The 288358-nt window shown below is 41.1% G+C and overlaps 1 protein-coding gene across 2 annotated transcripts; it reads left to right on the top strand.

Moving 5' to 3' along the window:
• Nucleotides 1–92054: 92054 nt before the first annotated feature.
• STMND1 (stathmin domain containing 1) lies at nucleotides 92055–208308 on the top strand. Of its 2 annotated transcripts, XM_055264066.2 has the most exons (6): nucleotides 92055–92302; nucleotides 93751–93895; nucleotides 192174–192351; nucleotides 197830–197981; nucleotides 206244–206375; nucleotides 207528–208308. In XM_055264066.2, exons 2-6 carry the CDS (start codon nucleotides 93797–93799, stop codon nucleotides 207813–207815), a joined length of 849 nt encoding a protein of 282 aa, XP_055120041.2. In that variant the 5' UTR covers nucleotides 92055–92302; nucleotides 93751–93796; the 3' UTR covers nucleotides 207816–208308. The 2 variants fall into 2 exon arrangements, with proteins under 2 accessions (XP_055120041.2, XP_055120042.2); XM_055264067.2 differs by lacking the exons at nucleotides 92055–92302; nucleotides 93751–93895 and adding an exon at nucleotides 177944–178254.
• Nucleotides 208309–288358: the final 80050 nt, after the last annotated feature.

Raw genomic sequence — 288358 nt, 5'->3', positions numbered from 1 at the left:
TATCTATTTGAAAAGAAAGAAAGAAAGAAAAGAAAGGAAAGAAATAAAGGAAGAAAGAAAAGAAAAGAAAAGAAAAAAGAAAGAGAGAGAGAGAGGAAGGAAGGAAGGAAGGAATGAAGGAAGTAAGTTAGTTTACATTTGCCTTTTATTGCTGGGTTTCTCCACTTGGCCTCTTATGGCCCAATGCAGAAAGAAACATGCTGTAATAGCATATTCTTTTTGAATTTTAATTTCTTTAGACTTAGGGAGTACAAGTGGTTTTGTTACATGGATATATTGTGTAGTGTTGAAAGGTAAGCTTTTAGTGTACCCATCACTAAAATAGTGAGCATTGTATCCAATAGGTTATTTTTCAACACTCAGTTTCCTCCCACCTTCCAACTTTTTTGAGTTTCCAATGTCTGTTATTCCACTCTGTATGTTCAGGTGTAGCTATTTTTCAGTTCTCACTTACAAGTGAGAATATACAGTATTTGATTTTTTGTTTGAGTTGTTTCACTTAGGATAATGGCCTCCAGGTCCATCCATGTTGCTGCAAAAGGCATGACTTTACTTTTTCATGGTTGAGTAGTATCCCATGGTGTGTGTGTGTGTATATATATATGTGTGTGTGTGTGTGTGTGTGTGTGGGTGTATCACATGTATATATCACATTTTCTTTATCTGATCATCCATCCATTGATGGACACAGGTTGACTTAATCACTTCGCTATTGTGAATAGTGCTGTGATAAACATGAGTGCAGGTGTCTTTTTGATATAATGATTTCTTTGAGTAGATGCCTAGTAGTGGGATTGCTGATTCAAATGGTAGTTCTATTTTCAGTTCTTTGAGAAATCTCCATTCTATTTTCCAGAAATGTACTTTTTAGAAAGAAGTGAAATGTACTAATTAACATTCGATTTTGGAAATGTACTAATTAACATTCGATTTTGGTGTATTGTAGGTCCTTAATGTAATTTCTAGGGAAACATTAAAATAAAAGAAAGTGATAGTTGAGAGGAAAATGAAATAATATAGAAAATAAAATTAATGAAGTAAATAAGAAAAAAGAAAATAACACGGGTGAGAATCTTACATTTTTCTTTGAGATTCTAATGAATCCTCCTTTCTCAATGACCTTTTCCTCTTTATTACCAGACAGCAGTAAGCACTGCATCCTTTACTATCCAAATCATTTGGCAAATGTCTCTGCTGTAACCTTCACCATGGTGTGTGTTATTATGCATTTACACACACACACATATGCACATGCGCGTACTCACCTAGACCTGTGCTGCCTAAAGTTGTATTCAGTGGCTAGAGGCGCTAGCCATGTGTGCCCTTGAGTACTTGAAATGAGTACTAGTCCGCACAGAGATGGGCTGTAAGTGTAAAACACATACTAGATTTTAAAGACCTAATCCCAAAATGATGTAAAATATCTCAATAGTGTATTTTTCTACTGATTTAATTACTGATTTTTCTACTGATTTACAGTATTTTTCTACTGATTTAATTATTACATAAATTAATAATTTAATGATATTTTTTATATATTGGGTTAAGTAAAATATATAATTAAAATCAACTTCACTTGTTACATTTGCTTTGTGTTAAATGTGGCTACTAGAAAATTTGAAATTACATACGTGGCTTGCTTATATTTTTATTGTTTCCTTGTTCCTTGAAATGCAGGGACTGTATTTTATCTATTTTTTTTTATATTTTTATATATTTTTTTATATTTGTCATTGTATTCGGGGTGACACAAATTATTTGTTTCATGAAGGAGTGAGCAAGACAATGATTAAGATTACTATTGACCAGGCCTCAAATCTCACTGCATATAATGAATAAATCTCAAAATAACAGTGGTTTGAATAATTTAGAAGTTTATTTCTCACAAGAAAGAAGTTTAGAGAGAGGCAATTGAGGGCTGTAGGGTGGTTCCATACATCTGTGAAGGCCATAGGCTCTTTCCAGCTTTCTGCACCTCTATCTCCAATTTTCAGATGTGATCATCAGACACAGAATTGCAAATGATGCCAAAATAAACTACAAATAAATATGCATTTACCACCATTATAATATGTGTTAGTGCAAGACCTTCTGTGGAGGATCATAGACAGTGTCCAGATATGTTGTGTTTGAAATATTTACACACAGAGGGAAAGATTTTAACCTAGGTCGCTAAAGTAATGTGTAGTTAGCATGTCTTGTAGTTTCTCTTCAGATATCAGATGTTTTTAGTAAGCTTTTGCCAACGGCTGGATAAGAGGCAGGCCTGAAATCTCCGAGGAGTGCCTGAAGAGTCTATGTTTTGTGTTGTTGATTAAAGAGAGAGCCATATGCTTTCAATAACAGGTGTGCAGGTGGCAAAGCCTACGTTCTGTTGTGCAAATTTAGTATCCTGACTTGTATACTAGCCCAGATGAGGGCTATCCTATTTGTGCACAGCAGGGTAGGTTTAAGGGGGAACTAATGTCTTTCAACCCAGTTTAAAATATCCATTTCAAGAACAGAGAAAAACAGAGATAACAGGGTATCTGTGCAAAGCCAAATTTTACTGAAAAAAAGAGCGTTGAATTAATTCAAGCAGTTGAAGAATCTGGTGGAAAACCTTGCCCAAAGGGTGAATGAGAGTTCTGGACTGGAAAAGGGCAGGTGAAACAATTTGGCTGTTTCAACTATAAAATAATCTAAACAGAGCCTGGGTAGAAAAAGGATTCTTAGAAAGGTAGACCCAAATGAATAAGCTGCAAAATATATTCTTTTTTTTTTTTTTAGATGGAGCCTTGCTCTGTCACCCAGGCTGCAGTGCAGTGGTACAATCTCGGCTCACTGCAACCTCCACCTCATAGGTTCAAGCAATCCTCCTGCCTCAGCCTCCCAAGTAGCTGAAACCACAGGCATGCACCATCATGCCCAGCTAATTTTTGTATTTTTAGTAGAGACAATTTTCACTATATTACCCAGGCTGATCTCAAACTCCTGACCTCAAGGGATCTGCTCGCCTCAGCCTCCCGAAGTGCTGGGATTACAGGCATGAGCCACTATGCCCGGCCTATATTCTGAGATTCTGAATATGTCAACTTGAGGCTAAAATTTTTCTGTTTTAATTTTGGAGAACATCTATGGTGAATATAGTTTTTGTTTAGTTAACGCACATTAGCTAGATAGCAAATTTCACCACACTATATTGGATGTGTGGTATAAACTCCATTCTTTTTGTTTTGGTTTGTTTTCTGATTTTTCCCCACACCTCCTCCCATTAATTTTGGCCTGGTTGGAAAAGGTAGAAGAAAGAGGATCTTCTCTCTACTTTGAAAAACTCTGTGAACTAGGTCTTTCAGGCTTGGCCATTCATAGTCTAAAGGGCAAGAAAACATTAGGAGACTCTTCTCTCAAGATAATAGCTTGGATTGCTTGGTTTATACTTGGCTGCATAATCCCTTTGAGTGTCAGAAGCTGAATATTACTTCAGTATTACTTTTTTAAGTTCTTTTATAATATATTATACTATTTCTTTATGGAGGCAAAGTGAAGGTTTATTTGGTAAGGCAAATGAAGAAATTGCATTGAACTTCTAAAAAAACATAGCCACCCTTTCTGCAAATCTGTCAGAAGGCTACATTCACCTACATGATTGCAGCAGTTCTGTTGATGTTTGCACAATCTTGTATGTCTAGGAGACTGTAAGTCTCCCGAGAGCAGCAATCATGTTTATTGCTTCCCACTGTACACTAAGCTCCTAGGATACTACTTAAAAGACTCAGTAACCAACTGTAAATATTTTTGAATGAAAAAATAAACCATGAAGAATCTGGAATCTACACCCAGATGGAACAGATTAATCCAGCAATGACTCATGCTCATTTAAGTCCAAGAAACTTTGTCTTTCATAATGTTAAGCAGAAAGCTGATGTAGGCCATTAAAGGGAAGAATAGTAAGCCAATGAATATTTAATTTGGGGCAGATGCATAATGTTCCAGTTTAAATGTGGGGTGGATTGCAATTTGAACTACATCTGAAGAGAAAATTAGGGCAAATAATTTGGTAAAAATTGGAAGCCATCAATAAAATGATATAGAACTTAATAAACACACACACACATACAACTAGGGAAATCACAATAAAATCAGTAGATCATATCAGTTTTGCTATCAGTTTTGCCAGTGTTACCATTGGGGGTAACTGGACAAAGTATACAAGTAATCTCTATATTATTTCTTACAACTGCATGAGAATCTACAATCATCTCAATAAAATTCCAATAAAAGCAAAAAACAGATAAATAAATATATTATATATAAAAATATAGACAAAATATAGAGAGATTCCTTGTATACTTTTCCCAATGTGATGTCCCCAATTTGATGACCCTGCAGTTTTGATGAGTACCATCACAATTATTATGTATGTATAGTCACAATTATATATACATAATCATATATATATGGAGAAAATTTCTGCAAACTATGCAGCTGACAAAGGTCTAATATCCAGCATCTATAAGAAACAAACACATTTACAAGAAAAAAAAAACCAACCCCATTAAAAAGTGGGCAAAGGACATGAACAGACACTTTTCAAAAGAAGACATATATTCAGCCAACAATCATATGAAAAAAAGTTCAGTAACACTGATCATTAGAGAAATGCAAATCAAAACCATAATGAGATACCATTTCACACTGGTCAAATGGCTATTATTAAAAAGTTAAAAAATAACACATGTTGGCAAGGTTGTGGAGAAAAAGGAAAGCTTATATACTGTTGTGGGAGTGTAAATTGGTTTAACCATTGTGGAAGACCATGTGTCAATTCCTCAAAGTCCTAGAGACAGAAATACCATTTGACCCAGCAATCCCATTACTGTGTATATGCTCAAAGGAACATAAATCATTCTATTATAGGGACACATGTATGTGTCAGTTCATTGCAGCACTATTCACAATAGGAAAGGCATGGAATCAATCTAAATGTCCATCAATGATAGACTGGATAAAGAAAATGTGGTACATATACACCACGGAATACTATGCAGCCATAATAAAGAACAAGATCACGTCCTTTGCAGGGACATGGATGGAGTTGGAGGCCATTATCCTTAGCAAACTAATGCAAGAACAAAAAACCAAATACCACATGTTCTCACCTATAAGTGGGAGCTGAATGATGAGAACACATGTTCACATAGAGGGGAACAACACACAATGGTGCCTTTTGGAGGGAGGAGGATAGGAGGAAGGAGAGGATCAGGAAGAATAACTAATGGGTACTAGGCTTAATACCTGGGTGATGAAATAATCTGTACAACAAAACCCCATGACATAAGTTTACCTATGTAACCTGCGCATGTACCCCTGAACTTAAAAGTTTTTTAAAAAAAGAAAATCGGATACTTCTATTACCCTTGTTGCAGAAGTCACACCAGAGGCATCTTCACCTCTCCAGTTACTGTTGGCCCTGACAATTAAACTTTATGCTTACTCTTGAGGTCTATATCACACAGTTTTATGAAATTGTGTTTTTTTCTTTTTAACCTTGCCAATTTTTTTTTTTACTTTTTCTTATTAACAGTGTTTATTAAAATAAAATATAGGATGGTCTGCTTATCCAAAGAGGACAGTTAAGATGGATTTCAGTTTATTTACAATTTTTGGTTAGGTCGATTGAGGTTGATATCTTGAAAGCATACTTTAAATCTTTTGATCATCTCTTGTTATATTATTAGCTTTCTTATCTCATAATCCTCCATATGTAGTTTTATGTGTGATCAGATTCATTCATTTTTAGAATATCATTTTGTTGCAATAAGAATGTTAATTATAACATGAAACATTTTTTGATCTGATTGCATAACAAAATCAATGTTTTCATTTGTCCATGTTATGTTTTAAGGTTGCCATTATGTGTATTTAACTTTTATACATCGTCAGCAATATTATAGCTCTAATTTTCTTTTATTTTCTTATTTCGTTGTATATATTTATTGCATACATTGTGATGTTCTGATATATGTATACATTTGTGGAATGATTAACTCATAGCTATAATTTTAAATTCTACTTTTTTACGTAGCATTATACCATGAATATTGTTCCATTTTTATTTCACACATTCATTCATTCATCTTTTAGTCACTCAATTAACATTTTAAAGTTATTAGTAAGTGCTTGAGGGTAGGTTTAAGGGGGAACTAATGTCTTTCAACCCAGTTTAAAATATCCATTTTAAGTCCAGGCATGGTGGCTCACACCTGTAATCCTAGCCCTTTGGGAGGCCAAAGTAGGAGGCTCACTGGAGCCCAAGAGTTCAAGACCAGCCTGGACAACACGGTGGAACCCTCTTTCTGCAAAAAAAAAAAAAGGAAAAATTAGCCAGGCATGGTGGTGTGCTCCAGTAGTCCCAGCTACTTGGGAGGCTGAGGTGGGAGGATTGCCTGAACCCAGGAGGTGGAGGTTGCAGTGAGCTGAGATTGTGCCACTGCTCTCCTATCTGACAGAGGAAGATCCTGCCTCAAAAAAAAAGAATCCATTTCAAGAATGGAGAAAAACTAAAAGTGAAGATTACTTAGTAGTCAGTAATATTGCTCCTTGGCTAGAGATGTAAGCAAAGTTTATAATAAACTCACTCAAAATACCATTGACAAGTCATCCCAATACTCATTTAGTCCTTATTGATTCATGCAGACACCCATGGTAAAATGACGGATAGGAATACATCTTCCTGTTCTTATTTTTTTGTGGATGAAATCTTAATAGAACCATTGCCAAACCTGTCATTCAATGTTCCTCCAAGTGTTCAGTAAGCTAACATATGCTGAAAACTGTCAAAGTGATTCCAAACATTAAGGAAATCTGCCCACTCCTTAGTAGTAGGATTTATATGCGCCGATGGACCAGGCTGGTCCCATCAGGAAGCTGGGCAAGAATTAGGAGGAGCACATTCTTGCTATCTGAATGAAAGATACCTTGTTCACTGATACTCCACAAGCTGACCCTCTAATGACAGTAGAAATCAACCCAGCCAGAGCCTTTGCTTCTACTAGAATTCCTCTGCCCTGAAGCTAGAGAAGAATATAAAGAAGAATCAAAAATTAGGATAAGGAAGAATTTCTGAAATATTGAGCATTCTGTAAATGGGCGATGTTAAAGTACAGAAGAGCATCATGTGGTCAGAATGTTTGTATTTGCTCTCTCCCTTTGCCTCGTTTAAGGAAAAGATGAGTTGTCACCAGAAGACACATTCTTAGACACTCCCAGTGTCAGAAAGAAAGGCAATGTTACTCTTTGAGGACATGGCCTTAAACGACTCTATCGTTGCTGACCTGAAGCTGGTCAAGTCTATGTTATCAGGGCCAAGCACAGCGGTGATGGGGAGGATTTGGGGTCCTATCAGTCCATCTGAGAAGGAAGAGGCTTGCAAGGCAGGTGAATCAGATGAGGAACAGGCTACTGTTCTGTGACTGCTGAGAAAGAGATTGGCTGAGAGTTGGGGTTAAGCTTCCTGGGGAGAGATGAGCAGATGTGCAATTTGCTGCAGAGTTCTGATGAAAATGCTTTCACACAAGATTCCACCTCATGAGCTGAATCTCGGTGAAAGCCTTGACCCTTTTATTCAGTTCTCTTTCCAGCTGTGTGATAGGCTTTTCCTCCTTCTCAAGAAGACACACAGAAGACTTTAACCTCTTTCTTACCTGGCTCCTTGGCTCAGTTTTCTTGGGAAGTGAGCCTAGCCTTATTTGGATGTGAATTCTGCAGTCCCCTGAGGGGTGCAGAATTCTGTTCAGGTTCTGGTTGCGAAAAGAAGTTAAATGTCTTTTGTAAAGAGGGGCATTCCTGAGAAGCCTTGTCTACTCTGAAAGATGCTATGGGGCTGACCACATTCCTAGCCAATTTTTCAATGCTTTACATAGTGAAAGAAGTGGGTAGGGAAGTTAGTATACAAGACTTTTGAAGTCTGGGCTTTGAAAGAAGGGATTCAGTTGACTCGGATTTTTGTTTCAAAGGCTGGCAGTTGTTAAACGGATTCTAATAGCTTTGTGAACTACCCTTTCTCTGAGACTGAAGACCACAGATTCGTTTCTAAAATAAAATCCATGGAATGCTCATATTCATGAGTGCTTTCTGAGTGGGAATTCTCATGTATTTCTTTCTCAATCCATGACATGGGCTTACTGGGAAACATGAATGATGCCAGAAAACTATATATATACATATATACTCTCATATGCATTTTGAGTTTCAGTGTATATTTTCTTCAGGTAAGGGCTGAGACGCCTAAGTTATAAAAGCAATATTTTGCCAAGAGCTCATCTGAGCGACCTTTGCAGCTGGGCACTTGTTCTCCTTGTGGAATTTTTTTGGTATATAATTTTTCTTGCCAGGAGCTGTGAGTTTAGATGTAGCAGTATTAACTTTCCCTAGGGGACTATCTTTATGATCAAGGGGATCTTTTAGATCTGTTATGAATGACCTGACTATCTGGAGCTGCCACAACAACCAAACAAGTCCTGTATTCACTAACACAGCGTAAGCAAGTTCTGTTGGATTTAAAATAATCAATCAATCAAACAAACAAATAACCTGTAAAGGACAGGTTTAAGCTGAAAATGGAAGTCTTGGGCCAAGATGTCCAGTGGAGATCTCTGATGAACCTGGTGCTTTAGCTAATAGACCTGATTAAAAGCTAGAATGTAATAAACCTCAAGGTAAAGGTAAGTTACATCCTGGAGTGAGGTAGAGGCATGGGCAGCTGATCTGGCTAATCTCTCTGTCAGGGCCAGCTACATTAAAAATTTGGATCATGCAAATAGGCATTTTTTTCCTTCTCATTGAAACCTTCATTCCCTTCCCCTCTACTCTACAGGAGCATAAAGTGCTTTATTTTGACTTTCTTTATAGACTCAAGGTTTTGAAGTGAACATTTATTGATCTTGCTTCCAACAAAACGTCTTTCATTTTTGTTAAACAATATGCCTAAAATCTGTGATGTCCCAGGTAATAAAATTGTACTTTACATCTTTACAATATGCTAAACATGCAGTTAAGAATGAGGCCAACTTCTCAAGTTCCATTAGAGGTTTCATGAATTGCTTGAATTAAACTAGAAGCCAAATTCAGACATTAAAACAAAACAAATCCTCAGAAAATTCACATCTAGGATTCTCAAATCTTCATCAGGCTGAAATGGTTATTTGTCATATTTTTTCTGCATATAAGAGCATTATGTCTTTATTGTAAATAATTTAGAAACGTAGAAAAGGATAAAAAAGAAAGTAAAATTCAATCCGAATCCATTTACAATCGCACCAAAAAGAATAAAATACTTAGGAATAAATTTAACAAAAGAAGTATAAGATGTATGTACTGAAAGCTACAAAACATTGTGAAAGAAATTAATGGAGATCTAACTAAATTAAAAAGACACCCCCCGTTCATGGGAAATAGTAATACCCCCCATGTTGATTTACAGATTCAGTGTAATCTGTGACAGAATACAAGCTGCCTTTTGGGGGCGGAAACTAGAAATTCAAGAGACCTAGAATAGCCAAAGCCATCTTGAAAAAGAACAAAGTTAAAGAGCTCACATTTTCTAGTTTCAAGACTTGCTACAAAGCTACAATAATCAAGACAGTGAAGTGCTGGTATAAGGCTGGACCTATTATCTATAGGTCAATGGAATAGAATTGAGAGTACAGAATTATTAATCCTTAGATTTATGTTCAACTAATTTTCAACAAGGCTCCCAAGACCACTCAATGGAGAAAGAACAGTCTTTTTAACTATGGTTCTTAGATGACCAAAGAGCCACATGAAAAGAATGCAACGGGACCTCTGATTCAAATAATGTGCAAAAATTTACTCAAAATGGATCACAGACCTAATTATAAGAGCTAAAACTCTAAAACTGCTTGAAGAAAACATAGGTCATAAATCTTCATGACCTTCATTAGGCAATAGATTCTTAGATATGACATTCAAACCACAAGCAACAAAAGAAATACAACTGGACTTAATAAAAATTAAAACGTTTGCACGTCAAAGGACACTATCAAGAAAGTGAAGAGACAACTCACAAAATAGAAGAAAGTACTTGCAAATCATATATCTGATAAGAGATGTGAATCTAGACTATATAAAGAACTCTTACAACTCTATAATAAAAAGACAAATTACCTAATTGAAAAATAGGCAAAGGATCTGAATAGACATTTGTCCTAAGAAGATATACAAATGGCTAATAAACATATGAACAGGAGCTCATTAGTTATCAGGGAAATGTAAATCAAAACCACAATGAGATGCCACTTCATATCCACTAGGATGACTAAAGTCAAAATGACAATAACAGATGTTGGAAAGGATATGGAGAAATTGGAATCCTAATACACCACTGGTAGGATTGTAAAATAGTGTAGTGACTTCCGAACACAGTTAGGCAGTTCCTTAAACTCCTTAAACTTAACATGGAGTTATTATATGATTCAGCAATTCCACTCCTGGGTATACCCAAGAAAATTGAAAGCATATGTCCACATAAAAACTTGTACATGAATGTTCATAGCAGCATTATTTATAATAGTCCAAAAGTGGAATAGCAAAAATATCTATCAACCGATGAATAGACAAACAAAATGTGGTATATCAGGTAATCAGATGTTATTTTACAACAGAAAAGACCGAAATTCTGCAACATAGATGAACCTTGAAAACATTATGCTACCAGAAAGAAGCTAGTCACAAAAGGTCATATGTTGTATGATTTTATCTAGGTGAAATGCCAGAATAGGCAAATTATAAAGATGGAAAGTAGATTAGTGATTGCTGGGGGCTAGGTTTAGGAAGGAATGGGGAATTTCTGATAAGGGATACAGAGTTTGTTTTGGGTTGCTGAAAATTAGATATTGTCGATGGTGTGCAACTCTGTAAATACACTAAAAACACTGAATTTTATCCTTCAAAAAGGTGAATTTTCTGGTATGTGCATTTTTTCCACAAGGGAAAAAGCACGTAACTTTTAATATTTACATGCACTGGGGTCAAAGAAAAGTTGGTTAGAATTGAAGAGGTCAGATGCAGGGGCTTATGTACTCTAAAATAAGGGAAAGGTCTTGGACTTAAGGGAGGCCACTGTTTGAGATGATCAAACCAGAATGGTGTTTCTGGAGTGAGGTGCCATATAATCTATCTTTAAAATGTGCCAGTTTTCCAAAAAACAGGAGATTCACAGCAACTAATCAGAAAGCGGTGCCTAGGCCAGCATAAGGAACTCCCTTCTGTGTTATTGCTGTAAGGAAATTAACTTTGCAATGATTCTAGAAAAAGGCAATTATATGTGTATACCAAATTTTTTGTAATTTTGTTCATTTTCATCAGGCTTCAATTGTCCAGGAAGTATGAAACATACAGGTGAATGGAAAATAGGAGCCATTTTATGAAAGTCTTCATGCATGCTCATGTTGGTGTTGACTCTGTATTCAAGGACAACGGTAGCCCTTCTCTCACTGGTATAAGGGAGACTACTTCCTCAAAGGGCAACCCATACCTTACTTTTAAGCAGATAAGACCTAAAACAGGGTAGATAACTTTTTCTGTATCTGTTGAGTCTCAATTGCCTTTAGCCCAAAATAATCCTTATGTCAATGCGGCATAATTTGGGGGTGGGCCAATCCCAAGCAAGCTTAGATAGGCTAGGAAACAATGTACCTTAAACAAATAGACAACGGTTTTACTAACATCACACAAGATGATTATTATAAATATACTCTGAAAATGTATTGCCAATATCAGCATTGGCTACAAGGTTGCTTTCCTCAAGCAGTGATGATATGTGAATTATATCTCAAAAAAGCTGTTATTTAAAAAGACAAATGAGTTAATTGTCACTTTGAAGTAAAGGTGCTACTTGTAAAACAAACAAACCAACAAACCGTAACTCAATCTTATACCATATTACGTAGCGCTAACTGTCCTTAACAATACATACATCAAGAACTTTTTCATACACACACACACACACACACACACACACAGATATCATTTCCACAAAATTGTGATCAAACTGCATTCCGAACCTTTTCTTCAGAGGAGAGCATAGCCTTTCCCCCAGGGATACCAAATACTGTTTTAAAGCACAGTTTCTCCGGAAGGTGGGAAGTGTACCACTGGGGATACTCAGGACGATTTTAACTAACACTTACACATGTTTAATTTTGATAGTTATCTACTTATGTTAATGTGTATTGAAAAAATATAGTTAGCACCTCAAATTCATGGTGGCATAGATATATCATCACTTAGGACAAGGATAATGTGGGATTCCATAGTTTAAAAACCAAGTCTATTTAAATAAAAATATTAAGAACATGATAGTAGAGCTGGACAAAGGCAGGGCAAAAACCCTGAAGTCGTACTGAAATAACTGGAGTTTGAAAAACACTGTTACAAAATGCGTTCTTGAATCACGGCGAAGGATTTTGTTTCATGGCTACACCATCGCTCCATCTCTACTGATGGGCTACTGGGTTGTTCATGGTTCAGAATTGTCCCTCTGGTGAGTCTCTCCATAGCCCAGGTGGGGCGCTCCTGGTCATGGCTGGCCAGGGGTGGTCACTGAGGATGAGGAAGTAGCCAGCTAAAGCTTTTCTAGTGATCCTCTAAGGGATCACTTACATAAGTTCAGAAAGTACATTGACCTGATGGAAGTACTCGAGGATATTTAAAAGCTACCTATTCTCACAGTGATGCAAGAGACAAGAGACCAGGAGCCATGGTGGGTTAAACCACTTCCTTTCCCCTCTGTTCTCCTTGCCCCCATGCTCTGCCCTCTCCAGGATTCATAACACATGGGTCCTGGAACAGAGACCGGGAGAACTTGGGGCTCTTCCCGCAGGACACCTCTTGCCCTCCTGGCAACCACTTCCTTGCATCTCCTGCCCATGCTCTTCCAAACACACAGGCTCAGAACAGCGAACCCACTAGGAAAAACCAGCTCTGAGAAGGACAAAATGCCTGATCTGTGTTTGAAACGCAACACCATGTATTTAGAAATAACCTGTTTTCAGGAAATTCAGAACAATCTTCTTAAAGTTATGCTGGAGCTAGCCAATTTCTCTTTTAGGGTCACTTGTTTGTATTAATAGAAATCCATCTGCATAAAGTGACAGTCTACGTTCCTGTTCCCCCGTCTGTCACCAGATGGAGACTTGGTCAATGTGGGATGCTGTCTTTCACGCAGATGCCAGCATATATAAAAAGACAAGTTATTGGTGGAAATTATAAGAGATGGAGATTAGGACCATTCTAAAACAGACTTAGATCTCTGCTTTTGACACAGGAAATGTTGTTTACGCCATTTCAGTGGGATTGCCTAAAATATACCAGTTCCACGCGAAAGATAATTACTTACACTACTTACTAACAGATAATGCATTCTTCTGAGTACGTTTAAAAAAAAATAAAAAGGAAATTCTTTCAGTTAACACTGATTTATCCTTTTCACTCACCTTTCCTTGACTATGGAGCCTTTTTAAAAAGTGAGCAGGAGAGGGCAGGTCCTTCCAGGAGCATGTTGACTGGAATGCAGCTCTTCCCTTTTTTCTCTCCACTCCCAACCCGGGGATCTTGGCTCTGCTAAGTCAACCAACTACTGACACCCATGGACAGCTGCATACAAATGGGGCTTGAAGCTCAGGTTAGAGCCCTGGCGGAGAAAGCAGAAAGCAAAGAGGATGGTGTACAGATTCCTTCAACATGACCTAGAAGAGCACTTGGAAAACAGCATTAGCCCCACAGGCTGAGGACCTCAAAGTGGCTGATCTTGGGAAGAGTGTGGAATGTCCTTCCTGTTGAATTTTATATCATAGCCAGAAGTCACCCTGATGTTTGTTTCCTGCATGATCCTGCCCTACAACCAGACCAATCCTGGGCACCTGAGCACAGGCCAATGTGCAGCCCCTCTGTTTACCCAGGCCATTGCCTGGCAGCTGCAGGAGTTTCCTAGGTCATTTTCCAAACTCTTCCACTCTACAGAATTATAGCTCTCTTGTCTAGAGCCCTTATTAGCCCTCTGGAATCTTGACAGCTCCTCATTTCTTCTGTCCCAAATAATGGCTGGCGTGCAGAGTTGGTTAGGATTACCTTTGTCCATAGAAGCCCGATTACACCAGCTTAGCCAAGCAGAAGGCCATTTTTCTCATATAACAGGAGCTCCAGAGAGAGCATCTGTTTATGACTTCGGAAGATGCCTTAGGAGTTCATCAAGAACCGAGGCTTTTCCTAGTTTCTTGTACTGCCATCTCATTGTATGATTTTCATCTTTATGGTTACAAGATGACTTTTCCACTCCCAGGCCTCAAATCTATTTCCAGGCAGGTTAAAATACAAAGGGAAAGGGCACAAACTGGCTAATGCTGTCCCTTTTTATTTCATCAAGAAATAATAATTTTTAGAAAGTGTCACCCAAAAAATCCTTTGCTTTTACCCTGGTGACCAATACTAAGTAACATGGCTACCTCTAAAATCGAGGGTCTAAGGAAGTGTTTTTACCTGGGCACTTTGTAGCCTCAAACAAAATTTGGATTCTTTTATAGGGAAGAAGGGAAAATAGATATTGGGTAATGCTGCAACTAGCTGAGGAACACGTCGGACTCCTTGAAACGACGATGCTCCCATATGCTTGACTTCCTGTGTCACTTCCACCTGGCAGCTCCTAGGTGCACTGCTGTTTAGGACTTTCTTGATATTTTGGGTAGCTGGAATACTTCATCCATCTTAACGCTACTGTTGACCTATTGGCTGTAACCCTCAGCAGTCAACCCCATAGCTAGTGAAGTTCTGTGACATTTACTTTTTTTTCCCCAAACAGCTCATTTCAGTCTCATCAAAGCTCATATCTTATGGCCAGGACTGTATGAGTTATGACAATATGGGATCTCAAACAGGGTGGAAAGCAATGAGGATTGCAAGAATTAAGGAAACAGTTTAATTCATCAAGGTGAGGCAGACACACTGGAATTAGAATATAAGTGACAAGTAAAAGTCCCTATCTCTCCTTAGCCCTCCACTCTAACCCCAGAGGCAATCTGTTTGTTTGTTTCTGGTATATCTTGACAGGAACTTTCCAACCCTATACAAAATGTATGGTAGAATTTTTATAAGTGTGACACAAATGAGAGTATACTAAACATCTGTTCAGTAACTTGATATTTTTCAGTACATAGAGATCTACCTGATTCTGCTTTGTGTTACATTATATAAATGTATCAACATTTCTTAAACTATTCCCCTACTGAGGGGCATTTAACTAGTTTTTAGCTGTTTATCATTACACATAATGCTGTGGGGAACTGCTTTCTACAATAGACTTTAATCAACAATGTGAGTGTATGTGTTGGACGATTCCCCACAAATGAAATAGAAATTCATATTTATTGAAAAGAATGAAATTGGAATTATCCCAGAAAATCTTGGTTGCATAGGCAAAATAATTAAAACTATTTTATGTGGACTTTTCTGGGACTTTTAATAAAAAATTATAAGATTTCTTAGTATTGCACTTATGCAAACTGCAGTGTGTAACTGGTATGGAGATGTGAATAATTCAAAAGAGAAAACAAAACAATTTTGCCTTAAAATAGCAGAATTCTAGACAAACAGTGTTGTAGATTTTCTTTCTATGTTTTACTACACTGGAGGATGCCATCCTATTAGGATATTTGGGGGAAAATATTATTTTAATGTTAAAAGAAACCTATATATATATATATAATGATATATAATTTGAAATTTACATACATTTTTAGATAAACAGGAGCTTTTGAAGAAATTTTATTCTTGCTATCAACTGGTCTATGACCCTGATCTCTTATACATTTATCTCTGCAATTTGTGGTATGTCTGTGTCAAGTTTGCACTGGATGAACACAGAAATTTTTCCTTCCACTCCACGTTTGTAAGAATGTGTGTCTGTGTGTGTGCACAGGCAGATTCAAAAGAACACTACGAAGGCAATTATACTGAAGTGCCAAACGGAGGGCTGGTGGAATTGGTAATGTTAACTCTTGTTAGAGTAATGTATTGCTCTGGGTTGAAGTTAATAAATGTTAAAGTCTAGGGTGATACAATTAGATGTAAGCTTCTGAAGTTGTGGTTTGCCTGCCTCTGACTGATCTTAGGTCAACACAGAGACTAGACTGTAGGATTTTGAAAAAATATATATATTTTTAAAGAATTTAAAAGAAATGATGAACAAAACTTTCTGTCCATATCAAAAGGACTTTCATGATGTCTCCAAGCATTTGTTGAAACCAGAAATGTAGCATTTCATAGGATATTTCCTAAAGCTTTAAATTTTTCTGTCATGCTCAAGGCCTGAGGAATTATAGCGATTTCTTTTACCTGTCCTGGTGTTATGTAAAAAGTAAGCCCTTTACCTTGTTTGTCTTTGTTCCATGTCTCTTTTTATAAAGATGAATGATGACCTTGTGACTTTTGAACATCAGTGATGGGTTATTTCAGGACTTTTCCCCCCAATAGAGCTGCCTTCTTTTTTTTTTTTTAACCTTTTATCTATTTTGGAGTTAAGCATTGGCAGCATCACCCTGGCCCTCTTACTTTGGGAATGACTAAGAAAAAAAATCAACTTCTTAAAAGGATTATCTTTTTCATTCTTGTTTTTCTTTTATACTTAAACCTTTTAATACTTCCCCCAGCTTTTTGTTTCTATTTGCATCGAAAATCTGTTTGACTTGGTGGCCAGTTGATGTGCATTCCATTTCTGTTTCCAGAGTCACAGGCATCGTCAACATCATTTTCACAAATGGGGACAGAGGCACCAAAAGCAATAAGGGGTTTTGCAGTGTCCTCAACGTGGTTTTTGATAGAAATGAAATCAGATGCATAGCTTTTATTTCCAACTATGCTCTTCCCCTTGTTTCATAACTGGCTCCTTCTGAAGTCTCTGGTCCTTCAAATGATGGGTAACCAGCTGGTGAGGCAGAAGTGGCTGTTGTATTCAGCCATCGACACACAGGAAGAGCTAGCTGAACATAGAGGTGACCTTCACAACGGCTCCCTATTCTTGAAGGAGGAGATGACCAGCCTCTTCCTTGATGCTAGCCAACCATCCAGCCTCGCTCAACCAGACTCTGTTCTTCTGTTCTTTCATTACATCTAGACCTTGTAGTACTGAATTAAAGGAAGCCTGAGCCTCAAATGGAGAGTTGGGAAGACCTGGATTTTAGTCCAGTTCAATTAGCATAAGATTTGGGGCACCCTCTTAACCTCTCAGTTTTCTACTTTGTAAAATAAGAACTTGATCTTTTATTTTTAAGTTCTCTTCCAGCCCTGTCGAGAGAATACAATGTCTGCCTGTGTTCTCTGATTCTTATGAGCATGAGGAAAGGCCAAAGAATTATGAAAAAATAATTCTCAGAAATATCAATGTTCTTTTTGTCTTCTAATTTTTGTATCATTTGCTAATTATAGTAAAGACAATTGTTTTACCAGGTTATTTTTTAAAAAAAAAATGTAAGCAATTCATACTACACTTAATGATGGGTAGTGTTTTAATTGGATTAGAAGGAAAAAAGCTATCCTTCATTTGGGTCATTAAAAATACTTAGCAACGAGTATGTTTAAGTTACAGTGATAGACCCCATTGGTAACACAAAGATGAGTAACATACAACCTCTATCCTCAGAAAATATAGAGTATACCGGTGTATGGCCAACTCTAACAAGAAGTGTGAAACGAGTACAATGAGTGAATCTGAAAACTCAGAGAGAGAGAAATTGCTTTCAGTAGGAAGATCTGGTAAGGCTTTATGGAGAAGTTCAGCTCCTGCTACATAGCTGGTATCCAGTAAGTTTTTGTTGCAGATTAAATGGGGCTGCATGTGAACCAGGTCATCCAAGACTAGTAGGAATTAGTCCACTTGAGTTGAGACAGTTGGAGATGAAGGCAGAGAGAACTGTGTACAAAGGTGAGGCATTTTGGACACGTACAGAAAAGAGTCAATGGCTAGCCAAATCTGACAGCCCCAGGGGACCTCTCTCATTCAGCTGTGGCCATTTGACCTCTACTTCCAGCTTCATGACAGTCACTTGGACCCTGCATGTAGTGTGTGTGTGTGTGTGTGTGTGTGTGTCCGTGTGTGTCTCAGATCTGACATTCAGGTTAAGCCTTGATTGTTAACCAGGTCTTCTCTTGTTTCTGAGCCTCACTGCAGTTCTAATCTCTAGATTTCTGTGCCATTTGCTGGACCAGAGCCCGTATTTAGTAACCAGCCTCCACTCTAATTTCTCTCAGATATAAAAGTCCTGCCTCATTCTTGGTCTTTCATCACTTTAAAGACATCGATTCACTGTCTTCTAGCTGCTGAGGCTTCTGCCGACACATTCACAGCAGAATCATTGTTCCCCTGTATGTAATGTGTCATTTTTTTCTAGCAGCTTTCAAGATGTTTTTGTTTCAATCTTTGGTTTTCAGCAGTTTGATTATGGTGTGTCTGGTGTGTTTTTCTTTGTGTTTATTGTTTATCATCTTTGGGGTTCATGGAGCTGCTTTTAGTCTACAAATTTATGTCCTTCTCCAATAGTGGAAGTTTTTGACGCCAATCTGTTTTATTTTCTTTCTGAAATTCCAATGACATATATGTCAGGCCTTTTGATATTGTTCCGTGGGTCATTAAGGTTCTATTTTTACTTTATTTTCTTCCCTTTTTTTTTTTTTTTTGAGACAGAGTCTCGCTCTGTTGCCTAGGCTGGAGTGCAGGGGCATGATCCTGGCTCACTGCAACCTCTACCTTCAGGTTCAAGCGATTCTCTTGCCTGAGCCTCCTGAGTAGCTGGGATTACAGGCATGTGCCTCCACGCCTGGATAATTTTTGTATTTTTAGTAGAGACGGGGTTTCACCATGTTGGCCAGGCTGGTCTCAAACTCCTGACCTCAGGTGATCTGCCCAACTCGGCTTCCCAAAGTGTTGGGATTACAGGCATGAGCCACCGTGCCCAGCCTCTCTGTTCTTTAGACTGGATAATTTTTTATTGATCTATCTTCAAGTTCATAGACTTTTTTTTCTGTCACTTCTACTCTGTTGTCAAACATACCCAGTGACTTTTAAAGTTTCAGATACTGTATTTTTCAGTTTTGCAATTTTCAATTGGTTTATTTTATAGTTTCTATTTCTCTACAGAGGATGTCTTTTTTTTTTTTTAAGTATTTTCACCTTAGCCTCATGGATCATAGTTAAAATAGCTGTTTTTAAATCTCTCCTTCAGAATTTCAACCCCTGGGACAACTCAGTGTGTCATATGTTGCTTCTTTTCCTTTGAGAATTGGTCACAGTTTTTCAGTTCTATGTATGTTTCTGAAATTTTGGATTGTACCTTGGACATTGTGTATATTATGCGTTGTGCTATTTTATTAAATAAATGGAAAATGTTGACTTTTTATTTGTTTGATATCAGGCAACCTGGTCAGATTCAGACTGAAAGTTCTGTTTTGCTTCCTGTGGTGGTTCTAATCTCAGGTTAGCTTTTAAAGCCTTTGGTATGCTGCTTTGAGTGTGTCCCATGCACATGCCACTTAGAAATTAATCTGTGATGTGGGCTGCATTTTATCAGTGCGGCTCTCACAGCCTCTGCTGTGCTGGTTTGTGTCTGATCCATGCATGCCCTTGTGTGGGTTCATAAACAGATTATGGGATCCCCTTCACTAACTCTCTCCTCTCCAAACTTCTGGCCCCTTTTCCCAGATCTTCCATCTAGAACGTTGGGGCTATCATCTAAGTTTTAGCAGTCAGCCCAGCTGATCCTTCCCAGCTGTGTTTGGGGCTGCCCTCAGGGAAAAGACATGAGAAAAGGTTAAAAACGCACTTGAGAAATTCATTCTTTTGCAGGTCACCTCTCCAAATTTCAACCTCCTTCCCCAGTCTGCCTGCTTTGGCTTAATTTTCAGGGTCCCTGGGGAGCTGGTTTCTGTATTTTGCCCAGAGTTTTTAGTTATAATCAATGGGAGAGGTCGACTATGGCGGACTTGCCCTGTTATGCCAGAAACAAAGTCTAAGTTCACGTGGAAAGTACATTTTCAAGGAGCTTGGAAAGGAAAAGGAAGAAGAGAGCAGGATGCGGTGTGGCTAAGGAGGCAAGGTGGAGACAAAGATGTCTTAGAAAGAGCTAGCGGTCTTGCTTGAAGGCCAGGAGCAGAGACCCAGAGTAGATATTAAAGAATAACCATCTGCCTCAGTCAGAGAGGAAATGATGCGGGAGAGGACTCTGAAAATTAGGTCAAATCAGGCAAATTGTGGAGGGAAGTTGAAACACGGAGAAGTGACCTGCAAGGAAATGAATTTCCCAGGTGTCTTTTTTTTTTCTTTCTTTCTTTCTTTCTTTATGGCTTTGCCCTGCAGGTGGCTTTAAGCACAGAGCTGGGAAAGTGAGTCCAAGATGCAGGCTGCTACAACTTAGATAATAACCATCCTTCTGACCTGAAGAACTAGGTAAAGGGGCACTTGGGGGCCAGAGAGTATGGAATGGAGAAAGCTATGGAAGGAGATCCCATAATTTTGTTTGTGAATTCACACAGGTGCATGCATGGATCACATTGCAGACTCAAGAAGGAAGAGATGGGATTCAGGACATAAATGGTGGGTGTGGCTTAGAGGAGAGGAGGGATACTTTCTTCTCTGAGATGGAGGGAGGGAGGTGAAAATGAGGTTAATCCCCAGAGCTTTGGGGGTGAACAGAAAGGAAGCTGAGTTGGCTGATATCTAACATCCTACTAAGATCACCTGCCAAGAGTAAGAGGGGGCTGGGTTGGGGTCCAGGACTTACAAAGACATCTTTAGCTAATCAAATCCTTGTGAAGTTTAAATGGGCTTCAATCCAGTTGCAGTGCTAGTATTGTTTCATCTGTGACTGAGGCAGGTTATCCTATGTACCTTTTAAACCAGCACCATTCCCCCAGGAGCTAAATGTCAGTGCAGAACTCATCAGAAGAGAACTAGGTCTAAACTTGAATAACATGTGCATTGCATAGTCCCTCCATTTCCAGAGTTGAAAATGGCTTTGGAAAAAAAAATCATACAATTACAATATGTGGACCACAGAAGAAAGAAGAAAAGTTAGCAATGTTCTGGGAATGGTGCCCAGCTCTTTTATGACTCTGAGTAGTAAAGTTACAGCTTGCCACATGCAAACTTGTTGGCAGAATGCAAACTGAAGCAATGCTCAGTCAAGGCCTCTCACTCATCTATTTCATTTGTTGCCAGCATCACCATTATTAATGAAGAGCGACTGAGCCTCTTGGCAAGTTTGAGTTAGTTCTGATGTAATTGTCCATTATCTCTCTTGTAATCACTTCCATGCAGTTCAGATTCCTCCCCTCTATTTCCTGAAATCTGACTCCCAGCACTTCAGTTCTGGGTGCACCAAAACGCCAAGTCACTTCAGATCGGATTTCTTCTGACTCTCTGAGTACTCCACTCTGTGCCTCTCCCACTTGCTGAGAAAAATCACTTAGAGAGTCAATGGTGATTCCGTTTCTATTAACCAAGGTGCAATCTCAACATTTTCCTCCAGGCAAAGGTACAAATGACACATTTTTTCCCCGTGTGGTGTGTGTGTGTGTGTGTGTGTGTGTGTAAGTGCTCTAAGACTGTTTTTATTAAAACAAAGCAAGAGCTACTTCCTGTGAGAATCGATGTTTTGTTGTTCAAGGATGGAGTTTTGTGTTTCTATGTTAAAGTCCCTTGGCCTGGAGTCAGGATTGGTGGTGGTGGTAACTGACTAAAGATTCACCCCAGAGTGTCAGCTATAGTGATCTCAATGAAGATGAGGAAACGGAAAAGAGAAGAATTCATTAGAGGATGGAAAATGACTTGGAGATCAACTACCAACCACAAACTGCTGAGTTGATTAGTTTAAAACTAATGTACTGAGCAATGATCTCCTCTTGACTTTAGTGAGGATTTAATAGACGTTCTAATCACCCAGGTAATCTTGATTTTTTTAAAAGTGAATTCCAATGTCGTATGATCGTAGGACACTATTCTCATTCATGAGTTTTTGTTTCATAAGAATCTCATGGATGGGTTTATGAGCTCAAGAAGGAAGCTAAGCTGTAGACTCCTAGATATTTAAGGCTGAAAAAAGTAGGTTGAAATCCTCTTGTCCAACCCTTTTATTTTATAACCACAAATGGAAACACAAGAGACGTTAAGCAACTTGCTAAAGGTCACACAGCTGGTTACTGACACAGCTGCAACTCAGATGCATGTGTGTTTGCTCCTTGAGTATGTGCTTTCCATCCAACGTACCTTCAAGATTCACACTTGTCTTGCTCCCTTTGCTTTTTCTCTCTCAGTTGAAGGGTTGGAGGCAGGGGGACGTGGGAAGAAGGAGAATATTCACAGAGAGAAAGTCCCCTGAAAAGCAATCGATTTCTCTGAAGGAAATGGCTCAAAGATGTTGATGCGAGCTTATTGTAAGATTTCCATTCACTGAAGAGGAAGTCCGTGATCCTCACTCCCAAGAGGGATCCAGGGATCTAGAGACTCCTAAGACCCTCCAATATTTAGCGATGATGCCAGACCAGTGATTTCCTTGAGCTCACAGCTCAAACTGTTATTGTTTCCTGCCCGTGCACCCCCTCCCACAATGTGCCAACACACACAGTTCCTCATCATCTGATGATGGACATGCTGCAGATTGAAAGTTCAGATTCTGTAGGTGTCCTTAGACTTGGTTAGCATGAGAATGTCCCCTTGAAAACAATCTCCAAATGAATGAAAAATGCTGGTGACTTCCAGGCAAGTTAGAAAATGAATTCACTTAGGTTTTCAATGACCATCCTCTCTTCTGCAAATACATTCATTCTCATCCACGTGGGCTAGTCTCATGAAGACAGAACCAGGTCAAAATAATCTCTCGGGGGTTATTTAGGACGTAACACTACACAATGTTGTTAGAATGGTTAGAATCAGACATTTTCCAAGTCAGGGTTAGGGAAGACAGAGAGTCCAGGTGATACTAGAAATTCAGTCTCAGGGCCAGGCATGATGGAAATTAAACTGGCCTGACCCAAGTCACTCGAAACCACCAAAGAGCTGGCATAAGTTAAAAAAAAGAAAATGCTGATTCAGTCCTCCAGGAATAATTTTTTGGAAATCTCTGAGTACTAGTCCTCATTTCCCAAATTCCTCTTCTTCCTTCTTCTGTTGAAGGAACCAGACATAGGCCATCCGGGCAAGAGATTCCAAGAAAAACGGTAACTCAGCCCTGCTAAACAAAGACCCAAGACTCATTCATACAGAGGCAACAGCCTAGAACATGCTTCTTGTCTTTGCTGGGAATGCCCTTCTTCCCATCCATGGATATACCAGTGGCTGCTTTTAAACTTCATTTTTTAACCAAATTAGAAAATCAATTTGTGGAAGGAAAAGCAGGGTTTAAAAAGGAGCCCCAAGGCCCAATCCCAGTGGGAACAAAACCACAGCTATTTGTAGAAACTAAAGAAGGTGCTTTTAATCTCTTATGTCTAAGGATTTCTTTCTCCAAAATAATCTCTATAGTCATCCCAGTTTAAAATCCTGTTTTTATTACCCTGTCAGGTCTGTACATTGTAGTTATTGCAGCTCCTTTTACTTGGACTTGGACACAGCTTACATCTGGCACCTCATACTCAACACATGGTCCATGGACCACGATCAACAGAAGTTTGTAAGAAATGTGAATCTCAGGCCCTACCCCAGATCTACTGAATTAGGATCTTCATTTTAACAAGATCCCCCAGGTGACTGGTATAGGAATTCAAGTTTTAGAAGTGCCACTCAACTGGACTCTCCGAAAACCAGCTATGAACCTGAAAACTTTCATCAATCTTACTGTGTTTTGTGGTCTACATAAGTTAAAAAAAAAAAAAAAAAACTAAAAATATCTGCTTGTTGTTTCCGATATGCACACATATAAGAAACTAACAATGTGTGTATGTATACATGTGTGTATATATATAAAATATATACATATAATTCCATTTTTGTATGGAGATCCATCCTCTCAGTAAGGAGCTAAATATGATTAGCTCTGTAATAAATTTCTCATATCTTCCAGTAACTAATATGGACCACATCCACACAGCACCTGTGCCAGTCACTGGTTAAATGGTGATAAGCAAAACATTCACATTTTCTGCCCTCCTGGAATTTACAATAAGTCCAGTAAGAAGTTTTCACAATATCTGGAAAATAGAGACCATATATTTTACATTGTTATGTCTTCCAAAGGGTCTAGAGCTAGAATGATGCAGTAAATGTTCAATAAACTTTTCTCAAGTTAAAATGATAACAACAGAATGCCTAGAAAGTACCTGACTAATATTTTGCAATTGTTCAAGCTGTTTGGACGACACCCATCAGGAAGCTGAGAAAAATGTGGTTAGCTTTTAATTTATTCTGTTTCTTCTCACATTATTAAAGTCTGAACAATTTGTTAGGTTTTGTTTGTAACAAGTAACTTTCTAAATGCAATGTATCCATATTTTCAATGCACATAAATAATATTTGGCTCTATATATTGCCTAAGCCTGTGTCTACCTGGCAGGAGAAAATAAAGTAAGCTGTTCAGTTGGAACTTGTTCTACTTTTTTTTTTTCCATATTGGTTTCTGCTTTTGTTTCAAGATGTGTGTGTCTGAGAGATTTCCAGACCACAGCTTTTGATTGAGTGACAGTGAGTCAGGTTCCCACCTGTTTTATCTGTAATACTTTCTTTGCAAGTTAAATAGAATGATGGAAAGATAATTTGGCTCCAATACAGAGTGATTTGAAAACAACAGAAAAAAAATTAGCTGGAAAATAGAAGCATAGGAAAAAATCACAGAGCTGGAAGAAACCTTAGATAACGTCTAATCATGTTGGAAGAAGAGTAGGGTGAATGGGGACAGTCCCTCCCCCTCACTTTATAGATGAGGGAAAGGAGGTTCAGAAAGGAGAAATGACTTGCCTAAGGTCAATCAAGTTTTAGGGAAACAAATAGAAGTGATTTTTGAAAGATGTCTTCAGTTTTATATAAAAAATTCTCTAATGAATGTACTAGTGGGTTTTTATTTTTATAACCCAGATATATATGGAAAAACTTACAAGGTAGGTGATATTTGCCTACGATATTCCAAGCTTTTTTTTCTATTTCCAATTTTACTCTGATGCCTTTTCTCTGACTCCCCCTTGTTGATTTTCTTATTATATTTGAAATGAGTTTCTTGCAGACATCATATAGTTGGGTCATGGTGTTTTGTTTTTTTAAGCTAACAATCTCTGTCTTCTAATTGGCATGTTTAGACCATTTGCATTTACGATAACTATTGATGTACTTGGATTTAAGTCCACATTTTATTTGTTTTCTGTTTTATTCCTCTGTTTTCCTCCTTCTGCTTCCCCTTCTCTGCCTTCTTTGGGATTATTTAAATGTGTTTTAGCATTCCATTGTGATTTTTTTATTGTATGTTTGGTTATATCTCTTTGTATATTTTGGTGATTGTTCTAGAGAATGCAATAAACATACATAGATTTTTTTACAGTTGACTAGAGGTCAATATTTTATCACTTTAAGTGGAATGGAGAAATCTTGTCACTATTAAGAATCCTTTGCCAGCCTAGCCAGGATGGGATCATGCCTGTAGTCCCAGCACTTTGAGAGGCTGAGGCCAGTGGATCACTTGAGGTCAGAAGTTCAAGACCAGCCTGGCTAACACGGTGAAACCCTGTCTCTACTAAAAATATGAAAGTTAGCTGAGCATGGTGACAGAAACCTGTAAACCCAGCCACTTGGGAGGCTGAGGCAGGAGAATTGCTTGCACCTGGGAGGCAGAGGTTACAGTGAGCCGAGATCGTGCTACTGCTCTCCACCCTGGGTGACAGAGTGAGACTCTGTCTTGAAAAGAAAAAAAAAAGATCCTTTACCCTCTCCCATTAATGTTGTAGCTATCTAAAGCATTGTATCTATATATTTTGAAAACCTAATCCAATATGTTATAATTTTTTATTTCAATCATCCAATATATTTTAAAGAACTAAAGAGAAAAGTAGTCTACTATGTCTACCTATATATCTAACATTTCTGTACCTATTTCATCATTCCTGGTATTCTAAATTTCCTTCTAGTACAACTTACCTTCTGTCTGTTTAGAAGAAATGTTTAGAAGTTCTTCTTGAGGAGGTCTGCTGGTTAAGAATTCTCTTAGTTTTCCTTCTTCTGAGAATATCTTTATTTCTCCTTCATTTGTCATGTATATTTTCCTGAATATAGAGTTCTGGGTTAATATCCCTTTGCTTTCAGCACTTAAAAAATGTCATGCCACTTCTTTCTGGCTTCATAGTTTTTCATGAGAAATTTATAGTGACTTTTAAAACATCACACTGCTTTGTTCTGCCTTCACGGTTTCTTATGACAGATCTACAGTCAGCTGAAACATTGCTCCCTATAAGCAATGTGCTATTTTTTTCTTTGGCTGTTTTTAATACTTTGTCTTTAGTTTTCAGCAGTTTGATTATTATGTATCTGGGCTTGGGTTTTTTGTGGGTGGGGGAGTTGTTTGTTCGTTTTTTTCTGTTTGGAGTTTCCTCATCTTCTGGAATATGCAAGTTTATGTCTTTCACAAAACTTAAACTTTTCAGCCATTTATGTTCTAACATTTTTGGAAAATGCACTTCATTTTCTCTTCTCTTTCTGAGACTCCACTGATAGAAATGTTACACATTTTGTGATCGTCACACAGGTCCCTGAGGCTCTATTCATGGTTTTTTGGGTTTTGTTGTTCTTGTTGTTGTTGTTGTTTTCAGTATTCTTTTCTCTCAGTTGCTCAGGTTGGATAATTTCTATTGATCTATCTTCAGTTTACTAACTCTTACCTTTGACATCTCTATTATATTGAGCTCATCTAATGAGTTTTTATTTTTGTTCTACTTTTTGGCTCTAACGTTTTTATGTCATTCTTTATAATTTCAATTTTTATGAGACTTTCTATCTTTCCACTCATTTCAAAAATATTTACTCTTACTTCTTGGAGTATGTTTATAATAGCTGTTGTAAAGTCTTTGTTAGATAATTTCAACATTTATATCATCTCAGCATTGGCATTTGTTAACTGCCTTTTCCATGCAGTTTGAGATTTTACTGGTTCTTCATTTGCTGAGTAATTTTTTATTTTATCATGGACATTTTGGATTATGTTTTAAGATGCTGGGTCCTATTCAAATCTATGAAGAATTTTGAAGTTTTTGTTTTACTGGATGAACAGCATGTTTGGAGTGAGGCCACAAGTTTCAAACAGCCTTCTGTAGTTTCAGTGTCTATTCCATTTTCAAAGCTTTGTAGTGGTATTCAGATCATTCCCAGGTTTGCACTGTCCAGTGGCCATTCTGAGACCTGGCCAGTAATCTGTCCTATAGTTCAATTCTCAAAGTTTACAGGATGCTGGTCGAGGTCAAGTATATATTTGTACAGCTCATAAGAGTAGGATTTCAGAAATACTTTTATGAGTTTACTTTCCTGAGCTTTTCCCTCTCTGCTACCTCCATGATACATTCCAATTCTCTGAGATTCCTCTTTTTTAATCCTCTGGTAGAAAGCTGGACTTTATTTGCCCATTCTGCCATGTAATTCCTGCATATCCCATATCCAGAACCAAGCAGTGGGAGGATAGAGAGAGACAACAGCAGGGGCTCTCCCTCACCCTCTTGAAATTCTAGTTCTATCCATATGAGAGGAAGGTCCATTCCTTCAGAGTTTCAGATGCATATAGGCCACTGGGACCTGGGGAGCAAGAGAATAGGAAAACAAAGAAATAAAAACACTATCTCTATATGTTGAGACCCCTTTTCTTCTTGTGCTTGAACTAGAGGATTTTTCTGAAGCTCTTTCTGTCTATACCAATGGCCACATCTGGGTTTCAGGATGACTGAGCCCAGGCCAAACAATAACAATTACAACAAAACAAAGGTAAATTCATTGATGGTTTAGTGGTACTTAGAATTCTCGTCTTACCCAATCCATCTACTTTTTACTTTTCAGAGCCCTCAAATAACTGCTCCATGCATTCTGTTCAAGTGTTTAACTTCATTGAGTGGGTGGAATATGTTTTTCCATCTTACTGGAAATCAGAACTTTGAAAGCTTTAAAAATTCAAAACAAAACAGATATTTAGGTCTCAGCCCCAGAGATACTAATTCTATTTGTATGGGATGGTATTAGAACAAAAGTTTGGGGTTTTTTCTTGTTGTTGTTTTGTTTTTTAAGATCATCCTTTTTATTTGAATATAGACCAAAGTTTAGAATCTCTGTCATAAACAAAGATACCTTCAGGCAGATATATCATTGTAAAATCTATTGCTACCCTTTATTGCTATCTTGCCAGATACTCTGCTAAATATTTTAAGAGTATTTAACTTAATAGATAATGGTTAAGAGTTTATGCTCTGAGATGAGTTGTACCTGGTTTTGAATTCCTGCTAGACCACCCATTGGTTGTGTGTTCTTCAATAATTTGCTTAATCGCCAAGCCTCAGTTTTGTATCTGGGAAATGGAGTAATAATAAAACCTACATTAAAGGGTTGTTAGAAGTATTAAGTGAGTTAATGAAAGCATACAGCAGAGTTCCTGGAATATAGTAAATAATCAATAAACATTATCAAGTATTACCACTGACATTGTATGGGTGAGAAATTTGAAGCTCAGATAGGTTAGGTGAATTGCCCAAAGCTGCTTCTTAGAGCTTTTTAAGTTATATCAACAAGACCCTGAAATATATAATATTATCCTCTGTGATGGGACAGTTGGAAACATCTGAGAAGATCTTTTAAGACTGAAATTGTTCAGATATAGTTTTGACTTTATGAAAAAGAAGTCTGTACAATTCATCTTAAATGTTCATGAGTAACAATTAAAAAAGCAGCTTCTTCTAAGAAGCCCGAGTTATGATAATATGTGGGCAGAGTCACCAGTGGAGAATATTTGTTCTAGAAACCTTCAGTGACTTATTTCCATATATGCATATGCTTAAGCTTTTGCATGATAATAGAGAATAAGAAAATCTTGTGATTTCCTGGCCACGTAGAGTCCAGAAACAATGTTTTGTTTTTGTTTTTGTTTTTTTTTAAGTTCTTGGACAGGATATATATAGGCTTAAGATTGTGTTCTGCAGCATCCATTAAATGGTTGCTAGACATATAATCTATGTATATGTATAGTACAAATTATGATACAATATTTGTAATTCATGCATAGGGTTTTATTATCTAGGGAATTTTAAATTAACAAGGAACGCCTCCCAGGTTTTCTAAATTAAAGGCTTCGCATGATATTTTAACTTATTTGCTTCCCAAAATGTACATTTAATTTTAATTTTCCTTTCTAGTTTTTTCTTTCTCATAATTATTTAAAAAAGAAAAACATGATTTTCTTCTAGGCAGAAGAGGTCCTGGTACTCTCCTAGAAGAAGTTCTATCATTGTAATAGGATTCCTTCTTTGAGAATGAGGAATGGTGTCTGACTCTTATATTTCATCTGCCAATTTATTAATAGGAATAGCTCTTAGGAGGTCTTTATGCCATCATGTAACATTATCCACATCAGAAGCACAACATCTAGCATAAATTTAATGCACCTTTTAAAACCACAGTGTTGAAATATTCACAAGCTGTAAATGTGTTCTTGGTCTGTATGTATAGGTGGAGGGAGGCAAAGTGGTGCTAATAAAGTGGGAAGGCCAGGGAAGAACAGCTAACTGTATGGGGTGAAATGACACTGTTGATACTCAGGTAGTAAATGTCAGTATTTTTCCAAATTCAACTTTGACATTCAGAACAATTATAACTTCTGTCACATTTTCATGGGGCAATGACGATTTCCTTACATTGTAATTTATCTTCTTTGACCTTCAAATGGCATCTTTCGCTGTCTTTGTCAGATGTCCCTTTTAACTCTCAATCTTGAGGACTAAGTTTTGGCAAACAAGGATCTCACATTATCAACTGCATTTTAGTGAAGTTATATATTACAAGGAGTTGTTGGCAGCATGGTCTAATAAATACCTCCCTCTTGTGTGGAAACTAGCACAAGTACACATCACAATACTTGAATAGGGCATCTTAGATATGTATGATACATGACATAGTTGTAATGAGCCAAAAGTTTTCTTGGAAAAGATTGAGTGCTTATGAAGCAAGACAGAGAATCCTTCACTCTGAATTGCACCCAGCCATGTGTACAGTGCACATGAAGTATAAATGGCTTTTAAAGCATAGCACCTCTGCTAACAAAGGCTCTTTGAGCTGAAGTTAGGATAGGATGTGTGGGTTTGCATAAGCATCAGAGTGTTTTAGAAAAAAACACAAACATGACAAGTTGGGTGGGGATTTTCATTTTCTAGTAGTATAACATAATAGTCTAGAAGCAGTTGTGTCTGGAAAAGAAAAAACAAAGAGATGTCCACAGCTGATTCCAACCATACCCATCGTGGATTTCCCACTGTGTGGCATTTCTCCTGCCAGTTCTTCTCTTTTTAGAAGACAACATGGAGGAGGTGGAAACAGTTGGATTTAACGAGATTCAGTGTTGGGCCTGCCATTTACCGGCATTGATGGGATACATCTCTTCCCTGAGTCTCAGTTTCTTCGTCTGTGAAACAGGAGAAAAACAGTAACGACTCACTAAGTCATTATGACTATTAAGAGAGGTGGCATTTAAAAATAACTTTGAAAACAATAAAGCTTTAAATATATGCTGATAATAACAATGGTAATAATAATGGTAAACATTTACTGAACACTTACAATGTATCCGAAACTGCACTGAACATTTTTCAGGCATCATCTCACTTGGTCCACACAGCAACCTAAAGAAACAGGTACCAAACATGATGCTTATCACCAAGTAAGGACACAATAAATCTTTTTTTAGAGGATCTCTATTTTTCAGAGGAGAAAACTGAGGTTCTCCAGGTTTGATGATTCATTCTTTCTTTCTTTCCTTCATTCATTTACTGTCCAAATACTTGCATTTAATTTTCCAACTAAAGACTTCAAGCCCCTTGAAGGGAGAACACATCTCTCTCCGGATCACCAGAACCCCTGGACTGAATGAATGAATTTAGATCAGTAGTTCTCAACCAGGGGTAATTTTGCCACCCAGGGTACATTTGGAAATGTCCAAAAGCATTTTTGCTTGGCCTCTACTGGGTTGAGGCCAGGGTGCTGCTCAGCATCCTACAATGCACAGGACATCTCCTCATACACACAAAAAAAATGTCAATATGACAAAATGTCAACAGTGTTGAGGTTAAGAAATCTTGATTTAGATATATGAACAAAATAGGAAAATAAATTAATGCACTTGCTGAACCGTCTTCCAGAACATAATGCATCATGCAAGCTCTCTCAAGTCATGAGAAGGTGCAAGCTCTCACCTGCCTCTGGTTTGGACCCTCAACATCATCCCTTCATGACCCTCATTCTTCTTTTTTGTGCTTGAGGAGACTTCTCCCAGCAGAGATTAGATTATTGTGCTTATCTAACTGCCATGATATGACAACTCAATAGAAAACCTGATAGAAATCCAGACCAGCTTTTCTCCAAAGAAAATCGTCTCCCCCTCCTACCTCTGCAAAAGATATTCTGCTAAAACAATCTCTTAGAATAGATCTGGTCAGTCAAAATGAGAAGAGGAGCTGATTCCAGCAAGTTTAATGTATGATTTGTTCCTGATTCTTTCAAACTTTCTATCTTTATATTTTCTTTTACTCATTTTCTGACCTATTAATTTATCTTTCTAAATTATTCATAGTTTTGTAAGGTATTCTTAATCATTTCTAGCATAAGGCAGGGAATAAACACATGCATCAAATAGCAAAGAGAGGCATACCATTTAAAATTGCTCCAACATTTTCATTTTCTTCATTAGTGTTTCCTGAGCAGGGCTAGGATTTTTTTTTTCCTGTTAAGAATCACTAACTTAGTATAGAAAACCACAAGTAAATAAAAAAGCAACCAGTAACCAAGTTTTTTTTCTTTGGGAGGGGTGGTGTTGAGTGAGCAGTGGCAAGATGGGGAGGATAGGAAAAGAGACCAGGGTGGAAGATATACAAGATATTTGATTCACTTTAAAATTCTGAGTAAAAAATATGCAACATTGATTAATAAATACAAAAATATAAACATGCTTCAGGTATATGCTATGTAAGGAAAAGAGATAGTGCATAAGAAAAAGAGGTTGGGTAGGAGAAAGAGAAAGAAGAGGGGAAATACAAAAAGGGGGAGGGAGATAGGTGAAAGGGGAGGCGAGAGAGTGAAGTGGGGTAGAAAGGGAAGCAGGGAGGGAGGGGGTGAGGGGATGGGAGAGGATACAAAGAGAAGAGAGGCCTGAAGATAGATAAAGGCCAACCTCTCCTGCCCACCCAATTACCATTCCCTGCAACACCCTCCCCCTTGTCTTGCCTCCTCAAAGCTTCACTCCTTTCTCATTTCTCCATTAGATAAAAATTCTGCAGAATTTCTGTCTGTACAGATTTTATGGTAGGACTTGAGAAATGCAAAATGAGAATAATCATTTTTCAACTTCTCAATGTTTTATTAAATTTTTATTGCCTCCAGGAAGGGCAAAGGCTTTATTCTTTAATTATTTGCTAAGCAGTTCCCTCTCTTCCCACCCTCTCTCCAAAACTGCCAGCAAACCTCTTTCCTTTCATAGAATGAACTAGGACAAAACAGGCCCTGTCTACCTATTACTTACTTTCTCTAAAATAAATAAACAAAACACATACACACCAGAATTTATCTAAGGGGAAGTCAGAAACATTTGTTCAGGTATAAACAAAAAAACTTAATTCCATTTTCTGTGCAATATTGTAATTGATTTTCTGCAATTTTCAATTCCGTGGGTAGAAAATGGTTGGCAATTTTACACCCCCCCATCTTCATGCACATGTGCTAAATCCCATAATTAGTGTTGGCTAAGCTGATCGACACTTGAAATAATAGGTGCATTTTTTTAGACATGAAGGATGGTGCTTGGAGGTTAGTTATCCTCTGTAAAAATTCCTGGCAAATTAATTGCTCTGCTGTTGCACTGTTGAACATTAAATATTTGATCTCCCATAATTTCAACATTAAAGGCCTTTTCTAGTTTGTTGTGTTTACATCACCAAATCAAAATGTCTTTGACTAAGCAAAGACATATTTAGCTCTTTCAAGATTCTGATAAACACCTCTAAAAATAAAACACAAATTTATCCTTGTACTGAGTATACAGTTGGCAAAACAATTTTGTTAAAGGATGTTACAGAAATCAGGTGATTCTTCCAGGGAAAAGAATGGTACCTGTATCTTATAATCATGGTATGGGAAATCTTGAAGTACTTTGAAAGAATTATTCATTTTCTTGTAAAGGAAATGATTCTTTTTTCCCTAGTTCCTACTCCTTCCTGGTAACTTCAGAAGAATAAACAATATCACCTAAAATCGTGGAGAAATTTTACAAGCCATAATTATTATATGATCTGCAACTGCAGTTAGTACTCAGAAAGCCATTCCTATATGTGACTCTGTCTCTAAAACTGTGTCACTGTGTCATAGACTTGTAGATGGTCCAAGACTGTTGCAAAAAGGTTACCCAGCTCCTAAATACTGGATCCAGACTCCGTTAGCTGCTGCTTTATTTTCCCATTAGATTTCAATTATAAATCAGTGTTTCAGAGAGGACTCTTCTTTCCCAAAGAATTGTCCACTTCTGATTGTTGGGATATTGCAATGTCATTACTAGTAATGTATTCACACATTCCATAAGTTTTTACCGAATACCTTTTGGACACATAAGAAAAGAAATCACAATCCCTTCCCTAAAATGTTTCCAGATTTGGTATTGGAAGAAAGACAATTAAAGACAATTATGGATTTTAAAAGTCCACTAGCGGGCTGTATGATTTCAACTATGTGACATTATGGAAAAGGCAAAGTTATTGTGACAGTATAAAAGATCAGTGGTTGCTAGGGGTCAGGAGAGAGGGAAGGATGAATGGGCAGAGCACAGAGATTTTTGGGGCAGGGAAAGTGCTCTGTATGATATTATCATGGTGGATACTTGTCATTATATACTTATACATCCAAACCTGTAGAATGTATGATAGCAAGAGTGAACCCTAATGTAAACTGCCAACACTGCATGAAAATGATGTGCCAATGTAGGTTCATGGATGGTAATATAGGTACCATTCCAGTAGGGATGCTAATTACAGGGGAGGCTGTGGGTGGGCCAGTTTCCCTTCCTTACCCCTGCCATCTTCCATATTGTCAGCATGTCCAGTCCTTCATATTCTTTAGAAGGCAATTCCAGTCTCATGTCATTCACTAAAAATTATCCAACTACTCTAGCTCCAGCCCGATTGACTCTCTTAAAAAAAAACACACAACAAAAATTACTCCAGAGTCATATTATTTACATAACTAATCTGAGCTCTTAGCCATTGTTAGGTACAGTGAATTGGCTTAGTTAATCTTTATTTCACATTTTCTGTAGCAGAATTTCTCAACCTCAGCACCATTGACATTTTGGGCCAGATAATCTTTTATTGCGGGGGCTGTCTTGTATGTTGCAGGATGTTTAGCAGCATTCCTGGCCTCCCCTTGCCAGATGCCAGTAGCACAGACCCCGAGGTGTGTTAGCAAAATTACCCCCAGTTCAAAACCGCTTCTAGGGTACTTCACTGAAACTTGGAGGCTAGAAAGCTGAGAACTATATGTCTCAGGTCCTATTGCAGTCCTGGTTCTGGCCAGGAACTAGGTTCTGGGAATTAGCTGAAGTTGTGCTGGATTTTTAAGGTTAAACTGAAGTGGAGATTATCTTCCTTTACCCTTGGCTGTTCTCAAGTGGCAAAAATGGAGTTGTAGAGATACAAAATATTTCTGCAGCAATATTCCACATCTCTTCTCCTGAGTGCTGAGGGCGAGTTGTGTGTATGTGAATGGGGAGTCGGGGGGTGGGAGGGTGGTGAGGCATGAGTGGTCTCAGTGTTCCAGGGCCCATTCTATAATCTGATGAGTGCCCCAAGGCAATTTCCATGACCACACAGTGTTGGCAGCTTCCTGATGTCTGAATAGCAGCTGTGAGAATGAGCTCTTGAACTTGACCAGTCTGGTGGTGGCTTCAAAGGTACTAGTTTCCCTTGCGGTCAGTTCTGTCATGTTCTAGGAGGTGGTCTCCAAGGGTCAGTGGAGAGCAGACCCTTCAGCCCTTCCACAATTTTTTCTGCACCTAGTTTACTAAAGCAATCTTTCCCCAAACTAAACAGTATGGTTTCTCTTTCCTGCACTGAACTCACGTAATGCCTTACTTGGATTATTTGACTCTTAGTAATTTCCTTTCTTTCTGTGTGGTTGAATTCCAGACAGGAAGGAATCATATTTATTTATCTTATCTGCCCCCCATAATTTCTATCCAGTGTTACACTCACAGTGTAAAATCAGGAAAGCAGTTTGATTAGTGTGTATTTGGCACTGAGTAAAAACTTTCCTGATGAATAAAAAACTTAAAAGAAGGGATAAAAAACAAAATAGAGACAATCCTGTACTCTGGTTCTCCCTCATCTTCAGTGTGGGTCTGCACATCTGAGCTAGGAGTAAGAAATTGACTCTAGTGTGGCCGGGCGCGGTGGCTCATGCCTGTAATCCCAGCACTTTGGGAGGCCGAGGCAGGCGGATCACGAGGTCAGGAGATCGAGACCATCCTGGCTAACACAGTGAAACCCCGTCTCTACTAAAAATACAAAAAAATTAGCCGGGCGTGGTGGCGGGCGCCTGTATTCCCAGCTACTTGGGAGGCTGAGACAGGAGAATGGCGTGAACCCCGGGGGGCGGAGCCTGCAGTGAGCCGAGATCGCACCACTGCACTCCAGCCTGGGCAACAGCGAAACTCCGTCTCAAAAACAAATACACAAACAAACAAAAAAAGAAATTGACTCTAGTGGAAACTCTTGTGAGACTTCCTTATCAGTGAGCTCAATCATACTCCCCATCCCAGGTAAATGGCTACGTAATGTATCTAGAACACCTTCTTGCTGGAATAATCTCTGTCGGGCATTTGGCTCTATATCCCTATTTGCTGATGACCCTCAGGTTTGCATGTTCAGTTCCAGCCCCTCTCTGAACTTCAAATTTGTATAGACAAGTGCCTATGTGATATTTCCATTTGGATGTCTAATATTCATATTAAATGTATCATGTGCAAAACCAAACCCTTCTTTCCCTAGCCCAGTCTACTTCTTTCATTTTCTTTGCTTCTTAGTAAATGCCACCACCACCCACTCATGTATAAAACCTGCAAAATAACCATTAATTTCTTCCTTTCCTTCAACCTCCACTGTTAGACTATCAGCAATTCTGTTTTAACTTGAAAGTTGATCTAAAATCCATCTGCTTCACTCTATCTCCACCATGTCCAGCTTGGTTCAAGCCATTATCATCTCTCATTTCCTAGATGGTTTCACTGTTTCCAGTCTTTCTCCCACATTTTAAAAGATAAATTGGATCACGACTCGACTCAGCATAGATCAAGACCAATAGCTTCTCATTAGGATAAGATCTATACACCTTACCCCGTTGAACAAGGCCCTACGTGATGTGGCCACTGCCTCGTTCTCCAAACTCATGTTATACCATTCTCCTTTTGCTATGGTTGGAATGTTTTGTTCCCTCCAAATTCATGTGTTGGAAGCTTAATTCCCAGTATAACAGAGTTAGGAGGTGGGATCTAATGGGAGATGTTGAGATCATGAGGATTCTGCCCTCACAAATGGATTAATGCCATTATAAAAAAGAGCTTATGGGTTTGCTCTCTTCTGCTCTTCAGCCACATGAAGAACAGTGTTCCTCCTCCCTGAAGGATTCAGTGTTTAAGGAACCATCTTGGAAGCAGAGACATGCTCTCACCAGACACCAAACCTGCTGGTGCCACCATCTTGGACTTTCCAGCCTCCAGAACTGTAAGAAATAAATTTTAGTTCTTTATAAATTATCTAGTCTGTTGAATTCTGTTACAGCAGAATACTACAGGACAAAGACGCCCCTTTTTCGTTATACTCTGTCCCTAGGACTTCTTTCTGTCCTGAATTGTCCAATTCATTCTCACCCCAGGGTCCCTTCCACTTTCTGTACCTGTGCACTGGCTGGCTGTCTGCATGTCTAGTTCTTGTCATCTTCCAGATCTTAGCTCACACGTCATTTTCCAGACGTGTTTTGCTTGATCATCCCATCTTAAGTAAGATTAACAGGGTGGCCCTCCAAGTCACCCTGTTAATTTCCTTTATTGCATCCAACACTATCTGAACTACCTCATCTGCTTCCCTGCTCCTTTTTCGCCTGTGCCCACGTACTAGAATGTAACCCTCGTTAGGGCAGGACTGAGGATTTTCCTCGCTGCTACATCCCAGCACCTGAAACAATGCTTGGCACATAACAGGATCTCAGGAAATATTTGTTGAATTAATGAATCATTGAATATGTTCTCACTCAATGTTTTTAGACTTGTTTTAAAGAGTGGGAGGATAAAGTGAAATAAGTAGCTCTAAGACAATTATCAACTTTGCTCTATAGGAAAGGAGAGAGCCTTGTTGAAGTGAAAGTGACATTGTCATTGCTTAGGTATGAAATTGACACTATTTCTGAAAAAGTCCTTCGGTGTTCTTTCAGACACAGCCAAGCCTGGAAAATAGGGGCTTCACTGTGTGTTTTGTACAGAATGGAAAACAAAATTAATAACAATAATATTAGTGATAGCTTATATTTACATAAGTGTTTGCTGTGCATCAGATACTGTTCCAAGCGTTTTAATCCTGATAGTAACCCTGTGCTTAGGTACTGTTATTAGTCTCCTTTTAACAAATGAGTAAACTGAGGCTCGGAGAGTTTAAGCCATGGCTAGTAAATGTCAGAACTCTGATTCTCACTTTGGGAGTCTGGCTCCACAGATGCTGTGCTGCCTCTACTAATAAATACATCTTTTTGATCATGGTGCAAGTGATGGGTGAAATCGATGGGCAAATTCGACTTTCCTTTAAGGTTTGCCAGTAGGTCTGAATGCTCCTTAGAGACCGTCTTGAAACATGTTAGCCAGCCCAGAAAGCCTGTGCTTGGGGCTTTGGAGTCCAGGGATTCCAGGCAGAGCTCTATGCTACCTTCCTTCCCAGTCTCTGGACACCTATTTGAATCTCTCTGACTGACACATTTCCTTGCTAAACGTTTACAACTCAGACTCAACCAGTGTCGGCATTCTGGTCTGCCATGCCAACGTGACACCATGCTGGGTACTTGGGCATGCGTGGTTGGTATTACCTTAGGTACCTACATTTTTTGCTCTCCTACCTTCCTGTGGCATCTATCCCATTTTTGGAATTAGTGTGCTCCCTTCATGTTGCTGCTTTGGATTCATCAAATCTCTGAAATAACACCTGGCCACTACCTCTACTTTAAGGCTGGCTCATTTGAGAAGGCCTGTTTTAAAAGGTCAGTGTTGTTATTAGTGGAGAACAGCAGTAGCAAAAGCAGAACAGAGTCGGAGCATCAGTGCTCTGGTCAGAAACTCCCTGGGCATTGGAGCAGAGGAAAGTGCATGGAACCCTTTCTTGGCACATTGCTGAACCACGGACCTGATGCAACAATCTGTAAAAGCACACCCATAATACACGCAGTAGTCACAGATTTCTTCTCCCTCCTGCTGGAATATTGAGTTCGGAAAGTCTTCCGAGCCTGAGCTGGCATGTTGCTAGCGAGGCAGAGATTTCAGGTGAGAAGTAAATGTGCAGAGCGGATGCGGTGACCTTTCTTATTTGCAGTGTTTTCATTCTGCAGCTTGCACGGCAGGGACCCTGACATCAGAGGCTCTGATGGCCCGAGGCTGTGTTGGAGAGGAAATAAATTAGCCTGCCCTACTTCCAGAGGCTCGAGTAATCTACGTGCAGCACGGAACCTGGGCAGGGCAAGATGTGTGTGGATGAGCGACCTCTCGTGGCTGGTAGTGGGAGCTGCATCGCCTGTTCCGACCGGCTGCAGGAAAGTAGAGGGGACCCTGGGTCACACCATGGTCTGTGTACCCAGTCTGGTCCTGGGTGTTAGGGAGGATTCAAAGGAATTATACACAGGCAAATCTAAGGAGCTTATCCTCTGACCTGGGGAAATAAAAGGAACATACGGTTTCTCTATTGACTTGAGGTCATAAGAGTTTCCTAGAAGGGAGAGACCCGCACGCATCAGAGTAATCCAGGAAGCTGAGCCTAGAAGGATGATTTGACTTCAGATAAAAAGAGGGAGGGCATTCTGGGATAGGAGAAGAGCACAAACAAATCAGGCAGGAAGAAAAACCTTGATGACATAGAACAAAGATTTTGAATGAAAAAAATGTTGAATAGTTTGGGGTTTATAGACACAACTGAAAACCAAGCGATGTGGTAGGGAAACCAGGAATAGAAGGTCCTGCCCTCACAAGCCTTCGTAAAAGACCTCCTCAGGTCTCCGCTGCAGAAAAATAGCCTCGCCACGCAGCCTGGGCTGCTCTTTCTGCCCCAGCGTTTGGTGCGTTGTGGACCTATCATGACAAAATCAAGGGTTGCAAACTCAAATGCCACTGGGGCCTAACAGTTAACGTGAATGCATGAAACAGACTGGGTGGAGGATTCTGGCATTTCTGAGATGTCGACTTCAATTTTAAATTTTTCGGTGACATTTAGACAGCCTAGAGTCATGACTAGGATTGGAAGTAGTGGAGGCTGTAACAAAAATAGGAGGGCTTGGGCCTCTTTACAATAGGCAGCAATGACTCAGCTCTGGCCGGTGCTACTGTCAGGGATATTGCCAAGTATTCCAGGTATTCAGTAGAAGCATATACATTACGTAAAATTTAATGGAAAATCTCCCCATGTTTAAATGTTGGATCGACTTTTTTTTTTTTTTTTTTGAGACAGAGTTTCGCTTTTGTTGCCCAGGCTGGAGTGCCATGGCAAGATCTTGGGTCACTGCAACCTCTGCCTCCCAGTTCAAACAATTCTCCTGCCTCAGCCTTCCAAGTACCTGGGATTACAGGAGCCCATTACCACATCTGGCTAATTTTTGTATTGTTAGTAGATACGGGGTTTCACCAAGTTAGCCAGGCTGGTCTTGAACTCCTGATCTCAGGTGATCCGCCCACCTCGGCCTCCCGAAGTGCTGAAATTACAGGCATAAGCCACCGTGCCCGGCCTGGATCAACTTTTGAAAACATCGTATGGATCAGAAAAACCATTTGGCCTGCAAATTGTCACTTCATAAATGGGGATTTGGATTAATCAGGTTTATTCTGGAAAAGAAAATTTTAAAACACTGAATTAAGTAGATTCTTATGTTTGGGGGAGGGCTACGGACGCTGGTGGCTGCTTTCATTTCTTTTTGGTGAGAGCCAAAAGTGTTTCTTCTCTGATGGGTTCCTTGAAAAGGGCTCGGGCTGAGGTCAGGAGCCTTTTGCTCCTGTTGTCTCTGCCTCTTGTTAGCAAGTTGGGGTAACTCTTCCGAGTTTCTGTTTACTCATCAGTGAAACTGGCAATCTAATTCCAGGTCCTTTTAGCTCAAACATTCTATGACTCCTAAGGCACCACCTAGATCTAAAATGCCACAATTCTTATGCCAAGCTGGAAGCACATGTGCTTTCCACCTGACCTCACCTTACCTTATGCTCAGAGAGAGTTGCATTTTGTGTGCTAGCCTCCTGTGATCCTTCAGGAAAGGCAGTGTAATGTAGCAAAGTCATCGTCAACCTTGGCCACACATTGGAATAAACTGAGAGTTTTGCAACAAACCCAATGTCAGGCCCCATTCTGAACCACCCAGACAAAGGGAAGTGGCCTCTGAGGATGGGCCCCAGGCATGGAGCTGTTTTCATGACTCCCTCAGTGAGTGTCACGGGCAGCCAGGATTGTGAATCAACGGTGTGGGCAGAAGTAGGCGTTTGACCTGGTCTCTGGAATCTGAAAAAGCTGAGCAGCAGCAATGCATATTGGAATCTGAAGCAAAATGGAAAATGTGGCCTCCTATATACACTTATCAAAACATCCACCCCTATTCTGAACAAAATGGAAAAAGTTAATAAAATCTCTACAATCAGAAATCAGTGACTACATATAAAGCCTGTGTTGCCCAATCTATTCATGCACTATTGTCAACACTCATCAACCTGGCTGGTTACTCCATAGCCATGTGATGCCATGGAGCCGTGGACTCATCGGACAGGCTGATTCCCATTGCACAATAATACAGCGTCATAAATCAAGCCAAGGACAGCAGCCTGTCATCTTTACTTAAAATGATGAAAGTTTGTTCATTATGGGTATTCTTACATTCATCTTAATTTTTTCAAATACTGAATTCAGATTTATTTATCTTGATTACTAAATGTTTTGCTGCCCCCTTCAATTTTACACCCACATTGAGTAACTCACTCATCCCACCCTAATCCTGGGTTCAAATGCTGTCTCTGCCTGGGTAAGTTACTTAGCCAATCTAAGCCTCCACTTACTCTTGCATAAGAGGCAATCTTAACCTCTTTTATAGAGTTGTGAAGATTAAATGAGGTAATGTAGTGAAGTGCTTAGCACCAACTGGGAGCTCTTGAATACACTAATATGTGTTGGCTAATGTTACATACAAAGATTATGTAATACTATGGTTATCATGGGTCTGATTTGTCTGTTTATTCCAAGACAGCTGGCTCACCTGCGGTTTCCCAGTTCTCTGTGGTTATAGAATTGGGGGTGTCTCAACATCATAAACTGTCTCCAGCCAGTGGCATCTAGATTAGTGGCATTCAAGCTCTTCCACACAAACCCCCAAATCCAAAAACAACCAGTTATTATTCATAGCCAAACCATGACTATATAAATTGACTAAAAGGCATAATTATTTTAATCTATTCTATATATTTGGCTCTGTGCAAAGTTAATTTTAATTTAAAGAAACGTATTCAATTTGAAGAGTTACATATACTTAAAATGTTTGAACAGACTACTCTTCTGGATCGTGTTTTCAAAGTTTAATGTCCCGAAGATTCAGCTGGGGGTCTTGTTACATGTAGATTCTGATTCAGTAGGTGGGTGGTGAGGCCTGAGCCTCTGCATTTGGAGAAAGCTCTCAAGTAGGACTGGCTACATAATTTGTGGAGCCCAGTGCAAAATACAGGTCTCCTTGTTCAAAAATCATTAACAATTCCAAGATGGCAATGACAAAGCACTAAAGCAAGTGGTTAGTGGTTTAGTGGTTTCTCAAATCGACAGGAGAAATACAGAAACTCCAATAGAAATTGGGCAAAAAATATAAACTATAATTTTATGAGAATGCAGAGCTGGGCAAAGTGGCTCACATCTGTAATCCCAGCACTTTAGGAGGCCAAGGTAGGCAGATCGCTTGAGCCTGAGTTCAAGACCAGCCTGGGCAACAGTCTCAAACAGTTCCTGAGCGCAAAGCCCTATACCTCTGCCCAGGTCGCATGCCAGGAAGCCAGTGCTGCTCTCAGGCAATGCTGACGTTGCTGGTTAACAGCATACTTTGAGTAGCGAGAGTCAAAACATCATTGTCCAAGAGAACTTTTTGTGATCACGAAAATATGTTCTATCTGTGCTGTTCGGTACAGTAGCCACTTAACCACATGGGGCTATTGAGCACTTGAAATGAAGCTAGTGTGACTGCAACGAACGTTTTATTGAATTTTAATTAAATTTAAATGGCCCCATGTATCTGGTGGCTGCTGTAGCAGACAGCACAATTTGGACGTCAACTTTGTTCAGCAGGACAGCTTCTTACTTTAGCAAATTGTCAGTTTCCAAATTGACTACAGAGCATTATAGTCAAGGGGGGTCAGAGCAGATCCTTTTCTTTATGTTTTAATACATCTATTTAAACTTTAAAAAAAAATCTGACAGGTAATAAATGCTACTCCAAATAGTCTCATGGAAAAGACATGGCCCAAGCTGGGAGATAATAATTATTCACATTTACTAATATACATATATATATATATATACACACACACACACACACATATATATATGTGTATATATATATTTCCAATTTACTGTAGAAAATATTTGGCAATTCATACGTTGTTTCTTGTCTCCTCTCCTAAGAAATGATTGACAGCCTTTAAGTGCTGTCTGTGTCTCTTAAAACAAAAGTGACTGACATTCTTCAAGCAGACACACTTTTCTGCAGCCTTGGATGTGATTTGCTCTCCCTAATGTGAAGGTGTTTTTCAGGCATCCTTGCTGCTTCTTAGGCTTTTAACCCTCTGCGGTCAGACGCCTTGTGGCTGGTAGTTAGAATGAGCCTGTACAGGGAGGCAAGACCCGCCTGAGTGCCACCAGGCCTGCTATGATGAAACAAAGAGGCACTTCAATTCTGAAGGATTTTTTTTTTTTAATTTGGGCTGAGTGAAATCTCCAAATTGCTGATCTCCAGAGAGGTTTTCTGATTTCCAAACTCTGTTCAAGACTTTAAACTTTATTATTGAAACAGGATTAGTGTGGCACTCAGTGAGAGAGATAAAGGGAAGAGGGAGGGAGAAAGGAGGAGAAGAAAGAAAGAAGAAAAGAGAGAAAGAAAGAAAAAGAAAGAAGAAGAAAGAAAAGAGGGGGGAGGGAGAGAGAGAAAGAAAAAGGAAGAAGGAAAGAAAGAAGAAAGAAAGAAAAGAGGGAGGGAGGGAGAGAGCAAAAGAGAGAAAGAGAGAAAGAAAGAAGAGGGAGGGAGAGAAAGAAAAAGAGAGGGAGGGAGGGAGAGAGAGAAAGAAAAGAAAGAAAGAAAAAGAAGAAAGGAAAGAAAAAAAGGAAAGAAGGAAGGGAGGGAGGAAGGAAGGAAAGAAAGCAAAGAAAGAAAGAGAGAGAAAGGAGGGAGGGAAGGAAGGAGGGAGGCGGAGGGAGGAAGGAAAGAAAGAGAAAGGAGGAAGGAAGGAGGGAGGCGGAGGAAGGAAGGAAGGGTAGATGGAAGAGAGGGGAGGGTAGCTGGAATAGAGGGAAGAGAGAGTAGGAGGAGCAGGAAGAGAGAAAAAGGGAGGAGGAAAGAGAGAAAGGGAGCGAAAAACAGAGAGAAGAGAGACAGACATCTGACTTCTTGAGTCAAAGAAAATGCTGTCAGAAGGCTGGGCAACCAGGAAGGAGGGAAGGAATGTGAGAAGGGGCTCATTTAAGAATAACAGTCTAAAACCAAAGTTCTACCCAGCAAGAATGTGTAAGTACCACGGAAAACAGCCCTTGGTTTCTGTGACAGTTTTTTCTCTGGATCTGTAGTTAGTTCGTGCTCTTGACATCAAAGCACAAAACACAGGAAGGATTAAACATTCTCCAAGTGCTCACTGCTTAGCAGCCCCCAGATATACTACTTAGACATCTAACACCTGGACACAGACCCAGGAATCTATGAGAAGTTAGGAGTGATAGGACAGTGGGGGAAAGGAGGTGTTATTCAAAAGTGTTACGTCAACTGGCCAAACATTTGGAGAAAATAAATATTGCTAAATACTTACACTTTACAACAAAATAAATCCCAGATGGATGAAATATTTGTGTGTTAAAAATAAACAAAAACCCAAACTATGAAAGTGTTGGTAAAAAAGTGGAGTTTCTGGGACAGGAGCATTGTAGGCACTTAATTTCATCAAGCACTGCCAGATTGCTCTCCCGAATGGCTGCCACCCTTCCATTGCCAGTGCAGGAAGGGTTCTGTGCCTCCAAATCCACACCAACACCTGAGATTGTCTAGTTTCTGGTTTCAGCATTCTAATAAGCTCATTAGTGTTTTAAAATGCATTTCTCTGATGACAAGTGAATTTGAACATCTCTTTATACACTTGTTAATTTTGGGAGGATTTCATTTTATTTTATTTATTTTATTTTGAGATAGAGTCTCAGGCTGTCACTCAGGCTGGAGTGCAGCGGCATGATCTCGGTTGACTGCAAACTCTGCCTCCTGGGCTCAAGCCATCCTCCCACCTCAGCCTCCCAGGTAGCTGCAACTACAGGTGCGAGCCATCATGCTGGGCTAATTTTTGTATTTCTTGTAGAGACAGAGTTTCACCATTTTTCCCAGGCTTGTCTCAAACTCTTGGGCTCAAGTGATCTGCCCGCCGCGGCCTCCGAAAGTGTTGGGATTACAGGCGTGAGCCACTTCGCCCAGCCCTGCATTTTTGTAAAATGCCAGTTTATTTTTTTTTTTTTTGCCAAATTTCTATTGGAGTTTCTGTATTTTTCCAGTTGATGTGAGAAAGTTCCTTGTATGTTCTAGATATCAGTCTCTTGTTAGTTTAGGGTCTGCAAAGATCATTTACTCTTTGTCATCCACTAACTTTGTCTATGTTCATCTTGGTCGAAGTCCTTCATGTTGGTGCAGTGAGTTTCCTCTCACACAAGTCCCTAAGCGAATGCAGTGTTTGTTGTTTACGGTGGTGGAAGCTGGAGGTGAGCAGCACGTCCATTCCTGGGAGGACTATTGGGTGAAATGTGGGGCATGCATACTATGGAGGGCTGAGCAGAAGTTAGTAGCAATGAACCCGAGGCACACTAACATCAAAGAGGGACCCTAAAAATATAGTCCTGAGCAAAACATGTAAGACACAGAATGAGATATACAACGCAATATCACTTATGCCACTTAGAATGTGTGAGCATTATACAATACATATTTAGCGAAAACAAATGCATACAAAAAAGATACATATTTAACACATTCAACTGGTTGTATGGGGGGACTGGAATAGGAAACATGGATAAAAGGGATTTTAAAAAGTAGAGAGGGCCCTAGGAAGATTAACCACCGATAATGTCTTAGGAAATGAGGAATATAATTAACTGCACCAACAGCACCTGAGGACCTTACAATTCGACTATAGGAGAAAATACATGTAAATATTTATATTGTGTTGGTGTAAGAAAAGACTTTCTAAGAGCAACACGACAAAAACTATAAAGGAATAGGATGATACAGCTGTCACACTGTGATATAATAAGAAATATATAGGCCAGGTGCAGTGGCTTACACCTGTAATCCCAGCACTTTGGGAGGCCGAGGCGGTGGATCACCTGAGGTCAGGAATTCGAGAACAGCCTGGCCAACATGGTGAAACCCTGTCTCTACTAAAAATACAAAAATTAGCCATGCGTGGTGGTGAGCACCTGTAATCCCAGCTACTGAAGAGGCTGAGGCAGGAGAATCCCTGAAACCCGGGAGGCGGAGGTTGCAGTGAGCCAAGGTCGCGCCACTGCCCTCCAGCCTGGGAGACGGAGAGAGACTCTGTCAAAGAAAGACAAAAGGAAAGAAAGAAAAAGAAAGAAAGAAAAGAAAGAAAGAAAGAAAGAAAGAAGAAAGAAAGAAAGAAAGAAAGAAAGAAAGAAAGGAGGGAGGGAGGGAGGAAGGAAGGAGAAAGAAAAATAAAAATAAATATATTTTTGAAAGTTTATAAAACTAAGTATCATAGAAATTTAAATAATTGAATTTTTCAGGGGTGTGTTTTGAAAGATTATAGCAAATAGACTTCTGAAGTTATTAAAACTCTCAGCTGTGCTGAGCTTTTTGAAACACTTTGCAGATAAGGTTGCCTCTGACTGCAGTTTCACTATAGCTACTCGGCACATGTGTAGGTGGTAGCCTCCCCATCTTCTCTCCTAACCTTCTGCCCTTTTAACTGGTGATCTATATGTGAGGATGGCTGCTAATGTGAACTCATTTCCTGCTCCCCAAAGCCATGTGATTTCCATGAAGTTGCAAGCTAGAGATAGTTGCATCAAAGCAAAGATATAGGGAGAGGGTTAAAAAAAAGTGGGGGCACTGGGGTCACTCAGCCTGGACAAGAAGAAACTCAGCACAGGACAACTGTCTTCAAATACCTGAGGGGCTCAAGAAGCAGAGATGCCATGAGGAAATGCTTTCTACTCATGAAAGCTCTCCATCAAAGAACTGGGCTCCCTTGAGAAGCAGTGAGTTCCCCGTCCCTGGAAATGTTTCCCCTGTAGAGGAGATCCTCTGCTGGGTTGAACCAGATCATTGCCAAGGTCCCATGATGCACTTGCATTTGGGGATTGAATAAGCACACAGCTGCATTATCAAGTTGCTTCCTCAAAGGATGAGAGGAAGACCACAAGGGGAATCGGTATCTGAGGAGGAGGCTTTGCTGCACGTGCCTGGTAGCCGGCGGAGAGCAAGATTGCAATGTGAGCTTAATTTCCTTAACGTCCTGCTTCTCAGACTCATCATCAGCTTCAGCCAGACTGCTCTACCCACTGTCTTCCAGTCCCAAAGCAGGCTGACCTCTCCACCTTCTAAACTGCCTTCCTCTCTACCTTCCCCACCCTAACCATTTTCCCACACCTCTCTTCCTCCATGGAGCCATCTCTTATAACTTCATCCTACCATCCTCTCCTGTGGCACTTAGCGGGAGTCTATTTCAACATCATTGATAGAGCTCACCTTGGTCTACACACTTGCCCATTTACCACAGAGCAGCAAAACATAAAAGTTAAGACACTGGCCTTTGGAGTCAGACCAAAGTTAGAATGCAGGTCCTACCAATAACTACTTATTGGAATTTCCTTAGCACCCCTCAACGCTGGTTTCCTCATTTGTCAACTGAGCAAGATGATGCAATTTCCTGCCTATTTCACCAGGCACTAAGTGCATCATATGGATAATCTCTCCTAATCCTTTCATAACCTAAGAGGTAAGTACTCTTTACTATCTTCATTTGATGGACTCAGAGAATTATTATCAGGCAGGTACAATGCCTTACCCAATGCCTGGTGCACTCTCAGCACTATATAAATGCCACCTCTTTTTGTTATAAGGCAGGCCGTGGGAGCAGGCGCTATTCTAGCAATGACAGCCCTAACTCCACTCCTTTCTCCTCATTGACCATGACAACCTATGGGGATGTGACACCGAAGTTGAGAATAGCCAGTCTGCACACTAATTTGGCATTTATTACATTTGATTTTGGACTTACCACGTCACTCACATGTCTAGATGTCTTATCTCTTGAGGACAAGAACTTTCAGTGACACATCTGGACGCTTCCCCCAAAGAACTATGAGCATCCCAAGCTCACACAGTCGTGGTGAATGGGGGAGGTGAGTCCCAGCTGGGTGGTGTCTCCAAGTCAGGCTCAGGAAGGGAGCTTTCCCAGGTGCCAGACAGATACTTTAGGAAGAAATGACAAGCTGTGGGTGGAGCCTCAGATAAAGGAGAGCTCTGGGTCTTCACACCTCCAAGCTTACCTTGGCAACAGCTCTTTTCCCTGTTCTCTTTTGAAAGGGAATATGTGACTGCTGGCACTAGGCAATTATCATTCATGAACATTTTTTTTTCTCGTGTCATGTCAGGAAAAAACACACACAAACCTTGCCTGTGAACAGTACACTCAGGAATTACAGGCATGAGCCAATCTAGTTTTAAAAATGATGTTGCCATCTAAATTCTATTAACTCTACAATGCAATCTCCCTTAGACCAAAATATTGCAATTTCCTTCTCTTTTTACTTTCTTTTTCTCCAATTTAATTTGATTTTTCCTCTCTTTAGAGGATACACAGTAATCAGGTTAAACCATCGTCTTTTCAGTATTGCCCTTAGAGTTCCTTCTCTTTCTATTTCAGTCCATTCTCTACTTCTTCCTTAATCCACTTTCTGCCCAGTGAATATCCCAAGAAGAACTGGACAGAGATAAATCATTTTGCCTTGGAAACTTATCAGGCTGAAAAAAAAAAAATAAACAAGCTGCTGCCCTTCGAAAGTCAGAAAATCACGTTAGCCTAAGGTACCAAGTCTGTTTATTTTCTTTTATCTAAGGGATAGATTTCATTATGAAAGCTGGGCCTGACTGAATGGCCAAAGAAGTCCTTAACACTAAGGAAGTGCCAGAAATAATAAATGAATGTGTTTGCTATTGAAATGGTCCAATCTGGATTTCAGAAGGGATTATATTTGTTTTTTTGTTTTTGGAGGGTGGCAATCATAGAGGTTTTAAATAATAAATCTGCAACTTCAGCTCTTTTTGAGGGCACACAAAAATAGCTTGCCAACTCCTGAAAGCCCAGAGAGTAATTGATTTAACAAGACTGAAGCAGTATTGCTTTTTAGGCAGTTTAAGCTATAAACAATTTCTTCTTAACACCTTTCCAATGTTTGGGATAATAATATTCATCGAATTAGATGAAAATATACATATCTTTTAAAATATCCAGTCTTCGTTCTTTCTCTTTCTATATCTGAGAAAATGAAGAATAGAATGAAGAAACTAGAATGGAGTAAGTGACAGAGACTAAGTGGTTTTGTTTCCTTCTTGTGCGTTTTGTGTACATGTTGACTTGGAAGAAAGGGCTCTCTGCCTACAAGATCTAGTTAAGTGCCTTTTGATTCTTTGGGGAAGGGAAATGAAGAATAACAATATGATAACATTTTCATCCTGGCAAGGCTGGAATGGTTACCCCATCCAAGGTTAGTGCAGTGAAGGAGAACATCCTGGACTGGGATCATTCAAAGAAGCATCCCCAGCAATTGGGAAGCTTCATGGAAACTCCATAACAAAAACTCAGGCACCCTGACTTGTTCACGAGTTCCCATATCCCGGTCAGCCTTGCTACCACCCTCACTCCAGCTTCCTACACTGGTGTCCTAACCCACTGGGATTCTGCCACCCTGCAGCGAGATAGCTTTGAACTGGGATAACCTTCAAAAACGTCTTCCTGGTTACATGCCCACCAGGTTTCGGACATCCTTGGTTACAGCCCCGCCAATGTGGCTTGGAAAATTCTCCATCAAGGAAGACTGGACACAAATCAACAGGCAATTCCTGCAATCCAAAGGGAGAATCTATGTTTCTCCAAAGACTATGAGCCATTTAATCTGCAAGGGCAAGAAGGAATATATAAAGGCCTTTTGGTACAATTCTTGTTCTTTTTGTCAAACTTATCACTGACGGTATGATGATATAAATCAACAGAAACCAACATGAATCTATCTCATCTATCTATATCTATTTTCTAATCTGTTTGTTGTAATGTAAATGTAGATCCAATTAACATTTTTGCTAATATTTCTATCATATTTACATGATGTAGCTTGACACAATAATGTCGTGACATTTAATCTCCCTTTTTTAAATGGACAAAATTAAAAGCAATTCAGCCCTAGGCGATGCAGCAGGCAACAGTGTATTGTCAAATATTGTCAGTGACTCTACGTGGGCTGTGGAGAAGGCTCCAGAGTATGAAAATTGAGTGGAAGAGTAGGCTTGTACACTTTGTGAAGCACACATGAACACAATTAGAATTTGCCTCAAACTTTGCAGTCAATTTACCATGAATTGATATCAAACAGGGAAAATTTGAGCCTGAGGACACTTTCTAAAGGAACTGATCACTATAGGAGAACAGAGGAAACAGAGTGAACTGGAATGGGCGTGTTAATAGGAACTCTGTCTCAGTCATGCCTGTAGTGTTAATGTGAATACGACAGTGGAATGAGTATCATTGAAGCAGATAATTCCTCTTGTTCCTATTACCCCACCATTCAACCTGCCAACCTGTCATTATTTTAAAGTAGATTTTTTTTCTTCCTTTCCGTTTTTAGCATTTATATCGGAGCACTGAGGTGCTACAATAATGTACCTGTAAATGTACTGGGAGGGAGCCATATCAGGCCAAAGTCCACAGCCACAAAGAACACTTGAGGATATTCAGTATAACTAGAGGCACTGCAAAAATATGCCTCAAAACAACGTGGTCACAGTGGATGATCTTTATTTACCAAGTGCCTAGCTTATCATGATTGTCTTTAATAAGTATCCGTCTACTCACCTGCTCAAACGGAAATGATTCTGTCACCAGTTATCTGAAACCAATATAAGTCATTCAAAGGGTCCTTAATGAATCTTCTCTCATTAGCCATCTCTACAACATCCAGGAAGGGCCCAGGCCAAGATACTATCTATTCCATCAAAAGGGAAGGAAGGGTCTGAGGTTAAATGACATGATATGGTGCTTTAGCAGCCACGCCATGGGGCCAGTACTGAGCCTGTATCTCTAGATCCTGAAGTAATTGGCAGCAAAGTGTACAGGAGCACTGAGGTCATCTCATCTCTGCTTCTTTTAAGGAGAGAAGTCACGTAGGGTGGGAAGATCCAGTTTGGAAAAGACAAAAGTCAAAATGATAGGGCTGTGGAATTCCACCTGGGGTTCTCCCCAACTTTATATCCTTTCTCGGGGACTGTTTCTGGAGTGTGGGTAGATGGCTTTCATCCTGGCTTTCAAAGGATTCTAGTCCCTTCCAATTTAATCTCTCAACACACACACCCCTACCTGCCTTTGATGCCAGATGGGGAAGAAAGAGCAAAAGTAACGGCGGAGTTGAAGCCATGACTTAGGCAAAAGGGAAAGTAAGAGAATAGCAAAGTAGACGGGGCAGGAGATTTGGAAAACTGACTGGGAAATGCAGGTGGTGTGTCCAGAATTGGTGGGTTCTTGGTTTCACTGACTTCAAGAATGCAGCCGCAGACCCTCGCAGTGAGCATTACAGCTCTTAAGGTGGCGCATCTGGAGTTTTTTCCTTCTGGTAGGTTCGTGGTCTCACTGTCTCGAGTGAAGCTGCAGACCTCCGCGGTGTTACAGCTCTTAAGGCGGTGCATCTGGAGTTGTTCATGCCTCCTGGTGGGCTCGTAGGCTCGCTGGCTTCAAAAGTAAAACTGCAAACCTTTATGGTGAGTGTTACAGCTTATAACGAAGCCGTGGACCCAAACAGTGAGCAGCAACAGAATTTATTGCAACGAGCAAAACAACAAAGCTTCCCCACTGTGGAAGGAGACCAGAGCAGATTGCCACTACTGGCTCGGGCAGCCTGCTTTTATTCTCTTATCTGGCCCCACCCACATCCTGTTGATTGGTAGAGCTGAGTGGTCTGTTTTGACAGGGTGCTGATTGGTGCGTTTACAGTCCCTGAGCTAGACCTAAAGGTTCTCCAAGGCCCCACCAGAGTAGCTAGATACAGAGTGTCCACTGGTGCATTCATAAACCCTGAGCTAGACACAGGGTGCTGATTGGTGTGTTTACAAACCTTGAGCTAGATACAGAGGGCTGATTGGTGTATTTACAATCCCTGAGCTAGACATAAAAGTTCTCCAAGGCCCCACCAGAGTAGCCAGATACAGAGTGTCCATTGGTGCATTCACAAACCCTGAGCTAGACACAGAGTGCTGATTGGTGTATTTACAATCCCTGAGCTAGACATAAAGGCTCTTCACATCCCCACCAGATTTAGGAGCCCAGCTGGCTTCACTCTGAATCCCTCACCCGGACTGCAGATGGAGCTGCCAGCCAGTCCGCGCTCTGCGCGGGCTCTCCTCAGCCGTTGGGTGGTCGATGGGACTGAGCGCTGTGGAGTAGGGAGCGATGCTCATCGGGGAGGCTCGGGCAGCACGGGAGCCCATGGAGGGGGTGGGAGGCTCAGGCATGGTGGGCTGCACAGCCCGAGCCCTGCCCGGTGGGAAGGCAGCTAAGGCCCGGCGAGAAATTGAGCACAGCGCTGGTGGGCTGGCACTGCTGGGGGACCAAGTACACCCTCCGCAGCCGCTGGCCCGGGTGCTAAGCCCCTCATTGCCCGGGGCTGGCCGTGCAGGCCGGCTGCTCCCAGTGCGGGAACCGCCAAGCCCACACCCACCCGGAACTCCAGCTGGCCCACAAGTGCTGCACGCAGCCCCGTTCCCGCTCGCGCCTCTCCCTCCACACCTCCCTGCAAGCTGAGGGAGCCAGCTCTGGCCTTGGCCAGCCCAGAAAGGGGCTCCCACAGTGCAGGGGTGGACTGAAGGGCTCCTCAAGTGCCACTGAAGTGGGAGCCCAGGCAGAGGAGGCATCGAGAGCGAGCGAGGGCTGTGAGGACTGCCAGCACGCTGTCACCTCTCAGTGGTAGGTGAAGCATGGACGTGCCATGCACAAAGTCTCATCAAAGCTGTCTTATCTGCCCAGTGTGTGGTCTCACACCACCCCAAGTTTTGTTTTTCTATTTCAGTGGAATTTTGTGCATATGTACTGGGGCCGGGAAGAGTGGAAGCTGGGTTTGGAGTGGTGGGAAGGGAAATATGATGAGAGGAAAGGAATAAGAAGAAAAGAACTGCTAATAATACCCTTGATTCTCCTCTCTTGGCTTCGCCTCCATGTTTATCCAGAATGATGTGTGATTACAAGAGCAAGTACTGCAGATTCAGCAGCCGAGGCATGAAAATTGAAATTACTCACCTTTGAAGAAGGACACATTTGTGATCGGATAAATGGAATGACTGTTCATTCATCAGAGGCTGCTATGCATTGAATTTCCAACTGGTTAACTTCTAAATAACAGGACTTGCTATAATGAAGGCTGAGGGTACTTGAGTTTGGTTCTTATATCATAAAAAAGCATCAGGATTTTCACTTATATTAAACTTGGTGGGGAGCTCTTGATATAAAGAAATAGCAAATTGTGACCTGTGGTTCTTCATCTGTGTGAGAAAATATCTGAGAAATCTATGGCAGGATATGAAAAAGACTATGGTGCAAAGAGAAAGAAAAGTCATAGAGATCAAATTTGGCAACATCTATCCAAGCACTGCCTAAGGGAGAAGATGCTCTCTGGGTGATAGGAAGTATGTCCCCATCCAAGAGGGAGAATGTATACAACTATCAGACTCCATGCCATTAAAAATCCCAATCCAATTCTGATGCCATGCTTACCAATCCCCCTGCAATGATCTGGCTTCCCAGAGAGCTTGCTTAAAAGGGAGAGAAGAGACTGCTCAGGCCAGTGCAAATGTCTGGGCTAGCCAAGGTTTCACTTCCTATTGTTAATTCATACACTTGCACTTTACATATTTGTTTTAGTATTCTAACTGCAATTCTCTTGTATTTAACTGAGTCAAAAAATGACATCCAAACAAAGCTCTTCTTCTTCAGACTCATGAGGAGTAGTCATGATCAAGATCAGCAGTTGTTTCCAAATGTGTAACTCCCTTAATTAATGGAAGCTGATGTCTACAAAAATATCAAATTGTATAAGATGAATCAATTTTGAAGGGATCTTAAGTGAGTCATCTTACTGGGTTGACTCAGTTGGTTATGTATTGACTTTGAATTTAAATACCACATACTTTACTTTCCATTGCTAAGTTCATCTTGCTCTTTATCCTGCATTTATGCCAATGGCAGAAAACACATGACCTTGTCATCCCTTCTAGCTGAAAGACATCTCCAGGAGAGTTGCCCAGGCTTTCAAGGTGTCTCCCCATTTCATTGGTAAGGACATTCTCTGGGTCTTCCCAGTATCTGCAAGGAATAGCTTGACCCACCCGTTCTTTTAGGTGCCATGCTGTCACCAGTACTAATAACTCTGGCTCTGGCAAATGCCTCTGGAATTGAGTTCCCACACTCTGTGACCTCCTTGTCCCGTCCCCAGGCTTCCAAATCTCTGAGCTTATCTAGAACTCCCAAGCAGCCTCTAAGGCTTAGCTGTCAGCCCCTGAGCTGTTGGCCTCTTACTCCCCCTAGCATGTTGGTTGCAGAGCCATGCCACTCAATTCAGCTTTTCTTCAGATACATGATCAGAATAATCTTTTTAAAACTCAGATTTGTTTTCATCATCCCTTCTCCCAAAGGATTCAATGACTCACCATTGCTTTTAAGATGAAGCTTCTTACTGAAGCCAATGTGCCCTGGTTGCCCTTGCCCTGTTCCCGCTCTCATCTGGCTCCACATTCTCTCCAACCTTTGCCCCAGCCTCACCAGCCCTCCTCTATCTGCATTACTCACCATGCTCCTCCTTGCCACAGGGACTTTGCACATGCTGCTCCCTCCACCTTGAATGCTCTTTCTTCCCTCCTCCCTAGTTAACTCCTATTTGCCCTTCAAATCTCAGTTCGACCTCGATGTAGTCAATAGATGGATGAGCTGTTAAGGTATGTGGACGCCACCTTTTCTATGCCAAGGCTTTGAAACTGTAGTTTGCAGCTGATTTCTTGTTCCCTAGTGAAGCAGGGGTGGTGGATCAAAAGTCTGCCCTTGACTTTCTCCTTGCCTTAGACCCTAGGACTCTGTCAACCACAGCGTGAAAACCACTGCTTTAGGTGATAAAGAATCATTTAAAGGAGAGGAGGGCAAGATGACATCTATGCTTTGGGCAGCTGGCTATTGAAGCAGTCCATCGTTGCTGTAGGGAGATCATGCATCTCTCATGTACCACTTCAGATCATTTCAGTCTCTATTCTCTTGCTGCAGCTGCTGCCATGGCAGATAGCACTACATGGGCTCTAGCAGACTCAATAAAGGTGCATACTGATGGTTGCCTGCTTCTCCCCAGGGCCAAGTGCCTCTCACTTCCCACCATGGGGTTTCCCTGTTGATATCAAGGCGTGGGACATCACAGGATCCTCCCTAGCACTCACAAATGCTCAATCTGTACATTCAGAAACTTATTACATCACAGGGTTAAGTTCTCCCTTTCTCCCCACCGTAGAAGGATGGTCCTGAGAAGGAATTTCTGTGGCTTTTCAGAAGATTGTTTTCCAGGCTCAAGCAGTCGGTCACACTTAGCAATAGCCAATGCAGTAACACACCCTTGTATTGATTCTTTCTCCCTCCATGTCTCTCTCCTTGTCTGCCCCTATGTCTCTCTTTGTGTGTGCTCCCTAATAAAGTAGCAGCCTCTGCCTCTGGCTAAGATAGAGAGACAGGAAACCAAGACACAGGGATTTCCAGCAAGTCCCGGTCAGCAGAAACCCATTCTTAAGTTTGGATGACTGGCGGCTTTGCCAATAATTCATGAGAGAGATGATCTAGGCCTAGTCACAAAGAGTAGCTACGAGAATAGAAAGAAGAGATAGATCAGAGAGAGATCTGGGGAGAAGAAAGGGTAGAACATAATGATCAATGGGATTTGATCTAGGATGAGTCCCAGGTTTCTAGTTGGTGCACTTGCATAGGAAGATAGAAGTTCAGTTTTGCAAATGTTGTGCTTGAGCTGCCCATAAGATAATTAAAGAGAGGTGTCCAAGAAGTGGCTGGAGTTATGGATCTGGAGCTTAGGAGAGAGGTCTGAGCTGACCATGAAGGTGTGAGACTCATGGAGGTGCTTGGAGTCAAGGAGAGGGTAAACTGAATCACCCAGAGAAAGTACACAGAATAAGAAGAGGGCTAAGGAAGGAGTGGGGTGGATGAAAAAAGAACAGCTATGGAAGAGGAAGGACAAGTCTGAGACGTGTGAGCATACGAGCCAAGTGGTGTCCAGCCCAGTCACCTGAGAAAATGATCACTGGTACATTTCTACATGAGAAAACAGAAGATTGGAAAAACACAGTCAAAAGAACTTTTGTTTAGACGAAACTGACATGGTAGCTCCCAACTTGTCCTAATAGATAGGTAATATTCAACATAACATGGTCACTAACTCTAAATAACTTCTAAACTTTGAAACTGAAAAAGACTGAACCATATGATCTCGGCAGAAGTCACGGTATTTCAGGGAAAAATTCCACACTTAAGAGAGGGGAAAATGTCAACTTACTTGCAAATTGATGAGTGCTTCAGTTTTAGTAACTCTTCAGTTTTAGTAACTCTCAAATAAGGATTCTTTGGCTGTATCCATACTCTAGGTCCAAATGTTCATTTGGGGAACTGGAGAGGGATAAGTTCTCAATCTCTTTCTTAGATTTATATCTATATTCAAAAATATAAAATAAACTTTTAAAACCTAGCAAACAAAAAAACTTGTAGTTGTGGAATTTTTAATGATCATTTACAAAAGAGGCTCATATAGAACTTTTGAAAAAAACTTATTTTAATTGTGTATTCGGGAGCAAATTCAAAATAAAATTTACCCTTGAACAACACAGGGGTTAGGGGCACTGACGCTGCGTGCAATCAAAAATTCATGTGTAACTTTTGACTCCCCAAATCTTAATTACTAATAGCCTACTGTTGACTGGACGCCTTACAGATAACAACATCAGTTAATACGTATTTTGTATGTTATACATATTTATACTGGTGTATATATATATATATATTTGTATGTTATATATATACTTATTCTTATAATAAAGTGAGCTAGAGAAAAGAAAATGTTAAGAAAATAATATAGACGATAAACTATATTTACTATTCATTAAGTGGAAGTGGATCATCATAAAGGTCTTCATCCTCACTGTCTATACGTTAAGTAGGCTGAGGAGGAGGAGGAGGAAGAGGAGGGATTGATCTTGCCGTCTCAGGGTGGCAAAGGCAAAAGAAAATCCGTGTATAAGTGGACCCGCACAATTCAAACCCATGCTGTCCAAGGGTCAACAGTATTATAAGGCTGGGAGTGGTAGCTCACACCTGTAATCCCAGCACTTTGGGAGGCCAAGCCAGGTGGATAGGTTGAGCCTAGGAGTTTGAGACCAGCCTGGGCAACATGGGGAAACCCCGTCTCTACAAAAAATACAAAAATTAGTTGGGCATGGTGGCTTACAAACAGTTCTTGAACTGATAGTAACAGGCTTAACCATTACTAGCAGCCAAACGGCTATTTAAACATACCAAGATTTCTTAGTTAATTTTCTTTTTTTTGAAATGGAGTCTTGCTCTGTTGCCCAAGCTGGAGTGCAGTGGCGCAATCTCAGCTCATTGCAACCTCTGCCTCCTGGGTTCAGCCTCCCAAGTAGCTCAGATCACAGGCACCCACCACCAGGCCTGGCTAATTTTTTTATATTTTTAGTAGAGACGGGGTTTCACCATGTTAGCCAGGCTGGTCTCGAACTCCTGACCTCATGAACCACCCGCCTCGGCCTCCCAAAGTGCTGGGATTACAGGTATGAGCCACCACGCCTGGCCTCCTAGTTAATCTTAACCAACAGGATAACCTGTGTCACATCAGATATTGAAAAATATATGTTTTTTTTTTAAATGAAATTTCAAGCTTAATTTGCTTGCATGGTATATGTTTGGCCACATTTTTCTCTCTGGCTCATTCTATAGTCACAAAGGCTGTTGCACAGTGACTGCATGGTGCTTGGAATAAATGAGATGCATTATACAGCTTTTGATTTTCTAAGGCGGCTGGCTAAGTTACAACAACTTCATGTATCTGGGGGCTTTTGACATAGGTCCAATTAAAACAAAAACTTCTAACAAACCCTGGAGAAGGTTCCATTCAGCAGGATGAGCTAACCCCCAAAACAGTCACTTCTGGCAACTTATCCTGCTTAGGTTGCAGCTGTCGATTTGGTAAGCAGTCTGGTCTGTTGGTTGGCAAAGTGCTGTGAAAGCAGATGTGAAACTCCAGGACACACACACATACACATGTTATGCACACGCACAAGGTTACAATCACTGAACTCAAAGAAGAGACTCATCTTTTTACAAATTGAAAATGAGTAAGACTGCTTGTCTCAGTGTCTGTTATCCTAATCCAAATGGCATGCAGACATCAATCGGAGCATTTGTTAGCTATTCAGCTTCCAAGACTAATTCAACGATTACAATAAGGAATAGAAATTTTAGGCCAGACATGGTGGCTCACACCTATAATCCTAACACTTTGGGAGGCCAGGGTGAGAGGATCACATGAGCCCAGGAGTTCAAGACCAACCTGGGCAACATAATGAGACCCTGTTTCTACAAAAAAAAAATTTTTTTAATTATCCTGGTATGGTGGCAGGCACCTGTAGTCCCAGCTACTCAGGAGGCTGAGGAAGAAGAATCACTTGAACTCAGGAAGTCAAGACTACAGTGAGCCATGATCACACCACTGCATTCCGGAGCCTGGTGAATAGGATCAAAAAAAAAAAAAAAAAAGTAGTAAATCACAGAGTACCCAAAAGGAAGATGCATTCTTAAGGTCTGGTTTCTTAGCAGTAACCTTCCATTCCAGCCCCCTTGCTTACCATATAAAGGCTTAAAGAGAAAACGTGACCCTGCCTACCCTGCCATTGCAACTCTAACCAGAGGGCACGCTTCACACCTTCCATAGTATAGCAGGGCTCCAGCAATGTCCAGAACAGGATCCTTGTCTACAGGGCAATGAAATTCACATACTTAACACAAAGGGCCTTATTTCTCTATGCATACAGCTGTATATTTGATGCAATTTTGAAATATGCATGTCAGGTCAATTCTCATTCTTCTATTTTTTAGTCCTTACTTTTTAAAATGCGAGCTTTAATAACTTAGTAAGAAATCTTTTATTGGAAAAATAGCTTTTCTTTTTCATGGAACTAAGTCTATACAAGGGAAGAGGACATGGGTGTTAGTTTAGCTATGTGGGAAATGTCCTTCCAATAACCCCTCCCCAAGAACTCCTTTGTATTGACCCCATAATGACACAAATGCTATTTGCATTGCTCTAAGAGATGTTGCTGCTGAGATTCTCACAGTTAGCAATGGAGGCTTCTGATCTGGTTGCATAGACAACCAGGAAATAAGTAACTTCAGGGCCTTGGAAATAAGTTATTGGGTCTATTAAGCCCAAGAATACAATGTTTCTGGGTCTCGATTCTTTCATCTCTAAAATTATTTCCCACTTATTCTACGCATAACTCTCTTTATTCTCATTTATTCTACACACCATTGCCAGATTGATTTTCCTAACATTACCTCTGATCTCAGCTTTGCCCTGCTCAGCAGCCAATCTTTACCCTTAGCCTGACATAGAAACGTTTCATCCACATCTGAGACCTGCTGGTATAAAATGTCAGCCAATTGTTTAGCAATTTTCCTCTCAAATCCCCCTACTTATACTCTGCCCTTTAGCCAAAGTGGACTGTTTCTGTTCTCAGTGTATTTTTACACTGTTCTTTCCCCAATCTCAGTCTTGTAACTCTTTCAAGTCTCGTATAACCCATTTCAACTTTTGCCTCTTTAATCAAACATTTTTCGGGTCCTCCAAGGATGTATGTGGTCCTCCCTCTTTAAATAGGTACCAAACTTTTTACTTCTCTTAACAAGGTCTGTATTACTCCTAGAAGTGTGTGTGCTTATTTCAATCCCATCTTCTAGTTAACGGTAAGCTCCTCAAGGGCAGGCAACATGTCTTAACCTTATATTTGTGCCTATAGCCCAACCTCTACAGCACAGCGTCTTCCCCAAAAAGGATATCTGTGGGAATAAACTGAATCCATATGTTTTCCATTTATTCATAAACAAGAGAAGGAGTGACAGATATTAGATGGGGCTATGCAAGTGAAGTATTGAATAAGAAGGACCATGGAGAACTGTTGTCTTTGTTCTCTTTAGAGAAGAAAGAATATCTTTCATCCAGTCCTCGTACTAACCTGTTACTATCCCACACCATACCAGTGAGGTCAAGAAACAGCAAAAGAGAAAAAAGGGACTTCGAATTTCAACACCATGTCACCTTCAGAGTGAAGGGACTTCACTTGTCCCCAGCAGCATCCTTAGAGAGTTAGTGAATAGTGGGAGAAATGCAGAGAGAGGAGTTTGGAAGGGGTGGGGTGGCTCCTAATCAAGAAAGTGGGGGCTGGGCAGAGGCTGGTAGCATGGGAATGAGAAGAGAAAAGAAAAAATGGGCCACACCAAAACACTGAATTGGGGAGGAAAGACCTTCCTGTGTGCAGATGAGGGCTGCTGGAAACCTACAATACAGCTCTGCTCTTCTTATAACTCAACTTCTGTCCTCGTCTCCTTTTCCATGAGATTCCATGGAGGCAATGATAGTCAAAGCACTTGAAGATTCTTGAATTAAAAGGCTTTATGTAAAGATAAAGCATTATTATTATTATTAATTAAAGGAACTTGTCATAGACAGAAACAGACACCGCAATGCATAATTTTTTTAAAAAATGAATACCATGCTGTCAAATTGGATACTGACTGGCTGTTAGATAATTTGGCAACCATAGCGGAGCAAATGTTCAGGAGAGGTGAGTATTTTTCCACTATTCCAGAAGGCTGGAAGCATAAACAGCAACAATTTTTGCATCAATCTTTCAGTCATGTCCATCAAATTAGGCTTTCAAGTTTAATGCTGAATAAAATACCCTAAACACAGCAAGAGCAAGCCCAGACAGAACATCTTGAAAGTGGTAAAGCTGAAAGAGAGAGCGTGCACATTCCACGTGAATGTTTCAGCAGTGTCAGAAAATGCAGCACATTAAAAAAAATCAGTCAGTGGATTTCTTCAGTGCATTCCCTTTTCATAGTCCAAAGGGAATTCACGTTTTAACTGTGGGATGCACTGTCATAGCTGCTTAGGCAGAGTGGTTAGTATCAGAAGGGGGAAGAGCAGTTAGCCGAACACCCTGTGCTCTACGATAAACTGGGGCACTCCGAGAGCAGGGAAAACTTACACAATAGGTGCGTGCATCACGTAGCCCAGCTCTTCATGCCAACCATCAGCACAAGGCAACCTCAGCTGTGTTTGTCTGGATTTAGGACCAAGGGCATAGGTGGGGGGAGTGGAGGGTGGCATGTAGCCACAAACTTGCCCACAAGCAAAGGGATTAGCTAATAATAGTTGTGTTTATACCAGGGAGGATTGAAGCCACAGCAGAAGGGGAAACTAAAGACATTAAATTTTAGTGGAGCTAATTTTGGAAGAATGGGGAAAGTGCTGAGGGAAATGAAACAGGATAAAGCTGTTGAGGAGAAAGCCACAGAGGAAATAGAAAGTGTTCGGAGATAAATTAATGCATGACCAAAATCACTACAAGCTACCCAGTCATAAATATTCCAGCAGGGGGAAAGAAAGCCAAGGTGGATTAAAAGTGAGAATCAATGATAAGAGAAACAGAAGTGCTGTATAATATGAATTTGTGGAAGTAGAAGAAATCAAGGATTGGCTAAAATACAGTGACTGAATGAAAGTCAAATGTGGAGAGGTAAATCTTTTGTTGGACAAACCCCACTGTTTACTTCTCTGTACACTTTGCTTCAAGTTCCCTTCCTGCCATCCTATAAATACTCCTATTTATATTTTTCTGTCTGGCATACACTTCAACTCTCTCGATTCACATCATGTTTACTCCCATATGTTCTTGAATGAAGGTAAGGAGTTGTTGTGTTTGAAGGTGGGTTGGGGGGAACCTACCCCAGAGAAAATACTAAGGCCTTAAGCAATGGCTACCCTGCCTGTTTTTTTTGTTTTTTGTTTTGAGACAGAGTCTCACTCTATTGCCCAGGCTAGAGTGCAGTGGCGCAATCTCGGCTCACTGCAACCTCCGCCTCCCAGGTTCACACCATTCTCCTGCCTCAGCCTCCCGAGTAGCTGGGACTACAAGCGCCCACCACCACACCCGGCTAATTTTTTGTATTTTTGGTAGAGATGGGGTTTCACCGTGTTAGCCAGGATGGTCTCGATCTCCTGACCTCGTGATCTGCCTGCCTCAGCCTCCCAAAGTGCTGGGATTACAGGCGTGAGCCACCGTGCCCAGCCTACCCTGCCTGTTAATAATGCCCCCTCAGCATCAGAGCAAGAGCTGAGAGAAAGGTTTCGTAGTTGAGCTGTAGACAAGAGACAAGGTCTTGCTATGGAGAATACAGAGTCACTGAGGAGGGCATGTGGGAGTTTGTCTGCCTTCCTCTTCCCTTAGGGACACTGCTCGCAGTTCAACATGGAGAAGGCACATCTATCTGTGTGGTTTTGCACAGGGGTGAGAAAGGCACAAGAGACCTACAGCTTTAAGCCTTAACTTCCTCATAAGTAGGTCAAGTAGAAGTCTGCAAATTAAAAATGGAAATCAGGAAGGTGCAAAAATTATACCTCGTGGATAAATTACCAGCAAATGACTCCAACTCAGCATAGCCAAAAAGGAAAACATAGTAAAAGGAATCTTCTGATCTGTAGCAATGAAATATACTTATCAACAAGCACTCATACTCTATCATCCAAAATAACATGAGTTTTAATATGTCATTTTAACAGAGTTTTGGGGTATCAGTTTGGTGGATAGCTTTCTTTTGGTATGAAGATTCTAGAAAATGTTCTAGGTACTAGTAGTTACTACTTCCAGGCAAACCCTTAAGACCCCTGTCTAGAGGCTCTGTGGGGAGTGGCCACAGGTTGGGAATCCCCAGTGTGCTCCACCGTCTTTGTGTGAGCTACACTTGGAGGAGCGTAGACATGGCTGGACCTTCCACATCTTTCTTTCACAATAGAGAGGGTGATTTCTTCACTGAGAAATCTGGCGCCTCGGAGTACCAGAAAACAGAGTAGGGCTTGGAGCCAGCTTGAAGACTAAGGACAGCAGGCTGATTCTCAGATTCTGGGGAAGGCTCAGGGAGAAGAGACTGTGCTTGACTAAACTGATATCCTAGCTCATAGTACGTCAATAAAAGGAAATTAGAAGACAACTGTACTGGGTTGAACTGTGCTCCTTTCCTAAAATGAATGTCCATCTAGAACCTCAGAACGTGACCTTATTTGGAAATAAGTTTGTGGTAGATGTAATTAATTAAGATGAGGTCATAAATTCAATGACTGGTGTCCTTATAAGGCCACGTGATCACACCTCTGCGTAGCCACTGCACTGCAGCTTGGGCAACATAGAAAGACCCTATCTCCAAAGAAAAATAAAGAAGGCCACATGAAAGCATGGTTATGGACAGCCACACCCAGAAGAAAGGCAACTATGTGATGACAGAAGGGAAATTGAAATGATGGCTGGGCACAGTGGCTCACACCTGTAATCCCAGCATTTTGGGTGGCCAAGGCAGGCAGATTGCTTGAGCTCAGGAGTTTAAGATCAGCCTGGGCAACATAATGAAACTCCATCTCCACCAAAAAAAAAAAAAAAAAATACATAAAATTAGCCAAACATGGTGGCATGCACTTGTAGTCCCAGCTACTTGGGAGGCTGAGATAGGAAGATGACTTGAGCCTGGAAAGCAGAGGTTGCACTAAGCCATGATGGTGCCACTGCACTCCAGCCTGGATCAGACCCTGTCTCAAAAAACAAAGAAAGAAATTGAAACGATGCAGCTACAAGCCAAGGAATGCCAGCAACCAGCAAAGGCTAGAAAGAGGCAAGGAAGGATTTTCCCTAGAGCTTTAAAAGGAGGTATGGCCCTGCTGATTGAAACCTTGATTTTGAACAGCTAGCTTCCAGAACTGTGAGAGAATAAGTGCCTATTGTTTTAAGCCAACCAGTTTCTAGTACTTTGTTACGACAGTCTTAGGAATCTAATACATGGGCTATGACAGGCAGATATTCTGACAGTAACAAGGAAATGGAGTGAGGGAACAGTCAGAATAACTACAAAAAGCTCTTGCAAGGACAATAAAAGCACCACTTCCCAGAGCCTTTTGCCACAGAGTAAACAACTCAATGTAACCCCTACAAACAGTTGGGGGTAAAGGGAAAAGTCAGTGGACATTTAAAGTTTTGAGTCTGTGGACAATTTTGATGTGCATGAAAATAATGTTTTAAGGGCCAGGCATGGTGGCTCACACCTGTAAGCCCAGCACTTTGGGAGGCCAAGGCGGGCAAATCATGAGGTCAAGAGACTGAGACCATCCTGGCCAACTTGGTGAAATCCAGTCTCTACTGAAAATACAAAAATTAGCTGGGCGTGTTGGTGTGCGCCTGTAATCCCAGCTACTCAGGAGGCTGAGGCAGGAGAATCGCTTGGATCCAGAAGGTAGAGTTTGCAGTGAGCCCAGATCAGGCCACTGCACTCCAGCCTGGTGACATAGCGAGACTCCATCTCAAAAAAAAAAAGAAAAGAATGTTTTAATCCCCACCGGCCAGATATACTGCAAAGGGAATGACAGGCAGGGACAGCAAAAAAAGTGTCTTTTGTTTCCAAGGGGCAGTGTTTTTCCCAGCCCTCTGCTGGAAGCTATTCCTTCCCATCCAAAAGCACAGGGAGGAAATAAATGGCTCCTCCTAGCAGATTTTGAGTAGAGACCCAAGAGACCAACTGATTCCTGGAACCAGTACAGGAGGGTATTCTGACACTCAGAATAAGCCACAGAATTCCAGCTGGGAAGATGTGTGGGGGTGGGGCAATTGCCTCTAAGGTGTTCTTCTACATGTTCATGACCAATTCCTTCTTCTATTTCTCAACATGTGGTTACAACTCTTCATGACTTTCCTTGAGGTCCCCAGCCTTCTCCTCTGCCCTCTTCTTTCTTGGCTTTGTACATCCTTGCATTTCACTTCACAGAGAAAATTCAGTCCTTCTATCAGGGAGTACCTCCACCTCCTGCCCTGATATGGTTTGGCTCTGTGTTCCCACCCAAATCTCATCTTGAATTGTACTCCCATAATTCCCACGTGTTGTGGGAGGCACCCGGTGGGAGATAATTGAATCATGGGAGCGGTTCCCCCATACTGTTCTCATGGTAGTGAATAAGTCTCACAAGATCTGACGGTTTTATCAGGGGTTTCCGCTTTTATATATTCCTCCTTCTCTCTTTGCCTGCTGCCATCCATGTAAGATGTGACTTGCTCCTCCTTGCCTTCTGCCATGAATTAAACCTTTTTCTTTTGTAAATTGCACAGTCTCGGGTATGTCTTTCTTAGCAGTGTGAAAATGGACTAATACATGCTGCCTTTACTGCGAGTATTACACATCTTCCTCTTCTGTCTTGGAGTAATAGGTGCCCCCAACATGTATAAAGCCAACTTCTCCACCTGTACTCTGTATCTTCTAATCTTCTCAGGGACCTACTCTATCAATTACCTCCTCTTTCATGTCCTCAGCCTTTTCTTATTTCCTTCAGTGGAAAATATATTAAATCCTTCTCATGTTAGAAAACCTCTCCCTGGCATGATAGCTCCCATTGCCTTTGGCAACCACTCTCTTCTATTCCTTTGCTTCTTAAAGATTCTTACAAGAACATCCTACATTCAGCAGGATGGTTTGCGTACCATCCTGCTTCAATCTAGTTTTTTATCCTATCACTACAATGAAACCATCCTTGCCAACATGGTTATCAAAGTAAACAAATATTTTCTAGTTCTTATATTCATTGATAGCTCTGTGGTATTCGGTATTGCCCACAACCCCATCTCCTTGAAATTCTATTCTTTTTTTTTTTTTTAACTTAAAGAACACTGGAAACTCTCTGCCCAAAGAATATCATTCACATTCACATCTAAATACATACTGATGACTCTCAAATATATACCTAAGGCTCTAGTCTTTCTTCTTCATTCACATCCCAAAGGCCCTCCTGATTCAACAGATTCAAAGTTAAACTCATCTATCAGCTCTATTGTTCTCCTCCTTACTTCCTTCCATTCCTTACTAATAATTCAGCTAAGGTTTCTTGAAGCACCAAGTGTGTAGGTGCTTGGTCCTGAGCTTGCAGAGAGAAATAAAATCTCAGAGACCAGCAGGGGAGAAAGACAGGCAAATATTGAACTCAAAGTTCAACAGTAGAAGCAAAATTAGAAGTAGTGGTATCATGGAAGAGAAGATGATTATTTGAATCAGGCCAGGAGTGACATTAGGTCAGAGAGCCAGGGAATGCTCCCAAAGATAGAAGAGATTATCTCTCCCCTCAAAGAGCTGCTGGCTTGTCCCAGTCAATGCCCACCACCACCAATCCATGACACTAGTCTGAATCTTGGGAGTTTTCATAGAGTCATCTTCTACATTGGATCAATTCCTATCAGTTCTACACGCAAAAATCTCTTAAAATTTTTATCTTGGACAATTCTATTTATCTCCTAATTGGCTTAAGTCCCATTTCATCCCCAATTCTACCTGCATGAGAGCAAGGAGTCTGTCCACTTTGTTTATGCCTGTATTCAATGATTAGATCAATTTCTGCACTCAGTGGGTGCTTAATAAATAGCTATTAAATGCAAGAATGCTTCAGAGTGATATTCCCATCACTAAAACCTAGACCTGATCACACCACATTACTCTTTATGAATCTTCAGGGCTCCTCAGTGCCTGAAGGAAAAATTAAAATTCGGCTCGGCAAACAAAGCCCTTTATGATCTGGTCTCTGCAGATTTTTATCAGCCTCGTTTTCACCGGTTCTTCTGTTCACCTTCATTTTAGCCACACAAAACTACCCACTGACATGTCAGCCAGGGTATCACACCCTTTCAAGTTTCTGTGCCTTTGATTGTACTGCTCTCTCCTCTGAAATACATTTACCTTTCTGGTCCTTAAGATAGACTTCTATTCATCTTTTAAGATGCAGTTCAGGCATCTTTTTATTTTTGCCATTCATTCTCTCTGACCAAATAAGGCCATGACTTGTCCTTGATCCTCTGTGTTAGAGCCTCAAGATGTTTATCACTAATTGTCTCTGACATATTTACATATCCTCTTCCCCAATAAAACCATGAGCTCCTTGAAGACAGGAACTGGGAGTCAGAACAATAAAATCGACCTAATTAACACGCAACAGTGTCACTCTTGGGTCAAAGAGAAAACCAGCAGTAGAAACAGATGCAGGCGGATGTGAAATGTGCCTTCTACCATACACATGTTGCTGTCTCCCTGGGTGAAGTTATATTATGTTCGTATAAGAAAGCAGTCAAGTGTGTAATATAGTTAGAAAGATTTTGATCAAAATGGTTTGGATTTTTAAAAATATTTGGGAGCTTACAGAAGATAAGCTTTAATTATCTAAAGACTCATTGGTATGGAACACCTCATTCCTTTCCAAAGATAGATGGATATGTACAAAGGTTGCAAAACATGCAGAACACCTTCAGAGCAAACGCAAGATGACAGACTCCACTGCTATGAGCTGCACTGTGGATCCCCAAAGGAAAAACTAGAAAGACCATGGATAAAAGCCACAAAACCAAGGAGACTACAAAACATTTAGCAAGAGAAGGGAAGGGGAGGTGGCATTATGGAGGGGACAGATTTCTAGAGGCCTAAAAGAGAACTTTCTTCTTTTAGACATAAAGGAAGACTGCTGCTTAGAAAGTGTTTTCAAAATCATGATACTTAGCATGCCTTTGACTCTTATAAATTGCAAAGGATGATTATGAATATTAACTAATTGATCAACCTGCAGAGCACTCTTTAGAATTCTATAGAACTGGACCCCAATTAAAAAGGGGCAAACATGCCTAGAGAAGCCCCATGAAATCTTGGGGTTGGGTCTGAATTCTCAGGAGCAATGAGGTCTGCCCTTGCAGATGTAAATTGCTCAGGTCTTAGCCTTGGGCCAGTATCTCCCCAGTTCTGGAAACTTTTTGAGATGAGTTTAGTTGGTAAAGGATGGATATTTTTCATTTCAATAGTTGATTATTTATTTTAATGTGCATTTAAACAATTATAAATAAAGCATCTTATTCATGACTTTGTATGCTTAACATGAGTAAAAATTTAAAAAGTAAGTCTATTCAAGGAAAAACAGTAATGGTGCTGACACGTGCCTAGGGAAAAGGCCACCCTGGTTATATATCAATATATTGACATGTCAATAACTGAAGTTTTGAGAAAAGCTGAGAGCAATGCTCACTCTTATTTTCTCAAATGTATGCCTGTCTGTTTAATCTTCATGTCTACAACTAAACGATTTTAAATTTGTGCAGTTTTTATTTCTGAAGTGGAGTTAAAGGAAAACAGATAGAAAAGGGGGATGAGATGAGGACACAGGAAGCAAGTAAGGAAAGTTCTAAAACCATGCAAGCTCTGAAAACCGGTTAAAGAAAACTAGCAGAAACAAGTGTTTTGAATGCAGTGTACACAACAGTCTGCATGAAGATGCAGCTCTATTTTATTTAGAATTTGGCTCTCTTGAGTGGCCTGGGGAGACAGGCATCTCATTTTCTGGAGGGGCCCAGAGAAACAGCAGTCACTCGGCATTCTTCTTGCCAACATCTCGCACAAATAGCACACAGCAGTGGCTCATTCTAACAACAGACAACACTACCGAGCACTCAGAGCCCTGTTCTCTCAGCAGAGACAAGGCTCCCGGAGGCAGTGACAAAAAAAAAAAAGGATTTTTTTTTTGGAACTTCCTTTCTTATTTCCTTTCTTCAAATTACCTCTTCTAATTGCATACATGGAGTTTACAGAAATTTAACAGGAGAAACCAGGATGGGAAATATATGAGAAGAAGTGACATAAAGGCATGTCACGTCAAATCTGCAGAAGATTGCTGAAGCAGGAACCAGTAATAGATCTGCCAGAATACAGATCTATGACATCGCATTTCAGCCACTAAAGGATGCTCTGTGGTCTTTTCTAGAAGGATCCAACCACCGGTCCTTGGACATTTCTCAGCCTCATCTCTGCCCATTCCAGCTAAAGTGGTTCATTCTCGCAGTCTAGTTGGTATCTCATTTTTCATGACTCGGTCCAACCTCACTTCATTCATAAGACTTCCCTGGTTCCCGTGGTCTGAGTCAGATGCCATGCTCTGGGCTCCCATAGTGCCTTCCTCTTTCTTTCCTTCCTACTTTCCTTCTTACTTCCTTTATTAGATCCTTCAGCAAATATTTATTGAGCACCTACTGTGTTTTGATGACTGTTTTAGGTGCTAGAACTATGATAAAAGGCCCCCTCTTCTCATGGAGAATCCAGGAGAGGGGTCGGGATGGGGAATAAAACACAGCCCCCTCAAAACCATCCCAAATTATAAACAACATAATTTTATAATAAAAGTTCTGTAATGGCAATAAAGAGGGTTATGCGTCATGATCTAAAGAGGGTCATTTAGTTTAGGTGGGGTAGACAGAGAAGGCCTCTCTGAAAAGATCATTTTAAGCTGAGATCATGATGATACGAAGGAGTCATAAATGAAAAGATCTGAAAGGTTAGCAGCAACAGCATATGCAAAGGTTCTAAGATAAAGAAGAGCGCTCAGGTGTTTCAGGAACAGAAACAAGACCAGTGGGGCTCAAGTGGAGTGGGTCAGGAGGTAAGCAGGGGCCAGGTCCCATGCGGCTTTTTCCACCATGGTAGAGCACATGGATTTTATTCTAAGGGCACCTTAGAAACCACCTACATAAGTGATGAGATGGGAAGAACTTATTAAATTTACTTAGGGAGCCATTTTGAAACTCTCTTGTTTACCAAACATGCTGAGTCCACAGGTCTGGGGAGACTAGGTAGATACATTTGTGTCCCACTGACCGACACGCTCTGTAGACACGTCGAACTTGACATGTTCAAAACCAAACTTATTACCTTCCTTTCACTCACCCTTCATTCCCCCAACCCCAGCCCAAGTGGCTTCTGCTGTATTCTATCAGCATCCCACAGTCATCCAAGTGGGAATTCAGAGTCATCCTTGATGCCTCCTCCACCTTCCAGCTAAATGCAATCAGACTAAGTCCTGCTAGTTTTACCATGAAAATCTCTCTTGAAATGGTCCCTTCTCTCCTTCCCCACTGCCAACTGCATTCATCCAGACTCCCATCATCTCTCCCCTGATATTCATGATAGTCTCCTAAACTTGCTCCTGGTCTTCATGTTCAAGAGATAGTCCACATTGCAGCCAGTGTTCTCTTTCAAAAACAGGGAATGCGATCACAATGGTAGGCCTCTGTCTAGGAGGAAGTACACTGACATTTCCTTTCTAGATATTGCTGACCTTCTTGCATGTTTGATATCAGGGATACCTCCATGTGCTTACAGGATAAATCTCAAGTCCTTATTATGGTTTATCAGGAGTTTTTGTGTCTGACTCAACTTATGTTCCTGATGCCTCCCTAACATCCTACATCCTACGATCACTTCTTGCTTCTAGAATACTCCCTTCCTTTTCCTGTCTCTCTGTCTTCACCCAAACTCGTTCCTCTGCCCAGAATGCTCTTCTCCCTGAGCAAACTTCACTTGCGTTTTAAGTTCCAGCTGAAATGAATCCTCCCATAGAAGTGTAGGTGATCCATTATCAGTGCCTCTGCATATAGCACTTAGCACTTTATATTTTTAGGGCTTCTCATCTTGGTTATAAATCTTTGTATCCCCATCAGCTTATCAAGAGCAGAGATTAGGTCATGCTTATCTCTTTATTTCTAGCACTTGATACCATATCTGGATCAAAGTGCATGGAAGATATTTGTTGAAAGGATAAACCAATGAATTACTTTTGCTCCCTCTGCCCCATTTGCCATATATTTTGATATCCAAGCCCACCTTTGCAAGCAAACAACAACAACAACAAAACACAAATAATATGCAAAATGTCAAGCCATTTCTGTTCAATGTCCGCTATGGATACTTCCTCAGTCACAGCTTTAAATAATGTGAGGTGATGCTAAATTGGAATTATCTTGGCACGGTAAATGCATCTGAGATTTAACTGAGTTTAGGCCAAAAGATTTCATTTTTCAAGGAGTTTGCCAAAATGGCTAAAACAGAAACAAGCAGACACTGCTTTAAATATGGGTTGCTTCCTCTTTGTTCGAGGAGTTACTGGCCCACTTTAAAATGGGTGAAAGCTCCCCAGAGGAAAAAAGCAATGATCATTCCTTTTTGTTTAACTACAGGTAGAACAGCTGCTTGGAGACCCCGAAGCATGTGAACTCTTTGTCCTGGCACTTTTATTCAGGTTTACCTAACACAGTGCTCTGCTAAGAATGTGCTAATGAAAGAGTGGCGTTATTAATGTTTGGCTGTGCTTAGAAATCCAGGCAAGAAGGTCAGCAATATCTGGAAAGATGTCAGTATATTCCCCTTAGGCATGGGTTTACTCACTATAATCACAAAACAGAACACAGAAGGCAAAGGCAGAGCTCAGGCTGAGCTGGAAGACTTGATGCATAATCACATTGAAATACAACCAAACCCTGCGGAGACAGGGGGTGCCGTTGCACAGAGAAGATCTCTGTGAAGATCTCAAGATCACTTCAATTGTTCAGCTGTGTCCATCTTTGTCTGGACAATAGAAAGGCAGCTTCACTGAGCTGTGTTCTCATAACTTCTGGATGACTCTAATCCCACACTTGCAGGTTTCCATTTTCTCAGCTATAAAATAGTGGAATTCAGGTCTAGGAGAGTATGCCTCTGAGTTTAGAGTAGCCAAAGATTGCTGACAAGGGGGTGTTTTCCATGTCATGGAAGGCTGCACAGAAGCTATAGGCTTTGAGCAGTACCTGGAAGAATGCACAGGACTTCAAGAGAGGGGTTAAGAGAGGAACGGCGTCGGCCGGGCGCGGTGGCTCACGCTTGTAATCCCAGCACTTTGGGAGGCCGAGGCGGGCGGATCACGAGGTCAGGAGATCGAGACCACGGTGAAACCCCGTCTCTACTAAAAACTACAAAAAATTAGCCGGGCGTGGTGGCGGGCGCCTGTAGTCCCAGCTACTTGGAGAGGCTGAGACGGGAGAATGGCGTGAACCCGGGAGGCGGAGCTTGCAGTGAGCCGAGACTGCGCCACTGCACTCCAGCCTGGGCGACAGAGCGAGACTCCGTCTCAAAAAAAAAAAAAAAAAAAAAAAAAAAAGAGAGGAACGGCGTCAATGTGAAGAGGGCAGAAGATTGTTCTGAGTTCAGTGAGTAAACCTATTTGGAGAAGAGCTAAGTCCTACCATATCTGTTATTTGAATCTTTTATCTGCTAACATTAATCAACATTCTTCTATAGTGCCTTGTACTAGCAGCCTGGGGTGGCAAAAAAAGAGACATAGTTTATATCCCCAAAGGAATTCATACTCTATGGAGGAAATATACTTGTGAACAAGTTCAGAGCAGTGTGATTGATGCTACAATAAGAGGTGTAATCAAATGCCTTGGAAGCACATAGAGAGGACAGTGTGACTGCCCAGAAGAATCACAGAAAGTTTTATGGAGGTAGTGACAACTGGAGAGGTCTTGAAGATGACCTGGAGCTCGCTAAATGAGGCAGAAAGAGAGCTCCAGCAAAGAGCCCCTTGTCGTTGCTCAACGCAAGCCTTCAGGTACTTAACAGTCTCCTCAATGCTCCTCCTATTTGCCAGACTCATTTTCAGCTCACTCATACTGCTCATTGCCCATCATATTTGCCAAGCCTGGGATGCCCATTCCAAAATGCCCAGGTCCATCACCTCTCTGAAGCTTACCATGTGATCTCTTCAACTTCGTTAGCTAGAGAAATGATATGCATGCTGACACACCTGAGTTGTCCAGAGATGAGGCAAAACAGGGTATAGCAGTGTGAGGGCTCATACAACCCATGCAAACGAACTGCTCATTTGGGCCCATCTACTCCTGTTCCCAAAAACATTCCAGGAAAATGCAATGCCAAGTTAACAAATGGCTGCCACTATTCCAGCCCACAGTGTTCTCTCCGTGTTTGGAAATTCTAAAACACCCTTAGTTTGTACTGCCAACTTAGCATACATAAATGTATCCTTTTAAAAATAAATGCATCATTTTTATTGTTTCTTTTGTTAGTTGTATCTCACTAACTAGACAATAGTTAGTTGGACAGTTAGTTGTATCTCACTAGACAATAATCTCCTTCATTATGGCAACCAAGTCTAACATTCTTCTACAAGTAACATGACCCTATGCCCTTAGGCACCAGTGGCAACCCCAGTTACAACCAGTTATGTGTCCTGCTTAGAAGCTTCCCACTAACCAACCCTGTACTCGAAACATTCATCTACTCAGTTGCAGGCACACTGAAAATATTTGGTTAATTGATTTTCTCCAAATGTTCACGAATCACCTCGTCCTAAAGACAGAATGTCCCAGAGCATTTCCCCATCTGTAACAGCTGCTCAAAAGTGTTCATTGGCATCTAATACTATTAATTTTACACAAATGACTTCTAAAGCTACATCTCTATCCCAGACATGTCACATGAGCTTCAAGACTCCCATTGTCCTCTAATCCCAGGCACTTAATATGTCCAGAACTTATCCTCGCCACTCTGGATCACCCAGATACCTGCTCATTCTCCCTCATTTCCTATCTCAGTGATTGGCATCCATTCGGTTGATCAAGCCAAAACCCTGTGAGATATCTTCCACTTCTAAGTAAAAGGACCTACGATGACTCTACTTCTTACTTTCTCGTATTACTTCCTTCCTTGATGATCACTCACTCGCAAAATCCTGTCGATTTCATCCTTTAAATATCTCTTAAACATGGCTGCTCTATTTCACATTGCCATCGTCTCCTGTTTAGATTATGGTGAGGGCTTCCAAACACATTTTCCTGTTCACAGTCTTTCCAGTTTCTGGTCTATTTTCCACCGAACAGAGGGCTCTTTCTAAAACATACACATAATCATCTCACCCTTAGGCTTAAAAACTCTTTAGCGGTCTCACTTTTTTTCTTGGATAAAGTCCAAACTCCTCAATATGGTTCTCATTTACTTCTTTGACATCATTTCTCATTACCTTTATCTCTTTTTACTCTGGGGATTTATGATACAGCCAGATTAAATACTCCAGGTTCACTGTGAATGTCTACTCTCATCTCCCAGCCTCTGCACATCCTCTGCCCCTTGCCTGAAACCCTTCTCTTGCCCTCCCATCTTTCAGAAGGTGAACTCTTTTTATCCTTCAGCACTCCTCCAATCTTACTCTCAAGGATTACACCCAGCCCCCAACCAGCAACTGGAATGACCTAGCTAAAACGCATACTTAACCACGTCACTTCTTTGATCAAATGATTCAGTGCTTTCTGATCTCCTACAGCACAAAATCCAAGCTCCTTGCTGCAGATGTTGACTTCTCGCTGTTCTGTCTTTGTGCTTTGTGTTTCATGTGCCTAAATGCCCCTCCATATTTCAGAAGGGTGCTGGATTTGATCTTGGCCTTAACACTTAGTAGCTGGGAATTCGTATCTGTTTATTCTCAGTACAATGGGGATAGTCTATCTAAATATTGCATCTATCTTAGACTTATTGTGATGATATGAGTTAGTATTTTATGCATTGCACATAATGAGCTTTCAATGAGTATTGTTCATGATCTTATCTTTATTGTTGTTGATGTTCTAGGGATTGTCTCCTTCAAGACATTTTTCAACCCCAAGATTTCATTCATTCATTCAATAATATGTATAGAGCCCCTACCATGTTCCAGACACTCTGCTATGCACTTGGGAGTAAAGATTAATAAGGTAATCTTTGCTTTCAAGAATATTATAATGTAGTCTTCCTCTTCTGATACTAGCGGTAATCATATCACTTTACCATGATGTACCAAAATTGTCCATTTATATCACTTGCTCCATGAGATTGTATCATCCTCAGAGTCAGAAATGGATTTATTCACTTTTAGTCTCCCAATGCCTAGTATACTTCCTGGCACATGGTACGTTTTCAATTAGTTTGTTGAACTGAACAAATACCACACTTCATCATTCTAGTCTTATTCAACTCTTGGCAAATATTCTGAAGGCAAGTCTCAAATTCATAAAAACTAGTTTATACCAGTTCCAAAATTTACTTTCTTGTTTCTGCTGTGCTGAAGAAAATAAAAATGTTACTGCACTATTTGTCTATTATTTCTGATTAATTTAGAAGTCTGCAGACTTTAGAGACAAAGTATGCTATAGCACCTTATAAACTATGGTTGGAAGTAAAACAAGATTTATTTTGGCTAGGTTTTCTTAGCAAGCTCCATAAAGTAATCATTGTGTACTTTTCTGGATGCACCAATAACAGTCCTGCACCATGGACAAATTTCAGCAAGGATCACAGAAACCTTGAGCCACCCATCCATCCACCCTTCTCACCCTCCCTTCTTTTCTTCCTTCATCCACCCATCCATCCAATCAGCCAGCCAGCCGGCCAGCCAACCATTCATCCATCCATCCACCCATCCATCCATCCATCTGTCCATCCATCCATCCATTCATCCATCCATCTATCCATCAGTCCAACCATTCATCCATCCTTCTGTCCATCTACTCACCTAGACAACTATTCATTCATCAACTAACTTCAACTAAGCATAAACTCTATGGTCAGAATGGTGTCTGGGCACTAAAGTCTTATGGATTTCAAGTATTTCTTATAGAATTTTCAGCATTTCAGTAGGAGTAATGGAGAAGATGACATGGATGTCTGTTTTCTCCTTAACACATTTGTTATTGGCATTTTTGTTTGATCACAAACACTATTATCTGAGTTTATATTAAATATGACATTTGAGGAAAGTTACCTTTTTAAGAAAGAAGTTTTTCTTTTTTTTTGAGACAGAGTCTTGCTCTGTCACCCAGGCTGGGGTGCAGTGGCGTGATCTCGGCTCATTGCAACCTCCGCCTCCTGGGTTCAAGTGATTCTCCTGCCTCAGCCTCCAAAGTAGCTGGGATTACAGGCACATGCCACCACACCCAGCTAATTTTTTTTTAATTTTTTTTTTAGTAGAGACTGGGTTTCACCATGTTGGCCAGGATGGTCTCGATCTCTTGACCTCGTGATCCACCCACCTCGGTCTCTCAAAGTGCTAGGATTACAGACGTGAGCCACGGTACCTGGCCAAAATATTTTTTAAGTTGCTTTGAGAAAGCAAACATGAGTGAACAGATAAAAGTTCTGAGAACTTAATGGAGCTAGAACCTTGGGACCTAATGAACAAATCAAGAGAAATGATGATGTGGTTCTAAGTTAAACAATGAATTCCCCATTGCTTACTTAGCAAGTTGTAATTATTACCAGTGCCACATGTGCTTATAACATTAACAAATCCAACCCCCTAAATCAAATCTAATTGACCTCGAATAATGGCAAAGAATAGCCATCATAGTAAAACGGAAAATGTTTACCATGAACTTTTTCTGTGTTTGCACACTTTTCAGAAGCAACACATCAAGAATCACTTCCTTCTGAGAAAATTCCATAAGAACAATTCTACCACCATAGTCCACGGTGTTCAGCTCTCTCAAAGTCTGATCATCTATTTTGAATTTTCTTTAAAAAAAGGGTCCCCGCCTAAATATGTCATTTCCTGCATTGTTATAGAGCTCCATCTGCTGAACAAGGCATGGACGAGCACACCCTAAAGTCCCCAAATCTCAAGGGCAATAAAAAGATTGGATCAAGTCTGTCATGACAAGGAAATGACCACATACTTAGTCTTGCAAGAGCTTCTTTACAAAAGCCCCAAGCAAGTCAGCCTTCATCTGAGATAGGTTAACATCAACAAGCAAAGGTTGTATTGTTACCTTGCACAGTCTACTTCTATGGGGAGTATTAGCAAGTTGGAGGAATTTAGGGCAATTCCCACACTTACCTATCTTCTTTCTGCTGCATATGGGGATCTTCAGCCCCCAATCCTGTATCAAATCAATACAAATATATTTAACTGTGAATGTCTGATGAAATCCTCCTGGAGGTCATTTTCCTTCTCTACTCCATTGCAACATTTTCCAGGTGTTTCCCTTGAGAATGGACCATCAGCACTTCACAGAGTACAGTGCCCACCTGCTCTTCCAAAAGCTGCAACCCACAGGCTCAGCAGCAATATCTGACATAATTATTACATGTGTCTTATCTTGAAATCTGCAGAGGCTGGCAAACAGGACCACCTCAGTGGAGGACCTTAGGGAGACCTTCCACCAAAGAACAGCCTTCAAGTCTTCTGGTCTCACTCATTGACTGAAAGATCTGAATTCCTCATTATTAATTATTCACTATTTCCTAGGAGTCCCTAAGCTTTTCTAGTTATCTAAAGAATGAAAACATTAGAGACATAATATGCTGAGAAAGGAAAAAGAACGAAAACATTGTCTTTTCATTTCTTATCTGTGGATTTTACTTCCTCACCCTGAGTTCTATTCTGCGACTTAATTATTGTAGAATAATCTAACGGAATCATCAGCTCAATAGTTGGATGCCTCATTTCCTTTCACCTAGAAGCAGTTATCTGCCTGAAGGCAGTCATCAACAAGGAGACAGACTCCTGGGCAGAGACCCATTGGGGAACCTCTGAGAAGCTGTGCAAATCAGGCCAGCTTTTCCAAGTGCTGAAATGAACCTGCAGCAGCCTTGCAGGCAAAGGTATATTTTAGGACAGCAGCACTGCATATTTAAAAGTTAAATCCCCTGTTACACATTAGTGTTTCTCTCTGCTTCTCAGAGACAGGCAGACACAATCTGTTTCTCATTGTGTCTGATTGTCTCTGTGTGTCTTTTTCTGTTCTGTCTCTCTCTCTCTCTCTAGTTCTGCTTATCTCTTTGGGGTTCTCTCTCTTTGTCTCTATCCATCTACTTCTCCACTTCCCTCTTACTCTCTGTAGTGTAGCCCTTTTATTAAAACAATAAAATTCTATTGCCAAATAACTGCTACTAATTGGGTCACCTGAGCCACTGTGCCCTACCCCATTCTTAGGTTGTTCTTCTTGTACTACAGAGACCTGAGTGAATACAGGTTTTAAGGGAGGAAGAAATTGATGTTTTTGTATCCTCAAGATTTAGATGCTCAAAAATGGTCTAGCTGTCTGCCAAAAGAAACGTGGAGAAGAAGTATGCCTCTGGGGATATGGAGTGCCAGGTCTTCTAACCATGCCAAGTCAATAACAGTAAACTGATAACGTCACAAGAAGTAATGTGAAGCTGAACCCCAGGTCACAGGCTATCAGAAGTCAGATTCAGGCTATTCTGATGATTTTAGGATATAGATAGTATTCAATCCATGTTATAGGGATGTTTTGAACCAGTCTTCTGGTTCAAACACAAAAACAGCTAAAGGTAACTTCTTGCATCTATCCTTCCCCCATGATCCTATCCAACAGCCACATCAACATCTGGTGGACATTGTAATCAGCCTTCATAATTGGGAGGAGGAAAGTGGAATGTTAGCATGAAAGAATAGGAAAGATGATCAGAAATGATTCAGGGGGTGGGGGGCAATTGACAATTGGAGGGCAGCTTTTCTTTTCATGTCTTTTTCAACTCAGAATAAATATATCCTAAGTTGGGAAATGAGCCACTAAAATAAGCAAAAATTAATTGAATTTACTAATTTCTAAAGAATAGGTCCAAGGAGAGAGTGTTTTTTACCTATGAAATTGGCAAAGATTCTGAACTGAGAATGCCAAGTGCTGACAAAGGTATAGTGGAAAATGCAATCTTAGGGCACTCATAAAATGGAAGCTTGGTACAACAGTTTTGGAAACAGTCTGATGGAACATTGAGCTCCTGGAAGTTTTTCATTTCCATTGACACAGTAATACAACTTCAGAGTAGAAGTCTAAAAATACGTTCTGAAACAGATAAAATATTAATGCACAGGGATGTTCATCATAGCATGATTCATTATCGCATAAAGAAAGATAAAGTGGAAACAACTTGAATATCCACCAATAGGGAGATAAAGAAAAAATCATTTGTGGAGAACTTTAAATATAGAGAAATGCTTATATACGATGTTAGGAGAAAAAAGCAACATACAAAATGGTCTAAACTATGATAATATGAGTAAGAAAAATTGAATGTGGAATTATAAGCAATTTTTTCCTTCTGATTTTGTCATGCTTTAAAAATAAAGTAAGGATTTTTGAAAGCCTTACAAAATCTCTACAATATGCAAATATTGCTTTAATAATCAGGAAAAATGGCATTCTTTTGGCTGTAATCTGAGAGTGAAAGCCTTTCCAATACTTTGATTGAGACCTCAGAATTTAAACTCTTCTCACCAGTGCACAATGCTTGATTAGCTAAAACGTTCATTTATAGCATTAAAATAATCCTCTTAGTTCACCATAGTGCATTCTACTTTCATCCTCAGAAAACTGTGCACTTGAAGGCAGAAATTCACTCATATAAACCTTCCAACTAGACTCACCAACCAATTCTCTGAAGCACAGCTCTCTGAGAAAAGAGACTGTATAAATCTTTCCTTCTGAGATTCTTTGACTCTGTGCTAACTTTCTATAATTATCCTTTATTGAATTAAATTACCACAGCCCTGATTACCCACCCACACATAGGATTTTCAAAAATCTTCTGGAGCAGTTTCCCAAATCCTCCAGGGTTTTCTGCAGTTGCAAAATCAGAGAGTTTAGCTAAACTGGATATCGCAAGAAAATACACTGTTACAAGTTGGCTTACAAAAGTTCTCCGGGAAGATTTTACTAACTATATTTTGGTGAATAAATGGAACTGGGAAAGTGTTGCAATCATGTTCTGGGATGTCTGTATCTGGTAAAGGATACTCTTGCTAGAAACCTCCACTGGGGCCCTTGAGCTGGCCTCAGGGTGTCATGGGATGGTCATCATACCTATTTCCAGATAAATTTATTATGTTCTCACAGAACCTGTTGGTCTGATAACTCAAAATTGTCTTTGTGTATTCTGGATGCCTGTATTTGTCAGATATATGTACTAGAAATATCTTCTCCTAGTCTGTGGCTTGCTGATTCATTTTCTTAACAGTGACTTTTAACCATTTTTCTGAAGTCCAATTTATTATTATTTTTTCTGTTAATTTTAATGTTTCTTTGTGCTAAGAAATATATCCCTGTCCCAAGGTCACAACGATACTTTTCTATGTTTTCTTCTAGAATCCTTATGGTTTTAGCTTTTAAATATAGTCTATGATCTATCTCAAATTAACTTTTGTGAGGTAGGAGGTGTGGTTTAAGTTGATTTTACCCCATGCATTTTTTCAATTGTTTCAGAACTATTTTGTTGGAAAAAAAAAGGCAAACTTCACTTTCCCTATTGAATTATCCTGACATACTTGTTGAAAATAATTTCAACATAAATGTATGGGTTTATGAGTGAACTCCATTGTATTCCACTGATCTGTTTGTACACCCTTACACCAATATCACACACTGTCTTGACTATAGAACTTAAAAATGAGCCTTTAAATTATGTACTTGGTTCCAGCTTGGTTCTTTTTTTTTTCCTCTGAGATAATTTTGACTACCCGAGGCCCTTTACATTCCCAGATAAATTTTAGAATAAGCTTTTCAGTTTAATTTTTTTTTTTTTTTTTTTTTTTTTTTTTGAGACAGAGTCTCACACTGTTGCCCAGACTGGAGTGCAGTGGTGCGATCTCGGCTCACTGTAAGCTCCACCTCCCGGGTTCACAATATTCTTCTGCCTCAGCCTCCCAAGTAGGTGGGACTGCAGGCACCCGCCACTACGCCCAGCTAATTTTTTGTATTTTTAGTAGAGACGGGGTTTCACCGTGTTAGCCAGGATGGTCTTGATCTCTTGACCTCGTGATCCGCCCGCCTTGGCCTCCCAAAGTGCTAGAATTAAAGGTGTGAGCCACCACATCCAGTCAAGCATTTCAGTTTCTACAAAATGTCTTGGGATTTTGACAGAGTGTATTACATCCACAGATAAACTTGAGGAAAACTGACATCTTAAAACTATTGAATCTTATTTATGAACATGGTATATATTTTGATTTAATTTCTCTTATAAATGTTCTGTAGTTTTCAGTGTGGAGATCTTGTATGTCTTTCACTAACTTTACCCCTTAGTATTTTATGGTTTTAGAAATCTGTTTCAAATTAGTTTAAAACATTTTTCATTCTTGTAGTGTTTGCTGTTATTAGGTTGGTGCAAAAGGAATTGCATTTTTTTCCATTAAAAGTAATGGCAAAAACTGCAATTCCTTTTGCACCAACCTAATATTTTATGTATATGCAGTTGATTCATGCATATTGATCATGGACCCTGTTATGTCCGGAACTGGTTCCTTCTGGTGGGTTCTTGGTCTCGCTGACTTCAAGAATGAAGCCGTGGACCCTCCCGGTGAGTGTTACAGTTCTTAAAGATGGTATGGCCAGAGTTTGTTCCTTCAGATGTGTCCAGCGCTTCTTCCTTCTGAAGGGTTCATGGTCTCGCTGACTTCAGGAGTGAAGCCATAGACCTTCGCAGTGAGTGTTACAGCTCTTAAAAGTCACGTGTCCAAACCCCGTCTCTACTAAAAATAGAAAAAATTAGCCAGGCATGGTGGCAGGTGCCCGTAGTCCCAGCCACTCAGCAAGCTGAGGCACAAGAATGGCGTGAACCCAGAAGGCAGAGCTTGCAGTGAACTGAGAGCATGGCACTGCACTACAGCCTGGGCAACATAAGCGAGACTCCGCCTCAAAAGAAAAAAAAAAGTGGCATGTCCGGGGTTCTTTGTTCTTCCCAGTGGGTTCGTGGTCTTGCTGACTTGAGGAATGAAGCTGCAAACCCTCACAGTGGGCGTTACAGCTCATGAAGATAGTGCAGACCCAAAAACAGAGCAGCAGCAAGATGTATTGTGAAGAGCAAAAGAAAAGAGCTTCCACTACATGCAAAGGCACCCAAGTGGGTTCCTGCTGCTGGCTCAGGTGGCCAGCCTTTATTCCTTTATTTGGCCCCACCCACATCCTGCTGATTGGTCCACTTTACAGAGTGCTGATTGGTCCATTTTTACAGGATGTTGATTGGTGCATGTACAATCCTTTAGCTAGACATAAAAGTTCTCCTAGTCCCCACCCAACCCAGAAGCTCAGCTGGCTTCAACTCTCACTGTGACCTTGCTAAATTTACTTATTCTAGTACAGATTATATCCAATTTACAATGACTTGAATTATGATTTTGTGACTTTACAATAGTGCTAAAGCAATATACATTCAGTAGAAATTGTATTTCAAGTACCCATACATCCATTCTATTTTTCACTTTCAGTGTAGTATTAAATAAAGTACATGAAGTACTCAACACTTTCTTATAAATAGGCTTTGCGTTAGATGGTTTTGCTCAACTCTAGGTTAATAAGTATTCTGGGCACATTTAAGGTAGGCTAGGCTAAGCTATAATGTTTGGTAGGTTAGATGTATTAAATGCACTTTTGACTAATGATATTTTCAATTTATGATGGGTTTATCAGGATGTAACCCTACCGTAAGTCAAGAAACATCTATAGTTGTTTTGTAAAAATTTTAAGGCATTTTCCTTATAAACCATCATGTTATCTGCAAGTAAAGATTGTTTGACTTCTTTATTCCCAATATGTGTATCATTTTTTCTTATAGTTTTATTAACATAAAGTTGTATTTATATTTATCTACAATTTTTTAGAAAGACATTATTCATTACTAATACTTAAGAAAATGATGGAGACTATGTCTTTGCTTGAGCCACATATCAGACAAGTCACATGTCACGTGTAGATAGGAAGATATTCTGAGAAGAAAGTGGGCTTCCTGAATGCAGATTTGAGAGCAGAAACCACTCTCATTTTCTCAAGATGATGATGAAAGGCAGTTTATCTCAGCCCACATAAAGAATTTACAGATTATATTACCAGTTTTGACTAAATAAGTCTTTGAATTTGGACCAGTATTTTAAAAGGTTTTCTGTAAGGAAACCAAAGACTGAATATAAAGCACCAAGAACCACCTTCTTCCACTCCTGAAACTAGCTCTTTGAGAGACACTTTATGAAATAAAAACAGTGCTGGTTTAACCAGATCTTATGATAAGTCACCTGGAGAGGTTGACTAAGAAGGAAAGCAGCACAAGCAACCCAGAGCCTAAGTGAATATCAATTACTACAGGCTGAATGGAAGAAATGAAACACTATGGGCGTGTGACCCAGAACTCAGTTGACATCAGGGAAAAGGAAGGGTAGAGAGTGTTACAGCAGCTTATTATCAACCCCATAGCATGTTGTTAAAGAAGATGAGAGAATGGTAATACTCTAGAAGTGACAACGAAAGACCCCAAATAGCCAAAGCAATCCTGAGCAAAAAGAACAAAGCTGGAGGTATCACACAACCTGACTTCAAAATATACCACAAAGTTATAGTTATCAAAACAGCATGGTATTGGTATAAAAACATACACATCAACCAATGGAACAGAATAGAGAACCCAGAAACAAATTCAGTATTTACAGCCAACTGACTTTTGACAAAAGTGCCAAGAACATACTCTGGGGAAAGGACATCCTCTTCAATAAAGTGTGCTGGAAAAACTGGACATCTATATGCGGAAGAATGAAACTAGACCCCTATATCTCACCCTATACAAAAATAATTTCAAAATGGATTAACAACTTAACTGTAAGACCCAAAACTATAATATTACTAGAAAAAATATAGGAGAAGCAATTCAAGACATTGGCCTAGGCAAAGATTTTATGGCTAAAACTTCTGAAGAACAGGCAACAAAACCAAAAATAGACAAATGGGATTATATTAAACTAAAAAGCTTTTGCACAACAAAGGAAACAATCAACAGAGTAAACAGACAACCTGTAGAATGACAAAAAATATTTGCAAACTATTCACCTGACACATGACTAGTATCCAGAATATACAAGAAACTCAGACAGCTTAACACAAAAAAAATCCCATTAAGAAGTAAAGGATCTGAACAGATATTTGTCAAGAGAAGACATACAAATGGCCAACAGGTATAGGAAAAATGCTTTACTAACCATCAGTGAAATGCACATCAAAGCCACAATGAGATGTCACCTCAGCCAAATTAAGAATGGCTATTATCAGAATGACAAAAAAATAACAAATGCTGGCAAGGATACGGAGAAAAGGGAACTCATACACTGTTGTTATAAATGTAAATTAGTACAGTTACGGAAAAACAAAATGAAAGTTTCTCAAAAAAACTGAAAATAGAACTACCATAGATTCCAGCAATCCCACTGCTGGGTATTTATTTAAAGGGAAGAAAATCAGTGTATCAAAAGAATACCTGCATCCCCCATGTTTATTACAGCAGTATTTAAAGTAGTCAAGATATGAAATCGATCTAAGTGTCCATCAATGGGTGAACGGATACAAAAATATGGTATAATACACAATGGGATACCATTCAGCCCTAAAAACAGAATGAAACCCTGTATTTGCAGCAACATGGATGGAACTCGAGGTCGTTATGTTAAGTGAAATAAACCAGGTACAGAAAGACAAATATCACATCTTCTCACTCACATGTGAGAGCTAATTTAAAAAGTGGATCTCATGGAGGTAGAGAACAGAACCAGAGTTACCAGAGGCTGAAAAGGGTGTGGGGAAGTGGTGGAGGTTGGGGGGACGAAGAGAGTTTGGTCAATAGATACAAACATATAGGTAGATAGAATAAGTTCTAGTGTTCAATAGCACAGTAGGTTGACTATAGTTAATAATTTACTGTATATTTCAAAATAGCTAGAAAAGAAGATTTGAAATGTTCCCAACAGGCCGGGCACAGTGGCTCACGCCTGTAATCCCAGCAATTTGGGATGCTGAAGCGGGTGGATCACCTGAGGTCAGGCATTCAAGACCAGCCTGGCCAACATGGTGAAACCCCATCTCTACTAAAAATACAAAAATTAGCCTGGCGTGGTGGCGGCTACCTGTAATCTCAGTTACTCAGGAGGCTGAGGCAGGAGAATCACTTGAAACCAAGAGGCACAGGTTGCAGTGAGCTGAGATCATGCCATTGCACTCCAGCCTGAGTGACAGAGAAAGACTCCATCTCAAAAAAACAAAAAAGAAAAAAAAGAAAAAGAAAAAGAAATATTCCCAACACAAAGAAATGATAAATGTTTGAGGTGATAGATATGCTAATTACTCTACTTTGATTACTACACATTGTATGCATGTAACAAAATATCACCTAACCATAAGTATGTACAAATGTCATAACATATACATATATATCATGTTATGTATATGATATACATACATATATCAATACAAGAACAATTAGAAAGCAAAATCAAGAATGTTATTTTCATATTACACCTTAACAGAAAGAATTCTTTGAAATGATACTGTTTCATTCTTTCAACACATAATATATTCAAAATTACTAGACCAATTAAAAAACACCTAATAGTTAACTTCATTTTATTTTCTGGCTATTTCAGGCAAAAGAAAGGTTTTATTTAACTTAGCCACATAATTTACTCGAATCAAATTATTTTGGATATTCAATATTTTGGAAAAGTATAATCTGAAATTTGTTTAGCTTAGAAATGCCCATTGATTTTTTTCAAATTCTAATAGCATTTAGAAATACGAAATATTTGTTCCTTCCACTTTAAATTATACACCCCACCCCTGCTCTCCAACTCTTGCCTTCTGTTTTCAGCCACACTTCTGGAAAAATCTGTCTCCCTCACTGATCCCATTTTCTTTCTTTTTTATAAAAAAACTTTTACTTTAGGTTGGGGGGTACATATAAAGGTTTGTTACATAGGTGAACTCATGTCATGGGAGTTTGTTGTACAGTTTATTTCATCATCCAGGTACTAAGCCTAGTACCTAATAGTTATCTCTTCTGCTCCTTTCCCTCCTCCACTCTCCACCCTCAAGTAGACCCCAGTGTCTGCTGTTCCCTTCTTTGTGTTCATGCGTTCTGATCATTTAACTCCCGCTTATAAGTGAGAACATGAGGTATTTGGTTTTCTGTTCCTGCATTAATTTGCTAAGGATAATGGCCTCCAGCTCCATCCATGTTCCCACAGAAGCATGATCTTCTTCATTTTTATGGCTGTATAGTATTTCATGGTGTATATGTACCACATTTTCTTTATCCAATTTGTCATTGATGGACATTTAGGTTGATTTCATGTCTTTGCTCTTGTGAAGTGTTGCAATCAATGTTCGCATGCACGTGTCTTTATGGTAGAATGATTTACATTCCTCTGGGTATAGACCCAGTAATAGGTTTGCTGGGTGGAATTTAGTTCTGCTTTTAGCTGCTTGAGGAATCGCCATGCTGCTTATATTGCTTTCCACAACGGTTGCACTAATTTACATTCCCACCAAAAGTGTTTAAGCCCTTTCTCCAAAACTTCACCAGCATCTGTTTTGTTTTTGTTTTGTTTTGAGATGGAGTCTCGTTCTGTTGCCCAGGCTGGAGTGCAGTGAGGCAATCTTGGCTCACTGCAATGCCTGCCTCCCGGATTCAAGTAATTCTCCTGACTCAGCCTCCCGAGTAACTGGGACTACAGGCACGTGCCACTACGCCTGGCTAATTTTCATATTTTTAGTAGAGACGGGGTTTCATCACGTTGGCCAGGCTGGTATCCAACTCCTGACCTCAAGTGATCTGGCCACCTCAGCCTCCCAAAGTGCTGGGATTACAGGCATGAGCCATCACACCTCACCAGCATCTGTTATTTTTTTACTTTTTAATAATAGCCATTCTGATTGGTGTGAGATGGTATCTTATTTGGGTTTTGATTTGCATTTCTCTAATGATCAATGATCTCATTTTCTTAAATCCCCTTCAGTTTGTAAACCACCGTGATTTGGTTTCTACCCCACTAAAGTTCTGAAACTGCTTAATGACCTTGCTGGTACATAATATTCTTTCCTTCCTGACTTCTCTACAGCTTTTGTTGTTGTTTACTATACCCATTTAAACGACACAAACACACAAATACACACACACACATTTTTCCTTACAGTCTGCAACATGCCACTCTCCTGATTCTCTGCCTACAGTTCCATTTTAGGTTCCCTAGCAGACTTGTTTCCCTATCTTTAAAATACCAATATTCTTCAAGGTCCCGACTTGGTCCCCTTACATGCCCTCATTTTCAAAATACTTCCCTAAATATTCTCAATCTTGCTTGTAGCTGTAATTATCAGCTTTACCCTGATGAATCCCAAATCTCTATTTTCAGCCCAAACTTCATTTCTGAGCCCCAGATATCCAACTGCCTATTTAACTTCTCCACTTGAGTGTCCAGATTCAACACGCCTCAAGCTGGACTCACTCTCTTGGCTCCCCTCCTCCACCCCACCTGCTCATCTTCCCATGCTCCTTGTCTCACATAAATAAGAAGTTCAGTCATTCACAAGGGATCCCCGGGAAATCATCCTTGACCCCTCTTCTTTTTTTTTATTATACTTTAGGGTTTTAGGGTACATGTGCACAATGTGCAGGTTTGTTACATATGTATCCATGTGCCATGTTGATTTCATGCACCCATTAACTCGTCATTTAGCATTAGGTGTATCTCCTAATGCTGTCCCTCCCCCCTCCCCCCACCCCACAACAGTCCCCAGAGCGTGATGTTCCCCTTCCTGTGTCCATGACCCCTCTTCTTTCTCCATGTCCCACATTCAACCAGCCACTAAGCTTTGCCCACTGGACTTCCTAAATATCTCACAAAAGCATCCAGCCCCTTTCAAACCCGCTCTATTATCCCAGAGCAAGCCACGCTCATTTCTCACTTCAAGTATGCATCTGTGTTCTTGCTGCTGTCCGTACCCTGAGTCTTTTCTCTCCTTGTTCTCCACACTGCTACCAAACTGATATTCTACTGTGAAAATCTGATCCTGACACCTCCCTGCTAAAGACCATTAGGTGGCTCTGTACCGCTCTCACAGCAAAGACCGGCTCTCTTAGCATTCCTTACAAGGCCCTGTGGGATCTCATTGGAGACGGTGCCTCTGCCCCTTTGCATCCTGAACTTCCCCTGTCATAACAGTAAGTGCCTGATAATATCTCCAAACATCAGCCTTTGTGCTTTGCTTTTCCCAGCATCCTTGTGCTTGCGTAACTTTTCCGTTGTCAGAGGCATCTACTTTGCCTGGAGGAGAAGGATTGTTAAAGCAGAAATTTAAAAAGCAGGAAACAGTCAATGTTCAGTGTTTCTTTTTTTAAAAACTTCTAAATAGGATTTTGAATATCTGAAGATATGTCCTGAGGGAATCAGAGAACAGAGTTTGGACAGTAAAAATAACAGAAGAAAGAGGATGAAAGAAAATGAAGCCTCCCCTCCCTACCCCGCGTGTAAGTGGAAGAGATTGGGTGGAGGAGCAGGAACGTGATGGGGGAGGGAAGTGCATGGCCTTAGAGGAGGTGGGAGTGGGAATGAGAGGCTCAACCTGGCAGGACAAACACACAGCAGTGGGGCAAGCATCAGAATCGCTAACCGTATGGTGAACAACACCAGGATTCATGTTAAAGCCCAACGAATGCCTGCTAACCATTCACTGCCATTCTAGGGCATACCACACAGCACAGTACCCCAAAAGGGTGCATCTTCTCCTTGACAGTTTCCATTATCATACGTAAATTGTTGCTTTCTCATTGAAATGTGTGGGTTGCTGCTCCCTTCCATTTATCAAGCGCTTAGAATACTCGTAAGTTTTTCCTCCAACAGAGGGTGATGGGACCCTGACACCCAGGAATGAGATGGTGGAATGGAAGGGACAGTGCCCAGCACTAAGACTGGGGTGTAACTGGACGGCAGTGAGAACCATTCCTATCACACGCTTATTGCACAGTGTGGTAATAATTTCCTTGCTTTTCCTATCTCCCACAAGACTGTAAGCTTATAAGGGCGGAAATCATATTGATCTTGGTCTATATTACGCCCAGTGCCCACTGCAGTACCTGGCACATTGTGAGTCCTCAGTAAACACTGATTGGTTAAATCAACAATTTAATGAAGAATGGCTGGTTTTAAAGACATTGATTTTAAAAGACATGGATTTCCTTTAAGTAGAGAGAATATCAAGATGGTGATGGCTTTTTATCCAAAGCAGCTAAGGCCTAACACTTTTAAAAATTAAGCAAACGGACTGCACTATTAATAATTTTTAAGTAATTTCAGACTTTCCTGCTCTGTTGTTAAGGCTTTCCAGCCTTTGAGTCCTATTTATAGTCTCCTGTTATTCATCATTCGGAATGCCATATGTATTTGGTATTTAAAATGATAAAGGCATTTGGAATGACATCTAGAGTTAGAATAAGCACTCACACCATCATGAGCAAATTCCTTTCCTTCTATTGGCAAGAAATAGTTCGCCACACAGGAAATTATTATGTGACACTGTTTCCCTTTGTACTTATGGTACAAACGGAAAGGTGAATGATGACCCTCCAAAGATGTCCATGTCCAAGTCCCCAGAACCTGTGAATGTTACCTTATATCACAAAAGGTACTTTGTAAATGTGATTAACTTAAGGATCTTGAGATTTTGGGTTCTCCAAGGGCCTAATGAAATCACAAGAGTTCCTCTACGAGGACGCAGGAGGGTCAGAGTCAGAAGAAAAGGAAATCTGAGGATGGAAACGGAGATTTGAAGATGTCATGTTGATGGCTTAGAAGATGGAGGAAGATGCTTTGGGCAGCCAAATCGTTCAAGCTCAAGAGTTTGAGACCAGCCTGGGCAACATAGTGAAACTCCGTCTCCCCCAAAATACAAAAACTTAGCTGGGTACGGTGGCATGCACCTATAATCTCAGCTACCTGGGAGTCTGAGGTGGGAGAACTGCTTGAATCCCGAAGGCAGAGATTGCAGTGAGCTGAGATGGTTCCACTCTGCACTCCAACCTAGGCAACAGAGTGAGACCCTACCTAAAAAAAAAAAAGAGGCCGTGAAATGCCAAGAAGCTGCTAGAAGCCAGCAAAGCAAGCAGATTCTCCAGAAGGAACACAACCCTGCTGACACCTTTTCATATTTTTTTTAAAGTCAAAGTTAAAAAAAATTTGTCAAAAATTGAACATGTTTAAGGTGTACAACATAATTACTTGATATACACATGCATTGTGTAAGGATTGACAGAATCAAATGAAGTAACATCACCATTCATGCTGTACATCAGACACTCAGAACTTCCTATTTCTGAGACGGAGTCTCGCCCTCTTGCCCAGGCTGGAATGCAGTGGCACAATCTCAGCTCACTGCAACCTCCACCTCCCAAGTTCAAGCAATTCACCTGCCTCTCAAGTAGCTGGGACTACAGGCACATGCCACTACACCCAGCTAATTTTAGTATTTTCATTTGACACAGGGTTTCACCACATAGACCATGCTGATCTCAAACTCCTGACCTCATGATCTACCTGCCCTGGTCTCCCAACACGCTGGAACTGCAGGCATCAGAACATTTTTTTTTCTTTGAGACAGTCTGACGCTATAGCTCAGGCTGGAATGCAATGGTACAATCTCTGCACACTGCAAGTGTGTCCAGAATTGGTGGACTCTTAGTCTGACTTCAAGAACGAAGCCACTCTTACCTTGAGTATTAGTTTTTGAAGGTGGCATGTCCAGAGTTTGTTCTGTTGTTTGGACGTGTTTAGTTTCTTTCTTCAGACTTTTATACAGTTCTTAAGGCCGTATACCTGGAGTTCTTCATTCCTCCCAGTGGGTTTGTGGTTTTGTTGACTTTAGAAGTGGCAACACAAATCTTTAAGATGAGCACTGCAACTCATAAAAACACTACAGACCCAACCAGTCAGATACAGTAACACTTATCTCACTACACTAAAATACACACCTTTCACATAATAAAACAGCAACCAAGCAGCTTGCTGTTTTTTGGCTCGAGCAGCCCGCTTTTATTCCCTTATCTGCCCCCCCCCCACCCCCGCATCCTGCTGATTGGTCTATTTTACAGAGAGCGGATTGGCCCATTTTACAGCAAGCTGATTGGCCCATTTTACAGAGAGCTGATTGGTCTGTTTTGACAGGGTGCTGATTGGTGTGTTTACAAACCTTGAGCTAGACACAGAGTGCTGATTGGTGCATTTACAATCCTCCAGATAGACATAAAAGTTCTCTAAGTCCCCACTCAACTCAGAAATGCAGCTGCCTTTACCTAGTGGATGTTCCTGGGGCTACAGGCAGAGGTGCCTGCCAGTTCTACACCATGGCCTGATGGCAAGGGACAGGGGGTGTCCGTGGGGGAGCCTACGGCAGGGGGCGTAGGACTTGGGCATGGTGGGCTGCAGGTGCCTGAGCCATGCCCCGTGGGGAGGTGGCTAACACGGGGCAGGGCACAGCACGGCCTCACCTGGCGCAGGCAGGCCGGCAGTGGCGGGGATCTGCCCGCTTCTCCCAGTGCGGAGCTTGTCAAGGCCGCGCCCACCCGGAACTTGCGCTGTCTTGCGAGCACCACGAGCAGTACCGGTTCCTGCCTGCGCGCGTCTCCTTCCACACCTTCCCGTCCTAGCTACGCTTCTTTCTCCGCACATTCTTGCAAGTAGAGGGAGCCAATCTGGCCTCGGCCAGCAGAGAGGGGTTCCCACAGTGCAGAGGCGGGCTGAAGGGATCCTCAAGCGTGCCAGAGTGGGCACCAAAGCTGAGGCGCCGAGAGGGAGGGCCGCTTGCTAGCTGTTGCCTCTCACAAGCTCCGCCTCCCGGGGTCAGGCCGTTCTCTTGCCTAAGCCTCCGGAGTAGCTGAGACTACAAGCGCCCGCCACTATGCCTGGCTAATTTTTTTGTATTTTTACTAAAGGTGGGGTTTCACCGTGTTAGCCAGGATGGTCTGAATCTCCAGACCTCGTGATTTACCCTCCTTGGCCTCTCAAAGTACTGTGATTACAGGCGTGAGCCACCCTGCCCGGCCCAGAACTTCATCTTACGACTGAAAGTTTGTACTCTTTCACCAACATCATCTCGTTTTCCCCACCCCCAAGCCCCTGGCAACCACCATTTTACTCTGTACTTCTAAGAGTTCAATTTTAGATTCTTCATATAAGTGAGGTAGGTGATGCAGTATTTGTCTTTCTGTGTCTGGCTTATTTCACTTAATGTAATGTCTTCCAGGCTTATCCGTGTTGTCGCAAATAACAGGATTCCCCTCTTTGTTTATCCGTTCATCTTTTTTCTTTTTTTAGAGACAGGGTCTTGCTCTGTGACTGAGACTAAAGTGCAGTGGCATGGTCATAGCTCACTGCAACCTGGAACTCCTGGGTTCAAGCAATCCTCCCGCCTCAGCCTCATAAGTAGCTGAGACTACAAACATACACTGCCACACCCAACTAATTTTTAAGTTTTTAGTAGAGGCTGGGTGGAGTGGTCACACTTGTAATTCCAGCACTTTTGGAGGCCCAGGCAGGAGGATTACTTGATCCCAGGAGTTTGAAACCAGCCTGGACAACATGGCAAGACCTAGTGCTACAAAAGGTTTTTAAAAACTGGCAGAACATGATGGCTCACGCTTGTAGTACAAGGTATTCTAGAGGAGGCTAAGGCAGTAGGATTGCTTGAGCCCAGGAGTTTGAGACCAACCTAGGTGACAGAGTAAGACCCTGACTCAAAAAAAAAAAAAATCAGTTGTGTTTCTATATACTAACACTGAGCTATCTAAAAGAAAACCCCAAAGCTTAAAAAAAAAAAAATCCCATTTGTAATATTATCAAAAAGAATAAAATACTTAGGAATAAATTTAACCAAGAAGATGAAATTTCTGTATACTGAAAACTACGAAACATTGATAAATTGAAGAAGACACAAATAAATGGAAAGATTTCTCATTTTCATGGATTGGAAGAATTAATAGAGTCATGCACCACATAACAACACTTTGGTGTTGGCCCACATATCTGGTGGTCTATAAGACTCTAATGAAACAAAAATTCCTATTGACTAGTGACATCATAGCCACTGTAATAACAAAGTGCAACACATTACTCACGTGTTTGTGGTGATGCTCGTGTAAACAAACTTGCACTGCCAATCATATGAGTATAGCACATAAAGGCCAGGCGCGGTGGCTCACGCCTGTAATCCCAGCACAGGGAGGCTGAGGCTGGCGGATCATGAGGTCAAGAGATTGAGACCATCTTGCCTAACATGGTGAAACCCCCGTCTCTACTAAAAATTGAAAAACTAGCTGGGTGTGGTGGCGTGCACCAGTAGTCCCAGCTACTCGGGAGGCCGAGGCAGGAGAATCGCTTGAACCCGGGAGACAGAGGCTGTAGTGAGCCGAGATTGTGCCACTGCACTCTAGCCTGGCAACAGAGCAAGACTCTGTCTCAAAAAAAAAAACAGTATAGCACATAAAATAATGTATAGTGCACAATACTTGATGATTATAATAAACAACTATGTGACCAGTTTATGTATTTCCTATACTATAAGTTTTACTGTTATTTTAGAGTGTACTCTTTCTACTTATATTTAAAAAGTTAACTATAAAACTGCCTCAGGCAGGTCCTTCAGGAGGGATTCCAGTAGAAGGCATTATCATAGGAGATGACAGCTCCATGCCTGTTTGTGCCCCTGAAGACCTCCCAGTGGGACAAGATGTGGAGGTGGAAGACAATAATATTGATGATCCTGACCTGTGTAAAGGTAGGCAAATATGTGTGTTTGTGTCTAAGTTTTTAGCAAAAAAGTTTAAAAAGTAAAAAATATATAAAAATTTTAAAAATAGAAGGAAGCTTACAGAATAAGCATATAAGGAAAGAAACTATTTTTGTACAGCTTTAAAATGTGTTTGTGTTTTAAGCTAAGTGTTATTGCAAAAGTCAAAAAGTTTAAAAAAATTTTAAAAGTGTATAAAGTAAAAAAGTTACAGTAAGCTAAGGTTATTATTAAAGAAAGAAAATATTTCTTACAAATCTAGCACAGCCTGTGTGTACAGTGTTTATACAGCCTATGGTAGTGTATGGTGATGTCCTAAGCCCTCACATTCACCCACCACTCACTCACTCACTCAGAGCAACTTGAGTCCTGCAAGCTCCATTCATGGTAAGTGCCCTATACAGGTGGACCATTTTTATCTTTTATACAGTGTTTTTACTTTTTCTATGTTTAGATATGTTCAGTTGCACAAATACTTACCACGGTGTTACGGTTACCTACAGTATTAAGTATAGTAACATGCTGTACCAGTTTGTAGCCTAGGAGCAACAGGTTATCCCACATAGCCTAGGTGTGTAGTAGCCTATCCCATCTAGATTTGTGTAGGTACACTCTATGATTTCACACAATTATGAAGTCGCCTAATAATGAACTTCTCAGAACATATTCCTGTCTTTAAGTGACACATGACTGCATTGTTAAGATGACCCCATTACCCAAAGTGTTCTACAGAGTCAATGTCATCCCTACTAAAATTCCAATGTCATTTTTACAGAAATAGAACACAAATCCTAACGTTCATATGGATTTTAGTACTTCTGATCTCCAGAATTGTAAGATAATAATCTGTATTGTTTTAAGACTAGGAAATTAATAATATTCTGTAGACTTTATCAGTGGCATTAGACATCTCACCTACTTAACAGAGTGCTAGCTGAGAAAAGGTGTCTGTAAAGAACTTTATGAGGTGATGCTCAACTGGGACAGAAAGGGAATTCTATAAACAGATCGGGTGATGTTAGGGAACTTAAATTATTCATTTATGTATGAATTGCCTTATGAATATTTATAAGCATATGTCTGAATATTATAAACATATCCAGATTTCATATATATAATATACACACACACATCTCACACAAATACACACATACACACCATCTTGAGAGAGGTGTAAACAGAAGAGTGTGATATAAGAGTACTTAATCCATTTTAAAATTACACATGCCTTACGCAGACTTTCCCCATATAGTACTTGAAAAATTAAAGTGTTGCAAGAGTTAGTTTGGGAGAGGGGGAAGATGGAGTTCTTGGGAGGTAAACCAATTAATAATTAGAATTAATTAAGTGAAATAATACAAAACATGCACCAGTGTTTCATGGTGGAGTAGTTATTGACTTTATTGATTTTCTCTAAGAATATGAAAAATCTTAAACACGTTGTGGATATATCTGATCTTTGAGCAAAACTGAAAATGTTTTAACTTCTGCTTTAATATCATTAGGGTCAAAGCCAAGTGTATAAATAGATGCCTTGAGTCATGGTGCCAACTTGTAAACCTAAACTCCACCCCAATTACAATGTTTTGAGGAGCGCAAATCACTGAGATTCTCCTAGCCAGAATAACACCCTTTACTCTCATCATGATGACCAAAGTTCAATTAGGAGCCATTTATTTCTGTAAGACCTCTAGTCTTCATCTTCGCTCAAAATGTCAACACCCACAGGCTGGATAGCTTTCAAGGGGGTTCTCACCAACTATCATAACAGGAATAACCAATGAAAAATCCTTTTTAGGGCAGTAGGCAGTGAGAAGGGAGGGTAATATTAAAAGGAGGAAGAGAACACCAGAATCTGTTGAACACTGGCCATAGCCACAGTCTAAGAACTCTATTGTGGCCGGGCGCGGTGGCTCATGCCTATAATCCCAGCATTCTGGGGGGCCGAGGTGGGCAGATCATAAGGTCAGGAGATCAAGACGATCCTGGATAACACGGTGAAACCCCGTCTCTACTAAAAATACAAAAAATTAGCTGGATGTGGTGGCGGGCACCTGTAGTCCCAGCTAATCGGGGGGCTGAGGCAGGAGAATGACATGAACCCAGGAGGCAGAGCTTGCAGTGAGCCGAGATTGTGCCACTGCACTCCAGCCTGGGCGACAGAGCGAGACTCCGTCTCAAAAAAAAAAAAAAAAAAAAAGAACTCTATTGTTACCAAACTTTGCTATAAGCAAAATTGTGAAATAATTATTGGTAGTTGCATTAAATGCATTATTTCACCTTATCCCTACAACAGACCCAGTTAAAAAGTGCTAATAAGATTCCAAATTTACAGGTGCATAAAATGAGGCATAGAGCTAGAAGTTGAAGAGTCAGTACTAAGTGCCAGGTCTGTGGGCATCATTACTCTGCCTGTATTTATCCTATGAAGAATATCTTGGGCCACCAGCCTCTTCCTTCACTGTGCCGTGACTTTCCATCTCAGATGCTCTGTGCTCTTCTGTCACCCTGTTGCTTGCACCCTCTCACTTAAGAGTCTCCATTATGATGGGTTCCAGACTCCTCCCTGAACTCCCTTCCGCAGTGGCAAAGCTGGGGTTGGTTTAACTCCAGGTGGGTTGCAGATGGAACTGAGAGACTCAACAGGGCTAATATGCACTTAGCAGGAAATCCAAAGAAGGAGAAAGGTAGCATCGTGCTGATTTAGTGCTATGCAACAAGCCAAGGCCATACCTGCAATTATTTGGCAGCCATTGAAGGCCTCCTCTGCTCAGGGTACTGTGGTAGGTGCTGGGCAATTGCAGCCAGAGCTGGGAAAGTCTGAGACTGTGCAGTGGGAACACAGCCACATGAAGCAAAACTTTAAGGTAAGAGAAATAGAGCACAAAAGAGACTATTGTTCGAGGATCCAAAATAGTGATTCTGTATTAGAATTGGAGTACAAGAAACAAAGCAAGAGCTTAATTACTAGAATACGACTTAAGGTGAGAGTTGGCCAAGCAGCAACCTTGACCTCAAACTACTCAGCTGTGTTTGAATTTCCGCCGGATTAGTAGGGCTCAGCCTGCAGCGCATGCTCCTGTAGCCCAAACCATTGTTTTTCAAACTACAGGTCATGACCTATCCAGTGATCATGAAATTGGTTTCGTGGGTGGCAGTTAGCACTCTTTAAAATAAATAAAATAGACTAGAAAAAAAATAACAAAGTGCATTGCATGTCATAAGGATTTCAGTGTTAGGTACATGCATCTTATGTTGTGATGTAAAATTTATTTCTTAATGTTACTGTCAAAAAAAGCTTGAAAACTCCTGGTTTGAAACTCAAGGATATAGGGCAGGAAGCCAGGTTAGTCATTATGTTTAAAATATTTTCTGCTTTTCCCAGATGACTGTGAGCTAATGTAATAAACCAATCCAGGCTGCGGTGTGGCTAGATATGAATGAATTAAGGCTTACAGCTTCTCTCATGGAGATTTTCCACATATAGCCTTGCTTGAGAAACAGAATTGTGGAATAAAGATGGAATACTTTAAGATTTTATCTTTTCTAGAGCAGTTTTAGGTTTGCAGTGAAAATGAGAAGATACAGAGATACCCTGTATGCCCTCTACTCCCCTACATGTATGGCCTCCCCTATTATCAACACCCCCCATCAGAGTCACAGCTATGAACCTACATTGACACATCAGGATCACACAAAGTTCAGAGTTTACATTAGGGTTCACTCCTTTTTTTTTTTTTTTTTTTAAAACAGAGTTTCCCTCTTGTTGCTCAAGCTGGAGTGCAATGGTGCAGTCTCAGCTCACTGCAGCCTCCACCTACTGGGTTTAAGTGATTCTCCTGCCTCAGCCTCCCAAGTAGCTGGGATTATAGGTGCCTGCTTCTATGCTTGGCTAATTTTTTGTATTTTTAGTAGAGACGAGGTTTCACCATGTTGGCCAGGCTGGTATTGAACTCCTGACCTCTGGTGATCCACCCACCTCAGCCTCCAAAAGTGCCGGGATTACAGGCATGAGTCACCAGTGCCCAGCCAGGGTTCACTCTTGATGTTGTACCTTCTGGGGGTTTGGTCAAATGCATAATGACATGCATCCACCATTATAGTATCATACAGAGTAGTTTCACTGCCCTCAAAACATCCTCTGTGCTCTACCTTTTCATCCCTCCCTCTCCCAAACACCTGGCAACAACTGATATTTTTACTGTCTCCATAGTTTTGCCTTTTCCAGAGTGTCATACAGTTGGAACCACACTGCATGCAGACTTTTCAGATTGGCTTCTTTCATTTAGTTATATGCATTTAAGTTTCCTCTATGTCTTTTCATAGCTTGATCACTTGTATCGTTTCATTGCTGAATGAATTCCATTGTCTGGATGTACTACAGCTTATTTACCCATTCACCTACTGAAGGACATCTTGATTTCGTCCAAGTTTCAGCAATTATGAGTACAGCTGCTATAAATATCCATGTGAGGTTTTTGTGTAGACATAGCTGTCAACTTCTTTGGGTAAATATGAAGAAATGAGATTGCTGGATTGTATGGTATGAGTATGATTAGTTCTGTAAGAAACTACCAAACTGTCTTCCAAAGTGGCTGCACCATTTTATATTACCACCAACAGTAAGTGAGAATTCCTGTTGTTCCATGTCCTCACCAACGTGTGGTTTTGTCAGTGTTCTGGATTTCGGCCATTCTAACAGGTATGTAGTGGTATTTTACTGTTGTTTTAATTTGATTTCCTGAGGCATATGATGTGGAGCATCTTTTCATATGCTTATATACCTTATGTGTATCTTCTTTGGTGTAGCGTCTGTTAAGGTCTTTGGACCCTTTTAAAATCAGGCTGTTTTCTTATTGTTGAGTTTGATTTCTTTGTATATTTTCGATAATGGTCCTTTACCATATATGTCTTTTGCAAATATTTTCTCCCAGCCTGTGGCCTTGTCTTTTCATTCTCTTAATAGTAGCTTTCACAGAGCAGAAATTTTTAATTTTAGTGAAGTTCAGCTTATTGTTTCTTTCATGAATTGTACCCTTGGTATATTAAATAAAAGTTACCACCAAACACAAGACTATTCAGATTTTCCACTACGTTATCTTCTAGGAGTTTTATAGTTTTGTGTTTTATGTTTAGGGCTGTGATCCATTTTGAGTTAATTCTTGTGAAGTGTGTAAGATCTGTGCCTAGATTTTTTTTCCAGTTGTTCCAGCACCATTTATTAAAAAGAATATCTTTTCTCCATTGTATTCCCTTTGCTCCTTTGTCAAAGATCAATTGACTATATTTACATGGCTCTATTTCTTTATCCTACTCATTGATCTATTTGTCTATTATTTTGCCAATACCACATTGTCTTAATTATTACAGCTTTATAATAACAGTTGAAGTCAGGTAGCCTCAGTCCTTCAACTTTGTTTGTTGTTCTTCAATATTGTGTTGGTTAATTTGAGTCAGTTGCCTCTTTTTATAAACTTTCGCATTCGTTTGTCCATAGCTACAAAGTAATTGGCTGGGATTTTGAATTCTATTGAATCTATAGATCAAATTGAGAAGAATGGACATTCTGACAATATTGAGTCTTCCTATCAATGAATATGTAATATCTTTCCATTCATTTAGTTCTTTTTTAATTTCTTTCATCCAAGTTTTATCATTTTTCTCACACTTTTATACATATTTTGATTTATACATAAGTATTTCATTTTTGGGGATACTAATGTAAATAGTATTGTATTTTTAATTTCAAATTCCATGTGTTCACTGTTGCCATATAGGAAAGTGATATGGTTGCATGTTTTGTCCCCTCCAAATCTCATGTTGAAATGTGACCTCCAATGTTGGAAGTGAGCCTAGTGGGAGGTGTTTGAGTGATGGGGATGGATCCTCATGAACAGCTTGGGGCTGTCCTTGCTGTAATGAGTGAGTTCTCACTCTACGAATTCACACGAGATCTGGTTGTTGAAGAGAGCCTGGCACCTTCCTCTTCTTGCTTCCTCTCTCACCATATGTTATGCTGGCTCCCCTGTTTGCCTTCTGCAATGATTGAAAGCTTCCTGAGGCCTCATCAAGAGCAGATGCCAGCACATGCTTCTCCTACAGCCTGTAGGACCATGAGCCAAAGTAAACCTCTTCTTTATAAATTACCCAGCCTCAGGTATTTCTTTATAGCAATACAAATGAACTAACACAGAAAACTGGTACTGAGGAGAAGGGTGTTGCTGTAAAGATACCTGAAAATGTAGAAGCAGCTTTGGAACTGGGTAATGGGCAGAGGTTGAAAGAGTTTGAAGGGATCAGAAAAAGATAGGAAGACACAGGAAACTTTGGAACTTCTTGGAGACTTATCAAGTGGCTGTGGCCAAAATGCTGATAGAAATTTGGACAGTAAAGGCCAAGTTGACAAGGTCTCAGATGGAAATGAGGAATTTATTGGGAACTAGAGCAAAGGTCATCCTTGACACACCTTAGCAAAGAATTTGGCTGCACTGTGTCCATGTCCTAGGGATTTGTAGAAGTTTGAACTTAAGAGTAATGGCCTAGGGTATCTGGCAGAAGAAATTTTTAAACAGCAAAGCATTCAAGATGTGGCATGGCTGCTTTTAACAGCCTATAATCAGATACAGGAGCAAAGAAATGACTTAAAGTTGGAACTTATAATTGAAAGGGAAGCAGAGAGTAAAAGTTTGGAAAATTTGCAGACTGGTCATGTGGTAGGAGAGAAATACAAGCTGGCTGTAGAGTAACCATTTGCTAGTGAGATTTGCATGACTGAAAGGGAGCCAGATGCTAATAGCCAAGACAATAAGAAAAATGCCTCAAACGCATTTCAGAAGTCTTTGAGGCTGCCCCTCTCATCATAGGCCCAGAGGCCTAGAGGAAAGAAAGGCTTGGGGGGCCAGACCCAGGGGCCTGCTGCCCTGCACCACCTTAGGACAATGTTTCTTGCATCCTGGCCACCCTGTTTCCAGCCAGAACTCAAAGGGCACCAGATGCATCTTGAACTGCTGCTCCAGAGGGCACAAGCCATAAGCCTTGCTGGCTTCCATGTGTTGTTAAGTCTTCAGGTGCACAGAATGTGATAATGAAGGAGGCTTGTCAGCTTCTCCATAGATTTCAGAAGATGTATCAGAAAGCCTGGGTGCCCAGCAGAAGGCTGCCGCAGGGGTGGAACACTTGCTGACTCTACTAGGGCAGTGCCAAGGGGAAATATGGAGTTGAAGGCCCCACATACAGTCCCCACCAGTACACTGCCTCGTGGATCTGTGGAAGAGGGGCTGCCACCCTCCAGACTCCAGAGTGGTAGAGCTACCAGCAGCTTACACATTGAGCCTGGAAAAGCTGCAGACACTCAACTCCAACACCTGAGAGAAGCCAAGGGGGCTACACTCTGCAAAGCCACAGTGGCAGGGCTGCCCAAGGCCTTGAGATCCCACTCCTTTAATCAGCGTGCGCAGGATGCAAGACATGGAGTCAAAGGAGATGATTTTGGAATTTTAAGGTTTAATGACTGCCCTGCTGGGTTTCAGACTTGTGTGGAGCCCATTGCCCCTTTCTTTTGGCTGTTTATCCCCTTTTGGTATAGGAATTTTTACCCATTCTCTGTACCAGCATTGTATGTTGGAAGCAAATAGCTTGTTTTTTATCTTACAGGCTCATAGGTAGATGGAACCTACCTTTGGTCTCAGACAAGACTTTGGACTTTTGATTGAGTTGAGGCTGAGTTTGAATGAGTTAGGACTTTGGGGGACTATTGGGAAGGGATGATTGTATTTACAATGAGAGAAGAGCATGAGATTTGGAGGGCCATGTGCTGAATGATATGGTTTGTATGTTTTTTCCCCCTTCAAATCTCGTGTTGAAATGTGACCAGTGTTGGAGGAGAGCCTAGTGGAAAGCGTTTGGTTTAGGGGGGTGGATTGCTCATGAATGCCTTGGTTCTGTCCTTGTGATAATGAGTGAGTTCTCACTCTGTGAATTCACAGGACATTTGGTTGTTTAAAAGAGCCTGAAACCTCCCCCGCCTCACACCCTCTCTCATCATGTGACATACTGGCTCCCCTTTTTGCCATCTACCATGATTGGAAGCTTTCTGAGGCTTCACCAGGAGCAGGTGCCAGCACCATGCTTCTCATACAGCCTGCAGAACCATGAGCCAAAATAAGCCTCCTTTCTTTATAAATTACCCAGCCTCAGGTATTCCTTTATAGCAATGCAAATGGACTAATATAGAAAGTGATTGATTTTCGTATACTAACCTGGTATCCTGCAATCTTGCTATATTTGCCTATTAGTTCCAGAAGTTTTCTGTTGATTCCTTTGCATTTTCTATGTAGATAGTCATGTCATCTATAGAAAAAGTTTTATTTCTTCTTCCCAATCAGTACACCTTTTATTTCCTTTTTTGTCTTACTGTATTGCTAGAACTTCCAGTATGATGTTGAAAAGGAATGGTGAGAGGGAACATCCTTGCCTTATTCTTGATCGTAGTGAGAAAGCGTCTCGTTTCTCACCATCAAGAATAGTGTTGGCTGTGGATTTTCTGTAGATAATCTTTATCAAATTGAGGAAGTTCACCTCTATTCCTAGTAAGATTGAACACTTTTAAAACTAAAGGAGCTCTCAGTTGTTTCAATACTTGCAGGGTTATTTACATGTTAACAAAGGTATCACATTGATCACTAATCTGTGAGTCATTGTACTATTTTGCCTTCAGTAGGCAGTAAACTAGAGCTAGTTTTGGGGATTTTGCTCTGGCCAGCATGGCAGTGCTGTTTCATGGCTAAGTCGTGAGCTTTTCACCTCTTGGTTTATCTCAGTAGCTAATGCCAGTGAATCCCAACTCTGGATCCTGAAATCTTCCTTTGTCTTCAATTCTATATCTTCAATTACTCAGCAGACATTGTCACTTCAGATCTCTTTCCCTATCCGATCCTATCCAAAAATTTTGTCTTCTTTCCCCAAACAAGGAAGCATCTCCTCTCTTTTCTGTCTTTATTAATGCCACTAACATCCTTTCAATAATCCACATTTTAAAGTTTGGGATCATATTTAATTCTCTTTTATTCATTCCCTTGATACATGTACATATACTCTCAAGACAGAATAAATATTTGTTGAGGTATGGTCTTCTTTGTTTTAGGTTTCCCATTTCTAATTTCTACCTCATATCAGTACCAGAAAAAGCTTTTCTAAAGCCATCTCTGTCATGCTATTTCTCCTCTGCAAATAAGTGACTCTCATTTCCTGCTACATTTCCTGCCAGAATGCATTTCCTTGCATTGTTTTCTGGCTTTTTCCATTCTTCACCTCAAACTCTTTCTCTCTGCCTCCCAGATTTAAACTTATTTCCAGTTATTTATTTAACAAACACTTAAATTGCACTTCCTCTGCTGCAGGAACTGTTCTAAATGCTTTAAAAAATCTTAAATCTTTAACCCACATTAAAAACTCTGTGAAACAGTATTATTACCTGCCATGTTACACGTGAGATACCTGAGGCACAAATTGGTCTATTAACCTCAGAATATCTAGAGTCCTAGAGTTCATCTCACTATTTTCCAGGTATTTTGTATGCCAGGGACTGAATGTTTTTGTCCCTCCAAAATTCACATATTGAAATCCTAATCCCCAGTGTGATGGTCTTAGGAAGTGGGACCTTTGGTAGGTAATTAGGTCTTTATACATGGAATCAGTGCCCTTTTAAAAGCTCTGGAGAGCTCCCCGCCCTTTCCACGATGTGATGACACAATGAGAAGGCAGCAGTCTATGAACCAGGAAGTGGGCCCTCACCAGTCGCTGAACCTGCAATGCCTTGACCTTGGACTTCTCAGTCCCTAGAACTGTGAAAAATAAATTTATGTTGTTTATAAGCCACCCAGTTTATGGTTTTCTGATATAGCAGCCTGAACGGTCTAAGACAGACAGAAAGGGACATACTTATTCTACCTGCAATGTTGTTTCCCTCACCTGAAATGCCACCCCATCTACCTGGTAATTATAAAGATCCTCATCTTTCTTTCTTTCTTTTTTTTTTTTTTTTTTGAGATTGAGCCCCACTCTGTCACCCAGGCTGGAGTGAAGTGGCACAATCTCTGCTCGCTACAACCTCTGACTCCCAGATTCAAGCAATTCTCCTGCCTCAGCCTTCCAAGTAGCTGGGACTATAGGAACCCACCACCACGCCCAGCTAATTTTTTTATATTTTTAGTAGAGACAGGGTTTTGCCATGTTGACCAGGCTGGTCTCAAACTCCTGACCTCAGGTGATCCGCCCGCTTCGGCCTCCCAAAGTGCTGAGATTACAGGTGTGAGCCACCGTGCCCAGCCCTACCCATCTTTCAAAGCCCAATTTTTGGCATTTACCCATCTCCTTGGTGACTTATCTTTCTTAAAAACTCCAGGTCTCTTATTAATTATCTCCACTTATTCCTACAGTCTTCTACACATAAGTTGCCACTTTATCATATAGCTATATTATGTCTCCCTTACATTTCATTCATGTGCAATTGTCTTATCTTGGAAGCAAAGACCATAGCATGTAATTGTTTTCTATTCCTCCCTTTTGCTTCTTTCCTTCTTTGCCCTCTTTGTCCTTCCTCCCACCCATCCAATCCTTAAAAATATTGAGTACATAAAAATATTACAAAAATAATGAATTGACATTAGCAGTCATCATTTTATAGGGAGAAAGGGGAAGCCTAGTGCATTGGTTTGGATCCTCTGAGAAGCAGATAACAAGACAGAATTAACCATGCAAGAGATTTATTGGGGTAAATGTCTGTGACTCTCTCCAGAGTCCATAGAAGTGGGGACAGTATTTAGAACACAATGCTGGAAGACTCTTGTAAAAAAGAGGAGGAAGGGTGGGGCAGGGAGAATCTCAGACTGCAGCAGAGTTCCAAGAAAGTCCCCGTCCAGTGACTGTGGAGTCCTCAAGCTAATGTCAGAAAGAGGAGACTGGCCCTTCTCAGGAAAAGGCTGCATTGGGACCCTGCGGAGCCAGAAAAATCACTGGCTGTAGCAGTTCGGGGGAAATGTGGCCTGGGCATGAACACAGAGATAGACTTGGAGCACAGCAGTCATGGCCATTGGTGATATATACTCACAACAGCAGGAGATCTGAGCAGCACATTTTTGTGACCATCCCTTCTGGAACAGTGGAAAGAATGCTAATTCTGAATCCAAAATCTTAACTTTGGATCCCTTACTGACTGTGCACCTTCACTTAAATTCTTATCTACATCTCTTCATTTGTAAATGGAAATGACCAATAGCTTACTGGGTATGATGATTAATTTTGTGTGTCACCTTGACTGGGCTAAGGGATGTCCAAAGAGCTGGTAAAACATTATTTATGGGTTGTTTGTGATGATGCTTCCAGAAGAGATTAGCACTTGAATCAATAGACTGAGTAAAGATCACTCACTAAGTGATGATGGCTGTGGGCAGCATCCTCCAATCCATGGAGGGCTCACACAGAATGGAAAGGTGGAAGAAGGACAAACACTCTCTCCTTCAGCCTGGACATCCATCTCCTCCTGCCTTCAAACATCAGAGATCCTATTATAGTTATTGGGCCTGCAGACTCAACAGGCAATTACACCATTGGCTACCCCAGTTCGCAGGCCTTCAGATTCAGATGGAATTACACCACCAGTTTTCCTGGCTCTACAGCTTACAGACAGCAGATCATAGGACTTTTCAGTCTCCATAATCTCATGAGCCAATTACTATAATAAATCTCCCCTTATATACATCTACTACATATACATCCTGTTGGTTCCGTTTTTCTAAAGAACCCTGACTAATGCACTGGGCTATCCTGAGAACCACACATTGACAAGAATATATAGTGTTCTGTTTATGTTGCATATTATGTCATCAGCTCTAATTATAGTAGCACCTAATGTTTGTGAAACATCACATAGGTCACAGCAAGCCTTTGTTCCAGCCAATGAGCCTGCGAGGAAGGCAAGACAACCATTTCTTTCCAATCCACTGCCCTGTTGGCTCTCTGGTAAACAGAAAGGTTCTAGGAGGGGACATTAAAATGCTCAGTAGAGGTGGGATCAAGCCCCACAGCCTGCTTGCCAGGTAGGATCTGGTTATAACTATGATAATCAAGGAATCAAATTCCTGAGAAAAAAATATACATAAAGAATCAGGTAGTCCCTATTGATCTAGGTAGCCTGGAGAGCTGGCCCAGTGGGCAAGCTGGCCAGATGCAGAGTCCAGCAGGTAAGAAACAATACCACCTGCAAACCTGAGACTCAGGAAGTGAGTTCTCATCTGGGACACCCATAACAGTGCCGACTTCCCCACCCTTTCTGGTGTGCAGGTGGAAGGAGGGTGCACAGATGTGAGTGGCAGATCTGGGGAGAAGGGGAAGCTGCCAGTACAATTTGCTTCTGCCTATGTAGGAGCAGAGGGCTCTGCCTTCAGGGCCAGCCAGCTACTGTGGGTCTTTACAGCAAGCACTGGCTGAATAAACCTACCTTCCCTTATGGGCCTTGACCCCTCGACACAAATGCCGAGTTAGTAGCCTCAGAATTGTCTTTTCTCTTCGGAGAGAAGCATGGAAAAGATAAAGCCAGAGGCAAGGAAAACTTCTCACTCTTCTGTGGCATGCCAGGTTCAAAGAATGCCAATAGCACCCATCCTCCCACCCCATGAAGAACAGCAGCAGCCCCGAATTTGGAAAGAGCATCATGACTAATGTGCTAGAGGTCGCACTTGCACAGATGATAGAATTTATAAAATTCAACATGGGTTCTGTTATGGGTTGAATTGTCCTCTCAAAACAGATATGCTTAAGTCCTAACCCCTAGAACCTCCAAATGTGACTTTGTTTGGAAAAGGTCACATTCTGATGACCTTTATAGAGGTTACCAAGTTAGAATGAGGTCATTAAAACAGGCCTAATCAAACACGACCGATGTCCTTATAAAAAGAGGAAATTTGGACACAGACACATCCACACATGGAGACCTCCAAGTGGAGATGAAGGTAGATAGTGGGGTGATGCTTCTACAAGCCAAGGAACACCAAAGACTGAAGGCAAACCCCCAGAAGCCAGGGGCAAAGGCTGGGACATATTCTCTGCCAGCCCTCAGAAGGAACCAGCCCAGATGATACTTCATCTCAAACTTGCAGCCTGTAAAACCGGGAGAGATCTATTTCTGCTGTTTAGCCCTCGTCTGTGGCACTTTATTACAGCAGTCCCGTCCCCACAGACACTAGTACTGGTCCTAGGAAAGTTCACTCAAGCTGGCAGTGGTTCAGGAGAATAGAAAGGATACTGATGCCACTCATTTGCTTCTACTTGAGAACAAGCAAGTGTCTCTCTTCCCACTTCTTTCTCCTTACTCCTGCTCCCACCCACACAGGCCCCAGGCTTGTCCTAGCGTGTCCAGAATTGGTGGGTTCTTGGTCTCACTGACTTCAAGAATGAAGCCACGGACCCTTGCAGTGAGTGTTACAGCTCTTAAGGTGGCGCGTCTGGAGTTGTTTCTTTCGATGTTCGGATGTGTTTGGAGTTCCTTCTGGGGGGTTTGTGGTCTCGCTGGCTTCAGGAGTGAAGCTGCAAACCTTTGCAGTGAGTGTTACAGCTCATGAAAGCAGTATGGACCCAAAACAGTGAGCAATAGCAAAATCTACTACAAAGACTGAAAGAACAAAGCTTCCACAGGATGGAAAGGGACCCGAGCAGGTTGCTACTGCTGGCTTGGGCAGCCTGCTTTTATTCTCTTATCTGGCCCCACCCACATCCTGCTGATTGGTAGAGCCCAGTGGTCTGTTTTGACAGGGCACTGATTGGTGCGTTTACAATCCCTGAGCTAGACACAAAGGTTCTCCACATCCGCACTAGATTAACTAGATACAGAGTTGACACAAAGGTTCTCCAAGGCCCCACCAGAATAGCTAGATACAGTGTCGACTGGTGCATTCACAAACCCTGAGCTAGACACAGGGTGCTGATTGGTGTGTTTACAAATCTTGAGCTAGATACAGAGTGCGCATTGGTGTATTTACAATCTCTGAGCTAGACACAAAGGTTTTCCACATCCCCACCAGACTCAGGAGCCCAGCTGGCTTCACCCAGTGGATCCGGCACAGGGGCTGCAGGTGGAGCTGCCTGCCAGTCCCGCGCTGTGCGCCCGCACTCCTCAGCCCTTGGGTGGTCGATGGAACTGGGCGCCGTGGAGCAGGGGGTGGCGCTAGTCGGGGAGGCTCGGGCCGCACAGGAGCCCATGGAGGGGGTGGGAGGTTCAGGCATAGTGGGCTGCAGGTCCTGAGCCCTGCCCGGCGGGAAGGCAGCTAAGGCCCAGGGAGAAATCGAGCGCAGCGCCGGTAGGCTGGCACTGCTGGGGGACCCAGTACACCCTCCGCAGCCGCTGGCCCGGGTGCTAAGCCCCTCATTGCCCCAGGCGGGCAGGGCCGGCCGGCTGGCTGCTCCGAGTGCAGGGCCCGCCAAGCCCACGCCCACCCGGAACTCCAGCCGGCCCGCAAGCGCCGCGCGCAGCCCCAGCTCCCGCTCGCGCCTCTCCCTCCACACCTCCCTGCAAGCTGAGGGAGCCGGCTCTGGCCTTGGCCAGCCCGGAAAGGGGCTCCCACAGTGCACCGGTGGGCTGAAGGGCTCCTCAAGTGCCGCCGAAGTGGGAGCGCAGCAGAGGACGCGAGAGCAAACGAGGGCGGTGAGGACTGCCAGCATGCTGTCACCTCTCACTAGAGGGCTCTGGAGGTACACTGGGAGGCCCGCGAGTGGTCATGGCAGGGAAGTTGTGGGGAGGGTGGAAATGCTGATTTCCATTCCCTTTTTCCTATTTCATGTCCTGCCTGGAATACGAAACAAAACAAAACAAAAGAAGACCAAATGCCCTTGGTCAAAACACTTCTGCGTCCAAATAGCAGCCTCCGAGGCAAGGCAGTTTCTGAGGCAAGGCGGGGCATCGGCGCACAGAGGCTTGGAGCCTTTGAGGAACAAAGAGGGCTTCAGAGCGCGCTGGCACTCCTTGGCTCACCCACTGATTTTCATTTGCACAGATGCAGGCCCTCTTTTTGTAATCAGAGGGGAAAAGCAGATCTGTGGAAGGCAAATCTACCATCGGCTGCCTAAAAATAGACCCGCCGCCTCACCACCGTGCAAAACAGGCGCCGGCCCGCTGCTGTGCGCTGGTTGCAGCATGAATTCGCTGGGCAGGGATTTGCAGTGTAGACGCAGAGTTGTTCTGGCCTCCGATGCGGCGTCCGGGCCTTAAATGGAATCGCAGTCTGTGGTAACTTTTGACAAGAGCTGGCAAGCTGAGCCTTTGAAATGCACTGGGGGGCTCTGGCACAAGAGCCAGGGCTTTGCAACAGGTGTGAGCTAGGGGGTAGGCCCCACAGATTATTAGGAGGGAAAGTTGCCTATGGTAAATTACCAACTGGGGGAGGTCAGAGTCAAAATATCCATAGCAGAATTATTAATAATTGTGAAGCACCAAGATAGATCCTAAGAGAAGAAACCATTCTGACGTGTCATTTTTCCCAGGCCACGACATCTCTGTTAAACAAAAGAGACTCATATTTGAAGTGATGAAAAAGCCATGAAACATAATTTGAAAATTATGTCATGCCCAGCTTTGCCTTCCCTCAAAGCAAATAAAAGCCTTGGAATAAAAATGTTTCTATTTATTTTCAAATCTTTGTATGGGTTGCCCCTTTAATCATCCATTCCCTCTAATATTACTCACAGGCAGTTTAAATGGAAGCTGTTAGCATGAATGAACACTCCTTAATGGCTGGATCACTGGAGGAAGTGAGCTGTAAAGCCCAAACAGTCAGATGAAGAAAAGCAATTAATAAAATTTGCCTTTATCTCAAAGAAACTAGGATGTTTTAAATGCAATTATGTTTTGAGGGAAACAAATATGATGGTTGATTATCAGGGAAAATAGGCTGAATCCTGCCCACTCGTAAATTCACAAACTCACTTCACGTGGAAAACCTAAGTCTGCATCCTCGAGGAATTGTACAAATGTGCATCACGAGACAAGATCTGGCCCAATGCCTAGAAGCTGGTGAGGTCACCAAACTCATTACTCAGAAAATCAGCTGTGAGCCAAGCCCTCATTCCATTGCATTTCACACAGATTCCTCCGTCTTTCCCATTCTCCCACCTCCCATCATTAGAAGAAAAATGGGATTCCCAGGTATTTAACTTTGGGAATCTTACAGAGATCCAACATGGACGCTTTCACGCCACATCCTGATTTTAGCTGTGGCTCTTCTTGCTCTGTCTGGAGGCATCTCAGCAGTTAATGGGAGTGATTCACATGATCCTACTCCAATTCCTGCTATTTTAGGATACTTAGCTTTTCTTAGCCATGGATTTCTTCTGTCTAAATCTGCCCGACTGAATTGGAAGCTGCCCAGAATCATCTTCTTTGGAAATTACATTTGTGCATCTAGGGTATATTTGTCGTTCCGCCCACGCTCCAGCCACTTTTTGAGAAGTGCAGAGCGAGTCATGTGACAGCCATCAGTGTATTTGCACCCTTTTTTGTTTAAAAACATAATCTGCATTACAAATTGCACCAATTCCTGTATGTAGTAAGTCATCATTCAATAAAAAGCACAAATGTATGCCTGTCACATTCAACATAATAAACTGCAAGTAAATACATCTTTTCTTAGTCCAAATCAGTCAGTAAATGATGTCTTTATTTTCTCTGTTATGCACCAAGTTTGCAATCAGCTTTATTCTTGATTCTCTCAGGCCAAGCCTACACAGCGTTAACAGCAGTGGAAGACTGTGCTTTTATCAGAAGCAGCTGAACACCTGAGGACAGGAACATGGCTGAAGCAATTCATTTCTCCAATTCACTTTGTTCTACTTTATCATCATCATTCCAGTATTATCATCATATTCATTGGATTCTCCATCTAAAAAACATTTATCACAGTGTCTGCATCTGCAGGCAATACTATAATATAGATAAAACCATTGCTCCTTGCCTGCTCTGGATGAGTTTGCAAAGAGGTATGGTATAGAAGAAACACTTTGTGCTTTGAAGCAAGACAAAACTGAGTTAAAATGGCAATCTTAGCCTGGGCAACGTAGTGAGACCCCCATCTCTGCAAAAAATACAAAAATTAGCTGAGCATGGTGGTGCACCTGTAGTCCCAGCTACTCGGTAGGCTAAGGCAGGAGAATCGTCTGAACTTGGGAAATTGAGGCTGCAGTGAGCCATGATTGTGCCACTGCACTCCAGCCTGGGTGACAGAGCAAGACCCTGTCTCAAAAAAATAAAAAATAAATTGCGGTCTTATTACTTACATTAGATATTTGACTTTGGTAATATTATTCAACCCCTGAGAACCTTCATTTCCTTATCTATATGATGACAAGAATAGTTACCTTACAAGATAGATATGATAACTTCAAATTACATGGCTGTTGTGCTCACTACACAGTGCCTTTCTGATTAAGCATTGACTAGAACAGCAGCATGTTCTTATGAAAAAAGGCAAGCTGGCCAGGCTTTATTTACTATGGATGTGTTATTAATAACAGTGATTATAATAATGGCTACCATGATCTCTTTTTATTCTATAACAAGTGGGTAAGGTCAAATATGGAACAATTTGAGCTTTAATAAAGATAATAATTGCAAGGGGGAAAGAATCAAGCATTTATCCTGACTTGCCTGTAAGAACTATTCTACTGAGTAACGAAATAGTTGCTGGAGAAACATGTCATCCCTTTGTATAGATGAAGAAACTGATAAGATAGTAAACCAGAATTTTCTCTTTTAAATTTGTATCCGTTTTTCACAAAGATCATGACCATCCCATTTGCCCTCTTTCTGTCCCTCAAACAATTCAGGTTCTTTCTGCCTTAGCATCCTTGGACTAGCTGATTGCACTGCCTGGAAAATTCTACCCTCAGATCTTTGCATGTTCAACAACTTCCCATTACTTAGGTTTCAACTCAAATGCCCCCCCCTCAAAGAGGTCTTCCTTAAGCTCTTCATCCTAGACACAGCCTCTTAGCACCCGGCACTTTCTACTTTTATGCTGGCCTGTTGTCTTTCAAGCAGTGCAGAAGTTCATGTGATACAATGATTAAGAATGTGGACTCAAGAATCAGACGATCCATATTTACCTTTTAGTTTTACCACTTATTGACAGTGTGACCTTGGAAAGTGACCTAATCCTTCTTTCTGTGCCTCGGTTTTCTCATCTATAAAATGGGGATGATAACATTTTCACCTGCAGCATAAAACTGCTGGGAGGATCATGTGAATAACAGACACAGATCATGTAAATCAACATCTGACAGAGTAAGCACTCAGTAAGTGTTAATTAAGCTTCTACAGTTACAAAGCACACAGCACTGTGTGACATCATCTCAACTTTAGTGTGTTTATTGTCTGACTCCACTGCTATGAAGGCATACAGCCTGCCTGTCTTGTTCAACACTCTATCTCCAGCATGTAGAATGGCACATAGCAGGGACTCGGTAACTATGTTTAGTTAATGAATGAAAGAACATCAGGTGTGTGCATAGCGGAGACTAATGAGCAAGGTACAGAGGGGAAGAGTTGAGGGCAGAGTTGCTGTATATTAAGGTAAGATTGTTTCTGAGAACTTTCTGCTTCTGTTTGGCTGTATATTATGCATTTATCTTCTCAGTGCCTTTCAAAGCCCTCTGTTCTTCTCTGATTTTGTCCATTCTCTCAAGCAGAGATATCTAACCAGCACCTCCACATGCACTCATGACCTATGGGTGTAACTTCATAAACTGTTAGGACTCAGGAAGAAAAAGTAGAAGGAATGCAGGTTTTATACCTACTTAAGAAAGGCGGGGAGTGGGCCAATTCTGTAAAACTCAGTATCACTGTAAAAATAAAGCAATATCCAGAAAGTGGGCAAAAAGAAGGGGACTGTGACAAAAGCCGCTTCTGCCACACACCGTCACATGCAGACACTCACAGTGCAAACAGAGACACTGTCACCTCCAACACACACACAACCTTGATTGTGCTATGTTGTTCTATAGGAATCTGTATATCCATGAGCCATAAAGCACAGGCTCACAGAGGCTGTCCCATTCTACTACACACCCAGTGCATGCAGTTCACCAAGGGATCACGGCACCTTGTCTCCGTCTCTTTACCTGGGCAAACATCCATGACACCTGTCACCACTCCTCACCCAGTTTCAGTGCCCATCGCCCTCCTGATTGAGCTTCTCACTGCATTCTTGTTTGGTAATGACTAGGATGACATGTGTCCCTCTTTGTCCAGGATGGCCCTAATTTACATACTCAAGTAATATACCTCAAGTAATTACCTCAAGTAATCACCAATGACATTTTCAAAAGTGTCCCATTTTGGATACTAAATTATATGCCCACCTAAGTTTTGGTTTTGTTTTTGTTTTAGAGACAGGGTCTTGCTCTGTCACCTAGGCTGGAGTGCAGTGGTGCAATCAATCACAGTTCACTGTATCCTCAAACTCCTGGGTTCAAGTGATCCTCCCACCTCAACCTCCCGAGTAGCTGGGACTACAGTTGCATGCCACCGTGCTGGGCTAACTTTTAAAATTTTTGTAGAGACAGGTTCTCACTATGTTGCCCAGGCTGGTCTTAAACTCCTGGTCTCAAGTAATGTTCCTGCTCTAGCCTTCCAAAATGCTGGGATTATAGGCAGGAGCCACTGTGTCCACCATGGCCTGATAGTTATACTCGGCTTCAACTGTGAGACTCAGAAGAGAATGCAGAAATCCCAATGGGAGTCCATTTTGTGAGCCCCAAAAGATCACCAGAGAGCAATCCACTAGATCTTCCAAATCCATTAGTAAGCTAAGAAGCTTTCACCATTCCATTTCTAAAAGGAGTGCAGGAAGTAGGAGGATATCAAGGGGCCAAGATTATGGTGGAAAGTTGAAATGCAGGTGAGCTATAATAAAATGGAATGGATGAAAAAAAGATGGAGGCTTACTTCCTTTAGCTTCTTTATGCTAAATACATAAGTAGGTGCATTTCACCATTTAGAATAGAGCAACCCTAAGAAACTGCCTGTAAAACAAATTTCTGTTTATCATAGCCAATGTGCCTGTTGCACTTGTATTTAAAATATATTGCTCAGTGTTTTTATATTCTGGAACAAATGGACTTAAAAGCCTAATGAAATTTTCCTTACATGTGACTGGGGTGATCTAGGTTGTTTGAGGTGCAGTGATGGTGCATTAGTTCTTCCCCAGAGTGCACATCTTTGACATACCATAACCCCCTCCTGAAGAGCAGTCTAAAGGTCTCCAAGGCCCTCTCATGTGTGTTTTCATCTCCTGAATAAAATTCTAAATCTTTTATGCAGGAAACAACCTTTGTATTTTTCTGACTTTTCATTCAACTTTTCATACAAATACATGAATACCTTCTTGATGTAAAATATTCAAATAGTACTTTTCTTATATACCTCAAAAGATCTTGCACATACTTGGCATAACATAGGTGTTTAGGAAAACCTACGTTTAATAAATAATATGTAGTCATTCAGCGTATTTGAAAATGCTGCTGGTAATGTGCCATTAGAAGGTTTTTTCCACTATGAAATAGATCACACACACATAGGAGTGTACAAAATGTATGCTAGTGTTTAAAATCTACTAATAATACAAATGCCCCAATACTTATCATCCAGCTTAAGAGACAAGAGTGTTACCAGTACCTTAGAACTTCTCTGAATTCCCCATCCAGATGTCTCCTTTTTCCTCCCTTTCAAATTTCATGTTAATCATTTCTGCACTTTTCTTACATTGCTAGACCGTGCAAATTGTTTTCCAAAGTGGTTGTACCAGTTGACATTCACATCAGCAGTAGATGAAAGTTCCTGATGTTGTATATATATCATTGTCAATACTTGGTATTGTCTTTTTGATTTTTGACAGTTGCTTTAGTGTGCAGTGGCATCTCATTTTCATTCTAATTTGGATTTTCTGGATACTAATCCTGTGTCACTCATAATTTGAGAAAATAATTTCTCCTAATTTATGGACTTTTTTCAGTTGTTTTATGATAGCATTTGATAAAACAGATGTCCTTAATTTCCATTTACATATTTTTCCTTTTAGACTTTGTGCTTTTTGAAGCTTAAGAAATGCTTTCCTACCTGGAAGTCATAATGATATTCTGTTATATTAAATGTTTATAATTTTCATCTTTTACATTTAAGTTGCTAACCTTACTGGAAATTATATTTGCATATGATATGAGGCAGTAAGATTGTTAAAATCTGGATAATCAATTTTTTTAGCACAAGTAATTAAATAATCCATCCTTTCCCTCAACTCTTAAATGTCTGCTCTGTGTTACTCAAGTTGCCACATATGCATGGGTGTGCTTCTCAACTCTCTATTCTGTTGCTCAATGAGCTCATGTCTCCTCCTAAACTAAAACCACATGTTAATCTTCTTAACTTTGTGATAATATTTGATATCTGGGAATGCAATCCCCCCCACCCCCCATGCTGTCGTAGTCATTGTTACGGTTTTTCTTCTTTAGCTTGACACATTCTATGTAAAACCATACTGAAATTTTTGTTGATACTTTATTTACTCAATATCTACATAGCTTTTAATTGTTAGATAAACTATAGATACAGAAAAGCTACTAAAATGTACAGCCTAAGGAATAAGTATTAGGTAAAGAAAAACAGAACTTTGTTAGCCATCCTAAAAGTTTCCTCCACATTCCCCAATCCAAACACAACTTCTTCACCTCACCAAAAGCAACCACTATCCTGAATTTTATAGTACTGTCTTTCTTTTTTACTTTTTTATCTTTTTAAATTTTTGTAGAGCTGGGGGTCTCAATATGTTGCCCAGGCTGGTCTCAAACTTCTGGGCTCAAGTGGATCTTCTTGCCTCAGCCTCCCAAAGTGCTGTAATTATTGGCATGAGCCACTGCGTCCGGCCGTAGTCACTTTCTTGAAGTTCTTTATAATCTAAGTATAGTATTGCCTGTTTTTAATGTTTATATACTTTAAAAATAGCTCTTTTGGTTGTACAGTTCAATGAGTTTTAACACATGCACAAATTCATGAAATCACCACCACAATCAGGATACAGAACAGTTCTATCACCCCTGAAAATTCCTTCATACTACCCTTTTGTAGTCAAACCTTCCCCCACCCTTATCCCTGGTCAATTACTGGTAGTCATTTTCCAGAATGTAATATAAATGAGACAATGCAGCACGTGGCCCTGATCCTGGCTTCTCTTAGCGTAATGCATTTGAGATTCATCCACAGAGTTGGTATCGTTTTATCACTGAGTAATATTCCACTGTGTAGATACACCATAGTTCTGTAACTGCATTCATCCGTTGAATGACATTTGGATTGCTTCCTGGTTTGGGTGACTATGAAGAATGCTTCTATAAACATGTGTGTACAGGTTTCTGCGTGAACATGAATTTTTACATATCTAGGTTAAATACCTAGATTGCTGGATCATACGTTAAGGGTGTATTTTACTTTATAACTGTCAAACTGTTTCCCAGAATGACTGCATCATTCCACAGTCCCACCAGCAGTGTATGAAAGTTCAAGTTGCTTTGTTTCCTCACCATCACTTGGGATTGTAAGTTTTATATATTTATTTTTGTTTTAGCCATTCTAATAGATGCATAGTGGTAGTTCATTGTGCTTTTAATTTGCATTTCCCCACTGAGTAATGGTGTTGAGCATTTTTTCATGTACTTATTTGACATCCTTCTATCTTAACTTGGACAGTGTCTATTCAGATTCCATTTTTATTTTTACTTTTGTTTTTACTTTTATTTTTATTTTTTGAGACGGAGTCTCACTCTGTCACCCAGGCTGGAGTGCAGTGGCATGATCTCGGCTCACTGCAAGCTCCACCTCCCAGGTTCATGCCATTCTCCTGCCTCAGCCTCCCGAGTAGCTGGGACTACAGGCGCCCACCACCACGCCTGGCTAATTTTTTGTATTTTTAGTTGAGATAGGGTTTCACCGTGTTAGCTAGGATGGTCTCGATCTCCTGACCTTGTGATCCGCCCACCTCAGCCTCCCAAAGTGCTGTGATTGCAGGTGTGAGCCACCACGCCCAGCCCAGATTCCATTTTTTAAATTGTTTATTGAGTTTTGAGAGTTATTTATACATTCTAGGTAACAGTCCTTTGATGCATATGAGATTTGCAAATATTTTATCCCTGTCTGTCACTTGTTTTTTCATTCTCTTACCATTGTCCTCCAGAGAGCAAAATTTATTAGTTTTTAAGTCTACTTTATCATTTTTTCTTTTATGGATCATGTTTTTGGTGACACGATCCCAAAAACTGCCCAATCCAAGATCACAAAGATTTTCCCTTGTTTTCTTCTAAAATTTTTGTAATTAAAAAAAAAGTTAGGCTTAAGTATAAAGTCTATTTTAAGTAAAATCTTTTATAAGGTATAAGGTATATAGATGACCAATTGTTCCAAAACCATTTGTTAAAACAACTCTCCTGTCTCCATTTAGTCTTTACACCTTTATCAAAAATAAGTTGACCGTGTTTGTGTGGCTCTATTTCTGGATTGTATTTTCTATTCCATTGAGCTATGTGTCTATCCTTATGCAAAAATCACTGTCTAGGCCGGGCGCGGTGGCTCACGCTTGTAATCCCAGCACTTTGGGAGGCCGAGGCAGGCGGATCACGAGGTCAGGAGATCGAGACCACAGTGAAACCCCGTCTCTACTAAAAATACAAAAAATTAGCCAGGCGTGGTGGCGGGCGCCTGTAGTCCCAGCTACTGGGAGAGGCTGAGGCAGGAGAATGGCGTGAACCCGGGAGGCAGAGCTTGCAGTGAGCCAAGATTGTGCCACTGCACTCCAGCCTGGGCGACAGAGCGAGACTCCGTCTCAAAAAAAAAAAAAAAAAAAAAATCACTGTCTAGATTACCATAAGTCATAAAATCCAGTAATGGGAGTCCTGTGGCTATTCTTTTACAAAATTGCTCTGGCTGTGGTAGTTCCTTTAATATTCACTAAATTTTACAATCAGTTTGTGTGTTTCTACAAAATTCTGCTGGGATTATTTTATTGGAATCATTCTGAATCTATAGATCCATTTGACAAGTATTGGCGTCTTAACTATATTTAGTGTTCCAATGCATTAACAAAGCATGTTTCTCCATTTTTGGGGTCTACTTTAACTTCTAGCATCAACATTTTGTACTTTTTTTTTTTTTTTTTGAAATGGAGTCTTGCTCTGTCACCCAGGCTGTAGTGCAGTGGTGCAATCTCAGCTCACTGCAACCTGCGCCTCCCAGGTTCAAGCAATATCCTGCTTCAGCCTCCTGAGTAGCTGGGATTGCAGGTGCCCACCACCACGCCTGGCTAGTTTTTGTATTTTTAGTAGAGACAGGATTTCACCATGTTGGCCAGGCTGGTCTTGAACTCCTGACCTCGTGATTCACCCGCCTCGGCCTCCCAAAGTGCTGGGATTACAGGCGTGAGCCACCATGCCGGGCCAACATTTTGTACTTTTTAGCATATAGATCTTATATGTCTTTTGTTATATTTACTCCTAAATATTTAGCTTTTGAAGCTATTGTAGATGGTACTTTTTTAAAAAAAAATACAGTTTCCAATTGTTCATTGCTAATATGTAGAAGTAAGACTGATTTTTGTATGATCCCCTGGCATACTGCAACCTTACTAATTTCACCTATTGGTTCTAGGAACTTTCAAATAACAGTATTTTCTATATAGATAATCCTGTTGTCTCTGAATAGAGACTGTATTATTTCTTCCTCTCTAATATGTATGAGCCTTATTTTTCTTGCCTAATTGCATGAGCTACAACTTCTAGCACGATGTGAAATAGAAACAGTGAAAATTGACGTCTTTGTCCTGCTCCTGATCTCAGGGGGCAACATTCAGTCTTTTACCATTAAGTCTGGTATTAGCTGTAGGCTGTTAGTTGAGGTCCTTTATCAGATTAAAGAATTTCCCAGCCAGGCACTGTGGCTCATGCCTATAATCCTAGCACTTTGGGAGGACAAGGAAGGTGGATCACCTGAGGTCAGGAGTTCAAGACCAGCCTGGCCAACCTGGCGAAACCCCATCTCTACTAAAAATACAAAAATTAGCTGGGCGTGGTGGCGCACACCTGTTGTCCCAGCTACTCGGGAGGCTGAGGCAGGAGAATCACTTGAACCTGGGGGGCGGAGGCTGCAGCGAACTGAGATTGCGCCATTGCACTCCAGCCTGGGTAAGAAATGCAAAACTCTGTCTAAAAAAAAAAAAAAATCCCTACTATTTCTAGTTTGCTGAGTGTTTGTATCATGAAGGTGTTTTGGATTTTCTCAAATGCTTGTTCTGCCTCTATTGAGATGATACTGTGTTTTTTGTTCTTTAGTCTTTTAATATGGTGGACCTCATTGGTTTTCAAATGTTGGACCACCCTTGCATTCTGAGATAAAATCCATGTGGATGTGGCATATTATTCTTTTTTCATATTGATGAATTTGATATGCTAATATTCTATTGAGAATGTTGGCATCTTTACATGGGAGATATTGTTGTGTAGTTTTCTTTTGTCGTGCTGATATTGTCTCATTATAGTATCAGGGTAATGCTGGTCTCCTAAAATGAGTTGGAAAGTGCTCCCCCTTCTGTTTTCTGTTTCCAATCAGATATATCTGGGAGTGGACTTGAGACTTCATGCAGAGATTTATGGGATTCTTTTCTCGAGCTCCCTCCTCTGTGATTTCTCTATGCCCTCCAGCTCTCAGAGTCCCCTTTTCCCGGTCTCTTAGTTAGAAATACAGGATTTTATCCTCCCCATTCTGTTATACACTTTACATGGCATGGTTCATTTCCAGGGTGAAGCGGCAAGAGAAAAGAAGCAAAAGGCTCTCCCCACCCTTTCAGATAACAGGGATCCTTTTCCTCGTTTCTTTCCTCAGAGAGGATTTTTCTCTCTCTCAGGGATTTAGTTGCCTGTTCACCACTGCTGCCACCAACATGGCTGCAGTAATACATCGTCAGGACTGGGTATTGCTCCATGGGAGGGGCAGGAGAGGAAGAAAACAGGGGATTTCCCCTACTCTCTTTGTCCTGAAGTGTCCCACCCCTTCCTTATCTTCTGCTTAGAAACACAGGGATTTTTCTGGAGATTTTTCTGCCCATGCTTGTTATGCAGTTCCAGGATTCAGGCTACCCAGAGACTAATCAGGGAAATACGGAAAGAGAAAAAATAGGAAAGTTGCATGCCATTCACCAGTTTTCAATTTTCTAATTCTCTTCCCAATCTACCTACTATTGTTTATTTTCAGAGTCCTCAGACAGTTGCTTTGTTTATTCTGTCCCTGGGTTTTTAGTTGTGATTAGTGGGACAGAGAGTGTGTGCTTCCTTCACCAACTGAAAACAGAAGTCTGGTCTTTCTCATTTAAACCAAATTTGACATGTGCATTACATCTCTTTTAGTCTACATGTTTCCCTCCATCCTTGCCCCCTTTACAATATATTTGTTAAAGAAGCTGGGCCATTTGAGTTGTAGTATATTTCTCATACTCTAGATTTCATGGATTAAGACTCAGGTTTGATCTCTTTTGCAAGAGTGTAGGTGATTGTGTGTTCTTCCACTGGGAAGCAAATGATGTTTTCTTGTCTATTTTTCTATAATCTGCAGCCATTATGCTAGACCTCTAGAATCCATTAATTCATTAGCAGGTGCAAAATGACAATGTTAACTTCTATAACTTCTTCTTTACTTATTCATTGGAGTACATTTTAAAAGAGAAACGTTTCTCCACCTACTATTTGGTTACTCAGTGGAATAGTTCTTATGGGCAGTCAGGACAAATGCTTGTTTCTTTCCCCCCTTCCAATTATTATCTTTATTAAAGCTCATATTGTTCCATATTTGACCAGGGAGCATCTTCAAGCTGGCTCCTGAATCCTGTTGATGTGACTCCAGTCATCTTTTATAACTTCCCTGCTCTCTGATATGAGATGTTCCAGCCTCATTTTGTGCATTTCCTACTCCAGAACTAGAATCAACCATTTCTCCAAGAAGCCTTGATATCCTTCAGTGGAAAATCTAGCAGTGTTTCCATACCATCGCCTAGGTACTAGGATGCTTGTTGCTACTGGATTAGTCATTATTTTTAAGGCATTTTTAGTGGATAGAGCTAGAAAAATTATATGTGAGATAAAATAATAAGTTCGTATTGACTTTATATTTAAACACAGGGTTACAAATGTTTCACTTACACTTTTCTATATTACAACTGTATTTTCTTTCTTCCACACCAAGAATCCTGACTCTAAAGGATACTGGGGATGATACAATTAGAATATACCATCACTATTTGTTCAAACCACATAGTATACAGAAAAGCAAGCTAATACTACCACTACCAGTATACATACTAAAAGCATTTTTTTTTAATTTTCACATGTTCTCCCCATTTTTAATTGTTGTCCAGTGTCTGTGTTGTCAGAACATATATCCATTGCATACTGTACTCTCTTTCTTTTGAACCTCAGTAAGTCTTAGTTCTGAAAGTAACAATACACTTAATGTTCACCAGCTCATCTCATGTCATTATATCTCTAGTTATTTTGGTTGTCTGAAGATCATTCTGAGTAGATTACTCAGAAGGACCTCAGGTGAACAGAGTTCCCTGAGTTTTTGCATCTTTAGTAGTCTGTTCTGGTTATGCTTGGAAGTCAGTTTTGCTGGATATAAAATCCTTGCCTCACATTTTTTTCTTTGAATATATAGTATACATTATATTTTTGTCTGTTGTTGTTTGAAAGTCTGATGATAGTATAATTTATTCCCCTGTCTAAATTGCATATCCTTTTTGGTTAGATCCCCCAAAGTATTTTTTCCTATTTTTTAAGGTACAGCAATTTTACCAGAATGTATCTTAGTGCTGGTCATTCTAGTTTGACATTCTGAGATATGCAGTGTGACTTTTCAATATATAATTTCAAATATTATTTTATTTCAAAATAGTTATCTTGAATTATATTATTTTGAGAGGGGTAATAAAACAATAAAATTTTGAGGGGATTAATAAAATAATACATCCTTTGAGAGGATTAATAAAATAAATAAGATAATGAAGTAAATAAATATATTTCAGATAACTATTTTGAATAGTTATCTGAATTATATTGAGAGGATTAATACATAATAAATCAACATAATAAATTTTATTAATAATATTAATAAATTATATGATTTGAATAAAATAAATTATATGATTTGGAGAGGATTAATAAAATAAATAAATTCACATTGCCTTTTATATATTAATATTCAATTAACATTAGCTATAATTTAAATATCAAAATTCGGAATTCTCTTCCACCACCCAGGACAGATGAAGGAATATTTCCAGCTTCAGATTTCTAAGACCCTGAATGCATTGTTTGATGGTGAGAGTAACAGTGGTCAGGAGCTAGTTATGTTCACCATAGGCTGTTAGGAGCTAATGCCTCCCATATGGCACTAGGTAGGAAGCAAGACTGTAAAGATGTGCTTGCTTTGATTCTTGAATTTTGGAGCCAGAAATTCCCTGTAACTCAGCCATAGTGCTGGAGCACACTTAGAAACCTGGAACTAAGTAGAGTCTTCCTGGGTAAAATATGTTGCCTCATTACCTGACATAGGACTGGCCCTATTTAGATATAGCTGGAAATTGGAATTGATTATAAGAAGTGCTGAAAGTTTTATCTGCCTTATTATATCTCTCACCAAACTGATCCAGTGTCTGAAATCTCCTCTGTAACATTGCCAAGGACAGCTCAAGTAGCAGATGCATAGCTGGGATTTGAACTGGAGTCTTTCTAACTCTAAAGACAAAATTCTCAGCATTCTATTCTCCTTAGTTACTTCCACATAGTTTTAGGCACACATTAGAACTGTGTGCATGAAAACAGGGTATGTTTTCCCAGCCTGTCTTGGAGAAAAGCCATCCATTTGTTCCAAGCACTTTGCTTTCAGTTCCCCATTGCCAATCTTAATAGTCAGCTCTAGTGGTGCTTAACTTTGCAACAACATGTACTTTATTAACTCGAGTTATATTAGAGCTGTAGGAACTGATCCCATTGATGCCAGCAAGATCTTGCCTGTGTTACCACTTCTGCCCTTCATCTTACTAACCTGCTGCTTTGCTCCAGCACAGAGCCCTCTTGACTGTTTTCCCTGCCAGCATGGCTGGGTGGCAGAGGTTGCTGCCCGGTGTTTCATGGGCAGGCAGCATTGTAATGAGGGACATTCCAGTGTTTACTTAGAACAAGGGTGAAGACATTTTTCTGTAGAGGTTCACTGATCATGGGAAAAAGATGTCCAGAGGCAACATAAGTAAAAAACAGATATATATCAAATAAAAATCTCAGCCACTTTGCATATGAAAAACTGTTAACAGGAAAACAAATTAGAAGAAAATAATTTAAAAATTATTGTTTCATATTGTGGCTGTGTTTAAAAGGGAGATTGGGAGACAAGTAGAAAGAAGAAAGGAAATACTGTTGAAAAAAAAATTCTGAGGGATGGAGTAAAACCCAAAGGTTTAAAGAGAGCAATTGAATATATATACATATACACACACTTATATATGCATATAGGTATATATGTACATATATGTATACCTATTCAAATAGATACATATATTCAATTGTGTCTATTCAATACATATACTGTCTTCAAATATATATTCCATTGAATACAATATTTAGATGTGTGCCTATCCATTCATTGATATTTATAAGTTACACACACACGCACACACACACACACACACGAGAAAGGGAGAGAGAATCAGTCAAAGGAGACAAACACACTTCCCTGGCCCCACTTTGTTTTTTCTATCGCTACCTTCTCTTTCTCCTTCAGCCATCCACCAATGTCCGGCCTTCCTCCTGTAGCTTCATTTTGGCCCAGTTCCTGAGCCAGTTGTGAAAGGAAAGTAGAATAGCCACAGCCTCATTGCTACCAATGTGATGGGTCTTAGAGTCAAATCTCAGGACCCACATATGGGTTCCAACTGGCCAGCCTCATTTGCTTGGCAATGCAAGGGGCTCAACAAATCTTAACAAATGACTTCCCAGAAAACCTGGAAGCTGGACAGGTAGGCAGGTGGGAGAGGGTGAGGGGGTGAGGAGGGAGTGGCGGATCACAAGTCCTGTATCTCCATGATATGTCTAGACTGAGGCTCATCTTCACCTATTTATTGTTGGGGCTGTTATTTTACTATGACCAGAGCACCTTCTTCTTGGTGGGGGTTGAGTTTATTCCTACAAGAATCACCCTGGGAAGAGATAATGATGGGACAGGAAAAGCGGACTCAGAGGCAGGCCTCAAATCGGTTCTGAGGGAATATCTCCTCCCCTGTCTGAGACTTGGAGCTGTTCAGGCCCAAGCTCTGATATCTGGAGCACTTTAGAGCTCTTCTTTTGGGGGCCCAGCAAGGCACCCGGAGGATGGCACAGGAAGTAGGCTGTGTCAGTAAATTTCTCTCCGAGTTATGTTTCTTGCCCATCACTTCAGAACTCCAGGAAAACTCTCACCAAGAAATGGGCTGGCATCTGCCCTATAGTGGGGAATTAAGAGAAAGAATGTATTCCAAGTTGGTGACAGGGTAGACAGGGAGAGCAATGCCCTCTCCCTGGAGTCTACAGGGGTATCAATAGCAGTGGTATTGACAGCAGCAGAGGAGAGCTGGGTGCAGAAGGATAAACATCCTCCTAGGCGTTGTAGGGATCAGCAGCAGTATCCTGTGACAACAGAAGGACAGCGGTGGGAGGGTAAGGCCTGAGGGACCTGCACCAACCCCAGAAATTGCATGGATATCTTGAAAGGGATGATTTCGAAAACAAAACTTATGATATCAACAGCATTGGGTCAGCATAACACCAACTGCTGTTGATTGTGTAAAAAATGCTTTCCATAAATCATCCCATTTAATCATCCCCAGAACCTTAGAAGAAAGTTAATATCTCTAGTGCTATTTTGCAAAAGAGGAGCCTCAACTGAAGCTCAGAGACAGTAAATACCTAACAAATGACCCCTGGGGCTCTGAATCCAGATCTGTGCCTCCAAAACCAGTGTGCTTTGCACCACATCAAACTACCTCGCCCTGCTACCTCATTAATCAGAAGCTTAGGAAATCATGTGAGAACACTGACAACATTGCATTATGTAAATGAAAAGCTGCAGAGAGAATGGGCTGGGCTCAGCCTCCATTCCACACTCTGTGGCTTTTAAAGAAGTTGCCAACGGTCAGTTTTATGTTTTCATTGTGCTTGGGTAACTATAGGCATAAATGAAAATATAGTCTCTTGCTGTTTGTTTCATGCATAGGATTAAATTGAAGTGGAAGATTGGATTTGGCTCCAAGTCCAAAGTTTTCCCAAGCTGGTACAAAATTACTTCTTCTATTAATTCCATTTTTTTGGACACCTGGCTTCCATGTAACATGAGCAACTTTTCTACGTTGCTCTATTTTGTTCTCTCACTTGCTTATCTTCTGAATCATTATCACAGCTCTTCCATAGCTCCTGTTCAAAGTAAATATCAGTGATTGAAAGAAATTAACATGCCACAGAGGCTTCCTTCAGCAACAAAAGAAACATAACAGTCATTTTTCGGTACAAGTAAGCCTCTAATTCAGATACATAATATTTAAACAGCCTTTAGAGATGGACCTTGAAAACCTTTTCTTTGAGAAGAAAACACAACACAAAAATATAGGTATTAAAGTAGGTTCACATCAGACTCAATATATACCATTATTTTCTCATACATGAACCCTTTCATTTCACATTTCTTTCTGAGCCATTTGTGTCACTTTGATTTGCAATTATTTCATGAGAAACTAGCAGAGAGATATACCTCTTTATCATACTTGTATTTGCAGTGAGTGTAAGAATATTTAACCACATTAAAATTGTGACAATATTTTGCACACAGTAAGCAGCTTTAGAATAAGAAGAAAGCATTCCATGGGCCTAGATTGCAACCTTGTTCTCTGCACATGATACAGAATATAATCTGGCATTCATCTCTAGACAGTAAGTTTTCCAAGGTTTCAATCCCACAGTGTTTGTGTGGCTATAATCTCTCAGACATTTTGCTCTCCCATTTTGTGAGTCGATCACACTTAAATGGAAGAAAAATCAAATCACACTATAACCATCCAGGTCCCTATTATTAGGACACTTACTAGTGTTTTGCCTGGACATTATGAGGAATGATAGAAATACCATTTCCTTGTAAGAGGTCCATACTTGGCAAAGGTGGTTTAGATATAGACTAACACAAAAATGGCCTTGATGCAACAAGGGCAAATTTTAAAAGTGTATTAAACTGGCATATAGAAGTTTTCCACTTAAAATTATATTGCCATGATAAAATACTCCCAGAATACAGTTTGCATTGGTTGGTTGCTTTATATTTGCTCTGTCCAGGAAACAATTATGGACAGCTGACCATTGCTATTTGTCCGATATGGTGACCCATATATTATTAATAAAAATCCCTCCAGTGACTACTCTGATGGCTTGAGGGTAGGAATGAAGCAAGCATTTTGGAGCTTTCTTAGAGCACCATTAAGATATCACCAAAACCTCATTCTAACTCTAGCTGTCACTTCTAATATTTTAACCCATGATATATGAATTTTTAAATATAGATGCTACTATTTTTATTTAAGTGGCTAGGAATTTTTCCATGTTCACAAATAATGCAAGACTGAATGAAAGGGCCTGATATTAGTCTGAAAATGGAAAAGTGTTGATGGAGGCAGTCTCAGTAATTCTGTCCCCTGGTCACATTCTCCAGAGGGGAGCATGAAGAAGCTTAGAAATAAGGAAGACTTTTTTTTTTTTACCCAATTTATCAAGACCAGGACATAGTGACTTACATTGCACGCTCTTTCGTGATAAGAGTAGCACCTCCACTTACTATGTACATACTCCATACCAGACACTGTTATAGGTAGAAGCTGTACATATGTTTGCCCTTTACAATGACCCCATTATTATCTGCAACTTACAAGAGAAAACTGAAGCGAGACACATTATGGACCAAATTTAAAGTGACAGCTATGTCAAGCTTCAAACTCAGGCAAGCCTTGGTCGAGGGCCTCTTCTTTCACCAGGATAAGATTCTGCCTCCGATCTCATGTGATGATAACACACACCTGGCATCACGAGGTCCTCATCTGTTTTAGAGATGGCTGAATGAAGGTAGGTAGATTTCAGTCATACCCATACCACCGTTAACTTAGGCCCCCATTTGGGGATAAATCTGGAGTAACTGCAACTCTCTGTACTCCCTTAGCTTTAATGTGGATTATCAACATTTTCAAACCTCCTAAATAAATTGATTAGAATGGAAATGTTGTCATGTGAGATATAGTTGGCAAATTCCCTTATAGTTGGGTGATATTGTTATATAGTAAGAAATACATGTTTGGTCTCTGCCCCTGGCTCCTCTGCCTCTGGCATGCAGCCCCTAAAACTCTTGAAATCTCTGGGGTTCTCAGAGTGTCTTGTAGGCTACTGAGATGACTGATAGCTGGGTGCTTTTAGGGTAGCTTCCAGATGGGGGCTGGTCACCAGAAAGACCAAGGCAGGATAAGGTTGGGACTTTCAACCCCATACCCCAACCTACAGGGAGGGGAGAGGGGCTGAAGTTTGACTTGATCACCAATGGCCAACGATGTAATCAGTCATACATTACATGTAATCAGTAAAGAAGCCTCCATAACAACCCAAAAGGACAGTCTGGAGAGCCTCTGCATTGCTGAAGATATGGAGGTTCTTGGAAGGTGGTGCACCAGGAAAGTGCGTGGAAGCTCTGTGCCCCATCCCATATGCCCGACCCTACACATTTGTTCCATCTGGCTGCTCATCCATAGCCTTTGTAATATCCTTTGTAATAAATGCACAAATGCAAATAAAGTGTTTCTCCGAGTTCTAGCAAACTAATCAAAATCTGGGAACCCCAAATTACAGCTGGCTGTTAAGAAGCACAGTTTGCAACCTGGGGTTTGTTACTAACATCTGAAGTGGGGGCAATCTTCTGGGACTGAGCCAACCTGTGGGATCTGATCCTATCTCCAGGCAGACAGTGTCAGAATTGGATTATGGGACAATCAGCTGGTGTTGATGGAAAATTGCTTGGAGTAGGGAAAAATCCCCACACACATTCTCGTGATCAGAGGTCTGAAGTGCTCTGTGTGTTGATTATGTAAGAGTAGGAAAAACACTTTTGTTTCTTCTATCTCTAACAGTAGTTGCCATTTGTTAAGAAATTAGCTGGATTAGGATTGAAGAGGCCAACACTTGGAATACTTGGTTGAGAAGAGATTTCAGGCAGAGGACCGAACGATGACTGTCTCTCATTGTCCACCCCTTTTACTAACCAACCTTTTAATATATTCATATACACTCATGCACCACCATATAGCAATGTTTCTAATCAATGATGGACCACATATATGACAGTGGTCCCATAAGATTATAATGGAGCTGAAAAAATCCTATCACCTGGTGACATGGTAGCCATCATAAGGTCTTAGCACAATGTGTTTGTGGTGATGCTGGTGAACTCAAACCTACTGCACTACCAGTCATATAAAAGTAAGGCACATACAATTATGTACAGCACATAATACTTGAATATGATAATGAATGACTATGTTACTGGCTTACGTGTTTACGAAATTATACCTTTTATCATTATTTTAGAGTATACTCCTTCTATTTACTAAAAAAAAAAAAGTTAAGGTATTCCAAAAGAAGGTGTTGTTATCATAGATGACAGCTCCAGGTGTTCTTGCCCCTGAAGAGCTTCCAGTGGAACAACATGTCTCCACATGATATTGATGTGATGTCAATATCACAGTGATATTGATTATCCTGACCCTGCATAGGCCTAGGCAATGTGTGTATGTCTTCATGTTTAACAAAAAAGTTGTAAAAGTAACAAATATATTCAACATTTTTAAAATAGAAGAAAAGCTTATAGACTGAGGATATAAAGAAAATATTTTTATACAGCTGTACAGTGTGCTTATTTATTTATTTATTTATTTATTTATTTATTTTTGAGACAAGTTCTCACTCCATTGGCCAGGCTAGAGTGCAGCAGCATGATCATGTCCACCGCCACTTGGACCTTCTGGGCTCAAGCAATCCTCCCACCTCAGTCTCCCAAGTAGTTGGGGCCACAGGAGTGCACTACCATATCTGGCCAATTTTTTAATTTTTTGTAGAGACAGGGTCTCCCTATGCTACCCAGGCTGGTCTTGAACTTCTGGGCTCAAGTGATCTTCCCACCTTAGACTCCCAAAGTCCTGGGATTACAGGGGTGAGCCACTGCGCTTGGTCAATGTGTTTATGTTTTAAGCTAAGTGTTATTACAAAAGAGTCAACAGGTTTTTTAAAATTTAGATGTTTATAAAGTTAAAAAAAGTTAACAGTAAGCTAAGGTTAATTTGTTATTGAAGAAAAATTTTTAAATAAATATAGTGCATCTTAAGTGTACAGTGTTTATAGTCTAAGGTGGTAAAGCGATGTCCTAGGCCTTCACATTCACTCATCACTCACTGACTGACTCACCCAGAGCAACTTCCAGTCCTGCAAGCTCCATTCATGGTAAGTGCCCTATACAAGTGTACCATCTTTTATCCTTTTTTTTTTTTCTTTTGTAGACCAAGTCTCACTCTGTCACCCAAGCTGGAGTGCAGTGGTGCGATCTCGGCTCACTGCAACCTCCCCCTCCCAGGTTCAAGCAATTCTCCTACTTCAGCCTCTTGAGTAGCTGGATTACAGGCACCCATCACCACACCCAGCTAATTTTTGTATTTTAGTAGAGACGAGTTTTTGCCGTGTTGGCCAAACTGGTCTTGAACTCTTGACCTCAAGTGATCCGCCAGCCTTGGCCTCCCAAAGTGTGGGATTACAGGCATGTGCCACCGCGCTTGGCCCCATTTTTTATCTTTTATACCATGTTTTTACTCTACCTTTTCTGTTTAAATATGTTTAGATGCAGAAATACTAATAATTGTGTTCCAGTTGCCGACTGTATTCGGTACAGTAACGTGCCCTACAGGTTAGTAGCATGAGAGCAATAGGCTGTACCATCTAGCCTATGTGTACTGTAGGCTATGCCATCTAGGTTTGTGTAAGTACACACTGATTTTCGTGCAATGACAAAATCACCTAATGATGCGTTTCTCAGAACTTATCCCTGTCGTTAAGCATTACTGTAGTACACATTCATCCTATCTCCATGAAGATGACTCCAAAGTCTCATCAAATTATAACAACAGCTATAATTTGCTCAGTTTCTTTAGTAAATGGAAACCTTAGTTCTGTAGAAAATGGAAAAATGGAAAGCTCAGTTTCTGTAGTAAATGGAAACCTTAGTTCTGTCCATCCCAATACAATAAAGAGGGATGAGTTGGGGCAGCCATGGCATTCCCTTAGAAAGCAGAGCTTTAGGGAAGAAGAGAGAAATGGCTTAGTAAATTCACATGATTTTAGCAGAGCAAAGAGAGGTAAGAAAGAGGGGAGAGAGTGGAGGAAAGATGAGAGTTGGAGCAGAATGTGCTGAGGAGGGCCATTTAGGAGCCAGGGAGGTCTTCAGGAGGAGCCTGGAATTACTTGACTCATCTGCAGGCAAAATTGGAGAAGAGGGGATATTTGTGTTTGTGAAAATGTACTCTGATATCTCAACTCAGCGGAGTGACTGCTTATTCTGAGTTTTATGTTCTTGGACCTTTTCTCCCTGTGCAAACAAGAATGTCCTTTACTTTAAATCCTAAGTCCCTATGAAAGTGTAGGGACTTTCCAGACACTGCTGGCTCTCTGTCCAACCACCTTCATTAGCAAACTCTAATTTTTGTTTGGGTGCTCAGCCCTCCTCTTTGGGACTCAGGAGTAAATCTTCATTAGCCTCATGCGATCACGGTGGTCCCATTCCTCTTGACAGTAGCAGGTTAAGGTGTGCGTGTTGCTCAGTTCTGGCTAAGTGAGACGTGGGAAGACATCTGCTGAGGGGGCTTCTAGGAAAATCTTTCCTTTGATAGGAAGAAGCAGCCCCTCTTCGTCTGCTCCATTTTGTAGTGTCTGAAAATAGCACCTTGAACAGAAGCCATCATCTTTTGATCATGAGGAGGCTAGCCAGGGACAAGGTTGAGGCTAGCCAAGGGTCAACCTGTGAGGAAGACAGCAGAAAGGAAGAAAGAATTTGGGCTTAAGACATAATTTAGCCACTGAGCTGACCACACCTGCATCTGCCCTATCCAGTAACTTCTTGTTATGGGAAAGAATGCATCTCATCATGTTTAAGCCCTTTGAGTGGGTTTCCTGTTCAACGGAACCTAGGATTTGTTTTTTGGTTTGTTTGTTTGTTTTGTTGTTGTTGTTGTTGTTGTTGTTTTTGAGATGGAGTTGCCCAGGCTGGAGTGCAATGGCATGATCTCAGCTCATTGCAACCTCTGCCTCCCGGGTTCAAGCAATTCTCCTGCCTCAGCCTCCCGAGTAGCTGGATTACAGGCATGCGCCACCATGCCCAGCTTATTTTGTATTTTTAGTAGAGACAGTGTTTCCCCATGTTGGTCAGGGTGGTCTCAAAGTCCCGACCCCTGGTGATCCACCCACCTTGGCCTCCCAAAGTGCTGGGATTACGGGTATGAACCACTGCGCCCGACCAGTACCTGGGATTTGTTTTAATCGGATATGATAAGATATGCAGACACGGAAATGACTATCATGAAGGAAAAAGTCTTAATTGTAGTCACAGTGCCCTAGAAAGAAGAGGCAGAGCATGCCATGTGGGGCCACAAGGTAAACACTTAGGTATGATGAGCTATCAGAGAGTGAGAGGGACTGAAAGTGGGAGGCTTTGCTGTGATTTTCATGGGAAGGAATGAGCCAGGCAAGGTAAGCAGGCTAAGCAGGTTTAGGATTCGCTAGTTTGAAAAATTTCAGCAAACCCAAGGCATAAGAGCAGACCCTAGTCATGTGTTACCAGGCCCTGGAGTGATTAGGGCAGGGTGCTACTGGCCCAGAGTATAAGAGACCACTAAAAGGAGGAGGTTGCAGATATGGGCTCTGGAGTAGTTGGCTTGTATATCAAAAGCAAACTCAAAGACGGGTGATTTACTATGTCTAGCTATTAACTAACCCTGGAAGGGGCAATTCCTTCAGGGTCAGTAAGGCCCCAGATATCAGAGCATCAAGAATACAGGAAATAACATAGTTAATCATTATTTCAACTGACACAGTTGTTTTCATAAGTTTTTGAGTTTTAAAATGAATGTGAAACCATTAGGAAAAATATGTGTTGCCAAAACCTTGTTTCTACAAAAAATATAAAAATTAGCCAGGTGTGTACCTGTAGTCCCAGCTACTCAGGAGGCTGAGGTGGGAGGACTGCTTGGGCCCAGGAGGTTGAGGCTACAGTGAGCCGTGATAGCACCACCACACTCCACCATGGGCAACAGAGCAAGACCTTGTCTCAAAAAACAAAAAAATGAGATTTATTGTAGTATCTCAGGAATACTCAAGAAAATAGAAGAGATTATTTTGTTTTGGTCAAAGGTATCTGTTAATACTTCCTCCAATGATTCCATATAGACAGCTATACATTCTGTCTCAGCTAAAAGATTTGAAAAATCAAGAGAGAAAACCAAACTTCCAGTGGTTTAACTAAATATCATATTATGTTCTTATACATCAAATACCCCAGAGGTAGGAAAGGTTTGTACAGCAGCTCCGCAATGACATCAGGGTATTCACAGCCTTGTCTTTCTTCTTGGTCATCCCTAAAATGTGACTTTTAGCCTCATTCTTGTTGCTTCATGGTCACAAAAGGCTGCCTCCTCACCCGATAGTGTTTGCATTCCAGGCCATACGAGGTGAAAGTTGCCTGGAACACATCCAGCAACTTCTACTTATAACTCTTTTGCCAGACCTGTTTCACATGGCTACCTGTCACTCCAAGGGGGCTGGAGAACGTATATTTTTAGCTGGACCTGCCATTTCAAACACTTAGAATTCCGATATTAGTAATGAAGGAGGCAATGGATATTGGACAGGCAACAATTGCTGTCTGCCGTGGTTCTCCCTGTTGGCTACCCAATGTTTTTATAAATTCCTAGAACATATTTATCCCCACCCCGTGAAGACTATTCCAAAGCCTCAAATTAGAGCAACACACTCAAAGTCTGGTTCCTGTAGTAAATCAACACCTTCCTCTGTCCCATCCCAATGCAGAATATACAGTGGCCTAATCTTTCATGTATTCAAACTAAGACCCTTGTGTCTGATGAATATTAACAAGGTGTTGCCTTCTTTTAGGCAAAACCCACATTCCTGTATTTCCTGGTGCATAAAGGAAAGCATGTTTTCACCACAGTGCTTTCTTTTCAAACTTTCAAAAACTTCCTTGGAAATAGAGCAGTTAGTCCAATGCTTTTCTTCTTCTAAGTCAACCAAAAATTAAAACGTTTCCAATGAAGAATGAGTTCTAGGGGGAATTTAGAGGGGAAGAATCTCATGCAAAGAATCTCATGCTCTCTATAAGTAGTTTTGGTTAATGAAGTAATGAGTAGTTAGAATTTTCCAGCAATTATAAATAGAGTGGGTTATTTGGAACTCCAGAAAGAACTCTGCTCCATAGACTAACTTAATAAAACCTACATATATATAAATATGCAGATTTATATATAACATATTATACTTATATATTTTATATATAATTTATAATATAAATATATAGATGTATTTTTATATGTACACTCACACATATCATGACAACACTAGCTATCATGTAGGTAAGATCATTACAAATATGATGAGCACAGATTGGATTTGTTATTCAAAAATAGGATTTTACATGTAACTATAATGGTTGATAAAACATTACTAGTATTGTGAAATCATGTTTTTCCCCAGTGTCAAGTTTAACTCCTCATTCCCTAGTACTGGTCTCAGCTGCTTTAGGACACAGAGTCGAATGATAATAATCATAAAAACAATAATAGAAGCTAACACTTACTAAACACTTAAGATAGGTTAGGCAATGTTCTAAGCCTTTACGTGTATTCATTAATTTAATCCTAATAACAATCCCAAGAGAGTGGGGTGCTATTTTTACTTTTTGCTGTGTCATAGACAAGTCTTGATAAACTTAACTGGGCTCAGAAAACTTGGCAAACTTAACAGGGCTCAGTGCTCCCATGTGAAAGATCTGCTTTTTGGGAAGGAGATGAGTCAAAGGAAGCTGTAGAAGTTGAAGAGGTTTGCAGATAGGTAGGAACAGGCAGAATAATTATGACTGATGGAGAAGATCCACATGTCCCCTCCATCCCCCAGGCCTTCAGTTTGTTACTTCTAATGTACATATCCCAGTGGTAAATATCAATAACACTTTTCATTTTATTTTATTTTTTTGAGATGGAGTCTTGCTCTGTTGCCCAGGCTAGAATACAGTGGCACAGTCTTGGCTCACTGCAGCCTCCTCCTCCTGGGTTCAAAAAATTCTCCTGCCCCAGCACCCCCAGTAGCTGGAATTTCTGGCACACACCACCATGCCCGGCTAATTTTTGTATTTTTAGTACAGACAGGCTTTTCCATGTTGACCAGGCTGGTCTCAAACTCCTGACCTCAGGTGATAGGCCCACCTCGGCCTCCCAAAGTGCTAGGATTATAGGCATGAGCCACTGCACCCAGCCTCAATAATACTTTTTAAATACAAGCTAGAAGCTACGAAAATTTGAGTTGATACCTTGATTAAATAACAAGGTAGAGATTCACTGCGAGATGTGTAAAAGATGACATGGCTCTTCTTACCTCTTCCAGGTGGTTTCTTATGAGAAAATGAGTTTACATTCAGGAATAAAAAGGATTTATTAGAAAGCATTTGGGAACTGTTAGGGATTACACTTGCAAATAAGATACTTCTATTTAGAAATACTGAGAATTCATATTCATCTAATACCCAGGTACATCTGGAAGTGGATTACATATAAGCATTTATATTTGCATAATAATATTTGTAGAAATAATTTCTACTCTATGCTTTGTTCTTCAGAGGAGAAGTAAATATCTGAAAGGAGAGAAAAACTAAACCCAAAGACAATAGAAAGAATTCAATTGACCTAAAATGTTCATACACTGGCCCGTGCATTGGACAGTGCTGAAAATGACATAGTAGGAACAGAAAAGATACTACCTTTGCACGCTAATGAATCACCAAAACTTGGCTATTAATAAAAGGGTGTTAAAAGATCACACATTCTCACTTATTTGTGGAAGCTAAAAATTAAAACAATTGAACTCATAGAGATGGAGAGTAGAAAGAAGGTTACTAGGGGTTGGGAAGGGTAGTGGGGTGGGGGAGAGAGGTGGGGATGGTTAACAGATACAAAAAAAATTGTTAGAAAGAATGAATAAGACCTATTATTTGCTAGCACAACAGAATGACTATAGTAAAAAATATCATATAATTGCAAACTTAAAAATAACAGAGTATATCAGATTGTTTGAAACAAAAAGGATAAATGCTTAAAGGGATAGACACCCCATTTACCCTGATGTGATTATTATGCATTGCATGCTTGTATCAAAATAGCTCATATCTCATATTAATATCTCTCAAATATCTCATAATATCTCAAAATAATCCACAAATATATACAGCTACTATGTACCCACAAAAATTAAAAATAAAAACAAAAATGAAATGTAAAAGTAAATAAAATAAAGGGGTACCAAATCTGGGAAAATATACTGGCAGGAGTTTCCAGGTCCCACTTGAAGGAAGAGATGGGAAAAGAGAGTCTCAAAATGACAACATGAAGTCTGAAAAAAATTTTGGACAGAGAACTAAGATTGTCCAGAGGACAGAGGAGCATGTGGCAGTGTGATCCTAATGCTCCTACACTCAGGCTGTGGCTATGAATGAGGTCATAGTACTAGAAATAATTCAGACTTTATAGTTTATCTCCACTATTTGGCTAATCCAGCTCTCCACCTCCCACGCTTACTCCTGGGAGTCCCCTGGGTGCCACACATTTGCTCACGAAGAACCCCTCATATGTGCCCAGCCCCACCCTCCTCACTGATGTCCATGGTCCACGTTGCCTCCTGGGGCTGGCATGCCATTTCTGCCACTACAAGTGCCCTCTGGATGGGGATGCAGATTTCATGACTAGGGCACTGATGTCTTATAGATAACTTTTATAGATGGCTTTTAACTATTATAGTTCAAAATACTGACTGTTCCAGGGCTGTGCCACATTATTCACAAAAATGGGAGGCTGGCAACTGGGTGATACTCTGGCTTTTTGGCAACAAAGCAGATCTACCCATCTCTCAGGGTGTCTTGTAAAAACAGTTCTAATCAGCTTCTACCTGTAGCCCCTCCTGCCCCCCCCACCCCCGACCCTGACGCTGCCAACACTCTTAAGACCTAATTTTTAGAGCCACCCTCTATCTTTGAGAAGCAAATAAAGGTGTATTTAGAAGTCCCCTCAGTTCTTTGCCATCCCCTCCTCTCCCTCTTCAAGCTGTCTCCATCAGTAGTTGAAAATCTATCCGATTCCCAGTGCAATAATCCCATCTCCTCACCTATCACTATCTCATGGCCCAAGGACGATAACCAGGGATATCTCGTTACAACACCCTTGCCACTGCACCAACATCCTCATCACTACTGAGCAATTTCAGGGCTATTACAAAATAAAGCGAAAATAATGTCTAAACTTGTTGTCTGGGTGTTATGCCAAGTTTGAGATGTCCATCAAGCCAACAGCCTCTATTCATAAAAGTGTTTTCACTGGAAATGCATGGGCTGGCCTTCCGTTGTGTTTATGGTATTTAAACTTACACCTCCTGACCATGTCTGATTGGACAAGGGGTGAAAACATGAGTTTAAGGAAATCAATCCACAGGCTAACCATATCAGTTGGGATCCTGGCAAGAAATAGAAGGCATTTACAAACTTATAATGAGATGAATTTAATAATGTGCAGGCAGACATCAAGAAAACGAGTAAATTTGTACAGTAATGTCAGGCTAGCAAGGGCTAGGAGCTGTTACCACCCCTTGATCTAAAGTGTAAGAGGAGGAAGAAGCTGCTTGAACTCAAAGAGAGTAGTTTCATAGAAAGGGCTACCTGACAGAAAGAACTACTTTTGGTGGAGTGAGGTGGCCAATTCGTGGCAGGCCAGCAGAGAATGAGCTGAGAGAATATATAATGCAACCTCATTCTCCTCCACCCTCTCATCCCCTGCCAGTGCCTCTCATTGGCTAGGCCCAACCGAAGGACAGAGTGCAAAGAAGCCATCAGCATAGCCCATACAGGCCAACTTGGTGAAGCACAGAGCAGGACGGAGCATGGCCTGCGGAAGGAAAGTGGATCTGGAGGGATAAACTGTAATGTCCCTCAGAGCCTACCTCTTCCACCATTCAGCCTTCATGCTTGAGCTTTCTCCAGTGAAAAATTCCTCTCTCCAACAGGACAGATGCACAAAATTCCCTCAGCAATTCTGTTATGTGAGATATATAATATGATAAAGTTATTTAACAGCAGTGATCTTCAAAGAAGGTAGCAGAAGAAAATGAGAAAGTAATTAGCATAAAATGTAGCTGCTGCAGTCCTTGTTTCAATAACTGGTCATGAGGCCCAAGTTGTTATTCATAGTTTCCTTACTCCATGTACATTCTATGTTTCTCTTACTCTTTACCAACATGTCATCTGGTTGGAGTTCTTTACATTGTGAGGTGATCCCAACCATCATTACTATAGGATCTGAATCGTTGGTGGTCTTGTCTATACTGGGTTGCTCCAATTTTCCATTGACCAGGACCGAAGTACTAAAAGGCTCTCCAATATATCTACTGGGTTCCGGACATAGTGTTTCTTGCCCACACTGCATAGCAGCAACCCGGTTTCCCTTTAGGAAATCAATACTGGTGATTCTAGAAAGTACAGTGACCCCTAGCTATTAGTTCTCTGGCATGTGAAGCCCTAAGTGATCAGTGAGTAATTTCAGCACCCAATCTAATGGAAACATTACTTTGTTCCCTGGTGGAAGCATTCTTCCATTGGCTAATAATACGATCTCCAAACCCACTGAAACTAAGATTATAGAGGTGAGATGCTAAAAGAATTTATCCCCATCAGACCTACACTATAAGAAATATTAGAGGAAGTACCTAGGGAAGAAGAAAAATAATACCAGATGGAAATATAGATCTACACAAAGGAATGTAGAACACCAGAAATGGCAAGTATATGCATAAATATGAGTTTTAAAACATATTTAATCTCTTAAAAAGGTATTTTTAGGCCAGGCGTGGGGGCGCATACCTGTGATCCCAACACTTTGGGAGTCTAAGGCGGCCAGACTTGAGGCCAGGAGTTTGAGACCAGCCTGGCCAACATGGCAGAACCCCATCTCTATCAAAAATACAAAAATTAGCCTGACGTTGTGGCACATGCCTGTAATCCCAGCTACTCAGGTCGCTGAAACATGAGAATCATTTGAACCCAAAAGGCAGAGGTTGCAGTGAGCCGAGATTGTACACTGCGCTCTGGCCTGGACAACAGAGCGAGGCTTTGTCTCAAAAAAAGAAAAGGCATTTTTTAAGCAAAAATAATAATGTTATATGAAATGCATGACAATAATAGTACAAAGGCCAGAGGCAAGACATTGAAGTAACTGCAGTAAGGTTATTTTGCTACGAATGGAGTGATATAATATTGCTTGAATGTAGACTATGATAATTTTAAAATGTAAAACATAAGTCCTAAAACAACCACTAAAGCACAAACACAAAATGTTATACCTATTAAGCAACAAAGGAGCTAAACTAAAATAATAAAGGAAGGCTGAAAAAATCCAAAAGAAAACAGAAAATAGAGATAAAAAGGATAAAATAGAATAATTTTTAAAACATACAATAAACCCAAAAGAAGGCAGAAAATGAAGAACAGAACAGATTGGGACAAAAATAAAGCAATTAGAAATTTGATATGGTCCATCCATAATAATCATATTAAATATAAACGGTCTAAACACCCCACTTAAAAGGCAAAAATGTTCAGTTTGTATTAAAAAGCGAGACCACCATGTCTATCTTAACATCATGTGAAAGGAGAATTCAGAGTAAAGAATATTATTGGGGATAAAGAGGGTCATTTCATAATGATAGAGGTCAATTAATCAAGAAGATATAACATTTATGCACATAACAACAGAATTTTGAAATACATGATGCAAAAGTTTGATACAATTCCAAGGAGAAAGAGAAAAATCAACAATTACAATCAGAGATATCAACCACTGTCAGTAATTAACAGAAAAAGTAGACAGAAAGTCAGCAAAGACAGAGAAGACTTAAACAACACCCTCAGCCAACTTGGCCCAACTAGCATTTATGGAACATGCCTCTTCATAATAGCCAAATATACACTATTTTAAAGAGCACATGGAATATTTACCAAGATGGACCATATTCTGGGTCATAAAACAAGTCACAATAAATTTAAAAGTATTCGAATCACCCAAAGTATATTTTACAGCAATGAAATTAAATTAGAAATAAATAACAAGAAGATATCTGGAAAAACCCCAAATACTTAGAAACTAAATCACACACTTTTAAATAACTAAATAACTCATGGGTCAGAGAGGAAATCAAAAGGAAAATCAGGAAGTATTTTGAACTTCTGCTTATTATAAAACAGAGTTAGCAAAATGAAAAGCAAGTTACAAAATGGATGTCGATAAGACATATATCTGATAAAGGACTACAATCCAGAACATAAAAATAATTCCTTTAAATCAATAATAAAAAGACAAACAACCCAATTAAAAATAGGCAAGAGACTTCAATGAGGAACTAACCAAAGGATTTATCTGTATGACTAATAAACACATGAAAAGTTGTTGTACATCATTAAGCATCAGCAAAAAGCAAACTAAAACTAAGCAAAATGCCACCAAATACCCATTAGAATGGCTAAAAGTAAAAAAGACTAACAATATGAAGTGTTAGCAGGAGATGGAGTAACTGGAACTATTATACATTAATGATAGATGTGTATAATGGCACGCCCATTTGAATAAATGGTCAGCAATTTTTAATAAAGTTAATATGACCTAGCAATATGTACATATCCAAAATAAATGAGTAGTCACCGTCAAAAGTCTTATACAAGAATGTTCATAGTCACTTCATTCATATAGCCCAAACCTGAAAAGAACCCAAATGTTCATGTACAGGTGAATGAATAGACAAATTCTGGATATTCTACTGAGGAAAAAAAAGGCAAAACTACTGGTGCATGCAACAACATGCATAAACCTTAGAAACATTATGTTGGGTCATTAAAGACAAATCCAAAGGAGTCAAATTGCATAATATCGTTTATATACAATTTAGAATAGGAAAAACTAGTTTAAGTGGATGAAAGTCAGAAGAATTATTTGGTGGAGGGTGGCTTGTTAACTGGAAAGGAGCATGCATGAGGAAACTTACTGGGGTGATGAAAATATTTTATATCTTGATCTGGGAGTAGTTATATTGATGTAAATATATGTAAAAATTCATCAAGCTGTACATTTAAGATTAGTGCATTGTATTTTACATAAATTATGCATCAATTTTAAAAGAACTATAACATATGAACAGATTGCTGGGGCCCTCCCAGGATCTTGGAAGAGATTTGTGCAAGATGATCAATTCCAAAATCGAGTTCAAGGTAAAGTGATAAGATTAAAACTAAACTAGTAAACAAATTCACCAAGGTTTTGGGATACAAGATCAATATATAAAAGTCAATTCTATCACTATACAATAACAACGAACAATTTGAAAATAAAATTAAGAAAATAATTTCATGTATAGTTGCATCAAAAAGAATAAAATACTTCAGAATTCATTTAACAAAAGAAGGGCAAGACTTTTATGCTGAAAACTACAAAAACATTGTTGAAAGAAATTAAAGACCTAAATAAATAGAAGACCTACGTTCATGGATAAGAATAATTAATATTGTTAGGGTGGGAATGCTTCTCAAATTAATCTATGGAATCAAGATAATCCCTATCAAAATCCCACTTGATTTCTTTGCAGAAATTGACAAGCTGATTCTAAAATTCCTCTGGAATTGCAAGGCACTGAAAATAGCCAAAAACAATCTTGAAAAAGAAAAACAAAGTTAACGGGCTCACATTTTCCAATTTCAAAATTGTAGCTTATTGCAAAGCTACAGTAATCGAGAGTCTTGTACTGGCATAATAATAGATGTGTAGATCAATGGAATAGAATTGAGAGTCCAGAAACAACTCTTACATTTATAATTAGCTGATTTTAGATAGGGGTCCCAAGATCTTTTTCAGTGGACAAAGAATAGTCCCTTTAACAAATGGTGCTAGGGCAATTGGATATCCACATACAAAAAATCAAGTTGGACATTTTTCTCATACTGTACACAAAAATGAACTACAAACGGACCACAGACCTAAGTGAAAGAGCTAACAACCATAAAATTCTTAAAAGAAAATCAAAAAGCAAATCTTCATGACCTTGGGATAGGGAACATTAGTTTAGATATAATACCAAAAGCATAAGCAAAAAGAGAAAAATATATGAATGAGATCATCAAAATTAAAAACTTTTGTATGTTAAAAAACACCATCAAGAAGTGAGAAAACTCACAGAATGGGAGAAAATAATTCCACATCAGTTATCTGATATGGGATGCATATCTGGAATATATTAAAAACACTTACAACTCAATAATAAAAAGACAACCCAATTTAAAAGTAGGCAGCAAAGAATCTGAATAGACATTTCTCCAAAGAAGATAGACAAAAATTTGGCAATCACAGGAAAAATACTCAACATTATTAGTCATTAGGGAAATATGAAAATACATTAAAACCATTGAATTGTGCACTTTGAACCAATGGATTTTGTGATATCTTAATTTTATCTCAATAAAGGTTTTGAAAAAACCCTTAGAAATAATTCCTGAAATATTTATGGATAAAGCAACACGCTTATCCATGTAATGAAATATTATCTGTCCATAAAAAGGAATGAAATTCTAGTAAATCCTACCACATGGATGAACCTTGAAAATATTACGCTAAGTGAAAGAAGTCAGACACAAAAGGCCATATCTTGTATGATTCCATTTATATAAAGTGTCCAGAAGAGGCAAATCCATAGAGATAGAAAGCAGATTAGTGATTGCTTAGGGATTGGTGGAAATGTTCATGTGTTTACCATTCACTCATTAAATAATTGATGATTAAGGCAATGAGATCCTGAACAATGTTGAGGAACTGCACCTCCTCTGATAAATCCTGGTAGGCTTCCTGGAGGAGTTAGGGGACAAATAATAGACTCTGCTACAACACTGATGCTGGAAATCCTTAAAGAGGTGGGGACATTGTGTCGATGAACAACCCTGGGAAGCCTCTAGGAGGAGGAAGACTAGAATTGCTTGAGATTGCAGGAATCATAGGTTGGCTACAAAGGCAAGTTGATGCCAAGTCAAGGTAAGGAATTTCCTAGCAAGATTACCAACCAAGGGCAGAGCATCCTAAGAAAGTGGGCATAGGGCATATGTAGGCAATTATAATTCCTCCTTTTGACACAAATGTGGGCTAATATCATTTATGACACAAACATCACCAACAATCAATCATGAGTCTTGGATGAACATTCCATTTGTTCTAGTACTATACAAGTTTGGCGAAGGAGCAGGTGGAGTCCTCAGATACAGAGGAAAGAGCTGCCAATGACTGGAGGAAAAGTGAATAATCATAACTGACACTTACCAAGCACTTGGTATGTCCCAGGCACTGCACTGAGGACTAGAAATGTTTTAATTCCTTTAGTCCTCACAATGACCCTATGAGGGACATATTACTACTTTTATACAGGAATCAAATGAGCTTAAAGGGGATAAATGACTTGACCAAAGGCATGTAGCAGTGGAGCCATGATCTGCAACCAGTGTCCAACACCTGAAATTTTATTTTTAATCCCTACACTCTATGGCCTCAGGGCAACATCGAGACCACAGGTGATTAAATATAGAGATCACCTATTCTAAAAATGCTAATTTCATATGGGAGGGGAAAGTTGAAGTGAGGGTCAATGAGGCAAAATGAGTTATGCAAAAGGGATGTGAAACATAAATGTAAGGTGGGCTTCAGCTCATTATGACCGTGGTGGGAAAGGAAATTTGGAACTGAATCTGCACTCTACGTTGCAAAACAAGCATATGCTGTCAGATGAAGTAAAGGCAAAGTGCAATCTACCACGAATCACTGTAATTGGCCAAATAGAGTATATTCCATATGAATAAAGAATTTATGAATAATTAGTGCAAATGAGTAGGTAATGGTGCATGCTGCTGGACCAGTCAGGAGTTAGAAAATAAAATACAATCATCATTGATTACATTCATATCCAATTCCAACTGCGTTGAAGCTCATTAGACTAATACTATAGTTTCAAATATAACAGTGCAAGCTTTTTGGAAGATTTAGCTTAACTTTTATGGAGCCAGAGTGAACTAGGGCAATAAAGCATTCTTTAGCATGGAACACCAAACATTTCTTGGGAGGGAAAACAGATTTCTATTGGCCACAGATTGGCAATGATTATCATGACAAAGACTCATCAAAGAACAGGTCTGCTTAGTTTAGAAGGAACAGTATGTATCATGGTGGGCTCACTGTAAACTCCCATGCTAAAATTTACCAGGCCCCAGAGCTATTGAAGCTGCAAGTGCTTGGTAAGTGTCAGTTATGATTATTCTCTTTTCCTCCAGTCATTGGCAGCTCTTTGCTCTTCTAAAACACCTGATGTTGAGCTCTGGTGCAAGATATAGTTCCAAGCCTTAGTAAGTGTTCAATATCCTTTCTGAAATATAACTAGTATGCATGAAACAGAGAACCAGAATATCAAGAATATAATTATATAAAGTACAGAATTGAGTGATTAATGTGTTATGGGTTTTAGAAAAAGGAGAAATTAATGTGGACTACCATCATTAATGAAGATTTGACAAGAAAGACTGGACCTAGAAGGATTTAAACAAGTGAAGGCAAAAGTGCATGTACCAAGTCTTATATATTTTAGTGCTTCGTGTTTTCTCATTTGAAAAATAATGGAGGTTCCACTTACTGTGTCTCACAGCTGTACATTAGCTAGTGGGGGATAATGATCAAGATCCTTGAGATGAAGATGCTGGGATGCAGAGATATCTGAAGAAGGGGACTTATCTTGTCATCCAAATAGAAAAGGCAGCAAAAGTGGGGGAATAGGCATCAAAACTCAATCAATTGCTTCCTTTAATGTAGGCTAGATTTGCCCAATGGCAAAATATCAAATGTGTACTGTATGATGTTTTTCTAGCATTTTCCTGGCCAGAACTTCTGTGGCTCCCCTCTCACATAATTCTTATTCTTTGGCAAACCTTGAAATCTTCAACAAGATCAAAAAATTAAATAGTGCTTCCTATGTGCCAGAGACTATTTCAAGAGCTTTAGAAACATATTAATATACTTAATCCTCTCTTTAAAAATTCTACATAATAAGCACTATTATTATCATTTTACCAATTTTTATTGGTAAGGAAACTGAAGGAAAAGAAGCAGTGATATGGACTGAATGTTTCTGTCCCCATGTCCTGCCCCAATGTATATGTTGAAGTCCTAATCTCTTTAAAAAAAAATTATTACCCTAGGTTTTTGGGGAACAGGTGGTGTTTGGATACATGAGTAAGTTCTTTAGTGGTGATTTGTGTTTTTGGTGCACTCATAACACAAGCAGTATACACTGCACCCAATTTGTAGTCCTTTATCCCTCACCCCCTCCCCACAATTTTCCCCTGATTCCCCAAAGTCCATTATGTCATTCTTATGCCTTTGCATCCTCACAGCTTAGCTCCCACTTATGAATGTGAACATACGATGTTTGGTTTTCCATTCCTGAGTTACTTCACTTAGAAATAACTCTCAGTCTCCAATCTCATCTAGGTTACTGCAAATGCCATTAATTCTTCCCTTTTTATGGCTGAGTAGTATTCCATTGATATGGTTTGGCTGTTTCCCCAACCAAATCTCATCTTGAATTGTACTCCCATAATTCCCATGTGTTGTGGGAGGGACCCAGTGGGAGATAATTTGAATCATGGGGGCAGTTTCTCCCATACTGTTCTTGTGATAGTGAATAAGTCTCATGAGATCTGATGGTTTTATCAGGGGTTTCTGCTTTCGCATCTTTCTCATTTTTTCTTGCTGCTACTATGTAAGAAGTGCCTTTTGCTTCCCACCATGATTCTGAGGCCTCCCCAGCCATGTGGAACTGTAAGTCCAACTAAACCTCTTTTTCTCCCCAGTCTCAGGTGTGTCTTTATGAGCAGCAGGAAAATGGGTGAATACAGTAAGTTGATACCAGAAGCAGGGTGCTATTGAAAAGATACCTGAACATGTGGAAGTGGCTTTGGAACTGGGTAACAGGCAGAGGTTGAAACAGTTTGGAGGGCTCAGAAGAAGACAGGAAAATGTGGGGAAGTTTGGAACTTCCTATAGACTTGTTGAATGGCTTTTGCCAAAAGCCTGATAGCGATATGGACAATAAGGTCCAGGCTGAGGTGGTCTCAGATGGAGATGAGGAACTTGTTGGGAACTGGAGCAAAGATGACTCTTGTTATGTTTTAGCAAAGAGACTGGCAGCATTTTTCCCCTACCCTGGAGACTTGTGGAACTTTGAACTTGAGAGAGATGATTTACGGTATCTGGCAGAAGAAATTTCTAAGCAGCAAAGCATTCAAGAGGTGAGTTGGGTACTGTTAAAGGTATTCAATTTCATAACGGAAGCAGAGCATAAAAGTTCAGAAATTTTGCATCCTGACAATGTGATTGAAAAGAAAACCCCATTTTCTCAGGAGAAATTCAAGCCAGTTGCAGAAATTTGCATAAGTAACGAGGAGCCCAATGTTAATCCTCAAGACAATGGGGGAAAATGTCTCTAGGACATGTCAGAGGTCTTTACAGCCACCCACCCAGTCACAGGCCCAGAGGCCTAGGAGAAAATGGTTTTGTGGGCTGGGCCCAGGGTCCCTGTGCTGTGTGCAGCCTAAGGACTTGGTGCCCTGCATCCCAACTGCTCCAGACTTAGCTGAAAGGGGCCGATGCAGAGCTTTGGCTGTGGCTTCAGAGGGTGCAAGCCCTAAACCTCAGCAGCTTCCACATGGTGTTGAGCCTGTGAGTGCACAGAAGTCAAGAACTGGAGTTTGGGAACCTCCACCTAGATTTCAGAAAATGTATGGAAACACCTGGATGTCCAAGCAGAAGTTTGCTACAGGGGTGGGGCACTCATGGAGAACCTCTGCTAGGGCAGTGCAGAAGGGAAGTGTGGGTTGGAGCCCCCACACAGAGTTCATGCTGGAGCACTGGCCAGTGGAGCTGTGAGAAGAGGGCCACCATCATCCAGACCCCAGAATGGTAGCTCCACCTACAGCTTACACCATTCACCTGGAGAAGCTGCAGATATTCAATGTCAGCCTGTGAAAGCAGCTGGGAGGGCGGCTGTACTTTGCAAAGCCACGGGGCGGAGCTGCCTAAGACCATGGGAACCCACCTCTTGTATCAGCGTGACCTAGATGTGAGACCTGGAGTAAAAGGAGATCATTTTGGAGCTTTAAAATTTGACTGCCCCACTGGATTTTGGACTTGCATGGGCCTTGTAACCCCTTTGTTTTGGCCAATTTCTCCCATTTGGAATGGCTGTATTTACCAAATACCTGTACTCCCATTGTATCTAGGAAGTAACTAGCTTGCTTTGGATTTTACAGGCTCATAGGCAGAAAGGACTTGGCTTGTCTCAGATGAGATTTTGGACTGTGGACTTTTGGGTTAATGCTGAAATTAGTTGAGACTTTGGGGGACTATTGGGAAGGCATGATTGGTTATGAAATGTGAGGACATGAGATTTGGAGTCAGGGGTTGAATGACATGGTTTGGCTGTATCTCCACCCAAATATTATCTTGAATTGTACTCCTGTAATTCCCAAGTGTTGTGGGAGGGACCCAATGGGAGATAATTTGAATCATGGGGGCAGTTTCCCCCATACTATTCTTATGGTAGTGAATAAGCCTCATGAGATCTGATGGTTTTATCAGGGGTTTCTGCTTTTGCATCTTCCTCATTTTCTCTTGCTGTCACCACATAAGAAGTGGCTTTTGCCTCCCGCCATGATTCTGAGGCCTCCCCAGCCATGTGGAACTGTAAGTCCAATTAAACCTCTTTTTCTTCACTGTCTCAGGTATGTCTTTATCAGCAGTGTGAAAACAGACTAACACATCCATCATGTGTCACAGTTTCTTTACCCACTCCTTGATTGATGGGCATTTGGGTTGGTTCCACATTTTTGCAATTGTGAATTGTGCTGCTATAAACATGAGTGTGCAAGTATCTTTTTCATGTAATGACTTCTTTTCCTCTGGGTAGATACCCAGGAGTGGGATTGCTGGATCAAATGGTAGACATACTTTTAGTTTTTTAAGGAATCTCCACACTATTTTCCACAGTGGTTGTACTAGTTTACATTCCCACCAGCAGTAGAGAACTGCTCCCTGTTCACCGTATCTATGCCAACATCTACTTTTTTTTATTTTTTGATTATGGCCATTCTTGCAGGAGTAAAGTGGTATTGCATTGTGGTTTTGATTTGCATTTCCCTGATCATTAGTGGTATTGAGCATTTTTTTATGTTTGTTGGCCATTTGTATATCTTCTTTTGAGAATTGTCTATTCACGTCCTTAACCCACTTTTTGATTACATTGTTTGCTTTTTTCTTGTGGATTTGTTTAAGTTCATTGTAGATCCTGGATATTAGTCCTTTCTCAGATGTATAGATTGTGAAGATTTTCTCCCACACTGTAGGTTGTCTGTTTACTCCACTGACTTTTCCTTTTGCCATGCAAAAGTTCTTCAGTTTAATTAAGTCCCAGCTATTTGTCTTTGTTATTGTTGCATTTGCTTTTGGGTTCTTGGTCATAAAATCCTTGCCTAAGCCAATGTCTAGAAGGGTTTTTCCGATGTTATCTTTCAGAATTTTTACAGTTTCAGGTCTTACATTTAAGTCCTTAATCCATCTTGAGTTGATTTTTGTATAAGGTGAGAGATGAGGATCCAGTTTCATTCTCTTACATGTGGCTTGACAATGATCCCAGCACCATTTGTTGAATAGGGTGTCCTTCCCCCATTTTATGTTTTTGTTTGCTTTGTCAAAGATCAGTTGGCTGTAAGTATTTGGGTTTATTTCTGGGTTCTCTATTCTGTTCCATTGGTCTATGTCCCATTTTTGTACCAGTACCATGCTGTTTCAGTGACTATGGCCTTATAGTATAGTTTGAAATCAGGTAATATGATGCTTCCAGATTTGTTCTTTTTGCTTAGTCTTGCTTTGGCTATGCAGGCTCTTTTTTTGGTTCCATGTGAATTTTAGGATTGTTTCTTCTAGTTCTGAGAATGATGGTGATATTTTGATGAGAATTGCATTAAATTTGTAGATTGCTTTTGGCAGTATGGTCATTTTCACAATATTGATTCTACCAATCCATCACCATGGGATGTGTTTCCATTTGTTTGTGTCATCTATGATTTCTTTCAGCAGTGTTTTGTAGTTTTTTCCTTGTAGAGGTCTTTCACCTCTTTGCTTAGATATATTCCTAAGTATTTTATATATTTTTGCAGCTATTATAAAAGGGGTTGAGTTCTTGATTTGATTCTCAATCTGGGCACTGTTGGTGTAGAGGAGAGCTACTGATTTGTGTACATTAATTTTTTGTCTGGAAACTTTGCTGAATTGTTTTATCAGTTCTAGGAGTTTTTTGGAGGAGTCTTTTGGGTTTTCTAGGTATGCAATCATATGATCAGCAAACAGCAACAGTTTGACTTCCTATTTACCAATTTGGATGCCCTTTATTTTTTTCTCTTGTCTGATTGCTCTGGCTAGGACTTCCAGTACTATGTTGAAAAGAAGTGGTGAGGGTGGGAGAGTGGGCATCTTGTCTTATTCCAGGTCTCAGAGGGAATGCTTTCAACTTTTCTCCATTTAGTATTATGCTGGCTGTGGGTTTGTCATAGATGGCTTTTATTACATTGAAGTATGTCCCTTTTATGCCAATTTTGCTGAGAGTTTTAATCCTAAAAGGACGCTGGACTTTGTCAAATGCATTTGGAGCTATTGAGATGATCATGTGATTTTTTTTAATTCCGTTTATGTAGTGTATCACATTTATTGACTTGCATAAGTTAAACCTTCCCTGCTTCCCTAGTATGAAACCCACTTGATAATGACAGATTATCTTTTTGATGATATGTTGTTGGATTTGGTTAACTAGTATTTTGTTAAGGATTTTTGCATGTATGTTCATCTGGGATATTGGTCTGTAGGTCTGTAGTTTTATTTTTTTGTTATGTCCTTTCCTGGGTTTGGTATTAGGGTGATATTGGAAGCCCTAAACTCAAATGTGATGATATTTGGAGGTGGGGCCTTTGGGAAATGATTAGGTCATTAAGATGGAGGCCCTCATGCATCTGATTAGTGCCTTTATAAGAAGAGACACAAGATTCTGGGAAGATGGCCAAATAGGAACAGCTTCAGTCTACAGCTCCCACCTAGACCAATGCAGAAGGTGGGTGATTTCTGCATTTCCAACTGAGACCAGGAGACTCCCTTGGGTGCCTACACCACCAGGGCCCCTGGGTTTCAAGCACAAAACTGGGCAGCCATTTGAGCAGACACTGAGCAAGCTGCAGGAGTTTTTGGGTTTGTTTGTTTGTTTTCCCACACTCTGGTGGTTCCTGGAACCCCAGCGAGACAGAACTGTTCACTCTCCTGAAAGGAGGCTGAAGCCAGGGAGCCAAGTGGTCTTGCTCAATGGGTCCCACCCCCACAGAGCCCAGAAAGCTAAGATCTACTGGCTGGAAATTCTTGCTGCCAGCACAGAATCTCAAGTTGACTTGGGACAGTTGAGCTTGGTGGGATGGGCACCTGCCATTACTGAGGCTTGAGTAAGTGGTTTTCCCTTCACAGTGTAAACAAAGCCACCAGGAAGGTCAGACTGGGTGTGGAATCTACCACAGCACAGCAAAGCCGCTGTAGCCAGACTCCCTCTCTAGATTCCTCCTCTCTGGGCAGGGTATCTCTGAAAGAAAGGCAGCAGCCCCAGTCAGTGGCTTATAGATAAAACTCCCAACTCCCTGGGACAGAGCACCTGGGAGAAGGGGTGACTGTGGGCGCAGCTTCAACAGACTTAAACATTCCTTCCTGCCAGCTCTGAAGAGAGCAGCAGATCTCTCAGCACAGCGCTTGAGCTCTACTAAGGGACAGACGGCCTCCTCAAGTGGGTCCCTGACCCCTGTGCCTCCTGACTGGGAGACACCCCAGCAGGGGTCGACAGACACCTCATACAGCAGAGCTCTGGCTGGCATCTATCTGGCAGGTGCCCCTCTGGGACAAAGCTTCCAGAGGAAGGAGCAAGCAGCAATCTTTGCTGTTCTGTAGCCTCTGCTGCTGATACCTAGGCAAACAGAGTCTGGAGTGGACCTCCAGCAAACTCCAGCAGACCTGCAGAAGAGGGGCCTGTTAGAAGGAAAACTAATGAATACAAAGCAATGACATTAACATCAACAAAAAGGACATCCATGCAAAAAACCCAGCCCAAAGATCCTCGGCATCAAAGATCAAAGGTAGATAAATCCATGAAGATGAGGAAAAATCAGCACAAAAATGCTGAAAATTCCAAAAGCCAGAATGCCTCTTCTCCTCCAAAGGATCACAACTCCTCAGCAACAAAGGAACAAAACTGGATGGAGAATGAGTTTGACAAATTGACAGAAGTAGGCTTCAGAAGGTAGGTAACAAACTCCTCTGAGCTAAAGGAGCATGTTCTAAGTCAATGCAAGGAAGCTAAGAACCTTGATAAAAGGTTACAGAAACTGCTAACTAGAATAACCAGTTTAGGGAAGAACATAAATGACCTGATGGAGCTGAAAACATAGCATGAGAACTTTGTGAAGCATATACAAGTATCAATAGCCAAATCGATCAAGCAGAAGAAAGGATATCAGAGATTGAAGATCAACTTAGTGAAATAAAGCATGAAGACAGGATTCAAGAAAAAAGAATGAAAAGAAATATGGGACTATGTGAAAAGACCAAACCTATGATTGATTGGTGTACCTGAAAGTGACAGGGAGAATGGAACCAAGTTGGAAAACACACTTCAGGATATTATCCAGGAGAACTTCCCCAGTCTAGCAAGGCAGGCCAACATTCAGATTCAGGAAATACAGAGAACGCCACAAAGATACTCCTCGAGAAGAGCAACTCCAAGACACACAATTGTCAGATTCACCAAAGTTGAAATGAAGGAAAAAATGTTAAGGGCAGCCAGAGAGAAAGGTCAGGTTACCCACAAAGGGAAGCCCATCAGATTAACAGTGGATCTCTCTGAAGAAACTCAACAAGCCAGAAGAGAATGGGGGCCAATATTCAACATTCTTAAAGAAAAGAATTTTCAACCCAGAATTTCATTTCCAGCCAAACTAAGCTTCATAAGCAAAGGAGAAATAAAATCCTTTACAGACAAGCAAATGCTGAGGGATTTTGTCACCACCAGGCTGGTCTTCCAAGAGCTCCTGAAGGAAGCACTAAATATGGAAAGGAAAAACTGCTACCAGTCACTGCAAAAACATACCAAAATATAAAGACCAATGACACTGCAAAGAAACTACATCAACTAATGTGCAAAATAACCAGCTAGCATCATGATGATAGGATCAAATTTACACATAACAATATTAACCTTAAATGTAAATGGGCTAAATGCCCCCAATTAAAAGACACAGACTGGCAAATTGGATAGAGAGTCAAGACCCATCAGTGTGCTGTATTCAGGAGACCCATCTCACATGCAAAGATGCACATAGGCTCAAAATAAGGGGATGGAGGAATATTTATCAAGCAAATGGAAAGCAAAAAACAGTAGGAGTTGCATTCCTAGTTTCTGGTAAAATAGACTTTAAATCAACAAAGATCAAAAAAGACAAAGAAGGGCATTACATAATGGTAAAGGGAACCATGCAACAAGAAGAGCTAACTATCCTGAATACACATGCACCCAATATAGGAGCAGCCAGATTCATAAAGCAAGCTCTTTGAGACCTACAACGAGACTAGACTCCCACACAATAATTGTGGGAGACTTTAACACCCCACTGTCAATATTAGACAGATCAATGAGACACAAAATTGACAAGGATATTCAGGACTTGAACTCACCTCTGGACCAAGTGGACCTAATAGACATCTACAGAACTCTCCATCCCAAATCAACAGAATATACATTCTTCACAGCACCACATAGCAAGCACTTATTCTAAAATTGACCATAATTGGAAATAAAACACTCCTCAGCAAATGTAAAGGAATGGAAATCATAACAATCTCTCAGACCACAGTGCAATTAAATTAGAACTCAGAATTAAGAAACTCACTCAAGCCAGGCATGATGGCTCATGCCTGGAATCCTAGCACTTTGGGAGGCTAAGGCAGGTGGATCACGAGGTCAAGAGATCAAGACCATCCTGGCCAATATGGTGAAACCCTGTCTCTACTAAAAATACAAAAAAAAAAAATTAGCTGGGCATGGTGGCACATGCCTGTAGTCACAGCTACTCAGGAGGCTGAGGCAGGAGAATTGCTTGAACCTAGGAGGCTGAGGTTGCAGTGAGTCATGATCATGCCATTGCTCTCCAGCCTGGAGACAGAGTGAGATTCTGTCTAAAAAAAAAAAAGAAAGAAAAAAGAAAAGAAAGAGAAACTCACTCAACACTGCACAACTACATGGAACCTGAACAACCTGCTCCTGAATGGGTAAATAACGAAATTAAGGTAGAAATAAGTAAGTTCTTTGAAATCAATGAGAATAAAGACACAATGTACCAGAATCTCTGGGACACAGCTAAAGCAGTGTTTAGAGGGAAATTTATAGCACTAAATTCCCACAGGAGAAAGTGGGAAATATCTAAAATCGACAACTTAACATTACAATTAAAAGAACTAGAAAAGCAAGAGCAAACAAATTCAAAAGCTAGCAGAAGACAAGAAATAACTAAGATCAGAACAGAACTGAAGGAGACAGAGACGCAAAAAATCCTTCAAAAAAATCAATGAATCCAGGAGCTGGCTTTTTTAAAAGATTAACAAAACAGATAGTCCACTAGCCAGACTAATAAAGAAGAAAAGAGAGAAGAACCAAATAGACACAATAAAAAAATGATAAAGGTGATATCACCACTGATCCCACAGAAATACAAACTACCATCAGAGAATATTATAAACACCTCTACACAAATAAACCAGAAAATTTAGAAGAAATTCCTGGACACATATGCTTTCCCAAGACTGAACCAGAAGAAGTTGAATCCCTGAATAGACCAGTAACAAGTTCTGAAATTGAGGCAGTAATTAATAGCCTACCAATCAAAAAAAGCCCAGGTCCAGATGGATTCACAGCCAAATTCTACTAGAGGTACAAAGAGGAGCTGGTACCATTCCTTCTGAAACTATTCCAATAAATAGAAAAAAAGGGATTCCTCCCTAACTCATTTTATGGGGCCAGCATCATCCTGATACCAAAACCTGGCAGAGACACAACAAAAAAAGAAAATTTCAGGCCAATATCCCTGATGAACATTGATGTGAAAATCCTCAATAAAATACTGGCAAACCAAATCCAGCAGCACATAAAAAAGCTTATCCACCACAATCAAGTCGGCTTCATCCCTGGGATGCAAGGCTGGTTCAACATACACAAACTAATAAACGTAATCCATCACATAAACAGAACCAATGACAAAAACCACATGATAATCTCAATAGATGCAGAAAAGGCCTTCAGTAAAATTCAACACCCCTTCATGCTAAAAGCACTCAATAAACTAGGTATTGATGGAACGTACCTCAAAATCATAAGAGTTATTTATGACAAACCAACAGCCAATATCATACTGAATGGGCGAAAGGTGGAAGCATTCCCTTTGAAAACCGGCACAAGACAAGGATGTTCTCTCTCACCACTCCTATTCCACATAGTACTGGAAGTTCTGGCCAGGGCAATCAGGCAAGAGAAAGAAATAAAGGGTATTAAAATAGAAAGAGAGGAAGTCAAATTGCCTCTGTTTGCAGAAGACATGATTGTATATTTAGAAAACCCCATTGTCTTAGCCCAAAAACTCCTTAAGCTGATAAGCAACTTCAGCAAACTCTCAGGATACAAAATGATGTGCAAAAATCACAAGCATTCCTATACACCAATAATAGACAAACAGCCAAATCATGAGTGAACTCCCATTCACAATTGCTACCAAGAGAATAGAATATCTAGGAATACAACTTACAAGGGACGTGAAGGACCTCTTCAAGGAGACCTACGAACCACTGCTCAAGGAAATAAGAGAGGACACAAACAAATGGAAAAACATTCCATGCTCATGAATAGGAAGAATCAATATAATGAAAATAGTCATACGGCCCAAAGTAATTTATAGATTCAATGCTATTCCCATCAAGCTACCATTGACTTTCTTCGCAGAATTAGAAAAAACTACTTTCAATTTCATATGGAACCAAAAGAGAGCCCATATAGCCGAGACAATCCTAAGCAAAAGAAACAAAGCTGGAGGCATCATGCTACCTGACTTCAAACTATATTACAAGGATAGAGTAACAAAAACAGCATGGCACTGGTAAAAAAACAGATATGTAGACCAATGGAACAGAACAGAGGCCTCAGAAATAACACCACACATCTACAACCATCTGATCTTTGACAAACCTAACAAAAACAAGCAATGGGGAGAGGATTCCCTATTTAATAAATGATGTTGGGAAAACTGGCTAGCCATATGCAGAAAACTGAAACTGGACCCCTTCCTTACACCTTATACAAAAATTAACTCAAGATGGATTAAAGACTTAAAGGTAAGACCTAAAACCATAAAAACCCTAGAAGAAAACCTAGGCAATACCATTCAGGAAATAGGCATGGCCAAAGACTTCATGGCTAAAACACCAAAAGCAATTGCAACAAAAGCCAAAATTGACAAATGGGATCTAATTAAACTAAAGAGCTTCTGCACAGCAAAAGAGACTATCATCAGAGTGAACAGGCAACCTACAGAATGGGAGAAAATTTTTGCAATCTATCCATCTGACAAAAGTCTAATATCCTGAATCTACAAGGAACTTAAACAAATTTACAAGCAAAAAACAAACAATCCCATCAAAAAGTGGGCGAAGGATATGAACAGACACTTCTCAAAAGAAGACATTTATGCGACCAACAAACATATGAAAAAAAGCTCATCATCACTGGTCATTAGAGAAATGCAGATCAAAACTACAATGAGATACCATCTCATGCCAGTTAGGATGGTGATCATTAAAAAGTCAGGAAACAACAGATGCTGGAGAGGATGTAGAGAAATAGGAACACTTTTACTGTCATTGGGAGTGTCAATTAGTTCAACCATTGTGGAAGACAGTGTGGCAATTCCTCAAGGATCTAGAACCAGAAATACGATTTGACCCAGCAATCCCAGTACTGGGTATATACCCAAAGGATTATAAATCATTCTACTATAAAGATACATGCACACGTATGTTTATTGCAGTACTATTCACAATAGCAAAGACTTGGAACCAACCCAAATGCCCATTAGTGATAGACTGGATAGAGAAAATGTGGCACATATACACCATGGAAAACCATGCAGCCATAAAAAAGAATGAATTCATGTCCTTCGCAGTGACATAGATGAAGCTGGAAACCAACATTCTCAGCAAACTAACACAGGAACAGAAAACCAAACACCACATGTTCTCCCTCATAAGTGGGAGTTGAACAACAAGAACGTGTGGACACAGGGAGGGGAAACACACTGGGGCCTGTTGAGGGGTGGGGGGCAAGGGGAGGGATAGCATTAGGAGAAATACCTAATGTAGATGACGGGTTGATGGGTGCAGCAAACCACCATGGCACATGCATACCTATGTAACAAACCTGCATGTTCTGCACATGTATCCTAGAACTTAAAGTATAACTTAAAAAAAAAAAGAAGAAGAAGAGACAAAAGACAGATGATCTCTCTCTACCATGTGAGGATACATTGACAGGACAGCTGTCCACAAGCCACAGAGAGGTCTCTCACCAGGAACTAAATCAACTGGCACCTTGATATTGGACTTCCAAATGCCAGAACTGTGGTAAATAAATATCTATTGTTTAAGGCCGGGCGCGGTGGCTCACGCTTGTAATCCCAGCACTTTGGGAGGCCGAGGCGGGCGGATCACAAGGTCAGGAGATCGAGACCACGGTGAAACCCCGTCTCTACTAAAAAATACAAAAAATTAGCCGGGCGTGGTGGCGGGCGCCTGTAGTCCCAGCTACTCGGAGAGGCTGAGGCAGGAGAATGGCGTGAACCCGGGACGCGGAGCTTGCAGTGAGCCGAGATTGCGCCACTGCACTCCAGCCTGGGCGAAAGAGCAAGACTCCGTCTCAAAAAAAAAAAAAAAAAATAAATAAATAAATAAATAAATAAATAAATATCTATTGTTTAACCCACCCACTTAGGTAGCAGCTAAGTTCCAGCCACTTAGATAACAACTCTATCTAAGACAATTAGCTTACCCAAGGTATCACAGCTACTGAATGGAAATAGTAGATTTAAATAAAGACAGTCTAACTGGAGACCTTACACTTAACCTCCAAGCTATAATACAATCCCCCAGTGCACCACTGGGATACTGTGCAACTGCTTGGCATTACCAAGCAAAGGAAGAGACAGCAAAAGTCTCTCCCAGATAGAAATGTTGCAAGAGGTACTGTGCAGGAGGTGTCCACAGACGACAATTTCACTGGAGTACCAGCAAGGGTAAGGAAGCCACCTTGACTATCTAGAGACCCCAACAGTGATTCCAGAGCCTACTGTGGAGGCCATGGCTGGAGAGAGTTGAACAACAGAAGAAAGGATAATGATGGTGTGAGGAGAGATGAGGAAGTGGAGCAGCAAGGATGGATGCAAAGTGGGGTAACAATGTAGGAAGGGTTGCAATGCAGGGCAGTACCTTAGAGATTCTGGACTCATTTCTTTTCATTGAAATAAAATTTCCTGGCAACAAATTATCCCAGTTTCTAAGGTCTTTTGTCTATGCTGAAATGCAGTGAACCACAATGAGGATGTTCTCAAAATTGGTAAGGTACCGGCACAAGCTGGGAAATCTTTTGCTTACTTAAATTTTCATGATGAGGTTGATCAGGGTGTGTTTGTAAATCCTTGGCACATTCACGAAGGCATGTCCTGAGTCTTCCTCTTCCAAACACTGTTTACTCCATTGGCAGATATTAATATTGAAACATATTTGGGTGGAGGTTCTGGGAAAATAGATGAAGAACAGCCTCTGCCCTCAAGGGGCTCACAGTCTAGGGAACACTCAGAAACTTACATGATCAATGGCAATACAGTGACCCTGAAAATAAGGACAAAAGGTGCCAAAAAAAGAAAAAAATCACTGACAGGAAAAGCCTGACTATTCAAGAAAGTTTCAGGGAGAAAGTGTCATGGCTGACTTTTGCAAGACAAATAAGAGTCAGCCAGTTGGAGAAGGATAAAGGATGGACGTTTGCGGCAGAGGAGACGGCTGGACGAAGATGGGGATGCATAAAAAAGCATGCTGAATTCAAGCACTTATAAAGTGAAGATCCTATTCTGAAGATCCTGTATTGCTCATTTTCTTTTATTCGCACTTAGGGATAGTTAGTAACAGATCAGTGGTAGGTGATGGGGAGAAAAGTAAATTGGTAACATTCTACGCATGTTCCCAGCATTATAAAATACTCCCCTTCAGTTGAAAAATACAATGTAAAACTCTGGATCTATCTATAACTGTCTCCCAAATTGCTTTTTATCTTCTGAGTCACTGCAGGGGTTTCGTGCACCTCCTTTGTACCCATGAAACCCAACCCCTTCCTAGGATGGCAATAGCACCAGCTCCAAGTCTCTTATTTCCTGCCAGTGGCGAATTTCTCCCTAATCTGATTACTACTTTGTTATTAGACTCTATTTTCATATTACCCTTTTTAGCATATAGATGGAATTTTTAGTTTTTTCTAAATGCTTCAGATAATCTTTATCCCTTTAAACACCCTTTAAATGCTTTTTCAATGAATGTTACTCATTACCATGAGATTCGTTCCCCTCTGGTTCTTTTCAAAGGGCAGAGCATTGAGGAGATAACAGATTTTGACAAGTTATTAGAGAAGTGTTAAGTCCACAGATTTCATTGTATTTTCTCGCACAGAGTCTGGAGTAATATTTTATATTTATTTTGTTACATGGGGCCTTATCATATAATCCCCCCACCTGCCACCACCACCAAAGGAACCTACTATGTGGGAGTTCCTGTGACAATATGTGGCTTGCGAGTTGCCTGAAAGAGATCAGAGAGTATCTTAGAAACAAAGTAGAATTTGTCTCTCTCTGATCACGATAACCAGAAATGGAAAAGAACACTGAACCAAAAATAGTAGCACCATTTACTCTGACAGAATAGGAAACTAGCAGCTTCTGCTTGTGAATTTTAGGATCTCAAGCAAGCAACACCTCTGTGACTCCTTTTACTCATCTGTCAAACAGAAAGGATGATATAGATGCAAATGTATTTCCCTAAACAGAATCCAGAATTAGTACAATTTTCAGTCCAATTTGTACAGCTCTGCATTTTACCAAAAGAAAGGACTAAAATAGTGGAGTAGTCCACCAGCCAAATGGTGAGCGGAGATTGCCACGGGCTTTAATAAAATTCTATTTATAGTCAGAATTCTGGAGCCATATTCACCATTGTCTGTTAGATAAAATGAATACCTGATTAGTGTATACACCATTTACAGTGTAGCTTTAATAGAACATTCTAACACAGAAATGAGCAATCTTTAAGAGTTAGATGTTATGTGGGAAGGTAGAAAAATCACATACTTTGGAGTCCAAAAATGTGGTTCCTATTCTCTGCTTGGTTTCTTTGTGAGTCTCACACCCACCATAGCCTAAGTCATTAGTTCCCAAACTTTGTCACATAGGTATCCCTCTCGGCAAAAAGGAGCAAACAGGTCGCTTGCCCAGGAATTTGGGGGAGATCCTGGAATCACCTCTTGTCATCAGAACATCCCCCATTGAAAATATTCTGATTTACTGTAAAAATCTATTTGACCTTTGTGGTCGAATCCCTTTTACATGTATTCTTGGTTTCTAAATAAAAATGTTTAAAATTCATTATTGTCATCTAAAATTTTTTAAAGTTGTTCAGAGCTGTCCCTCATGTAGCCTCCATTTCCTCACCTCCCTTCACTTTTAAAATTATTTCTGGCCAAGCACAGTGGCTCACACCCGTAATCCCAGCACTTTGGGAGGCTGAGGAGGAGGATCACTTGAGGCTGAGTTCAAAACCAGCCTGGGCAACAGAGTAAGACCCCATCTCTACAAAAACATTAACAATTAGCCGAGTGTGGTGGTACACACCAAATAATCCCAGCTACAAGGGAGTCTGAGGCAGGATCACTTGAGCCCAGGAGTTTGAGTCTGCAGTGAGCTGTGATGGTACCACTGCACTCCAGTCTGGGCAACAGTGACACCCTGCCTCAAACAAACAAACAACAACACAACAACAACAACAACAAAAATATATATATATACTTATATATGTATACATATGTATACACACATTTGTATTTTAAAAATCATGTATATATTTTTTTAAATTCAAATATTACTACAAAGTATTTATTGAAAATATAGTCCCCTTACTCTCGAAGTCCAGGTCTGCTGACCAAGGGCAAATACTTTCCATTTTTTTAGCTTTTTCTTTGGATATTTATGGTCATATTTTAAAATAATATTCTTGGACTTTAGGGAACTGAACACACAGTATGTAATCTTCTGCACATTGAATTTTTTGTTCAATGTTATATGTGTAAGAGGCAGCCATGTGGTTCATTTACTTTAATTACGTGTTGTGTTGTTGTGTAACATTTGGTTCAATAATTACACCACAATTTACATATCAATTCTCTTGCAATTGGTCACTTGAACTCTTTCTATGTTTTTGCTATTATAAGCAATTTACTATGAACATTCTTATACATGTCTCCAAGGAATACAGGCAAGATTTTCTTTCCATCCTGAGATGCAGAATAGCAGGATCACCAATATACACATTATCAACTTGTGTGTTTCACTTTCTTAATAAAACAGAAATTCTTTCTTTAAAATTTTATTTTTAAATTTTTAATTACTATGGGTACATAATAGTTGTATATATTTATGGGGTACATGTGATATTTTCATACAGGCATACAACATGTAAGGATCAAATCAGAGTAATTGGGGTATCTATCTCCTCAAACATTTTCCATTTCTTTGTGTTAGGAACATTCCAATTTTACTCTTTTAGTTATTTTTAAATATACATGTTATTATTATTATTATTTTGAGACACGGTCTCACTCTGTCACCCAGGCTGGAGTGCAGTAGTGTGATCTCAGCTCACTGCAACCTCCACCTCCTGGGCTCAAGTGATCCTCCTGCCTTGGCCTCCCAAGTAGCTGGGACTACAGGTGCGTGCCACCATGCCCAGCTAATTTTTGCAGTTTTTGTAGAAATGAGGTTTCCCCATGTTGGCCAGGCTGGTCTCGAACTCCTGACCTCAAGTGATCCACCCACCTCGGCCTCCCAAAGTGCTGGGATCACAGGCATGAGTCACCGCACCCAGCCAAATTATTGTTAACTATAGTCACCCTATTGTGCTACTGAATAGAAACCAAAATTCTTAATATAAAAGTAGGCAAATTCATCAGTCTTAACTTTATGATTTGTCCTTTTCTTATGTATTCAGAAGTTGTTTCTTACTCTAAAATCGTGAAAACATTCTTCCATTTATTTGTAAATAAGTCCTGAATCCACCTGTGATTTATTTTAAGTACTGTGTGTCTATTTCCTCTTCAAACCCTCTCATCCGGCTCCCAATTCCACCACATAACTGAAAGTGTCTTGGGAAGGTAACCAATGGCCTCCACATTGCTTTATTCAATTCTCCTTTCCAGGCTTTATCTTAGATAATCACTCAGCAATTTTGACACAGACGACTCCTCCTCTTTTGTGAAAGATCTTCTGTTCTTGGCTTCCTTGAAACCACATTCTCCTCGTTTTTCTTTTACACATCAGGCAGCTCCTTCAATTTTGCATGTCTCCATTCCCTTCATGACCTCCCAGGTTCAAGCGGTTCTCCTGCCTCAGTCTCCCGAGTAGCTGGCCCTCTCTTCTTCTCTTTCTATGCTGTTTTTCCAGGCAATCTCGTCTGTTCTAAGGGCTTTATGCTGATGATCCTTAACATTGAACCTCTAGCCTATACCTTCCTCCTGAGCTCCAGACTTACAACCCCTTATGGATGTCTCTTGGCATCCAAAATTATTATGCCTAAAACTGAGCCCTTGATCTGACTTTCCCAATTCCATAAATGTCACCCACATCCACCCTGACATATATCAAATATCTGGTGAAGTCTTCCTTGACATCTCCCTCAGTATCCAGCACAATAGTGAGTCTTACTGAGTCTCACTAAAAGGCATCTGAAATCTGTACACCTCTCTCTATGCTCACTACCAAGCATTCATTATCACTCGATGACTCCTAGTCATTCTCCCTGCTTTAACTCTTGTTCCCTCCAATCTTTTTCCCAGATGAAAGCCAGAATGATCTAAAAAAAATATAATTGGATCCATGTCAATCATCTATATAAAATCCTTCAAAACTTATTATTGCATTTAGGATAAAAATCCCAAATCCTTTATGTGACCTAGAGGATACCTTGCATCAAATGATACCAGCCTCTTTATATATAATCCAGTATACCATAAGGTCAACTTACAATACTCCTTCCCCATTTTTTTTGTTTGTGTCTCTCTTCCCTCAAGATTCACATTAAGTGTCCTCCCCTCTGTTATATGATCTCGTAGTAACTTGACTTTCCTTTATATCATCTAATATGATTTGTGATTAGATGTTTGTCTGAAAATTAACTTATTTTCTGTATCTCCACTAGATCCTGACTTCCTGGGGGCAAGAACCATGTCTGCATTATTATTATTATTTCTCCCATACACCCTGGGCCTAGCACAGTGCCTACCCATGTTAGGAACCCAATAAGCCCTGTTAAATGCCAAGGGCACGTGGAGAAGGCAATGCCCCTCTCTTCTCTGAGAAGACTCATAATCTCACAGAGTTCCTAGCAGCTGAGACTCAGAGTCTTGGGGTTGCATTCCTGTTTCCAGGAAGATGATGCTGGGGAATTCACTCCTCATGACTTCATCTTCATTTTTTTTTTTTTTTTTTTTTTTTTCCTGAGACAGAGTCTTGCTCTGTCACCCAGGCTGGAGTGCAGTGGTGAGATCTCAGTTCACTGCAGCCTCTGCCTCCCGGTTTCAAGCAATTCTCCTGCCTCAGCCTCCCAAGTAGCTGGGATTACAGGCACGTACCACCACACCCTGCTAATTTTTGTAGAGACGGAGTTTCACCATGTTGGCCAGGCTAGTCTTGAACTCCTGACCTCAGGTGATCCGCCTGCCTCAGCCTCCCAAAGTGCTGGGATTACAGGCGTGAGCTACCACGTCCCCTGCCTGGGCTTCATCTTCTTCATCCGGAAGCTTCCCCATTCCCTGCTCCTGTTTACGTCCCCTGCCCCATAGTTCCCACTACACTCCCTTTTGGGGCTAGGATTTCTTTCTACGAGAGAAGACAGCAGAAGGGGATAAATTTTCCCCACAGAAGCCTGCCTGACTATACAGGCTGTGTACACTGATTATTATTGTTACTTTAAATCGGAAATGTAATTAGTGTATTAATACTTAATTGTATAGTAGTCTATTAGTAGCACAAAATCCATTCACCTAAGATTATTCTTGTAGGTGATTTGGACACAATAAAGTCAAGCTTATTACTATTTCATCATCGCTGTGGTATTATTGCCCCCTGGTGGCTATGCTAATTACTTAGCCCTCACCGACTGGGAGCTATTGCTCTTCAAACAGCAGCCAGGATGTTCCTGGAGGATTGTGGTACTTGCTTCCCTCCAAACAAACCTAGAGACAATCCGGGCGTGGTGGCTCACGCCTGTAATCCCAACCCTTTGGGAGGCCAAGGCAGGCGGATCACTTGAGGTCAGGAGTTCGAGACCAACCTGGCCAACATGGTGAAACCCTGCCTCTACTCAAAATGCAACAATTAGCCGGGGCGCACACCTGTAATCCCGGTTACTCAGGAGGCTGAGGCAAGGGAATCACTTGAACCGGGAGGGGGAGATTGCAGTGAGCCAAGATCATGCCACTGTACTCCAACCTGGGTGACAGAGTGAGGCTCTGTTTCAAGAAGAAGAAGAAGAAGAAACAAAAACTAGAGACAAAAAGGGCATGAGAGCATTTTTTTTTATGAAAGTCTCTATGTCAACCCCACCCACATCTTTGTCTTTAGGGTGACCCACTCCAACCCTTTACTCCCCTTCCCCTAGACTTTTCTGTCTCTTCTTAGGCATCACTCAGCCTGGCAACAGCTAGAGTCATGAAGCCATGTGGTCTCCAAGAACAACAGTTGGCGACCCCCAGTTTAGAGAACACCTGCAGTTCAACCTGATAGGCAGCATTTCCATGGCCTTAGGCTTTCAGGCAGCAAAAAAGTTTCAAATGTGTAAAATCACAGAAGCACTGCCAGTCATCAGCCAGGTGAAGTTACCTATGATAATTACTGTGCACTCTTAGGAAGTGTCACCTGTGCACTTTGGTTTCATGTTTCCAAATTCATACTGACTCTTCAAATCAGAAACTTACCCACAAGACACAATTCAGCCAGTCACAATCGTATAGCCTGGTTCTAGCCTTTAAGATGAAATAGGAGAAAGGTGGATATGGGGAATTTTGTGTCTAATCGATAGAAAACGCTTTGGCCGAGTTGAAAAAATATATATAGCAGTTTTTGCTATATGTTCTTTCCAACGGAGAGAAGCATTTCCAAAAAGCCAGAGGTAGTAGCTTTTATCCATAATGGAAGCAATTCAGTTAAATGGTTGTTCACAAAGCAGAACCCAGGGTTCCTTGCTGCCTGCATTCCCATTTTTTTCTCTCTAGCACTGAATTAAGAATCAGACAGCAACTGGCTCTGATTCTTGATCCCTTCGTTACTAGCTGTGTAAGGCAAGTTACTCAAGTGTTTCTGAGCCTCCAGATCTTCCCTTTATATCCATAAAATGGGTATAATAATACCTACCTCATATGTTTGTTGTAAAGAACTTATGCCAGGCACATATTAACCATTCAAGAGGCAGTAGCTGTCATCATTAACATAATTATTCTTATAGTTATTCAAGACCTTATGATTGATCTCAAGGATGAAAATAACAAAAAGCCTGTCAAAGCTCATTGTTTGCATCGGAGAACACTATTTAGTTACTTACAAGAGATTGTGAGTAACAGCTGACCAATGATATCCTTCCCCTGCCCTCCTTTTCTGTCTGTCTGTGGCAGGTGGAATTCTCAAATGGACCCTAAAATTCCAGGCCCCTGGTATACGACCCTGGATAATCCCTTTACCTTGGATGTGGGTAGAGCCTGTGATTATGACGGAATGTCACACTCATGAACAGGTTACACTGTATGGTAAAGGGGAAGGCATTCTGCAGATATAATTAGGGTTTCACATCAGTTGATTTTTGAGTTCATCAAAGGAGATATTATCCTGGGTAGGCCTGACCAAATCAGGTGAGCCCTTAATTTTTATTTTATTTTATTTATTTATTTATTTATTTATTTATTTATTTATTTATTTATTTTTGAGACAGAGTCTAGCTCTGTTGCCCAAGCTGGAGTGCAGTGGTGTGATCTCGGCTCACTGCAACCTCCATCCTCCACGTTCAAGCAATTCTCTTGCCTCAGCCTCCCAGGTAGCTGGGACTACAGGCACACGCCACCACACCCAGCTAATTTTTTATACTTTAGTAGAGACAGAGTTTCACCATGGTGCCCAGGCTGGTCTCAAACTCCTGAGCTCAGGCAATCTGCCTGCCTCAGCCTCCCAAAGTGCTAAGATTACATGTGTGAGCCACTGCACCCGGCCTGAACCCTTTAAAGGAGGCTCTAGAGGTTGGAGACAGAAGCAGAGCTCTCTCTTGCTGGCCTTGAAGAAGCAAGTTGCTGTGAGTTCCACAGCTGCAAGGAAATGAATTCTACGCATAATCACACAAGCTTGGAAAAGGATCTCAAGTCCCAGATGAGACCCCAGCCAATACCTTGATTGCAGCTCATGAGGCCCTGAACAGAAGACCCAACTAAGTCATGCCTTGACTCCTGACCATGAAACTGTGGAAAAATAAGTATGTATTGTTTTAAGCCACTGAATTTGTGGAAATTTGTTATGCAGGTATAGAAAACGAATACACTCCAATACCTCGAAAAATATTAACATGGTACTCACTGGTGTTTAATTTCCCAAAGAACTAGGAAAAGAGCCCAGATGTCAAGACTCTTATCCCAGTATTTGATTGCTTCTTTGACTTGTGGGTTATTTATACAATATTTTTAGTTTCCAAATAGTTGGGAGCTTATCCAGAGACCATGTTATTGGCTTTTACATTATACTTCCAGTATGTTTCCATTTCTCCCCTCCTGGCCTCTGTGCTATCATCATCATCACATATTGTACATTCACATATGTCATGAACTCCACACTGTATTGTTATTATTGTTCTTTAAACAATGAATTCTCTTTAAAGAAAATTAAGAAATAAGAACTCATATTTACACATGTAGTTGCCATTTCCAGTGCTTTTCATTCCTTTGTATAAATCCATAGTTCCATTTGGTATTTTCCTTCCACTTGAAGGACTTAACATTTCTTATATATGGGTCTGCTGGTGATGAGTTCTTTCAGCTTTTGTATGCCTAAAAACGTATTCATTTAGCCTTTGTTTTGAAGAGATATCTTCACAGGGTATAAAAGTATAGGTTGCCATATTTTTCTTTCAATATTTTACAATGCTTAGTACTTTAAAGTACCTTGGCACATAGCATGTTTTATTTCTCTGTCTCCTTTTAAGATTTTTCTTTTTATCACTGGTTTTGAGAAATTTGATAAAGACGTTCCTTGATATAGTTTTTTTTTTTAATATTTCTTGTGCCAAGGGTTCCTTGGGTATCTTGGATTTGTGGGTTTATCATTTTCATCAAATTTGGCATTTGATGCCCATTATTTTTTCAAAACTTTTTCTGTTTCCACCTCCCGCCCCCACCCCCACCTTCTCTTCTCTCCTTTGGGGACTCCAATTACATGCATATTCATTTGTGTGACGTTTTTCTTCAGTTTACTTACACTGTGTTCATTTTTGTTCTTAGTCTTTTTTCTCTGTATGTTTGATTTCGGATAGTTTCTCTTGCTATGCCTTCAAGTTCATTAATCTTTTCTTATGCAAAGTCTAACTGATCATTAATTCTACTCAGTGTATTTATTTAAATACACTCTATTTAATATTTCCTGTAGCTCTTTGAACATATGGAATACAGTAATAATAAGTTTTAATGCCCTCATCTGCTAATTTGAACATCAGCTCTGGGTCGATTTTGATCAGTTTATTTTTCTCCTAATTGTGGGTCACATTTTCCTGCTTCTTTGCATGCCTGCTAAGTTTTGTATTAGATGTCCAACATTATCAATTTTACCTTATGGGTGCCACATAGTTTTGTGTTCCTATAAATATTCCTGAACGTTGTTTTGAGAGGCAATTCCATTAGTTCAGTCCTTGCTTTTGCAATGTGTTAGGTGGGACCATAGCAATGTTTAGTGTAGGGCTAATTTTTCCCCACTAGCAAGGCCAAACCTGTCTGAGTACTCTAATCTATGTCTCATGAGTTTTCTGGTCTGGTTGGTAAGAACAAGCACTGTGAGAGCTCTGAGTATTATTGACTCTAGGCCTTTCTGTAGTTATTTCCCCAGCCTCAGGCAGCCTTCTCATATGCATGTATTGACCAGTCCTCTGTGGAATACTCAAGGGGATCCTCTTCAGCTCTCCGGAATTCTCCCTCTTTCTCCTATCAGCTACTTTGCCCTGCAAACTCTAGCCACTTTTTCCTCCCTTGATTCTTAGCTCCTTCTCCTCAATTCAGGCAATCCACAGGGCTCCGCTGGGGTTTCCTCTCCCTGCACTACCATCTATAAACATCTTCAAGGTAGGTACCTGGGGTTAATCATAGAGCTCACCCTCTCAGCTTTCCATCTCTCAGGGATCACTGTCCTTCATCACCTGATGTCCAATGTCTTGACAACCATTGTTTTATATATTTTGGATTTTTTATTATTTTTTTTTCCTTGAGAGGGTAAATCTAGTCTTTGTTACTCTATCTTGACTGGAAGCAGAAGTCTATCTGAACCACGTTGCATCAGAAGAAAGGGCAGAAGGTGAGAGTCATCATTCTACTGAATTTCTAGAAGCTGTCTAGATATATGATAATCATACAATTGAGATAGTTTTTCTGTTTTACTCCCCGTTTCTTTTTACATAATAGACTGAGAAAAGGGGACAGGTCAGATGCATCTATTTTTCTCTTGCAGGAATTTATAAATATTTTTAAACTTGTTTTCCTAACAGGATAAGAAATAAAAGAATTCTAAAATTATTGGTGAATTTAACTCAAAGCAAGCTAAAAGTCTAAGAATGTAACAAGCTGAATTTTTCCTTCTAGTAGTTTGAGGTGATACCACATCTGCTCTGAACCATTGAAAGTACAATCTTACTACATTATGTAGAATCCTTTGAAATTAAGATTCTCCCTGCTAGGCGAACATCCTTGCTAAGATCACTGCAAATACCTATCACTGTTGTCTGTTTCGCATTTATCTGGTAAATATTCAGTCTAATTAATAGTTCAGTTGGGATTAACTCTAAAGGGGAACAAGAAGAAACTCAGTAGGAACGTTTTAGGCCCTTCCATTATGGATAATTCTTCAATTACTCCTTTTAAGTTTTCAGAGACTGTGCTAAAAAGGACTGATGATGCTGTTAGCTATCAAACCTGTCAGGGGAGAAGAATGTTCCCTGCTGCAGTGTTTGCTGAAGTTACATCAATGTCTGAGCAACATCCCCATCACTAAGAACACCACCTGGTTGTAAAGTAAACTATATTTGGAAGAAAAAAAATGAAGGCATTTTGTCATGCAATACGGTATCATCCTCTGCTGAGTGCCAGAGAAATTCTACAAATGGAATAAGAACTAGCAGGATCTGGCTGGGCGCGGTAGCTCACGCCTGTAATCCCAGCACTTTGGGAGGCCAAGGCGGGTGGATCACAAGGTCAGGAGATCGAGACCATCCTGGCTAACATGGTGAAACCCCGTCTCTACTAAAAATACAAAAAAATTAGCTGGGCGTGGTGGCGGGCGCCTGTAGTCCCAGCTACTCAGGAGGCTGAGGCAGGAGAATGGCGTGAACCCGGGAAGTGGAGCTTGCAGTGAGCCACGATCGCGCCACTGCACTCCAGCCTGGGCAACAGAGCAAGACTCCATCTCAAAAAAAAGAAAGAACTAGCAGGATCTGTGCAGGCGTAGTAGACTTAGGGGCAACAGGAGCAACCCATATCCTAGGCTTGTACCTTGATACATTATCCCCTTTTTGACTCTTTTGTACCTCATACAATCAATATATTAACATGTGACCTCCTCAAGGACAAAAACTAGATGGTACTATTTAATACTTCTTTTGGGGTCCCACCCAGTCCTAACAGCAATGATGCTGACATTGGCTACCTCTCTGACCTTGTCCCTCCATCTTCCAAACCCCCATGCAGCCACACTGGCCTTTATGTAGTCCCTCACATGTGCCAAATATGCTTCTACCACAGGGCTCTTTCACTTGCTGTTCCCTCTGCTTGGAGCATTCCACTCACTTACATCTGTAACAGTCTTTCTTCTCTGCTTTTCTTGACGCTCCACCCTAAAATCACACCACCCCTCCAGTACTTTCCATCCTTTTCCAATCTTTATTTTCTGCCCAGCCCTTTTTACCACCTCACATGATATATATTCACTTATGTGTTTATTCTGTTGACCCTTAAACAATAAGGCACTTGAAGGCAGGGGTTTTATTTTGATCTTCCTGTCTCCCCAGCACCTGAGACAGCAGCTGGTGCACAGTAGGGGCTCAATAAATACTTGCTGAATGAATAAATAAGCAAGCATGCAGAACAAATTGTGAGCTAAACACATGTGTGTGCATCATAAGGAAACTGGCTTGGTTAGATGGAAGTAGCGAATGATGGTTGGTTATAAAGTTAAAATTTAATGCAGCACGTGATTGGAGACACTATTGGAGTTTGTTTGTATGGGGTCAGCTGAGATGCGGAGTAGCAATCTAGGAAGGCAATGAAGGATTCATGGGAAAATTGAGGCTGGTTGAGTCTGAGACCCTCCCTCAAGAAAGGCTTAGTACGAAGATCCTCAATCATGGATCCTGCAGAACATTCCTCAGCAGGCTGATGTACAGTTGTCCCTCGATCTCCCCAGGTTCCGGGACCCTGAAGACACCAAAATCCATGGATGCTCAAGTCCTTTATATAAACTGACATATCATTTGCATATAAACTACACACATCCTCCCATATGCCTTAAATCCTCTCTAGATTATTTACAATACCTAATACAATGTAAATGCTATATAAGTACTTGTTATACTGTATTGTTTTTAATTAGCATTATTTTTTATTGTTGTATTCTTATTTTATAAATTTTCAACCTGTGGTGGCTGAATCTGTGGATGCAGAACCTGCAGACACCAGATACCCAGATACCGAGGGCCAACTGTATACCCTGTGGAGTGTGAAACAGCATAACCTTTTTTTGACGACACTCTTACTTAATATTAGCACCTGGAAGTGTGGTGGCAAAGTAGGTAACCACATTTAAAAACTGACCTGAACAGTAGTTGCACAGGACCATTTACAAACTGAGCTAGAGTTTTCCACTGGCACATTCCCCTTCCAGGATGGCACCGACTTTGTTATTTTATTTTTTTAAGAATAAATGGCATTTTCATATTCGCAGTGCATCAGTCTCGCCGCGGCTCCTCTACTCCCTTAATGTTTGTCATTATGAGGATTCCATCTGCCGACTCACAGCTGAAGGTGGGCCAACAGGAGGGCCCAGCTGAGCACTTAATAGGTGCACAACACACGTTTCCGAAATTAAAAGTGGCAGAGCCACTTCTGCAAGCAATGACGCTGGTGCCACCTGGTGTGAGGATGAAGCCCCTTCAGGCAAAGGAAGGTTGAAGAATGGAATTTCTCTTTACCAGTGGAGGCTGGTCCCCAGCACACTCATCTGTTTGGGAAAGGTGTCCCAAACCTTTCTCAATCCATCTCTCTCTCTCTCTCTCTCCCCTGCCCCCGCTGCCCCTTCCTTGCTTCCCCACCCCACTCCCACCCTACTAGGCTTGTACCTGAGTTTCACAGTCCTTGCAGAGAGAATTGGTGGCAGCCTCCCTGTGAGAATCTCCTGGTGAGACTCAGCAGACTTTCTAGGGGAGAAGAGCTGTAATTTTCCTCCAAGTAATTTTGACTATCAGGCCCTCACTGCAGCTTGTTCTGAAAAAGAATAGAGAACAGGCAGCTCTCTGTAGCTGCTATAATTGCAGAGCCAAATGAGAGAAGACAGAGGGAAGGAGGGTGTGAACAAAAGAAGCGAGAATCATGGGACTTATGCAAACCCCATCCATGCTCAGGAGGGAGCTTCCCTAGAGGAACAGTGGGGACAGCCACTGTGACAACAGTAATCCTTGAGTCTAGTTGGTGATATATGCCACACAGTACTTGCACATTTTTCTGATTTTCTTTTTTTTGTTACTTTTTATTTTTATTTTGAGACAGGGTCTTACTCTGTCACCCAGGCTGCAGTATAGGCTACAGTGCAGTGGTGCAATCTCAGCTCACTGCAGCCTCAACCTCCCAGGGTCAGGTGATTCTCCCACCTCAACTGACCAGGTGGCTGGGACTATATGCCACCACACCCAGCTAATTTTTTGTATTTTTTGTAGAGACAGTGTTTCGCCATGTTGCCCAAGCTGGTCTCAAACTCCTGGGCTCAGTTAATCTGCCTCAGCCTCCCAAAGTGCTGTGATGGCAGGCATGAGCCACCACACCCAGCCCTGATTTTCCTAAAGCTTTGTGGCTTGATATATCAGTTGAATTATTTTAGTCTAAAAATGAGATGTAATCAAACTTGTGGTTTAAAAAAAAAAAATCCTGTTTAAAACCAGATTATCTGGCCAGGCGCGGTGGCTCACGCCTGTAATCCCGGCACTTTGGGAGGCCGAGGCGGGTGGATCACAAGGTCAGGAGATTGAGACCATCCTGGCTAACACAGCAAAACCCCGTCTCTACTAAAAAATACAAAAAATTAGCTGGGCATGGTAGTGGGTGCCTGTAGTCCCAGCTACTCGGGAGGCTGAGGCAGGAGAATGGCATGAACCCAGGAGGTGGAGCTTGCAGTGAGCCGAGATTGTGCCACTGCACTTCAGCCTGGGCGAGAGCAAGACTCCATCTCAAAAAAACAAACAAACAAAAAAAAACAGATTATTTGACAAAAAACTTTTTCTTCACTTGCAGTAAAGCTAATTTGATAAATTTGTGAATTTCAGCCAGAATTTATAATTTTATCTACTTTACAATAAAAAATACATCTACCCTAAATGTCAAATTTGTAAATCATCTCAATTGCCATATATTGCATAATTATTGTGCAGGAATATTGTGAAGGAAGCACTTTTCAGGGCTTTTTTCTAATTTAATTTTCCCAATAACCCTAGAAAGAAGATAGGTATTATTACTAGCTTCTTTCTTTTTTTTTGATACAGAGTGTCACTCTGTTGCCCAGGGTAGAATGCAGTGGCGCAATCTCAGCTCACTGCAGCCTCTGCCTCCCAGGTTCAAGCAATTCTCCTGCCTCAGCCTCCCAAGCAGCTGGGACTATAGACACGCGCCACCATGCCCGGTTGATTTTTTGTATTTAGAGTAGAGACGGGGTTTCACCGTGTTGGCCAGGGTGGTCTCGAACTCCTGACTTCAGGTGATCTGCCTGCCTCAGCCTCCCAAAGTGCTGGAATTACAGCTGTGAGCCACTGTGCCTGGCCTACTATCTCCTTTCTTAAAGAAGAGTAAACTAGGACTTAGGAAAGTGAAATAACGTCCCAAGGTCAAAGTTGAAACCAGGTCAGTCTCCCTTGGAAGCCCAAGTTCTTCTCTGCTCTGCTCTCTAGAATGTGTCAGTCATCCCTGCGCATGTGAATAACCTGAGGTACTTGTTGAAAACACAGATTTCAAGGCACCAGTCCTGCAGGTTCCAATCTAGCACCCTTGTTCTTGTTGCTGGGAATATGCATTGATGACAAGCAGCAGAGCCTATTCTAAAACAGATGCTGTAGTGCCTCGCTTTGAGAACCAGAGCTCCAGGAACTATTAAACATCCAGCACCTCCTAGTCCAGCCCCCAGAGATTAAATGGCTTCCTCAAGGCTGCTCCATGACAGAACAGGGCTGGGATCAGAAGGGACCCAGCCGGCCCAGCATTCTTTCCACCACATTCCAGCGGAGAAAAAATTCAAGTTTCTGAGAGAGCTTTGTTCTTCCCCTCATTTTTTCAGTTCTTCAAGCAGCCAAACTCCCCTGGAGCATCAAACAATATGTTCAAGGCCAGCACAGAAAAATCACACCACTAATTCGAAAAGTCTCAGTGCTTTGTGCCCACATACTGCCAAAATTGGAAGCAGTGAAAATCATTTAAATATTACTTTTCTTTAATTGTGAGAATATCAGTGTGTGAAAATTGCCATGTGTAACCTTAAGAGTTGTTACAGCTTTCTAAAAAGCAAGCTTGCCTTTTCCAACTGCCATTCAGCAAGTATTGTTTCTCATTTTACACATCCCCATTAAACTCTCAGCACAGTGTTAGACCTATACAATATCTAAATGCAGTTCAGAACTGCTTCTTAACATAGATGTAAATGGAAGTCTTATAATTCTATGAGATTATTATAGCTAAATTTACTGTTACACTGCCGTTCTCTGAGTTATTACCCTGAGATTGGTGTTTTACTCTCTGTATTTACCCAGTTTGTGTTGAATGAGCAAACATCAAGATTGCTGGCTTAATGCCAAAGTTCAACAAACAATTGTTCCCCTGTTTGTGGGCTTATTTATTCATTTCTGGTTGTTCTCTGCAAGAATCTGTCAAACCAGCTCTCTTAAAGGGATACCTAAAATTTGGGGCAACACCATTCATTCATTACTGGTGTTATTGCAAGTGTTGGCAAATGAATTGCAAAAATCTTGGTTATGCAAATGTGTTGTCGTGTGTGTGTGTTTTTAATGACAATATTCTGATACAAATTTCCTTTAGTAATAGTAGTTTTCTTTATCACACAACTGTTCACAGACAGATTCGTGAGCTTCCTAAACGTGCTTGTTAGAGTTACTGAGGTAACCTGCCCCAGCAGATTCAGAAGCCAGAAACTTCAGAGACCCCTTATAACTGAGCAACACAATGTATATGAGGGATGAGGGGTGACTGTTTTCAAGCAATGGAATGTTTGGGTTGAAATGTCTGGCAAAAGGATGTGAAGAACCAGAACAACATGGGATTTTAAAATTAGATCTTAGACCAGGCGCGGTGGCTCATGCCTATAATCCCAGCACTTTGGGAGGCCGAGGCAGGATCACCTGAGGTCAGGAGTTCGAGACCAGCCTGGTCAACATGGTGAAATCCTGTCTGTACTAAAATACAAAAATTAGCTGGGTGTGGTGGTGGGTGCCTGTAATCCCAGCTACTTGGGAGGCTGAGGCAAGAGAATCACTTGGACGAAGGAGGTGGAGGTTGCAGTGAGCCGAGATAGCGCCACTGCACTCCAGCCTGGGCAACAGGAGCAAAACTCCATCTCAAAAAAAAAAAATTTTTTTAATTTAATTTAAAAATAAAATTTGATCTTGAATTCAAGATGACACTCCAAATGCCACCTGTTTCGTACAAGCTGGTGCCCTCTTGTCTTTTTCCAGAAGCCACGGTGCTCCCTGCACTACATCTCAGATACAACACAGCAGGGCAATACAGTGAAGTGTCGTTCCCGCCCTATAGCCCTCCTGTTGAACAGAGTGCTTCAGCGAAGCATGGGAGGGCTTATCAGCTGAACGAAGCCACTTAACATGTTTTACAGGCCTGGGAATTCTGTTATTTAATGAGATAAATTCCCTTGTGTGGCATTTATACTCTCAGAGTTTTTTGACCTTCTGAAAGTAGCACAAACTCTTTCTGGCTGCTCGGGTTCCCTGCAGTGATTTAATAAGTTTGTGGAAGCTACTTTATCATTTTAAATCTGGGATCAGCAAACATGTTCCATAAGAGGCTGGATAATAAAGATTTTAGGCTTTGCAGGCCATATGATCTCTGCCATAACTACTCAACTCTGCCAGAAAAGCAGCGGTTGGATGATAATATGTAAACAAATGGGAATGTCTGTGTTCCAATAAAATTTTATTTACAAACACTGACATTTGAATTTCACATAATTTTCACGAATCACTAAATCGTACTCTCCTTCATTTTTTTTTTCAGCCACTTGAAACACAAAATCCATTCTTAGCTCATGTGTCCTATAAAGACAGAGTGGGCAAGATTTGGTCGGTGGGTTTTCTAGTCTTTGCTTTAGTAGGCTGATAAAATAGAAATGCCAACATTAGCCACTAGCTGCCCTCATTTACCTAATCCTCAACAAGCACTCAAAATATTAGCTGTTATTGTAATAATTAGTCCATTGAGACATGTTTGGGAATGAAAATCAGTACATAATTTTTCTATTTATGGAAAGATGCCAGTAAACTCGGTAAATGTGGTATTGGGATTAGAACTGATTTCTCTATGTGACTTTCCACTTCTTAGAAAAGCTTGGAGTTGGAACTGAAATCAGAAAGCTTCCACCGTGAAATTTGAAGCCTCTGGGCTGCCTATGACTCACCCTGCCCTAATACCCTGCCCTAATACGCTATTGCTGAGTGCTGCAGGGAGACAAGGCTGCTCTCTGGTTTATCCTGCATCTCACGTGGGTTAAGTTTCTACCAGAACAGAGAGAAAACCGACTCCTAGGTTGGGTGATGGCAGGCGAGGATTTTCTTTTCTCCTTCACCCTGACCCACTAAATACAAAGATCCTTTCTCTACCAGGGAAGAGAAATAAGCAGCTGGTGTAACATCAGCGCTCCTAGTTGTAATTTTATGCATAACGATCTTCCTAGACTGAAAATTCCTTGATAATATGAGGCCAGTGTTTCTTTTCTTCTATACTTGATTGTCTAATGGACTTTGTCTTGATTCTTCTCCTTTATTTTCCTCCTCACTTCTTTCTCCTGTCTTCCATTTTTCTTTTCTATTTTCTGTTTTTGCAGTAATGATTTAATATTCAGAGGTGTTCTACACCCTTGCTACTCAGTCTTGTTGTATTTATTACCTATGGTTTTTTTAACATAGCTAGTTGAATTGTAAGTTTATATAATTTAATTTTAATAACAGTTGTATTTAACAACTAGGGCCAAATTTCCTGTTAATCAGCTCTCATCAGCCAGTAAAAACTGGCCCTAACAGACCCCCAGAAAAAGGGCATTTTTCACAACTTTGGATATGTTAACTTAAAAACACACACACAGTATCTAGAAATGTGGAAAGGAGAGAAAACTTCATTTCTTATAAAGGGTTACAACCTGCAAGGTGGCCATCCTTCAGGCTGAGAAGCTTGCCTCATGCAAAGAACACAGACAGGCGCTTCAAAGGAGTAGGGGTTGGGGTAACAGTTTTATCCTGAACCGGCTGGCTAAACATACATATTCAACAGGTTGTAGGAGAAGCTATGAATATTCATAAAAGTAGTTCGGAGGCATATGTATTAAACAAACATGCATGTTAACATATGACCCCATGTTCACTTTGGAGTAGAGATGGTGATTCGCCAGGTTGGCCAGGTTGGTCTTGAACTCCTGACCTAAGGTGATCCACCTGCCTTGGCCTCCCAAAGTGCTGGGATTACAGGCATGAGCCACCGCCTGTTCTGTCAATCTTCTGGTCTCTATTTTAACATTAATGCTGATCAGTTGTTGTGTCTAAACCAAGGGGATATTTAAAAAAAAAAAAAGACATGTCTGACCTCTCATTCCATCATAACCAGGAACTTGGTTGTTACGTTGTTCTGGGGTCCCCTTGGCTCAGAGGGGGTCTGTTCAGTCTATGGTGGGCTTAGGATTTTATTTTAGTTTACACACTGTAGTCCTAGGATGCTGCAGACGACACCTGCACAACACACTTGGGTACCACCTACTCGTTCTCAGCAAATCTCTGCGGAGAGCCTTAAAAGAAAAAAAAAAAAAAGTTGTGTGCAGTATCTTACCCTTACAGTTCTACAAACATTCATTGAATTTGTTCAAGAACATTTTATTGGTGTTCTTTGTGTTGGAATATTCTAATCGAGAATTTCCCCGTTTCCAGTTGGGGCATTACATGCGACTTATGACACCCATGAGTTAATACTATCACAGCTGTTCCCCCAATACCATTTTAGCTTTGTTTCAACTCTTCATTCAATAAATCTCCAATATTTCTTGCTCCATAATTATAATACTTTGAGCTGAGTTTCATTTGTCTTCCCTCTTCCTCAATTTTAGTAGAAGGAAAATTGACAGCAATGTCCAATAACAGTGAAATGAGTTTAAATGCTGTAAGTAATCAACTTCCTATCACAGAGCTGAGCATTAGTTTCCTTGGAAGGACCCAGGATTTTTACACCTCCAAGAATCCTCAGTTGTACTTTCCTGGTATTGTGGCGACACAGAGAAACTGAGTCAGGCCACCTAGTTCCTCATCCTACCTTCATTAACTAGCTTCCCGTTGACCTTGGGAAAGTCACTCAACTTCTCTAAAACTAAAAAAAAAAGAGTTGATAGGAGACCTCTAAGATTCCTTTTAGTTCCTGTTTTAATTCTTTAAAAAAAAATAAAAATTAAGATTAAAAGAAAATATCCAGAAAAGACAAACTTGTTCCTCATTTGAGCAGTCTTCCTGGTCTGCCTTTTTTGACGGATAACACCTTCTTGATTTAATTCTCTGCTAGAAATATGCATAGCCATGCTCTTTCCATAAAGCCTAACAGCTCATAAAATGCACCTGCCATTAAAATGATTTGCGTGGCCCATTTGGCGGCTGCTGAGCTGTTTACGGTCCTAACTATATGCTTTTCTTCATCGTATGGGTTTCTGCTTGTGCGACCGTCTTTCTGAGGTCGCTTGTGCCACTGCCTTCTGGTGCTGTCGGGGCCGCCTCCACTCTGTCCTCCGGCCCTCAACAGCCGTCTCTGCGACTGGACACCTGCCTCGCATTCCACACGATCACCTTCACTACGGACAGTGTCTAAAAACAAGGTTGTGGTCCAGGCACCAGGGGTAGGGGCGTGTCACACACACCGTGTCTTACAAAGAGGAAAAATAAGAGGTTCCCGCAAGATGCTTGCGACTCTGGTACTTTTCAAAGTAACGCAGCCAGGCAGCGGGCCTTCCGCCAGCCCCTCGCTCTGGATAGGGCTTTTGCATCCTAGCTGTGATTTAGACGCCTCCAACCTTCTAGTTTTCAGTTACTAGAGTCCCATCTCCGCCCAGGTCCCAGGTCTGCATGACGTAATTTATTGTGGCAACCATTCCTGGCGACTGCGCAGAAACCCAGTGCGTCCTGCCCGGAGTTTAAGCGCGGGAAGTGGGAGAGGCGGGTGGCGCCCAAGCGCAGGGGCAGGGGCGCGGGGCGCAGGGCGCAGGGCGGAGGGCGGAGGGCGGAGGGCGGAGGGCGCAGGGCGGAGGGCACAGGGCGGAGGGCGCAGGAGGGCGGGACCACCAGCGCCTGAGCGCGGCAGGGAGCGCTCCCGGGGGCGCACAGCAGCCAAGCCCGCGGAGGAGGAGCGCGCGCGCGCGCAGCATGGGCTGCGGATCTTCCCAACCTGCTGAAGACCGGAGACGTGTACCTGCGCCCAAGAAGGGCTGGAAAGAGGAATTCAAGGTAATAAACAAACAAACAAACAGACAAACGGACATAAAGCCTTTTGCCTACGAGGTCTCGCGATTCCCACGCTTGGGGGCGACAAGAGTTGGCTGGAGCAGGGTCGGTCGAGGCTAGTTAACGGGTGGGAGCAACTTTATTCTGCCGGTGTTTAACTGCTGTCTTAACCGGGACTAGACAGATGGATGGATAAATATCAAAATATATCTATCTATATCGATAGAGAGTATAGATACAGATATATGGCTATAGGATCAATTTTGAGAGCCTTTGGTGTTTAAAGAGATTGCGAAGGTGGTCACACCCCAGGGCAGAGGCAAGGAATAACCGGATGAGCGGTATGTTCTGCACAGAGCTAGGGTTGACCGTGATTCTCGAGGGAAGGTTAGAGTTCCTAGGAACTGCCATATATTATTGGCTTCTGAAAAATAGGCCCTTTGGTCATTTCTTAAAGCTGGGAGAGATCTCAGAACCTATCTGGCTGCGTCCTCTCGATTCATAGATAAGGATCATGAGGCCCAGAGAGATAGGCGACTTGTCCGAGGCTGCACAGCTAATTTGGGGGCACAGCGAAGGTAGAATTTAGTTTTCAAGAGTTTGGTTCCAGTACTCTTTTCCCTAGTTCCTCAAAGCTGCATGCCCTGTAATTCTTCTAGAGACATTATGGGGAATTTTTTCCAGAGCGAGACCTAGAGGGATGAGTTGGTTGAACAGAAATGAGGTCCATAATTTCTTTGCATCCTTACCACCCTCCAGATTCCACAGACAGCGCTAGCAACCCTCAAAGGTCCACCTAAGAGGGGTTACACCGAAAGATAAGGCTACCATATAATTTATCATCAAAATTATGCTTTTAAGAGTGAAAGGGAACCCTATTAATACATTTTCCCAAAGACCCTGGCTGAAGCACAGCAAACTGGGACTTATGGCCACCTTTCCGAAGGGTCATTTTTGGAGCTACTGTTCAAAGAGCACACACTTGGTCTCAGCAGGCACTGTGCAAGACACTATTAAGTGCCAGCTGCAGCACCTACTTCATGTGGGGCACATCTGTTGGGCTCTTGGAGTACATTTGGAAACAAGCAAACCAGAATCTAGTGAAGGCTGACTCCACATTTAGTACCTGGTGCCCTGGGGGAAGCCTGTGCCCAAATGGCCACCCATCTTAACACTGTTTTCTGCTTTCCATCCTGAAACTGCCACTGTCTCTGTATAGAGACCCATTACTTTTTTTTTTTTTTTTTTTTTGAGACGGAGTCTTGCTCTGTCACCCAGGCTGGAGTGCAATGGCACGATCTCAGCTCACTGCAACCTCCGTCCCCCAGATTCAAGCAATTCTCCTGCCTCAGCCTCCTGAGTAGCTGGGATGACAGGCGTGCGCCACCAAGCCTGGCTAATTTTTATATTTTTATTAGAGACAGAGTTTCTTCATGTTGGTCAGGCTGGTCTCGAACTCCTGACCTCATGATCCACCCGCCCCAGCCTCCCAAAGTGCTGGGATTACAGGTGTAACTCACCGCACCCCGCTAGGACCCATTACCTTTTATGGGGTATTTCTGCCTCTCCTGCCAGGATCCTAACAAGTTTCTCTTCCACACTGCCACCTATCTTGCCAAGGGAAAAATTTCTCTTCGTGTGCAAAACCCTTTAGTTTATAATCTATCCTGTCCCTCTAACGTCATCCTCTTCTCTTGTCTTCTGCCAATGCCTGTCACTCATGGGCTCTTGGGTCTGCTAAACCAAATGACTCTCAGGGCTCAGTTCTTCCAGGCTTCTCACACTTCCATGCCTTTACCTGTTCCATTCCCTCTTCCTGAGATGCCCTCCCTGGGACCCTCTCCTATTGGCCTGGTGAACTCATGATCACTTTAGACTAGTACGTAGAAATACTTTTTTTCTCCCATTTTTCAAAAACACATTAATGTCACTTAAAAGTGCTAATCCATTGTTCTTGTCCCCCTTTTCATACAAAAATCTTTTTTATTTTTTATTTATTTTGCTGGCCTGATTACATATAAGACTTCAACAGAAGGAAATGTGTTTCTTTTCTTGCCGTTATCATTTGTTCCATCTCATGGTTACTGCTGAAACTAATTTCGTTGCATAGCATAGGAGGGAATGCTAAAAACCAATCCTCTCCAAGCGTCAAATACAAGATGTCTTCTGGGCCACGCCATTCCAAGGCCCAGGAGGGTTCCTGGGTTTCTACCTAAATTTCTTGGGTAAGATAATTATCACTTCTCGCTTGGATTTTTGTACAAGTCTCCTAATTGCGCTCCCGGGATCCTTTTTCTACATCCTGCTCCACCTGACCTCCTCCTCTAATCATCCACATGACCTCCAGAAGGATCTTTCTCAAATGAAATCTGATTATCTCAGTCCTCTGTCGAAAAGAAGTCACCAACCCATTAGGTAGGACACATAAACCCATGGTCAAGACTATGACAAGCTAGGTTTGATTTCTAGATTTATTATTTATTTGTTGCGTGACCTTTTTCAAGTTTATTTAACCTCCCTGTGCCCGTTTTCTTATTTGTAAAATGAGGGCAGTAATAATACACATAGTGGGGCCTCTGTATCTGTGGTTACCACATTCAGGGATACAAGAAGCATGGCTGGAAAATTTTTTTTTTTTTTTAATGTGCTGAATATGTACAGACTTTTTTCTTGTTATTGTGCCTTAAGCATACAGTACAACAACTATTTACATAGCATTAACATTGTTTTAGGTATTTATGAATAATCTACAGATGACTTAAAGTATACAGAAGGATGTGCATAGATTATATGCAAATACTACACCATTTTCTATAAAGGACTTGAACATCCATGGGTTTTGGTATCTGAGGGAGGTCCTGGAACCAATCCCCCACTAATGCTGGGGATGACTGTACTTATAGAGTTGTTGTGAGGGTTAAATAAACTCAATATACATAAAGTGCTCATACCAATGCCTGACACAGAATAAGTGCATGATGTAAATTATTTCAATTATTATTATAAGATAAAATCCTGGCCGGGTTTGATGGCTCATGCCTGTAATCCCAGCACTTTGGGAGGCCGAAGCAGGCGGATCATCTGAGGTCAGGAGTTCGAGACCAACCTGACCAACATGGAGAAACCCCCTCTCTACTAAAAATAAAAAATTAGCCGGGCGTGAGGGCACATGCCTGTAATCCCATCTATTTGGGGGGCTGAGGCAGGAGAATAGCTTGAACCCGGGAGGCAGAGATTGCGGGGTGAGCTGAGATTGAGAGGTGAAAGCATGCTGGCAGTCCTCACAGCCCTTGCTCGCTCTCAGCGCCTCCTCTGCCTGGGCTCCCACTTTGGTGGCACTTGAGGAGCCCTTCAGCCCACCGCTGCCCTGTGCGAGCCCCTTTCTGGGCTGGCGAGGGCGGGAGCCGGCTCCCTCGGCTTGCAGGGAGGTGTGGAGGGAGAGGCGCGAGCAGGAACCGGGGCTGCCGGCAGCGCTTGCGGGCCAGCTGGCGTTCCGGGTGGGCGTGGGCTTGGCGGGCCCCCCCACTCAGAGCAGCCGGCAGGCCCTGTCGGCCCCGGGCAATGAGGGGCTTAGCACCCAGGCCAGCGGCTGCGGAGGGTGTACTGGGTCCCCCAGCAGTGCTGACCCACCGGTGCTGCGCTCGATTTCTCACCGGACTTTAGCTGACTTCCCGCGGGGCAGGGCTCGGGACCTGCAGCCCGCCATGCCTGAGCCTCCCACCCCCTCCATGGGCTCCTGTGCGGCCAAGCCTCCCCGAAGAGCACCACCCCCTGCTCCACGGCGCCCAGTCCCATCAACCACCCAAGGGCTGAGGAGTGCGAGCGCACGGCGCAGGACTGGCAGGCAGCTCCACCTGCAGCCCCGGTGCGGGATCCACTGGGTGAAACCAGCTGGGCTCCTGAGTCTGGTGCAGATGTGGAGAACCTTTATGTCTAGCTCAGGGATTGTAAACACACCAATCAGCACCCTGTGTCTAGCTCGAGGTTTGTGGATGCACCAATCGACACTCTGTGTCTGGCTGCTCTGGTGGGGCCTTGGAGAACCTTTGTGTCCATACTCTGTATCTAACTGATCTGATGGGGACGTGAAGAACTTTTATGTCTAGCTCAAGGATGGTAAACGCACCAATCAGCGCCCTGTCAGAACAGACCACTGGGCTCTACCAATCAGCAGGACGTGGGTGGGGCCAGATAAGAGAATAAAAGCAGGTTGCCCCAGCCAGCAGTTGCAACCCGCTCGGGTCCTTTCCACATTGTGGAAGCTTTGTTTGTTCGCTCTTTGCAATAAATATTGCTGTTGTTCACTCTTTGGGTCCACACTGCTTATATGAGCTGTAACACCCAATGCGAAGGTCTGCAGCTTCACTTCTGAGCCAGTGAAACCACGAACCCAACAGAAAGAAGAAACTCTAAACACAGCCGAACATCAGAAGGAACAAACTCCAGACACGCTGCCTTTAGAACTGTAACACTCATCGCGAGGGTCTGCGGCTTCATTTTTGAAGTCAGTGAGACCAAGAACCCACCAATTCCCAACTGAAGATCATGCCACGGCACTCCAGCTTGGGCAACAAGAACAAAACTATCTCAAAAAATAAAATAAAATACCTGTAATCCCAGCACTTTGGGAGGCTGAGGCAGACAGATCACAAGGGCAGGAGATCCGGACCATCCTGGCTAGTGTGGTAAAACCCCATCTCTACTAAAAGTAGAAAAATTAGCTGGGCGTGATGGCGGGCTTCTGTAGTCTCAGCTACGCGGGAGGCTGAGACAGGAGAATGGTGTGAACCTGGGAGGTGGAGCGTGCAGTGAGCCAAGGTGGCGCCACTGCACTCCGGCCTCCGTGACAGAGCCAGACTCCATCTCAAAAATAAAATAATGATAAAATCCTAAATCCTTACTTAACGTGCTGTCCTGGCCCATCGGGAGCTGACCTCTGCTAACTCCTCCAGTCTTGTCTCTCCCCACGCTCACATTGTAGACAAACCTTAGGACTTGTTCCCCAGGCCCTTTCTGTCCCTAGCTCCATGCCTTTACACCTACTGTTTCCTCTCCTTCCAGACTTCCTTCTCCCTCTCTTGGGTCACATGATAAATGTGTACCCATTTTACAAGACACTCGAGGTCACTCCTCCTGAAGCTCTTCATGACCTCCCACCCCTAACCTCTGCCACCATGCTGGCAGGGTTGATGTTATACTTTCTACTATCATATTTCAAAGCATTTTATTATATGTGTTTGTTTCTATATTTGCCTTTCATCCTGTGCAGTTACCTCCTTGAGGACAGGCACTGTTTTTTAATCTTTGTATCTCCAATTCTTACTACACTGCCTGATACTGATCAGGCACTAATGAATCTTTCTTGAGCAAATGCATGTCCCTCCTGGTTCCAAGATTCCTTAATGTCTTCTTGTCTCCTAGTAGCATAACTAGACTAATGACAGTCTGCAAGGAGGAAATTCAATTTTAAAATAACCTGAAAATAGACTGAGAGTCGACACATGCATATACCTCCTTTCCTAGCCCCAAGCACTTGACTTTGGAAATCTGATCTGGGAAAGGTATGATTATTAATTAAACACTCTATAGCTATTGGAATAATAATAATTTCTTTCACAGCTTTCATAAATGCATAAGGCTTAGGGTTCAGTAGTTCAGCAGGATCTTTAAAATGAAATGAACGTGTTTGCTTGCATGAAATATTTATGTTTCTTAGTAACATGACTTTAAAATATTCTAAATCAAATTTCTTGAGACCTATATACAGACTTCCCTTTCACTTTTACTTTAGTCTAAAGTGGTGAGAAGATACAGTAATAAAATAATGCATAATAATAAGAAAAGCATGGAAAACTTCTTAGTTGGAGAAATGTTATTCTTCTATAAGAATAACTCAAAATTCCTTGCCTGTTATAAAAGAGGAGAGGCTGGATTGGAATAGATGGTCTCCAAGGACCTGCACAGTTTTTTCCCAATACCTGATAAGAAAATTCTAGTTGATTGTCAGTAAAGGGGAGTAAATTACTTCTTAAAAATCAAATTTTGAAGAAATTCTTATATGTCTATAGACAAATATATTCACAAAATACATCTGCTAATAATTTGACTTAAGAAGGTTTTAACTCCAGGGTACCTTGACAAATTATTCCCTTCAAGCTGTTTGGTAAATATGTTTCCCAAAACCTATAGAACAAATGTAGTACATCCATACCAAAAAACAAATAAGCAAAAACACACAACAAACAAACAAAAAACACCTGTCGGTAGTTTAAGCAATACCTTATTTGGAATGCTGATTATTTCTGTGCATAGCTGTTAGCTTATAATTCACAACTTTTAAATTCTACTTAAAATTGATAAAAAGTTTATCCCTAAGACACTGAGGTATGAAATAAAGTTCATAAAATGTAGAAACACATTGAATCTGTACCCTCAAGGAAAAAATAGAACATTCCACTCACCATCCCATCCCCTCCCCAAGTATCATTACCTATATAATAATGCAGGTGACTTCTTTTCTTCTTCTTTCTTCCTTCTTTCTTCTTCTTCTGAGACAGAGTCTCACTCTGTCACCCAAGTTGAAGTGCAGTGGTGCAATCACGGCTCTCCGCAGCCTCAACCTCCCCTGGCTCAGGACATCCTCTCACTTTAGCCTGCTGAGTAGCTGGGAATACAAGCATGAGCCAACACGCCTGGCTAATTTTTGATATTTTGTAGAGATGAGTTTGGCCATGTTGCCAAGGCTTAATGTAGGTATACTTCTTACTGGTGTGAAAATATAAATTCTTCATGTATGTGTAGAATAAGAACACTGCTATATCCCTGAGAGGCATAGATCTAATTAACTTATAAATATGTCTGGTCTTTAAACTATGTCTGTTCTCAAGTCTACACTCATTATGAAATTGGGTTAAAATTTCCAGAATGTGTTACACATGGGTAAGATATTTGAAAGACATTCTGAGTTTTCAAAAGAGAAGAACCTTAAATTTCTGCTCTGGTTTATGTTGTTTCATGATAAAAGACTGTGTTTTGTCTGCTACAATTTAGGTTTTGGTCACCAGCAGAGCTCAAAGGCAGACTGTCTCTAAGTAAGAACAGATGGGTAGAGATCCTTGCTAAGGCCTGGATTCCAAATCCAAGTAGTTATAGTAGCTTTGATAACACAATTGTGAGGTCACTGAGGTTGTGGTATTTAAATCTATGCCAAGCTGTAACGTACAGAAAGTCTTTGTGAAAAGCCATCATTTAGACGAAAATATTCAAATTCGCTGTCAATTCCAACGTGGGCATTTTGCTATTGTTGTTGTTGTTACAATCGTTAAATCATTAAATTTTTCCATTTGGAAAAAGTCCAAGAGTCTTTCAAGAGTCTCCACTTGGAAATGTTAAATGACAAAACTGCACCCTGTTTGTAACTCAGTGCTTCTCTAGGATCAAAAAATGATGGATCTGCAAACCAAAATAAACTTGTGAAAATACTTGTCTTACCATCACTGCAGATATTGGTTTTAGTAGTTTATTTGGAAAGAAGGAAAACAGTGTTCAATATGACTTACATGATGTGCATCTTTACCTTTAGCATGAACTGTGAGCATCAGATATGGTCTCCTTCCTGTTCTTTTCTTTTTCTTTTCTTTTCTTTTCTTTTTTTTTTTTTTTTTTGAGATGGAGATGGAGTCTCGCTGTGGCCCAGACTGGAGTGCAGTGGTGCAATCTCGGCTCACGGCAACCTCTGCCTCTCGATTTCAAGTGATTCTCCTGCCTCAGCTTCCTGAGTAGCTGGGATTACAGGTGCCTACAGCCACACCCAGCTAATTTTTGTATTTTTATTGGAGATGGGGTTTTGCCATGTTGGCCAGACTAGTCTCGAACTCCTGACCTCAGGTGATCTGCCTGCCTCGGCCTCCCAATCTCCTCTTCTTTTGTTATATGTTTTATATACATATAAAACACACATATATATAACATATGCACATATGTTATATGTAATATGTTGTATGTAAAGACTCCTTTCTTGGTTCTGCTTACTCTACAGGGACAGGATGGGCAGTAACTGTGTCCATGAAGAAGGACAGATGGATGGAGACAGAGAAAAGCACATCGGCACATCGTTGCTTTTAGGCTTTCTCTTTTTGCCAATTCCAATTTCATATCCACTGAGTTTTTGATTACTTTCTTGTTTGTTTGGTTGGTTTTTCATTATTTCCCATGTAGCCCTGAGACACAGAACTAATTAACCCTCAACACAATGAACTGATATTGGTTTAGCTGGAGTTATCATTTTGCGTAAACACAGTGATAAGGAGCTATGTAACTCCCACTACAAGCATGCAAGAATCCCTAACTGAATTATGAAAACCTGATTGTGGCAGACACCACCATAACCTAGCCATTGCGATTTCTACTTAGGCTCTGAGGAACTTCAAACGTTAGAGTAATTCCAGAAAGTAGTTAACACATGCTTGTATATATTTTTTAAATTTGTACGACTTTTACTGTGAAAGTACCAAGAGTTTCATGACAAGGCCTTATTTTTAATTCATTTTTCTTAAAGAAAATGTTTCCTGCCTAGAGTTATAATTTTAGAGCCAGAGGACCTCCCGTCTTCAAACTGAAGCTCTGAGAGGTTGCTTCTCACAGTACACTGTCTAATATTTCTGGACCCACTTCTTTCCCCTATTTTCACTGCCACCATCTTTGCTCATGTTTAATCACTTCTCACCTTGACAACTGCAATAATTGCAACTGATCGCCATGTTCTGTTCCTTCCGTCCACTCCTGTCACTTGCAGGAACCCAAAAGTGATTTTTCTAGAAAACCCTCCTGATGATTTTCATTTATTTCCATGGATAAAAATCCTACACAGGATTCCTGTTGCATTCAAAATAGAATCCATCTCCTTTGCTTGTCACACAATACTTCCCTTTTTCACCTCAGCGCCTTCCACTGTCTACCCCAATCTGTCTCTGCTACACTGGAAAATTTCATGTTCCTGGACACACAATATGGTTTCATTTCTCTGTCTTGTGTATGCTTTTCCCTCTGCCTAGAATGTCCTTTTCTCCTTGTCCACTGGAAGCTCATTTATCAAGAACCAATTCAGGCATTTTTTCTTCTTTCATACCTTTTGCTCCCTCCAACAAGATACAAACTTTTATCACAGTACAGCAAGGCTTTGCTGCAGAGAGTGGGAGGTTGGGCATGGCGTCACATGCCTATAGTCCCAGCTACTGGAGAGACCAAGGCAGGAGGATTGCTTGAATCCATGCACTTTGATTGTGCCTGTGAATAGCCACTGCACCCCAGCCTGGGCAACATATGGAGACCCTGTCTCTAAAAAAAAAGAGTAGGAAGTGGAGGGCAGAGTCCTAAGGCCCTTCAAAGACTCGGCAGGAAAGAAAAGTGCCCCTTGGGCCAAAAAGTCAAATCAACAGACATTAAATGAGTCCGGTCGCGGTGGCTCACATCTGTAATCCCAACACTTTGGGAGGCCGAGGTGGGCGGATCACGAGGTCAGGAATTCGAGACCAGCCTGGCCAACATGGTGAAACGCTGTCTCTACTAAAAATACAAAAATTAGCCAGGCATGGTGGTGCGTGCCTGTAATCCCAGCTACTCGGAAGGCTGAGGCAGGAGAATCACTTGAACCCGAGAGGCAGATGTTGCAGTGAGCCGAGGTCGCACCACTGACTCAAGCCTGGGTGACAGAGCAAGATTCTGTCTCAAAAAATAAAAAAATAGACATTAAAAGAATTCTGAGAAGACATTACCAAGTGGAAGATGCATGTGTTCTTTGTGTTCTTATCTTTTCTGGAGACACTGAGGAGACCTCCCGTGGTGTGTGTGTCTTAGATGGAGAAGACCTTGATAGCATCCATTGAAATGAGAAGTGGGAAACTTGCAACGAAAGAGGGCCAGCACCTGGAGAAAGAAGACATGGTAGTCAGGGGAGATACGATAAAAGCTTTTCTGAACACGTTAGCATTTAAAATTTACTTACTCTAAAAATAAATGACAGTTCCTTAAATTGAATTAATTCAGCTTTGTGAAAAACTCATTACATTGTTCTTATTTTGATGTGGAACTGTGAAAAATTTAACACGGACCAGCATTTTGTCATCAATGGTTTACTAAATCACCGAGAGGCCATTTTTATGCTTTGTTTTGACCTATTTACAAGCAATGGAACTGTGGTTTGAAGAAACAGACACCCTTGAAAGGAGAAGGTGGAATTATAAATTAGTGCAGCATTTATGGAATGCCTTCTGGAAACACATATTAATATAAAATGTGCATATCCTTAGACCGAGCATATCCACATCCAGGAATGTATTCTCATGGAATGATTGGATGGGTTCATGGGTTCACAGTGATGTATATTCACAGATATTATTCCAACACAGTTTATAATATTGAAAAGTTAGAAACACCTACATGTCTTTCAGTAGGACTTGGTTAAATACATTGTGGCATAGTTACATAATGAGCTCCAATGCCATCATCAGATAAGTAGCTACTCCTTATCACTAAATAGAATGAGGTAGACCTATGTATGTTGACATAGGTAAATGTTTCTTATATATTGTTAAACAGGTTACAGAAACATAATTTAATACGTAATTCTTTTTATTATCTTTAAAACAGCTTTATTAAAATATAATTCACATGATTCACCTACTGTCTTAGTCTGTTTGTGCTGCTGTAACAGAATACCATGGACGGGGTAAATTAGAAAATACAGAAATTTCTTTCTCATAGGAAGTCCAAGATCAAGGCAATGGAAGGTTTGATTATCTGGTGAGGGCTGCCCTTCTGTGTCCTCACATGGCAGAAAAGCAGAGCAAGTTAGCTGAAGCTGTGTGAAGCTTCTCTTTATAAACACCTTAATCCCATTAATGAGGGAGTATCCCTCATGGCCTAATCAACTCTTAAAGGTCCCACCTGTTAATATTATCACATTGGTAACACCTGAATTTGAAAGGGACACATTCAAATCATAGCATCCATTTAAAATGTACAATTGACAGCCATTACCACAATCTAATTTTAGAAAATTTTTGCCCTCTGCAAATAAATGGCTACCCATTAATAGTCAATCCTCATTCCCCCACCCTAAGCAATCAATAAATCTGTCTTCTGTTTCTATAAATTTGCCTGTTCTCAATATGAATGGCCTTTGTGATTGGCTTTTTTCACTTAGCATAATATTACCCAGTATCATCTATGTTGCAACATATGTCAGTGTTTAATTTCTTTTTCTTGCCATACAATATTCCTTTGGATGACTGTACCACATTTTATTTATACATTCATCGGCTGATGGACACTTGGGTTGTTTCCACTTTTGGGGTATTATAAATAATAATTGTGAATATTTGTGTGCAGGTTTTTTGCAAGAACAGATGTTTTTATTTTGCTTGGGTACATACTTAGGGGTGAAATTTCTGGGCCAGGAACCGTGGCTCACGCCTGTAATCCCAGCACTTTGGGAGGCTGAGGCAGGTGGATCACGAGGTCAGGAGATCAAGACCATCCTGGCTAACACAGTGAAACCCTATCTCTACTAAAAATACAAAAAATTAGCTGGGCGTGGTGGTGGGCGCCTGTAGTCCCAGCTACTCAGGAGGCTGAGGCAGGAGAATGGCATGAACCCGGGAGGCGGAGCTTGCAGTGAGCCAAGATTGCCCCACTGTACTCCAGCCTGGGCGACACAGGGAGACTCCGTCTCAAAAAAAAAAAAAAAAAAAGAAATTTCTGGGTCACATGGTAACTCTATGTTTAATTTTTGAAGAGCTCTCAAAGTGTTTTCTAAAGTGCTGCACCATTTCACATTTGCCCAGCAATATATGAGGGCTCCAATTTCTCCACATCCTCACCAACACTTGTTATTATGTGTCATTTTCATTATAGTTATCCTAGGGGATATGAAGTGGTATCTCACTGTAGTTTTGATTTGCATTCCCCTAACAATGAATAATATTGAACATCTTCTTGTGTGCTTATTGGCCAGTTCCAATTTATTTTTAAAGGTTATGTGAGCAGACACATCTGGGCAATGATATACTAAAATGTTAGAAGTGCTTCTGTCTAGAAGATACTATTTCTTATTTTCTACTGTGTTTCTCTATCAATCAAGGTTCTACCAGAAGGAAAGAACCAGTAGGATAGACAGATAAATAGATAGGTAGATAGGTAAATTGTAAGGAATTGGCTGATACAGTCATGAAGGCTGGCTAGGAAAATCAAAATCCATAGGATAGGGCAGGCAGTCGAAAAGAACAGACTGGAGTTGAAGCTACAGTTCACAGGCAGATTTCTTCTTCCTCAGGAAGACCTCAGTTCTACTCTTGAAGCCTTTCAATTGACTGGATGAGACCTACCCAGATTATCAAGGGTAATGTCCTTTACTTAAAGTCAATTGATTATTTATATTAACCACATCTACAAACTACATTTACAGTAACACCAAGATTTGTGTTTGAGGGAATAACTGGCTACTATAGCCTAGCCTAGTTGACACATAAAACTGACCATTGCAATTCTCTTTTATATTATTTAGTTATTTTTTACAATAAGTCTGCATCACTTTTTTTTTTTTTTTTTTTTTGAGATGGAATTTCGCCACCTTGCCCAGGCTGGTCTCAAACTCCTGGGCTCCGGAGATCCTCCCTCCCCAGCCTCCCAAAGTGCTGGGGTTACAGGCATGAGCCACCACATCCAGCTTGTATTACTTTTTTAATCAGCAAAAACAATATAGCTTCATTATTATAAATCATTTTAATACCATAGTACCTCTACTCTCACACTCAGTGCTGAACTTGTCTATCTTGGTATCTTCCAGAATGCTCAGCATAGTAGCTTTTACCTGGTAGATGCCTATTACAAACTATATTAGTTTTCTATTGCTGCTATAGCAAATTCACACAAATTTAGTGGCTTCAAACAGTAGTCGCCAACCTTTTTGGCACCAGGGACCAGTTTTGTGGAAGACAGTTTTTCCACGGACTAGGGTTGTGGGGATGGTTTCAGGATGACTCTACAGCATTACATCTATTGTGTACTTTATTTCTATTATTATTACGTTGTAATATATAATGAAATAATTATACAACTCACCATAATGTAGAATCAGTGGGAGCCTTGAGCTTGTCTTCCTGCAACTAGACAGTCCCATCTGGGGGTGATGGAAAACAGTGACAGATTATCAGGCATTAGGTTCTTTTTTTTTTTTTTTTTTTTGAGATGGAGTTTCACTCTTGTGGCCCAAGCTGAAGTGCAGTGGCACAATTTCAGTTCACTGCAACCTCTGCCCCCTGGGTTCAAGCGATTCTCCTGCCTCAGCCTCCCGAGTAGCTCAGATTACAGGCACCCGCCACCATGCCCAGCTAATTTTTTGTATTTTTAGTAGAGATGGGGTTTCACCATGTTGGGCAGGCTGGTCTCAAACTCCTGACCTCAGGTGATCTGTGCACCTCAGCCTCCCAAAGTGCTGGGATTACAGGCGTGAGCCACTGCGCCCGACCACATTAGATTCTTACAAGGAGTACGCAACCTAGATCCCTCGCATGTGCAGTTCACAATAGGGTTTGTGCTCCTATGAGAATCTAATGTCACTGCTGATCTGATAGGAGGCAGAGCTCTGGGGGTAATGTGAGTGATGAGGAGCAGCTGTAAATAAAGATGAAGCTTTGCTGGCTAGCCTGCTTCTCACCTCCCGCTCTGCAGCCCAGTTCCTAACAGGCCACGGACCAGTACTGGTATGTGGCCCAGGGGGTTGGGGACCTCGATCTATGGCTTTCTGGGTACTATACAGCCCACCACAGATACTAGCTGGCTAAATATTCACAAAGCAGACCCTGCAACGTTGTTTTTATTTACCAAGAAATCTTGACTCTAACAAAACTGTTCCCTTTTCACAGGCTGATGTAGGTGTGCCTCCTACTGGGGAAAATTGCAGCCCCCAGATGGAAGCTGCTCTGACCAAGAATACTGTGGACATTGCAGAAGGCCTGGAACAAGTCCAGATGGGAAGCTTACCTGGAACCATTTCAGAAAATTCTCCATCTCCTAGTGGAAAAAACAGACAAGTAAATTCAGGTAACCTCCCTCTGCCCCCATTCACGTAGATCTTCACAAAATACTATTTCTCTAAATACTTTTACAAGGTTTATTTGGTGGTCCTTTTATCATTGCTTTCTGGGCCATGAAGTACATGAAATGGCAGTGTTTTTGTCTCTGAAATATTAGAATTTAGCCTTAGGCCTTCATTATGTGAGTAAATAATGCTAAGCATTAATCTTCTTGTCGATGAAGTAATTAAGACCATCTTTAAAAAAAAAAAACTAAGAGGCTTTATTGGGAGTTAAGACCAGACTTTAGGAATGGGACTTGCACAGTTCAAAGGAATTTAAACTCCCACAATGATAACATCTTTCCAAGGGAAAGTTCTACATTTACAAAAATAAGTAAAACCTATAATAAACTGTTTTCCCTGTCTTTTCCCATCCAAAGTATCAGCAAATATACAATAAAAGAATCTTTCAGAAATGTGAAAGAGGTAGTTATGACTTATTGTGCTATTTAGAAACTATTTGTAGGTTTTCCTATGTTGTGTTTTCTTTTGACTTGAGTTACCGCCTGGTGTCGATTTAAGTCATCTTATTTATATTAGGTCAGCCTTTGAAACATATTGAACTTCACAGCCCTCAAGGAAAAGTACTCTTTTTATTTCAGGGGGGAAGACTTTTGCTCCCCATCACTGTTGTTTCTTCTCTAGGTACAAGTTGGGATTGGAAAACAGATGGGTTCATACATGTGATTCTATTTCTTGAACTTTCCTGGCATACTTAGGTTATCACAGATTTTCTATTCGCCCTCCCCTTGCTGTTCTGATGTAGTCAGTGTGACCTCAGAGAATGACTAGGAGGTTGAGGAATGCAGCACAGGAATGGACTCTCCCTCCCTTCTATGTGTTAGGTTGACAAATACATTTTTTTTCTTTCCAATAATTGTGTTGATGCAACTTCCCTCTAGACAGCAACATGAATGCTAAATATCAGTGTTGGTCACAGACTGCAGAGTGTCAGGCAGACAGGGACCTGGTGACCCAGGACAGTCAGTGCTGCCAGCAGTGTGTACAATGTTAAAGGTGGCATGAAGAGGGTGACAGGTAAGCAGAAGGGTGTTGAGAGAGAACAGCTAGGGAGGAAGTCAGCCACCAAAGCAGATGTTTCTAAAATGCAGCGTCAAGGAGTCCTCAGGAAGCATCTTACCACAGAGTGAGTAGGACCTAGTACCCTGAGCTTTCTATTTGTCCTCTGCCCAGTTTTCTATGTCTCAGCCCTTGGCATCCTCCTTTTTGTGTCTCTGCTCTTCAAATCTGCAGAGTATACTTCTTTTTTTTTTGAGACAGAGTCTTGCTCTGTCACCCAGGCCGGAGTGCAATGGTGCAATCTCCACTCACTGCAACCTCCGCCTCCCAGGTTCAAGCAGTGCTCCTGCCTCAGCCTTCTGAGTAGATGGGATTACAGGCATGCGCCACCATACCCGGCTAATTTTTGTATTTTTAGTAGAGACGGGTTTCACCATGTTGGCCAGGCTGGTCTCGAACTCCTGACCTCAAGTGATCCACCCCCCCCTCAGCCTCCCAAAGTGTTGGGATTACAGGCAAGAGCCACTGCACCTGGCCCTGCAGAGTATATTTCTTAAGACTATCAAGTTTCACACTAACATTCCCCAAGTGTTTCCTTGTTTAAAAAACTTTTTATTTTGTATAATTTCAGAGTCAAGAAAAGGTGCAAAAAACAAAGAACACCTATATATTCTTTCACTCAGATTCCCCAAATGTTAACCTTCTGCCACACTGCATTATCATATCCCCCCTTATGCAAGTAGATATTTTTCTGTTAATAAGTTAGAGACATAATGCCACTTTGCTTTCACATACTCCAGTGTGTATTTCCTAAAAATAAGGATACTCTTTGCATAATCTCTGTACAAGGATCAAAATTGGGAAATTGCCTTTTGTTTGTTTGTTTGTTTGAGACAGAGTTTTGCTCTTGGTGCCCAGGCTGCAGTGCAATGACGCCATCTTGGCTCACTGCAACCTCCGCCTCCCGGGTTCAAGCAATTCTCCTGCCTCAGCCTCCTGAGTAGCTGGGATTACAGGCGCCCGCCACCATGCCTGGCCAATTTTTGTATTTTTAGTAGAGACAAGGTTTCATCATATTGGTCAGTCTGGCCTCGAACTCCTGACTTCAGGTGATCCACCCGCCTTGGCCTCTCAAAGTTCTGAGATTACAGGTGAGCCACCACACCCGGCCAGGAAATTACCTTTGATGTAGTACTATTATCTCATCTATAGATCATATTCAAATTTTGTCAATTGTCTCACAACTGTTCTTTATAAATGAATTTCCGATTCAGGATCTATCTAATCCAGGATCACATGTTTAATTTAGTCATCTATGGTCTTTAGTCTTCTTTAATCTGAACAACTCCTCAGCTTTTCTTAGACCTTGATATATTTGGAAAGTATAAAACATTTATTTTGCAGAATGTTTATCAATTTGGGTTTGTTTGAGCTTTCCTCCTGATTGGATTTGGGTTACGCATTTTTTTTTTTTTTCTTTGGAGACAGAGTCTCGTTCTGTCACCCAGGCTGGAGTGCAGTGGTACAGTCTCAGCTCACTGCAACCTCCACCTCCCAGATTCAAGCAAGCAATTCTGTCTGCCTCAGCCTCTCGACTAGCTGGGATTACAGGTGCCCACCACCACACTCGGCTTTTTTTTTTTTTTAGTAGAGATGGGGTTTCACCATGTTGGCCAGGCTGGACTTGAACTCCTGACCTCAGGTGATCCACCTGCCTTGGCCTCCCAAAGTGCTGGGATTACAGGCATGAGCCGGGATTACAGGCATGAGCCAGGATTACACAATTTTAGCAAGAATACCAAAAATGATATTGTGTCTTTCTTAATACATCCAATTAGGAGGTACATTATGTCTATATTCAACTCATTATGTTTATGGGGTTTTTGCTATGCAGAAGTTTATTTTTAATCTAGTAACATTTATAAATGTTTAAAATTCAATTTGGATTTTGAGTCACAATTAGAAAGCCTTTCCCTACACCAAGGTTAAAGATAAATTCACCCGTGTTTTCTTGTATAATTTCACTTTTTACACTTATGCTTATGAAGAGTTTCCAATGACATCAGAAAATGCTAATATAAATGTTAGCTAGATAGGAAATGAAACTGTATGTTCAGTATGATGTCGAACTTAAAATAAAATTTTGCATATTAACAATGGTAATCTCTGGGTGGTGAAAGCATGGGTGTTTTTTTAATCTTTTACTAGTTTCTGTATTTTCTAAATTTACTACAGTAACTGTCACTTTTATAATCAAAAAGAAGCACAACATGGTTTTTAAACAATCCCCAATATTCTCCAGTGTCCCAAGAAAGCATGAAAATTCGTTGAAATGACTGACATATTCCAGGAATCTCTGTATAAGTTAGCTGCTGTAAATATCAAGCCAAACACTTTAGAGAACTCCAGAAAGAATGGATCGGAATGGTTACGATAATTTTATTATGTTAGCGACAGATGTCAAACATGACATTCCCTTTAGAAACATCCTGGGACAGAAAGGAACCACTGATAGTGGAGCCACTTACATGACCTATTTGGGAGGAGAACAGTGGGACAGTTGAGAGCATGAGTGTTGGAGCCAAGCAGATTTGGATGTAGCCCTGGATAACACACATGCTACCTGTGTCACCTTGAGTAAGTTAATTAGCTTCTCTCACATCAGTGTTTATTTCTAAAGTAAGGATAATAATAGCACTCTCAGAGATGATGTTTGCATCTGATGTCATACAGTGTATCAAGTACTCAGTATAGTGCAGGTGCCTAAGTGCTTAGTAAATAATCATTATTATTATTTGGACCCTTCCAGACAAGGCTACCTTCTAACCAAAAAATCATTCCAATTCCTTGAAGGGGATTCACCTCTGACCTTTTCATTGAAATCTTCTCCATTGTTTCAAGTTTCTAGTTGACCTCCCCGTACAACATGTTTTACTAGCCAGTGCCAAAATCTGTACAGAGCACTTTAAAATGAGAAGCGGCTCTATTACAAACACTTGCAAGAGTAGAAAAAACAGCACTGGACAGATACTGAGATAGGAAGAAAACTTGGAGTTACTTGCAGTGGCCAGTCCTAGAAATCTCTTATACCGTAGAGGTTAATATGCTGAAGTGAGAGGCATCTGATTAGTGTGTGTGTGTGTGTGTGTCTGTGTGTGTGTGTGTGTGTTTTCTATCTTCCCAGCACAAATTTATGAAAGGTCTCATTGCTAACCATTGAGATTAGAAATTTTTGCCGGGCAAGGTGGCTCATGCCTGTAATCCCAGCACTTCGGGAGGCCGAGGCGGGCAAATCACCTGAGGTCAGGAGTTCGAGACCAGCCTGTCCAACATGGTGAAATCCCATCTCTACTAAAAATACAAAAATTAGGCATGGTGGCACACACCTGTAGTCCCAGCTACTTGGGAGGCTGAGGCAGGAGAATCACTTGAACCCGGGAGGAGGAGGTTGCAGTGAGCTGAGATCTTGCCACTGCACTCCAGCCTAGGTGACAAGAGTGAAACTTCATCTCAAAAAAAAAAAAAAAGAAAGAAAGAAATTATTATGGGAAGATGCCATCCACTAAATGGAATGGACTTGGTTACTATCAGGACTTCCTGATGATGTCAGCATAGAAAATAGCTCATTTCTCAGGACTTCCCATTGCACTGTTACTGACGGGAAAAGCAAAACTGTCTTTGGCCCAACAGGCCAGTGCCATTTATTTTATAATGTGATGGCATAAACTCGGCTGCTTATTTGCTTATTTATATAATTGGATTATTTGTAATGGGGGAGCCTCTCTCATTAGTGCAGCTTATAAAGACTCCCCCATAAACTGTTTCGGTGCTCATTTTTAGAATCATGAATAAAAATTTAGCTGATATCACTCTAACTCCAATTCTGATTTGGTTCAAAGACTCTTTTCAAAAAGGCATACTTTTAGTTATGTAGACTTAGCAGATGGCGTAATTATAAACTTAGGGTTGCAGAACTAGAAGTCTCTTGGCAACATCACGCTGTTTATCCTTTGTATACAAAGCATGGAAACCAAACCACAACTCAAAGAATCACCAAGAGTATCTGATTCTTAGCTATGGTTTAGCTTCATAATTAGTCGAACAAACCAACATCGTGGTACCCAAGTGTGTAAGTGTTGTTACAACAAAAAGGCAGTCCACAGCAGCACACAGAAAGGCTTTTTGTTATCTTTATATGTGATCTGCTAAGTAAACAGTATATTATGTTCATGTGTATCCTCTGTAAGAACATGAAGAATTTGAACTTCAAAGGATCACAAAGACTTATAATAGAAATATATTAAGTGTTGAAACTAAGATCTAATTAAGTAGCATGGTTTAGAAGGCATCCATTTAGCATTTGATTGAAAAAAATCTTCATTCTTAAGTTTTGCTTTCTTTTTTCTTTTCTTCTTTTTTGGAAGACCTAGTGACCAATGGATTAATCAATAAACCCCAACCCCTAGACAGTCGAGCGCGACAGAAGTCATCAGATATCCTGGAGGAACTAATTGTTCAAGGAATTATACAAAGCCACAGCAAAGTATTTAGAAATGGAGAATCATATGATGTCACGGCAAGTAATTCTGTAATTAACATTAGCTTATAGTTAAAATTAGCAATAGAATATGATTGATCATGAGTCATTATTTCCAGCATATGCAAGTTACAATACAGATAACAGCATTTATTTAAGTCAGATTTTTCTCCCTTAAATTCCCCCCACACCTCTGCACACCATCTCATATGGGTTGGTTCCGTGCTCCCACCCAAATCTCACCTTGAATTGTAATCCTCAGGTGTCAAGGGCGGGACCAGGTGGAGGTAATTGAATCACGGAGGTGGTTTCCCCTCTGCTCTTCTTGCGATAATGAGTGAGTCTCACAAAATCTGATGGTTTTATAAGTGTCTGGCATTTCCCCTGCTTGCACTGATTCTCCCTCCTATCGCCTTGTGAAGAGGTGCCTTCCACCATGATTGTAAGTTTCCTGAGGTCTTCCCAGCCATGTAGAACTCTGAATCAATTAAACCTCTTTTCTTTATAAATTACCCAGTCTCAGGTATTTCCTTATAGAAATGTGAGAACAGACTAATACACCATCCTTCTTTGTGGACTCAGAAATTGCTCCAATTATTAATGATTAATTGATCCAGTAAAACATGTATTGGGTTTTACTAAATTTGAGAAACAATAGGTCCCACTGAATGCCATACTTTCATTCTTTCAACAATTTTTCTTGAGCACTACCTATGTAATAGGCATTGTACAGGGCATTAGAAATGTAAAACTGAATCTGATTTATTCAGTAAGAAAATAGGCCTGACAAGTTTTGAGGTGATGGATATGCTAATTACCCTGACTTGATCATTACACGTGTATCAAAACATCATACTGTGCCCTATAAATATATACAATTATGTGTCCATTAAAAATAAAGTAAAACTTTAAAAAAGAAAATAAATAGGCCTAAATGCCAAAGCTAAAACAAATATGGCTATACATTTATCCACATGCACACCCCAAAATCAAACATGAGGAATTAAATAGAATTCTAGAAATTGCTATACTATTATTTTTCTTTGTTAATTTATCCTGATTAATCTGTCATAGTTTTTCTTCAGCATGAATAATATTTTTACTCTGATTTTAACTAGCTTGGCTAAAGTCTAGAATTCTAAATTTTTTTTTTTTTTGAGTTGGAGTCTTGCTTTGTCACCCAGGCTAGAGTGCAGTGGCACGATCTTGGCTCACTGCAACCTCTGCCTCCTGGGTTCAAGTGATTCTCCTGCCTCAGCCTCCCAGGCAGCTGGGGTTACAGGTGCCCGCCATCACGACCAGCTAATTTTTGTATTTTTAGTAGAGATAGGATTTCGCCATCTTGACCAGGATGGTGTTAAACTCCTGACCTCGTGATCCACCTGCCTCGGCCTCCCAAAGTGATGAGATTACAGGTGTGAGCCACTGCACCTGACCGAGTTCTAAATTTTTAAATAAATTCTGTATAAACCTGTGAAGAAGATAGCAGACTTAGGTGTTGCTGTTATTTTGTTTTCTTGCTTGTTTGGGTTTTTTTTTTAAGCCAGTGCTCCCAGGCACTACCAGTAGTCCTTGAAGTACAGGCAGAAGAGAGAAAGTGAAAAAAAGAAATAACAATGAAAAGAAGCCAGAGAAAAAATGAATGAAAAAGAAAGAAAAGGAAATGGTGAAAATAGAGACCAGAAATTACCCCAAAGGCTACTTAATGGTTGTCTATCCCTGTGTTGTAGGGAAAACAGTCCATTTGGAATTAAAAACTCGTTATTTAAATCAAATTTGCCACCTAGACTGAGTCACTCAATGTTTGAATAAAGTTAATTTCCTTCTTTGTGTATGGGGAATGTTGAGAACTCATGAATAAAAGCCAAAGTGGCATTTTCTTTTGAAAAAGGAAAATAAATCCTGCAGAAAGTATTTGGGGGAAAGGAAAGGAGATTGCCAAACCTTGTGAATAACATTATCAGGCTGCCAATAATAAGAGGATGTTGGGGGGCGGGGGGAGGGCAGAAAGGAAGGTAAAAATGGATTATATAATGGAAAAGATAATGCCAACATAATGACAATTTACATTTGCACAACGCTATCATGATACAAGGTATTTTGGAGTGCCTTATCTTATTTGAAAGTGCTAGAAGAAGGATGGGTTTTTAATATCAAAGGGGAGAGGAAAGATTTTTTTTCTAGCTGTAGGTGAGTCTGTAGGGGTCAGGAAAAAAGAAGGCATGTCAAAAGAAAAAGGAAAGCAAGTCTGAGAGGAGGCAGATAGATTGTGGAAACATTCAGTAGCTAAGCAATGTCTTCTTAAGGGAAATGCTATAGACACTTCGATGTCTACATACATACGCCAGTAGGAATTACATTAAAACATTCTCTGTGATTCAACTGCCAGAGATGCAAGGGAGCCTGCAAGGTTAATTAATATAAACTATCTTGTGAAAGAGATGCACCTTTAAAAAAATAATAACTATGGGCTGGACTTTTAATAACATCATTAAGTGAACCAAGGATGAAAACTATTTTTCATACTATATAGGCATATAGAATGGTTGTTGGGAACGTTCTCAAAAGGATTTAAATGTGACAGGCTTCAGGATTAGCACAATTTTGTTTTTTTGGCTTTGGTATTAGGCCAAGATATCCCAACATAAGCCAGGCTTGCAACAGACCAGGCAGCAACACACAGCTCTCTTGTTTCATCACCTAATCCAGTGGTCCTTAACCGCCGGTACCTTGGAGTCACCTGGGGATATTTCAAACATCCCAGTGTCTAGGTACCACTTCCGACCACACAGCCTGGGCGTGTGGCCCTGCTTTCACACTTCTGAAAGCTCCCAGGTGATTCCCATGGGCAGCCCAGGTTGAGAACTACTGCCGTGAAGTTTCACCAAAACTCTACACAACGCTCTCAAATCCATTACCAAACCTGGGAAGTGTTAAAGCTTTTGAAATCATTCTTGATTCCGTATTCATTGTGAAAGAGAATGCTGAAATATTCCTGAAAATATACCATTTCAGGAATAGGAACTAAGATTATACTCAGGAAGCCTAAGGAAATAAAAGAGATGCAGTTTCTGTGTCACGGATAAAACTTCTTTCAATTCAGAGGTAGTTGAGAACATATGTGTGTCAGACACCAGGTGTCTTGCATATTTTGGGAAGAGTTATGAGGCCAATGTAAAAAGATGAGAATGAATATTGAAGGACTGAGAGGGGAACCATATTAAGAATGGAAATATTATTAGATAATATTAATCATTAATAATATTAATACTTTGAATATCTAATATTTAATAAGTTTTTTCAAACCCAGACTGATAAAACTGGCTAAAAACAAAACAAGAAGTCAAGGGAAACAAAAAAGGGATAGTCAAAAAAAAGATATTATTATGTCAGCAGTTACTACAATGTGGTGAATCTTAACAGGCATGTAAATATTATTTCTTCATTGCTCTAGGGAAAAACGTTCTTTTAAATAAAATATTATGGGAAATATAGAATAAATGTGAAAATACTTTGAGTCTCATGCTCTACCAACTGAACTAGCCAAGCAGCCAAGGAGAATAGTTTAAAAATAAGACTTCTTATGTGGGCCAATAGTATATTTAAATACAACTGCATTTCAGACTTAGATCTGGCTGCTTCTTAGCCAGGTCATTATCTTTCATTGAGTTATTAAGAGTAAAATTGAATAAAGGATGTTGAAAATTGAGGGTTCACCTTCATGAAGGTCCTTCTTCCGAATCAGGGGCATCCCCCGTAAGCTACTCTCTCCCTAGAGGTAAGGGGAGGATCTGTGTCCACCACAGAGCCCACTTTGTCTTTTTTCTTAATTTTCATCATAAGCTTGCTGGTGAATACCACAGTAATTCCATAGTACTCTCTGGATAACTAGCTTTCAAGAATGTTTATGCTAGAATATTTTATGTTTACTTAAGGGTTAAAATCAGGCTGGGCAAGGTGGCTTATGCCTGCAATCCCAGCACTTTGGAAGACCAAGACAGGCAGATGGCTTGAACCCAGGAGTTTGAGATCACCCTGGGCAACATGGTAAAACCCTATCTCTACAAAAAAAAAAAAATTAGCTGGGCGTGGTGGTGTGCACCTGTAGTTCCAGCTACTTAGGAGGCTGAGGCTGGAGGATCACTTGAGCCTAGAAGGTCGAGGCTGCAATGAGCCTTGATTGTACCACTGCACTCTAGCCTGGGTGAAAAAGCGAGACCCTGTAAAACAAAAAACCCAATTTAAAAAAAAAAAGTTAAATGTGCTAGGCATGGTGGCTCACATTTGTAATCCTAGTGCTTTAGGAGGCTAAGCTGGGAGCATCCCTTGGGGCCAGGTGTTCAAGACCAGCCTGAGCAACATGGTAAGATGCCATTTCTACAAAAAAAAAAAAAAAAAAAATTAAGAGTTAAAATGATATGTAAGAAATATAAGATTAAGAAGCTAAGTATCAGATTGTTGAGTGAATCTTACAGTGTATTTTCAAACATTCTAATTAGACTTAAGTGACCATATTGTAAACAAGAATTGGTTTTATGTACACATGTCAATATGTGTATGGATTGGTATAGACCTCTTTAGAGAGATGTGATTGGCTCTCATTTATCCACATAGGTATTATTGAGTTCGTCTTTTATCCCAAATTCATTTCTCCCTGCCACTTAGCATGTCCTGGGTCTCCCTACCTGAGCCTCTGTGAATTCACTATTGACCTCTGTGTCTAGTCAGTTTATTTCCTTCTCTGTGCAACTTCTGTACTTGGAAACCTGAAATGTAGTTAGACAGTTTGTTCACATTGCGTAAGAGTCTCTAACATTATTTGTTGAACCTCACGGAGAATTTTTTAAGGAGGAGGAAGTTGACTGAGTTAGGACTCAATAACGCCAGCTAATGATCAGAGTGACTTTCCCCAGGAGGTCTAACAGTGACAAAACAAGAATGAAGGTATCTTTTGCAGGATTGGCCTATTCTATCCACAAGACTCCCTTAAGGGAACAAAATGAAATTCATCTGTAGGTCAATAGTTAATTAAGAAAGCTCTCTGAGGAATACACAGTGTATGTAAGAAGTAAAATATACAAGTTGGTAGCTAGAAACAGGATTCTAATCTAATTGTAGCATTTTGAACTTGTCAGTCCTCTAAAAGTATTCTTTAAGAAAATAATTGAACTGGTAACTTCTGTAGGTTGATTTTGTTGTTGTCGATTTGTTGTTGTTTCCACTGGTAACACCTCCCTAAGCATAAGGTGATCATTGTTATTTTTTTTATTTTTATTTTTTAAAGAGACAGGGTCTGACTACGTTGCCCAGGCTGGTCTTGAATTCCTGAACTCAAGTGATCCGCCTGCCTCGGCTTCCCAAAGTGCCGGGATTACAGCATGAGCCACTGTGCCCAGCCCATTGTTAACATTTTTAAGTGCCAACATTTGATAAATTCTGACTTCATAAAATTCAGTTGTAAAGAATACAGATATCTTTCTACAGGTTTTTTATTTTTTTACTTAAAATGTGGAACTCAAGAAAGAACATGGCTTGCACAGGTAGGATTAACTTCCTCTGTGGGCAGGATCATTTTAGGATTAAGCCACGGGAAGAGGTGACCAAAACAGAAAAATCCAAGTTCTCTCAGAACTACTGATCTCAGAATTTTAGTCAAGGTTCAGGCTCCTATGTATAGCCTAATCTGGCATTTCTTTAGTGGATCTTGGATTACTACTTAATTTACTTTTAGCCTTCTACACATGAACATCCCTAAAAAATCATTTTCTTGCTAATTTCATAGTATCTCTAGTTGAGCTACCATAGCAAGTATTTCCCTCTTTTCAGCGGGTGGTTTTTGCCAGCAGGAAACAAGAGCCAATTGTCATAAAAATAATACAAGATGATGATGGGAGAGGGAACTTCCTTTGACAAACATTCCATGGTTTTCAAGCAGTGAAAAACTTTGCACTCCATAAACTGTCGGATGGTTCTAAAGGAGCCAAAACATCAATAAATGTTTTTTTGTTTAGGAGACTTCCTGAGAATCATCGATTTTAAAGCTGAAAGGAAGCTTAACAGGCCTTTGCCCCCTTGCTGCTTCACAGTTGAGAAAATTGAGTCCAAAGAGAAGAGCTGCCTGGGTCTCCACTATTCGCTGGGCATTCCTGCTGCCCCAGAGTTGAAGCTCATGCCTGCTGCCTGATGATTCCCCCGGCTGTAGGCTCTCCTTCCTCCCCTCTGTGCTTCCGCCCCTTTCTGCTTTGTCCTGGTTATGAGTTTGTGTTCTGCCTTTGGAAAAAGTCACTGCTTTGACTGCATGAAAAGTAGCTATCATTTGCAGAGTGGCTACTTTATCCTTTTCTTTCTTTTTTAAAACCAATCCCACAATATGTATTATTAAACTTATTTTACAAATGAGGAAACCATAGCTTGCAGAGTTTAAGGAATCATAGGGAGTCAATGCACACGCTGGGCGTGGAGGCTCACGCCTGTAATCCCAGTACTTTGGGAGGCTGAGGCAGGTGGAACACCTGAGGTCAGGAGTTCAAGACCAGCCTGGCCAACATGGTGAAACCCCGTCTCTACTAAAAATACAAAAATTAGCTGGGCGTGGTGGCACACACCTGTAATCCCAGCTACTTGGGAAGCGGAGGCAGGAGAATCGCTTGAACCCGGGAGGCGAAGGTTGCAGTGAGCCGAGATAGTGTCAATGCACTCCAGCCTGGGTGACAGGGCAAGACTTGGTCTCAAAAACAAAAACAAAAACAAAAACCGTCATTCCATAGCCCAGCCAGGATTCAAACCCAGGGCTAAGTCTCGGTCTGGTGCCTTGTTTTACTCTGCTAAACTGCCTCTCTTTGATTTATTTTCTTGGTACCTATAGCATTATAGTCTGGATAAACAGTCTTTTAGAAATTACAATGAATATTAATAGCTCCTTTGTCTTTAAAAAAAGTCTTTAGAGAAATTATCTGGAACAATATTCAGTTCCTTCTGTAATGCAGCCTTGGAGTTAACTACCCCCACCCAGTTGTAATAAATCTATATTTATATAGAAAGACATCCATATTAAGTTAATTGAAGAAAGTGAATTGCAGAGCAGTGTGTATAGTATAACTCCATTTAGGTTTTGTTTAACATTACAGATATCCTTAACATATGTATGTGTATATATATGTATATGTGCAGAGTAGATATCTGGGAAGACACACACTAAACTCTTTACAAAGCTTCATGCTAAGGACTGGGATTGGGGGCCAGGTGGTTAAATAGAGGATAAGGAGATGACTTATGTATCAGTTATATTTTTTATAATTAATCTATATTATCTGAAAACAAATTTTTAAAACAAAAACACCTTAAAACTTTCTTCATAAATACTTTGTGACAATTTTACTTATTTTGGAACTAGAAATTATAATTAGAAAGTCATCATTACTGCTTTGAACTGTTGAAAGGGTAGTTGATCATATGAAGTGGGATTTTCCCCTGCTGTCATGAAAATGTTTGTCAAGTTCCTCCAGCAAAGCCCAGCACAGAGTTGTTGTTCAGTAATCGTTAATTATCTCTTTCTACCACAAAACCAGAAGCAATGAGAACTAATCTCTATCCCAGATGAAAGTAACTTGTAGCTTGTGGAACATTATAAAATCATCAGGTTGAACTCTTCACCTTAAACTACAAATTCACCCCCATTCTCCACTGCTTTTCATCTTATATTCATTCTCAAGATTTTTTCCTTCTAAGGGGTCGTCTTCTATGCAGTCTGAGAACACCTGCATTCATAGGGCCTTTTTGTAATAGCCTGATGTTTTTAAGGCATCTAATAGATCTTATCATTATAATTCTGTTGTTACCAACTTTCACATTGGTTTTTTAAATCTGCCCCTGGAAAGTTAGATTTTTAGAATTTACTTTATTTATTTATTTATTTATTTTGAGACAGGGTCTCGCTCTGTTGCCAAGGCTGGAGTACAGTGGCACGATCTTGGCTCAATGCAACCTCCACCTCCTGGGCTCAAGCGATCCTCCACCCTCAGCCTCCCACGTAGCTGAGACTACAGGCACACACCACCACGCCTGGCTAATTTTTTGTATTTTTGTAGAGACAAGGTTTCAGTATGTTGCCCAGGCTGGCCTTGAACTCCTGGGCTCAAGCAGTCTTCCCACCTTGGCCTCCCAAAGTGCCGGGATTACAGGCATCAGCCACTGCACCCAGCCTAGAATTTACATTTTAAACTGTTTATTCTAACTCTTTTGCCCTTCTCTTCTGCCAGTGAATATGATTGTTTCTTCATGTAAAAAGATGTTTTATTCCAGTTGACTACGACTGAGAAGCCATTGAGAAAGCCACCTGCCAGACTGAAAAAACTCAAGATCAAAAAGCAAGTGAAGGATTTCACAATGAAGGACATTGAAGAGAAGATGGAGGCTGCTGAGGAGCGCAGGAAGGTACTGAGCTCTCAGATGCTCTAGGCTTGAGGAGTTCGCTGTCTGTTAAAATGATCTCATGCCAGACCTTTCCTATCAGCAGTTTTAAGACAAACTGCATGGATCTATAATCAGGTTTATTTTTATTATTTTACTAATTTTTTTAAGAGACAAAGTCTCACTATGTTGCCCAGGCTGGAGTACAGTGGCATGCTCAGAGCTCACTGCAATCTTGAACTTTTGGGCTCAGGTGGTCCCTCTGTCTCAGCCTCCTGAGTAGCTAGGATTACAGGCCCATACCATTACATGAGGCTGATTTAAAAAAAAAAATTGTTGGCCAGGCGCGGTGGCTCATGCCTGTAATCCCAGCACTTTGGGAGGCTGAGGCAGGCAGATCACGAGGTCAGGAGATTGAGACCATCCTGGCTAACATGGTGAAACCCCCATCTCCACTAAAAATACAAAAAATTAGCCGGGTGTGCTGGCGGACACCTGTAGTCCCAGCTACTCGGGAGGCTGAGGCAGGAGAATGGCATGAACCCAGGAGGTGGAGTTTGCAGTGAGCCGAGATCGCACCACTGCACTCCAGCCTGGGTGACAGAGCGAGACTCCGTCTCGAAAAAAAAAAAAAAAAAAAAAAGGTTGTTTAGAGATGGGGTCTCATTATGTAGCCCAGGCTGGTCTTAAATTTCTGGCCTCAAATGATCCTCCTGCCTTGGTCTCCCAAAGTGTTGGGATTACAGACATGAGCCACTGTGCCTGGCCTATAGCTAGGATTTTAATGATCTTTATGCCTTTTATTATATGTTATTATGTTTAGTGGTTTTTCTTAAAAATTTCCTTTCTGTTGTAAAGGAATAAAGCAGGTTGGGTGAAAATTACAGTTCATCCATATAGCCTAAGTAAGCAACATCCAATTCTTGGAATTAAATGAAGTATGGAGGCTTCATTTCCCAGCTCTCTAATTGGCCTATCAGAGAGCAAGGACCAGACTCCAAGCTCCATGGGGGCAGGCCCCCTGTTTGCCTTCTTCAACAGGAGTTTCTCAACAAATGTTTGTTATTTGACTGAATAATGACATACAGAAACCATGAATGTTCAATACAAGCAACATTAATCACAACTTGTAGAAAGTTATTCAGGCTCTTTTTCACTCTTAATACTGCATTTCAGACTAAAGAAGAAGAAATAAGAAAAAGGCTACGGAGTGACCGACTTTTGCCTTCAGCCAATCATTCAGATTCAGCTGAACTAGGAGGGGCCGAGGTTGCATTTGCCAAAGGACTTCAAAGGGTGAGGCCTGCTGGATTTGAACTGTCTAACCTGAAGGGAGGAAAACCATTGAAGAGGAAGAAGAGTAAAAGTGATGCAACCTTGATTGATAGAAACGAAAGTGATGAAAGTTTTGGGGTCGTGGAGTCAGACATGTCCTACAACCAAGCAGATGACATAGTCTACTAAGCCATTTTTTGTGAATTTCATAAGAAAGCATTCATTCTCCCCATTTGTAACATTTGTAGTATGTCTCATATTCTTTGACTGACTGACCTCATTCCACTGGGATTTCTCCCTTGGGCTTAAGGATGATTGTGTGGGCTGCACAGGCTGAAGGTTAGTTGAGTAAATTAAGTAGCTATGCTAGCTTTAAAAAAAGAGCCAGGGGGAGACTTGACCAGCATAGATATTTGGCACTCTCCTTTGTGTGGCTTCAAACATTATGGAGATGTCTTTAATTTATAAGTGCCTTCAGCTTACATTAATAAGTTCGTGCCAAATGAATTCATTCCTGTTTACTCCTGCCTTGTGGCAGGGTCCATCCTCTGCTGGTCCTTTAAGACAAATTGCATGGATTTGTATTAAGTATTTTAATGGTTTATATGTTTATTATGCTGTATGTCTATGGTTTTATAAATTTTTTTCTCTGTGTTGTGAAGGAATAAAGCAATGTCTTGAATTGGCTGAATTACAGTTTTATCCATATAGTTTAAGTTAGCAATATCTAATTCTCAGAATTACATAAAGAATAGAGTTTTCTTCTTGTGAAAACAGAAGAACTTCAGTTGAGGCTAGGGATGGAAGGAAGTTGTGAGGGTGCGGGTAGACAGGGAGTCAGCCCTGCTACCAGTGTCTGTCTTCCCTGCAGACATGCTGAGCTGAGAAGCTGCTGGTCCTCATCTTATTGAATTATACCTTGGTTCTTCCCTCTCTTACCACTCACATCCACTCAATTATCTGGTCTTATGATTCTAGATGCTTTTTTTTTTTTTTGGAGACAGTGTCTCACCTTGTCACCCAGGCTGGAGTACAGTGACATGATCTTGGCTCACTGCAGCCTTGACCTCCTGGGGCTCAAGCGACCCTCCCACCTCAGATCCTCAAATAGCTAGGACTGCAGGCACGCATCACCACACCTGGCCAATTTTTTGTAGAAATGGGGTTCGTCATGTTGCCCAGGCTGGTCTCAAACTTCTGAGCTCAAACAATCCACCCACCTCATTTGTTTGCAAACACATATCAAAAATCAGTGAGTGGCAAGTGACAATGAAGCTGCATCTGGTGGCAGGCTTTAGAATGGCAAGTGAGTTGATGTACTTCAATTGTACAGCTGCATCTGGTGGCCTTAAAAGTATGTTTGAGGCAACTTCAAATCTCCATATGTTCTGAATTAAAGTCCAGGTGGAATATCCTGACATTGCCACAAAAGCACTGAAAAGCCTGCTTCCATTTCATCCTATCTTTGTGCAGCAGGTTTTCTGCAATGACAGCAAACAAAATGAGATTATGGAGTAGACTGGACATAAGCAACACATTTCAGATGTCACTGTCTCCCATCACCCCAGATGGGCCATCTAGTTGCAGGAAAACAAGCTCAGGGCTCCCACTGATTCTACATTATGGTGAGTTGTATAATTATCTCCTTATATATAACAGTGTAATAAGAATAGAAATAAAGTGCACAATAAATGTAATGCACTTGAATCATCTTGAAACTATCCACACCCCCTCCCCCACGTTCATGGGAAAATTGTCTTCCACGAAACCAGTCCCTGGTGCCAGAAAAGTTGGGGACCTCTGTTGTATATGTTCGTATAGCCTGTAGAACTTCAGACACCTATACCCAGTGAGGTGTGATGATGGTGGCAGAAGGGGGTAGTGGGGCTTCTTCAAAACTCATTGGAGAGCCAAAACATTTAGAGTCAGTCTACTTCTTACAGTGTGACCCTGAGGCATGCAGGCTCTCTGTGTCTCAATTACCTTACATGTTAATTTGGGATAGCCACAGTCACAGAGTTGAATCAGATGAAATAATGTGTTTAAAGATACTGTGTAACTGCTTGCCTGGTTCAGCAGACTGAGTTGTCCCACCCCTTCTATGCAGATATCTTGATTCAGGGGTGCCCTGTCCACTCCATGCCCAGATAGCTCTCCAGGCATTCGGAACACCCACTCACCAAGCAGCCTGAATCACCCCACCCTTCCTGTGCAGAGATCTTGGAGCAGAGGGCCCATCTCTGCTCTACTCCCAGGCAGATCTTCAGGCATCTGGAGCACCTAATCTCCTGCATTAGGAATTTGGGCCAACTCCCATCCCTGTGCAGAAAACTTGGGATTGAGGAGGTTTCCCAGCTCTACACCTAGGCACAACTCTGGATGCTTGGTGGCCACCCACTAGATTATCCCTCAGAGCTTGTGCTTGTGTCTGCCACTAGGGAATGGGCAGGCAAACCTGCCTGGTCTGGCCCCACCCATCATGGCCCCCACCCCGGCCCCCTCCAGGGTTGCACAGGGGAGCTCAGACCACTGTGAATTCCACAAATCACCCCATTGTCTAAGGTAACAGAGAGCTTCTGCAACAAACAAAGATCAAGTATATACACAGCCATATTGGCTGGCTCCTACCTATAAGTGCCATCTAAGGGCTTGTAGGTCAAACTGCACAGCCCAATATAAAACCTGCTGAAAGAAATGCACAGGGCTATATAGAAGCAAAGCCAAAAGACCCTATCCTGTTGGGGTACAGTACAGTTCCTCTACAGTAACAGGAATTTCAAATACAACTGAAAGCTTTATCAATAAACTGAACAAAGCAGAAGAAAGAATTTCAGAGCTTAAAGGTTGGTCTTTCAAATCAACCCAGTCAGACTAAAATAAAGAAAAAATAAATTTTAAAAATGAACAAAGTATTTGAGAAATATGGGATTATGTAAAATGGCAAAACCTATGAGTTACTGGTATTCCTGAGAGAAAAAGAGAAACAGCAAAAAACCTGGAAAACATATGTAAGGGAATAATTCAAGAAATTTTCTCTAATTTTGCTAGATAGGTAAACATCCAGATACAAGAAATCCAGAGAACACCTGCATGATACTATACAAAATGATCACCAAGGCATACAGTCACCAGATTGTCCAAGTCAACATTTAAAAAAAAAAAAAAAAACTTAAAGGCAGCTAGAGAAAAATGTCAGATCATGTACAAAGGGAACCCCATGAGGCTAATAGCAGACTTCTCAGCAGAAATATTACAAGCCAGGAGAAATTGGGGGCCTATTTTCAGAATTCTGAAAGAAAAGAAAATCCAAATAAGAATTCCATATCCTGCCAAACTAAGCTTCATATTCATAGGAGAAATAAAATTTTTCCAGATGAGCAAGCACTAAGGGAATCTGTTACCACTAGACCAGCCTTACAAGAGATTTGTACTGGAATTCTAAACATGGAAATAAAAGAACAATACCTACTACCACAAAAATGCCCTTAAGTTGACACAGACCTTATAACCACACAATAGAAACTGCAAAGCAAGCAGCTAACAACCTCATGATAGAATCAAAACCTCACATATCAATATTAACCTTAAACGTAAATGGTTTAAATGCTCCATTTAAAAGGCACAGAGAAGCAAATTGGATAAAATAACAAGACACAAGACCCATTTATCTGCTGTCTCAAGAGACCCATCTCATACATAATGACACCCACAAGCTCAAAGTAAAGAGTTGGAGAAAGATCTACCACAAAAACAGAAAATAAAAAAAGAGCAGGGGTCACTATTCTTATATCAGATAAAATAGACTTTAAACCAACAATAGTAAAAGGTGACATAGAAGGACATTACATAATGACATAGGGTTTAATTCAATAAGAAGACTTAACTATCCTAAATGCATATGCACCCAATATTGGAGCATCCAGATTTGTAAAGCAAGTACTTCTAGACCTGTGAATAGAGTTAGACAGCCACACAATAATAGTAGGGGATTTCAACACCCCAGTGACAGCATTAGACACATTATTGAGACAAAACACTAACAGAGAAATTCTGGACTTACATTCAACACTTAATCAATTGGACCAATAGATATCTACAGAATGAATATGTCACCCATCAACCACAGAATATACATTCTTCTCATCTGCACATAGAACATACTCCACGATTGACCACATTACCCACCATAAAGCAAGTCTCAATACATTTTAAAAAAATTGAAATTATACCAACCATACTCTTGGATTACAGTGGCATAAAAATAGAAATAGATATCAAGAATACCTCTCAAAATCACACGATTACATGGAAATTAAACAACTTGTTCCTGAATTGCTTTTGGGTAAACACAAAATTAATGCAGAAATCAAGAAATTCTTTGAAATAAATGAAAACAGAGACACAACATACCAAAATCTGTGGGATTGCAGCAAAAGCAGTGTTAAGAGGAAAATTTAAAGCAATAAATGCTTACCTCAAAAAGTTATAAATATCTCAAAAATGATCTCACATCACACCTAGTAGAACTAGAGAAACAAGAACCAACTAACCCCAAAACTAGCAGAAGAAAAGAAATAACTAAAATCAGAATGGAACTGAACAAAATTGAGACTCAAAAATCCATACAAAGAATCAATGAAACCAAAAGGTAATTTTCTGAAAGAACAAGCAAGATCAATATATGGATAGCTACATTAACAAAGAAGAAAAGATCCAAATAAGCAAACTCAGAAACAACAAAGGTGACATTACAACTGATCCCACAGAAATACAAAAGATCCTCAGAAACTATTATGAACAATGCTATGCCCACAAACTAGAAAATCTGGAAGAAATGGATAAATTCCTAGAAACACACCATCTCCCAAAATTGAATCAGGAAGAAATTGAAACCTTGAACACACCAATATCTAGTTCCAAAATTGAATCAATAATAATAATTTTAAAAACCTACCAACCAAATAAAGCCCCAGACTAGATGGATTCACAGTGGAATTCTCCAAATATACAGAGAAGAGCTGGTACAAATTCCACTGAAACTATTCCAAAAAAAATGAGGAGAAGGGACTGCTTCCTAACTCATTCTACAAAGCCAGCAAAAATCTAACTCATTCTACAAAGTCAACAATTAAAAAAGAAAACTACAGGCCAATATTCCTGATGAAAATAGACACGAAAATCCTCAAAAAAATACTAGAAAACCAAATCCAACAGCATATCAAAAAGTTAACTCATCAAGATCAAGTAGGCTTCATTCCTAGGATGCAAGATTGGTTCAACATATGCAAATCAATAACAGTTATTCACCACATTAACAGATTAAAAACAAAAACCATATGATTAACTCAACAGGCATGGAAAAGGCTTTTCAAAAATCTAACATCTCTTCATGATAAAAACCCTCAAGAAACTAAGCATCAAAGGAACATACCTCAAATTAATAAGAGCCACCTATGAGAAACCCACAGTGAACATCATACTGAATGGACAAAAACTGGAAGAATTTCCCCCTGAGAACTGGAAGAAGACAAGGATGCCCACTCTCACCACTCCTATCCAATATAGTACTGGAAGTGCTAGCCAGAGCAAGCAGGCAAGAGAAGGAAATAAAAGGCATCTAAATAGAAAGAAAAAAAAAAAAAGAAGAAGTCGAACCATCTCTCTTCACAGATGATAAGATTCTACATCTAGAAAAGCCTAAGAAGATTCCATCAAGAAGCTACTGGAACTAATAAATGACTTCAGTAAGGTTTCAGGATGCAAAATCAATGTATAAAAATCAGTGGCATTTTGGCCGGGCGTGGTGGTTCATGCCTGTAATCCCAGCACTTTGGGAGGCCGCAGCAGGCAGATCACGAGGTCAGGAGATCGAGACCATCCTGGCTAACACAGTGAAACCCCATCTCCACTAAAAATACAAAAAATTCTCCTGGCATTGTGGCGGGCGCCTGCAGTCCCAGCTACTCCAGAGGCTGAGGCAGGAGAATGGCATGAGCCTGGGAGGCAGAACTTGCAGTGAGCTGAGATTGCATCACTGCACTCTGGCCTGGGCAACAGAGCGAGACTCTGTCTCAAAAAAAAAAATCAGTGGCATTTCTATACACCAATAACGTTCATGCTGAGAGCCACATCAAGAACACAGTCCCATTTACAATTGCCATTCACAAAAACAAAATACCTAGGAATACATCTAACCAAGGAGGTGAAAGATTTCTACAAGGAGAACTATAAAACACTGCTGAAAGAAATTATAGATGACACAAACAAAAGGAAAAACATTCCATGCTCATGGATTGGAAGAACCAATATTGTTAAAAGAGCAATACTGCCCAAAGCAATTTACGGATTCAACCCTATTCCTATCACAACTATCAACTAGAAAAAAGTATCCTAAAATACATAGAACTAGAAAAAAACTATTCTAAAATTCATATGGAACCAAAAAAGAGCCTGAATAGCCAAAGCAATCCCAAGCAAGAAGAACAAAGCAGAAGGCATCACATTACCGGACTTCAAACTATACTAGAGGCTACAATAACCAGAACAGCATGGGACTGGTAGAAAAACAGAGATATAGACCAATAGAACAGAATACAGAACCCCCAGAAATAAAGCTGCACACTTACAACCATCTGATCTTTGACAAAGTTGACAAAAATAACCAATGAGGGAAAGGACCCCCTATTTAATAAATGGTGCTGGGACAGCTGGCTATCCATATGCAGAAGAATGAAACTGGATTCCTACCTTTCACCATCGACAAAAATTAACTCAAGATGGATCAAAGAGTTAAAGATAAGACTTCAAGCTATAAGAATTCTAGAAGAAAACCTGGGAAACACCATGCTGGACATCAGCCTTGGGAAACAATTTATGACAAAATCCTCAAAAGCAATTGCAACAAAAACAAAAATTGACAAGTGGGAGCTAATTAAACTAAAGAACTTCTACACTGCAAAATAACTATAATCAAAGTAAACAGACAACTTACAAATTGAGAGAAAATATTTATGCCTCTGACAAAAATCTAATCTCCAGAATCTATAAGGAATTTAAACTATAGGACAAGCAAAAAACAAACAACTCCATTAAAAATGGGCAAAACACATGAACAGACACTTCTCAAATGAGGACACACAAGTGGTCAACATGAGAAAAGAAAATGCTCCACATCACTGATCATCAGAGAAATGCAAATTCTAACCACAATGAGATACCATCTCACACTAGGCAGAATAGCTACTATCAAAAAGTCAAAAAACAACAGATGCTGGCAAGGTTTGTGCAGAAGAATGTTCATACACTTGGTGGAATGCAAATTAGTTCAGCTACTATGGAAAGCAGTTTGGAGATTTCTCAAAGAACTGAAAACAGAACTACCATTTGACCCAGCAATCTCATCACTGAGTGTATGTCCAAAAGAAACAAATATTTCTACCAAAATGACACATGGACTCACGTTCACTGCAGCACTCTTCACAATAGAAAAGACATGGAGTCAACCTAGGTGCCCATCAATGGTGGACTGGATAAAGAAAATATGGTACATATACACCGTGGAATACTATGTAGCCATAAAAAAGAATGAAATCATGTCCTTTGCAGCAACATGGAGGGAACTGGAGGCCATTATCCTAAGTGAGTTAACACAGGAACGGAACACCAAATACCACATGTTCTCACTTATAAATGGGAGCTAAACATTGGGTACTCATGGACATAAAGATGGCAATAGAAACTAAGGACCACTAGATGGGGGAAGAAGGGAAGGAAGCAAGTGTTGAAAGACTAACTATTGGGTACTGTTCTCAGTACCTAGGTGATGAAATCACTCATAGCCTAAACCTCAGCATCATGCAATATACCCATGTAACAAACCTGTGCATGTGCCCCCTAAATCTGAAACAAAGGTTGAAAAAATAAGTAAAATTTAAAACTTAAAAAAAGCTATGTCAGATTTAAAACATAAATAAACAATAAAAGTACCATATAAGCTAGAATATGCCACTATTTTTATGTCATATAAGTTATCTAAAATTCTATGTAAGCAACATGATGTTTTCCATCCATCCTGAGGCTTTTCTATGGAAGGGTTCATATTGTGGCATGTGTCAATCTTACAAAATATTAGAGTAGCTAAAATAATTGTACAAGGACAATTTTAAAAAGATTTGGGTGTCATTCACATCTCTGCAAATAATAAAATTTAAATGACCACAAAATATGTTCAACACAAATTTATAGTACTTCCAAATTAAATTCCCAAATTTGACAAATACTGAAATAATATTTTCTCTTGAAATCTTATGCTCTTACCTATGTTATTTATAGTGGCTCAGATGACATGTTCATTGCATTAAAATCTATATAGTAGGCTGGGCGCAGTGGCCCACACCTGTAATCCCAGCACTTTGGGAGGCCAAGGCAGGCAGACCATGATGTCAGGAGATCGAGACCATCCTGGCTAACACAGTGAAACCCCGTCTCTACTAAAGATACAAAAAATTAACCGGGCATGGTGGCGGGCACTTGTAGTCCCAGCTACTTGGGAGGCTGAGGCAGGAGAATGGCGTGAACCTGGGAGGCAGAGGTTGCAGTGAGCCAAGATCGCACCACTGCACTCCAGCCTGGGTGATAGAGTAAGATTCTGCCAAAAAAAAAAAAACCTCTATGGTATAAATGTGATTATCATTGATATCCTGACTTGAAAACCTCTCTACATATATGGAGTTACATATACAAAAGACAAACACATCCTAAATGATAATCTGTGTATTTTCTTAGTGACATATATATAAATGATGTACATCATATAAATGATGTATATCATCATTTATATGATATCATTTATATAATTATATAACTAGGAAAATATACAGATTATCATTTGTTGTATATTTATAAAATAGAAATTACTTTGTATTACTTTGTATATTTACTTAGTGATATCATTTTCACAGGGTGGGACGAGTGATTATTAGACTGCAGAATGCCTGGGTCCCGGAAACGTCTCTAAAGTTCCAAGTGCGTTACTACTCACAAAAACCATCTCAGGGTTTGGAGATGAGGAAACAGAGATCACAGACTCTGAGCAACTTCCCACCCTCACAGAGCCATTACCATCAACCAGGGAGAGAGTTTGTATTTGAATACTACTCTGCCTTCAAAATGCTATAAATTCCGTTACTCCAATATTTTTTAAAAACTTTAAATGTATATGTGGCTTTTTCCCTGATCATCTTTCTTTTCTTTCTTCTTTTTTTTTTTTTTTTTTTTTTTTTTTTTTTTTTTTTTTTTTTTTTTTTTTTTTGAGACGGAGTCTTGCTCTGTCGCCCAGGCTGGAGTGCAGTGGCGCAATCTCGGCTCACTGCAAGCTCCGCCTCCCGGGTTCACGCCATTCTCCTGCCTCAGCCTCTCCGAGTAGCTGGGACTACAGGCGCCCGCCACCACGCCCGGCTAATTTTTTGTATTTTTAGTAGAGACGGGGTTTCACCGTGGTCTCGATCTCCTGACCTCGTGATCCGCCCGCCTCGGCCTCCCAAAGTGCTGGGATTACAAGCGTGAGCCACCGCGCCCGGCCTTTTCTTTCTTCTTAAAGGATGATTTGTACTGATGAGTAATCTAAAAGAAAGACTGAGATATCTAAAATACAGCCTCTGGGATAATGTCAATTTTTTGTATCAAAATAATGTTGGTTTTCTAATGCTTAAAAGCTAAATATTTGAACAGCCACCAGGGTATTTCAACTAAAATCAAACCACAACCTCCAGGTAGTTATGAGGCAGGGAACACAACATTAGGTAAATCTTTATAATCATCTGAATTGGTAGCAACTGAAAAATGCTCGTATAGTTTTCCTTGTGAAAGGGGACCTTGCTGTGTCTAACAGAATATACTTTGATAGTTAGCAATTCTTTAATTTTAGGTGGGAAAAAATACTTATGGATAACTCATATTTAAGGTAATATATTTAAAATAATATTTGAGGTGTATTTTTAAATATTTCACATATATTTGAAATAACTCACATTGTGAGATATTTGGTTTGCAAAAGTAATTTTGTAATCACAGGGATAAAATCAGATTTATCACAGTGTTGCTATAGTGACTACCAGAAATGTATTACTGTGCCTATTTCTGTGTTTGTTATTTCATTATCAGTAAATAGCTAGTATTTGAAGAAGTGTTTATACAGTAAGTACTATATTCTAAAGATGTGTAATGCTCAGTTGTGTCAGTGTATACATCACTTTTGCATCCACATAATCTGTATACACAAAACCTTCATGTAGGGCAGAGTGGAGCCTATATCTCTGACAGCTCAGTAAAGGGCATTATTGTAAAATAAAATGTGAGAGATGATAGTTATATTCTCTTTGTGTGTCACTTGTATCTGCTTTTTAAAAATAGCTGCCTCTTTGGTTTTTAAAAATGATGTGAATAATATGTAATAGGAAATATTAAAAACCATGACCGGGCTCGGTGGCTCACACCTGTAATCCCAGCACTTTCGGAGGCTGAGGCGGGTGGATCACAAGGTCAGGAGATCGAGACCATCCTGGCTAACACAGTGAAAGCCCGTCTCTACTAAATACAAAAAATTAGCCGGGTGTGGTGGCAGGTGCCTGTAGTCCCAGCTGCTTGGGAGGCTGAGGCAGGAGAATGGCATGAACCTGGGAGGCAGAGCTTGCAGTGAGCCGAGGTCACACCACTGCACTCCAGCCTGGGTGACAGAGCAAGACTCCGTCCAAAAAATTAAAAAAAAAAAAAACATAAGAAGAAAACAACACCAAGAATCATTTTCCCCTCCCCTTAAAATAACTGCAGCAACATTTTTTTATTTCAATAGTTTTTGGGGAACAGGTGGTATTTGGTTTCATGGATAAGTTTCTTTAGTGGCAATTTCTGAGGTTTTTGTGCACTCACCACCCAAGCCAGTTTACACTGCATCCAGTATGTACTCTTTTATCCCTCACCCACCTCCCACCCTTTCCCCTGAGACCCCAAAGTCCATTCTGTCATTCTTATACTTTGTGTCCTCATGGCTTAGCTCTGACTTATGACTGAGAATATATGATGTTTGGTTATCCATTCCTGAGTTACTTCACTTAGAATAATGGTCTCCAACTTGACCCAGGTTGCTGCGAATGCCATTCTTTCATTCCTTTTTATGGCTGAATATATATATATATATATATATATATATATATATATATATATATATATATCTCACATTTTTCCTTATCTACTCATTGATTAATTGGCATTTGGGCTGATTTCATATTTTTGCAATTGTGAATTGCTATTAATTCAAGTATCTTTTATGTATAGTGACTTCTTTTCTCTGGGTAGACACTCAGGAGTGGGATTGCTGGATCAAACGGTAGATCTACTTTTAGTTATTTAAGGAATCTCCACACTGTTTTCCATAGTGGTTGTACTAGTTTACAGTCTCATCAGCAGTCTAAAAGTGTTCCCTTTTCACCTTATCCACACCAACATCTATTTTTTTTATTTTTTGATTATGGCCATTCTTGGAGGAGTAAGGTGGTATCACGTTGTGGTTTTGATTTACATTTCCATGATAATTAGTGATGTGGAGCAATTTTTCATTGGTTGACCATTTGTATATCTTCTTTTGAGAATTGTCTATTCATCTCCTTAGCCCACTTTTTGATGGGACTGCTTGGTTTTTTCTTGCTGATTTGTTTCAGTTACTTGTGGATTCTGGATATTAGTCCTTCATTGGATACATAGTTTGCAAAGATTTTCTCCCACTCTGTGGGTTGTCTGTTTACTCTGTTGATTATTTCTTTTGCTGTGCAGAAGTTTTTTAGTTTAATCAAGTCCCATCTATTTATCTTTGTTTTTTTTTGCATTTGCTTTTAGGTTCTTGGTCATGAAGTCTTTGCCTAAGCAATGACCAGGAGGGTTTTTCTGATACTATTTTCTAGAATTTTTATGGTTTCAGATCTTAGATTTAAGTCTTTGATCCATCTTGAGTTGATTTTTGTATAAGGTGAGAGATGAGGATCCAGTTTTATTCTTCTTCATTTCTGTTGGACTAGTCCTTTTATCATATAATAAGGGGCAGTATCATATAGTGTCCCTCTTTGTCTTTTTTAAAGTCTGGGGTTTTTTGTTTTGTTTTGTTTTGTTTTTTCTGAGATGGAGTCTCACGCTGTTGCCCAGGCTGGAGTGCAGTGGTGCAGTCTCGGCTCACTGCAACCTCTGCCTCCTGAGTTCAAGTGATTCTCTTGCATCAGAATCCCAGGTAGCTGGGATTACAGGTGCCCACCACAAGGCCTGGCTAATTTTTTGTATTCTTAGTAGAGACGGGGTTTCACCATGTTGGCCAGGCTGGTCTCAAGCTCCTGACCTCGTGATCCGCCTGCCTTGGCCTCCCAAAGCACTAGGATTACAGGCAGCAACCACTGAACTCAGCCCTAAATTCTGCTTCATCTGAAATAAAAATAGTTACCCCTGCTCCTTCTTTGGTGTCCATTTGCATGGAATATCTTTTTCCACCGCTTTACTTTAAGTTTACAAGAGTCCTTATGTGTTAGGTGAGTCTCTTGAAGACAACAGATATTTGGTTGGTAAATTCTTGTCCATTCTGCCATTGTGTTTTTTAAGTAGAGCATTTAGGCCATTTACATTCAACATTAGTATTGAGATGTGAGGTATTATTTTATTTATCATACTAGTTGTTGCCTGAATACCTTGGGTTTTTTTTTTTTTTCATTGTGTTACTGTTTTATAGGTCCTGTGAGATTTGTGCTTTAAGGAGATTCTATTTTGGTGTATTTCAAGGATTTGTTTCAAGATTTAGAGCTCCTGTTAGGAGATCTTGTAGTGTTGGCTAGGTAGTGGTAAATTCTCTCAGCATTTGTTTGTCTGAAAAAGACTGTATCTTTCCTTCATTTATGAAGCTTAGTTTCACTGGATAAAAAATTCTTGGCTGATAAATATTTTGTTTAAGGAGGCTAAAGATTGGACCCTCATCCATTCTGGCTTGTAGGGTTTCTGCTGAGAGATCTGCTATTAATCTGATAGGTTTTCCTTTATAAGTTACCTGGTGCTTTTGCCTCACAGCTCTTAAGATTCTTTCCTTCATCTTGACTTTAGATAACCTGATGACTATGTACCAAGGCAATGATCTTTTTGCAGTGAATTTCCCAGGTGTCCTTTCAGCTTCTTGTATTTGGATGTCTAAATTTCTAGCAAGGCCAGGGAAGTTTTCATTGATTATTTCTTCAAACGTGTTTTCCAAACTTTTAGATTTCTCTTCCTCAGGAATACCAATTATTCTTAGGTTTGGTCATTTAACATAATCCCAACCTTCTTGGAGGCTTTCTTCTTTTTTTTTACTCTCTTTTCTTTGCCTTTGTTGGATTGGATTAATTTGAAAACCTTGTCTTCAAGCTCTGAAATTCTGTCTTCTGCTTGTTTGATTCTGTTGTTGAGACTTTCTAGTGTATTTTGCATTTCTCTAAGGGTGTCCTTCATTTCCACAAGTTGTGATTGTTTATTATTTATGCTATGTATTTCTCTGGAAATGTTTTCATCCACATCCTCTAACTTTTTTTAGATTTCTTTAAGTCGGTATTCACCTTTCTGTGGTGCCTCCTTGAATAGCTTAATAATTGACCTTCTGAATTCTTTTTCTGGCAATTCAGAGATTTCTTCTTGGTTTGGATCCATTGCTGGTGAGCTAGTGTGATCTTTGGGGGTGTTAAAGAACCTTGTTTTGTCATATTACCAGAATTGTTTTTCTGGTTCCTTCTTATTTAGGTAGACTATGTCAGAGAGAAGATCTGGGACTCAAGGGCTGTTGTTCAGATTCTTCTATCCCACAGGGTGCTCCCTTGATGTGGTGTTCTCCCTCCTTCCTCTAGGGATGGGGCTTCCTGAGAGCCAAACTGCACTGATTGTTGTTTCTCTTCTGGGTCTAGCTACCCAGCTGAGTTACCAGGCTCCGGGCTGGTACTGGGGAGCATCTGTAAAGAGTACTGTATCTGTCTTTAGGTCTCTCAGCCATGAATATCAGCATCTGCTCCAGTGGAGGTAGCAGGGGAGTGAAGTGGACTCTGTGAGAGCCCTTGGTTGTAGTTTTTAGTGTGCTGCCTTAGTGTTGGTTGACCTCCAGCCAAGAAGTGGCACTTTTAAGAGAGCATCAGCTGCAGTAGTGTAGGGAGGATAAAGCTTGCCCTAAAGTTGCCTGGATAAGTATTGGGGTTTCTCAGGTGGTGGGCGGGGCCACAGAGCTCCCAAGAGATTATGACCTTCATCTTTGGCTATCAGGGTGTGTAGAGAAAGGCCATCATATTGGGGCAGGGCTAGGCATGTCTGAGCTCAGACTCTTCTCGGGTTGCTGTGGGGGTTGGGTTGTGGTTCTCAGGCTGATAGAGTTATGTTTCCAGTGGGGTTATGGCTGCCTCTGCTGCATCATGCAGGTCTCCCGGGGAGTGGGGAAAAGCTGGTAATGACAGGCCTCACCCAGCTTCCATGCAGCCAGCAAGGCCATTCTCATTCCAACTGTGTCCCCTCGACAGCACCAAGTTTATTCCAGGCAGCCAGTGAGCAGGGCTGAGATCTTGCCCCAGGCTACAAGCCTCCCAACTGAGAAAGCAAGCAGGGCTTTCAGGTTTCACACCTCCACACCTGCCATGGCTTCTGTGTTCCTATCTGTACTCCCAGATTGCCTCCTCCCCCCAATTCTATCCATGAAACTTTGTGTTTGGTCAAAATAGTTACAAAGTTTAGCTGGAAATTTCCTTCTCCCTGTGGTCCCAGTTCCACTGGCAGCCCTTCCCAAGGACCCCTGTGAGATAAAGTCAGAAATGGCTTCCCTGGGGACCAAGAGTGCCCACAAGGCTCTTCCCACTGCTTCCTCTAACCCTATGTTTCACTTGGTTCTCTAAATTTCATCTCAGATCAAGGTAAGGTCAAATCTTTCTCCCATGATATGGCCCTTCAGGTTCCCCAGTGAGGATGTACATTTGGGGGCAGACATTTCCCCTTTGACACTTTGGACACTCACAGTTTTTCAGCTGTCTTATGGAGCCTGCAGTGGCAGGCCGCTTCCTTCAAAGGGTCTGTGGATTCTCTCGGCTTTCCTGGTATGTTCCTATGGTAGTTCTTGGAGCAAAAGTTCACGGTGTGAGTCTCCACACACTGCTCTGTCTGTCTGAGTGGGAGCTGCAAGTTAGTCTTGCCTCCATCTGCCATTTTTCTTGATCTTGCCACATTGTGTTATACCTACTTCAATACTTTCTCCTTGCAAAAATAGACTTATCCTACATAAGCTGCTTGGTATCTTGCTTTTTTCACTAAAGAATACAATATCTCCCCATATAAATAAATCTGCTTCCACAGTACCATTCTTAATGAACTGTCTGTTCATGTCTCTCCTATTATGGTCTCTCTTAATATTGATTAGTCTCTCCCATTGTGTTTCTAAAGGTTCCCATAGTTGATGACAGTCAAAAACATGTTTCCATTTCTATTTTGAAAGTGGGTGAAACGTAAAACAATTTGAACATTTCCCCATCAAAGCAGAAGGGAGCAGAAGCTGCTATTCTCACTTTGCCCAATTACCCCTTTCCATTGTTTTTGTTCTTGATCAGGGCTCTTAGGTCAAAGACTATGAATGCAAACGAACACTAAAGCTTAATGCCACCAGTTTTGCAAATTCACCTCCAGACTCTTCTCCTGTTCAGGAAGTTGAATTCATCTCATGACAATTTTAGTTCAGCACACTGAGACTTCAAGTATGCTTGATTTTTAGAAGTCCATGTGATAAAGAGAAAAAAAATGAGTGTTATTTATATATATCCGAGTTGGCTTTTCATTGATAGGAATAAAGACTAGCCACATTTTCAAAGTGTTATTGGCAGAGAAGTGTTTGCAGATAAGGGTCTGAAACTTTTTCTCTTGTCATTTATAAACAATAAGTGAGTCATGAAAATCAAATGACTGGCTATTTTTAAGCACAAAATGAAATCATTCTAAACATCCAGGTCATGAAAGCAGTAACTCAATTCCTAGTAATTTCCAGTAATTAATATATAAACCTTCTCTCTAAATTAATGCAGTTCAATCTCTAAGCCGAACACAACGTATCATGGAAAAATGTATGACAACAATTTATGCTTTTTCTTGCTTAATTTAAAATAAACAGCAATGCTCACTTGTTAAATGAGGAAAAGACTGTACAGAGGTTATCACTTAACTGAACTCCACTTACCAGCTTGCTCGATCAGCCTATGCCAGTGGATCTCCTTTCTGTTTCTTAATTTTTAAGTTCAGGGGTAGGTACATGTGTAGGTTTGTTACACAGGTAAGCTTGTGTCATGGGGGTTTGTTGTACAGATTATTTCATTACCCGGGTATGAAGCCTATTACCCATTAGTTATTTTTCTGGATCCTCTACCTTTTCCCAGTCTCTGCCCTCCAGTAGGCCCCAGTGTCTGTTGTTCCCCTCTGTGTGTCCATGTGTTCTCATCATTTGGCTCCCACTTATAAGTGAGAACATGCAGTATTTGGTTTTCTGTTCATGCATTAGTTTTCTCAGGATAATGGCCTTCAGTTCCATCCATGTTCCTACAAAGGACATTATCTCATTCCTTTTTATAGCTGCATAATATTCATTGGTGTATATGTACCACGTTTTTTTAATCCAGTCTATCATTGATGGGCATTTGGGTTGATTCCATGTCTTTGCTATTGTGAATAGTGATACAATGAACATATGTGTGCATGTGTCTTTATAGTAGAATGATTTATATTCCTTTGAGTATAACCCAGTAATGGAATTGCTGGGTCAAATGGTCTCTAGGTCTTTGGAATCACCACACCATCTTCCACAACGGTGGAACTAATTATACTCCCACCAACAGTGTGAAAGTGTTTCTTTTTCTCCAAAACTTCACTAGCATCTGTTTTTTGTTGTTTGTTTGTTTTTACTTTTTAATAATAGTCATTCTGACTGGTGTGAGATGGTATTTCATGTTGGTTTGGATTTGCATTTCTCTAGTGATCAGTGATGTTGAGCTTTTTTTCATGATTGTTGGCTGCATGTACGTCTTCTTTTGAAAACTGTCTGTTCACATATTTTGCCCACTTTTTAATGGAGTTGTTTGTGTTCTTATAAAGTTGTTTGCGTTCCTTATAGATGCTGGATATTAGACCTTTGTCAGATGCATAGTTTGCAAACATTTTCTTCCATTCTATAGGTTGCCTGTTTATTCTGTTGCTAGTTTATCTTGCCATGCAGAAGCTGTTTGGTTTAACTAGGTCCCATTTGTTAATTTTTGCTTTTGCAGTAATTGCTTTTGGCATCTTCAACATGAAATCTTTGCCCGTGCCTGTGTCCAGAATGGTATTACCTGGGTTGTCTTACAGGGTTTTTATAGTTTTGGTTTTTTTACACTTAAGTCTTTAATCCGTTTTAAGTTAATTTTTGTATATAGTGTAAGAAAGGGGTCTAGTTTTAATCTTTTGCATATGTGGCCTATACCAGTTGATCTCAAAATGTGATTCCTAACCAGCTGCATCAGCATCACCCCGGAAGTTGTTATAAATGCAAGTTCTCAGGCCCCACCCCAGGCCATCTGTATCAGATCACGGGGCCCAGAGATCTGGATTTTAACCAGGCCTCCAGGTGATTTTTATTTTTTGACATGGGGTCTCACTCTCTTGCCCAGGCTGGAGCGCAGTGGCAAAATCTTGGCTCACTGCCACCTCTGTCTTCTGGACTCAAGCAATCCTCCCACCTCAGCCTCCCAAGTAGCTGGGACCACAGGTGCATGCCACCACACCTAATTTTTTGTATTTTTGGTAGAGACGGGGTTTCACTATGTTGCCCAGGCAGTTTTTGAGCTCCTGAGCTCAAGTGATCCACCTGCCTCAGCCTCCCAAAGTGCTGGGATTACAGGCATGAGCCACTGCACCCGGCCCCTCCTGGTGATTTTGAGGCACGCTCGAGTTTGCTCTATGCTTGCCATTTAGTCTGTAAACACACTGAGCAATGCCCACAATAAGATGCACATTCCAGACTAGGAGACAACTTTCCAGCATGCCTGAGTATACCCTGTCCACAAGAGTCAAGTTGAATACTTACCAAGAGCCACTTACAACTATTCTAAGGCCTATTAATGCTATTTTTACCAGCTGTTATATTTAATTTTGAATAGCTTCTTTCACAGTGGGGTTAGGGCTGGGCGCAGTGGCTCACGCATGTAATCCCAGCACTTAGGGAGGACGAGGTATGCGGATCACGAGGTCAAGAGATCGAGACCATCCTGGCCAACATGGTGAAACCCCGTCTCTATTAAAAATATAAAAATTAGCTGGGCGTGGTGGTGGGCGCCTGTAGTCCCAGCTACTCGGGAGGCTGAGGCAGGAGAATCGCTTGAACCCGGAAGGCGGAGGTTGCAGTGAGCCGAGATCACGCCATTGCACTCCAGCCTGCGCAACAGAGTGAGATGCCATCTCCAAAAAAAAAAAAAAAAAAAAAAAAAGGAGTTAGAAAAGGAATAGCAAATTTGCCAAAAAATCTTCAAAGGATGATTCTACACTCACATCATACTGTAAATTTCCAAACCTCATCCTCTAATTTAAGGTGACTAAAATTATAACTATAGGTAATACATTATGGATATGGTTTATATTATATAAGAATTGTAATCATGCATTGATGTCACATCAAAGTGTTTTCAAATGAAAGTATATATAAATGTTTCAAGTTAAAATATTTAAGATTTATGTGCATTGTTTCTTAAGACTCCTTAATCAACTCTTATTAGGAAACACCAAAGTGCTTTTCCTACTCTCATGCACTCAATACAACACAGAACACTTCAACGCTGGTCACCAAAATGGGTGAGGTTTTCTCTCCACCAACAATCAAGCAGTTCTCTAGCAGACCTTAGCTGTGTGTTCTCTAATCCAATTCAATTATGACACAATCTACCTGGAGAAAGCGTCAGATCCCACAGGCTAACCGCTCAGTCCCACAAGACTGCCTCCCACTTCAGCTGCCAATCACAAACAGTAGGTTGTTAAGTATTCCCAACCTTCTGGCTATAAATCAGGGATCCCACAGTCCCCTTCTCAGGTTCAATTAATTTGCTAGAGTGGCTCACAAAATCCAGGGAAACACTTTCCTTACATTTACCCATTTATTATAAAGGATATTATAAAGGCTACAGATGAATAGCCAGATGGAAGAGATGCATAGGGCAAGGTGTGAAAGAAAGGTCCCAAGGGCAGGAGCTTCTGTCCCTGTGGAGTTGGGGAGGGCATGCTGCCAGCATGGGCATGGGTTTGCCAATCTAGAAGCTCTCTGAACCTCATAGCTGAGGGATTTTTACGGCACTGTCCTCACACAGGCATGATAGATTATTAATTCCATTTCCACCCCTTTTCCCCTCTCCAGAGAATGAGAGACAGTGCTGAAAGCTCCAAGCTTCTAATCCTGGCTTGGTCTATCTGGTGACCAGCCCCCAGCCAGGAGCCCATCAAGAGTCACCTCGTTAGGACAAAAGACACTGCTATCACCCAGGAACTCTCAACAGATGGAAGAGCACTCTGTCAGAAACTGGGCAGAGACCAAACATTAGAACAAAAGATTTTCCTAGCACCCCATCACTCAGGAAATTACAAGGGTTGTAGGAGCTGTGTGCCCAGGACTGGGGGCAGAGACCAACATGTATATAGCTTACTATGTCATAACTATTTATATTAACTAATAACTTCTCAAACCCAATTGCAGCTATTGTATTTTAAGGAAACTTTATACCACAATCTTTAATATATGGATCAAAATAAAATATATATATATTATATATATATATATATTTTTTTTGAGACAGAGTCTCACTCTGTCACCCAGGCTGGAGTGCAGTGGCGTGATCTCGGCTCACTGCAAGTTCCGCCTCCCAGGTTCACGCCATTCTCCTGCCTCAGCCTCCCGAGTAGCTGGGACTACAGGCGCCCACCACAACGCCTGGCTAATTGTTTGTATTTTTAGTAGAGATGGGGTTTCACCGTGTTAGCCAAGATGGTCTCGATCTCCTGACCTCGTGATCCATCTGCCTCAGCCTCCCAAAGTGCTGGGATTACAGGCGTGAGCCACCGCACCCAGCCAAAAATATTTTTATTGGATAATCCACTCTTGGCTGGGCACAGTGGCTCACACCCATAATCCCAGCACTTTGGGAGGCCAAAGCAGGTGGCTCACTTGAGGTCAGGAGTTCGAGACCAGCCAGGCTAACATGACGAAACCCCATCTCTACTAATAATACAAAAATTAGCCGGGCATGGTGGCACGCACCTATAGTCCCAGCTACTCAGGAGGCTGAGACACGAGAATTGCTTGAACCCGGGAGGCGGAAGTTGCAGTGAGCCGAGATCGCATCATTGCACTCCAGCCTGGGCGACAGAGTGAGACTCTGTCTCAAACAAACAAACAAACAAACAAACAAACAAAACAAAACAAAACTGTTTGGTGGTCTGCAAACAGTTGCTAGAAAAACTAACATCTCCAGCACAACACAATGTACAGCAAAGGAAAAAGTAATGTTCTTGGAAGATGGCCTTAGACTATTGGCTTGGTTAAATATTACATTACACAATCGTTGGCAATTTCATTTCATTCAGTCTCATAAAACCTGCTATTTCAGGTATGATATATGAGCATGAGCATTGTGGGCTCTACATGGCCAGCACCCCCTGTCCCCTGTCGCCATTCAAAATTGGTGATAATATTTTTAAAATCACTTCAGGGGGTTGCAATTCTGAAAAAGTTAGAAGACATTGCTATTATTCATTTAGCTGATCCCTGTTGTTGGAAGTTTATTTATTTTTAATTTATTAGTATTAGGAGTTAATGTAAATAATTCTACTGTCCACATAAATAGGCTGGTTTATTAAGTTGGTCTTAAATTTAATCTCATAAGTTAAATAAAATGAAAAATTCCATTTTGGATCTTGTATGTAACATTACAAGGAAGTTGGCAAATGCCAGGGAATTGCCATTTCCACAGAAATATTGTGACATCCAGCGACTGCTTAATTAGTCCAAACAACTTGGAACCATTTGTTTTAATGTTCCAAGGAGGGTCTGTTTAGTCCTTTGTCCCTCCAAGCTTGCTAAAATCTGTGCAGCTTGAATGCTGGAAATTTACAAAAAAACAAGCAAACAAAAGAAATAAACAAGTAATCCCGGTTGCAGCTGATACAGAGAAATTCATTTTGACTTGTGTCCTCAGTCCAAGGTGAACAATTGCTGGTCTGCAAACAGCTGCTAGAAAAACTAACATCTCCAGCACAACACAATGTACAGCAAAGGAAAAAAGTAACGTTCTTGGAAGATGGCCTTAGACTATTGGCTTGGTTAAATATTACATTACACAATCGTTGGTGATTTCATTTCATTCAGTCTCATAAAAACCTGCTATTTCAGGTATGATATAGGAGCACTGTGGGTTCTGCATGGCCAGCACACGCTGTCCCCTCAGACAAGGGTGAGGACAGTAGGGAGAGGAAGAAAAGCTTGGGCTGTCAATGAGGGACACCAGGACCCTTGAGGTGCCCTCTGAAATCTAACAATCAACCAACTTGAGCCCTTCCAGAGTTAGCTGTCAATTAACTGTTTTCCCCTATCCCCACATCATCTCAACAAGATCAGTGAATATTTTCAATATATTTTTGTCTTCTTCTTCCCATGGTCTGAAGTCTAAAGTTTGGGAGTGATTTTAGTTACCACTTCTTCACTCCAGTTCCTAGTTTTTCTGAGATAATTTAGTATTTTTGTTTTCAAATTGTTAAATTACCCACAAAGTATGCCGTTTTATTTCTAGAGTCTATATTTGCACTTATATTACAGATTCATTGACAGTCTACCCTTAGTCATTTAGGTAGACAGACATGAATAGATGATGAATATAAGTATCTCAAGTTTCATTGCTCATGCTCATTTCTTCTCATCTTCTTACGCTATCATAATGTCTGCTTGACATTTGCTTGTAATTTGGTTAGAGTATTTGCTCAAGAAAACCCCTCATTTGGGAACACTTAGGTTTATAATCTCTGAATTCTTATATACTCTCAAATTTCTTTCATTACCACACAAGATGCGATATCTTGGCTGGGTATAGAATTGTGGCTTTCAGTTCTTATCTCTCAGAAGTCTACAGCTCTCAGAAGTCTACAGATTCAATTCCACTAGCTTCTGTCTTTGCATGTGATGGAATGTAACAATGCCAGTCAGAATCTTTTTCTTTGAGAAGTGATTTGTCCTTTTTGCCTAAAGATTTTATGATTTTCTTTTTATTTTTGAATTCAGGAATTCTATTGGGATTTGCCTGGATATGAGTCTTTTCTCATCGATGTGGCCTGGAAATCAGTGTACTGTTTCTGTCTACAGGCCACCAATATCGATTCAACTTTTCTTTTATTATTTTCTAAAAGACTGCCTCTTTTCCTTCAGAAGCTTTATTATTGAATTAGACTTTCAGGCCTATTCTCCAAGTTTCATCATCTCTCTTGATATACTTTTTTTCCCCTCAGGTCACTGGGATATTTTTTGGACTTGCTCTTCCTGGCAACTAAGTTGTGTCTTGATAGTACATTTCTCTTCTACTTATTTTTGACATTGCTTAATTGGAAAATTACGATTTTTAACTTCAGAAATTCTGTTCTGTGCTGCCAGTGACCCTCCTTATTTGATCTTTTTTTCCTCACTAAACTGTTGTCTCTCTCCTCCAGCACCTTCATTCTATTGATTATATATCCTGTTTGTTATAACTCATCATCTTGCCTTTGACTGCTGAATGTCATTACGTAGGATTTGTTGTTGCTGTTCGATGTTTGGGTAGAGGATCCGGATAAGATTATTTAAATACTCCAGGAGGAGGGTGCTAAATCAATCTCCATCCCAGAGAGTTAACATGTGGAAGAAGTCAGGCTGCGAATCTCTGCTGATATACATGGAGGAAGCCTCCCTGACCCGTCTCCATGTGCTTTACCCATCTCAAGGGCAGAGAGGCCTTAGCTGGCCCATTTAGCTGCTTCTTGCCTTCCTAGAAGCCCAGTAACCAGGCCCATTTGTCAGGGCAGGTAGTGATTTTCTCCAGGGTCTCCTTTTGTTTCTGAATACTACATTCTTCCCAATATCCACCATTGTCAGTTCTGAGCTCCCTGAAACTCGTCTCCAGGCAATCATATAACCCCTGGGAGAGGAAGTCCTATGCTAGTTCAATTAAACCTAGGATGTTGCATTCATCCAGCTTTCTATAGACCTCAGCAGCTTTTTGGCTCAGGAGATCCATATGGATTGGATGTGGCAGTAAAGGAGAGGAGAGGGCCACATTCAGATAGATGGCTACATCCCCCAAATGCTTCTGCTTTCTCTGAGAGGACTTAAAAATACTCTTCTATTCATCGTTTAATAAGAGAGAGCCTGTAACCTATGAATTACCTTGGGTTTTTCCATATCTGAATGATCATATTGCTTTTTTCCTCCAATCTATTGACGGAATGAATTATATCAGCATTTTTGCCAATACAGAACAATACTGCCACTCCTGGAATAAACCCCAACCAAGTCATTTTATTAGTCAGGATGCTTTCAGCTAAAAATAATGAAAAGCCCAACTCACATCAATTGAAACAATAAAGAAATATATCAATGTATTTAACTAGAATACTAAAAGTAAGGCAGGTTCATGACTGGTTGATTCAGGGCTTAACAGGCTCCTGTGACCTCAACATCAGCTTTGTCCTAAGGTGCAAATTCCTTGTGGTCATAGGATGACTTTCAGTAGCAGCTGGAGCTATATGGTTCCTCCCTTACTTCTAGCAGAAGAGGGTCATTTCAGGAAGCTTTCCCATCAAAGCAAAAAGGACATTTCCTAAGGGACTATGAAAGTGGCTCCTTGCGTTCCTTATGCCCAGATTGTGTCCATGCCAATTCCTAAACCAGTCACTATCTAGGGAGTAGAAATTATCCATAGGCCAATCAAATCTCCCCTTGGAGTGAGGGATCAGATGACTTTCCCTGAAGCAAGCGGATAAGGGGTGGATTCTGGAATCAAACTGACTTCCACTCAGAAGGGAGAAAGGCAAAGGAATGATGAATAGGCAAGCACCAATGTAAACCACAATCACCATCCTGGATTCACTTTTCTAAAGTGTGTGTGTGTGTGTGTGTGTGTGTGTGTGTGTGTTTAGTAGAGATGGGGTTTCTCCATGTTGGTCAGACTGATCTTGGACTCCTGACCTCAGGACATCCATCCACCTTAGCCTCCCAAAGTGCTGGGATTACAGGTGTGAGCCACCGCACCTGGCTTTTTGTTTTGTTTTTGTTTTTGTTTTTGAGATGGAGTTTCACCCTTGTCACCCAGGCTGGAGTGCAATGGCGCCATCTCTGCTCACTGCAACCTCTGCCTCCCAGGTTCAAGCCATTCTCCTACCTCAGCCTCCTGAGTAGCTGGGATTACAGGCACCTGCCACCATGCCCAGCTAAGTTTTGTATTTTTAGTAGAGACGGGGTTTCACCATGTTGGCCAGGCTGCTGTTGAACTCCTGACCTCAGGTGATCCACCCACCCTGGCCTCCAAAAGTTCTGGGATTACAGGCGTGAGCCACCACGCCAGACTGCTAACCTCTTATTTTGAATTTTGCATCACTGGTATATGGTTTTCTTCGTGATGATCATTTCTCATAAGAAAGATATCACAGGAATTTTCTACCAGAGACTTAAAAGTATGGAGCCCATCCTTCTCCCAAGCTGCTAGATCTGGGTCTGAGAGTCTCCTGATATTGCTCTTGCCAACTCTTAATTTCCAAGGGATTCAAATAATTTGTTTTCAACTTTGCTGAATTTGCAAAAGCTTTACTGATGAGCTTTAGATCGTCCTTTCAATTCTACCAATATTATTTATTCATGCTTCCAGTCATTGATCCGCTTATTTTTAATATCAAGTGATATTTTATTATATCTGTATTCCTTTCCATAAATTTGATTTTGCAATCATAAGAAATAAAAAAGAGAGGTCTCATGTTTCCTTTACCCACTTTCCTCCAGTGGTAACATTTGCAAAACTGTATTAACAAAAATCTCAAAGATATTGACCTTGACTCAGTCAAGAGATAGAACATTTCCATCACCACAAGGATCACTCGTGTTGCCCTTTTAAAATTATTTTTTATCTTTTATTGTGCTTTAAAAACACATAAAATTTACCATCTTAACATTTGTAAGTGTACGGTTCAGTAGTATTAAGTATATTCACATTGCTGTGAAACTATCTTTACTCTTAATTGCTCCAATCTTTGGTAAATACACCGCATTTACTCTTCATCTTGCCCTGTATACAAGATACAGTGGTAGGGTGGGCAGAACACAAGTATTGTTTAAGATGGGAGGGGAAAAACATATATACATGTGAGAAAATGACAAAATTGACAGTATATTTCTCAAAAGATAAATGATGGAATAGACAATTATGCCATCTCATTCCTGCTTCCTTTTCTTTCATCCCCTCTGATTCTTTTTTTTTTGTAAAATTGGTTACCTCTGATGAAATTCCACAGTGAGTTTTCTAATTAATCACAGTTCACTAGGAACTATTTTTCCCCACCTGCCGTGAAATGTATTAAAACCAGGAGAAACATTTTTCCTTGAGAGGCTTCATCCATCTTACAGTATTGCTTTGGTCTGTGTCCAGCAGGTGGCACCAAAGGATAGTGAATAGAAATCAGTAAGCATCTTGATGGTGAATAGACTCAAAATTTGTGGGGGTTTATGGCACTTTGAGTCTTTCTACTTGATTGCATAATGATCAAAACTTTGCTTAGTCTATCCGCTGAATATTTTAGCTCCTGGATCACTGTTACATTCTCCAACACATCTCTTGTCCTAATTTTTGGTGATGTTAATATCCACGTGGGTAATGCTTCCCAAGTCCTTTTCCCTGAGTTCCTTGACTTCTTCTCCTCTAGTGATCTCTAAAGTGCCACCCTGTGCAACTGATCTCACAGTAAATTCATGGTTACTAATATCCAGGCGGGGGCTCTTAATGAGGCCGGGAATCCGCACCTGCCTTCTTGGATGTGGACGACCTATCCGTGCCCCCAGCTGAAGCCCATCCCATCTCAGCTACTCAAGGATGTCAGTCCTACAGGTCTCCCATGTTACCAACATCTCTACAGAACCTTTCCCAGCTTCATGTAATTGTGCTCTTCTTTCTTTGTGAATACCTGGAGGCCCCTTAACACCTGGTTTCCTTCTTATCCACACTTCCCACTCCAGGAACCACCCCTCCTCCTCCCCATTTCTTTCTTTCCTTTTACAGTCAAGTAAAAGGAAGAAAAAAGTTGTCTATACTCATTTTTTTTTCCTCCTGCTTATTCTCCTTTTAACCCATTTTAGTAATAGTATCTCCCCCACCATTCCACTGAAACAGTTCTTGTTAAGGTCAACGCTCACTGACTCTATTGGACAACTCTCAAGTCTTATTGTACTTGATCACTCACAGGATTTGACATGGTTGATCGTTCCCTCCTCCTCACACACTCCCTTCACCTGCCCTCCAGAAGACCACGGTCTCCTGGGCTTCCTCCCGCCTCATTGGCTGCTCCTTCTGTTTCCCTCGTGAGCTCCTCCTCATTACCCCGATCTCTACACATCGGAGAGCATAGAGCGTTTTCCTTTGGCGTCATCTCTTTTCTAACTACATATTCATCTTCGATGGTCACATTCAGTCTGACGGATAAAACACCATTCATATGCAGATAATCCCCAAATTTTACATCCAATGAAAACACCTTCCTTAAGTCCAGGCTCCACTTGGATGTATCATCAGCCTCCAAACTCATTTTTACAATTACACACACACACACACACACACACACACTTTTTTATTTCAATAGCTTTAGGGGTACAAGTGGTTTTTCGTTACATAGATGAATTGTATACTGGTGAAATCTGTGATTTTCATGCTTCCATCACCAGTATACATTGTACTCAATGTGTCATTTTTCATCCCTCACTCCCCTCCTGTCTTCCTGCTTCTGAGTCTTCAAAGTCCACAATACCATTCTGTATGCCTTTGCGTACCCATAGGTTAGCACCTGCTTAAAACCGAGAACGTGTGGTATTTGGTTTTCTACTCCTGAGTTATTTCACTTAGAACAATATCCTCCAGCTCCATCCAAGTTGCTACAGAACACATTACTTTGCTCTTTTTTATGGCTGAGTAGTATTCCACAGCATCCCAGCTCATTATGTCCCAGATGGAGCTCTCTGCTTCTCTTAGAATCTTTTCCATCTCCGTGAATGCCAACTGCATCCTCCCCATAGTTCAGGCCAGAAACCTTAAAGCCATCCTTGACTCCTCTCTTTCATACTTTTTACCCAGTCTCTTAATAGATCCTGTCAGCCCTTCTTTCAAAATATATCAGAGTCCAACCACTTCTCACTACCTAGGCACTAAAATCTTGTCCAAACCATATCCGTCTCTCACTGGATTATTGAAATAGCCTTCTAGTTCATCTTCCAACTCTGCCCTTGTCTCTTTTCTGTCTACTCTGAAGACAGTAGCCAGGGAGGTCCTGTTATAACATGATGGCGATCTAATCACTTGTCTAATCAACATCACAAAGGTCTCCCACCTCACACCAAGTAAGCCAGAATCATAACAACAGCCTTTGGTTCTGGGTTTCATCTTCAACTACTCTGCCCCCTACTCACTCACTCCAGCACACCAGCCCACTCTGTTCCTCAAACATGGCAGGCGTGGGTCTCACCTCAGAGCTTTCGTCCCTCACATTTGCTCTGCCCAATGGCTGCCTGGGTCACTCTTCCACCTCTTTCAGTCCAATGAGCTCTTCTCTGATCACCTGGCTTATTCAAGTATTGTTTCATTTTACTTTACTTTATTTATTTATTTTTTTTTTTCTGAGACGGAGTCTTGCTCTGTCGCCCAGGCTGGAGTACAGTGGTGCTATCTTGGCTCACTGCAACCTCCGCCTCCCAGGTTCAAGCAATTCTTCTGCCTCAGCCTCCCGAGTAGCTGGGATTACAGTCACGTGCCCCCATGCCCAGCTAATTTTTTGTATTTTTAGTAGGGATGGGGTTTCACCATGTTGGCCAGGCTGGTCTCGAACTCCTGACCTCGTGAGCCACCTGCCTCGGCCTCCCAAAGTGCTGGGATTACAGGCATGAGCCATTGCGCCCAGCCATTTTATTTTATTTTAGACAGGGTCCTCCGTCTTTCACTCAGGTTAGAGTGCAGTGGCATCATCATAGTTCACTGCAACCTTGAACTCCTGAGCTCAAGTGATCCTCCTGCCTCAGTCTCCCAAGCATCTGGGACTACAGCTGCGTGCCATCATGCCTGGCTAATTTTTTTATTTTTTGTAGAGATGGAGTCTCACTATGTTGTCCCTGCTGGTCTCAAACTCTTGGCCTGAAGGAATCAAAGTGCTGGGATTACAGGTGTGAGTCACCATTCCTGTTCCTAGACCACCTGTTTAAAACCACATTCTCACCCCACCCATCATTCTGTAACCTGCTTCTAGCTTTATTTTTCTCCATAGTGATGTGTATTGGTTTATTGCCTATCTTTCCCCAGCTAGAGCATTAAGTTCTACGTGGGCAGCAACCTGTGTTGTTTTGTTCCCTGCTGTGTCCTCAGAGCCAAGGAGGGTGCCTGGTACATGATTGATCCTCAATACAGACTTGTCTAGTGAATGAATAAATGAATGATTCCTCTGCATTGGATCAGCAGTTGACTTGCACAATATTTATTGTGCACAAACATAACCTTTCACTCCTGACATACAGTGTGTTGCCCTTCCTAAGTACAAGCACAGGCAGAGCTCCAAGTCCTTGGTCAATGTTTTATTGAAAGGGAAGTTTAAAACTCTGAACAAACTGGCTCTCATGCTTTGTAAATCATTTACCAAAATATGTTCTGCCAACAATTTCCTTTCCTTGGACCAGCTTTTATCTGAATGTACAACACTTAATGGCATAAATTCTACAAGGCTGAACACAATGGCATGTTTTATAAAAATACCCAGCTGAGGACAGAAAAACACCCTTACCTCCAGAATTATCTATAAATGTAGGTATTCCCCAGCCTACCCAATGTGTTAGATACCTGAGAATGGACTACTGTAATTTATTTTTTGGAACTATGCTAAATTTCTCCTTTGACCACTTAAATGTAAATACTTGCATTCATCATAATAAAAAGGAAGGACCTTGGGTCTCCATCCTCCAGATGACAGCATGTCCTATGTTCTAAATGTAAAGAGTTTAAGTCATGTTTTGCTTTTTGTCAGGTGATATGGTTATGCCTTGTGTCCCCACCCAAATCTCATCTTGAATTGTAAGGCCTAGGTATTGAGGGAGAGATCTGGTGGGAGGTGACTGGATCATAGGAGGCTTTCCCCCATGCTGTTTCTGTGATAGTGAGTTCTCACGAGATTTGATGGTTTCTCAAGGCAGTTTTCCCTGCTTTCTCCTGCATGCTCTTCTCTCTCCTGCCACCTTGTGAAGAAGGGGCCTTCCACCATGACTGTAAGTTTCCTGAGGCCTCTCCAGCCATGCAGAACTGTGAGTCAGTTAAACCTCCTTTGTCTATAAATTACCCAGTCTCAGGCAATTTCTTATAGCAGTGTGAGAACGGACTAATACATCAGGTGAAATAATTTGCAGTTTATTTGTTCAGAATAATGAGACCACAGCCAAACTTTTTTTGTACCAATGGGATTTAAAATGCTAAACCCTGTTTTGGGGGTTTTGTAGGGAATGTGGAAAATGGCATTAATTGCTGTGTAGAGAGCATAGTGGTCTAGGAAAATTCCTTTTGGAAATCTGCATCTTTTCCATAGTGTCCAGTTTTGAAATCAGTTTCTAGGTCCAGCTAAATGAATAGGCTTAACCCCTATCTAAAGAGTTATGCTACCTTTTCACTCTAAGTATTTTATGCTTTAAGGAAAATGTCAAGCAGCTCTTGCTTATAGAGTTGGTTCTTGACCATCCTGTCCTTCATGCAATAAATGTTTCTTTTGAACATATTCTGTGCTGGACACCATGCTAGGTCTTAAGGATGCAGAGAATACAGGGAAAAAATGAATAAAACTTAGCTTTATTTATAAGGGATCAGATCTATTAGGGAAGGAGAGAAATGTGCAAACAAGTAATCAAACTGCATTGAAATGTGTTCTAAATTAGTGTACAGAGGAGAGGAGAAAGAAACTATATTGCTGAAAGGTTCTGTGAAGGTTTTATGGAGAAAGTGACATTTTAGCAGAATCTTGACTGATGAGTGGGAGTCTACCCAACATAGAAATAGGAGAAAAAGACTCCAGGGGGAGAATTGTATATGCAAAGACTGAAGGTGTGAACAAACATGGTATGATGATAGGACAGGGAAATGTCTGTGTGCCTGAACCAGAGGTGTGGAGTAGAAGGAGATGTGGCTGGCTGAGCTCAAGCGCCTGTGTACCTGGCTCAATGAGTGGGAATTAATCTGAAACATTCAAGGGTGTTCAGCAATGGATGAATGCACTGATCTGTTTTGGGGTGATCCCTCTAGTCCAGTTCCTCTGAAATTGTGGCTGTGGGCCAGCAGCAGCAGCATCACCAAAGAGCTTGATAGAAATTTAAATTCTTGGCCCCAACCCCAGTCTTCAGAGTTTAAAATTCTAGGCATGGGGTCTGGAAATCTGTTTGTAACAAGGCATCTGGATGATTCTGATGCACACTCAAGCTTGAGAACCACTGCTGCAGTAACTGCTCAAAGATGAGATGGGTTAAAGGCAGATTGAAGCTCTGTAGATTGTTCCAAATAGCTCAGACCTGGAGGGCAGGGAGAGCCAGGCACATGAGTTTGGGCAGGACAGGGTGGATTAGAGCGACCTTTCTCAAAGCTCATGTTTGGCAGGAGACAAGCAAAAAATATCTAGAGCATCAGTTCTGAAATCTCACTGAGTACCAAAATTATCCAGGTGATTGTTTAAAAATATAACTTCTGGGTCCAACCAAGAAGTTACCAAGCTTACTAAGCAGTATCAGCACATCTGTTTGGGACTCCTCTTCCTCAACTGTTCTTATGTCTTCTTTGAATTTTGTGGCTTTTGTGCATGGAATCTTTCTTCTTGCTAAAGTTGTTCACCCCCTTGCTCTTTTCGGTGATTTCTGGTGACTCCCACCTGCCTTCTTTATAGAGGAATACAACCTGGGAGCCTCAGATCAGGGAGCAGCTGTCACTACACAGAGGCCCGTGGCTCTTCATTCTGGACACTCACTAAATCCCATGGAGAGTTTAAAAAAAAAATGCTGATGCTCAGGCTCAACCTCAAACTGAAGAAATTAGAATTCCTGGGAGTGAAGTGTTTCTAAAACGCTCTCTAGGTGATTCTAACATGCAACTAGCACTAAGAACTGCAAACCAGTCCAACATTTTCATTTTAGTGAGACGAAGAAGTCAGAAAAAGAGAGATGCCAGGGGCAAGGAGGAGGAGTGTATCATGTAATTTGGGTCAAATAAGGGCACAGTCAACTGTATTAAAATGCTTAAGTGAAGAAGGAAGAGTACCAAGAAAAGGTCATTAAATTTAGTAATGAGGATGATACTGTTGGACTTCCAGGAACAAACAACAGAACAAAGACAACTCATAGACTCTTTCACCACTAGCCAAGACAATGAACAAAATACCATGAACAAACACAAAAACCAAAAGGAAACAATAAAAATTTCCCAGTTGCAATTTAACAAGGAAAAAGGAACAACTTCTTATTATATACTTTGAAAAAGAAGCATTGGCCAGGTGCAGTGGCTCACGCCTGTAATCCCAGCACTTTGGGAGGCCAAGGTGGGTGGATCACCTGAGGTCAGGAGTTTGAGACCATCCTGGCCAACATGGAGAAACCCCATCTCTACTAAAAATACCAAAAATAACTGGGTGTGGTAGCACGTGTCTGTAATCCCAGCTACATGGGAGGCTAAGGCAGGAGAATTGCTTGAACCCAGGAGGTGGAGGTTGCAGTGAGCTGAGATCGTACCACTGCACTCAGCCTGGGTGACAGATCAAGACAGACAGACAGACGGACGGACGGACGGACAGACGGAAGGAAGGAAAGAAAGAGAGAAAGGAACGAAGGAAAGAAAAGAAAGAAAGGAAGGAAAGAAAAGAAAGAAAGAGAAAGAAAGAAGGGAGGGAGGGAGGAAGGAAGAAAGGAAGAAACAGAGAAGCATCAAGGGAGAGCAAGACGAAGAAAGAAAGCGAGAGAGAAAGGGAGGAAGGAAGGAAGGAAGGGAGGGAGGGAGGGAGGGAAGGAGGGAGGGAGAAAGAGAGAAAGAAAAGAGAGAGAAGCATCAGGGGAAAAACTGAAAGATTCTGGAGTGGTACAATATGGTGTGGCTTCTGCCTGCTTTCTCCTCCCTAGAAACACCATGGTGGAAGAAGATTAGTCAATAAAATCTTGAGCCATCTTGCTCATAATACCTGCCAATTTCCAGAGAAGCAGACCAAGGCCATGGATTGGCATCTCATATGGTTTGAGATGTTTTGCCATTCTGCTTGAACCCAGGAGGCAGAGGTTGCAGTGAGCCAAGAACAGCCACTACATTCCAGCCTGGATGACACAGTGAGACTCTCTCAACAAACGCAAAATAAAAGAAAAGACAAGAAAAGAGCCTGGTGTCTCTCTTGCCCCCTCTCTCACCACGTGACACACTGACTCTCCTTTCCTTCTGCCATAACTAAAAGTTTCCTGAGGCCTCACCAGAATCTGAGGAGATTGACTGCCATGCTTATACAGCCTGTAGAACCGTGAGCCAAATAAACCTCTTTTTTTTTAAATAAATAAATTACCCAGTCTCAGGTGTTCCTTTATAGCAACACAAATGGACAAACACAGCATCCCTGTGAAAAAGTATAGATAAACCCCTCAGATTAGAAGCCCTTCTCTCCCTAGGGAACTTTGAAAAATGCTAGAAAGGCCACCAAGGTTTCCCACCCTCCAAGACACCATGCTGGGCTGGGGTAATAAGCCTAACCTCACGCAACTTGCTGAATCAAGTGGGCCCTTTGAATTTGACATAATCTCCAAGAACTTTCTTTTCCTTATTTATGTATGTATTTTTTTGTAGAGATGGTGTCTCACTATTTGCCCAGGCTGGTCTCAAATTCCTGGCCTCAAGTGGTCCTCCTCTGCCTTGTCCCTCCAAAGTACTGGGATTATAGTCATGAGCTACTGTGCCTGGCCTCAAAGATCTTTCAGAACTCACATCCTCCAGGCTCAGACGTTAGCCCCAGCTTGGCTTCACATAAAAATAAACTAAAAGCAGCACCTAGCCTTAAAACCGGAAACACACAATAAACTAACCAGTCTCAAAATACAGTAAGGAATATGTCAAGAAGAATGCATTATGCTACATGACAGCAATTGGACATCGGAGCAGAGCTGTCTATTTATGAGTAATTTCTGTCTGCTCTACAGGGATTCTAAGGCCAAAAAGAAAACTAAGCAAAAAGAAAATTAAAGGTGAAAAGACAGCATGCAAAAGGTGGACAAAGAACCACATCTGGAAGAAAACGTAACCAAGAAATAGATTTCCTGTGCATGCATCATGCAACAGGGGCACTTTGTTTCAAAAAACAATTGTTTTATTCCAGAAGAGTCTAACACTCTTGGAGGAAAGAGATTGAGAGGAGTGGTGAGACAGAAACCAGATCCCAGGCTAGGCATGGTAGCTCACACCTGTAATCCCAGCACTTTGGGAGGCCAAGGTGCGCAGATCACGTGAGGCCAGTAGTACAAGACCAGCCTGGCCAACATGATGAAACCCCACCTCCACCAGAAATACAAAAAATTAGCTAGGCATGGTGATGCATGCCTGTGGTCCCAGCTACTTGGGAGGCTGAAGTGGGAGAACTGCTTAAGCCCAGGAAACGGAGGCTACAGTGAGCCAAGATCATGCCCCTGCACTCCAGCCTGGGTGACAGAGCAAGACACTGCCTCAATTTCAAAAAAAGAAAGAAAAGAAAGAAAGGAAAGAAAGAAAGAAAGAAAGAAAGAAAGAAAGAAAGAAAGAAAGAAAGAAAGAAAGAAAGAAAGAAGGAAAGAAGGAAGGAAGGAAGGAAGGAAGGAAGGAAGGAAGGAAGGAAGGAAGGAAGGAAAGGGAAAGGAAAGGAAAGGAAGGAAAGGAAGGAAGAAAGGAAGGAAGGAAGGAAGGGAGAGAGAGAGAGAGAGAGAGAGAAAGAAAGAAAGAAAGAAAGAAAGAAAGAAAGAAAGAAAGAAAGAAAGAAAAGAAAGAAAAGAAAGAAAAGAAAGAAAAGAAAGAAAAGAAAGAAAAGAAAGAAAAGAAAGGAGTTCAAGATCAGCCTGGGCAGCATGGTGAAACCCCATCTCTACAAAAAAACACAAAAATTAGCCGGGCATGGCCAGGTGCAGTGGCTCACCCTTGTAATCCCAGCACTTTGGGAGGCCAAGGCGGGCGGATCACGAGGTCAGGAGATTGAGACCACGGTGAAACCCTGTCTCTACTAAAAATGCAAAAAAAAATTAGCCGGGCGTAGTGGCGGGCGCCTGTAGTCCCAGCTACTCGGAGAGGCTGAGGCAGGAGAATGGTGTGAACCCAGGAGGCGGAGCTTGCACTGAGCCGAGATTGTGCCACTGCACTCCAGCCTGGGCGACAGAGCGAGACTCGTCTCAAAAAAAAAAAAAATATATTAGCCGGGCATGGTGGCATGCACTTGTAGTTCCAGTTACTTGGGAGGCTGAGGCAGGAGGATTGCTTGAGTCTGGGAGGTAGAGGTTGCAGTGAGCCAAGAATGCACCACTGCACTCCAGCCTGGGTGATAGAGCAAGACTCTGTCTCAAAATATGTATATATATTATATATATTATATATTTTATATATTATATATATTATATATATTATATATTTTATATATTATATATATTATATATATAATATATAAAATATATATATATATATAATATATATATAAAATATATAAAATATATAATATATAAAATATATAATATAGATATATATATAAAATATATATTTTTTAACTTTCTCATGTTGTTCAATACTTTGCTTCTGATATTGCACTGTTAGTGATAACCATGATGAACATCTTTTTCCAAGTAGATATTCCTATATTGTGAATTGTTTCCTTATAATACTCTCAGAAAGGAATTATGGAGTCAAAGGATAAGAACATTTTTGTAGTTCTTGATCCACACTGCCCAGTGGATTCCGTCAATTGAAGACCAGTTTCACTCTATCCCTGTGAACCCTCAATATCATTAAAATAATTTTAATGTTGGTTTGCACTGATATGATTATTACTAAAGCTAAACATTTTCCATATATTCCTTATCATTTATTTCTCTTTTTGTGAATTATTTATGTGATAGTTTGGAAACCAATGGCAGAGAAGTTAAGTTCTGAAGCTTTCTAACACTTCCTTTCACACATCTCAACTACCTGTGAATAGCAAGCCAGAAAAATTCCCATGACACTATTGTCACACCAGGCCGCTCTGCTGGGAGTTAGCATGTCCCATGTGGTTTCAGGCCAATCCAGAAGTGCCTTTGTATTACCCACTGCCTTCTTCTGGCTGCCTGCCTGCCCTCTGGCATCTCAGAGAGGTGATGCTGCCACTTCTGTGGCTGGATACTTGATTCCTGAAATCCGTGGTTCCCAACATTGATTGCATATTAGAATCATCTGGGGAACTCTTAAAATTCCCAATACCCAGAACTTTCTATACACAGTTAAACCAGCTTTCTGGGCATCAGTGTTTGTGAAAGCTCGATTGAGGATTCCAAGGTGCAGCCAAGGTTGAGAACCATAGCTTTAAATCCACAGTCATAAGGAGCACCCAACTAGGCACTCAGGATACAAAGCCCTGTGCAATGTCACCGCTGCCCTCGGGCAGCTCACAGCCCTGTGGTGGGGACAGAAAAAGGTTTGAATAACAAAGCACACTCTGAATGTTATAAAAGGGAGTAATCATAAATAAATAAGTATATAAACATATGTATTTATAATTAAATAGTATATATATTTATAAAAAGTAAAATAGTTATTTAAATAAATATATGTATACATTTACTTTTATTAACTATAACTTGATCAACCAGTACCATCAACTTAACGAAATTTTTCTGCACGCAGTTTTTATCATTAAGGGGTAAGCTATATAAAAACACAGACTTGTTAAAAACATACAGGTAACAAAGGCTGAGTTTGTGAATATATCTGAACTTTCAGCCACTACTAACCTACAAGGTTGATTTTCCACATACAGGCACTGATTTTTTTTAAAGGATGACCTTAAAACACTTTCAGATTCTGGCTCGCCTGAGAAATGGTTGCTTATGTTCACTATGCTATATTTACTAAGGCACAAAATATATATATATATGCATGCAGATTAGAAAAACCATTTAAAAACTAGAGATAAAAAGGGTTTTCGCTTGACTTCTCTTAAGAAATTTAACTCATTGCATTATTTCTCCCTGGGGTACTGGAGCAGTATTTACCTATTCACCACGTGGTGCTTCGGACAAATTCATAAATTATGGGCTTTGCCACAGTAAATGTCCCTAAATATCTCTTCTGACAAACCCAAGCCCCATTCTGTGGCAGACAAGTCTCTTCATTCAAGATCTGGATCAAAAGCATCAGAAATTGTTTTCTTACGTTTTGCTAATTGAGAAATAAAGTTAGGCCTGCGTGAATGGTATTTATAACTATAAATCCAAATATTGTCTTTAGAATTTAAAAAATCTATCTCATTATTTTATTAAATCTTAATGCATTTTCCCCCAAATTATCAAGATAATTATGGGTTTTAAAATGAAGCTGGGTGCTGTGGCTCATGCCTGTAAATCCCAGCGCTTTGGGAGGTGGAGGCGGGAGGATTGCTTGAGTCTGGGAGTTTGAGACCAGCCTGGGCAACACAAGGGGGCCCTGTCTCTACTAAAATTAAAAATAAAAATTAGCCAGGCATGCTGGTGCACCCCTGTAGTCCTAGCTACTAGAGAAGCTAAAGTGGGAAATGGCTTGAGCCCGGGAGTTCGAGGCTGCAGTGAGCTATGATCACGCCACTGCAATCCAGCCTGGGTCACAGAGCAAGACTGACCCTGTCTCTAAAAAAGAAAAAAAAAGTGAAAATAAATAAATGAGTAAAATGGCTTTAGAGGCTTCATCTTACAGACATTTAGCCCTTGCTTTTTCTATTAAGGCCAATAATGAAATATAGCTCCAATTGTCTATATATAAACACACAGACACACATTAGACCTCAAAGAATTGAATTTATTTTTATGGGTTAAAGCATTTGAATGTTATCTGAGACAGGATTAAAGGCAAAGTGTTCCTGACTCTTCCTAACAGAAATAGGATCATCGCTGGCCCTGGGCCTGGTGGTTGAGTCCTCAGCTGGAATCATATACTGTATTCAGCAAGACAGTTGAGCTCAGAAGCGTGTCCCAGGGTAAAATTGCTGCCCTAGCGGCTGTGCAAATTCTCAGGAAGCTAGATCAGAATTTCCAAGAGGCAGCTGGTCACGGCCATTCCTTCAGCTATCCTGGAAAGGGCAGGATTGTTGACCATGCTGGAGGCCCAGATGCCAAATAGGACCCAGTGTTCATACTCACCTAACCGCAGGCCCTGACTCATGAATTTTTGTTTCTGGCATCTATGTTGATATAGATATTCTATTAGAACAACTCTGGGCTCTTCTATTGTCAAACCATGCTTGATATGAAGCACCAGAGAAGGCCAAAGACATATTTATTTCCCTCGATCACTAGGACAAATGTCACCTCAGAAAAACCGGATGTTAATGATCAGGGGAAACAACAGTCTTATTTCATCCTTCCGCTGGCATGGCCTAGAGTTTGGCTGGTCTCTGATCCTGCCTCAGCAAATATGATGCACTTGACATTCATAGCAGTTTCTTGGATGAGGCGATTGGCGCCTGAGTGTTTACATGATTCCAGCTGATTCTCTTTCCTGCCACCCTCTAGGGGCTGAGCCAGCCATGGATGGGATTAGCCAGCCCCTCATTCCAAAGAGTAGTGCCCCCAATCTGTGCTGGTGCTCTGACATGAACACTCTTTCCTCTTCCTAGGAAACATTCTCCAAAGAAAATAAGGTACTTGGAATGAACACACAATTAAATATGGAAGGTGGGAGAAAGGAGAAATGGACACCTACCAAGTCCTAGCTCTTAAAGGAGAATATAATGCTCAAGACCAACACCTCTCCTTGAAGGATAATCTGGGCACATAAGAGAGGTAGACTGTCCCTGTCTCATAGCTCTCCCTGCACGAGGTCAGCCAAGCTAAAAGGACTTCCTATTCCCCTAACAACAACAGAGAGAAGGGAAGCTGCAGGTTAAGTGGCATTAGCCTTACTTCTAGTAGCTAACATGGGTGTGGGGTGTCTCTCCCTGTGCTGAAGGAGTAAAGGGAACCAAGAAGAGAAACTTGGATGACCCAGAAAAGCGAATGAGGTCAGACTATAGTTGGACCCCAATAGGACCCTCAGCAAGTAATGCCCTGCCAAACACCTTACATGGCTGATCTCCTTTAATACTCAGACAATTCTATGTGATATTATCATCCCAATTTTGCAAATGAAAAAATTAAAACTTTACATTGTTGAGTGTTGTATTCAGCATCTCACATTAAGTAGCCAAGTCTCATTTGAATCCGGGCCTGTCTGCCTCTAAGCCTCACACACTGCCCTATAGAACAGCAAGAGATCTAGGTTTCCTGCTTAATTTACCTGCTTTTGTCTTTATCCTTCAAAGGAGGCAAATAAATATTACTAAATGAAGTGTTAGCTCCCTTAGGGAACCAGGAATGGAGAATGAGAAGGATAAGGAAATAATTTTGCTCTATTAAATAGTGATTAAGTGCAACAAAGCTAAACTTGATAGTAGAATTTGATCTGATTTTCTGTTGCAACCAATATTGGTGTTCTTGAAGGAGGACACAGGCTGTGATGCTCATGTGTTACACTGTTCTTGAACTGCTATAAAGAAACACTCAAGACTGGGTAATTTATAAAGAAAAGAGGTTTAGGCCGGGCGCAGTGGCTCACACCTGTAATCTCAACACTTTGGGAGGCCAAGGTGGGTGGATCACCTGAGATCAGGAATTCGAGACCAGCCTGGTGAACATGGTGAAATCCCATCTCTACTAAAAATACAAAAATTACCCAGCGTGATGGTGAGTGCCTGTAATCCCAGCTACTTGGGAGGCTGAGGCAGGAGAATCACTTGAACCCAGGAGGCAGAGGTTGCGGTGAGCCGAGATCATGCCACCGCACTCCAGCCTAGACAACAGAGCGAGACTCCGTCTCAAAAAAAAAAAAAAGAAAAGAAAAGAGATTTAATTGGTTCATGGTTTTGTGGGCCATACAAACATGGCAATGGCCTCTGCTCAGCTTCTGGAGAGGCCTCAGGGAGCTTTTACTCGTGGTGGAAGGTGAAGAGGGAGCAGGCATGAACTCACTCACTATCACAAGGACAGCAGCACCAAACCATGAGGGAACCTCCCCCATGACCTAAACACCTCCCACCAGGCCCCTCCTCCAACACTGGGGACAACAATTCAACATGAGATTTAGAGGGGACAACATCCAGACTCTATCAGCTCACTCTTATTTTTTACAATATGAGGATATAGCCCAGAGCTACTTTTATCAAGTTTCCTCCCTAAAACCTCAGCTGTAGCTCCTCAACAAGTAAAAGGTATATTTACAATAGAATAGTTCTTCATGCTAGACACAATAATATAGTTTTTACTAAATCTATAGATTATCTCTAACACCAACTATGCTCTACAAATAGCACTTATCACAGGATTTTAAGCAGAATATGTGACCCATTTTAACAAACTTGGAATAGAAGACTTTTTTTGCTGAGATGGTTCTATCAAAGGAAGCCAACATCACATTCAAAGCATCGATCTTCTCAAAAAAGACATAGACTGTGCACAGTGATTCACTCCTGTAATCTCAGCATTTTGAGAAGCCGAGGTAGGCAGATCACTTGAGGTCAGGAGTTTCACCAATATGGTGAAATCCTGTCTATACCAAAAAATACAAAAATTAGCTGGGCATGGTGGTGCACACCTGTAGTCCCAGCTACTCGGGAGGCTAAGATGGGAAAATAACTTGACCATGGGAGGCGGAGGTTTTAGTGAGCCCAGATTGTGCCACTCCACTCCAGCCTGGGTGACAGAGTGAGACTCCATCTCAAAAAAAAGAAAAAGAAAAAAGACCAAAAAAAGACATGTACATAGCAAAATCATCAAGATTTGCATTAGACAAAAGAGATTATAACTTAGACTCAAAGATCTCAACATAATTTGATAAATGTTCAAAAGAAACAGCTTCTCCAGATATGTGAGGGTGTTTGGATCAAGAAGTGTAATTCCTTCTTGGAATTACAACTGGGTTGTAATTCCTTCCTTCAATCCTTCAACTGGGTTGAACCAATCACACCCCTTCCTGGCATTTTATTTTACCTTGGGACCAGAGGGAGAGTGAGTCAGTCCTGTTTCGACTGTGGGAACAGCAAGATGTAAAAACTGGGCCAGTCTGCAGTGATAATGGGGTCCTCAGGTGGAGAAAAGCAAAACAAAGCTTTTCCTTATGACGTTTGTCTCTCATTAAAGTCTTTCCTTGATAGAGCCGCATCCTCACCCTTCTTGGTGTTTGGTTGTTTGTTCAACCCCTCCTTTGATTATATAAGAAAATCCAGTATCCTATTAAATCCCTTCATGTGCTTAAGCTAATTTGAGTTGATCTTTTATCACATTCAAAGAAAAAAAAAAGCAACTCATGATTAATGCACCATCAAACTGAAAATATATGAACAATTTGTCTCAAGGAATTTCAGGGCTATGTCAGGATTTTTAGTTCTTGATATAAGGAGGCCAAATTCTTTGACAGAGCTGCCAAATGATCCCTACCTTAAAAGGGCTCTGCAAGATCTGAGGGAGATGAAAGCAGTCAGAGGATAGCCCTGTTGTGGATCAGACATTTACATAAAAGGAAAGCACCCAGCATATCTGCATAGGAGCACACTGCCTGGCTGAGGGCAGATGCTAGTAAGAATCTCATACCCTGCCCCTGGGCTTGCTGAGCCGCCCATAAAGGAGATGCACTAATGTGCCCACCAGACCTGAGCCTTTGAATGTCGAGATGGAATCTTCAAGATAGTATTCAGTAGAGAGGTTGTATATGAGCCAATCACATACAAGTCATGTCAGTGACTCACAATAACTTTTAGACAATTCAAGAATGCCATTTACATGAGTGAATCCCACTAGTAATTTTTTTCCTAGACAGAAGCTTCAAACACCAGGCTGTCACATTCAAAACACTCTATGGCCCAATTCCTATGAAGCCTTCACAGGCTCCTTAGAATCAGGTGCCTCTGCAGGGGAAGCAAGCTGGCAGGGGAGAAGGGGAAGGGGCAGGGGAGGGGGCCAGGAGGAGAGCCTGCTCGCTGGTTCCCGCTCCATGCAATGAAAGGGAGCTTAGCTCCCTAGGTCAACATCTGCAGGTGCCAGTCCTGCCCCCTGAAGCCTGATATTCTGAAAGGAGGAGCCACACCCTACCTGGCAAGAGAAGAGAAGAAAGACAAGTTCTAGAGAAAACCTTTAACTTGATGGCATGTTCCATCCCCCATTCAGCACCACTTCCCAGGTCCTCCTGATAGTGGGTTGAATCATGTCCCACCCCACATTCATGTCCAACCAGAGTTTCAGAAGTGCCCCTGTTTGGAAATAGGGTCTTTGCAGATGCATTTGCTAGAACCTTGAGATTAAATTATCCTGGATTTAGGGTAGGCCGTAAATCTAATGACCGATGTGCTTATTACAAGAGAAGAAGACACAGAAAGACATGGACAGGGAAAGAGGCCACGTGAAGAGAAAGGCAGAGATCGGAGGGAGGCTGCCACAAGTCGTGGAGTGCTGGGGCCACCAGAAGCTAGGAAGAGGCAAAGAAGGATTCTTCTCTAAAGCCTTCATGGGGAGCTTGGCTCTGCTGACATCTTAATTTTGGAGTTCTAGCCTCCAGAACTGTGAGAGAATAAACATCTGTTTTGTTTTTGTTTTTGTTTTTTCAAGACAGAGTCTCACTCTGTCACCCAGGCTGGAGTGCAATAGCACGGCCTCGGCTCACTGCAAGCTCTGCCTCCCAGATTCAAGCGATTCTCCTGCCTCAGCCTCCTGAGTAGCTGGGATCACAGGCGCCTGCCACCATGCCCGGCTAATTTTTGTAGTTTTAGTAGAGATGGGGGTTTCACCATGTTGGCCAGGCTAGTCTCGAACTCCTGACCTCAGGTGATCTGCCCACCTTGGCTTCCCAAAGTGCTGGGATTACAGGCATGAGCCACGGCGCCTGACCAACGTCTGTTGTTTTAAGCCATCAAGTTTGTGGTAATTTGTTTATTTATTTTTTTACAGCAGCCTGTTTTGAATGAAACTTTTTCAGTTTCTCTATCAACTTAGCTGGTAGCTACTATTCTCATGTACCACTTCAGTGATACAAGCACAATCTGAAAGTTTAAGTGTTTAACACTTAGACACTGTGGGGTACACAGCATACCTGGAGGCCACAAACACACACACAGAAGTCAGGGGACACACACAGGCAGGGAGAGAGAAGAGGAGTGGCAACTGACTACATACTGGGGAATAGGATGTGAGTCACTTTAAGTTAGAGGGCAAATGCCTGAATGGTCCTTTAAAGAAACAGAGGGCAAGCAGGGAGCCCTGTCTGCTAAGCAAGAGGAATGTCTCTAAGTTCTTATCTTTGGCCACTGGCTTGAGCCATTTGGGTGTGGTGGAGAACCGGAAACTGTGTCAAGGGTGACTGAGCCCTGCCTCTGGCCTAAGAAAGCTAGACCTGAATTTTAAATGGATGCTAAAGCCACATAAAATGATACGCATCTACTACATGGCCACAAGGCGCCAACATAGGCTGGAGGCCCCTTAGGCTTCCCTTCTCCACCCAGAACCAAGTGCCCCTGGCAGACCTACTTCCTCCCACACATCTTCTCTCACCCCAGGGCCTCTCATCTTTGCCCTCCACTTTCCCATCCTAATATCAAAGCACTCATTTTCTAAATGGGAGTCGCGTCAATTGAAGCTCCAAGGAAAATCTCTTTGATTGAACCAGTTGTTGTTGTTTGTTTTGTTTTGTTTTTTGAGACAGGAGTCTTGCTCTGTCACCCAGGCTGGAGTGCAATGGCCTCAGTTCACTGCAAGCTCCGCCACCTGGGTTCAAGCGATGCTACTGCCTCAGCCTCCTGACTAGCTGGGATTATAGGCGCCTGCCACCACGCCCGGCTAATTTTTGTATTTTTAGTAGGGACGAGTTTTCGCCATGTTAGCCAGGCTGATCTCAAACTCCTGACCTGGCGATCCACCCACCGCAGCCTTCCAAAGTGCTGGGATTACAGGTGTGAGCCACTGCGCCCAGCCTGAACCAGTTCTTATTAGAAAAGATGATACTGACCAGGTGCAGTGGCTCATGTCTGTAATCCCAGCACTCTGGGAGGCCGATGCAGGTGGATCACCTGAGGTTGGGAGTTCGAGACCAGCCTGACCAACGTGGAGAAACCTCAGCTCTACTAAAAATATAAAATTAGGCAGGTGTGGTGGCACGTGCCTGTAATCCCAGCTACTCAGGAGGCTGAGGCAGGAGAATTGCTTGAATCCGGGAGGTGGAGGCTGCAGTGAGCTGAGATCTGCCATTGTACTCTAGCCTGGGCAACAAAAGCAAAACTCTGTCTCAAAAAAAAAAAAAAACAAAAAAAAACAAAAAAAAAACACTGGTGGGGTGGCTTATGCCTGTAATCCCAGCACTTTGAGAGGCCAAGGCGGGCAAATCATGAGGTCAGGAGACCAAGACCATCCTGGCCAACATGGTGAAAACTCATCTCTACTAAAAATACAAAAATTACCTGGGCATAGTAGCGCATGCCTGTAATCCCAGCTACTCGGGTGGCCAAGGCAAAAAAAAAAAAAGATGATACCACCATTTCCCCAAAATATTTCCATTTTTAAAGAGGATCCTTAAAAACAAATCCTCAGTTGGTAGAATGTCCTATATGGGGGGAATATTTACTAGACACAGCTTCCCTTCTGAACAAGAAGAAACATTCACCCTGGGATTCTCCAGGTTAGGATTTGGGTGCCTTTAGAGGGACCTCAGAGCAAGAACTCAGTTCCCCCGAGAGCTCCTGCCACCCACCCACCCCAGTGATTCCCATCAGGCAAGATTATGTCAAAAGTGCTTTCCTCATCTTGGCTGTATAATATTCCCCCGCCATCTTCCTAGCCCTGCATCCCAATCCCACAAAGCCATGAGAGCTAAAACAGACCTTAGAGATCCCCTCACTCAAAGTCCTCAGTATACAGGTAAGGAAACAAAGGCCCAGATAAGCATTGAGGCCATGCAGTTCACAGGACTGAGATGAGAACCATGATCTCTTCCACTCCAGATACAGTAACTTAGCTGGGCGTGGTGTCACGTGCTTGTAATTCCAGCTACTCAGGAGGCTGAGGCATGAGAATCGCTTGAACCCAGGAGGTGGAAGCTGCAGTGAATTGAGATCGTGCTACTGCACTCCAGCCTGAGCCACAGAGAGAGAGTCTGCCTCAAAAAAAAAAAAAAAGAAAAGAAAAAGAAAGAAAGAAAGAAAAGAAAGAAAGAAAGACAGTAACTGACACTTGCTGGTTGCTCACCATGTGCCAGGCACTGTGCTTAGTGCTTTGGATACATTAAATCATTTAATTCCCGCTGAGATATGCAAACCCTTCGTTAAATTCACAAACATATGCAAGAATGTACAAGAATAGTCCACTACCAAAAAAGAAAAAAGATGGCAAGAAGATGATGCAAAACATTTCTTTTCCTATTGAGAACCTTTCAGCTTGTCGCCTCAGATGCATCTGAGTGATCCTTCTCTTTCTGGACTCATCCTCTGGCCCCCTCACTCAGGATCCTTCTGGCCCTTTCTACCCTGTTCTTCCCCCATGGGAGTTGGTTGCCCCTTGTAGACAAGAGGGGCACCGTGAGATCCTCAGTGTTCTGAGTGTCAGTTCTGTATGTCCTGGGAAGGCCTTGCCAAGCCTTTATTGGGTCCAAGAAGAAGCATCCCCAGCATGGAGCATCTACAGGAAAAAACCTCCTCTTGCTAACATAACCACTGTTCACAGCAAAACTTCAATCAGTTATCCAAACAAAGCTTTGGTCTTTTCCCTGTCTTCTTGTGCACCCATTCAGCACCTAGATTGAAAATGGTCAAGGAGAGGGGAGAAGAATCGGGAGAGCAAAAGAAAATCCCATCCTGCCACAGAGAGGTGCTCCTCTGAAGTGGAGTGAGGTTAAGTAACTTGACCAAAGAACTAAGAAACCAAAGGGCCAGCTTCAAACCGGGCTGTTTTTGTCTGCTGTGTCTCATCTGCTCAGGGAGTTGAACTGTAACAGTCCAGAGAGTTTGGCCCCAGGTCTCTGCTTCCTTAGCTATCTTCTAGTGACCAGGGAAACCATCTCAGCCTCAGCCACGCCGTTGTTGAGACCCCTCTAAGAATTGGGGTTAATTTTGCAAGTAGGGTGAGCTCAGAGCAGCTGGAAAGTTGACAGTGCTCATGTCTTTCACTACCTCTTTGTGTTCCTGTCCTCATGCCTCCATCTTTATCATTCATTTTTTGAGACAGGGCCTCACTCTGTTGCCCAGGCTGGAGTGCAGTGGTGTGATATTAGCTCACTGAAACCTCTGCCTCCTAGATTCAAGTGATTCTCGTGCCTCAGCCTCCCCAGTAGCTGGGATTACAGGTGCACACCACCAGGCTAATGTTTGTATTTTTAGTAGAGAACGGTTTTGACATCTTGGCTAGGCTAGTCTTGAACTCCTGACCTCAACTGATCCACACGCCTCAGCCTCCCAAGGTGCTGGGATTACAGGTGTGAGTGACCATGCCCGGCCTGGTCTTTATCAATTATAACTCAGACCACATAGTTGGGTGGCCTCCATTTCCCAGTTCATGCTGACCTGTAGGCAAAAAGAAGCCACATTGATGATAGTGATTCTGCAGCCGCTTCCCTCTGGGGCCTCATGCTCCCCTTTCCCACATCAAGCCTCCACCCTAGGGTACTTCACCAGCACTTATTCACATCCCCACTCTACTGACCCTGCTTGTATGAAAAATGAGGGGACTGAGTTTTCTGCTGTGGCTCCCACCACCTACCAACCTGGCACCAGCCCTGCCAGGCAGACACTCCCTCTGGTCAGTACTCCCAAAAGGACACACCATGGGTGCCTCTGAAGTGGGGAGAACCTCCTTCAATACCTTATGCAGAAACCTGTAGATACACCAGATATCTGGGTCTGATCCATGAAGACCTTTATTTCTTGGATATGTTGACATAAGCCACATGCCTGTGCCCCTTCTTCCCTTTGTTCCTTCTGGATGAATGAAAAAAAAAGATGGTGGCTAGACCTGGAGCAACCAACATAGACTACAGGTGACCTTGGAGAAAGAGGCCACGGGCTGCTGATTAACAAGCTAGAATGAGCATTTGATGACCATATCAACTGGATTTGCTTCCAGACTCTCATATGATAGAGAAACAAACTTCTATCTCCTTTGACACACTGCTGTTTTGGGATTTCTGTACATCATGGTTGAACCTAATCCTACTAACATCCTTTAGTTCTGTTTGTACTTAATGTGCTAAGTTAAGTATGTTTAGTTGCAAGTAACAGAATACCAGGCCAGTGGAGATTTGAGCCATAAGACGTTTCATTGTCCCCCATTATAAGATGTCTTGAGGTAGGGAGTTACAGAATGTGTTCTGTGGTTCAGCAGCACCAGGACACAAGGACGGCACCTCTGGGGTTCTCCGGAACTGCCACTCCTGGTCACAATCTGGCTGCAGCAGCACACTGTCACACCACAGCATCCGGAGCAGGAAGGAACTCTGTTATTAGTAAGAAAATCTTTCCCATCAGTCTCTGAGCAGGTTTCCCCTTACAACTCACTGCCCACCCCTAGTCCAGTCACTGCCAGTGGAGAGCAAGACTGCCCAAACTGGTGAAGCCCTTAGTAATTTATTCTCTCTGTGGTGAGGCACATTGTCGTTCAATCAAAACCACCGCTCCATTAGCAAATAAGCAGAAAGAATAGTTGGGAAGTGGGCATGGGGGTGGGCAACCAGCATGTCTGCCCCACAAATCAAAAAGCTTCCTCTGCAGGGATAAAGGCATTTGGGTCCTTTATTTGATTTTGTTCTCTACTTGGGTTGACATGGTTCTAAAAGTCCAAAACTAATTCATTCACTTAAGACGTGTAGCTTTTCTACTTAAAATAGACTACTTGATTATTTGGGGCTAAGGAAGAACTAAGTGGGAACAATATTTAACCAATCTAACAATTAGGAAAGATGATTTTATCTTTTATGCTCTCGGAGAGAAACAAGAGCTGCTTATTTTAAGAAACACCCATCTCAGGGGCTCTGGAGCCATTCTCTCCCAGCCTGCCTCCCTGGATTGTTGGTTCTATTCTTGAATCTTGTGTCTGCTCTTTCTCCATGGAGCTCTCTGGATCTCCTTCCTCATGCAATGCCCTCCCTCTTCTTCCAGGCTGGCCCTGTGCCTCCTCTTTTGTTATTGTTCCTTTTCTCTTTATTTCTTTTGTCTTTCTTGCCCCTTTCCTCCTCCCCCTGCCTTTCAACCACTCCTAATGTTGAAGCATTCCTGCTAGAATCTGCTATTTCATTAGATTTGTTTCCATGTTTATTTTTGTTACTTTTAAAAGCAGGTGAGTTAAATGTTTGTACACTGCCTTCATAGAAAAAGCTTTTACAAAATTAAACTAAACTAAATGACACACACACAAAAACAACCTTCCCCATTTCTGTCATGTGACTGAGTAATTGCACTCAGTATTTGGTCTTGTGATGGAAAGGACTAGCAAAACGCAATATCCTATCAGGCTCTCTTCTTTGATTTGATCTAATTAATTCAGCCAAGCTCTGGCAGACAGTGCAAAGCCATATGGGCTGTCATGAAGCCCAGCAAATATTCATGTAGCTGGAACCTCTCAGGTACTTGGCTATCGACACAGAGATCTGGCTTGGACCCAGCACTGAGCTGGAGTGTCCTGCATGGGGGCTGCTGTGGACTGAATTGCATTTCTCCAAAATCCATATGCTGAAGCCCTAACCTTCAATATGACTATATTTGGAGATAGGGTTTTTAGGAGATAATTAAGGTTAAATGATGTCATCAGGGTGGGGCTGTAATGTGGTAGTACTGTGGCCTTATAAAAAGAGGAAGAAAAAGATCTCTCTCTCTCTCTCCTCTGCCATGTGAGAGCACCACAAGAAGGTAGCCATCTGCAAGGCAGCAAAAAGAGCCCTCAAAAGAGACTGAGTCTGCTGGCACCTTGATCTTGGACTTCTCAGCACCCATAATAGTGAGGAAATTAGTTTCTATTGGCTAAGCCATGCAGCCTATGGTATTTTGTTACTGCTGACAAAGCCGACTCATACAGGGCATGATGTGAGCACAAAGTGATGACTAAAACAACATGGAACAATTCCCTACCCAGCCTCCTCCCAGCTTTTGTAGTTGAAGCTCCATCCACCTAAGTGGGCTCAGCTTGTTCATCTGTGAATCAACAGAATAAACTCTGGCTTCTGGGTGGGGTGGTAGTGGGGATGGGGAGTATAGTCACCTGGTGGGTTCATCTAGTCCACTGCACAGACAACACCAATTCACTGAGACACGGGCATTGCCGTAGAGAAAGAGCTTAATTATCACAAGGCTAAACAAGTAGAAGATGGGAGTAATTAGTCAAACCACCCTCCCTGAAATCTTGGAGGCTAGAGTTTTACAAGGATAGTTTGGTAGGCAGGGGGCTATGGCATGGTGAGTGCTGATTGGTTGGGGATGCAATCATATAGGGTGTGGAAAACAGTCCTTGGGCAGAGTCAGCCTCTGGGTGGAAGCCACAGGAATAGTAGTTGAGTCATGAGTCATGAGTCCAGGTAGTCAGTCAGTCACCACAATGCAAAAGTCTGAAAAACATCTGAAAAGACCAATCTTAGGTTCTACAAGAGCAATGTTATCTATAGGGTCAATTAGGGAAGTTATGAATCTTGTGACCATCCTACATGACTCCTGAACAGTAAACAATGACTAGTTACCATTCAACTATGCATAGATCTTAACAGAAATTAGGCCTTTATCATAATCCTAATTGCATGGCCTTTCATTAGTTTTACAAAGGCAGTTTCTGTCCCTAAACAAGGAGGGAGTCAGTATTAGGGAGGGACTATTATCCTCCTTGCTTCAAAGTTAAACTATAAACTAAATTCCTCCCGTGGTTAACTTGGCCTATGCCCAGGAATGAGTAGAGAGCCAGCCTGTGAGGCTGGATGCAAGATGGAGTCAGTTAGGTTACATTTTTCTCACTGTTATAATTTTTGCAAAGGCAGTTTCAGGAGGGAATAAAATTTTGCTGAAATAAATGATACCTCTTTCATATTTGTGGTGATTTCTTTATTTCTAGGATGATTCTTTCTCTTTAAATTTTATCCATAAAATTTTTAGTATGTATCTCTTAACAATACTCTTAAAAATAACCATTATTATAACATTGTTCAAAATTGAATTCCACAATATTATCAACTATCTAGTATGTGTTCCTACTTCTAATTATTTCATAATGCATTAATGTGTGCATTTTCATTTTTACACATTGTTTATCTGAATCAGGTTCCAATAAGGCTCACCAATGCCAATTAGTTATGATGTCTCTAAGTCTCTTATAATCTATAGGATCCTCTTTCATCATTTTATCTCATTGAATTTTTGTTGTTGTTGATGAAGAAAACAGGGTGATGTACCATATAGAGTTTCCCAGTCTGGATGTTCTCATTATATCCCCATGGTGTTTTTTGTTTGTTTGCTTGTTTTTGTTTTTTGCTTGTTTGTTTGTTTTTGAGAGTTTCACTCTTATCGCCCAGGCTGTAGTGCAGTGGCACGATCTCTGCCCACTGCAACCTCCGCCTCCAGGGTTCAAGTGATTCTCCTGCCTCAGCCTCTCAAGTAGCTGGAATTACAGGCATGTGCCACCATGCCTGGCTAATTTTTGTATTTTTAGTAGAGACGGGGTTTCACCATATTGGCCAGGATGGTCTCAAACTCCTGACCTCAAATGATCCACCCTCCTTGGCCTCCCAAAGTGCTAGGATTACAGGCGTGAGCCACTGCGCCTGGCTCTCCATGGTGTTTTAACATGTTACTCTTTTTTTTTTTTTTTTTTTGTAATTTCTTGTGAAGGATAGGTTGGATCTAGGGGCTTGATCACAAAGAGGATGAATTTTTTCAAGAGTGCTTCATAAGTGGTGATACGTGCTTCCATCAGAAGAATATAACATCAAGTCATTTCTCTTTGTGTGATGTTGGCAGACACTGATGATAAATACACAGACCCTTTAATGCATTAAGAGACGCAAAGTGATGATATTGTATCAATTATTTCCATTTATTAGCTGGAGTAATTCTATAAAGAGAAATTTGTCTGTCTTAGCTTGGGCTATTACAACAAAAATACCACCGATAGGGTGGCTTATCAACAAGAGAAATTTATTTCTTACAGTTCTGGAGGCTGGAAATTCATAGATCACGGTGCTAGCGATTCAATGACTAATGAAGGCCCACTTTCTGGCTTATAGATGGCCTTCATCTCAGTGAGTCCTCACATGGCACGGGTGGGTGAATGAGCTCTCTAGAGCTTCTTTTATAAGGACGTTCATCCCACTCATGACCCCCTTCCAGACCAAATCCCCTACCAAGGGCCATTTCACTGGGGGTTAGGATTTCAACATAAGAATTTTGGGGGAACACAAATATTTGGTCTATAGAATTCCCCTCAACTACCATTTAGTTATCCAGTGGTACAGCTCACATAGGACCATCAGATACATTCTTGATTATTTTCCTTTGTTTATTGGTTTTTACATAAATGAGCTGGTTCACTAGCATTCTCCAAGGGAGACCAATGGACAATAGTTCAAGTTGCCTTTTTTCTGTATTATTATGAACTTGTGGATTTTAACATATTTTATGTGTTTCAATCCATTGCAGTTACTATCCTTAATAATTTTTTTCTTTTGAGATGGTGTCTCACTCTGTCACCCAGGCTGGAGTGCATGGTGCGATCTCGGCTCACTGCAACCTCCGCCTCCTGGGTTCAAGCGATTCTCCTGCCTCAGCCTCCCAAGTAGCTGGGATTACAGGTGCACGCCACCACGCCTGGCTAATTTTTGTATTTTTAATAGAGATGGGGTTCTGCCATGTTGGCCAGGCTGGTCTTAAACTCCTGATCTCAGGTGATCCGCCCACCTGGGCCTCCCAAAGTGCTGGGATTACAGGCGTGAGCCACTGCGCCCAGCCTCTTAATAATGTTAAAATTGTCTAAATTTTAGCCAAGGGAAGCTTCTTCAGGTTGTTTCCTGGGGTCGTTTTAACATGACTTGGTAATCTTTGGTCTCTTCCTTTCATCTTTGCTCTCTGATCCAGAAAGGTATTCAGGCTCTTCCAGTACAGTTCCTGACCCAGACCTGGAATCAGTCATTTCTTCAAGTAACTTTGTTTCCTTTTAGTGGGAAATGAAATTGTACTATCACAGTCTAGCTGCTGGGGATATTTATTGCTATGAACTTGATCATTATTTTCTCAGTATTTCCACAGACAGAACTAGAAAAGTGTTTTTTTTTTTTTTACATAAAATGTCATGAGAACATATTGATACTTCCAATTCAAATTCAGAAGTGAAGGGTTTATTTAAACTTTTCTATCTTAAATATGTCCTTTCTCCCATACCAGTAAAACTGACTGTCAATGACACAGAAAAATACAATTAGTGAAAACACCTTTGCAAAATTATGACACTAACAGAAATCTGACATGGTTGACTCCATCTTGCTTCTAATCTCCAAACTGTCCTTGGTCATTCCCAGGGTAGGCCAAGTTAATTTGGGGAAAAGTATAGTTTATAGTTTAAGTTTGAAAGCAAGGAAGATAATAGTCCCTTCCTAAAACTAACCCCTACCTTGCCCAGGGACTAAAAACTACTTTTGTAAGACTAATGAAAGGTCACAAGATTAGGATCATGGGAGGGGCCTGAATTCTGCTAAAATATAGGCATAATTTCTATAATCCCTTAGTGCTGAGGACTCAGGAGTCATGTGGTCAAAGGTCACAAGATTTGTGACTTCCCTACTTGCTCCCTATAGATAACATCACTATTGGAGAACCTAAGATTGGTCTTTTGAGGTGTATTTTAGATGTTTGCATTCTGGCAACCAACTAACCCCACCTGGACTTGTGACTCATGACTCCACTGTGGGGTCCTGTGGCCCCCATCTAGAGGCAAACACAGCACACGAGGACCATTTTCCACGGCCCTAAGATGGCATCCCCAACCAATCAGCAGCACCCAACCCCTGTCCCACCAAACTATCCTTGACAAATGCTAACCTCCCAGCCTTCAAGGAGATTGATTTGAGTAATAACTCTTGTCTCCCTCGTGGCTGGCCTCAAGTCAGTTAAACTCTTTGCTGCAATGCCACGGTCTCAGTGGATTGATTTTGTCTGTGCAGCAGGCAGGAGGAACCCACTGGACAATTACATTAGAATAGCATACTGTTACTCATTTACTTTATCCTATAATACACCCACAGCTGTCTTGGAGAAGGAATGCCAGTACTTGCCGATGATATGAATACTATAACCATTTTAAATTTCCTCCCATTATATTTGTCCTTAAGATATATCCCACTAGAATGTATAATCAAATTATTGTTTTTAAAGTCTCTTAGAATAGTTCTCTGTCATGTGAACTATTCTTCACATCTTCCAGAGTGTAAAGAGTATAGATCTGAGAGGTCTGAGGAGGGCCAAGCCAGAATGGAGGTAAAGGACCTGTCTAAAGAAGGACCATATTCTTTCCAGGAGAATCAGATGCATTCACATCCAACTTAACATCCTGCTGCTTCCTTCATTTACACCCTCTAACTCCTCATTTCCCTATCATCTCACCCCACACTCAGCTATTCCAATGCTGCCTCTCAGATTTATTAAAAATGTTTCCATATCTTTGATGCAGTAATTTCATTTCTGACCATTTATAAGTAAATTACGCAAAGAAGGAAAAAACACTTATGCCACAAAGATTTTAACAATTCATGGATTGAAAGAAAGATAGTTCTTAAACTTTAAAATGAAAAAATTTTTTCCTAAAGAACTTACGTAGAATGTAGATTCTGGCCAGGCACAATGGCTCATGTCTGTAATGCTAGCATTTTGGGAGACGTAGGCCAGTGGATCATTTGAGCTCAGAAGTTCCAGACCAACCTGGGGAACATGGTGAAACCCCATCTCTACCAAAAATACAAAAAATTAGCTGGGTGTGATGGCACATGCTTGTGGTCTCAGCCACTTGGGAGGCTGAGGCAGGAGGATTGCTTGAGCCTGGGAGGGGAAGGCTGCAGTGAGCTGAGATCGCACTGCTACACTCCAGTCTGGGCGACAGAGTGAGACCCTGTCTCGAAATAAAATAAAATTAAATAAAATTAAAAATAAAAATAAAATAGAATAGAATTGTCGATGAAAAGAGTCAAACTCTGTAAAATATTTGAAGAGATTTATTCTGAGCCAAATATAAGTGACCATGGCCCATGACACAGCTCTCAGGTCGTCCTGAGAACATGTGCCCAAGGTGGTCGGGGGGCAGCTTGGTTTAATATATTTTAGAGAGGCATGAGACATCAATCAAACACATTGGTTGGCTGGGCACGGTGGCTCACGCCTGTAATCCCTGCACTTTGGGAGGCCGAGGCAGGTGGATCACCTTACATCAGCAGTTTGAGACCAGCCTGGCCAACATGATGAAACCCTGTCTCTATTAAAAATACAAAAAAATTAGCCGGGCATGGTGATGGGTGCCTGTAATCCCAGCTACTTGGGAGGCTGAGGCAGAAGAATGACTTGAACCCAGGAGGTGGAGGTTGCAGTGAGCCAAGATCGTGCCACTGCACTGCAACCTGGGCGACAAGAGTGAAACTCCATCTCAAAAAAAAAAAGAAAAAGAAAAAGAAAATAAATACATTGGTTTGGTCTAGGAAGGCGGGACAGCTCAAAGCAGGGTGGGGCGGGGGTGGGGCACCTCCAGGTTACAGATGAATTTAAACATTTTCTGGCTGACAATTGGTTGAGTTTGTCTAAAGACCTGGGATTCTTAGAAAGGGAATGTTCTGGTTAAGATAAAGATTGTGGAGAACCAAAGTTCTTTTGAAGTCTTATATGGCTGCCCTTAGAGGCAATAGATGACAAATGTTGCCTATTCAGATCTTAGTTAATCTCTTTAGGATTGGGAGGGTCTGGAAGAAAAAGATCTAGCTATATTAATAAAGATTCTTTACAGATGCAACTTCTCCCCACAAAGAACAGCTTTGCAGGGCCATTTCAAAATATAGCAAAGAAACATGTTTTGGGGTAAAATATTTTTATTTTTTTCCTTGTCTCATAATGTATGCCAGAGTCAGGTTGGAAAGTAAGTCAATATATAGGGTTAAATAAAACCCATCTGATGAGAATTTATGATTTGTAGGGCATGACTTCCCAGATACCTCAGATAGGAATTTGGGCAAGATAAAAAAAAAAAAAAATCAGAGTTTAGTCCTCAGAATGTAGATTCTATTTGTGGCTTTTAAGCACATTCCCTTGACCACTAAAAAACAAAAATAAAATTCTGAGCCCTGCCAAATGACTGAATGGATCCCCTCTTGGCCAAGGATACCCCCAGAGAAAGTTTGGAGGCTAAATTCACAGCCATGATGGCATGGGAAATTGAACATGCTTCATTATATCCCCTCCCTTGATAACAGTCATGGGTTTTCTTCTCTAAGGGCTAAATAAAAACCAGCTTTTTCAAAAGACTACTAACTTATTTTCCCAGATAAAGAACAAAGATTAGATTAATCATTCCTTCACCTCTCCCTGAGATAGATGAGATTAATCGTTCTTTCACTCCTCCCTGAGCCATCTGCTTCTTCCATTCTCTTTTTCTTCAAATGTTCACCTTATGTTATGTAAAATGTAGATTTTCTGGACACTAATTAAAGTTTCACAAGTATGCAATCAGTTGTCTCACTGCCATCCCCCGCATTTTTTTTTTTTTTTTTTTTGAGACGAAGTCTCGCTCTCACCCAGGCTGGAGTGCAGTGGCGCGATCTCGGCTCACTGCAGGCTCCGCCCCCCGGGGTCACGCCATTCTCCTGCCTCAGCCTCCCACGTAGCTGGGACTACAGGCGCCTGCCACCTTGCCCGGCTAATTTTTTTTTTTGTATTTTTAGTAGAGACGGGGTTTCACTGTGTTAGCCAGGATGGTCTCGATCTCCTGACCTCGTGATCTGCCCGCCTCGGCCTCCCAAAGTGCTGGGATTACAGGCGTGAGCCACCGCGCCCGGCCATCCCCCGCATTTTTAAGGAAAATGAATAAATATTGAACCTCTTAAGAATCTTTTTGGAAGAAACAGCCCCAGACACTTCAATGACTTGTGATTTTCCTGGGCACACCATCACACTGGCTCAATAACCTTCAATGATTTGAAACTTATGCCTCAATTGCTCATTTTGGTTGTCACCACCAATTAAGTTGAGACTTTTTCATGTGTCTATTGACATTTTTATTTCCTTTTGTGTGAAGTGCCTCATTTATGTAGGGGTTTTCTCATTTTTTTCTATGGATTCTCAGTTCTTGCCTTATTGATTTGTAGGAATTTTTAACATAGTCAAGATACTAGCCTTTTGTGGTAATACATGTTGCAACTATTTTTTTCTACTCTGTGTTTTGTCTTTTTACTCTCTTTATGATGCTGTTTCATAAACAAAGTTTTTAATTTTATTATAATGTTATGTTTGTCAACTTTTTTCCTACATGATTAAGAAATTCTTCCCTGCTCTTGGGTCATTGAAGTCTATCTTCTATGGGATGTATAATTTTACTTTTCACATTTAGCTCTCTTAGCCTCCTAGAATTGATTTTTATGTATGATATGAGGTAAGCCTCAACTTTTACCTTTTTCCATATGGATATCTACTAGTCCCAGAACTATCATTCAAAAAGCCCATTTTCCCCCACTGATATACAAAGTGACCCTAGTCACAAAAATTTTCTAAATAAGCATATTTATTTCTGGGGTCTCTATTCCATCAGTCTGTTTATCTCTCCCTGTATCAATGCCACACTATGTAAATGCCATAGTTTATATCATATACTTTTCTTATACTTTTCTTCAGAAGTATAACAGCAAATGTTATACTTAATGTTTTTAGTGGGGTTTTTGCATTTTCATTTGTATTTTCATATATTTTAGAAGTAGTGAATCAATTTAAATACATAATCTGCTGTAACTTATATAAGGATTGAAAGGAACGTGTAGTTCAATTTAGAGAAAATTGGTATGCTTAAGTAATACTAAATCTTCTAATCCATGAACATGGTATATCTCTTCTTTATTTTCTTAGATGCCCAATAAAGTTTTATTATTTTCTCCATAAAGGTCTCCTACACATTTTTAAAACCATTAATTTCTAGGTGTGTTTAAATGTTCATGTTAAAAATATCCTTTTTCTTTCATTTTCTCATTCTAGCTACCACACAAAATGTAAGTAAATATTGCTCATTAAATTTGTATTCAGCAAAATTGCTAAACTCTTTAATTCATTCTAATAACTTCTCTATAAGTCATTTGCATTTTCTATGTAAATTATTATATTATTTACAAAGAGCTACAGTTTTGTTTCTTCCTTACCAATCTTAATACTTTTTATTTATTTTTCCTGTCTTAATGTTCCAGCTTGAACCTCTGGTACAATAGAAGTGGTGATAGTAGATGTCCTTGTCTCATTCTGACCAAAGGGAAAGTTTTTATTTTTCATCGCTAAGTATAACATTTGCTATAGATTTGTTAGATGCCCTGATAAACATAAGAAAGTTTCATTTATTATTAGCTTGCTGAAAGTATTTTCTAAATTCTTATAAAAGGATGTGGAATTTCATCAAACATGTCCTTTGTTTTAATCTATCAAGAAAATAATGTGGTGTACCTTCTGTAAAGATTGAATGTCACTTTGGGAGGCTGAGGCAGGTGGATCACAAGGTCAGGAGTTCAAGACCAGCCTGGCCAACATGGTGAAACCCCCTCTCTACTAAAAATACAAAAATTAGCCAGGCATGGTGGCACTCACTTGTAGTCCCAGCTACTTGGGAGGCTGAGGCAGAGAACTGCTTGAACCCGGGAGGCGGAGGTTGCAGTGAACCAAGATTGTGCCACTGCACTCCATCCTGGGCGACAGAGCAAGACTCCGTCTCAAAGAAAAAAAAGATTGAATGTGGTGGATTACATCCGTTTATTTTTCTAATGTTAAACCATCTTGCAATCCTAGAGCAAACCTAACTTGGTCATGATGTATTGCCCTTTATAAAATATATATGGTCTTGATTTTTGTAGGGATTTGTATATTTCATTCATTCATCCTCTTAACAAATGTTTATTGATCACATACAGTGTGCTAGGCACATTTCCACAACAACAAAACAAACCAGAGTCCTTGCCGTTGTGGAGATAAAATTCTGTCAATGAGACAAAAAGTATAATTAAATACAATTCACAAGTCTTATTCCAGGTATTAGAAAGTGAAAAGTACTATGGAATTTTTTAAATGGAACAGAAAGCGGGACAGGGAGATCCAGGGATAATTTGGGAAGGTACAGTGGAATAATGTGGTAAGAGAAGGTCTTATTGAAAAGTAACAGCAGCCGGGCGCGGTGGCTCACGCCTGTAATCCCAGCACTTTGGGAGGCTGAGGCGGGTGGATCACGAGGTCAGGAGATCGAGACCACGGTGAAACCCCGTCTCTACTAAAAATACAAAAAAATTAGCCGGGCGTGGTGGCGGGCGCCTGTAGTCCCAGCTACTCGGAGAGGCTGAGGCAGGAGAATGGCGTGAACCCGGGAGGCGGAGCTTGCAGTGAGCCGAGATTGCGCCACTGCACTCCAGCCTGGGTGACAGAGCAAGACTCCGTCTCAAAAAAAAAAAAAAAAAAAAAAAAAAAAAAAAAAAAAAGAAAAGTAACAGCTAAGAAAATATTTTAAAGAGATAAGGGCAGCCAAGTGCAGGAGCTCATGCCTGTAATCCCAGCACTTTGGGAGGCCGAGGCAGGCGGATCACAAGGTCAGGAGATCGAGACCATCCTGGCTAACACGGTGAAACCCCGTCTCTACTAAAAAATACAAAAAATTAGCCGGATGTGGTGGTGGGCACCTGTAGTCCCAGCTATTCAGGAGGCTGAGGCAGAAGAATGGCGTGAACCCGGGAGGCGGAGCTTGCAGTGAGCGAAGATCGAGCCACCGCACTCCAGCCTGGGCGACAGAGCGAGACTGTCTCAAAGAAAAAAAAAAGAGAGATAAGGGCATTAGCCATGTCGATAACAAGAATATGTGCAAAGAGGCCAGTGTAGCTAGTCTGAAGTGAGCAATGAGAGGACCAATAGGTGAGGTGGTCAGAAGAGCTAAAGGGCTAGATCGTATGGAGACTTGTAGACCACTGAAGGAATTGTGAAATGGGGTACTACAGGGTTTTGAGCAGAAGTATGGCATGACATGATTTTCACCTTAAAGGGACCACTCTTAAAGCCTTGTTGAGAATAGACTATAGGAAGGCAGACATGAAAAGAGCAGGACCAGTTACAAAGCTATTACAATAACCCAGGTGCAAGATAATAGTGGTTCAGGTAAGGTAAACCGTGGAAGTGGTGAGTAACGGTTAGATTCTGGATATATTTGAAGACTAAGGCAACAGAATTTCCTGATGAATTGGATGTGTGGTGTGAGGAGGAAATAAAAGAGGAATTAAAACCAACTCTATTTTTTTTTTTTTTTTACATGTGTGGCTAGAAGAATGGTTTGGCAGATGAAATCCAAAGTTCCTTTTGGTATGTGTTGAGTTTGAGGTTTCTGTCATGAAGCCAGGTAGAGCTATCAACTAGGCAGTTGAATCTGGAAATTGGGAGAAAAGTCCAGACTAGAGGTAGAAATTTGGGAGTTCTTGGCATATAGATGGTATTTTTAAATTAATGGTAATGATGATACTGCCAAGGAAATATGTGTACGTAGAAATAAGAAGAGGAGGCCAGGTGCAGTGGCTCACACCTTTAATCCCAGCACTTTGGGAGGCCAAGGCAGGCGGATCATGAGGTCAGGAGATCGAGACCATCCTGGCTAACACGGTGAAACCCCATCTCTACTAAAAATACAAAAAATTGTCCAGGTGTGGTGGCAGGCACCTGTAGTCCCAGCTACTAGGGAGGCTGAGGCAGGAGAATGGCGTGAATCCGGGAGGGGGAGCTTGCAGTGAGCCAAGATCGCGCCACTGCACTCCAGCCTGGGCAACAGAACAAGACTCCATCTCAAAAAAAAAAAAAAAAGAAATAAGAAGAGGTGAACCAAGTGTTCACCTTGTTGAACTCCAACATTAAGAGTTTGGGGAGAAGAGGAAAAATCAACAAAAGGGACAAAGAATAAGCAGACAATGAGATAGGTGGGAAATCCGGCAACTGCCCTATCTTGGAAGCCAAAGAAAAGTGTATTTCTAGAAAACAGAAAAAACTTACCCTTATTCTGTCAAATGCTGATAGGTTAGGTAAGATGGTGATAGAGGTTGGCCTTAGATTTAGCAAGGTTATTCGTGCCCATAAAAAGAACTATTTTGATAGAGTAGTAGGAGAAAAGGCATGAGTGCATGGAGACAGAATGGAAGGAGAGGACATAATGAGAGAATATAGATAAACATTTGAAGAAATATGGAAATGAGTAACTGGAGGAAGAAGTTTGAATGTTGATGGAAATAACTTGGTAAAAGAGTAAAATACTGACTATTATAGCAAAGAGGAGAGAACTAGTAAACAAATGTCCTTAACTAGAAGAGAAGGATAGGATGCAGTGCAAAAATAGAAGGATTATGTTTTGAGGGGGTGTTGTTTGTTTTTGAGACAGGGTCTCGCTCTCTCACCCCAACTGGAATGCAGTGGCACAAACATGGCTCACTGCAGGCTGGACCTTCCAGGTTCAAGCGATCCTCCCACCTCAGCCTCCCAAGTAGCTGGGACTACAGTTGCATGCCAATACATCTAGCTAATTTTTAAATTTTTGGGGAGATGGGGGTCTCACTATATTGCCCAGGCTGTTCTTGAACTCCTGGGCTCAAGTGATCCTCGTGCCTCATCCTCTCAAAATGTTGGGATTACAAGCATGAGCCACTGCCCTTGGCTGGGATTGGGTTTAGATAGAAGCATGGAAAAATCTATTATATTTAACAGGCAGGAAATACATGGGTATAGATGAGAATACTTGCACGGGAGTAGGTTCTGTAGTAGAGGACTGTGGAAGTTCTGATTATTTCAAGTTTCTCAGCAAAGTAAGAAATGAGGGCATTAGCTTAAGGCCTAGAGTTTTAGGTATTTTAGAAAAAAGTTGCTAATATTATCATCTTTTTACTTGTAAAATAACTACAGCATCAGAAGTGGAAACTCATTTTCATCCCTGTCATTGGTTATTTATACCTTATTTTTATGTTCTTATGTCTTCATTTGTTGTCTATTTTATTTATTTCTTTACTTTATTTCCTGTCTCTAACTTCTGGGGGCGGGGGTATTTTGCTGATTGTATTCTGATTTGTGACAGATGCTTAGCTCATTCATTTTCAGCCACTCTTCTTGTCTAATATATTTTTAAGATTTAAAATTTTTTATTGTAAAATGTGTTAGCTACCTTCTACAAGCAACTAAATATGTACTAGTTTTCAGTTCAAAATATTATCTAATTTCTAATACAGTTCCTTCTTTGACCTGTGTTTTATGTTGAAGTATATTTTTTAATTTCTAAAACTATGAGCTTTCCTACTTATTTTTATTATTTATTTTTAGCTTACTTGCATTGCAACTGAACCAAGCTTTGTAAAATTTCAGTTCTTCACAATTTATTAGGACTTACTGTATGACCTTGTATTTTTTTCCTTTGCTATAAATGTTCTGTGTATGCTAGGGAAAAATGTGTTAGTGGGTGCAGTTTTCTAGCTATGTTTATTAGGTCAAGTTTATTAATCATGCTATTAAAAGATTTTATAGCTTATCTAATTCTTATATGCTAAATTTATCACTCAGGGGTGTATGCTAAAACCTGCTGTGGCTGTGGATTTCTCTCTTTTTTTCCCCTTACATTTCAGTTAATATATGTTTACTGTATGTTTGGATTAGGTAATTAAGTTATACTGCTTAAATGTATTATCTTTTAATTTGAACATTTAGTTCATTTACATTTAATGTAATTGGTAACATATTTTGACTTACATCAACCGTATTATTTTTTGCTTTATATTTTTCAACTCATTCTACATTTTTAAAAAATCCTGGCATACCTACTTAATAAAGCCTAATGTTAATCAATAGGCATCGTCCACTGGACAGTAACAAAAACAAAGTAACTTAGAACACTATTAACTCTATTAACTCTGCTTCCAACTTGCATATTGTGGTGAATATATATTAACTCTATCATATTTGTAACTCCTTAATATATTTCTTTATTGTTTCACATGCTTTTTGTTCCATCTTGCATCTCAGATTTTCCATCTGGAATTACTTTCCATCTGCCTGAAGCTTATTCTTTACAATTTCCTTTAGTGAGCATCTGCTTGTGGCAAACTTTCTCAGCTTTACTCATCTAAAAATGCATTTATGTTGTCCTCATTCTTGATAGATATTTTCATCCAGTCTACAATCCTAGGTTGGCTGTTTTTTTTTTTTTTTTTTTTTAATGCACTGACAATATCATTTCACTGACCTCTGGCTTCTCCTGCTACTACTGAAAAGGCTGCTGTCAGGAATGCTGGTCCTTTAAAGGTGAGGGTAGGTGGTAACCTTAGTGGCTCCCAATGAATCACAGCTCCTGGTATTCCTCCCAGATGGAAAGAGAGTCCCCTCTGTCCCAGGGATCAGAGATGAGCCTAGCTTTCAGCCAACTCCCTTGAATAATCAAACAAGTGAGCTCAGGTGAAACTAGCAGAGGAATCTTTCAGCCAACCTACAGAATCATTTTAAAAAATAATAAATCATTGTTGTTTTAAGTCACTAAGGTTTGGGGTGACTAGTTATATGGCAACATATAACCTAAACAGAAATTGCCACCTAGAACTGCAATGTTGCAGTAACAAAATCCTAAGGGTAGGCAAACAAACAACAAAAATCTTAAATGTATGATATTGGCTTTGGAACTGGACAGTGGGCAAAGGCTGAAAACCTAGCTGGAAAATTGTTGATGAAGCCTGGAGGGGCTGCAAACAAACTGTGAGTGGAGGCTGGAAAAGCAGGGAGGAACTTCTTATTGGAAGCTGTTAAGTGGGTAGTCATTGTTTTGTACAGTGAAACAATCGTGTCTTATCCCATTCAGGCTGCTATAACAAAATATAGTAAACTAGGTGGTTTATCAACAACAGAAATTTATTTCCCACAGTTCTGGAGGCTGGGGAGTCCAGAATAAAAGCTGACAGATTCAGTGTCTGCTGAGAGTCCACTTTGTGGTTCATAGACGGCTATCTTCTCACTCAGTCCTCACAAGGTGAAGAGGTAAGAGGGTCTGTAGTCTCTTTTTAAGGGCACTAATCCCTTTCCTAAGGGAAGAACCCTGTTGACCTAATCACCTCCAAAAGCCCTGCCTCCTAATACCATCATTTTGGGGACTGGGATTTCAACATATACACTTGAGGGAAACACAGACATTCAGATGATAGCAAATTGGCAACACTCTTGCCTGCAGTAACGTGGAAGAGGGGAAAATGGACCTCTCTTAGATACAGTTGTAGCTGTAGCTAAAACGTCCAGCAGAATGCTGAAAGTGTTATTTGGCCTCCTTTAGCTGCATATGATAAGACCCATGGTATACATGGTAAGAGAGAGGAACTAGAGAGAACTTTTCAGTCCGCGGGTAGAATTTAGAGGAAATCTAGAGTGCCCAGGACTTACTTGATTGTGAAATAAAATTGTTTCCCATCTTCAGTCTCTTCAGCCAGTAAAAAATTCTCAAAGTAAAACATGCTTTTTTTTTTTTTTTTTTTTTTTTTTTTTTTTTTTTTTTTTTTTTTTTTTTTTTTTTTTTTTTGAGACGGAGTCTCGCTCTGTCGCCCAGGCTGGAGTGCAGTGGCGCAATCCCGGCTCACTGCAAGCTCCGCCTCCCGGGTTCACGCCATTCTCCTACCTCAGCCTCTCCGAGTAGCTGGGACTACAGGCGCCCGCCACCACGCCCGGCTAATTTTTTTTTTTGTATTTTTAGTAGAGACAGGGTTTCACCGTGGTCTCGATCTCCTGACCTCGTGATCCGCCCACCTCGGCCTCCCAAAGTGCTGGGATTACAAGCGTGAGCCACCGCGCCCGGCCTAAAACATGCTTAAGACAAAGAGGAAATCCATGTGTGGCAGTAAATTCCTTTATTAACACCCCACAAAGAGTTAAGGCAGTACTTAGTAGATTCCATTACCTACACAAATGGATTTCTATGAATCATAAGGGTAGTGACTCACAATAGCTTGATGTGCCCAGTGTAGACAGACGTCTGTCTTGGCCTCCTGGCGCCTCATGGCTTTCGGAACATGAAATAAATTCCACCTAGAGTCATAAGAAACCAAACATATTTTTAAGGAAATTGTGCCTGCTTGGACTCAAAGCAATAAAGAATAGCTCAAAAGAAAGGCGGTTTCTGAGCCCCCAATCATCTACAGGCAGAAAAAGGCTGAGAATGTCACCCAGCTGCAAACATGGGCCATTTTCTATCAAAAAGGAGAGATGTCCGAGGTTAGACCCAAGGGTCCAGAGGGTGTCACCAAGAACTTAAAAGAACAACGCTATGATATTATGATATAAGAAATATGTATTTGGTCTCTGCCCCTAGTTCTTGGCACACAGCTCCTAAAACTCTTGTAATCTCCCAAATAGTAAGTCTTTTGTATGCTAATGAGGTGACTGGCTGGCAGCTGCTAGCTAGCTTTAGAATGAGGTTGGTCACCAGAAAGACCAAAGCAGGATTAAAAGGTTGGGACTTTCAGCCCCATCTCACCCCCAACCTCTGGGGAGGAAGAAGGGGATGAAGTTTCTTTTCATCATCAGTGGCCAAGGCTTTCATCAATCATGCCTATGTAATGAAGCCTCCATACAAACCAAAATGGGCAGTGTTCACAGAAGCTTCCAGAGAGCTGAACATTTTGAGGTTCCTGTAGTGTGGTGCCCAAGGAAGGGCATGGAAGCTCCACATCTCTTCTCATACCTTACACTATGTATCTCTTCCATCTGGCTATTCATTTGTATTTTGTATAATAAATGAGTAAAAGATAAGTGTTTCTCTGAGTTCTAATCGAACCTGAGGAGGGGGTCATAGGAACCCTGATTTAGAGCCAGTCAATCAGGAGCACAGGTCACAACAGGTCATAACATGGGGCTTATGATTGGCATCTGAAGTGGGGGCAGTCCTCTGGAACTGCGCCTTTAACCTACGGGAGCTGATGCTATCTCCAAGTAGCTAGTGTCTGAATGAATTAGATTATTAGACACCCAAATGGTATCTAGTGGAGAATTTCTTGGTGTGTAGGGAAAACCCACACACACATCTGATGTCAGAAGTGTTGAGTAGTGTATGAGAGTAGGAAAAATAAGTTTTTATTTTTTTAGACAGGGTCTCACTCTGTCACCCAGGCTGGAGTGCAGTGGCACAATCATAGCTCACTTCAGCCTCAAATTCCTGAACTGAAGCAATTCTCCCACCTCAGCCTGCTGAGTAGCTGGGGCTACAGATGCACACCACCGTGCCTAATTTGTTTTTTTTTTTCTTTTCTTTGAGATGGAGTTTCACTCTGTCACCCAGGCTGGAGTGCAATGGCACAATCTCGGCTCACTGTAACCTCCGCCTGCCAGGTTTGAGCAATTCTCCTGCCTCAGCCTCCTGAGTAGCTGGGACTACAGGCGCGCGCCATCATGCCCACCTAATTTTTTGTATTTTTAGTAGCGATGGGGGGCGGGGGGGTGGGGTTCACCATGCTGGCTAGGCTGGTCTCGAACTTCTGACCTCGTGATCCACCCACCTCGGCCTCCCAAAAAACTGGGATTACAGGCGTGAGCCACTGCACCCAGCCGGTTTTATTTTCATATTGTAGAGTTGGGGTCTTGCTATGTTAGCCAGGCTGGTCTCAAACTCCTGGCCTCAAGTGTTCCTCCTGCCCCAGCCTCCCAAAGTGCTGGGATTATAGGAGTGAGCCATTGCACTTGGCGTAAAATGTTTTTTTTCTATAATTTGAAAATGCTCTAGGGATCAACTCCTAGAAAGTAGAACCAATTCCTGATCATCAAGAAATATTCCAGGCCGGGCACAGTGACTCACGCCTGTAATCCCAGCACTTTGGGAAGCCAAGCTGGGTGGATCACCTGAGGTCAGGAGTTCATGACCAGCCTGGCCAACACGGTAAAACCCTGTCTCTACTAAAAATACAAAAATTAGCTGGGTGTGGTGGCACATGCCTGTAGTCCTAGCTACTCCTACTAGGGAAGCTGAAGGAGGAGAATCATTTAAACCCAGGAGGCAGAGGTTGCAGTGAGCCAAGATCGTGCCACCGCACTTCAGCCTGGGTGACAGAGCGAGACTCTGTCAAAAAAAAAAAAAGAAAAAGAAATATTCCATGCCCTTGGAATAGGAAAACCTTACCCCTGACATTAGGGCAGCTGAATTTCAGAATTGCTATGAAACAGTGACTGGCAGGTACCTCTTTCCCTTTTTTTTTTTTCGAGATGGTGTCTTACTTTGTTGCTCAGGCTGCAGAGGGGTGGCATGATCTCAGCTCATTACAACCTCCGCCTCCTAGGTTCCAGTGATCCTCCCACCTCAGCCTCCCAAGTAGCTGGGACTACAAGCATGTGCCACAATGCCCAGCTAATTTTTGTATTTTTAGTAGAGATGGGGTTTCACTATGTTGACCAGGCTGGTCTCGAACTCCTGACCTCGGGTGATCTGCTCGCCTAGGCCTCCCAAAGTGCTGGGATTACCAGTGTGAGCCACTGCGCCCGGCCTTTTCCTCCCTTTTTAATGAGAGTAAATACTGACTCATCTTTATATTTGGTGTGAAAGAGGCAGATGGTTTTTCGTTCACAGGCCTCTAAATCAAGAGGAGTTACATCTGAGGATCTGCACTCAAGGAGTCTCATCTGCATCCAGACCTAATACAGATCACAAGATGATGGACTTTGAGTCTGATACTATTATTTGGGTGATACTTTGAGTCTTGGTAAAAGGTGAATTTATTTTCCATGACAGAGGGAATTGAATCATGGAGGCCAGAAAACAGAATGTGGTTGATTGAAATACACTTGACCCTTAAACAACACAGGTTTGAATTGTGCTGGTTCATTTATATGCATATTTTTTTTCTTTTCTTTCTTGCTTGATTTCTTGTTTTTTTTTTTTTTTTTTTTTTTTTTTTTGTAATGGAGTTTTGCTCTTGTCGCCCAGCCTGGAGTGCAGTGGCACGATCTCCACTCACTGAAACCTCCGTCTCCTGGGTTCAAGCGATTCTCCTGCCTCATCCACCCAATTGGCTGGGATTACAGGCACCTGCCACCACACCTGGCTAATTTTTTGTATTTTTAGGAGAGACAGGGTTTCACCATGTTGGCCAGGCTGGTCTGGAACTCCTGACCTCAGATGATCCACCCGCCTCGGCCTCCCACAATGCTGGGATTACAGACGTGAGCCACCACGCCCAGCCTGCATTTTTTTTTTTTTTTCAATAAAAATTACACCAAGTGTGCCTGCCTCTCCTACTTTCCCTTCGACCTCCTCCACCTATTCCGCTCTGCCACCCGTGAGACAGCAAGACCAACTCCTTTTCTTCCTCTTTCTCTTCAGCCTACTCAATGGAATACCATGAGGATAAAGACCTTTACAATGATCCACTTCCATTTAACGAATAGTAAATATATTTTCTCATTCTTATGAGTTTCTTAATAACAATTTTTTAAATTTTCTTTTCTCTAAGTTACTTTATTGTAAGAATACAGTAGATAATACATATAGCATACAAGATATGTGCCAATCAACTGTTTATGTTATCGGTAAGGCTTCTGGTCAACAGCAGGCTATTAGTAAAGTTTTGTGGGAGTCAATTTTCAACTGCACAGGGTGGGTCAATGCCCCTAACCCTCGAATTTTTCAAAAAACAACTGTATTCGTGGCTCCCAATGAATCACACTTCCTAATATTCATACCGTAGCATAGTTCTCTCCCATATTGACTCTGGGCTTGGCCAGGTAACTTACTTTGGCCAATAAGGTATCCACACATACGACACAAACAGAGGCTATATAAGTATCTGCATTTTGAGGTTTTCCCTCCTGGAATGCTTTTTTTTTTGATGGAGTCTCAGTCTGTCGCCCAGGCTAAAGTACAGTTGCACGATCTCAGCTCACTGCAACCTCCACCTACCGGGTTCAAGCAATTCTCCTGCCTCAGCCTCCCAAATAGATGGGATTACAGGCACCGCAACCACACCCAGCTAATTTTTGTATTTTTAGCAGACGAGGCTTCACTATGTTGGTCAGGCTGGTCTCCAACTTCTGACCTCAGGTGATCCGCCTGCCTCGGCCTCTCAGAATGCTAGGATTACCGGCGTGAGCCACTGCTCCCAGCCTGGAATGCTATTTTTGTCATGTGAAGAAACTCAGTCTGTTGTCTTTGATGATGAAAGATCTTACGGTAAGTGAGAGATCAAGCCATCCCAGGCATCCCAGTTAAACCCAGCTCCTATGTAACCCACTAGGGGATAAAGAATACGGCCGCATGAATGAGCCCACACAAGACCCGTAGAATTGCCTCACCAAACCAGAGAATTGTGACAAATAATAAATCATCAGTCTTTTAAGCAACTAAGTTTTGAAGTAATTTGTTACATAATAGATAACTGAAACAAAGGTACTCTACCCTTTTTTTCCGGCTACTTTAAAATTTTCCTTTACTTTTGATGTTCTGAAATTTTATTATAATGTCTCTGGCTGTTGATTTCTTTTTATTTGTGCCATGTTATATTCATCCAGCTTCTCAAATTTATGGGTTTGTGCCTATAATCATTTCTGGAAAATTTTTAGCCATTATCTCCTCTAGTATTGTCTGTGCTCCATTCTTGCTCTGCTCTCCTTACAGAACTCTGATTAGACACAGGGTGGACCTTCTTACCCTATCCTTTATGGGTCGTCTTTTTGCAACTCTTTGTCTCTTGCCTCTATGTTGGATCATTTCTTCTATCTTCCAGTTCAGTAATAGGCTATATTAAACTTGCTTTTTTATCTTTTTTTTTTTTTTGAGACGCAGTCTCACTCTGTTGTCCAGGCTGGAGTGCAGTGGTGCCATCTTGGCTCACTGCAAACTCTGCCTCCTGGGTTCCAGCGATTCTCCTGCCTCAGTAGGAAGCAGGAGAGCAGCTGGGATTACAGGCGCCCACTACCACCCCTGGCTAATTTTTGTGATTTTAGTAGAGACAGGGTTCCACCATATTGGTCAGGCTGGTCTCGAATTCCTGACCTCAGTTGATCCACCTGCCTTGGCCTCCCAAAGTGCTGGGATTACAGGCGTGAGCCACTGCACCCAGCCTAAACCTGCTTTTAGATCTGTCCTTTGAGTGCTTTAATTGCTATGTTTTATTTATGGAATATCTGTTTGGTCTCTTCTCAAATATACTGTATAATTTTTATAGTCTAGGCTTATTTTCAGATTCAATCTTGCCTTTTTTCTTTATACATAATAAGCAGAGGGTTTATTCAAAAGGTGAGTATTCTTTCATTTCTTACGCACAATGGCTTCATTTCTAACTGCTTTCATTGCTCTTTAAATATTATATTTGAGAATTTTTAAATCTGGTTTTTTATTATGGTACAGTATATATATATAATATTTAGTGTTTTAACCATTCATAATTTTATGTGGCATTAAATACATCCACAATGTTGTATAACCTTCACCACTACATTTATCTCAAACATTTTTATCATTCCCACCTAAAACTCTACACCCGTTAAACAATAACTCCCCTTCCTTTCTCTTCCATCCCTGGTAACCTCTATTCTACTTTCTGTATCTATGAATTTGCCTATTCTAGGTACCTTGTATAAATGGAATAATAGAATATTTGTCCTGTGCCTGGATTATTTCAATAAGCATGTTTCAAGGCCCATTCGTGTAGCATACATTGTGGGAATTTGTTGATGTGTAAGATGAAGGCATATTCCTCCTAAGAAGATTTGTATTTGCATATCCTGGGTGCCTAGAAGCAATAACACTGTGGGACCACTTTTAAATTAAATTCAGAATTTCAATTTTTTAACCACTCGGATAATATCATATTGACCTGCAGATACTCAGAAGGGCTCATCTGCTAGGTACAAATTCTCAGAGACTTTTTCTTATTCCTCTTGCTCTGCTGAGCCCCAGCATCTTTATGAAAGGTTTATTACTTTGCTAGGATTGCCATAACAAAATACCAGACTGGAAATCTTAACAACAAAAATTTATTTTCTTACAGTTCCGGGGGCTGGAAGTCCCAGATCAAGGTGCTGGCAGGGTTGGGTCCTCTGAGCCCTCACTCTTTGGTTTGCAGAGGGTCTCCCACCTGCTACCTCCTCACACAGTCATCGCTCTGTGCACTGGTGTCTCTCCTGGTGTCTTTTTGTGTTCCAATCTCCTCTTAGGACACCAGTCACATTGGATTACAACGCACCCTAACAGCCTCATTTTAATTTAATTACCTCTTTAAAGATACTACTTTCAAATAGGACCTCCGGGTACCAGAGATTTTGGCACATAGCTTTCCATTTAGTCTTCTTGGTTCTCATATCCATTTAGATTTTAATCTATTAATTTCTTATTATCTTGTCAGTTTTTCTATGTTTGAGTAATGTATCTTTGCACGGTATCAGTATCATAAATACTCCTCTACTGAATTTTATATAGTAAACGTGAACATTTTGTTAATTTAGTAAACGTATTTTCCCACTATACTTACGTTTTTCTTTTTCTTAGAGATGGAGTCTCGCTCTGTTGCCCAGACTGGGGTGCAATGGCGTGATCTCGGCTCACTGCAACCTCCACCTCTCGGGTTCAGGTGATGCTCCCGCCTCAGCCTGTCAAGTAGCTGTAATTACAGGCGTCCACCACCAGCTAAACTTTTTTTGTATTTTTACAAGATACGAAGTTTCAGCAGGTTGGCCAGGCTGGTCTCAAACTCCTGACCTCAGGAGATCCTGAGAGGTGACAACATGCTAGCAGCCCTCAGGCGCCTCCTCGGCCTCCGTGTTCGCTCTGACCACGCTCAAGGAGCCCTTCAGCCGGCAGCTGCACTATGAGGGCCCCTCTCTGGGGCTGGCCGAGGCCAAAGCCGGCTCCATCTGCTGGCGGAGAAGTGCGAAGAGAGGCTGGCTGCAGTTGGGGCTGCGCGCACCGCTCGCGGGCCGCCATGAGTTCTGGGTGGGCGCAGGCTTGGCGGGCTCTGCAGCCGCGCACTCGCAGCGGCCGGCCAGCCCCTGCTGGGCTTGATTGGAGGTTGGGTCCCATGCATGAACCGCTCTTCTCTCTTCACGCGGTCGTTGGCTACAATGGCTGGTCTCCGTCTCTTGTCTCGCTTCCCCTCTTTTCGTTCTGGTTGTCTGGGTGGAGCTCTCTGTGGGCTGCCAGACTGCCCCGGCTGGGTGCCCCAAAGTCCCCGCAGCAAGTTCCAGGGAGAGGTGAAGCCGGTTGGGCTTCTGGGATTGTGTGCACTTGGAGAACTTTTCTGTCTGGCTAAAGGATTGTAAATGCACCAATCAGCACTCTGTGTCTAGCTAAAGGTTTGTAAATGCACCAATCAGCACTCTGTCAAAATGGACCAATCAGCTCCCTGTAAAATGAACCAATCAGCTCTCTGTAAAATGGACCAATCAGCAGGATGTGGGTGGGACCAGATAAGGGAATAAAAGCAAGCCACCTGAGGTAGCAGCAGCAATCTGCTGTAGTTCTGTTCTGTGTTTTGGCAGCTTTGTCGTTTTGTTTTTGCAGTAAGTCTTATGGTTGCTTAGTTGTAGTCCATATTTCCTTTATGAGCTGTAAGAGTCAACGTGGAAAATCAGCAGGTTCACTTCTGGAGCCAGCAAAACCCTGAACCCACTGGGAGGAATGAACAGTTCTGCCATGTATATGAACTGTAACACTTGTGAAGGTTTGCAGCCTTGCTCCTGAGGCCTGCAAGACGGCAAACACTCTAGAAGGTAGGAACAACTTCAGATGTGCTGCATTTGAGAGCTGTAACACTGCTGAAGGTCTGCAGCTTCATTCCTGAAGTCAGTGAGACCAGGAACCTACCAGAGGGAAGAAACTCTGGACACACCATGTTTAAGAAGTGTAACCATGAGGGTTTGTGGCTGCATTTTTGAAGTCAGCATAGACCCAAGAACCCACCAATTCTAGACACAGTCCATCCATTTTGGCCTCCCGAAGTGATGGGATTACAGGCGTGAACCATTGCACCTGGCCTACGTGTGTTTTTGTTAGTTTTTGTACACACAGATGGAATGATTAAGACAAGCAAGGCCTTGAGCACTGAATACAGAGATGGTCACAAAGTGGGAGTTCATTCAATATTTGTTGAATAAATAGAAGCTCTTTGTTATTATACGGTCAGATATGCTGTTTTCCCTTGTGAATCGTCCTGTTTCTGGCATCCAAAAAATTAAGAGGGTTATTCCTGTCATTTATACATTAAATGGAAGATATGCTGGAGTAAACAAATCAGTCAATATTTCTAAAATATCTGGTATTACAAATGTAGGTAAAGTTAATAACCTTAATTTTATTTATTTTTTGTGGCGATGGAGTCCAGCTATATTGCCCAGGCTAGTCTCGAACTCCTGGTCTGTCACCTCAGCCTCCCAAAGTGCTGGGCAGGCATGAGCCACTGCACCTGGTCAAACCTTAACTTTATTCAGTTAACCTGATTAAATTATGCTCCAGACCTCTGATGATATTTTGACCTCATGAAATGTGATTAACACCTTGGATTATGTTTTTCCATGCTTCTAAAGTAAGTTAATCATATTGGGAGACATGTCTGTATTCTCCCCCCAGGCAATTTGCTTATTAAAAACATTTTTCTGAGCCATTTCCAAGAACCTGAACCTTGGAGGCATCAAACCAGTCTCAGGACATAACTTGACAAAGGAATTCGCTTCTCAGAGTCCTCTGCCTCCCCTCAATTTCTGTAATTGTTTTCACCCTTTCCATTTGTAATGCCTAGGGAGCGAGGGGGAACAGGAAATCTCTGTCTTCCTAACAATGGCAGCACTCACAGGATGAGGTCTTTCTCTTCCAAAGGTCCCGGGAGCACGCTCCTCATTTGGTGAGGTGCCTATTTATATCAATGACCTTCCCCAATTGCAGAACTTGAACAGCTGCACAATATATATAACGAAATGGAAAGTAACGACACGTGTTTCAAAGAGAACACTGGGAAAGGGATATGTATCCAATGTTCCTTCCAGCTCTCAAAGGCTGTGCTTCCTTGAGTCAATATCATAAAAATAACAAGGGAGCCACCCTGGAGCATGACTGAGAAGGCTGTTTTTAGGGAACATAATTTTGACTCCCTAAAGGCCAAGCCTGAAAGAAGAAAATGTTTAAGAAAGAAAAGAAGGTGGGGGGGGAGCTGCTAATAGCTCTTAATGAGGGATAGAGTTATGCTCTTTCAAAATCTGAAACAGGCCATATTCAAAGGCACTGATCATTTCACTCAATGTATTTGAAAATAATTATAGATTTATTTCTTGGTACCCTTGAGATACAGAATCATGTTTGTATGACTTTGTATCTGCACGGCCTATCTAGGGCAGTGCCTTATACACAATAGTCACTCAATTCATGTGTTGTCTTAATGAATTAGGACAATCTCGAGTGACAGAGGTTCTGTGTGTATGTGTGTGTGCACGCACATGCATATATCACTAATTATAAGGAATCAACATTTATGGTGTACCTGCTGTATACCATATAATCAACATTTATGGTATACCACATTGCTCAAAGAATTGAGGCTTTTGAGGCGATACCACAGGTGGAGTATAAAACTATTCTAAACTGTAATTTTTTTTTTTTTTTTTTGAGACGGAGTCTCACTTTTGTTGCCTGGGATGGAGTACAATAGCGCAATCTTGGCTTGCTGCAACCGCCACCTCCTGGGTTCAAGAGATTCTCCTGCCTCGGACTCCCCAGTAGCTGGGATTACAGGCATGCGCCACCACACCCGAATAATTTTTCCATTTTTAGTAGAGACAGGGTTTCTCCATGTTGGCAAGTCTGGTCTCAAACTCCCAACCTCAGGCGATCTGCCCACCTCAGCCTCCCAAAGTGCTGGGATTACAGGCATGAGCCACGGCGCCCAGCCTAAAGTGTAATTTTTTTTTTTTTTTTTTGAGATGGAGTCTTGCTCTATCGCCCGGGCTGGAGTGCAGTGGCACAATCTCGGCTCACTGCGAGCTCACCTCCTGGGTTCATGCCATTCTCCTGCCTCAGCCTGCCGAATAGCTGGGACTGCAGGCGCCCACCACCATGCCTGGCTAATTTTTTGTATTTTTTTAGTAGAGACAGGGTTTCACCATGTTAGCCAGGATGGTCTCGATCTCCCCACCTCGTGATCCACCTGCCTCGGCCTCCCAGAGTGCTGGGATTACAGGCGTGAGCCACTGCGCTCGGTCTTAAGTACTGTTTTACAATATTTTTGTTATGACTAACCACATTTATGACTTCTTGTAGAACAATGGATTCTGCTGCTTGTCTCAGAGGTAATTATGCCCTCTTTTGCAATATTCACCATGAGCAATGGAGATTATTCCTAAATGATGGAATGGTTGTTGACACCGCTTCCATTTGTGTTTTTTTGTTTGTTTTTTTGAAACTGAGTCGTGCTCTGTCACCCAGGCTGGAGTGCAGTGGCACGATCTCAGCTCACTGCAAGCTCCGCCTCCTGGGTTCACGCCATTCTCCTGCCTCAGCCTCCTTAGTAGCTGGGACTACAGGCGTCCGCCACCACGCCTGGCTAATTTTTTGTATTTTTTAGTAAAGACAGGGTTTCACCGTGTTAGCCAGGATGGTCTTGATCTCCTGACCTTGTGATGCACCCACCTGGGCCTCCCCAAAGTGCTGGAATTACAGATGTGAGCCACCGTGCCCTACCTAAAGTATAATTTTTTTGAAAGTCAAATTAACTCTCCTTCCACATCCACAAAAGACCAAAAAGCAGGGGCCCTGTCAGCCTAAGGAGCCTTCATCTTCTTACCCTCATCTTCCCCATTGTGCACCTCCATTAATTTGGAAGCAAGTATTGTGCTGCTTACTCAGATTACTACAGTTGCTAGATGCAGCCCTGGAAGCCACAGTCCTACACTTTCATTATCCTTGTCTCAGAAGCACACTCCCTCTAACAGCGTAGAGGCAAAACAGCAATGTTGTTTTCCAGTTACTCACTTGTCAAGGCTGCTCAATAAAAAGCACAAAGAGCATATAAACACATAAATGTGTTCAAATAATTTGGAAATACGTTTATTTTTCTTTTACTATAGGGAGAACATGGATACTTCTTTCTGTCACAACCCACCCAATCCCACTAGCTATTTTCAGGGATATAAAGTTAGCTTTACTACTACTTTTTTCCCACAAAAAAAGAGGTTTTGAATGGGAGAATAGGAAAGTCGTCTTATCAAGATTAAGTGAAATCCTGGTCCCAAAATCAAAGGGCATCAAGGTGGCAATATGAGGGAAAGAACACAGATGTGCTTATCTGTAAAACTCCAGGTTGCTTTCTAGATAGTCTGAGACCCCTTCCTGCTCTGGAAATCTAAGATTCTGTGATTTAAATGAAGAAAGGTGGTAAGGAGGAAAGACACATATGTGAAAAGATTGGAGCTACCACAGAGATAACCAGCATGTTCTGCCTAGCTATAGTGGTATAAGGCTGGCCTGGAAGAACCAGGACCTAAAGGTAGGTTCAACAATTCCACCTCCTCTTTGTTGAATGGGTAAAGATAATAGAATAAACCTAGCTCCAGAAGCTAGGAAGTAGTACACAGACAAGCAACGATTGAATTCTGATGAGACAATGCAAAGTAGATACTAGGGAGCTCTACAATTCAATCATTGAACCCAAATGGCACACAAAGAACAGACTGGAAATCAAAGTGTGTCCAGTACTGGTGGGTTGTTGGTCTTACTGACTTCAAGATTGAACCCACCTAACCTACCCTTGCAGTGAGTATTACAATCCTTAAAGATGGTGTGTCTAGAATTTGTTCCTTCAGACGTTCAGATGTGTCCGGAGTTTTTTCCTTCTAGTGGGTTTGTGGTCTCGTGGGCTTCAACAAGTAAAGCTGCAGACTGTCACAGTAAATATTGCAGTTCTTAAAAGGTGGCACACCTGGGGTTGCTCATCTCTCCTGGTGGGTTTGTGGTCTTACTGACCTTATGAATTAAACTTCAAACTTTTGTGGTGAATGTTACAGCTCACAAACATACCACAGAGGCAAACAATGAACAACAGTAACAGCACAAAAAAACAAAAGAATAAGGCTTCCACAGTGTAGAACTAGACTCAAGTGGGTTGCAATTGCAAGCTCAGGCAGCCTGCTTTTATTCCTTTATCTGGCCCCACCCACATCCTGCTGATTGGTCCATTTTACAGAGAGCTGATTGGTCCATTTTGCCGAGAGCTGATTGGTCTATTTTACAGAGAGCTGATTGGTCTGCTTTGACAGGGTGCTGATAGGTGCATTTACAATCCCTGAGCTAGACACAGAGTGCTGATTGGTGCATTTACAATCCTCTAGCTAGACATAAAAGTTCTCCAAATCCCCACCCCCCGAGGAGCCCAGCTGGCTTTGCCTACTGGATTCTGTCCCTGGGTCACAGGGGGAGCGGCTCGCCAGTCCTGCCGCCTGCACTGTTGAGCTCTTGGGTGGTTGATGGAACCAGGACTGGGCTTGGGGCGGCACCTGTCGGGAAGGCTCGAGCAGCGCGGGAGCCCACGGGGGGGTGGGGGTGGGGTGCTCGGGCATGGCAGGCTGCAGGTCTGGAGCCCTGCCCTGTGGGGAGGAGGCTGAGGCCTGCGGCTGGCAGTGCTGGGGGACATGGTGCACCGTCTGCAGTTGCTGGCCCAGGTGCTACGCCCCTCAGTGGCGTCGGCAGGCCGCTCCGAGTGCAGGGCCCACCAAACCCGTGCTCATCCAGAACTCACGCTGGCCTGGGAGCACGGCGCGCAGCCCTGGTTCCCTCCAAGTCAGCTCCAGCCTCAGCCAGCCCAAGAGAGGGGCACCCACAATGCAGCGGCAGGCTGAAGGGCTCCTCAAGTGCAGCCGGAGTGGACACCAAGGCCGAGGAGGCGCTGAGAGTGAGCGAGGGCTGCTAGGACGTTGTCACCTTTCAGAAGGACTGTTAATTTTTCGGAGATCCAAACAAAACGGGAAAGGTGGCCTCAAGGAAATTGACTGGGACTTAGATCAACGCAAAAAGGTGGAATCTGCTTGCAGAATTGGGTTCAGGGCAGACCTTCTGGCCTCAAGAATAGGAAATGGCCAACGTACAAAAGTAGATGTAAGTAAAGCTAGGTGATAGATTAATGATGGCCACGAATCTGACACTTCTTCCAACAAGAGATAGGATCTATTTCCTACACTGTTGAATCTGGGCAGCCTTTTTGATTTGATCCATAGAATCTGAAGGAAATTATGCTTTGATAGCTTCTTGGGTCAGGCCTTAAACAAGTGGCAGCTGCCACTATCTGCCTCTTGGCACACTCGCTCTTGGAAATTAGCTGCCATGCCATGTGGAAGCCCAAGCAGTCTTCTAAAGACAACTAAGCTGAGAGAAAACAAGATCCCCATCCAGCCCTCCCAGCTGACTTTCAGCCAATAACAACCAGCATTTACTTGCCTGTTTATTATGAGTGAGTGAACCATCTTGGAAGTGGATCTTCCAGGCCCATTTGAGCTACCCCAGCTGATGACAGATGGAGCAAGCACCAGCCGTCCTTGCTGACTCTTCCCTAAATTACAGATTCATGAGCAATCTAAATGATTGTCTTAAACAACTGAATTTTAAAGTGATTTGTTATGTAGCAATAGATGACCAGAACAGTCATTATACTATTATCTCTACTTTTATGTATGTTTGAAAATTCCGGCCAGGCACAGTGGCTCACGCATTTAATCCCAGTACTTTGGGAGGCAGAAGTGGAAGGATCATGTGACCCTAGGAGTTCAAGACCAGACTGGACAACAGAGTGACACCCAGATCTCTAAAAAAGGAAAAAAAGAAAATTTCTATATTAATTTAAAAATATTTTAAATGCTTATGGAAACAGCAGCATGGTGTGACTTAGCATTTGAGCCCTCAAAAAGCGATGTTTCTCAAAGGGTGGTTTGGAAACTGTTTGCATCAGTATTCCCTGAAGCTGCTTATAAAATAGATTACTGAACCTAATCTTACACTCGGTGAGTTAGAATCTCTCAGAAGATAAAAGAACCTACATTTTTCACGGGCACTGCCAGGGAATTGATACCCTTTAAAGTTTAAGAGACACTGGGCTACATTTGCCTCCTGGGTTCAAGCAATTCTAGTGCCTCAGCCTCCTGAGTAGCTGGAATTACAGGCACGCACCATCACACCCAGATAATTTTTGTATTTTTAGTAGAGAGAGGTTTTCACCATGTTGGCCAGGCTGGTCTCTGTCTCAAAAAAAAAAAAAAAAAGACACTGGGCTAGAGTTGTGGTTGTCAACCTTGGCTTCACGTCGCAATCAGCGAGGGAACTGTACAAAATACAGGTGGCTGGGTCCCATGCTCATAGTTAATAGTTTGAGGTGCACCTGGGCCGTAGGATTTTTCAGAGCTCTCCAGATGACTGCAATATGCAGCCAGGGTTGAGTGCTACTGAACAGAAGGGTTAGGATCGGAGAGCTGCGGAGAAGCCAGTTGTCGCCATCTATGTGAAAGAGAAGGCTACAGAGACTGGGAGCTGCTGCAGAGTCTGCTGGAGCAGGGCACCTGTGAGGATGCATAACCTGCAAGGGCAATGGGGATTCTTTGTGAGACTTAAGTGATATATGCCATATGGAGTGGAAAATACAAAAACGTGACAGGAAACTGCATCATCATTTTGAACTAGTGGGAAATGAAGGTACCAAAACACAAACTCAAGTTCCCCTTCATGACTGGGTAGAAAATAGGTGTTTTTCTACTAAGAGGAATTCTGATTTTTACTTCCTTGTCAAAGTTATTTCTACCTCCACTTTAACTTTTTCATTTCTCTCTTGCGATCTCAAAGGCATTCCTATAACTTCATATCTGGGCCTCTGATTACGAGGGGTGTGGTGAGTTACTTTATTTTTTTTTTTGAGACGGAATCTTGCTCTGTCACCCAGGCTGGAGTGCAGGGGCGTGATCTCGGCTCACTGCAAGCTCCTCCTCCCAGGTGGGTGTGATGAGTTATTAAAGAAGTAGGCGTGGCCGGGCGAGCTGGCTCACACCTGTAATCTCAGCATTTTGGGAGGCCAAGGTGGGCAGATCACGAGGTCAGGAGATCGAGACCATCCTGGCTAACATGGTGAAACCCCGTCTCTACTAAAAATAGAAAAAAAATAGCAAGGCATGGTGGCACATGCCTGTGGCCCCAGCTACTCCGGAGGCTGAGATAGGAAAATAACTTGAACCCGGGAGGTGGAGGTTGCAGTGAGCCGAGATGGCGCCACTGCACTTCAGCTGGGCAACAACAGAGTGAGACTCCGTCTCAGGAAAAAAAAAAAAAAAAAGTAGGCCTGTGGGAAGAGTCGTTAAGTACAAAGAGTATGCAAGATGCTTCCAAGGGATTGCTGGATCTGCAAATGTGACAGGCCCCAAATTATTTATTTTTCTTATTTTTTAATTGTTTTTGGCAACAGGGTCTCACTTTATCGCCTAGGCTGGAGTACAGTGGCATGATCACAACTCACTGCAACCTTGACCTCCCAGGCTCAAGTGATCCTCCCACCTTAGCCTCCCAAGTAGCTAGGACCACAGGGGTGGACCACCATGCCCAGCTAATTTGTTTTAGTTTTTACAGAGATGAGATCTCAGTATGTTGCCCAGGCTGCTCTTGAACTCCTGGCCTCAAGTGATCCTCCCACCTCCACCTCCCAATGTGTTGAGAAATCCACATGAGCCACTGTGCCTTGCCTGGGGGCACAAATTATTAACATATGAGTATTCAGAGCTTCCCCACTTTCCCCACTGCTAAAGGGAATTTTGTATTTGTCTACTTGATTTTAACCCTCTTCCGGCTTTCCCCAGATGGAAGAGAATTTACATGGATCCACTGGGAAGACAGAAGTGATACTAGAAAGCTGCACTGGCTGTTTATTAAAGAGTTTTATTCTGGTATGAGTAAAACAGTCTTACTATGTCATGTGAGATGATTAGAGAGGAGAGAAAAAGGGTACAAATAAGTGATGCTGTGGATTATGAAAAGAATCTGCTTTTGATAGTCTCTGAGAAATTCAAAAGGAGAATTGAGTTGCTTTTTAAGTACTTTCACTTTTTCCTTGATGGCATCTCCCACCCTGAGTCTGGTCCTAGATACCTGAGCATTGCATAAACATGAACCTAGTGTTGGAAGTTGCAATGCTATTCCAGGGACTGACTGCTGTCCTTGTAAATTAGATGCAGTGTTCTTGGGCTAACATTCCACCTTTTTATGATTTATATATATTTTTATTAATAAGCATCCAAGAATTAGCATATATATTTGACTACTCAATTTTTTAGCACTACAAGAGGAAAAAAATGAATTCTTGTTACTCTGTTGCAGATGGAATCTCAAATCAAAATATTTTATGGACAGATATATGAGAGGAGCAAGAAAAAATGTATTCCTGGTCAGTAGTAATGCCAACCACCATCTGTATTGTATGAACCCAGTCTCTTGTGAGGAAGAACCAGTTCTCGTTTGCATGAAAATTACCAGACCAGGGTGTTAGTGGGGAATGGTTCTGAGTAGAGTCCTTGGGGGCAGAAATGGTTAATGTTTCCCAAATAGTGGTGGACTTCCCTACATTTCTTTACCTCCTTGCAGTTGGGTTGGGGACACATGATCAGACCTGGACAATGAGCTTCAAGCAGAAGGGATGCTTTTGTCACTCACTTCTAAGCCTGTGCATTTGAAAGCTAATATGTTTCCTCTCGTCCTCTCTTTCCCTTTCCAAAGTGACCTTGAAGGTACAGAATGCAGATGCCATCATCACTGGCCATATCAGGTTGGTGCAAAAGTAATTGCGGTTTTGCATTAAAAGTGCTCTGATTTCACTGTTTAGAGAGCTGCCAAGAGAAGCCTGCCTCAGGCTGTGATATGAGTGAGAAGTACATTTTTGTTAGGTTAAGCTGCTGAGAACTTG

The sequence above is a fragment of the Symphalangus syndactylus genome, chromosome 23 (genome assembly GCF_028878055.3).
Source record: "Symphalangus syndactylus isolate Jambi chromosome 23, NHGRI_mSymSyn1-v2.1_pri, whole genome shotgun sequence".
In the NCBI taxonomy this organism is placed as follows: domain Eukaryota; kingdom Metazoa; phylum Chordata; class Mammalia; order Primates; family Hylobatidae; genus Symphalangus; species Symphalangus syndactylus.
The sequence above is the reverse complement of the archived record's forward strand: the minus strand, read 5'-3'. Positions and strand labels throughout refer to the sequence as shown.

Coding starts and splice junctions, on each gene's coding strand:
- STMND1 (XM_055264066.2), top strand. CDS start 93,797: ATGACAGCTCCATGCCTGTTTGTGCCCCTGAAGACCTCCCAGTGGGAC. Junction 197,982..206,243: donor GAGAATCATATGATGTCACG/GCAAGTAATTCT, acceptor GTTTTATTCCAG/TTGACTACGACTGAGAAGCC. Junction 206,376..207,527: donor CTGCTGAGGAGCGCAGGAAG/GTACTGAGCTCT, acceptor ACTGCATTTCAG/ACTAAAGAAGAAGAAATAAG.